The 288358-nt window shown below is 40.6% G+C and overlaps 10 protein-coding genes and 2 long non-coding RNA genes across 27 annotated transcripts; 4 read left to right on the top strand and 8 right to left on the bottom strand.

Annotated features, from left to right (window-relative positions):
- Nucleotides 1–11583: 11583 nt before the first annotated feature.
- MYRFL (myelin regulatory factor like) lies at nt 11584–55122 on the bottom strand. 3 transcript variants are annotated; one of them, XM_085221174.1, is made up of 25 exons: nt 54805–55122; nt 49098–49188; nt 45253–45320; nt 44902–45160; nt 43384–43475; nt 41475–41622; nt 39381–39576; nt 38234–38310; nt 36640–36750; nt 36006–36096; nt 30868–31068; nt 30372–30480; nt 29762–29871; nt 26927–27090; nt 26271–26331; nt 25040–25125; nt 24249–24320; nt 24091–24137; nt 23833–23994; nt 19575–19637; nt 16273–16360; nt 15972–16046; nt 13889–13997; nt 11832–11906; nt 11584–11734 (listed from the first exon to the last, which is right to left on the bottom strand). In XM_085221174.1, exons 1-25 carry the CDS (start codon nt 54848–54850, stop codon nt 11648–11650), a joined length of 2688 nt encoding a protein of 895 aa, XP_085077300.1. In that variant the 5' UTR covers nt 54851–55122; the 3' UTR covers nt 11584–11647. The 3 variants fall into 3 exon arrangements, with proteins under 3 accessions (XP_085077300.1, XP_010706392.1, XP_085077303.1); XM_010708090.4 differs by having other exon boundaries at nt 26271–26334; nt 54805–55120; XM_085221177.1 differs by lacking the exon at nt 54805–55122 and adding an exon at nt 54459–54606 and having other exon boundaries at nt 26271–26334.
- Nucleotides 46606–47381, top strand: LOC146545252 (uncharacterized). The gene is made up of 2 exons (XR_014882557.1): nt 46606–46817; nt 47201–47381. It is a non-coding gene; the product is annotated as an uncharacterized LOC146545252 (long non-coding RNA).
- A 2359-nt stretch (nt 55123–57481) lies between the features above and the next one.
- Nucleotides 57482–86589, bottom strand: RAB3IP (RAB3A interacting protein). Of its 4 annotated transcripts, none has more exons than XM_085221186.1 (11): nt 86444–86588; nt 79400–79675; nt 78939–79200; nt 71911–72006; nt 69306–69383; nt 68765–68968; nt 65280–65408; nt 63040–63152; nt 59946–60045; nt 59783–59852; nt 57482–57855 (listed from the first exon to the last, which is right to left on the bottom strand). In XM_085221186.1, the coding sequence occupies exons 2-11, from the start codon at nt 79648–79650 to the stop codon at nt 57773–57775; spliced, it is 1386 nt and encodes a 461-aa protein (XP_085077312.1). In that variant the 5' UTR covers nt 79651–79675; nt 86444–86588; the 3' UTR covers nt 57482–57772. The 4 variants fall into 4 exon arrangements, with proteins under 4 accessions (XP_085077312.1, XP_085077313.1, XP_085077317.1 ...); XM_085221187.1 differs by having other exon boundaries at nt 86371–86455; XM_085221191.1 differs by lacking the exon at nt 86444–86588 and adding an exon at nt 81705–81728.
- An 11780-nt stretch (nt 86590–98369) lies between these two features.
- Nucleotides 98370–121049, top strand: BEST3 (bestrophin 3). Of its 2 annotated transcripts, XM_003202072.5 has the most exons (10): nt 98370–98583; nt 102176–102345; nt 104125–104219; nt 104742–104975; nt 109570–109724; nt 110417–110494; nt 110892–111044; nt 114500–114580; nt 115535–115686; nt 117835–121049. In XM_003202072.5, the coding sequence occupies exons 2-10, from the start codon at nt 102194–102196 to the stop codon at nt 118742–118744; spliced, it is 2010 nt and encodes a 669-aa protein (XP_003202120.2). In that variant the 5' UTR covers nt 98370–98583; nt 102176–102193; the 3' UTR covers nt 118745–121049. The 2 variants fall into 2 exon arrangements, with proteins under 2 accessions (XP_003202120.2, XP_010706356.2); XM_010708054.4 differs by lacking the exons at nt 102176–102345; nt 104125–104219 and having other exon boundaries at nt 98372–98583.
- Nucleotides 121050–122560: 1511 nt separating this feature from the next.
- LOC100548118 (cathepsin E-A-like) lies at nt 122561–130826 on the bottom strand. 2 transcript variants are annotated; one of them, XM_003202077.5, is made up of 9 exons: nt 130733–130825; nt 130393–130570; nt 128727–128844; nt 128155–128273; nt 127846–128045; nt 127065–127187; nt 126286–126430; nt 123663–123761; nt 122561–123586 (listed from the first exon to the last, which is right to left on the bottom strand). In XM_003202077.5, exons 1-9 carry the CDS (start codon nt 130786–130788, stop codon nt 123410–123412), a joined length of 1215 nt encoding a protein of 404 aa, XP_003202125.1. In that variant the 5' UTR covers nt 130789–130825; the 3' UTR covers nt 122561–123409. The 2 variants fall into 2 exon arrangements, with proteins under 2 accessions (XP_003202125.1, XP_085077275.1); XM_085221149.1 differs by lacking the exons at nt 128155–128273; nt 128727–128844 and having other exon boundaries at nt 130733–130826.
- A 2841-nt stretch (nt 130827–133667) lies between these two features.
- Nucleotides 133668–135546, top strand: LRRC10 (leucine rich repeat containing 10). Its single transcript, XM_085221135.1, has one exon. The coding sequence runs from the start codon at nt 133867–133869 to the stop codon at nt 134701–134703; it is 837 nt and encodes a 278-aa protein (XP_085077261.1). The 5' UTR covers nt 133668–133866; the 3' UTR covers nt 134704–135546.
- Nucleotides 135547–136699: 1153 nt separating this feature from the next.
- Nucleotides 136700–147523, bottom strand: CCT2 (chaperonin containing TCP1 subunit 2). Its single transcript, XM_085221124.1, has 16 exons — nt 147378–147523; nt 146784–146858; nt 146292–146357; nt 145307–145418; nt 144765–144841; nt 143691–143803; nt 142630–142832; nt 142351–142451; nt 142136–142263; nt 140666–140769; nt 139990–140109; nt 139253–139381; nt 139055–139158; nt 138154–138253; nt 137654–137795; nt 136700–137007 (listed from the first exon to the last, which is right to left on the bottom strand). Exons 1-16 carry the CDS (start codon nt 147378–147380, stop codon nt 136977–136979), a joined length of 1608 nt encoding a protein of 535 aa, XP_085077250.1. The 5' UTR covers nt 147381–147523; the 3' UTR covers nt 136700–136976.
- Nucleotides 147524–151261: 3738 nt separating this feature from the next.
- FRS2 (fibroblast growth factor receptor substrate 2) lies at nt 151262–201665 on the bottom strand. 5 transcript variants are annotated; one of them, XM_085221081.1, is made up of 8 exons: nt 201482–201665; nt 187500–187559; nt 168229–168335; nt 166831–166922; nt 164881–165067; nt 161958–162116; nt 160907–161070; nt 151262–158778 (listed from the first exon to the last, which is right to left on the bottom strand). In XM_085221081.1, exons 4-8 carry the CDS (start codon nt 166894–166896, stop codon nt 157828–157830), a joined length of 1527 nt encoding a protein of 508 aa, XP_085077207.1. In that variant the 5' UTR covers nt 166897–166922; nt 168229–168335; nt 187500–187559; nt 201482–201665; the 3' UTR covers nt 151262–157827. The 5 variants fall into 5 exon arrangements, with proteins under 5 accessions (XP_085077207.1, XP_085077197.1, XP_085077219.1 ...); XM_085221071.1 differs by lacking the exon at nt 187500–187559; XM_085221093.1 differs by lacking the exons at nt 187500–187559; nt 201482–201665 and adding an exon at nt 179301–179477.
- Nucleotides 201666–203389: 1724 nt separating this feature from the next.
- LOC146545251 (uncharacterized) lies at nt 203390–210988 on the top strand. Its single transcript, XR_014882506.1, has 3 exons — nt 203390–208100; nt 209452–209559; nt 209983–210988. It is a non-coding gene; the product is annotated as an uncharacterized LOC146545251 (long non-coding RNA).
- Nucleotides 210989–218021: 7033 nt separating this feature from the next.
- On the bottom strand, nt 218022–221103 carry YEATS4 (YEATS domain containing 4). The gene is made up of 7 exons (XM_085221053.1): nt 220915–221103; nt 220652–220771; nt 220497–220563; nt 220325–220419; nt 219603–219695; nt 219434–219521; nt 218022–218603 (listed from the first exon to the last, which is right to left on the bottom strand). Exons 1-7 carry the CDS (start codon nt 220963–220965, stop codon nt 218434–218436), a joined length of 684 nt encoding a protein of 227 aa, XP_085077179.1. The 5' UTR covers nt 220966–221103; the 3' UTR covers nt 218022–218433.
- Nucleotides 221104–221203: 100 nt separating this feature from the next.
- Nucleotides 221204–227459, bottom strand: LYZ (lysozyme). The gene is made up of 4 exons (XM_003202070.5): nt 224867–227459; nt 223457–223618; nt 221470–221548; nt 221204–221383 (listed from the first exon to the last, which is right to left on the bottom strand). Exons 1-4 carry the CDS (start codon nt 225000–225002, stop codon nt 221317–221319), a joined length of 444 nt encoding a protein of 147 aa, XP_003202118.1. The 5' UTR covers nt 225003–227459; the 3' UTR covers nt 221204–221316.
- Nucleotides 227460–240576: 13117 nt separating this feature from the next.
- CPSF6 (cleavage and polyadenylation specific factor 6) lies at nt 240577–265445 on the bottom strand. Of its 5 annotated transcripts, none has more exons than XM_085221009.1 (11): nt 265116–265445; nt 257392–257601; nt 255654–255757; nt 254553–254698; nt 253805–253978; nt 252655–253159; nt 251330–251422; nt 250255–250370; nt 249784–249937; nt 248579–248773; nt 240577–248441 (listed from the first exon to the last, which is right to left on the bottom strand). In XM_085221009.1, the coding sequence occupies exons 1-10, from the start codon at nt 265173–265175 to the stop codon at nt 248584–248586; spliced, it is 1752 nt and encodes a 583-aa protein (XP_085077135.1). In that variant the 5' UTR covers nt 265176–265445; the 3' UTR covers nt 240577–248441; nt 248579–248583. The 5 variants fall into 5 exon arrangements, with proteins under 5 accessions (XP_085077135.1, XP_085077124.1, XP_085077145.1 ...); XM_085220998.1 differs by having other exon boundaries at nt 240577–240995; nt 265116–265439; XM_085221019.1 differs by having other exon boundaries at nt 240577–240995; nt 248579–248770; nt 265116–265422.
- Nucleotides 265446–288358: the final 22913 nt, after the last annotated feature.

Below are 288358 nucleotides of genomic sequence, written 5' to 3'. Positions count from 1 at the left end.
GCATGCACCATCCCCACCTCACAGCAAGCCTGTACCATTGTGCCTTTAAATAGTTTGCGACTGAAGAAAGAGCCATCAAGCAGAATCTCATCTGGAAATCACTCAAAGTGCCTGAGAATGGACAGGGCTTCTTCACTGAGCAGTTCCTCAGGCAGCGTCCTTGTCTTCCTGTGAGTTCCTCTCTTCCCTTCCTGCTGGGCTTGAGCTAAAGATACATTAGCATATTAAATATTTCTAATATTCACATTTCCAGTTTTGTTTACTTAAATAAGGTTTCTTTGAGGAACTCATTTAGAAGAACAACAAATAGTAGGACAAATGAAATCAATACAAACCCTTGTTCCAAGGGATAAAGCATCATATAATAAGAAAACCAGAGTAGAGTTGCTGCTGGCTGGACAAGCAAGATTAATGATTGGTATTGGGAATGGGCTTGTTTTTGGGGGATGAAGGAGGCAGCCAGTGGCCTTTGTGCTCCATAGGAGCCTCCCTGCTGCACCCTCTGGCTCCCATCTCGCAGCTGTGAAGTATGACAGCCACAGCCCATATGTTATTCAGCAGACTGGGAGCTGGTGCTTAACCCTGGCCACCCAGTAAGTTACACAGCATGAATGCATTCAATACTTGGCCTGACACCAACTTGCCTGCCCAGATCCTTGAAAGAGAAGTTCATCACCAGGACAAATATCTGAAGTTATGCAAACTGTGATAACACCTACCATCATCCTGTAGCATCAAGCAGTGTATGCAAACAAGGTAATGACTCCTCTGGGTCACTAATGAACACAGCCAAATGACAGCACCTCAGTTTTACAGTGCTCACTGAAGAGATCAGGACGATATTATCCAACAGCAATCATTACTGCATCTTTCTTGCACATGAAACAAGTACACACTTTCAGTTTGAGTAGCTAATATGGATCCACTGAAATAGTTAAAGAAGAAAAAGAAAAGCAAAGTCTCCAGTCTTTGGAAGTTGTAGTACCCACTCTTTTACACAAATGGACATCTCCCTGCTCAGCAAGCAAGGAAATTGGAAATATTTACTTCAGAGACATAAAGAGCTGGATGTCACTGTCCACATCTGGACCAGAGCAGCTTAGCATGATGCAACATTCAGTAGAAGCAAATTCACATCACTCTTGCTCCATATTTACAATTTCCCTGCATTTGTCACAAAAAAAAAAACCAAGGGCTTGTCTATTGAAAAGATTAATAATCTCCAGCATGCTGAATGAAACTGTCACATCCTCAGCATGATCATGCCTGCCTTTCTGAAAACCTTTATCAGATTCCAGAACTCCTTGACAACCTACACAAGTTCACTGTTTGCCACTTACTGAAACGCATAGAGCAGAGCTCTTGAATGGGGTTAGATGTCCATAGAAGAATAAAAGTGAGCAGTTGGTTTGGAGGTGTTCTGCAATTTGGAAGATGCGATTCCTGTTAGGTAAGGTTAAGTATTTCAGTCTGTCATGTTGTTCCTAGCTTAGCTTGACAGTGCATTGCCTTGTCCCCACTTCATGGACACCAGAACTGCTTGTCAGTCAAATTGGCATTAGTTTACTGACAGTTCAAGCTACACCACCAACAGTGTGGTTCTCTCTATGACATTATGCTGTTCTGGCATGAGCCATCTTCATATTCTAGGCATTTCTCTCTTCCTTACTAAGAGTGAAGGCTTATATATGTCTCAAAAGCTAGAAAATACTATGACTTTGGTTGTATTTCCATTAGCAAACGATTGTGTTGCTTTTTTTCATTTGATATAATGCTTAAGTGACACAGCCTATTTGTATCAGGTTGAATGATGTTCCAGCTGAGGAAAGTACCTGAATACAAAAACTCAATTCTTGTTCCAACCCTTCAGTTTAAAAGCTCTGTTCAGTTTTCACAAACCATCGTCATCCAATCAAGTCAATCAAGCCTAGCAAATTACTTTTGGAAATTGCTCACACTGGGAAAATGTGCTACCCTGGGCTCATAAGCAGCAGCAACTGAGTGAAGTGTCATTGCTCAGGGTTTTGCTAAAACCCTAAACGTTGTATTATTTATTGATGGTGAAAGTACATCTCAAATGCTGCTTGAACTACATTTGTATATTGTATAGTTTGCTATGTCACCACCAAAAATGAACAGAATATCTCTGACGCAAATACAACACCACCAGAGCTTCAGGACACCAGAATCAGTACATTAGCACTAGAGGTGTTCTTTGTTTCCTCTGCTGGCATAGTGGGAAGAGCTCTGCTGTGCACTGGAGGCAGAGGAGGAGACTTGCTGACCAGCTCCCTGAAATGGCCCTGGGGTAGGTCACATGAAACCAGTGCTCATGTTGTCTCCTGCCTGAACCTGAACAGGCCCTAAGACCACAATGCCTCCCATGCCAGCTCTGCCAGCTTGGGGCGCAGTCTCAGCTCCTTCGCTGCAAAGGATTATGTTTAGCAAAAAGGACTTGGGACAGACACTGGTTTAGGGATTGTTCCCATTTTTGCTGTGCTGAAGATTTAGGAAGGGACTTACCTGGTTTGTCTTCCTGTCATCAGCTTCAGTGCTAAATTGGCTGGTGAGTTACATAGTCGCAATGTAAAAAGCATAGCAATGGGCAAGGAAGCCTATCCAAAATCAGTTCCATCTAGACAATAAGCGAAGCCCATCCCCTGCCCTACATTTCTGTCTAAGTTGCAATATAGTTTCACTTGTTTATGGGAAAAACTCTGTCAGTCAAGAGCTTTAAAAATAATTCTGCAATCGCAGTTAATTCTCCAAAACTGGCTTTTTTTTTTATAAGTTGATGAAAAATACAGGAACCATGCTCTGTAGGGACCAGTGCCTGCCCTTCACAGCATCCCCTGGCTCAGCACTGCTACAGGATAAACCATTTTCAAAAAGTGCCTTTCCCTGCCCAGAGGTTACAATACACCCTAAGAGACAGAGAGCTTAGTATTTGGCCTGACTTGAACTGGTCTCCCCACTCCATGTCCTCACACAATGCCTTCCCTGAGTGTTCCTGCACCCCTCCAGCCCCGGGTGTGTGTGAGAGCACGTGCCCAGGGATGTGAGGCTTGCCTGCTGACACTGCTTGGCAGAACTGCATTATTTCACAGAGGAAACTCCATCTGTCACCATATTCTGCAACAGAACCTGACCTCACTAGCACTAAGGAAGCCCCAGCAGATTAACATTTAATGATGCTTTCAGTTTCAGCCCTTGTAGTTTTTCATTTTTCAGAGGGCAGACATAGAAGAGAAAGAAAGTCATATATTATGTACAGTTTGTGGGTCTTCTCACAGCCATCTTCTTAAATATGCTTGACTTTGTCAGTTTAGGATTTCTTTTCCTCTTTTTGCACTGAAAAAAAGTCTCTGCACATACTTTATACCAGAAACATATCATCAGCTGCCACTTATATATACAGACAGGTTTTTGATTTGTGTAACCACATTGCCTAACTCAGTTTAAATAAGTAAAACCAGAGGGTACGATTCTTGGTAGCTCTTTAAACAGAAGCGAAGAAGCACAGAAATCCAATACTCTTTCATCTCCAAGATTTGCTCTAACTTGAGGGAGATCCTTAAGGTCAGCCTTTTTGCTGTCTTCAAAAATACTCTTAACCGCCTAACCTAATGTAAAAAGAAATACTTAAAGGACAGTAAAGTGACCCAGGAAAACAAAGTTGGCAAACTTCTTGTTAAGAAGTGCTATTGATTTTTATATCTTCTGCTTTGTGAAGTGCTTGTGTTCTGTGCTAAGGAACATGTATGATAGAACCCAGAGGCCTGCTCACCCCGAGGCCTAGTCCTTCAGGGCTGGGTGAGAGAAGGCCACCAGCGCTACATGGAGCAGCAGCTGAAGGCAGCTGAACTCTCTCCAAGCACAGAAGCCCACTGACGGCACATAGGTCACTCTGCAAGTAATGCCTCCTAGTTATTTCCATGGAAACTACAACATATACAAAGAGCACAATAATACTATTTGATAGAGCAAATCTCACTGCAAAACACTGTTTTTCAACAGAGTGACCACCATTAGCTGTGCATTTTCACCAGTGATGAACAAGAGCCTGCATGCCCCACTGGTAAAAAACCTGCACCAGCAAAGGTGCCCCACTATTTCACATCTGTTATGATGGTGTCACTGCTAGGAAACTGTTGCCCACACAGTCTATCTTTCCTCAACCTGGACAGACAGAAGGCAGAAGGTGTCAAATCCAGGCTGTGCAGTGGGTGGGGTAGGACAGCCCAGACTGGCAGATTGCTCCATTATCTTCTCCATGGGGCCTGGCATTACTGCGTCCAAGAGAAAGGTTGTCTTCTTCTCTGGCCTGACTCTGGATGTTCAAGCCTTCAGCTTAGTCAGGGTCACAATGCAGTGGTCGAGTCGATGGTTCATACCCATTCCAGGCAATCCAGAAACCTCGTTTCAATCCCAAAAGACTGCATATCATTTCACCTGCTGAAGGCTGCATCTTGTGCTTCCATGGGGAATTTGCATCACATTCCGTGGACTGACATTTTGATTCTGGTTGTAGCGGTGACACCACGTCTTGCCAGCAATAATGATGCGATCCGTAAAACTGTCACTTTCAGCCTCATGTTGGTTCAATAGGTCCTGACAAACTTGCATATGGTGTTCTTTCTGTTCCTGTGTGTGCATTAAGTGGGATCCATCTGGCACAAACTTTGTAGTATTCCAAAGTTGCCACCACTACTTCCAACGCATTGAAGCTGATATTCAGCTCCACACACTGTTCCCTTGTCATAATCTGCCAATTCACATGGATGACCTGCTTGAGACATTCTTTATTAAATGATGTGACAACGGTGCATGGACGTCCAGAAAGTAGTTTGCTTTCAGAACACTGTTCCCATTGCTGAAATGCACCACACACCACCTCACCATGCTCACATACTGTTTGGCCTCCATAAATGTTCAGCAAGTGCCAATGAATGTCAGTGGGTGTCATATTGTCCACAAGGAGAAATTCAGTGACACACTTTTGCTTCATACAAACTTCCATGTCAGATGCAATTGTGTCAGACTGCCCCTCTGCTGCCATCTGTCACACAACAACAAAATGTAATGGAACACTGGTGGGAAGGTTCAGTCACTACTGCTGTACCACAGTGTCTGCTGTGATGTCATGAGCAAACATAATGAAATGGGAGGCATTACTTTCAGAGCAGTTTTTGTGCAATATTGTGGTATGAAAGTTCATTAAACATGCATTTATAACCTGTGAGAATCTGAGCTAGCATTTATGAGAAATAGCAAACGCTAACATGACTGTTGGCCCCAAAAGAGGAACAAATATAAAAGCAAGCAGATTGCAAGTTGCTAAATATTTCTGAAGGATAAGGGCAGGGATTTTGAATTTGACATGATATTTACCAAGAGACAAAGCAAAAGCAAGTACACAAGGCAAAAAATTGATCCTTAAAGCAAGTAGGTCACAAAAAGAAAATGATAACTATGAAAAGGATGGTTTGAACTCCTTCAGTCTCTGTGCTATAGGGAGAAGCAAGATAGGAATTCAGGATGCTACAAGGGAAGTCATCAATTGAATACTAGGACAGAGTTTAGCCTCTGTATGTGCGTGTTTCAGAAAATGCCTGAGAAAGCAAAAGTCCAATTAAAACAAGAGCTATGCAGCCGTGAGGAGTCAATTAACCTGCCTTACCCAGTAATCTTTTGGGTTATGGTGGTTTTTAAGTGGTGCATACAAACCATCTGTATCCAGATAGTCAATGCCCACCAGCATCATATTGCCTGGAAAACAGACAAAAGTGGAGAGTGGAAGCCAGAACTGACATCTTTTCACCCAATACCCTCCAAAGTAAGAGACCAGGAATGCTGTAGACAAAAATTGCAAAATTGTAAGGTTGCAAGCCAACCCAGAAAATGAAAAACAGGTCTTCAAGGTAACAAAAGTCTGAGGAATTAGTATGCATTATTATTTACACTGTGGCAGTAATCACCATTGTTTTGTGCTCACTCTGTCCCTTCCCTTATTCCATATTATATGTTGACACAGTCCCCAACAGCAGTATACAGTATACCACAGGAAGGGAAAAGTGCAGCTCTCAGCCTGTGGAACATTCTCACTTTAGCCTCTTTATCCTTAAGAGTAGTGTCTTGGCCGAAGTATAGGTGGCATAACTACAGGATACAACCGTGTTAACTACTCCTTTATCCAAAGATATCTAAACACCTCAGCAAGAATATTGGTGGTGTAAATCATCCTTGTGAGAAATCAGGAAAGGACAGATTATACTGAGTTACTGCCTCATTTTGTTAATGAGAGATAATTGAAAACACGCATGCTAAAGTGATTGCCTAATCATCACTTCAAATTAGTTTAAAAAAATCAATTCATCGTGCTCAAACAGTTATTTACAGAAATAAAACTGACAACAGACAGAGTACATTCATAATGAGCTGTACTCAGGAATGCCATTTGTTTAGGGTGAATCTCATCTAATATGGACAAACAGCTTTCATGCAAGGAACTTCTACAGAGCAAGGAGGGTCCAGACTGTGTCCTATTGGATGAATTTTGGCAGATAGAGCTGCATTCCCACTGCTTAACTTCCAACATCAGTGGTTGGACCAGATGATCTTGTGGTCTTTTCCAGCTGTAATGATTCTATGATTTACCACTGAGGAACCCCTGACACCTGGATCAGTGCTCCCCTTTACAGCAATACCCTGGCTCCTTCCATTCGCCTTCTGCTCTCAAAGTAAAGGCAACAAGGGTCCACATGTGGAGCTCTCAAGACTCTACCCCTCTGAAAGACAGGATTTGGCCTATTGACAACAGAAGTCCTCAGTCAGCCCTATCCCCAATGACATTCTCTTCATCAAGGTTTTCACTGAGGACACGTGTCTGCCAAATATATAATGAATTATTTGTAATTTAATCTGAAGAGCTTTGTTCCAAACTCATGTAAGGCTCTCTGCATATAACAAAGCATTCAGGACATGACTTACTTTAGGCATCAGCAATATGCTTTGGGCAGAAATCTTGATTTGTAAATACTGCATTCTGCTCCAACAGATTTCCTTTCTGATAAACCATGACCACTTCATAATTCTAGGGCAGAACCATGAAGATTAATAAAAAGCAGAAAGAGGATTTTAATCAACACAGCCAGCTGATCTGTGGTTTAGATTATGTTGTGGAAGGGAAAGTGTAACATTAAGATTGAATGAAAATGCAAAACACTGATTACCCTGCAGAGTATCTCTGCAAGCTAAATTAACATTAAACTCAAATTTGCAAATCCTGTGTTTATATTACTGTGTGTAGGCAATTGCAATGTATTTAACATCAAGTAGAAATTAAAACATCCGCCTTGAAAATAATGAGTTTTGCTTTAAATCCTGTTCATAAAAGTCACTTTCCCTTCTACTCCTTGCTAAGAAGATGACCTACTTTAAATCTCATTGATTATAATTATTGTAACAAGCTGCCTGTTTGGAGAGAGTGATGCAGGATGGCTGGGAAGCAGCTAGTGAGGGGAGAGGAGAGGGAACCCACCGAAAGCCCACAGGCAGAGGGATGAAGGCTTCCCTAGCTTGGAGCAACCAGGGAAACCCAATGACAGCAGCTCATTATGGAGACAAACCAGAGAGCTGCCGGGCTGCTCCCTGCCAGCAGACATAGGCTACTGCCAGCTGCTGAGGGGAGAAGAGGGAAACGCTGGCTGGATCCAAGCCAGGTGGCAACAAAAGGCGCATGCACCATACCCACATCGCCCGACTGTGCTGGCCACCCAGCCTGCATCAGCACCATAGCAACCAATGTTAAAATTGGGTCAGGATTGCCAGTGTGAAACTGGTTATTTTGAATATAGGGCTTGTACTTGCACTGACAATGTTCACTCAAGTGCAATTTTGACAGAAAACACGTTATCTGGGGAAGCTGGAGTGGGGAGAAGAGACTCTGTGAGGTGGTCAGGCTGCCTCAGGCTGCAAGTGCAGCAATGCTTTCATCCTTTAACCAATACTGGATCTGTGTAAGACATACTGGGACTAACCAAAGTGCCTGAACACCTCTTTTGCTGTGCCTGATCCTCTTCTGCATCCAGGATGTGGTCCAGTGACAGCTCAGGGCAGCCTACACATCTGCCCAAGCCCTCCCCTAAAGGCAGCACTGACAGGGCCTACACAGCATCACCCAGGCACGCAATCACCATCTGAGCAAATATGCAGACAAAACAGATAAAACCTGGGACTGGGGCATGATTATGGCTTGGCCTTTCCTTGGGATGAACTGTCCTTTCAGCCAAATGGTTTTGCAAGTGTGGGACACAGCCAGCAGTTGCCACTGGAAGTATTATTCGGAGGCTTGAAAATGTTCATTAAAGTTATTCATTCCACGGTGAGTAAAGATATATCTACTAGAATAGAACAAAGTGACAAGTACTGTGCATACACAGGGGAGGAGGATGTTGAAATTTAGCAGTGAAACCGTTTCTTCCAATCAGTGCTATTCCCTTAAAAAAATGTTCATGCTTTTGCAGAAGAAACATCTCTGTAGGACACAGCTATGTTCAAGCTGAACAAGGACTTTGAACTAACTTGCCAAGACCAAAGCATTCAAACTGAACAGCTAAACACGTGCAGTCCTCTCTGGGGCAATGTGAAGGTGGGAGGAAGCAAACGTTATGTGGCTGAAAGATCCAAGGGATGGCAGAGCAGATGAGTTTTTTCAGCAGGGCACTCTCAGGGTACAGGACACAGCTCTACCGAAAATTTAGTTTCTTTGTGCCACAATTTAGATGAGACATTAAGTGAATTATTCGGGGATGAAGGTAGGATCATAATTCCTATGGTGAGTTTCTACCATACATGTTTAATGCTCTTAAGTATACTATGCTATCACTATATAAAAGCCATGCCTTCAAATAAAGCAACACACCAAACAGAAGTCTTAAAACACTGCAATTAGTTTAAAATACTGCAACTAGTTTCTAAATTATGATTATTTTTCTGTGTATCTGGGATCTAGTTCCTGTATCTACAATGATTATTTCTAAGGTACTCTAGCACTAAGTTCAACAGTGAGAGCAGGAGTAAATGTGATACAAATCTAGTTTCAATTTCTATTTGGATTGTCTCAGGTTCCAACAGCTTTTGTAAGCTAAGTAGTGAATGATTCCTGAGTGAGCAACTTCTCATTCTGCAGGTAGAACTTAACCTGCTAATGATTCTTAATTCAAATATTTTTCTGATTTCAGAAAGCAAGCTAAAGTAGTGCTAAAAAAATGCAGGGGGAGGACTCTTACTTCAACCCTGTGTTGTGCCAGACTCTAAACTCAGTTTTTAGATTGCTGGCTTCTCACAGTAGGTTCATCATCTGACCAGCGCATCAGGAGTACTTTCCTCACTACTTACCCGACCTCACCCAAATGAAAGAGAGCATTGTTTTACGTGAACTGAGCTGCAGGCAAAGAGCAGAATGATCAGCATACAGCTCAGTTCGGATTGTGCCTGAAGGCAAAACAGTTTTATTGCCCTTTCCAGATGGAGCCTTACACCCTGGAATCACTTTGCTCTTCTACTTCATTTTTTTGTTTCCATAGAGTAAAAACACAGGACTTTCCATTTTCCTCTTCTCTTAGCTCACCAGGCTTTCAGGTGACCTCAGTCCTCATTTAAAATGCCACTCCTAGATCAAGCTGTCTGAAAATCAGGCTACACAGTTTGCATTAAAATCAAGTAAAAATATGAATCATTGTATCATATTCTTGGTATGAACAACACGGTTTGAAATCCAGCTCACATTGTACCAGATTGCCCTATTCAGATCTGGCTCTGCCTCTTGCAGCTTACAGACCTGTGTCACCCAGGCTGGAGTTTGCTTTGCCTCAGCTCCCACCCCCCCAAGTTAGCAGAAAATGTTTCAGGCATGTCTGAAGGTCTCTACAATTCAGCCACATTGTGCTGAAAAGAAGAAGGAGGCTTCTTGTTCCAGGTAAAGCATATGTAAAACATTCATAACTCATTAATCACAAGATTTGTTTCAAATTACATTGTAATTGCCCGCTATTAACAACAGTTGCAGCTTTGGCATTGAGAAACAGAAATGGCAGAGAAACAAGACTCTGGAGTGCTCTAGAACCACATTTTTCATTTTGAAAAATCAATCTTTGTGAATTTCAAAATTTTCAAAATGCACTCAGTGTTATTGTTCATCTGAGACTGGGTGATGTTTCTTAGGAATTGCTGTCAAGCATGGACCATAAAAAGCTACAGGCATAAACAAACGATGGTTTTCAATTTGAAGATTCAAAGTACAACAGAACATGTCATCTGCTTTGTAAATACTTCCCAAGCTAAAAAAAAAAAAACACTAACAGAAACACATAAGACTAAAAAAATCAGTAAGAAGATCACTTAAAGGAAATCCAGAGACAGTGACAAAGGAAATTGCAAGTGAGGCCACAGAAACGGAAACAAATTAAACTCTGCCATCACATTGTCAGGCAAGAAATATACAATTAAGATGCATTGGTGTTTACAAAGACTATGGTTAGCTCATATTCAGAGATTAATTTTTCTTCCTAATGTTTCCTTTCCACCACTAAATAAAGAATCTCATCCAGAGCAAGGTTGCCCACACATTAACTTTTACTTTATAAATCTTAGAAAGCCTACAGTCTCACCATTAAATTTTCTTTCCCTTCTCCACACAAAATGAACAGTTGTTCTAGGCATGCCCCACAACACTACTCATACTGTTTTTGGTTATTCCATCTGTGCTCCTTTTGTCTGAGCAACTAATGTGAAATTGCATTTGACTTTCTCCCGTGCATGTGTGTATCTACATCCATCTTGGAAAGCTGTGCAGGCAAGTCATTATTCTTCTCAAATATTTCTCTTCTTTCATCACACTAGCACAAATCACAACCACCAAGAAAATTAGGAGTAAGCAGTCCATTTCTGCTGTACAGTTTTAAAGAAAGGTTAACTGAAACGCATCTCATCCAAACAGCAGCAGCTTTGTTAAGTCACACAAGTGTAGCGGTAACGAGAGCCTACTTTCTGAGACGGAAATATTTACACACAGTGGAACCAAACTGCTGTTACTCAATTTACAGCATTTAATTTAGAGGACATTTGCATGGCGCTTCACTTCACCCTGGAAGTTTTGTTAAGTTCTGGAGAAGAAGTAGGTTTATGTACAAACAAAAGGCAGCAGGTACTAAGAGAACTTAAATTGCGGCGGGACAAAATTATGCCTTCTAACTGCACATAATATTTTATTATCTTACCATCTTCTGAAGGCTGGAGTATATCCCAGTTCAGCAGAGCTCCTACCCATTTGTTTTTGACTGCTGTATGTATACTATCATGCAACTGCACTAAGATGGATGGGATTATTTGTTTACACGTCATGTACTCTACTGCCTGATGACCTTTTAGAAACAGTTCCTGGAAATGTAGAGCTACAGTTGTTGTCAAAAATTTTCTTTTTCTTTTTCTTTTTTTTTTTTTTTAATTCAAAAGCAAAACAAACAAGAAAGTGGCATACAACTCAGTAAAATGCTTATAAAAATCCAGGGCCATACACAAGTCTCTTTTTCATATCAAGAACTTCATTATTTTTTTTTTTCCAAAGTACAGAGTGATCAGCAACATTTTAGTTACACTTCCGATAAAAATAGAAGTAGTAATCAGTAAAAAATATTCCAGCATAATAAGGATCTGTTGAGCAGCTTACAAGACCCTGCAGAAGAAAAACAAAAGAGATTCATACAGGATCTTCTTCTTTCAGCTCAAATGATATTTGTCTCTTGTTGTGATCCCATTTGAAAAAGGCTTACCGGTGCGGCTACACGGAAATAGTATGCGCTGTCATACAGCCTAGCGACTGGGAGAGTCCAAATATGCTGACGTCCCTAGATGATAAGTGAGAGAGAGATTAGATAACCTGATTTCACATGAAATTGCTGAGAAGAGTAGGCTCTGGAAACATTTCATTGATAAATGCAGTGCAAAATAATTACGATAACGAGACTTGATAGCCGCAGGCGGAGTATTTAAAGACAAAGTGCTGACTTTAAACCTTGCAAATCTGGGTTTCCTCTGATCAGCTCTGCATAGGATCTGACAGACATCTGGCTCCCAGCAGCTCTCAGCTGGCTCTGAGTAACTGTATAACTCTAGTTTTCCAAGCAAATCCCACAGCAAGTAGGGATTGTCCCTGATGTACCATGTGGCCCAAAAGCTTTGAAGCATAACAGCAGCAAATGGCAATTCTGCTGATTTTGAAACAGCAACATTAGCAGTCCTTGGAAGGCAGTGAAAATTCCTACACATATGCTAAAGATATGAGCAGCACTTTTACTCAGTGTTTCAAAAAAGTCTGAAGGAAAGATTTCACTTTTCGTTTGATTCCAGTGTCTTGCCAAGTATAACTGAAATAACAGATTTTGTATCTGAATTTTTTATGCTACATAGAATAAAATTCAATCTTCACCTCTTGTTGACCTAGTGATCCATTTAGGTACGCCCATGATAACTCATTTCCTCAGTTTCAAGTGTTTCCTTCATCTTTCCCTTCTTTCTGACACATTCTCTGTTGGAGATGGTGTGTTCACACGATAAGACTTATATATATATATTGCCTGGAGTCTAAATGATTGCCATCCTGCCCTTTTGTAGGTAATAAGCCTTCCAGTCCTTAGAAAAATCCTCTTGACAAAAATTATCCAACAGGCAGCATTTCTATTCCAAGTCACATCAAACTTAATGCACACTGCTGCTGGAGGCTAGTTAGCTTTAGTCTTTTGATGTAGATTTCAGGTTGACACAGAAAATCACTTTGACCACTTTTGGCAGTAAGCTTCAAGGATATTTCTGCATGGGAAAACTCTCTGGGACTGACTTAATTTCAAGGACTATTAGAATTACAGCTGACAGACCAAAACTTGGACAACTTATTTACTTCAGTCTGATGACTTTGCAGCAGTTGCAGAGAAGCCTGTAACTTTTTGTGAAGACATTTGAAAAGTTTATCAGAAAGTCAACATAAGGACAAACGTATCCCAAATGCTCTGATCTGTCAAAAAAAGTAATTTAAAACTAATTAAGAACTTATTGTGAATAGTACCATGAATCAGAAATCTAAAAGATTTCATCTTTACAGAGGTTTCTTCTACTACATTTAGGATAAGTGTTACTATCCTTGCTTCAGTCTTTCCCACTATTTTAGCCAGAACAAACATTTCCAAGCTATGTGGACAAATCTGAGAACCTGGTCACATGGAAGAGTCCTATACTTCTAGAGAACTGGAAGGGAGTTTAGGGTCTTCGTTAATTTACTGGAAACAATCGAAAGTTTGCAAGATCATCTCTCCCGGGAAAAGTTAAGATGTTTTAACTTTTATTCCCATCAATCAAGAGAATGACAGAAAACTGTTTTTGCATTTTCACTGAATAATTTTCCCTAGAGAGGTTTGCTGGTAAACTCCTGTTTGCACAGAATAAAGGGAAATACTACCAATATTTTTTTAGCAAATTCAAAGCTTAAAAATTGTACTTTGCTGCCCATAATGGAAAAGTACAGAAGATAAGAGGTTAGACGATTCTCTCCTAATACCCTGGGTGAAAAGTACTCCTGTTTCTTAACTACCTCTGGAGTTAAGATGAGTTAGACAGACAAGCAAGTGAAGATATGAAAGCTAATAAAATATTTAAGCACTGTATGGTTTCAGTAGCCAAAACCATCAGAAAACTGAATACTTTTTTTCTACATGAAGCTCAATTTTATATTCAGTATGGCACAGTACCTCCATGAAAGAGATAAAAAAACAAGCGTGTGGTGGGCAGCGTGTAAAGTTGATTCCTGTAAGCCAGAGTACTGTTTAAAGAACATTACCTGTGTGGTTTCTTGGAAATTTTTCCCACTGTTTCGGCTTGAAGAATAATAGGAGCAATAATTTCCAAATGTGATTTTGCAGAGAAATATTATTAATGGTTCTGTTGTGCTTCAAGAAAGAGAAAAACAAGGATCTATCTCATCACTCTTAAACAGAGGAATCATAAATATAATACAATATAATCACAGGTAAACATTCCAAAGAATTGAATTCTGGAGAAATAAAGCGAAGGACCTTACTTCATTGGTTCATACAAAGGAACCTGAGCCACCAACCTCTAAACTTGTCCCACTCCCTCCTACGAAGGGAGGAAGCTTTGTATTTGGAAACCTGGGTGGTCTTTGCAGCTGTTAAGATAAATTTAGAAATGTACACTAAACTTCCTCAAACTTCAAGCACATTCATACCAGAAGCTATCATATATGACTTTTTGTACAAATTAATGGTTATGACATGCCTGAATTGCACAACTTATGTCATCTACAGGCATCACACACCTATGTCAAAGAGTGCTCTGGCACCTAAACACAACAGCAGACAATTTTATGAAAAACAAACATTAGAAAAGCCTTAAGTTAGGGATCTATATAAATAACTTCCATTTGTCCCTGTACACATGCAAATATATCATGAAAAGAAGTAAAAGTCTCCTTGTCTGGGTATACAGCGTTAAACAGAATTTCATTCATAATTCTTCAAGAGCAAAGACCCTATAGCCATATCTTCTCCAAACTATCCCTAGAGATTGCACAGCATTTCCTATCTTACCAGATGCATCCAGAACAAAGGTACTCTGGAGATCCAAAGGAATACAGATATGGCAATGGCTAGCAGCAAAATAAAAGCAGAAGGTGCGGAAAAGTTGGCATGACTATTTACAGTTTTTGCAGTGGGGAGCAATGAATTCACATACGGCATACCCTCTGTCCTAGAGGGACGGTCAGTATTATGTGTTAGTTTCATTTAATTTTACTCTGTGGGCATAAAAGTTTCCCAAATTTGTAGGTATTCACAGTATTTTACAGTACTGAGACACAGCAGTAATCTAGTAAACTAGTCTTGTTTGTTTTTTGTTGGTTTTATGTTGTTGTTCAGTTTGTAGCTATTTTTATTGAAGGCATATATTGGAAAAACTCATCCCCAAACTCAAAAACCAATATCCAAAATAAATTCAGCAACTGCTTCAGTGAAACTCTGAGAATCACGTATTAATCCCTACATGAGAGTGTTGTGTTATTAGTTTATAATGGCATACACCCAACAGACAGATGCTCAGCTGTTGTATGAAACAAGCAGTTGCTTCGGGACTTCCATTGTATCCCAAAATCAAAAAGCTGGGCCTAAAGGCCATACATAACTTTATAGAGCACTATTTTGAAGACAAGGGAATCATGAAGTGTCATCAAGCAGTCTTTGGCAGCTGTTCTGGCTATCAACGACCTTTATCAGAGATGATCCCCAAAAGAAAGGATTTGTTATTACTGGGAGAACATGATGAAGCCAGATATATATTTGAAGTGAAAATAACTGCTTAGAGGTAAGCCTGCTACTTTTTCCTGCTATAAATTGTAATGTTACGCATTGCCAAAGATTCCTGCACAAGAATTCCCTTTTGCAGGGCTTAGCACAACAGGCAAAAAGACAGTCTTAGTCCCAAAGACCCTTCATGTTTAGAAAAGGTGTTCACATAAGTTGTTTTTGTATGTTCTTAATAATATTTCTCTACATTTAAAACAAACAAACAAAAATAACCTCAAATTCCGATGCCAAAGACCACATCCATGATGATGTATTAGTACATGTCTGCTCAAATGATTATTAGATTCAACCTGAAGATTACTGGATTTTAATACCTACATCAATGGATGAAATTGTCCTTAAACTGAGATTGGCACTGGGCCTGTATTGCAGCAGAGGATCAACCCAAGAGTCTACAAGAAGGATTTGCCTGCGCATAGATTTGTCCCACTTCTCTGAGTATGGACAAATTAGTGCCACAATAGAAATAATGCAAGAATTACTGTCAAAAACAAACTACTATCTCGTAATATTATCGTGTATATTATCCTTAATTATACTTACTTGATTTCCAGTGAGATTTCTACATTTATGGGTGAGTACTTGCTAATGGGAATAATACAGCTGTAATTTCCAGACCTGAAAAAGGTGACATTAGTGCACATAGTATTTCAAAATAGATGGTATATTTGAAAAAAACATGGAAATATTATTTAAATTTGAAAAAGGAAAGTTACTTAAAGGTAGGAAAAAAATGCGTGGACACAAGAGGAAACAACAGTGAGAAGTAGCCAGCCAGACAGTCATGCCACCTTAATTGTATTCTATCCCAGTATAATGAAGCATAATAAAATAATTTACTTACCTGCATTGTAGATTTTTACTACAGTAGCGACTGTCAATTAGTTGCTGTGTTTCCAAAATCTGGATGGATCTGATCGTTGTATCAATCCCTGAAGATATAAGAAAAATAATGCTTTCTTCTTGTTTTGTTTTGTTTTTCCCAAAAATCTTAGATAAAACCATAGTAAAATTGCAGTTAATGCAACTGCAGAAGTTGCTACAGGTCTAAATCAGCTTTTAGTAAAAAGACTTTGGTTGATTGCCTTCATTCTACAGTTACAGAGGAGAAAAAAAAAAATGCTTGTTGCATTCTCAAAGACATATCCATGTACGTAATACTGCAATACTTTCTTTTGAGCAGACAACGAAGGCTATTTTGATGAAAGTCCAAGTAGGATAGAAACACAGTGCGCTGATTTCAGCTGGGATAGAATGAATTTTCTTTCTTGTAGATCATAGAAGTGTAGAATCAGAATTGAGTTGGAAGAGACCTTCAAAGATCATCTAGTCCAACTCCCCTGCAATGAGAAGGGACACCCACACCTAGATCAGGCTACTCAGAGACTGGTCCAGCCTGACCTTGAGCCCTCCTTTAGATATTGAAAGGTCACTCTCAGGTCTCTCGGAGCCTTCTCTTCTCCTAACTGAACAGCCCCAGCTCTCTCAGCCTCTCATAAGGAGGTGTTCCATCCCTTGGATCATTTCCGTGGCCCTCTTCTGGACACACTCCAACAGGTCCACATCTCTCCAGTACTGAGAACTCCACATCTGGATGCAGCACTCCAGGTGAGGTCTCACCAATGCAGAGTAGAGAGGGGAAGGATCACCTCCCTTGATCTGCTGATCATGCTTCTATTGATGCAGCCCATGATGCAGATCGCTTTCCTGGCCACATTCAAGGCCACATTCCTGGCTCTGTGATGGTATGTGTTGTGTTTTGGATTTAAAATGAGAATTATTTAGAATGAGAATAATACTGATAATTCACTGATATTTTAGTTGACGTTGATCAGTGTTTACACAGAGTCAAGGACATTTCAGCGTTTCCGGGTGCCCCGTCAGCAAGGATACTGCAGGGGATACAATGAGCTGGGAGGGGACAGAACCAGGGCAGCTGACCCAACTGGCCAAAGAGATGTTCCGTACCATGCGGTATCATGCTGAACGAGGTAACTGGAAGAAATCAACTAGGAGGGCTGCTTCTGCTCAGAAATTGGCTGGCCATGGGTCAGTGATGATGGTGAGCAACTACTTTATGCATCACTTGTTTTGTATATTCTGTCATTACAATTATCGTCACCCTTCCTTTTCTGTGCTATTCAATTCTACCTCAGCCCACAAGTTTCACCTTTTTTCTGATTCTCTCTCCCATTCCACTTGGAGTAATTGAGCAAACAGCTGCACAGTGCTGAGCTGAAGCTGGATTTAACTACAGCAGTCCTCTCGGTGCCCCATGTTGGCAATAAGAAGAACTAAAAGCAGCACTAGCAAGATTGATAACTTCATAACTACATCCTGAATTTGGCAGAAGTTTACAGTTCAATAAATGGGAACATGGAATAAAAACCTCTATCAAAAAAAGAATCACATTCTGGAATTAGCTCAACATCTTATATATAAACAGATGTATATAAATTGAGTTTATGCATATGCACATATATGTAATATTTTTTTGGGCAACACAGAATGCAGTTAGATGTTTAGATCCTGGTAATTGAAAACACTAGTTTCTAGAGGGGAAAGAGACCTTCAAAGCACAGCTGGTGCACTGATTACCAGGAAAGATAAGGAAAGAACTGATTATCAGAGTGATTTTGCTCCTTGCCAGGGTGGATCAAGTTCCCCTGCTTGCCACAGACTTCCTCTGACACCTTGGGCCAGCACCTCTTAGTTATGGTGAGCTACAATGACATGGCTTTTCCCTGAAGCAGATCAGCCCTGTGGAGAGTTCAGGGCAAGAACCAACACGCTGACACAGCTGCACAGCTTCTGCTTTCAGATCTGGCTTTGGAGTAACTGCACTGATTTGCATCCAACAAAGCTTACTTGCTCTGGATACACCTATAGCATCCCATCAGTGTACGTGCATGATTAGGCAACAACTCAGACCTTATGCCAGCCTACTTCAGTCTTTCTTGAGATCCATAAACAGAAGGGAATGAATTGGTTTAATTCCACAAAGTAGACTGAGATTCACACTGCCAGTAGGATGGGGAAAACCCAGGTGGGGATGCAGTGAGTGAGCTGCCAGCAGATAGCTACACTCTGGCTCTTCCCTGAAGTACAGAGGTGCTGATATCTTACATGTGACAGTGTTGTGCGGGAAACATGTAGAGGACATGTTTCAGCAGGTCCAAGCCTGTTTTCCACACTGAACACTGACAGTGAACACTACAGAGGAAGTTGATGATTAAAGGCTGATGTGTGAGTATACCTACTCAACTTCCAACATGCACATTTCCACATAGATGAACACTGAGTACGTTCATCCCAAAGAACTAGTGTGGAAGAACATTTCCCTCTGACGCAGCGCCTCACTAAAATATATATCATAGCAATGCCACAGAGTTTGAGTTATGTAGCCACTGTAAACAACTTAGAAGGGGAATCATTTTTCCAAGATCATCCCAATTGGAATACACCCAAGCTACAAGCAGAACCTGTGTTCTGTTACTCATATGACTCTATGTACCAACCTGCTTTAAGTTCATGTCTGTATACAGATATTTTACTGTGCGAGTATTCCCCAGTCTTTAATCAAACATTTTTATACAACCAAACAAGCAAACAAAATACCACTTGAAACAGAGCTTCCACATGATTAGAAAAGTCTAGAAAAGACTTCTGCTCATGTGGAACGACTGGGATGGTCCCCTTCAGCAGCTGAAGTTGACCTAGCTTCCTGTAGCTCATCCGGGCCAACCTCAAACATTTCCTTTACACTCTGTCATGTTTTTTCTGCCACAGTCATATGCTTAAGCATTTTGCTGTGTAGGAGTTAGCACTACCTATCACCTTACAAGATTTCAACTCATGAAGAAAAAGTAACTTGTCATTTTACTGCATCTGAAGCCAAGTAGTAGATCTCATTGAAGAAGGCAGCCAGAATGTCTACAAAAACCTACTGAAGATGTAAGAATTGCAATAAGAAAATTAAAATCAACTTCAGATATTTAACAGATTCCTAAACTCTAATTTTCTGTAACAACCAGTAATAATTTTAACTTCTCCAAATTCCAGCAGTATAATTCCAATCCTAAAGGCAGCCTTTCAAATTTGTACAATTACACATTTCAACAGTTTTTTTTTTAAAAAAGGACTTACAGTCAGTTCCAAGATCAGGTCTCCCGTCAGTATTTCCTCCAACAAACACGTCACATTTGTTTCCTGTGAGAGGAGTATTTACAAATGTCCTCCAAGTTAGCCTTTCATGTTATAACAATAAAATATGGATACAAATCCCCAAGACATTTTTGTCAATTATCTCTCAGATAAAGGCATTTATAACCAAAAGGAGAAACCTTTAAAATGCAAACCACCTCTACTAAGAAGACATTTATAGACAAAAGATGTCTGTAGATTACAAGAAACAGTTTTCTGAAATTTTGCAGGATATCTCAGATATTTCACCAAAAAAAAAAAAAAAAAAATAGCCTAACAGAAAATATTTCATCCCACACTGAGAATATCACCAGTAATTATAATAAAAAGACAAAGTGAAAGGTAACATCCAGCCAAGCACTTCAGCACAAATCTGGTCATAAAGCAACTCTTTCTTATTAGTGAGAAAATGTGGAAGTAGGCATCTGCCACGCAGAGGTGGGCGAGGAATAACTTTGCTTTCTGAAGTTGAGATGTAAGATGCTGAGGACTGACCCAAGACATGGTGCTTCAAACACAGTGGGATGTGTCATTTAACTAAAGAAACTAACACATAACTCTAACAATATCATCACCACAGTCATGGTATGTCACCACTGTAATTTCTAACACTGAATAGGCTTGGAAATTTTGGTTGTTGAATTTTCTTTTGCTCTATTCATTTTCTCAGCATGCAGCACTTATCCAGAAAAGTGAACTTTAAAGTATTGTTTGAATAACCATTGCAGAGTACAATCTGAGGAGAGCAAAAGGCCTTTCAAGCCCATGGAAGATGGTTTAAATCTGTTCTTATGCTTTTCTGCTAATTGCCAGCCAAATATCTGTCCAGAGAAATGTCACCAATAAATTGGCACTGAGAAATGTGGACCTTGCCTAAAATAATATGCTTCATCAAATACCATTTCATTTGGACAAAAAAAGGAATCATGCATTAATAGAATACTGAAATACTCCATTTCTATGTTTTCCAAAGGAAACATTCTGATTTAGAGTGACTGTTTAGAACAGAAGTCCCTATTTCACTATATAAAATCTGCTTTCAAAAATTAAGGGTCAAAATGCATCATTTCCATGAGACTGAAACAAAACAGCTGCATTGACCTTAGTGTTCGCTTATTTATTCCAGATTTTGGCTTCTGTTTTATTTCAGTACTGGGAAATAAGAATATCCAGAGATTTCCAGCATTTCTCTGTTTTGCTATGAATCGGCGTTACTGCTGCTAGTTATTCTTTGCATCCATTTTCTATTTACCTGTTCCTCATACAGATTTGCCAGTTTCACCAACTTAGATGGAAAGTGCTGCATTTAGAAGTCATCTACTATCTGGTGTGTTAGCAATGCACTGAATGTTCCCTCATGTTTTGCATTTTCATTAACTGCAAACCATTCTGTAGGAAAACCTATTGGTAAAAGCAATAGATTATTCACTGAAAGAAAGATGTTTTCCCCGTAGGTATAATACTTCAGCTATGCAAGTGCTGGCAGGAATACTCATTACGTACTCTGAATTACTAAACATTTAATATTGTGATTTCTTGTCTGGCAGATTGTGGAAGAAGGCATTAAGTGGGTAGCAGAAAATTGTATAAAACTAGGAAGAAAACAGATTTTCTTAACTGAGATTTCAACAATTTAAACTGAGTCAATTACAGTGTAGATTTTTTTCATATATAGAACTCCAGTTGCTAGTCCACTACATCAGGAACTACTGAAAAAAAACACTGAAGAGTTCAGTAAATGGTTATATGCTTCTGCTCTATCCCCAACAGTAACTCAGATGTCTTTCTCAAAGGTCCATGTGGGGTGGGAGGTTCCACTTTTATTCACTAACAAATACAGAAGTATGGGTATGACTAGAATGAAATGATAACAACCTCACTGTCCAGACATGATTCACATAAACTTACCAAATAAACCTGATATACTTTTTTTTTCCTTTTTTCTCCCTCCCCCCCCCCCAAATCCTTTCTGGTTTTAATTCACATGAGATGGAATAATCTGTAAGCAGTATGGAAAAGAAATGGTGATGATTTCATGTACAGCACCTTGCTAGGAATCTGCAACTAGTATCTGAGGGTGAAATGCATGAACTGACTGAAATCCACCTGGAACACTCAGTAAGCATTTAATGTGAGGGGAGAGACATTAAGAAGGAACAGTACTCCAAGGGAAAGTAAGAACAGCCTCTGGTTACCAGAGACACAACACAAATGGGCAAGCAATGAGTATTACTGGAATGGAAGCAGTTGGTAGAAAGGCCCAGATGCCAAAGAGTATTCATACTTTGCATTTCCACTAAAGTCAGCAGAAATTAGAAAGCCTAAATCTTTCAGAGAATCCAGTTCTTATGATAAATAAAGTATCAGGAAACAACGTCATATTAAGGTAGGCTACACAAAGATGTCCTGAATTTTTGCTTAATAAATTTTGTCTTGCTTATAAATGCTTTCTAGCTGAGCAACCTAACAGCTGCCTTCTCAACAAATTTGGGAAGTTAGAAAGTAGGATCTGCAACGGACGTGCCCAATAGTAGTCTTCACTCTCAGAATTCAGAATTTCATATGGCAGAACAATAAAAGGTCTATTGAATATGCACTCCTAAGTTAGCATGTAATTCAAATAGTTTTAGTTTTCCATGAAACAGACCTATTAGTTGATTATAAAACATCCACATTTTATCTTGATTATTCCCCATACTTAATGTTCAGCTTTTTCTTTTTCTTTTTTTTTTTTATTTATTTATTTTGCTTTTCATTTATTTTGGCTACAGCTACATCAAGCAGCTTGTTGGTTTTCCTTCTGTTTAGATTCCATATTGACATTCTTCTGTCTGGGGATAAATTCAGCTTCATTAAACTTGGGCAGCTCTGAAATCTTTCAGTAGCTTGTGTACTGTGTTGATTTTTCACTCTTGGATCTACACTTAATGCTATTTGGAGCATAAGACCTTGAGAATGTAATGCTTTATGTTTATTCTTATCTTCTCTTTCCACCTAATATCAAAAGCAGCCAGCTGGGGATAGAAGGTTTTCATATTTCATTTTCATCTGTCTACAGTTCCCTCATTTGTAAATGAGATTAACATCTTTTTAATTAATCAACACTCTTTCGGGCTTCAGACTAATACAAATCACTTTAATATATGACCTCTTGAAAGCGTTGTACTGAACTATATCTGCCCCAGGGCTTACTGTGGCATTAATCACAAGAATAGCAAGGATCACTAACACAGAGCTCGTCTGCAGACAACAGCACTTTGCAGTATAAAAAATGGCCATTGAGTGAACCTCACTGAAGCAGTTCACTGAGGCAAGAGTTTCACAGCAAGTGGCAATGCCTGTCCTTGTAGAAACTTGTGCTTCAGAGGCCGAACTGTCTGTCCCCAGTTTCACCTCAACTCATCAACTGTGGTTGATGCAAGAATTTTTGCCAAGACCAAGAAAGGAGAAGTACAAATACTGAGTTTAATAAGACTAACACTTACTTCTTCACATTTGCAATGTTAAGGTCTGTGTCTGAGGAATACAGATTGGCACAGAACTCTGTGTATAATCTCTTTCTTATAAATGTCTTAAAAGTTGTAAGCAATGCACCTACTCATATATTACACACATAATATCTGGTAGACAATATCTGAAGGAGAATTCATTCCAGTAAAAGTAATTTATTTCATAGAGCTCTGCCTTCAAATAATATTCCTCTACTCGAAATCACTGCCTGAATGATCAGTTATAACTGGAAGTTTTATGTTTTCTGGCAGTTGAATTTCTGTTTCTGCCCACAGAACAGATGCAGTATGACCACACTGTGACACTATTAAGTGCTTTGGGTTTTGTTTTAAAACTGTACATTCACCCTTCACTATGCTCAATGAATTCCTGGCCAACTGTAGCCAAAGGTTAATTAAAGGGATTAGTGACTTTCTGCTTCACATCAAATCCTTTACTGCAAATGGCCAGGAAGAACAGTGACATCTAACAAAACATTTTAGGACCCAGAATTCTTGAAGGTAACCAGGCCAGAGATTTCAAAAAATACTCACAGCAGTGATTATTAGTTCTATCAGCAGTTTTGAAACTCTCTCGAGTAGGCCCTATCTCAGGTAGCTAACTACTTTCAAATATTCCTGCTTCTTCCCTCACTCTTTTCCTATAATCTGTATTGAAATAGCTAAAAACAGAAATTCATATTTCAACTTACGTGTCTCCCCTGAATTGGTTTCCTCATAACTTCGATATTTGACCACTGCTTGATGAATTGGACAACAATAAACCTTGTCACAAGGCAAAAGATCACAGAAGTTCACTTCAGGAATCCCGTTGATGGTTTGTGTGCTCTGAGAAATTGTGCTTTCCTGTAATGCTAAAGAAAATATGACATAATTCTCACTAGTGCTACGTGTCTATTGGAATTTATAACAGCCTTTTATTTGCATGCAGATTGGCAAAGATACAGTACCTGCTGTAGTGGTAGAGGGAAAGAGTACAACAGAACTTGAGGTATTGCTGATGGAGAAAAAGAAAAACAACTCATTAAGAAATGGTCCTCACAGTTCTGGACCAAAATAGATTGGTCCACAATCCAATATTAATTCTAGCACTTGTTCAACTACTTGCCTGGAAACAACATGTTTCTCAAGATATTTGTCATGGATGCTAAGTATATAAAGGGTCGATATCGTCAAAGCACTGTAAAAAGAGAATTTTTCTGTAAATTCACATCAATCTTCTAAGTGACACAGTGATAACACCTTGCCCAAATGAAGTAATGAAAGGGTTAACTAGCCAATTACTTCCCGTTTAGGGAGGGGAAAATCTCACTGAATTAAATATTTTTTAGATTAAGTACTTGGGTACAGATAAATTCAAAACAAAATATGGTCATTTTTTCCATTGCAAATAGAATCAAAACCTCAGTTCAAGATACATGGAGAGATTGTGAGCCACAGCTTTGAAACAGAAAATGGCAATCTCAATGTCCCAAGTAAAGTTTTCTTTCTAAGAATCCGATGTCAGAAGTTAAATTTTCAGAGTGACAGAACTGCCCATCACAGTGGGATGGGTAGTTTAATTTCACACATCAGAAGTTGTAATTAGGCAGAGAACAATTGCATAAAATACACAGAGCATCACAAGTCTGGCTTTGGACCTGTAGCACGAGCCACTGAGATGCATTCAAGGTGCATCACACATTTTTACATGGACAGTGATTAGTTGTACACACAGACCACACTTTCCTAAAACAACTTCAACCTTGACATATTACCATGCATGTTCACTATTAATTTTAATATATTGTGTTCTTTAATGGGAAGAGTGATAGGAAAAGAATCACATTTTTCTTTCTGATGAAACTATTAAAAAGGGGGAAGGGAGAAACAAGGCAACTGTTGATAATTAGTTGTTACCATAGTGCCATAACAGCAACCAAAGCTAATATAGTCACCCGGAAAATCTTCCTGGAGCAAGACCCGTTCCTCTTCGATATACAAACCTAAAAAAAGCAGGTTTGATCAGGTAAAGAAATAAAGAAATAATGCACTAGTCTGACTTTAATTTAATTTCTTTTTCTTTCAGAGGGATCATATGCACCATTCTTAAATGGTGGCCAACTTCTAAAGCAAAACACTTGAGTAATGACAGGCTCTCTAAAAGCATGAATGTGCTGCACACTGTGGATAGTCTGGGAACACAAACATTACACAGAAAGAAAGAATAGATAAAAATGACAGCTCCTTCTCTTTTCCTGCTGCCATTTTTCATGTTCCACAAGAAAAATTGTGTGGAAAAATTAAATGAGAAACTCTGTAAGCAGTGGCCACATCTAAACAATGAGCAGCTTTCAGTGTATGTTTAGACCTCATTAAACCAGGGCTGGTGTAAATGCAAAAGAAAGGTACTTTTCAAGCAAGTAGAATGAGCTTAGGTCATAGAGTATTTGATTGTTCTTATAGATCTAAGAACATTCAACCTATTATTTTCTCTCGTGCTTTGGCACTGTCAAAGCAAGACAGGAAAATGCGCACCGAATCAGCTTAAAAAAGGACCTAGCATCCTAGGAAGACTGTCCTGAAAAAGATCAACTGATATTCCCTAACTCATTCAGTCCCTATTAAAATGGCTCTCTTCATTCTGTCTCAGGACTGGCAACTTACAGTCATGTAGCAATAGGAAAGACATCCTATTGCTTCAGGTTTTCTTTACCACCTGAAAGATAGTATTAACCAGTAAAAATAGGAGATGCAAACAACAAGCCACAGAGAAAGACTCAACCAAGAAACTAAGCTGAGAAAGAATGATCACTGTACATACTCATAAACTGCAACTGCATCATTTTCATGTAAGGCTGCGCTGCATCATGTAAGCTCACCAACTAGCTCAGCAATTCTTTCCTGATGGTTTCCTCCTGCACACCAATATGGATCTGCCCCATACACACAAAGCATAGGCAAGAAGTAGAAGTGTCTCATACATCTTCTCTATCTCAGTATAGGGAGCTTTTGAGCTTCTAGAATGATGCTAAATAATTCTAGCTAAGGGATTTTATTATATTTCTAGAAGCACAAAATCTTTCATCTGTAATTCAGCACATACAAAAACTCTCTTGTAGGCATCTTTCACATATTTAGTGTCACTCACCTTGCTGGATTTTAGCTGGACTGATTTTCTCGATGGCAAGAGACTAGTGACTCGACTACACCTGCTGTAAGAGACAAAACCTCTTTGACATTCAAATGCTTCAGCAAGCAGTAAATGAAAAAAAAAAAAAAGTGACATTTTTCACAGGGTGTCAACGTCGCTTGCTTTGCAATTGTAACATTTAAAAAGAGAAAAGCAGAAAAATCATCAGATTCATTTTCAGGAACAAAAGCATCCAGTTAACTCATTGAGATGTGTGTTATTAGATGCTACATTTGATTTCAAAGAAAAGTGGTTTAGAAATAAGAAATGATCATCACTTTCACTGAAGCGGTAATGAAGATATTTTATTGCAGAAGAGGCTCTGCAGACCTCTCTCAGCACTAATTTCTAAGTTGCAGGCTGTAACTGGACAGAATCTATCTCTGATTTACACAACTGAAGCAGCTACAGAAATGACTGCAATTTAACTGCCATTTCACGTATTAACTGTGTAAGTGATTTAAAACACAAGAATTCTGCAATTTTTTGCCCAGCTTTATTGCTTGAAAAGAGCTGAACTCAACTGTCAAGCAAAATCAGTTTTCATTTCTACCACAGAGACTATTTTGTTAATTTCTGTGACAACTATCAGAGAATGTTCCATACTGAGGTACCTGACTGTGCTCCTTTCACTGACTGTTGACTTTAAACTGCTTAACCGTTTCAGCCTGGCCAGTTTTCTGTTCCACTGTTCCAATTCTTCTATTCTGACTTCAAGGTTGTTGGTTAGTTTGCAAAGCTGTTTTACTGCACCTACATTTTCCATGAAGATCTGATCCTAAGAAGCAAAATGGGCAAAATAATGACAAAAGCAGGTACAGTACATTCATCAATTAGACGCAACAAGCAGTAATACATGCAGAATTCACCTATGGAAGGACACACTGAATACTTAAAATGCAAACACAATTTAAGCAACTGTAAATGGGAGGTCACTTTGACTATAAAACCCATTTGCTAGATTGAAAAATTGCTTGTACTCAATTTGCAGTAAATTGAAAATGAGGACTTACCAAAAAATTTGAAACTAAAGGATTTTGTAGACTAAGGATTTAAACTATATTTTGAATTCATACAGTGCTGAATTTTAAATACTAAAGCTGTCAAAGCAGGACTTTGCTATTTGATTTGTAGCGTTAGAGCTGAGCATTGATTTCAGAAACCCCCAACAGAATGCCCATCCAACCATTTACCTTCAGGATAGACAAGCCAGGCTCTTTCCACATATAATATGAATTATATAGAAACAGTAAGACAGGGAAAGATCCAAACCAGAAGGTTAAGCTGTGATGCTCAGATACTGCCTTCTCCTCTTTTGGATGCCACCTTAAACAAAGCTATTACTGGCAGTTAATGTTGCTAACTGTCCCAGCCTATTTCAGCCATAGAGCAGTAAGGCAAAATTAGTTTTGCCTGTTGCCTTGTAAATACCTCACACACCTTTCACAGAATCACAGAATCACAGAATTGTTGGGGTTGGAAGGGACCTCTAGAGATCATCGAGACCAACCCCCCTGCCAAAGCAGGTTCCCTACACCAGGTCGCACAGGTAGGCGTCCGGGCGAGACTTGAATATCTCCAGAGAAGGAGACTCCACAACCTCCCTGGGCAGCCTGTTCCAGTGCTCCGTCACCCTCACCGTGAAGAAGTTCTTACGCACATTCGTGCGAAACTTCCTATGCTGCAGCTTATGTCCGTTTCCCCTCGTCCTGTCTCCACGTACCACTGAAAAGAGACTGGCCTCACCGCTATGGCTGCCACACCTCAGATATTTATAAACCTGGATCAGGTCTCCTTTCTTTTTAAGGTGACTACATTCTGCAAAAACAGACGGTATTTTGTATAAACAAAACCAGATCACAGGTATCTCAGCGGTAAGTTGCAAACTTCTCCTCTGATAGATGACCTTAGCAAACAGCCTGTTAATAAAAGAGTGAGTTCAAAATAACCTTCTGTGCACAGAACTGTGAAATCAATCCTACAAGTCAGTCACCCTCATGTCAATGGTACACAGAAGTCATTCATTCCATTCTCTTCAAATCAGGCATGAATTTATTCTGTGTGGCTTCAGGTAGCCAAGAAAATGGCTCACCCCTAAAAAATGAAGGTATACTTTATTTTGAGAAAAACAAACAAACAAACAGAAAGGACTGATTAGAGTTTTACTGACTCACTGATGACAAAAATATTCAGCACTGTGAGGTTAAAGAGAAAAGAATAATTCTTCTCCCAAAACATCAAATTTCCACACCATTAAGATATTTCCCTAGAATGTAACAGAGCCCAGTCCAAACATGTAATGCAGTGAATCAGTTTTACAGAGTTTGACAGCTCTCCACAGGTAACTAAGGCACTACTCACTAGCGAGTACCTTGCTTATTTTGAACAAAAATTGGAATGCAAGGTAACAAAGTTCAAGGCCTCATCATATGCCTGACTGTAAGCAAAGAGACAAAAAGCACTGTTATACACATGTACTTTTGTTACTGAAGAGACTGAGATATTCAGATGATGGAAGCTCCGGGTACTTAGTGCAGATATTCTATCTGAGACATTAGATAACCCAAAGTTCTACATTCAGTTTACATCTCGAGGTGTTAATTGGAGCTCTTTCTCATTCCCCTGCCCCCCCCTACATCAAGGTCACAGAACTGAATATTCACGTTCTGCCACAGCTGTTAGGAGAAAGAAGAGAAAGCAAAGATGGCACTGCAGTAATTTACCCAGCCTTGTTGAAACAGCAGCAAATCATAGAATGGCTTGGGTTGGAAGTGACCTGAAAGACCATCTAGTTCCAATGCCTTTCTGGGGGCAGGGCTGATACCCACTAGATCAGGTGGACCAGAGTCCCATCCAACCTGGCTTTGAACAGCTCCAAGGATGGGGCAACCACTTCTCTGGGCAACCTGTGCTAGTGCCTCACCACCCTCTGAGTAAAGAAATTCCACACACCTAACATAAATCTCCCCACTTTTAGTTTCAATTTATTTCCCTTTGTCCTATCACTATCAAATCATGTAAAATGTCTAATCCTAGTTCTTTTCTATAAGGATCTATAAATCAGCTATGAAGGCTGCAAATTTTCTAATCTTCCTTTCAGTGCTCTCTCCAAAAAGCCCTTCTCCTCACTTGCTCTGGAGTCCAATCCTTTGGACCAATGCTATGAAAATGCTATCCACATTTTTCAGCAAATTTAAAGTTTTTTGTATGTTCTCTGCTATTGTATGATTTATTATTACGATGATGTTTTAATGCATGTAACTACTTTCTGTTTTAAAAAGATTCAAATGTTTACTAACGCCTGATGGTTCCATTTTTTTCAATAACATGACACAAACTGGTCTTGTGCAGGCTGACCTCTTTGTATAAAGAACTGCATGTATTCATAGCACCACACATGAAAGGAACAGTCTAAAAACACATCCCCACTTTCTTGTTCCAGACCATACCTTGTCAACCATGAGGAAGTTTTCTATTTTTTCGCCGTTATTAAAAGCGACATCTCCAGCTTCTCTAACAGCCTGAGGTAAAAGTTCCTTCACTTCCTGTGCTATTATTCCTGTTCACAAGATAACAGAAATAAAGTCAGGAAGTGCAGTGACATACCACTGATCATGACTGTGTGTTTAAATTGAGTTGTCCGTCCTACAAGCTGCAAATAGGGCCAAACATATTCTAGAATATATCTACAGTGGGAAAATCCATGAAAATCACATTTTTTCTATTCTAAGGTTAAAAAAAAAAAAAAAAGAAGAAGAAGAAAAAGAAACCTTTAAAATTTCTTTCCCATTTTTCTGTCATAAAAACAAAATTGTTTCTGATTTTGTACTTCACTCTTGTTACACCTCTGGAAAAATTATCACCTGTCTTTAATGATTGAAATAGCAGCTGGAAAAACACCAGAAATGCTTAGTTTAGGCACTTCTAACTCACAAGAGAAACACAGAAAAGTAAGCAATTGTAGTATTCCAGAAATTAGGATGAAATTTTAAAAGGCAATAAGGCACAATGACCAACAGTGGATGTAACTGAAAACTGGTAACAGAACTGACTGAATACCTGTTTCATGAGTATTTTCTATTCCCATAACAGATGCAAATTCAGGCTTGTAGTTGTACTCCACCAGCCTCATTTGTGTTATTCTTTTCAACTGCTCATTTGTATCGACCTAGTTGGACAAATACCAAGATTAATATGTTGAAGCACCAAGAATAGTAGTGGCCTTTAGGACTTCACTGACATAGCAACAAGCCTGATACGATCGTTTAGCCAATCTCAGCATCAAACAATATGAACAGTGTTCCCATTCCACATTAGCAGAGTGCTATTTGTATTTGTATTGCCAGCTATCCTTCAGTCTAAAAACTGACATTTGCAGATACCCCCAGCTTCTACAGACAGGCTCCCAAAGGCCACTGGTCATGGCTCTACTGAATCTCCTTAGGCCAGAATTTCAGCACACTCAAGTTAAAGGCACTGCTTCATGTATCAGAACAATATCCATAAACATGCTGTGGTGCAAATACAAAAGCCTTAAGTACTCCATAGCCCTCACCTCCCGGATATTCTCTTTTGCTCTGCTGTCAGATGGATGCATGACTCTGCCCATAACTTTTGCATTTCCACAGACAACCAGTGCTTCGTCTGGTGCATCTGTGTTAATTCCTACTCGACCGTGACAGACTACTGTCTCTGGAACTTGTCCTCGCTGCCACAACACATCACTGTCGTTCTCAAACTGCCCTGGGTTAGATGCCTGCAAGAAAAAATATATATTTAAAAATACAATATAGCATAGATGTAGTATTGCTGCATTCCACTGGAATTTGAAATAACTAATCTTTAATGTTTAAATTGTATTCATGAGGGTTTTTTTAACACATCAACATAAAAAAAACAGAGTGGAGTCAGTTTCTGCTCATACAGCACTTGCTTTGTCCCCTGAGTTCTTTTTTATTACCACAGTAAGCTAAATCATCAATGTTTAAAGCTTTTCAAATTTTAACACAACGTAGCCTCCCTTGATTTCACAAACATATTCAGCATGTACTGTGTTGAATAGATCAGAGATGATCTTGCTTGAATTCACAGGACCCATAGAATAGATGCTCCAAACCATAAACATCACATATTGCAGATTTCCACAAATAACCCTTGAAAACAAGTAAGTGGAAAAAAGAAGTCCAACTACATTAATTAAATGGCAAATTACAAACTTAACTGTAAATCATCTTTGGAAAGGGATTGTTTTGTTCTCTGTTAACACTGCTCCAAGCACAGAGGAGCCTTGCTCCTGAACAGAAATACTGAGACAAGAAGCAAAAAGGGAGGCAGGAAGAGGTAGTGAGGTCACTACCCCTACCCACTGCCTTTTCACAAGCATCAAAACATCTGCTGGTGAGCCATGATCATGGAGGAGATTGGTTTTTATAGGGCTTAGATTTTCTTTTTGGGTCCATTCTATTTCCTGCAGTTGTATTGCAGCAACGTCACAGAGACAATCACATAGCCAGAACTGAAGGAACGGAGAACTGTGGCTCAGGGGGAGAGAGGCATCCAAAACCTGCCCCAGGGCTTCAGCTTGATGTACATTTCTTTTGACAGTAGGACCAGTGTATGCAGCCCACTCCTGACCACCCCCACTTGTGAGCCCCCAGCTGATACCCTGACATAGAACAGGATGGGGGAGCCAACCTGACTTAAAATTAATCAAGCAAAAAGAATTAGATTTATTTTTAACACCGATCCATCCCCATTCCAGTTCATTGCAGGACCCCAGAAAAACAGTTGTGCCAGCATGACTGAGGAGGAGTGTGGCAACAAGAGCAAGAGGCTTGATAGGAACAAAAACGGGTCAAGCACTGATCGTTCAATGCTGTCCCAAAATGAAATGTGCCTAAAACCAATGGCCCAGGAGATACGTCTTGTGGGCATTTTTACAATAAAATACACACACGCACAAAAAGTCTAAATCAAAAGTCTTTTGACATTTTGAGCAAAGTAAGTCTTACTAATATGCCACAAAAAGAAAATGGAATGATGAGATATTTTTTAATTATTTGTAATTTGGGGTTGGTAGAAAACAAGGCTTAATGAAACAGGCGGGAACAAAATCGCTTTCCAGTAGAAATTCCTGCAAGTTACAGCTATCAAATGAATTTTGCTTTCATTCAGAAACTGAGCTACTAAAGTGTAAATTACATTCAAACCCTGTTTGCTAGGCTCTACAGACCTGCAAAGTCTCTATAAACAGCAGTTCCTGGAGAGGACACCATCTGGAAACACAAATCATGACAACTATCCAGTTAACCAATTGCCATTTTCAGTGACGGATCCGAAAGTAAATGTATTCAAAAATTCTCTAAAATGCTCCATAATGTTCAAAAGGAATTCACATTAGAAATTTTGTGTTGAAGAACGAGCATCTTTCAAAGAACACACACACAAAAATTGTGTATAATTAGAAAAAGCATTTGTTTTCAATAATTAATTTTGTTGATTTATTTACTCCTTTTATTTTTAATGCTGAACTCACTCTTTCAAATTTGAGCCTGACTGGGGGATGATTGCAACAAGAAATTTGGGTGTATTTAAAGAAGTCCCAGGTTTTCTCAAGCCTTTGACATCTACAATGCACCGTTTTGTGCACTTGTCACTGTTTGCCTGAATTAGAGCATGATCTGATATGCCTGATAACCACTATTCAGATGGTAGTTACATTATGTTATGTTTCAGGATATAAAGGGCCAGAACAGGAACCACTTTCTAAAGCAGTGCATTTGTAGAGCTGTGCTCCTTTAAGGGAACCACTGGCTAGCTTAGGATCCACTGAAATCCTTTCAGATGTCTGGAAAACCAATTTTTTTTTTTTTATACTCTCCAGCTTTCCTGTTGACATTTTCACCGCTTTAAATCACAACCAGTGCTTTTCTTTCTGCTTTTCTGCCTTATTTTTCTTTGGCTGGAATAGTGGGCAGGTTTGCCATATCTCATTCACAGTTTTTCTTTTAAAAAACTCTGTTCATCATCAAAGAAGCATTCTTCACTGAAATTTCAATAGAATCTAACATTAAAAATTGGAAAAGAATGTACATTTCTAAATCTTAGTCCAAAATATTTATCATAGAAATAAAAAGAATCCCAAGAAGGAATCAAATTCAATGGCTTTCCCACATTAGCAGGGAGACAACATTTGTAACGATGCCAAATACAGAAAAATTCAGAGGAGAGCACTACTGTAGAAATTAATGAACAAAAAAAAATAAAATAATAACAAAAAAAAAAAACATACAGAAGCAATACAAACACAATGTGTCAGTGCACTGAAATGGAAGAACACACAGCAGCGGCCAGAATGACAAAACTCTTTACCATACTATTGAAACTTCTAACTTTGCTTTCAAAGCTCTCTCGAAGCTCCACTCACAAAGGGCTCTAGGCTTTATCACTCTCCAAAACCTAACCGTGGGTCCAGGAATGAGTTTTGTGGCACAAGAGGATATATAGGCATGGCTCAGACAAAAAAGCAGCCAATAGTGAAATGGTTTGAAATTCTTAATCTTCCTTCAGCAGCCCCTGTGCAACACTACACATCCTGGGCATATGCACTTTCTTTCCAGACCCTAGCCCTAAACCAGACTGTAATCCTAAACCTAGGCAGATAAACTGCCACCAAAACTCATCATGAACAATATACTCAGAAAAAAAAGCTACTAAGACTGAAAGACACCTTAAGAACTCATCTTTCTACAGAAGCCCCTTCCCACTTCAACAGATGCAAGAGCTCTTGGTCTTACTAGACTCTAAGACAAAATTCAAAGCCTATTACTAGCCATAACCAAAACCCCAGAAATGCTCCATGACCCCAACAAGAACCTCCATGACGGGCCCAAGTAGAAAGGTTTTCTGGACAGCAATATTCTGATGGCACTCATATTCCTTTCCTAGCCCCTAGGACTACAATTTTGCCTCAGTCAAAGCCCTAAAAATAATCTCCACACTAAAATTAAACATTATCCAAGATAGTGCCCAGATCAGATGTGAAATTTAATCTACAAATCACAGTAAAAAAGAGTGAGAACTGAAAGGTTTTAGCAGTCCTCACCTTCCCCTTGCAGCTCCATTGTACTCAATCACACCAGGGCTCTGCACTGTTACCACTCAACTAACCTAATCTTAACTGTAGGTAAATCTACATATTGTCCAGATCTGACACAGAATACTACCTTTGGCTAACATGAAAAATGGGCTAGGACTGAAAGCTTTTGGCAGACCTCATCTTCTCTTTGCAAGCCCTTTTCAGCCCAACTAATAGTGGAGCTCTGGACATTTTCTCTCAGCAAAACCTAAGCCTAAACCTAAAACAAACCCTAGTCCTACTCCTAGGAAGCACCTGGGTGCAACACGAACACTCACCTAACACTCACAAGGAAAACAGGCCAGAAATGAAATCTCTGGGGAACCCGTACCAATCTTTCACAGCACCAGTAGAATCCAACTCAGAATGGGGCTGTGGGCTTCCTCTTTCAGCAAACTGTAACACAAACCTGAGAAAGTGCCCTGGTCCAACGAAGAATCCTATCAATGGCTCACATAGAAAAAAAGACAGGTTTTTGCAGCCTTCACCTTTTCTTTCCTTTTCTTTCCTTTTCTTTTCTTTCTTTTTCCTTTTCCGCCCAAATCACCCTAGGTAGGCTTTCTCCCTTTACAAATCCTAACCCTAACACTAGTGACTAGGTTCAACACAGACCTGCACCTAACACCACCGCACAAAAGGGGCTGGGACTGAAAGCATTTAGAAGCCCTTACGTTCCCTTTGCAGTGCCATTAAAACCCCATTCACAACGGAGCTCTGTGCTTCCTCTCTCAACAAACCCCAGACCTAACCCTGGATGGGGCCCAGATCCAATACAGATTCCCACGTACAACTCACATGAAAAAGGGACCAGGAATAAATGTTTTGGAACCCCTAATCTTCTGTTTGCAGGGTTTTCTCACACTAAGGTATGCTAGAGCTCCGTGGTACCTCAGTTTTCAAACCTTAACCCCATCTTTAGTCAGTGCTCAGGGACAACACAGACTCCTCAGATATGGCTCACACAAAAGAAAAAGAACCTGAAAGCAGCCCATGTATTCAGTTGCATCTCTTCACTTTATTTCTCTCTCTAAAATCCAACTGGAACCTTAATCCAAACTGTTGGGAGAAGCTTAATTCCTGCATGGCTTTTAGATTCCTTGCACAGCCCCTCCATAGCTCCTGTTACATTATAGCTATGACTTTTTAATCTTTTCCAAGCCTAAATGAAGGCTAAGGTTGAATATTAAAAGGATAATTTTTTTGATCCCCTTATCCATATAAAGGTAAAAAACAATGAGAGAGAAATGTTCCCTGTTACTGTTTTGAAACGTGTGCTACAACAACCAACTTAATTAAGAGCTCATAAGCACAGCCAAGTGCCAGCAATAGGTCTTAACCTTCCAAGAGCTATTTGTCCTTCTTTGCTTTCCCTACTTCTAACATTTCACAATCCTGGTAATTACAAGGTAGCAATGTATTCATATCATATGCAACTAATATTTTTTTTCTGGATAATTTTTATTTTTATAATAAATATAATTTTTATGCCCAAGGATCTCTCCCAACAATTTACTGTCAAAACAGTAAATGTGAAAGCAATATATGTTTCTACCTACCCTTACAATGATCTTTTCAGAGATATTTGCAGACAGCAAGTAGAATTGGTCCTGAGAGACAGCATACAGTCCAACCACCAGCATGAAGTATCTAATTTGAAATTGATTTAATGGAGAAAAAAAATTGAAATAAGACTTTGTCACAGAGGGAAATGAAGTGTTTTAAATATAATTTCTATTACTGATACATAAAAAGATAGCCAGAATGTTTTTAAAACTTATTTGTAATATGAAAGAGAATACGAAAGAGAATTTTTTTCTTCCACTCTCAAACATTACACTCTTTCAATTCCCCAAACCACTGAAAAGGAACAAAGATGGTATTAAGTGAAATATTTAAGTAAGGATTGGGCTTGTTTTTTGTCTTCTTTATTATGTAAGGCAACTTTCTAGCAATGTTTTCCTGAAATGATCTTTAACCATGAGGATAAGGCATTCCCCTTTTTTGTTTCTTAATTCTCACACCATTCTGTGACTCTAGAAGAGAGGCCTTAAAGCAGATACCCAGTATCAAAGAGGATAAAAGCAATGAACCACAAGACTCGGCAACATGCAGATCCACAAACTTAAGCTCCATGGTAGAGTGGATGTTCTTTCCACTTCCCACACTCTGGCCAATCAGCTACAACAATACCTTTGGTCAGGATTAGGTTTTCCCTTTTTTCTCATATTATTTGCTGTTGTTTCACTGAAATGCAGCCTTCCCAGTGTCACTTTAGTTATCTGATCCCCTGGCAGATCAACTCTAAACAGGAAAAGAAACAAGATCGGGGAAATAAGTGTTTGGAGATCTACTTGGCTCTACACAGATTTTTTCAAACTCATTAAAACAGCCTTAAAAGAAACTGACAAATGAAAAAAACAACAAGGGAGCTCCAGTAAAAATGCAGCAAGCCTGGTTTTGTGAACATGCATTAAAATCACAATGATTATATCAATGATATAAACAGAGAAATTGTTCTTATTAGTAAGAATCATTGTTTCTTGGTCTGTTTGTACACTGTCTTGAACACAATAAAACTATACGAAAAATGTCTTTACAGAAAGGGTTGTTATGCACTGAATAGGCTCCCCAGGGAGGTGGTTGAGTCACCATCCCTGAATGTGTTTAAAAACCGTTTGGATGTGGTGCTCAGGGACGTGATTTAGCAGAGGGTTTTTTAGAGTGAGGGTAGTATGGTTGGGTTGGACTTGATGATCTTTGAGGTCTTTTCCAACCTTAGCAATTCTATGATTCTATATGATGAGAATCTGTTGCCTGCGAAGGACATCATTTCTCACTATTGGATTTGAATTTACACATCAAAACAAAATAAATAAATTTTACTGCTTGACAATTTTTTCATCTACATCTAATTTGTGTGTTTCAAAGTATAAAATGTACACGTGTGCCTCCACAGCACAACTCTTGTAAGTGATAAATAATAACATTAAAGAGTTTGCATGGGGAAAAAAACAGTCCACCTTCCATCTTCTCAACTGCCATGGGTGAAAATTGCACCATCATCACACATGAAACAACAGACATACACCCAGATGCATTGCTTTTCAGAATGTAAAAGGAATGATAATGCTATGATAGTTAAGTGAAAATCCAGCTCTCTGTCCAAGTTCAAAGTTCAGTTTTGCAGACTGTGTATTGCAACCTTTGTCACAACACTGTCCTGTCAAACTTGACACCAGCTTATCATTTTTTGCCCTAAGGCTTATTCAATTATTTATATAGAACAGATCAGCTCCAACAGGAGACACACCAGAAAAACAAATAGTGATTCTGCCACTGACTAAGATGCAGAAGAATGGCAGGCAATTCCCAAGAGAAGTTGCACATATGTTTCTAGCAGAGACACTTCCCCTTAAAAGCACTGTAAACAGATCTCATCCTTGTGTAGTCTCATGTCCCCGTAGCACAGGAACAGGAACATTACTTACATTTCTTAAGATGGAAAATACATCCACCACTCAGCTTTAGTGCCACACAACAATGCTGCAAGCTGACTACAAATACTTTGGATGGGCATACTTCGTACATTTGCCAAATTTTTCCCTTTGTGAAAGAATACCAGGTATATATCTGCAATTCTATCTGCTCACCCAGAACGAAACTGAATGAATCAAATGATTCATTTTGATCAAATGATCAAAAGACTGGCTTAGATTTATTGTGAGTTTCCAAGAACTGTGTGTCAAATTGAAATAAAATTGAATAAATTTCTCAAAATTCTTACCTAACAGGATAGAAAGTTTTTTTGCTTCGATCTGACTGAGATTGCTCAATAGCAATTGTTTGATTTGGAGCTTCCATCTATAAAAAAAAAAATGACAATAATATTAAATTTGGAAACACATGAAATTTGCAATATTAATCAGTAGGCAAACTGTGCCTAAAACAGTGCAGTCTCTCTCATTTCACATGGAACTGCAGAGAAAGTAACATGGGAATTGACCTGTTCAGCTGACAGCTAATCAGTGCTCTGTTCCATGTACTCTATATGGCATAACTTGAAAGAGAAGAAAACAAAATAGGAAAAAACACATAATAATTTGCAAAAGAAAAATTGCTTTCTGAATTTTGCTTGCTTCTATCCCAAATCATAGATGTAAATATTTAACATGAGGACTGAGCTATAAATGGCAGTTCAGTAAGTTCCTTTAATGTAAATGTCTGAGCCTTTCTTGGATGGTACCAGTCAGCACTTTGCTTCAGATGGGAACACACAACAGTAATGTTCAACAATTTCTTCTGCATTAATTATTTAGAACATATTAATCAAAACAGGTACAGGAATTTTTTTTAAATCACTGAATTTTGAAAGGAATTGAAAAATTGGTAAAATCTGTCAGGAAAAAGAAAAATTCGTACTAATTCTCTATATGTAAGACTGTGGACCCATAGTGGCTGGAAAGACTTTGGTTCTTAGAATGAAAACCTGACAAGAATAAACACGGGTATTGCATTGGTTTTCTACATGTGAATTGTTCGGGAGAAAAAAAAAAAGATTTGATTCATTTTCTTTGATTTTTGAGCTTTTCTTTTAACACTTCTATTTGGCCAGTGGACAAACTGGCCACCTACACACCAACTGGCATCACTACACCACCCACAGAGGGAAGAAAATTCCAGACAGTGAGAAGGACGTGACTGAAACCATGAGTAAGACAAACGTTATACCTTTCAGCATGTAACAAGCACAAGCATCCACAAAACATCACTCCCATAACGTTCCACACAGAAGTCATTAGTAAATTGATGAGTTGTCTTTTATCAGTTCTTGGTCAAACGTGTTTACAAAAAATTCATTTATTGATCTTATTCTACAGATAATCATGTATTAACATGAAAAGCAATGCACATAGTAGAGGATAAATACTTGCCCTTATTCCAAAAGCTTTCAAGTAAAACTTTTCTATTGGTTTCACCCCCAGCTGAGTTTTGACATATTTTGGATGACCAGTGATTCTAATATGGACTGTGATTTGGAAATGATTCTTCTTCTGGCACACAAAGGCATCATCTGTTGCTGAAAAATTAAATCCTTTGTCTGTGACAATGTGATATCCTATGGCAGGTCTATGAAAACAAGAAAGGATAGCAATTTTAAGTACAGGTATATTTGCATCTTTAGTTCCTACTTTTGCGTGGATTAAAAATTCATCTGCTTTTATGGACAAAATGGGAGTGGAAATACATCAATCAATCCCAGTTCTACAGTTATTTTCTTCTTAGCTTCTTCAAGGTGTAAGAATGAAAATGCGTTTAAAATGTACTGTAATTTTCATCTGACACATTAAATGCTTGGAAAGCAGACATGGGGAGCTTACATAATCCTCACTTATAACTCTGAGGATGATATGAAGGAACTCTGTGCACCTACAAGTACAACAAAACAATTTAGTATATTCAAGTATTCATTACAACATTGCTATAAACCACAGAGTTGAACTACTACTGCAGACGCAATGCACTAATGAGAGAGCAGGATTCCCTATTCTGTTCCTCAGTTCCCACACAAAGTTCCTCTGCAGCCTTTACTCAAATTAACAGGAAAGTTATAGAAACTGACCCTCTGGGCAGACCACTATAAAACTCTTTTATAATGTTGTAACGTCCTACCTCAGCTAAGAAAACTCCACTCCATTTATTCTAAAGGACCAATCCATTACCCAAGGAGAAAGAATATTCTGTCCTTAAGATTAACAGCAGACAAGGGAAGCTATCAACGATCTTTCTAAAACACCCAGTGAATTCATCATTCCTCTTCCAGTCCTCTGATTTAAACGATGGGTAATTCTGAAATAATAGAACTACATGACAATGCTCTCTTATACGGGCATTGTCCTTTCTTGCTAATAAAAGTTGGATAATTACTATCCCTTGTCTGATGCTACAGTGAATCTCTCATTACTACAACTACTGAAGATGGCTTTTCAGAACTCATCCATTTATTTGCATGTTACTGGTTGGAAGAGTCAAAACGTACAGACTTTACTGGCAAAGTACAAACTTTTTATCTTTTTATAAATGATGAATGAGTCCCTTCCAAACAATCACAGATTATCTGACAAGAAATGAAAAGTTCTTTAAAACTATTTCAAAAGAACACAGTCATATTGTTGATAATTTATGTTCTTATTCAGAAGCAAAAACTGTGTGCTGTGCTATAAATTACAGCACATCTTGGAACAACAGCACTGCCGCTGACCTCGCTTAAGTGAAAGACTGATTTCTTCTGCTAACAGTATCTTAATCGTCCTTAATGGTAATCACACACGTTTTTTGATTTTTTGAAGATAAGCATCACATTGTCTTATTTCTGTTGATACAAGCTACCAAGAAAGGCGAGCCTGGAATTTCATTTTTAAGTCTGCGGGAATTAAAATGTAACTGGGCAGGCAGCAGATGAGAAGTCTCCCACCATCATCTCTAAGATCTATCGCAGCTACCAGCTGAAAGTATAGCGACAATTAGAGTCCATCCAGATGGACACTTCATATCCCAAACACATCTGAAGCACTGAGAGGTTTCTTACAGTTCTCCTTTATACAGGAATATTCTTAGTTCTTGACTGAACATTTTACACACAAGTCTGTAGACTTCAGTTATGTGAGCCCAGAAGTAAAACATATCTTCTATTTCCATTTCTTTTATGCTCAGTAAGTATATTCACTAATATGCTTTAAAAAATAAATAAAAACTAACAGGTATTCGGGTTAAACTCATTTTTCTTTTTCTCTGAAATCCCTGAAGGGAAATTAGAAAACCTAGCATGAATTTCAAGCAGCGTTTAAAGTTGAGCTTATCTGATACATCCGAAAATTCAAAATTCAATCCCACCACTGCTATACCTCCTTCTCCAGTTTTATATTCAGGAAGAACAAGGAATGACAAATGTAGCATTTATTCCTATACAGTGCCAGAAAAAAAATAAAGAAAAAGCTTTTTTTCCAAGTGCAATCTTCAGTGCTTACAGTTTTTCATAATTAGAGTTCACTAAGCTGTTCCACTGAGAAGCTTGGTATAGTTGCCATGTTAGAGCTTGGCAGCATTTTTCCAAAGCTGCATTCTGTCCATCACTGTCATATTCTTGCACTTCAGCGGCACAGTCCTTGAGAACTGCTGTAGGGAGATAGAAATCCCGCATTAACATTTTTATATAATTACATACATAAAGCACAAATTATTCCAAATATATTTAAATCTTAACTTTCCTTCACAACTACTCCAAAAGACCTTGTCCTAGAAAATAAAATTTTCCGCTTGCCTGATTTGCAAAATATTACACAAGTAGCATTTCCTATTTTTATTATCTCCCAAAGGACGTGTAGTTCCTTTGGAAGTGGGGGAAGGGAGGAACCAGCCCCAAATGGAGAGCTAAATAAGTAGCTCTGTAAGAAACTGTGCAAGAAGCAAAGTGGGACGAAGAAGTGCAAGTACAAGAAGCAAAAGAAATACAGGTACTTCCCATTCTTTCCAGTGGAAGTTTAAACTGAATATGTTCACCGCAATAGGTTCTTAGTTCCAGAGATAGAGACACAGTTTCCACTCTGGTTACCTGGTTAATGCTTTTTGCATATATATGACATCATTATGAGACAGTGTAAACTGTAATTCTTAGAGGTGCTTTACATTTCATGATGACAGAGGAAAATGCAGTAAGGGAGACAGATAAATGGGGTGCAGTAAGGATGGGAGAGAATATGTTAGGGTTGTTAAGCACTGGAATAGGCTCCCCAGGGAGGTGGTTGAGTCACCATCCCTGAATGTGCTTAAAAATCGTTTGGATGTGGTGCTCAGGGACGTGATTTAGCAGAGGATTGTTAGTTTGGGTAGAATGGTTGGGTTGTGGTTGGATTCAATGATCTTTGAGGTCTTTTCCAACCTGAGTGATTCTACGATTCTATATAAGCAAAGATATTTCTATGGTCTGTGGCAGCACAGTGAGAAAGAGCTCATCTTGACCAGAACAATTTCAGACCCAAGCATCATTTGTGAATCCCCATTTCTGACACACAAAAGGGAGTGAATATATTAAAAAATAAAAATTAAAAAATAAAAATTAAAAAAAAATTAAAAAAAGACATTCACACTTCATTTCTAGAAGATTCCCATGCCTTTTCTTTTCAATGGTTGTGTTCTTCTTCCCACTAAGTGTGGGTTTGTGACACAGAGTCCTAAAGATAGCATATTTAAAAGCATGTCTTTGAAGTATTAAAACCAGCAATAACAATTTTAGAGACAGAGGTGCCTGTTCTGGAACTGCCTCTTTTCTTCTTCCTGCAGTGGCAGACTTAGAGAGCTAGTCACAAGCGACACTGACCAAACACAAGGAGGCACCAATGGCAAACCACGGTAGTGGGCTTCTACCTGCTACTCATTAATAAAAAATCTAAAAAACTTAAACTCTAAAGAAATAGCATGCAACTCTCACATTTTCCACAGGGCTGGAAGTTCCTCAGGCAAACTGTAGAAAATGTATGAAGCTGAGAAATTAGATCAAAAAGAGAAACTGCAATCCGTTTTGCTCACACACCAAATTAATTCCCTATTGAACTGACCCACATTTCTTTGCCCATTCTATTTAGCACCAAGCTTGTCAGCAGAGTGTGGTCTCATCTGCAGGCTCACATGTGGAGGAAGGCACAACATTTGGAGGGCAGGCAGTCAGGGAGAATAGATGTAATACTTCAAATCTCTTAGCAAAATATAAATAGGTCCTTATTTTCAAAAACACTGAAAAGATGAACTGCTCCAAAGCTGGCAGTGGCAAGTGGGTTGTTAATACCTCTACCATTTCAGAGCTGGTAGGATATATGCTCTTTGAATACCCACTTGCCTATGGTATGAAATATCAAATTCTGTTTTCATGGAGTTGCTTACCTTGGCTGGAGTTGTTGCACCAGACTTGAGGATCAGTGGTATCTCCAAGCAACTGTGAGAGCTTCCTTTTTATGCCTGATGCTGCGGGAGTGCTTTTAAAAAATCACATTAAATTACTCCTTTCAGTCTAAACACAGTTATTAGAGTCATATTATAAGAGAACACCTGGCTATCACAATCTAATTGTATTGTTACCCAGATCTTAATTTGCTGGGATGAGGAGATTGCTTATGGCTTTTAAAAACTGAATTATGCATTTTTTCTTCTAAAACATAAATTAATATATTTTTATGTATCATATTAATGGAAAACTGAATCTCTTATAAAGGTTTACAGAGTACAATCTGCAAAATCACAATATCCTAATTAATAACATAGCATTTTCTTGAACGATTTTACTCTACTGAGTGTGAACTCATTTTCTTATACAGAAAACAAAATGTCATCAGCTGTTATTAAACTAATCTGTTAATAAAGACATCTCAAGGGAAAACTGGTTGGACGCAGTTTCTCAGAAAGTGAGATTTCAACATTTTCCCTTTCTGCAAAGGGGAAACCTTATTCCAAAATTTTTATATTATAAAATAGAACTTGGAATATCCTGATGGATGGGTCGCTCCTTCTGGAAAAAAAACCAAACCAATCTCCAAGTCACAGGCAGTCCTAATAGGTACGGATGTTTATGTTTCTCCACAAGTAGAAGAAAAGGTGTTTTTCTGGATTTGTTCAGAAAATCTACACTAGGTTGAGAAGTATTTTGCACCTTAAGTTCCAATAATGAAAACATTTCCTCAAAAAAACGATTATGACTAACAGAAACCTTCTACTACAAAGGAAACAATTTATATATAACCAGTTTCACTAAGGAACCAAGGCCCAGCTTCCTTTACTCACATCACCAACGTAAGATGCAACTGACTTTCACACAGAGAATCTACAACCCCAAGACTAACACTGATGAATTCATACGATCTCCCAACAACTGCGCGGATCCCATTCTGGCACACATTGGTCATTCATTCTTATTTAGTAAGTATCATGTTTGGATGTCTGCACTACCCAGTGTATTTTAAACAACCAAGCATCCAGAACACACTAGTAGATAAATATGGCAGATGGTATATGAATACCATTTCACTTGCTTACATGGATGTGACAATTCTTTTCCTCTCATGCCATGTGTCAGAATACGTCCAAGACCCTTATGGACAAGTCCCTACAATAAGTATTACAAAACCCCTAACTGTTTTTATAATCCAGTTATCAGCTACCTGTGGATTCCTCCTTAGCCTTGCATATTTCTTCAAACTGAAATGCATTCCTAGGCATTTTAATCCTAATTTTAATCAAAATGTTTAAAGAGCCCTCAACCATAAGTTTCTCAAACGCGTCTAAACACTGCCATCCTGTGGAAAATTCTGTACCCGCAGGGATTTTACACTAGTCCGTCACCACATCTTTTACCAGCTCCAATTTTTTTTTACTGTATCTGTCTCATTTTCTGTATAAAGGCTTTACCTAGAAATCTGAGATACATTTGGCTGAAAGTATGAATAATTAAATCCCAAAGAGTTGGAGGATGTAGAGTTATTCCATGGAGTCACAGCATTATCTCTCTTCATACAGCAGCCCTGGGGAATGCTGCAAGGATGTCCACTGCTGTTGGGGTCAGAAGAAGTCTCCAGAAATCTGTAGGGAAGCTTGCTGGGTGCCACAGCTGATGGACATGGGAATGGAGACTGCTGCCCACTTGGCAACGTAGCATCACCCCACGTGGCTACAAGCAAACAGACAAGAAAGTTAATAGTAAAAAATTGAGCTGGAGACCTTCCTACCAGTTCATGGGGAGCCAGAACTCACGTCACCTACTCTTGAGCTGTGGTGGAGAATATGCTTCTGATCCAGAGTCTGGTGGAGAGTCTGGCAACTGTCTTTGCCTAGGAACGAAAAACAGATTTAATTTTTTACTGAGAGAAGTCATGGAGAACAGACCTCTCTTTCTCATGGAAATAAGGCAAAGCTAAAAGCAGCTGGAGAGGGACCACAAGGCTATTTAGAATGGTTTTCAGGATATATTGCTTACCAAGGTTGCCGCTCCTTCTCACAGATCAATGGCAACCTCCTTATCTTGCAGGGAGCTCCCATCGCCACCAATTCTTGGCCAAATATCCCTCCAAGGCAGGGGACTCACAGAATCACCAAGGTTGGAAAAGACCTTCAAGATCATCCAGTCCAACCACCCACCTATCACCAATAGTACTCACTAAACCATGTCCCTCAACACAAAATCCAAACGTTCCTTGAACACCTCCAGGGTTGGTGACTCCACCACGTCCCTGGGCAGCCCATTCCAGTGCCTGACCACTCTTTCAGAAAAGTAGTCTTTCCTAACATCCAGCCTAAATCTCTCCTGGAGCAGCTTGAAGACACCTCAAACCCCTCTTCATTCCCATGAGCTGCTCTTCAGTTACTTCTGGGCACACCAGAACGCCTGGACTCACAACAGCTCCATTCTCTCTAGACTACATTTTAAAGATCTTTAGCACTTTTGTCGGCAAACAGTACACAATTTCTTAAGAGATTAGTTTGGGCACAGCACCCCCAGACCCCATCAGGGGTCAGCAGGTCACACTGCAGCACCAGGAAGCAGCCCAAGGGAGGAGTAAAACAGTGAGAAGCACGTTGGTCCTATTTAAAGCAAGATTTCCTTATGAATTCACCAGAAGGGTCTAGAAGCTTAAAGTGGGATTTCCCTATATTGCAAGCTACTTTCCCTCTTCATAACCCTACATAAATTTCCTAGTTCCATTTGGAAAACATTGAGGGGGACCAACAACTTCTATACATAAATGATGAAAGAATTAAAAATAAAGACAACTAACAGGTCAGCCCCAGAAGCTTCTCAAAGCAAAGATTAATTTGAAAAGAAAAAAGGCACAAAAACCCCTGTCTACCATTGCTGACTTATCGCATATAACACAAGGGTTTAGCAGCTGGCAGAATCTTGACACGTACACTTGAAGGAAGAACAAATTTTAAGGTATACTGGAAAGGGTTTCAGGGTTTGGACAGCAGGAGCTGCAGGCTGCATGAAGGGAAGCAGCCATGAACTGCCCAGTGCCTATCCAAGCTGACTGCAGCCAGACATGAATGGTTCCAGATAGCCCCAGCACTCACAAAGTGCAGCAGACCATGCAACACCACACGCAGGACCACCACCCAGCAGCTCTGTGTCACACCTGCAGGACAGCACTGTGCTCTGCCACATCCAGGCAGAGCTGGGCTGCCCTCTGTCTCTGTGTACAGCGACACGAGCAGAGGCTCCTTTCCCGCTTTGTGTTACATGAATGGGGAAGTAGGAGCACAGGAGGAACCTTCACACCCCGCTGTGAGGGAAGGTCTCAGCTCCTTCAGCCACCGGTGGCCGGCAGCAGGTATGAGGGCACAGGGCTAAGAGGCAGGAAGGCAGCTGTCCTCTGACCAGAGCCAAGCACTGGCAGCTTAACAGAGGAATCCTGGCTGGGGACTCAGATATTCCACATGATCCACAGCAGCCTCTGTGCCAAACCCCATAGACAAGCAGGAAAGATTTCTGTTTTAGCAGCCTTGCTCAGAGAGGTCACTGAGACAGCAAAGAAGTTAAGTGTATTATTGCCTGGACTGATTTTTAAAATGTTTGCTGTTTTTTTGTTATTCAAACAGACACATCTGTGAAAAAAAGAACTGGTTCCTTTTAAAGAATTTCAGGAATGCTGCTCTGTACAAGAACAAGCTTGCCTGTGGTATTTTACTGTTGCTGCTTCCTTTTGATTTACAGGTGGAAACTGAACACTTCCTTGTCTGCAGCTGACACGAGAGGAGCATTGCTCTGCTTATGGCTCAACAGATACCCAAGAGCTCAGCCCCACTCTCATGCTTGAGGTTTGAAAGCTGTTTCTTGATTATTTATTCTTTGGCACATTTATTTTATTATACTGTAATACACCCCATAGAAGTTATTGTAGTTTATAGTCTGTTTTACTTTTGTGCTTCTAGAGTTTCTCCTATCAGACAGTGTAAAGGATTACTCCCTTAGAGAGAGGTGTGGAACCAGACCGTGATGCTAGGGCAAATCCCTCCTGAGTAGCTTACAGCACAGCAGCAAGGTGTTTCCACACGACATAGCAAAACCATTTCTTCTGTGCTGGAAGTGGGAGCAGCTTAAGTCACCAGCAGACTGCTACAGAGGCTGCGCTGCTGGCTTCAGTCCCATGAGAGCATAGGTCTGTCACATCTCATAATTCTTTTAAGTTTTTCAGCTCTTCACAATCATGTTTTTAAAGCAGTTTAAGCAAGAGAAAATCCCATGCCATCTTGCTGCTGTTCAAACACAAGGAAGAACTCCTTTACAGTAAGGGTGGCAGAGCACTGAAACAGGCTGCCCAGATTGGCTGTGGAGTCTCCTCCTCTGGACATACTCAAGACCTGGCTGGACACTTTCCTGTGCGACCTTCTATTGGGGACCTGCTGTAGTAGGGAGTTGGACTGGATGATCTCCAGAGGTCCCTTCCATCCTCTGCAATTCTGTGATTCAGTGAAAGGACATAATATTCTCCTCAATTGCATTAGAAATTAGGAGGTTCAGAAATTGGCTCTTAACCCTTCCAGGCATACTTACAAGCTGTAGGTTCAAACACTGCCTTGGAGCAGATTATTTTCTTGCATATGCACATAGAGAGTTAGTAGCACTGCAACTGTAGTATCTATGTAACGTACCTAAACTGCATGACAGCAGATACATACATCTATACATGCCTTTTGTATGAAAGCAACAGAATAACATTTGAAAGTTATCATCAAGGAGTTTGATAATCTGTTTAATCTGATATATATTAAGACATTTGAAAATCAAATGCTATGAAGATCTATAAAAAGCAGACTTTTCACTTCTATTTCCTGACTGTGGCCAGAGAAAGAATCAAGTCATTATTCATGATTTAGAGTAGAGAGAAGCCGACTTAAGCTACTGTGAATAAATATGTGCAATGGCAAGTGGGTCCACAGTGAGAAATCCTGCAGGCTGTTTAGTTACCCTATAAAAACATCCACTGTTGCTTTGCTCTTGGCAAACATTGGCACATTTGTAACATTTTGAATCTAACTACAATCATGTGACAGTTGTCTAGATGAACAGTTTGGGTCTGAAGTCTTTGATAGATGTGTTGCATAACCTTTCACCCTTAACCATGACCCCTTGTATTACGCAGCCTTTGTAACTCTAAGAACAAGTCTCAGAAAAGATTAATGGTGAACTCCTCTGCTCTGAAGGGAGCATTAGAATAAAAGCGGTAGCCCTGTTTCCCTTAGACTGGGAGGTTTACATTAGTCTCTCAATTTATTATACATTAATCTCATTTACATCATTTATTCTGCACATAAAAACTAAACCAGCACTTAGTTACATTAAAAAATAGCAGCTTTGCATTTAATGCCATAATTAGCATAACAGTTGTGAATTGTTCCAGACTTCATTACCATCCATTCTGTTGAACTACAAAATAACATATTTCCATTACTATTCACAATTTATATTTCCAGCTTTCACGCAGTTTCAAGTACGGAAATAAGCACCTCACAATCCTACCAAACCTAAGAGATTTCAGGTCTGACTGCTGCTTTCAGATTTTAACCAGTGCACCACTGAAAACAATTTCATTTGTTGCTGTAATACTTACAAGGTTCCAAACTCTAAGTCACTGCTGAGGAATTCTTCCAACATACTTGTATCCACCATGGGGTTCTCCAAGGCTCTGTGGACATCTTGCTCTGCAATCAAAGATGTCACTCTTGGAATTTGTCTTTCTGACATTTGTACACAGTCGTCAGTATTTCAGACTAAGGAACGCTGCCCATTATCTCATACAAAGGAAAATAGTCAAAGATCAGTCCTGCCCTACCACAGGTGAGCATCTCGTGAGTTACAGACAAGTCACACTTCTATTTGGAAGTATGGGCATATTCACTGAGGGAGAAAGGGTGACAGGAAATGCAGAGTAAAAGAGAGAAGGTGAAGATGACAGCACCAGAAAAGCATCAGTTTATGCCTGTCATGAAGGCCTCACAGAATTACCACAGCAGGAGAGGCTCCTTGTTTGCAACTACAAAAATAAGGTTTTGAAGAAAACTTCAATCTCCTTTATGGTGGGATCAAAACAGGTGACCAAATTAAAGCTCTGATGTCTCACAGAGATCCACTCCCTGCATTGGTACTACCAGTGAGCTTCTGAAACAGTTTTAAAACCCACTATCCTAAGCTTTGATTAAGGAAGCATAAATAAAGCTTTAGAAACATTGAAGGAATTTGAGGCTTCTGATTATTTTCCTAGAGGGGAAAAAAAAAAAAAAAAAGTCCAATAATATGCTAGATGTATTACTGAGCAGAAAGGTTCAGTACTTTGTCCTTTGCTGCTTGGTTACTGAAGGCTATAAACAGATTTGATGATTGTAAAGTCTGTGGAATTCTCGAGTTCTTTTGTAGAAAGTCAAGCAAGTCAGCCGGAACTCTCCTTCAGAAAAAGAAACAAAAGCAAACAAAACTGTGTGGGCTCACCACCTTTCCAGCAAGCCTTCTATAAATATAGGAGTGGCCAGTCAGAAAGAAAGCAAGATAAGGAAGTTTAAGTTACTGCTCTCTACAGTCATCTACTGAAGCTGGCCAACTCTGTCCGCTGCTGCACAGGACAGAGTGGAGTAGCTTAAGAGCTGCTGGGCTCAGCCCTGAGCAGCTCACACCAGCTATTTTCCCCTCACTCTGCCACTGCCTGGGACACAACGTGCATAGCAGAAGTCGTACAATTTCTTCTGTTTTCTGCTCTTGTCTCTGTCCAGTCTTGGAATGGTGGTGAACTTCGCTGTCTGCAAAAATGTCTTGAAAATACACAAGGGGCTGGCTTTCTTCAGCTATCTCCCTCAATCTTGAACACCTGCTCAAGTCATCCAGCCCTCATGCGTAGTTAAAAAAACATTTGCTATTAATGTGTTTTTTCCTGCACCACAAAACCAAGAATTGCTTATTTTGACCAAGGTCAGAAACAAGCTTTTCTGAATTGTGGCCATAAAAATACAGGGCCTTCAATACTGGACATCCAACAGTCCAGAGAGTAGGCCTCTTGCAATGCAATAGCAACAACAGCAATACGCCTCATTCCCTCTTAACCTCTCTGCTTTGCATAGCTAAATCAGGAGGAGAAGGAAGGAAGAAAAAGGTAGATCTATGCTGGGAGAGGAAGGAAGCACACCAGCAAAAAGACAGTCTGCCACTAGTGAAAGTTTCATAGTACCAATGCACAGAATAAACAAACTACAGTTGGCTGCACTGTAGAGCCTAACTCTAATATTTTTTTCTATCTAAGTGTACTTCCTTTCCTGCGCTTGCATTGGCATCTGTTTCAGCAGAGGAGGAGCTGTTGGATCATATGCAAACTTATTTAAAACACTGGCATCCATTTCACAGACCTTGATCATAGTAAGCGCTTAAAAGTTACAGGCTTTGGGTAAAATACTCTGATATTTTGACTGAGAATTTGGTTACTGCTCTTGTTGCTCCCTAGTAGCACACAAGCCAGCTACCCAAAGTTACTACGAGGGCAGAGAACGATGTGTATGTACATGGAAAAGGGGACCCGCAGAGTCAGCAGCCTTTATCAGCCATGCTCGGGGATCTCTGCTCCCAGTCCACACTCCATTCTACAACATGCCCTGGTTGAGCGATGTCACTGCAGAGGATTAATGTCACTGCAGAGGATTGCCAGAAATAACCCAGGAAATAAACAGTTGTCATCTGCGAGGAGCAAGGGAAGATGAAGGAGCAAGGCTGTGTTGTGACATGGTTTTTATACACAGCTGCATGCAGAACAGCCTGCAGTCATAGGCAACATAGGATCGTATTTTGCCCATTTCTCCATCAAATCAATATTCTGTTGCTCTGTTCCCTTTGATCTGAAGTCCAAAGCCTCTCTTCTACATTGGCTTCTATTTCCCTGCCCATTCTCCCCTAGCCTTTCCCTGTTTCCAGACACAGGCACCACAGTATGCTGATCACTGGCCTCCTACTTTCTTTCTCTTTCTGGCAACCTCCAGCTACCAAGCTCCAGTAACCTGGCTCCTGAGCTCCACTCTACGTGCTCCTTAAGCCAGCAGCCCCAGACTCAATCCCTGAATCACCTGCCTCATTAATTCTCCCAGCACTTCGCTGTAGAAGCCTGACATACAACTGCATTGAAACCAGTTGCCTTCTTTCCAGCAACATTTAATGCAAAGTGAAGGATGAGGGGGATGGTACTTTTGATGCCTTTCTCAGAGTAGTTATTTCAGAGAAGTCAAACATACATCTGAATGTGGGTTAAACCACAGCCGCCACTTTCCAAACAACCCAGCAAATAACCAAGCTATTTATGTTATTTGTGTAAAATATGCTCTCAAACATTTAGTATTGACAAAAACTGAGTACTAAAATTGATCATTAGGTGTCATTAAAAGAGCTATGCCAGGAAGTTCCTAGCCAAGTCTAGCTATTTGTAGTAAGATTTGTGTTAAAATATCAGCTATTCTATACAGGAAACAGTTCATAAATAAAGTTGGAGATATAAAAATTACACACAAAACACATTCAATGCTAATTATTACCTGTTCCCTGGAGAACAAAATCATAAGGTTTGCTACAAACTCTTGCAAGTTGACAGAAAGGTTTTCTTGAGAATTAATAACTAATCTTCATCTGAAGATACTTTACCCCTAAAATACTTTGAGCCACTATACAAGTTCAGTGGGAAGTCCAGCAGAACTTCATCAGCTTATACTGAGTTAGTCTTACACAGAGGGCTAATTAATAATTCCTTAATTTCTTTCACATTAAAGGACTCCAGATATTGCTCACTATTTAAGTTGTGCAAGATAGTCCTGGTCATTTTGACTGAAACAGACTAGAGTAAAGAAAGATAAGGAGTAAGCTTGTGTCAAGAAAGACAGCTTTACCCCAAAATATCAGCATTTTCCATACAAACAGAAATCTCCCAGTGAATACTCAATTCCTCTTTAAATCCGATTTTTCATCTTTCATCCTTAAAATAGTAGAAGAGGCCTTTGGTCTTTTCATGTTTAAAGCCATTTTTATTCTGCAGCTTCATTCATTTGCCAAGAACACCAAAATATACTCAGTGTTATCCATGCAAGAAAAGGACTATAAAGAGAGGGAGTGATTCCACAACCAAGAAACATCTTCAGATATCAGAGGGCACTGAGGCCAAACACACGCATCTCAGACACAAAAATACCTTCCAGCAATAAAAAAAAAAAGCTAATAACAGCATAATTAGTTTGGCCTTCATTGAGTGTCTCAGCCTACTGATAATGTCAGCAGTAAGAGATTGCTCTGCTATGGAGGGGCAGGCCCTATCCTTGGCAAATAGGAAGTTACAGTCAAAAATCTAAACATTTTAATAAGTATTAGTTTTAACAGAAACAATGGAAAAGTTTTAGGTCAAAACTGAAGTATGTAGTGTGAGAGGAATGAAATGAGGCAGAAAACAACAGGCACAACAGAAGAGAAAAGCCATTTACTTCAATAAGAAAAAGCCAGAGTCAAGTCCCAGTCAGTGTTATATCTAATCTGTCTACTGAGTACTGAAAGTAGGTATTGATAGGAAAACAAATATTATGTCTTTTTTCTCGAAAACTCCAGACTGTCCTCTCTCAATAACATAAATGCAAGTTGATCATACCAATGACTGTCAAAACAAACACACAAGCCAAACCACCAGCTGTAGTGCTAAGCAGGTTCAGTGGAGCTGAGCCCTGCTTCAAAAGAATGCAAATCATGCTTCAAATTAGACCTTTCCCATATACTAGTGCTGCAGAGCAGAACTGCGTATTACTGAAGGATGTCAACCTTCCAAGATGTTTCATCTTTCCTTTCACTTGACAGAATTGACAGAGCTTCTCTTTCTCTCCCCTCCCTATACAGATGTTCTACCAAACTACCCTCTGCATTTAAATCAGTCATTCTAGAATTAAAGTTATTAATTACTGTTAAAGAGCTCATACTGATAAGACCCCTGACATACCTTCTACCGAAATGTCCCAAAAGTCAACACGACCCAGTCCACACTCCCCAGAAAACCCTGCTTCCCAAGTCAGGTTTTCAGGCATTTTAGGTAATTCATGTCCAATACTACTTACAGTATTTAACAGCTGTGCAATACAGTACTTGAACAGTAGCTTGATAAAAACAAACGCCTTGCTGAAAGCAAAGCCAGGAAAGTCTACTAACTTGTGATCTTTGTGACTTAAAGTAAATTTAGGAAACGTGAATTTTGTAGTATCTAGAAAAAGACACATTTGTCTGCTAGCAGCCAGAAGCTGTGAGTCACTGATTTCAATTTCTTGCTTTAAAAACAATTCCTTGGGGACTGCAAGCAAAATTTTAATTTCCACATCTGAAATTCAAGGTCAAAAGTTAGAGCTGCCACCACCTTTCAGTTAGACCACAAGTGCCAGCAAAAATAATAGTAGTAATAATAATAATAATTCACCTATTTAGCATAATGGAAATTAAATGCAGGTGAAGAAAAAATGACCACGTTGGCCGAGTCAGAAAAGTAGCCTTTCTAGATAAGACCAGTATCACATGAAGAATGCCTGGACACTGAATGAAAAATAGAATACATAGAATGAAAAAGAATACAGTAAGAGAAACTTGGAATTGCAAGGTTATCATGGAACAAAATTGCAAGGAGAACACTACAGTGAGGAAAGAAAGATTTAGAAAGTAAAAAAAATACATAACCTTTTAACAGTCATTTTTAATTACATTATGGCAGGGTCTCAGCAATGCAGCTTGATCAAGGAGTCTAGTAGAAATTATTTGTGGTAAGAGGAAGACAAGAGACTTGCCTGAGTAGGAAATGTCTTGGGGAAAAAGGCAGGACAGACCTCAGAGAAAGACAAAAAATGGCAATTATAATCAGATACAGGAGTGGAAAAGAACAGCCATTTTTAACCCGAGTGGATGAGCTGGAATAAGGAGGGAGCTCCCCGACCTCATGAAGATCACTGGGACTTCAGAAGCAAGAAATTGCCAGGAGCCCTCAGCCCCTTCCCCATTTTCCTCCCAGCAGTCACCAGCGCTGTCCCTCCCACGGCCTCAGCCACAGCCACCTTCCTTTTGCTGCTCTACCTGAAGGAAAAAATGCACAGCAGCACATCTATACTGCCGGTGCTGTTTTCATTCCAGGATCACATTACATGACTGCTTTGTGTAAATAGAGCTTTTGTTTGGGGGCTTTCCATCTTCCTCCTTTCTTCTTCAATTCATCTCAAACGGTTAATGTACTTTCGCTGCCACAACAGATTGTTGAGACACTTAAAACTAAACTAAGCCCTTACCTTCGAAGAACTGCTGCAAGGCCTCATTTTCTCCCACCACATCCATGATGAGCCACTGGAGGCCCTTTACTTCCCTGCAGAGCAAACACGCCGTCCCCTCCCAGGTGATCAGGAATATATGAAGGAGCAAAGCATGCTTCCAGCAGAGCTTTTGGCTGACTTCATCCCAGCTGTTCCAGTTCCTTCATACTAGTGTCAGGGATATACTTCAGCTCTGCTACACGTAAAGAATTTGGAACGACGTCTGAGGCAAGATGAAGGCGATGTGCTTTCTTCAGTTCAGTGAGCTTAATGTTCTTGTCTGAGGGACCTTTGGTCCCAATACTGATCACAATTACACATGCGCAAAAAATGCGGCAATAAAAATTACCTGTCACTGTACTTTCACACGGGTGATGCAATTACAACTCCCGGTGAAAGACCAGCAGTTCCACCAGCTGCAGCAGCTTTGCCATATGCACTATCCCACCAGAGCAGCTGAGCACCAGGCTACCCAATGGCTCTAAGAACAGTTTCATCTTGCAGCGCAGATTACGGAGAAGAATTACGTTATCGTAATGACTTTAAACTACAGACTGGTCTGTCTGTCCCAGGTAAGCCTATGAGAAAGCTGAAAATTCAACTAGGCTGCTCAGGGCTAATAGCAAAACTCATTTCATTCCATCCCAGTTGGTCTTTGCACACTCAAGTTTGGCCCTGTTCCGTCATCCACGACAAACAGGAGAAAAATACTCAGACATTTTGAGTGGAGATCTGTAAGAGTCCCTTGATTAAGAACAAAAGCTCCCATGGAGTCAAGAAATGTGGGAGGCAGCCATTCTCTAAAGCAGCTGAATTCACCACACATGTAATCGCTGTGCAGTTGTTATCAGTCACAGGTTTCTCATGATAGTCAGTACATACTAAAAAAAAAAAAAAAAAAACAAACCAGACAATAATTTTGGGAAAGGGACTTAAAGACAGAAGCAAGTCCAGCATTTACAAGACATCATTGTAATTAAGCCAAACAGCCATTATCACTTGTGGTACGTCTTTGTAGTTCTTCTACATGAAGACAGTCCCTTCATAATAAACTTCAGGTACCTTTTGTCTTGGCACTATTATGTAGAAAAAAAAAAATCTCTTTGCTTTAATGGACAACACTTGTAAAGGATTACTAAGTCAGAATAGCAGCAGCTACGGGCTGTAATTTAACTACTGTTAGCTAATCCCGGAAACAGTTTGACTTCATTATGTAAACCAAGGATTAATAATGCTTTAGGAAGCATTTATGAGCCTAACATAACAGCTACAAATAGAATTTGTTTTCTTAAAAAAAAGTAGGCTTCCTTAGCTCAATTGAAATAAGAAAAAACCTTCCTTTAGCAGCTGCAGTGAGAACTCTTCCAGGCTTCCGCAGCAGAAACTTTATCTGCCACTGCTTTATCAGTACCTGTGATTGACAAATGGCTATCACGATCAAGACTGCGGTGTTTTTCCAGGTCTCTTACATAGCAAATCTCCTTGTATAGGGTTCATGTGGGAAGGTTTTGGTAGCTGGGGCCTGCATGGGTGCACACTGTGAGCAGAGCTCTGGCCGCAGCAAGGCCGTGTTGGAGCAGCCAGACCTGCTCTGATCAGATCACAGCCCCCATTCTCTTGCTCTGCTCAGGGAGAGGGAGAAGGCAGAAGATGTGGATGGGAGGAAGGTGGTTTTGGTTTGCTTTTAGTTCTCATTGCTCTCCTCTATTTCAGCATGCAAAAAATCACATTAAACTTCCTTATGTCAAATCTGTTTTGCCCACTAGGGTAACTGGTGAGCTATGTCCCTGCCCACATCTCAACTCACAAGTTTTTCTCCATCCCATTTTCTCCCCCCACCCTTCTGAGAAGGGGGAACAAGAGCAACACAGTGCTGCTGAGCCAGTGTGAAATCACCACAATACCAAACCTGCACAACTGTGTTCCACATATCCTAACGAATTTTCTGCCTTCAGCTCACACTACACCTGGGGAAAAAGGACTAGCAAAAGTAGCAGCTGAACAAAGAACGGATCTTCCTTAAAAAGCCATGATCCTTTTTCAGGTTGTCTTCAGAGCAAGCTGTATGTGTGAAATAGCCACTAATATTACATGCAAACTACAATCAACATGTTAAAAAAAAAAATCATTTAATGGATATTTTGCAGATGTAAGAACAGCTGTGGGAAATGGATGTCTAAAACAATGGAAACAAAATTGAGAAGAAAAAAAAAAAAGTAGAAAGGTTCATTTAAAGGCATTAAGGCCAAAAAGAAAAAAGCAAAAGAATAAAGTTTTTAGTAGTCACACAGATAGATTTCTAACCAAAAACAGACCCAAAGAGTGTTCAAGGTTATTTTATGATGTCTGAAAAGCACTCCTCTTTAAAGAGAAAGCCAGATTTATTATACTTTTGACAGCATGAATGTTTGCAGTATACAGTTCTCTTGGAAATGAACAATACAGGAAGGTAGCATTTAAAAGAATATCAAGATCTAACTGTTAACTGGATTGGCATACACACACAGAAGGGATGCATACATACATCTTCACACTGCACCATGTCAGGCATTCATTCCCTCAAAACCATCACAAAACCATCTTGGTTTCAGTTTGAAACTGCTTACCTTCTCAGGCAGGTTCACATCACTCTGCTTCACAAAGAACACACAACAGATGCTGCTTCAGACCAACGTTTATTTAATCAGAAGTCTTGTTTTTAAATGTAAATTACAATCACTAATACACCTGCAAGTGCTTACCACATTTGTTCAACTAGGTATTATATGGACACATATACAGCATAGGTCAGTTTAAAACAATCACAGTACTTCTTAGTGCAATCTGCCAAAGGAGAAAGATCTTGGACCCACTTTGTGGAAATAAATATCAAGTGACAAAAAAGATTCATCGATTTTAGAGTTATGTATCTTACATGAAGTTCATGCATGCTCAAGAGTAAAAAGATTTAGAGTTCTTCCTTGTAATAGCCAAGTTTCGCTAGTGACATCTCTCTTCTCAGCTGCATAACTTCCCAGAACATCTGATCCACTGGAAAAGACAGAAATATCACTAGATGCAATGAATTAGGTTTTTATTTTAACTGAAATAGGCACTCTGCCTCCCTGTACATCAGTTTCAGGAAACTTCAGAAGCAACAAACTCCCTAGTTTGTTACTTCCTAGTGAAATCAGAATTAAGCTGTGCGAGCAATTTGTGCTTAGTTTTTAAAAAAAAATAAAAGTTTGAACATTCTAGGTGATAGTCATAGTAAAAGACACTAAATTTTAATTTATTTTTTAAAAAGGGAAAAGAAATGCATCAGTGCTCTTCAGCTTCAATTAATTACAGTTCCTTAATTTAATTGTTCTGCTCATTGACTCATTTTCTGTATAAAAGACCGCAAAGAGAAAGTAGAATTTGTTGGGTAAGTAAAAATTGAAGGCCACTTAGTTTTATTATTTTACCTAGACAGGAAATTTTAGCTAAATTAATTGTTTAAATACAATCAAATCATCATGATTTTTTCTTTTAGAGTGATAATAGTAAATGAAGAACAACCACAACTCTTACATGCAGTCTACTTTTCAAATTCAGAATTAAATAACATAGATGTGCAGTGTTTACACAGCCATCTTTTATATAGACTTACTGAAACCAAACAGCACACTCACTTAAGCAAATTTCTGACTTGCTGCAGAGATAAGAGCTTAAATAGGCAGCTGTTGGATATGCTATTCTGACAGGAAAAAAGCAACCAGGTAACTCCAGGGAGGAAAAATAGCAACAGAAGTAAAATTACCTTTCCCTTTCACTGAGTGGGGATGGGGAACACAATGAAAAAAAAATCATGCCTTGCACTAGCTACTACATTTATACATGGAGCCCTCATCCAGAAATCTTGCAATGTCACATTTGAAGATTAAATGCTTGTTTTTCAGCTGCATTCAAATAAAATTACAGTCTGGTTTAATGTTTGGGGTTTTTGTTTGTTTGTTTTCATCAGTCAGTTCTCCCTGCACAACAATCTGACAAAGAAGAGTTGGCTGAATTTTCAGTTCATGAAGTGAGAAAAGAGAAAAGATGTGTTTGTGTATTAAGGGAGAGAAGAATGTCCCAGGTCAAACCAACTTAAGATTTTTTTGGGGTCTCTACCCAATGCAGAATTTTTGTTTTTTTAAAATGACATTGTTGGTTATTCCATGCATTAGAATAAAAAAAAAAATAAAATAGAATTTGTTTTCAGGCTTTAATGACAAAACAATGGAACTGGAAGGCTAAAATGATGTGGAAAGATCATAAATATTTCCATACTTTGCCAGTCTTTTTTTAAATACTATGTAGAAAATCATCATAGCTCCACTCATCGTGGAATTTGTCTTGAATTTTCATATGAAGGTTTTTTTTAAGATGGACTGAAAAGCACCATTTCTTTCTCTGTTATTTTACTGAAAATTCACCAAAGTCTCACAATCACAATGACTATCATCTGCAAGTTTTAGGCACGTTCACCGTACACATTTTTTCTTCACCTTCCCCACAAAGACAGTCTGAGGGAGCTGGCCTGGAGAAGAAAAGGCTGTGGGGGTGACCTCATTACAGCCTTCCAGTACCTAAGGGGGCCTACAAACAGGAGGGGAGTCAACTCTTTACAAGGGTAAATATTGGCAGGACAAGGGGAAACGGTTTTGAGTGGAGGAAGGGAAGATTTAGGTTGGATGTCAAGGAGAAATTCTTTACAGAGAGAGTGGTGAGGTGCTGACACAGGCTGCCCAGAGAGGTCGTGGATGCCCCGTCCCTGGAGGTGTTAAAGGCCAGGTTAGATGGGGCCCTGGGCAGCCTGGTCTAGTAGCAGATCTGGAGGTTGGTGGCCGTGCATGCAGCAGAGGGGTTGAAGCTTGATGATCTTGAGGTCCCCTCAACCCAAGCATTCTATGATTCTATGATTCAGATACCCAAAATGCAATTTGTTACTCACCATCTTGCTGCTTCAGCAGGCCTTGCTGGATATATCGAATATACGTAAAGAAGTTGCACACAGAAGTTATCTAAACCCATATAAAATAATGGTGGTTAATATCATTTTGTATGATGGTAGAAAAAAATACTACTTAAAATGAAAGTGTGGTAAATCTGCTTACCCTGTAACGACAAAAAGGAGAAATATAGTAGTAACTGCTTGAATCTCCTAATTTGATTCTATGCTTGCACGACTTGCTTTGTCCACTTAGAGCACATTTCCTACAAAACATGAAGTTTACATAAGTTAATAAACAAATCTGACATTAATGTCTAACACCTGCGTGTGTTTAGAGTGTTAATGTAATTACTTTCTATTTGCATAGGTACTCAAATCTCTGCCTTAATGTACTAATTGCAGCTTACAAAATGGCGTCATCAACTACTCTAGCTTGACAAGGACAAATTTTGTTGCAACACCAGCACATCATCATATATTCCTAGTTTTATATCTTTTATCAGTATTGGTCAGGTACTTTCATATTCACAGCTTCAAGTCTGACTGTCTGGAACAGCAGGAATTCTTTAACTCTTTATAATATGGAATAAGTTGTTTAAATAATCAGCTGACCCCAACATTTAAAATGTTTGTTTGTTTGTTTTTAATTTCCTCTTGACATTGCATATGCCCCATAGAATAACAGTCAGTTCACATAGTCTCTGTCAGACACATCCTAAGATCAGCTTTGTATTTATGCCCAAACCGAAATCACATTTTCACAGAGTATAAAAGAACTTGAGGTGAAGGAAAACAGGTTGCCTGTAATAATTCCTTCCATTATCATTATAGAAAGTCATGGCAAAATAATTACATTTACTTTTTCTAGTGTATTGCAAATATATCATACACGAACAAAGAAAGGTCAGTAGTCAGAAATTCTTCAATTCCAAATAACTCTTCCAGAATTCTTCAGAAAAAAAAAAAGTTTTACATCTCTACTGAAGCTGCTATTTATAATATAATATAATAATATTATTATCTTAATAAATGTAAACATAGCAGGGACTTGATTTGGAATTTTTATATTGCAGCATCCCAGATGAACTGGCTTGTCAGGTATCCACTGTTCCACTGACTTAAAAAGCTTCTGGATCTCCTCCCTATCATCTCTATCTCAGAAAATTAGGGAGTCTTAAGAAGCAGCCACCTTTCAAAAGTGAAAGAAAAATTACTATGCTCACACAGTCTCAATAGCAGCCTACAAGCCCCTTTAATAGTCTGCAGCTGGTCCACAGAACCATGCAAGACAGGAGAAAACTGGAGTGTATATGATTTTCCACAATAATTTATGAGGACTGATATTGATCCAGGAAATTGGATAGTAGCTGAAGCAAGCTGATCACAAATGCAGTCAAGCCTTTGTGAGAAGACAGATTTTTAATACTAAGAAGAAAAAAAAAAAAAAGCCTTTTCTCCTTCCAGCAGTATATTTACCTTCTATACAGTGTGTTGCATCACACCAGGATAAATGCTGAAATGACAGCTATTACTAATGACTCAGTTCTGCACTGTAAAGCACACATGCAGCTTAGTGCTTTGTTCCCCATGGGGACAATTACTTGAATCCTGTGGGGAAACCCAGCTGTATTTCATTACTACACACCATCTCTGGCACCATTCAGTAACTTCTGTATGCCAAGAACCTTTCTTTACTACATCACAGATCCCTGACCTCCACTCAATGTTTTGTTGTTGGTTTATTACCCACCCCACTAGTTTATGCATCTGTTCTTTCTGTCCCCCAGGCAATTGGACAATAAAATAATTCCTTAAGGAGCATTATTCCAGTTACTGTTATTATTTATTTATGTTGTTTGTATGTATTACGTTACCTATGAAACCATGCCCTTTAAATAAAAAGTGATTTTCACCACATAAAACAGAAAATGCAAAGCTGCTACTCTGATTAAGTGAAACAGCTGTTTCCCATCCAGTGCCAGTAATATTTAAGGCAAAGCACATTTGCTGTCAAATTAAGCTTACATACTGCCTATCCCTTACCTATTACTTAACCATAAGCAATCATACAGAAGTTTTTGTCACCTCATGACAATTGTAAAAGAGAGGAAAGAGTAAATCCTAACTTTCAATATGACTAATGTAACTATAGTACAATTTCTGCAGAGGCATCTCAAAACATTAATTTTTACCCAGCCAACTACTTAAGGATTACATTGGAGAATACAATACAGCTTCTTTAGAGAGAAAGCAAAAATTTCCTTTGACATGTTAAATGTATGTTCTCTGCCACTCAAAACCCATGAAGAAAAATGAGAATTGAAAAACAGCAGCAATGAGAAAAAAAATCTTCAGTTGATCCTGACATACACATTCTGATTCAAGTTTTCTAAGAGAAAACTGAGCTCTAACAAAAAAAATATTACAGAGAAATATTAATTCTGCTGGACATCTTTTAGACAAGAAGACTTCCTATGCGTTTGGAGGGCTCAGGATTGTGATACTGGCCTTACTTGCTTAGCCATGGCATACACTAAAGCTAAAGCACTAAAATCCCTTTACATTCAGAGCCCCAGTGCCTCAGGCAAGTCCCTCTCACTTATTTTAACATCTACATCAGCACCTGACATATAAACCTTGTCCTAGAGGAATCTGAAGCCATTCCAAACTTCTAAAGCAATCATTCTGCCATTCAATCACAATTCCTTCTTTACATTCAAACTCACCCTCACCTTTACTCCCTCTTCATTACATTCCTTCTCTCACATTCAGAGGGTTTACTTTACATATCTCCTCTCAAATACTTCAGCTGCCTTTGTCAGTATGCTCTGTACGTCTTAGGTTTCTCATGCCACAAATAAATCTAGTTGTCTGACATTAATCCCCCACTACTTCTATACCTTTTTCCCGATGCTTTCCAACTGACAGCCCCTAGTTCTGCTTTAAGAATCAGATTGATCTTCTCCAAGGAAGAGAACGCTACTTTTACAGTCAATGCATCATAACCAGCTGTCCCAAAAAGGCAATCATCTTAAAAAAGGTTCAAATAAAACAAACCTTTAACATTTGCATAATAACATTTGTTAGTTGCTTACTTCCCCCATAAAATTTTGCAAAACAATTCTGAAGTCTGATATTTTAATAAATATTTACAAGTTTAACAATTCAATGAAGTGATCAGTTGATAACTCTTGGATTGAGAATACAGTTATCTCAAATGAGTCCAGATTTCCCCTCTGTCAGTTAGCTTAACATACTTTGGTCCTCCACATTCAACTGCAGAAGCTTTCACAAATCGAACAGGTTGCAAGCCAACAGGTTCAATGCTCAGAGTGTTGTTTTCAACAGCTTCCAGAACAGCTGAGGCCAACTGCAAGAGAAATGTAGAAAGCAGTTAAATACAGTTCCATGTGATCCACTGCCTCAAAGCAGTGACACATTTCTGTCTCTGTTAACTTAGGAACACTGAAAAAGCCAACAAACCAAACAAATTCAATTACAAATAAGATTTTCCTTGCTTCATACACAGGAGGCCCAATTCCTAGGCTTCAGTTGAAATTCTGTCCTCCAAATAACCCTACCCTCCCTCAGGCAAGACAACTGCCTTTACAGCAAGGAATGTATGGTTAGCATGCTAACCATATATTCAGTTATTCCTCATACACCCAAGCAACACATACATTTGCACAGTGTTTTTGCCAGATACTGGACACGGCACAAACCTTGTGTATTTAAAAAAATGTTTTAATTTTACTGTGTTTCTGCAGGAAAAAAAAAAAACAGCACACAACCTCTCTAACTTGTAAAACAAAGTGAATATTACCCCATTTTTCAGCCAAAGATTACTTCAGAAATATATTCAAAGATCTAAGAATGAACAATATATAAAAGAGACAACAGGTTACTGTGACTTCAAAACCCTGGTATTGTTAAAATATCACTTTCATAAAGGAAGTGCAACTTCCCTCAGGCTTTTTTATGTTAATGTTAATTCTTTATAAACACACTAGAAATATGCTCATTTTGCTTGACTGAACTCAACAGTTGCCCAAGATTAGTGTTTAAGTATTGACAAGTAATAGTTATTACTTGATTTAAAATAAGGTGCAATTTATTTTATTTAATAATTCTTTGTCCACATTCCTTTGCTGCTGAGTAATATAAATATTTTTCTATTATACTTTGAGCATTTCAAAATTAGAATGTTACTACAAAAGCACTTCATACAAAATATTCTTTCCCAATACTATTTGCTAAAAGCAAAACAGAAGACTACACACATACACAACAGGCTCCAAAGAGCTGAAGTATTACTTCAACCATTTAGATAACTGCATTTTCAATTATTCAAAAACATAATATGTGTCACTTATTAACTATACAGCAGTCTACTGATATTCAAAGGAAAGCATGTTACTGTGCACAGCATTTGCAAGCATTAACTACACAGCTGACCTGTGCTAGAAGCCTTATTCTCTCCTTAAAGAGGAAATACAAATACTGTAACCATATTGCCACTGAAGTGGAAGAAAACAAAACGAAGTTGCTGGGAAAGACAACAGGATGGCCTACTTGCACACAGTGCAGAAGTAATTTAAATTCCCATAGTAAGTGAGCAAACACTTAGTGGGAGAGTTTCATACAAGTGAAGAATATGGGAAGAGTGCACACACCATAATAGACAAATTTGAGGAAAATATACCACCTTTTATATGTGATTTACTTAATTTCATTGAAAAAAAAATTTCAAGTCTGAGAGCTTTAAAATTTGTTACTCTTAATAAAGATATGCAATACTGCCTCTCCTTCCCCTGAGGATAGATACTGCAACTATAGCCTACAAATGCAGCTTAAAAACAAAGACTAGGTACTGAAGCTGCAGCTGGAACCAGTTCCATCATATTCCCAGCATGAGTAAAACACCATTACCTCCTCTGTACTAGGAAAGGAAGAGGAAATGGAAAAATCACACAAAGAAAAAAGCTACATCGTTTGTTTCATCTGAAACTGTATTTCTGAACTGTCCACGATAAATCACTTCAAATCCCAAAGTCTGATTCTTGCAACACAATCCTCTCCTCAAGAAGACACCCAGATTGTGTCTTCTTTCTGCTTAATGAGAGAAAAATAGATCCACAGAATCAACTATGTTGGTCTGTACTGCTCTCTGTATAAACAACGGACACTGTTTCTACTAAATGGGGCCTCTGACTTAGGGGAAAACCCATCACTCCTACCTACAAACTTATTCTGATAGGTAGTATTAACACAGAAAGGGTAGACAGCCTCCACCTAAGAGAGCCACATCTAGAATACCAAATGGAGAAGAACAACTGATCACTTCAATACTCCACACTAAACTTGGGTATTTCACTGTAAACTCTCATACTCGAGTCAAACAAAATGGTAGAACTTCATACATCAATTAAGATAGTCTACTTGTTCTGTGTAACATATTTAAATAAAAAGCATCAGTGACAACACTTAGAGTACATACCTCACTTTTTGAGAAGGTTAAACACGGAAAAATATCTTCCCGATAGATTTTGTCCAAGAATGGGCATGTTCTGTCCATAGTAGGCTCATCTTTCCATGATCTGAATTCATTGTACAAAGATAGGTCAGCCTAAAACACACAAACATTCACAAATTTTAAATACTGTAATTATCACACTAGTGTTGATCACCTACAGGTACCCACAGGTAAACAGTGATCATTAAAAACTGTTTTTTTTCCACACTGTGACAGAATACAATTATATCCCACCTACAAACACCTTCTTCAGTTCACTTTCCCAAGACTGTGGTACCATCTTGATTTACCCACACTGGCTTTGAGACTGCTGACACAGACTTCAGCACCTTCTCCTTCCAATTGGCTGTTAAATCCCATTCCTGTATTATAACAGGCTTGTACTCCCAAAATCAAAACCTAAAAGCTATATGAAGGGAAAGTTGCTGCAGGCCAAACACAGGCCGGGAAGGTCAGGGGCACCAAAAATACCATGCAACAAAAAAAAGAAAATGTCATGTAGAAAAAGTGGCTCTAGAAATGGCAGGCAGTCGTGGAGAACAAAGAAAAAAAAACACTAAATGTGAAGTCAAAGCACAGAACACAAACAAAAAGGTTTAGGAGCTCTGTGGGCTTCTTAGGTTACTGCTCCACTCCAGAGTACAAAGAGAATGCAAAAAGAGAGAACAAGAACGAAAAGCCGTATTTTGGAAGAAAACATTTTCAGGAAGACACTAGACACCATCAACAAATGGTAATACTGCTTTCATAATATGCATCTCTATAAAGCAAATGTGACTTGAAAGTCTTGAAATATCAAAAGTAAATAATATAGATGACAGTGTGAAAAAGTGAAAATTGTTTTTTAAACCATTTTAAAAGAGCAATACACTGCTTTGAACCAGCCTCTTTCAGTCTTTTATTCCTTACCACAGCTCCCAGAACCTAACCATTCTTTCACATGTTTCAAGGAGGTTTTTTGTATTTTCCCCTTCCCCCTCCCTCCATGAAAAAGAACCTACAAAAATTAGACAGGCAAATTTGTTTTCCATTAGAAATGCTTGTCTTGCACTCAGGTACAATCAGGAAGAACCATCTTAATTAAGTTAGTCCATAACTGTTCTGGTTGCTAAGCCACCAACCTCACTGCACAAATGAAATTCAATAGGTGTAACTTGCTCCCTGAATGAGCAAGGTATTTCTCATACCTTAAAACCCACATCAGGTTTGGCTTTAAAATAAATACAACCACGAGACATCAACAGAAAAAAAAAAAAAATGCTATTTTAGAACCGTACAGCACAAATCAAGAAATTCTCATGCATTTCTTAGGATCTACTGATTATTTTCCACATCTAACAAAACTTTACGCAAAGCTACAATTCATAAAGAAGCTGCCTCAAAAAAATTACTCAGTGAATATAGCTTGATGCTCCTTTCCAGCCTACAGTTTGCTATGCATATAGCTGCTCTCTGTCTTTACTTGCACTTTCACTAGATCAAAGTTTTGTTTATCTGCAACAGAGAAACACTTCAGCTCTTGGGAAAATAAAATAAAATCCACTGATGCATTTAGCATTTATACTGGGTATAGATGTTCAGCTTATCTAAATCCTGTTCATAAATTCTAAATTAGTTAGATACATCCATTTATCCTTGAGCTTACCCACACATACTAGGAAGTAGCTGTCTGAGATGTTGGTACTGCTGGGATGGATTTTCTGCAGTACATCCATTACACTGACCACTTTCTCTCCATAGGAAATTGAAACAAAATCAGTTTTTCCCCTGTTCGTGCTCTTGCCCAATATTTAACAACTTTATTTAGTCAAAACGTCAGTGTGATGCTTACAAAGTAGTTAGGCTCCATACCAGTTGTCCCCCTTTTGTTTGTATCTTTCTGAAGAGCAACAAAATCGATTTTAATAAGAAAAACATCCTGAGTACCACTGAGAGTAAATAAACAGGACATTTGGCTTTTTTGGAAACATAACTATACCTTCTCTAAATCTTTAATGAAAAGACATAGTATAAATGCATTTAATGATGACTGGCAAAACAAAGTATAAAAATGACTACTGTGAATCATATTACAGATCCAGTTAGCTCATCACTCTCTCTGCTAATGACCTGCAGTGACAGGGCTGCCTGCAGAACAGCATGAGAAGAAATGCAGCAATATGCTTTCATTATATACCCCCCTACTTCCTGCAATTTGTAATTAAAGAAGCTTCCTGATACAGAAATCATATATACTTGTATGTACCTCAATGGGCTTTTCCACTGCAACTTTGCATCATTTTGAAGACAGTTTTTTGTCCTGTTGTCACTTTGTGACAATTAGTTATTAAATTTAGTTATATATTGACCAAAATGATTTTCCTTCTAGTGTCCAGAGCCTTCTCATTACAGGAAATAATTACTACTTGTTCATCATTCATCTTCCCCATGTCACTTGTGATTGTATGCACTTCTGTACCTTTCAGAAAGTCTCAACATAAAGAGCCCTGGTCTCCCTACACAGAAACACTCGTATAGCTTTGATCATCCATCACATTTTCACTACTTCATTTCAGACATGGAGGTATCATAGCTGTGTGCAGAACAGGATGCATACATTTACTCCATGTTTATAATACAGTAACAGGCTTCTTGTTTTCCATTTACTCCCCTCCTAACAACACCTAACATTCTGTGGGTCTTTTACTACCACTGAACACTGACACAGTACCTGAAGACAATTATCCACAAGCACACTACATTTTTTTCTTCATCACATATCCTATTCTCAGTCCAAAACCTGTATCTGCCTGCTAAAGCTGCATTTTATTCTCCAGATACATCATTTCTCATTTATTTATTTTGAAGTTCACCCTCAGTTCCACTACTCATTCACCATCAGCAGATCCAACCTTCTCACAACTCTCAGATTACTTTCACCGAGCTGTTGCCTCAGTATTTCCCCATTCTCAATGGCATGAGGAGATAAACTCAAAGCCCTCTAAGGACTCCAGTGGTAACTCTCTCCTATTCTCTAATAATTTATGATTGATGTAGTTTTCCTCCACTCTTTCATCCACTATGGGTTTATAAAATGACTCTTCCTCTTTTCCTGGCGGCAGATGGTGATGGATTTGGTTTAAAAAAAAAAAAAAAAAAAAAGCCACTAGGACTTGCCATTCAGTTATACTGCTGAATTTTGTTATTACTTTTCCCACCTTTGTTTTTAATTCCTACCTTTACATTAGTAATTTCAATATTTCAATTTTTATCTCATCCTGCTTTAAAGATTCAATGGTAAATACAACTGAAAAATCATCACCTATTGGTACATAAGAAAAATTCTTTCATTAATGAAAAATCTCTACAATTGCTATTATAAGATTTACTACATACCAAACTTACTGTGAGGAAAAACAAAGCAATTAAACTGGCTTATCAGCACCAGAAGACAATCCTCATACTTTTACCTCTTTGCAGTCTTTTACAATTGGCTGCATCATAGTAAGGTCCTGATGACTTCCACCCATAGCACTACTTGTACTCTTGTTTCTTGCATGCCCTTTCTTAAAAGGAGTTTTTCCACCAGACTGAAACTCCTTAGTTGGAGATGTTGGTGAAGTAGACAGTACTAACGTTTTCAGTGCCGCTACTTCAGCCTGAAGGACATCAATCTTGAAAACAAAAATACAAAGTCATTATCAAACAAAAATATCATACTTGTAGACTGATGTTAAATCATTTCATGACATTTCCAGTAACTTCTGTTCAAATCAAGACTTCATTTTCCAGCAGTGCTAACAAGAGATCTCTTTGTTACTGCAACTGTAACTGGTTTCTTGCACACCTTGCTAGTTATCTAATGTGATGCTGCATCCATTGGTGTTAGCTAAGAACACATCAAGGCAACAAAGAACAAGTCAATTTATATTTTAATAATCTTTCCATCATTCACTTGGTCCTGTAGGTCCACGTAAAAAGACAAAACAAGCAAGCTGGAAATAAACTCACCTTCCCCTGTGCTTCTTTTAACTGTTTTTCTGCTGCAGCTTGTTTGACATTAGCTTCTTTAACCATTTTGTGCGCTTCCTGTAAAAAATTTGTAGCTGGAGTAAATGTTTCACACCAATTTACAAGTTAAAAACAACAACCACCACCACCACCACCACCTAAGGAGTTGCATCATACTTTTGCTCCACTGCGATTACTTGCAAATAAGCTGTGCAACAATCTGCCAAATCTAAATAGTTACAAACCAAAAAATAGCTGCAAATCTATCATCTGGATTCCTCACTGCACCAGCAAGTCCCTTCTCCGTGGTCCAGAGCCAAGAAATTCAACAACTCAACCCACTGACAGCCAACCTCCTCCCCTCTCTCCCCCTCCCCCCCCCAACAAAAACAATACCTGTCATGAATGCCAGCCTCTGGACACACTTCAGCAGCTGACCATTGAAGTTCCTTGACCCCCAGGGGAAAGACTCAACCAGTAGCAACAAAAGCAACAAGGGCACAGTAACACATTCAGAAGAATTTCTCTCTCCTAGCCAGAATAACCAGTTTTACTCAAATGCATGAAGAAACTGGTCAAACAGCTCAAGCCTGAAGTTTCACCATTAATAAAAATGTAAAGGATTAAAAATAATTTATGGATTAATAAACATTTCTTAAGTAGAACAGAAAATGCACTAGAAACCCATCTGAGTAAACGAGCAGGACTAAGCTAATAACAAAGCATAAAAAGACTGGGATTTTTTCAATTTTTTTTTTTTCCTCCAAACATCATTTAGCCTTTTGTCTGGGTAACTTATTGTTTTGGCTCTGACCCAGCAATTTGCACCCGTGATCCAATTGTTCTGTTCTTATTTGGTACTTAACAAAGGCAAAAAAAAAAAAAAAAAGGGAAGATCAGGGCCATCAACCAAATCACCTGAGGTAGGACCCTTCTCATATCTGTAAAGCGCCTGCACGTGTCTGGACACTATATAAATAAAACAGAATGTTCATCCACAGTGACACCAAAAGATCTGGCTGCCACTGGCAAACAACACAGCTGTATAGTATGGGTCTGTAAAATTCTCTTAAGTAACATACACATGCAGGAATGAGAACATACACATTTATACAATGTGTACAAATACATTTAACATTGACCATGCAGTTTCTGTTTAGTGATGTATCTTGGAAAGCAAAGCATGTTATATGTGGAAAAATGTAACGTATACAACCAGCTGTGTAAAACAAGTCTTGATCCTCAACTGAGATGCATTAACATCAGCTCCACCATACCAACTTAGGTAGCATCTTACACGGTTACTGAAATTAGTGGGATTCAGTATAGAATGCGAATCCTAGAACTGTAGATCCCACTGTAAAAGTGAAGAAACCTCAGCTTGTGTTTTACTACAGACTCTTGGTGAAAACATATCACAAAAGAGAATTTAAGTGACGTGCCCACAACAGCTGGGAGTTCTGAATAATTAAAACTCATTAAATAATCATTACTAATGTGTTATATTTCACGTGTAGCTTTCACAAGTTGATTAACTGCTTTAAGTTAAATGGATAACGTAAGTTTTATTCCTCTGCAGTTAAAATACCTGACCAGCACTTTCCTCCCCCCAGTATATACAAATATTTATGCTAAAAAAAAAAAAAAAAACCAGCCCTCCAGTGTTCCACTTATACTGGTTAATATTTATAATGCTTAATATTCTTAGCAGCTTTGCACTACTGGGATGATGAAATAAATTGCTCTGCCAATCCACAGAGCAGTTTGCAATTCCATTTATGAATGCCAATACTTTCCAGGTTTTGACAGCACTTTTGTAGCATTACAACATCACCAATGTTGTTTCTAAATCATGGTTTTCAGCATATGCTGAAAGAGAAAACAAGACCTTCAATTCAGTAAGCAGAAAGTATAACTGATTTATGAAGTTTATGCCAACAGGTATGCCTCCATTCCATGAGAAAATGGTAACTAACCTTGTTTCAAGTGTGGATTTAAGATTTTTGTTTGTTTGTTTGATGCAAGCTCACAATCTTTGCTGGCATCACTGCCATTTTCTCAAAAGAAAAGATCCCACTTAAAGTTCAAGGCGTTTCAGTTTGCAACCAGGCGCCACCCCGGTGCATTACTCAGTTTGTCTTCAAACTTGTGGGTGTAACATGCTGCCAGACCCAAAATTCAAAAGCTGAAAGCATGGTTAAGTTCTATACTGTGTTCTACCCTCTATTAATCTGGAACTATGCTATTTTGTATTTAATCACCATGACAACCCCAAATTTAGCTCTTGTCTAAATAGCTGCGTTGTCAGACAGAAGCTGCATCAATACAGTTATGCCAAAAAATAAGCCTAAATACTCTCAAGCTTTCTGATAGATTTTCCTTATTTTCTTCATTTTGTGCCAGGCAAACTGACAAGCTCAAAGTCTCTCATCTGATTGAAAAGCCTACTACTTGCTCTTAAGTTCTCTACCACCACACCCAGGTCTTTAGAACAGAAATCCCTTTATAAGCTTATTGCAGAAAAATTGCATGAAAAACACTGATTCTACATAAAACATCTGGCTCAGCTTCCTTTAAGTATATCACATCGAAGACTCCAACAAACCTCAAACAGACTAGCTGTAAGTTCTTCCAATTCCTGTCCAAGTTGATCTCGCACTTTAGAAAGCCTTTCACATTCTTCATCTTTTAACTTCAGCTCCTATGGAAAATTAAAAGTTATTTATTCTGACTTAGAGAAGTAATTTGGCCTCTTAAAGCTAATACCACAGAGAAGGGGGGGAAAAATAAGGAGAAAAAAAAAAAGATCAGAGGAAAACAAAACCCTTTGCTAAACAAAGCCTTTCAACATATTCATCTTAAAACTAGAAGCAGTTAAATTAACGCTGTACATACATAGCTATTTCTTCCTGCTATATAGCAACGTCTACGGTATCTCTAACCTGAACATCAGCATTTCCAAAATCCTAAGAAAAAAATAAAAAAGCAGTTTTTCTTTTCCTGAAAGTATAAAAGAATCAAATATAGGACAGAATATCAGCTCTATTTACCTATAGCTTAACAGATACTTAATATATAAGTACTTGATTTTATTGGGTGTAGGAGTTGGTTGGGTTGTTTTTCTTTTTTTAGTTTATTTTTCAAAATATCTTCATCTCAAGATGATTCCCAATTCCCTTACAATCTTAAAACGTGATGGAAATAGCAACTCCCTTGTAGGTCTCCTTGTATCTAACACAATTACAAAGTCACACTGTAATTATATCCTTACTCTCATTAATGCAGATTCATAAATCAAATGGGTGAAGCGTGCCCAATCTTGTCTGTATTTTGCTAAGTCTGAGGGAAAAGGGGGGTATTTTTGCAGGAGTACAAAAAGTTTGACAAGTTTGGAAGAGTTCCCCTTTCTCACTCATTAAGCACTGGAAGCTGTAGCAGGAAAGAGAAGGACAGGGGAAAAAAAAAAAAAAAAGCAAGGGTAAGAAAAGCAGAAAGCAACCCATTCTGACCTTTCAAGCATTCCTTTTGCCCATAACTCCTCTCCCAGTCTAGATCTTCTCCCTTTTCTTTTCCCCTGCCTATCTTGTTACTACACTCCCATCACTCCCAAGACTGATCCAAGTCTGTCACTGACACTTTAGAGATCTCAAACACAATCTAGCAATCATTTGCTTCCAAAACAGTAGAAACAAAGAATACACCTGCCTTCACAAACCTCTGGCAGGCCAGTTTCTAAAGAGGTATAAAAGGGCCAAAACATCAGCTTCTGCATTTTCCTGGGAGGCATTTCTCCCAAAGTTATTGTGACTGAGTAATGTGCACACAATAACGTAGCAAACTAAATCTTGCCTTACAGCAGGCTATTTCTGCAGTCAAACTGGTAGCAATTTTCCTCTGGGGTGAAGATCCTCCTGACAGACTTCAGCTCCTAAACTTGGCAAGCGTTTGGGGGCTGTTCAATACCCATGTATTGTAAAACACATTATTTATTCCTTTTATTTGTTTTCAACTATGGACGCTGTGATCAAATTTTATTCCAGTTTGCTATTTTGATTTTTTTTTTGCTTTCCATACGTGGCCTTTGAGCTGTTATAAAAAAGTATCACTAAAATGTTTTTTTTTTTTGGGGGGGGTGGAAAGGGGGGGTCTAATTTCTCCAGTATTTCTCACATAAGGTACATTTGCTAATAGAGAAAAGAAAGATTCTGATGCAAAATGCTTAAAGCTCAAGTTTCACATGTTCCTATAAATACAACGAATACATCAATACTTTTTAGCTCTTTCGTTTATTTCACTGATTTATTAGAAATATGCTATGTATATCTTAAACACAGAAGTGCCACAAGACACTGTGGGAGATTGGAATAAGATTCAGGTCAAGACTTGTCAAACTCATGTAGGCAGAACTACCCTTGTTCTATCTCTATCAATACACTATTTTAGGAGAGACTGTTGCAACTTTGCTTGTAACTGGAAACATCAGGGGGAGGCCTAGATTAAAATTTAGGCAGATAAGTAAAGCTACTTAATGAAAGCAAAAAGGAGACAACAGCATGCAGTCTATTGCACTTAGCAGCTTAGCTACATTTCTCAAATACGGGGCAAATTCCTGCAACACGATTCAGGAGGAGTATAATATATCATCTTATTTTGTCAAATAAGTTTAATAGCTGAGGCTGATGTGTTTTTTTTATGCAGGGAAAAAATAAAGAGTGCTCAAATAATCAGAAGCTATTGGAGCCATTGCTACCACTTGTGCCTTAAAGTCATCACTGAACACAGCCTTAGAGAACAGACAATTGTGTGCAGTAAGTTTACCACCATGCTGCAGTCCTTCCAACATTGCTGTTCTGAAAAAGTAACTACTTGAAAAAAAAAAAAAAGAGCTATTATAAAGCAAAATACACACAAATACAGAAGTAGGTGATAAGAATTTGTAACTTGCAGGGCAAAAAACCCACTCAAAAATATATATACATATATATATATTATCAAATAGTTATATTATTGCTTATTTCACTTTGATTTTCATGATAAGAATGCAGGTTGGTTTTCTAGAAAGAAGCAATAAGAGACACAAATTGCTGCTTCAGAACAATTAACGCTTTGAATACTAGAAAGAAAATCATCCTAGATCAAGTTCAACAATTTAAGCAAGTCACCACTCAAGAAGAGAGCAAGAAATTCTATAGGTATCACCTAAAATGAGAGCTGTGGAATACTGCTGAAGCTGCCAAGAGGGCAAGCTGTACCCTGGGATGCATTAGCTGCAGCACAGTCAAAAGTGGTGATTCTCCCAATATACTTAGTGTTTGCATGGCCTCTCTTGGAGTGCCGTGCACAGCTCCTAGCTCTGTGTTTCAAAAAGACATGCTGATAATTCAGTGCATCCAGAGGAGGATGAAAAAGGTTCATAGGTCAGAAGGCACGTCCCAAGAGGAGCAGCTGAGGACAGTGGGTTTGGTAAGCTCAGGAAAAAGGAGGCTGAGACGTGGCCTCATTGCTCTCTGCAGCTTCCTAAGGAGAGAGGGAAGCACCCAGCTTCTCCCTGGTATCCAGTGACAAGATATGTGGCACTGGCTCAAGCTGCATCAAGAAGGTTCCTGCTAGACCTGAGGAAAAGCATTTTACCAAGAGGAGGACAGTCAGACACTGGTACAGACTTCCTGCAGATGCTTCGTGCCTCAATGCCTGTCTGTGGCATTCAAATAACATTCTTAATTATAGACTTTTAACAGTGGGCCAGTTCAAAAGCAATCTGATAGTTGGGTTCCACCTTCACAGGGACCCTTCCAACTGAACTTCAGTCTTCAGAGATACAAGGACTTCACAGGCTCCTGAATCATTTGGTCCTATGCTGCCAGTGAAGATGCTTCTTTTGCTTGCGTGTAAACTTCCACCTGCCAGAGAATAAATCTGTTATCTGCAGCGTGATGCTACACCAGCTTAAGGCAGAGGTATGGAAACAAGCCTCTCAATGCATAAAGACAGCAAAGAACAGCTACAACCAATCTTTAGCAGTCAAAATCTAGCAGCCTTTTGCAATGTTTTAATAAAGCTTGAAAACACACTTTGGTGGATGTTATTCTAGAGCCTTCTCGCTTTTACTCTTGTTAGTTCACAGGGAAATGACTGCAGAAATTTAAGAATGCCAAATGTTCTCCTACAATGTACTGGAATTCCTTGCTAGTTATTGTGAATATATTTATCCATTAACCCATGCAGAGTTATCAAAATAACACATTTGTCTATGAAAAAAAATAAAAGATTTAGCCACCAGCATTAGTCTACTCAGAGACACTATAACAGGAGCAATCAACTCTGCACTGGATTCTTTGACAACACAGGTGGAAAAGTCTACTTCAAGCCCTGTGGTAATATGTAAGACCTGGAGAACAAACAATGCTGAGTACTCTAGTTTCATCTTACAACAGGAAGAATGTATACAGAAACTGAAAGATCTGGAACAAAATCCAGATCTGAGTACCATGGTCAAAAAAGATACGTTGAAATTGACAGTGCCATGTTCAGTGCTGTTACTCTTTCATGAGAGTCACTTCATCAGTGCAAGAAAACCTCTCAGTTTCACTCTTACTAGGGAAATATCAATAATGCAGATTTCTGCTACAAAAATCATAAATGGCTTTGCTGCCAACAAGCCTAGAGATCCCATTCAAGAGACAGTGGGAAGCATGGAATTCATTCTCAGGGTATGATATTTACAGTCATCAGCTCTGGTAGACTGCTCTTCCCTCAGCAAGAAGGAGCAAACTAGTAGTAAGAGCTGGAGATTTCAACATTTCAAGAGAAAACATCAAAGTTTGCCTTTGCAGTTATGGATAGCATAATTACACTGATGGTCAGTGACGAATTTCATGGCCAAGCCGCACAAAAAAACTGAAGGAAGACATGACCATGAGCTGCTACAGCTCAAAAACGATAAGTGAGCAACCTGAAGCACTGGCAATGTGCCTGTTACTTCATACAAAAGACAAACAGAAGGTGTCCTATTGCAAAGGCTCCACTCAACTTGCATGTCAAGAAATTCCGTAATGCAAAATACCACCACTTTTCTCTCAACGTTACCTCAATGTGGTTTATTTACTTTCAATAACCATAGGGTTACATCTCAATCATAGCTGAAGAAGAAAAAATAAAGAAACGTACAGAGACTTGAGGAGATGCATTCTCACACATTGAATCATTATATATTTTAACACCTCAATTTTCCTGATGCTGTTTAAAAAGAGGAACAAAACACACAGAAAGGTTCAGATCATTAAAATGGGCTCTTCAGCTCTATTTGATGAGTGCAGCCAGAAGTAAGCCTACATTGGAAAAAGAAAATAAAAGAAGGCCTGAATGGGCTCAGCAAATGGTGAAAAATCTGCCAAGTTTTAATGACTAGAAACTACGCTCAGGCAAAAGTGCACCTAACCTTACACACAGTTACTGCAAAATGCTGCCCTGCTGTTATCCCTGGCTCAACCTTTCTCACAATTTTATGATATGATTCAGTCTTGCAATTTACCTAGATTAACACAAAAATGTTATGTGTATATATCTCTTACATTAAAAAAACAAAACAAACAGGGATGAAGAAAAAAGTTGCACTCAAAGAAGCAGAGACATTAAAAAAGAATTCAGATAATGGATTCTTAAGCTTCAAAATTCCTACTTCCCTTCTAGTTCTCCTTCCAATCACAACTGCAACAAATTCAAATCCATCTGTCTTTAATACACGGTACAACTGCACACATGCTTTGGGTAAAAAAAGTTTGGAAGAAATGAAACACGCAAGATAGCAAATTGGTGCTCACTTCATTCATTCCTGGAAAGTCCGTATGCTTTCTAGGATGAATGATCTAATAAAATTCAAGTACAAATTACCATTTTTACTTTTCTCATTCTTCCTGACAAAGCTCATAAACCCAAGGGAACCAGAGTCTTAAAGAGAATTTAAAAGTACAATGTAAGAAAAAAAAAAAAAAGCTAGATATAAGCACCACGTATTAATTACTTGTCTGCAAATTTTTAAACTAAGTATTCTTTGACAAAGCTAAATGTAGTTGGATATATATTTTCAAAGACTGCATGACAATGAATAACGCAGGGGGACACAGCCCTGTATGAACAGCCATGTCTTACAAAAACTAGTTCCTATTACACAGTGGAAGAAAGCATATACTATAAGATGAACAGTGTTTGTCGTGTAGTCTTTAAAGCCTCCAGTGTTACTGAGCTATCCTGAACCAATGGAAGTTCAGATGGATAACATTTGTTTGTTTGTCTTCCAAGACTAATAGTGTAAGAATCAACCTAATGTGCTGAGAATTAACAAAGATTTTGACATCAACATTCTCAAGTTCGAGTTGAATCTTTTTTTTATTTTTATTTTTTTTTTTAAATAACATCCAAACTGTTTGAAACTACTTAATTTTTTCTTTTTTTTTTTTAATGGTCTTAACAGCTTTAATGCTACTTTTGTGAATTAACGTTTTCAGGTAATTCAAAGATAACAGTAACAGATCTGAGCTGCTGATTTTAACTACGTTAGTTACAATTTTGTATGCTGTCAGGAGCTGGAATGCCTTTTCTGAAGCTTAAACTTTAGTTTGATCTTACTTCCTAAGGTTCCAAGATTAACTTCTCGGTTTATATATTCACATGCAAGGTCCTCAAACTCAGCTCAGGTTAATGTTTCCTTTCTGTGGTCAAATACTAAACACCTTTGGCAAAGGAAGCAACTGTACAAAACAACCAACAGAAGCAGCGATATCAGAATTCATATTTAAGATTCACACTGACAAGGGCAAATGCAACTACGACAGAAACAATGGCTATATTCAACAGAAAGAGGCAGCAAGCAGAGAGGAGAAGTTCAAACACGAGGAAAGATGAGCTTAAATCTAAACAAGAATGAAATCATGTAGAGGAGAGGGCACAGGACACAAACAGCACAAAGTCTACTAGGAAATTTAAGCACAGAAGGACATTAGAATGGTAAACAATGGCTTTGCATTTATATAGCTCCATCCATCCAAACAAGACAAAGCGCTTTACAAATATTAACAAACTGAGCCACAGTTTCCTCAGAGGTGTCCATATTCAATCTGAAGTGTGGTGTCACAGTACTCTGAAGAACTTCAGGGACATCTTTATTGCTTTTTTCCTATGCAAGCATTCCCCTCTGATACCTCAGAGGTATTCATGTTCTAAAATATTCGTATAGTCCACAACACAAGCTACATTTTTATCCCACAAGAGAAAGAAAATCTGAGAGGTATATCATCAACGTTATGAATACTTAAAAACTAGCTGACAAAAGAATTACTCTTATTCTCAAACGTCAGAATGAAAGACTGGTCTAAATTCTAAGAAAAAGTGTTTAACCAGAAATGAAGGAAAAGCTTTACATGTTATGTAGCAGCAGCACTAGGAAAAAAAAAGTCAGGGAATAAATCTAAGACATGAGCACTGCAGACATTCAGAAAAATTTCCAACAATTACACTGTAATAATTCTATTATAAATGAGTACTCAGACAGCACCTTCTGGCCCACCTATCATTCTGCCACACGAGAACCACGTTGAACAGAGAAAAAGGAGGAGAAGACAAGACAACAAGCCTTACCCTCTGAGCTTTTGCAAGTTCTTCTTTCAATCTTTCATAGCCCTTTTCTCTTACTTCCAGTACAGATGGGCTCCGTAAGTGAGATAAACTGTCTGTACTCAAACCAAAAATATCTTCGTTTCCTTCAGCAACATCTGCTACTGTAGCACCCTGCAAACACTCTCTCTCTGCATTATTGCTCTCCTTTCTGGAATTATTGTGATTGAATGACCCCCCCTGGGGTCCAGAGGTAGAACAAAGCACTGCGTCGGTAACATTGATGCTGCAAAGAAAGGGATAGGGTTTTCTTAATTTATAATACAAATTAAAAGTATTTTAGAAATGGCAGTAGTAGTGCTGGATGCACTGTTACGGACGCAATTTAATATTATACACTATATTAAAATTCTATCTTTAGTAAAGTGAGAAGTAGTCCTACAAACAAACAAAAAAACACCAGTAAAGAGATGCACAAGGCTCACCTGACACCTGATACTTCCCCACTATTCAGTTGTCTGGGAGATGAATAAACAGGTTGCGTGGGAAGGTCGGAAACATTCAATGCATTGGGTTGGATTGGTGTGGAGGACACAACAGAAGGATGTGGTCGGTAAATAACACTGGGTGAGGTAGTTTGTTCCTGAGTTCCTGGCTCATTTACTCCAAGAAGATCCGGTGTAGTGGGCGAAGCGAGGTTCACTTCATGAAAGCCTTCCAAGGGATCACTGGCCATAATAAATGCCTCATCATATGAAGCCCTAAATGAAACAGTCACATCATCAGAATGCAAACAGGAAATAGTTACATCTTTATAGACATCATTATATTGCTTGTTATGGTCATTTGAATTTTTAAAAACTAGACAAATATGATCGAAATACTTCGTGCTGGAACAGAAACAAGTATCAACTTCAACATCCACAAATTTTTTCTTCAGTATTGGACTGTGAACTCAGAAGACCTAAGAACAAACTCCCAGTCTAAAAGTCAATACAGTCTTAGACTGTTTTGTATCAAAACACACATTATATTCAAGAACGAGAACGAAAAAAAAAACCACCTTAAGTTTCCACTTTTAATCTCAATGAAGCAAATACTCATAGAATCATAGAATGGCCTGGGCTGAAAAGGACCACAATGATTATTTAGTTCCAACCCCCCTGCTACGTGCAGGTTCACCAACCACCAGACCAGGCTGCCCAGAGCCACATCCAGCCTGGCCCTGAATGCTTCCAGGGATGGGGCATCCACAGCCTCCTTGGGCAGCCTGTTCCAGTGTGTAATATTCTAGAGACAGAAATCAGTGTACCTTTAAATAAATTATAGTCCATAACAGTTTTGGTTAATTTATGTCTAACCTTGTAACACTTCATTGGAGTGACAGAGCTGGTCAATAAAACCTCTACTGAAGCATGATGTGTGCTTAATATCTAGCATAATTAAGTGATGACTGTGCATTTAATAAGTATCACATAAAATATGAGTTCACTGCATATAATACACATAAAAGTGTGCAATTAATTGGTAATTTGGACAATCTAACACACATTATCTTTTAATTTTTTTTTAATTTCATCCTTTTCCTAACAATATGGTACAGCACAAATTACACAAGCTCCAAAGAAGCTCCTATTTCCCTCATGGGGAAATGATCATTGATCAGACCTCATAAAATCTTTGCATGATTTAAAACTATAAACTAGCACTTTTATAAAGACAAAATTAAGGCTTCACAAGGGAACCTAACACAGAAGAGAACCATAGCATCATCTAACTGACAGAACCCATTCTGTTTTAGAGAAAATCTGTTTCACTCTTCCAGTTGAAAAGAGCGTGTAGGGAACAAATTAGAAAGATGATGATTATAACCACAGAGATGTCATCTATTCACTGCTGCAATGTATGTCCAGTTCATTATCTGTTTCATAAAGCAAAGGAAATGCCATGAATGGAATCTCCAAGTCAATATACACACCAGTGTTTTAGTTACATCAAGGTGTTTTGATCACCTCGAACACAAAGAACTCTGCTCAAAACTTGTTTAACGTGGCTGTGCGTTCACTCAGTCAGTACAAAAAACAAGTTGCTTTACCACATCATGAGGAACATTTGGAGCAAAAGTTAGAAATTAATTTTCACAGCTAGAAGAATAAGTTCCCTACAGTGTTGTTATCTTTCTTGATTGCTCGCCCCCAAAACCGGCAATTGCTAAGAAACCGCCAGACAAGCACAGAGAAGACCCTACATAAGTGAAAAGGGACACACAGTGGCTGGCAACTCCGCCCACAGCAGGGGTTGGAACTGGATCGTCTTTAAGGTCCTTTCCAACCCAAACCATTCTGTGACACCATTTTCCATTCTATACAGGAATCTGTTTTATTTTGATGAACAGCCACACAAACGTCACTTATAAAGAAAACAGTCACAATTTTGTGGTATGGAGCTTTTCTGTAATGCAAACATTAACAGCTTACTTTTGAGCTCCATTCAAGTAAGCTTTACAAATATTCTTGTTTGCTTTCTCTATAGCTCTCCTTAGCTATTAGAAACATTCTGATTATATGCTCTGTGTGACGATAAAACCTGTTGAGCCAAGAGATTAAACCAAAGGGACAGCCAAAGCTGAGGGACTTCAAGGGTAAATGCCAAAACATTTTCAGGTCAACAGTAAAACAATTCCATGTTGGCATCCACCATTTAATAAGCTAAACATTGCCATCTTGAAAAGAACTAAAGTGCCAGAAAGAGTCCTTCAAAACTCACTGATGAAGCTGAAAATATCCATACCCCTAGTCTCGAAGTCAGGCTCACATCTACAGGAACACATCGCCTTTCACCGCTGCCACCAGCCTCTGTACCCAATGCTATTACACGAGTTACAAACACCATTGATGTCTCTTCTCATTCCCAGTTCCTTTGGATTCCAGCCTTCACAATTAGCACAAGATACAAGAAGACACGGACTTCTGCGTAGCAATGCTGGAAGGCTGCCCGCACACTTTGCCTACAGCACCTAGGAAACTGCACCAAAAACCACCCACCAGAATCACAGAGAGAGAACGCAGATGAAAGCAAAATGGGAACAACTACTCTTTTACTTCTTCCCTTCTGGTGACTCGTTTCCATTTCAAGTGTTTCCATTTTGGTTCCACTGAAAACAGCCCAACTCAATGCCCGGCAGCAGCGCCCAGCTCACTGCTCAGCATCACCAGCTGTTTGCAGTTGCAAACCCAACTGAGATGAAATTTCCTCAGTTATTAAAAAGGAAGCTCTTTCTGATTTAGTAAGTAAAAAATTTCACAGAAGCGATAAAGCACAACCTTTCAGTTAGGCTCTCCACAGACCGTCAGATGGGCACTGCCAGGCATGCCATCTGTTGAACACTTTCCATTCACAACTTTTTTCCTCCCCGTGCTACTTCTCGCTCTGCAGGGAGAGGCAGCAACGAGGCAAACCATCCATACCAGAAGAAGGCTGAGTGAAACAGCTCCATTCCTAGACTGGCCAGTGCCAGAATACTTTTACCAACACGTCTGCTGAACACGTTATGCATAGACAAAACCAAACCTACATGCAAAAAGCTTAGCGCTCCTAAAAAAAAAAACAGTCCGCTTCTGACAAAGAGCTCTATAAAGTAATGGTAAACACCACCACCACCACATATTAAATGTCAGTGTTATTAAGGAGCATGGGTTTGGTTCAAGCTTTGTGGATTTTCCCATAAGTGACAAATACACAGCTTTGCTGTGAAGGCACACAACGACATGCACAGCAAGCAGGGGCGTTCACCAGGAGCTGTGCTGACAGCATGTAAAAAGCCAGTGTTGACACTGCTCTATCTCACTGCCACTGCAAACAGCAGCCAATATCCCAGCACATATCAGGGCAGCACACTTATTAAATAAACAAAATCATGAATATCCTTTGTACTTTCTTTGCTAGATTAATATACAGTGAAAGGTTGGAATAGCATTTGCGGCTACCCAATGTGATCATTTTTGTTTTAGATGATAGTATATAATTCAGATGATGCACAAAAATCAAGTAATTGCCATAAACTAGTATCAAACAACAGCATAAGTTAATTTCCTTATATTATTACCTAAAAATAATGCAAATTTGGTGGACACTATCAGAACTTTGCCCTTCTTCAAACCTCTCTGCTGTCCTTTTGCACTACTGATTAACCACATAACTTCCCAAAGGAACTATGCGCAAATCTGTTATTTTATCTGTGATTTATTAAAAGTGATCACAAAAAAAAAAAAAACAGTTCAATACGTTCCTAACAGGAACCAAGAGCTGTGAACAGCCAAATCAAAATGCTTCATCTAGCTTTCAGAAGCTCCTGGTCCAAGTCAGAGCAGTTAACTCCACAGAGCACTAACTGATCACAGTGGAAAGTTTTTCTCTGAAAAACAATGCTTTTGTTTAAGATGCCTGCTGCAAGCTCTGGAGTTTCTCTTTTACAGTCTGCTCAAAGCTGTCATTTCAGTCTGCTGGTATTTGAAAGCAACCTCCTAATTGCTGGAAAAGCTATTTGGTGGTGGCATTGCTTTCCAACATTTTATACCTCAAAAAGCTCATTTTTTAGCTTTAATAATCAAGAGCACAATAGAACTGTTACCTGCTCAAGGAAACAGGAGGGGAAAAAAAAAATACAAGCGAAAGGAGCCACTATTTCTAAACATTCTGACGACAAGAAAACTCTAGTTAGCATTTACCAAAAAATGTGTGTATTACCTGAGGTATTTTAATATTTAGAAAGGCCCTCTGTGTGGGGATAATGAAATCTCAAAGGCCTCATTTATTAGAGTCTAGCTCTATAGGGGGGGCTGCAGGGGAAGCAGGACAGACAAGCAGATTTTTTGTACCGGTTCCTCAGGACTGGCATTTGCCCACCATAAGGCCTGCATTCTTCTCAGTGGGTTTTGAAATATTTGGCATTAATACAGCCTGGAATGCGAGATGCTTTAAGTCCTAAAGAACTCAAAAGGGAATTATAGTAGTGGACTAACAAATACACACCTGTTAAAGAAGCAGTCCGATTACTGCAACTCCATACCCAGCATTCTTTGTAAGGATCATGTGGACATAAATTTAAGGAACAGCAAATCAACACAGTATATGAGATGTTCATCGGATGCTGGCACTTGATAAAGAGGTTTGGTGATTTTTTTTTTTCCCCCCCCCAGGGCTAAACTGTTTTCTATTTCTGCTTAGCCAGAAGATCCAAACAAATTTAAACATAGCTACCGATGCTTGCTCACTGCACTGACAGTTTCAGATTTGACGCAGGAATTTCCTTCAAGTTTGTCATAACTGTAAAGGTGAGAATTTTTTGCAGAACTTTTCACTCAGGGAACCCAAATTTGCAACAAGTTACTTGGAGAGCAGGAAGATACAAGAGAAAAGAAACTACTGACTTTTTCAGTGTTTAGTTACTGCTTTTCATAGGATCATAGAACGGCCTGGGTTGAAAACAACCACAGTGATCACCTAGTTTGAACCCCCCTGCTATGTGCAGGGTCACCAACCACCAGATCAGGCTGCCCAGCGCCACATCCAGCCTGGCCTTGAATGCTCCAGGGATGGGGCATCCACAGCCTCCTTGGGCAACCTCTTCCAGCGCATCTCCACCCTGTGTGAAAAACTTCCTCCTAATATCTAACTTAAACCTCCCCTGTCTCAGTTTAAGACCATTCCCCCTTGTCCTACCACTATCCACCCTCGTAAACAGCCGTTAAATAGCTTTTATTTGTGAGTGACACTAGATGATGTATTTACCAACAGGCAGTAAAAGCAACAGGCAAGTCCATATAATTCAAGGACTAGCAAAAAGAAAAAAGAGGTTTTTCTACTGCATCCCCCTTTGTAATGTGATATCATGCTATAATGCAGTCTTCTTCCATTCTTTAGTCTGCTAGCCATCCAAGCACTATTTCATGCTGTTCTGAAGAAGTATATAAGACTATTTAGTAGCAAGATTAAAAAAGTTCTTTTTAACTTTATGTAATCAACAGCTCAGCAAAACATATCTTTTAAATTACTAATGGGATATCTCCAACTAGAAGAAGTTGGGTGCAGACAGCAAGTATTACCTTTCTTACAGGAGGGAAGAGGTAGCACACAAGATTCATAGAGTTGCATTTATAAAGCCCTTGTGAAACTTATAAATACGGCTTAGAGTCGGCTACACACTATACCTCTTACTCAAGAGAAAAATCAGCACTCTATGAGGTAGAATCCCTCAAAACATACTGTAGACATTCAAAGCACAGCACTCAGATGACAAAGCCTCTCTAAAAGCAGTGGATGTGCTCGCAGACAGTAATCCCTTTCCAAACGCTGCTCTGAAGACACAGTGCAGTTCTGCCTTACCTCAGGAGGAGCCCCGCAGCACAGCTCAGCTTTGCTCTGGGTTGCACCGTTACAGCAATGTAACTCCTGCTGAGACTTTGTCTAAAGATAAACTCACCTCCAGTTAGCACTGAAAACATTTAATTAGTAAAAGCAATCACACAAAGTATGTAAAGCCTTCTAGACGCGCATGCATCTGGCCTGAACCAGGTGATCGATAGGAGCCCTTCCAACCCATTCTATCATTCCATCTTACTAACCACAACTTACGACACAACTTCTAGTCCGTTTACCGCAGACAGCACTCTGAGCACCGTATCAAAAAGAAAAACACCTGAAGTACGCGTTTATTTCCGGGGAAAACCCAGCCAGCAGAAGGAAGATCGGCTGCCGTGGCATTTGGCACGGCGCTGACCAAGCGCTGCAGCCCGCCGTGAGCCGGTCCTGCACAGCGCCCAGCGCCGCACCAGTCCGCTGCCTCCGCCGCAGCTGGCGGTGCGCTCGCCTTTGTTATTTATTAAAAGCATAACAACAGCGGTGAATTATTGATGGCTCCTCGCCGGCCGGCTCGTTCGGTAACAAGAACCAAGGGCAGCGGATCGGCTGCGCGTCAGAGGCACGGCAGGCCCGGACCGAGCCCCCTCGCTGAGCGGCTCTAACAACAACAATAAAATTACTACAGCAGCACAGCAGCGGGCTTTGCCCTGCGTGTCACTGAGGAACGCAAACACCGAACAGATGGCAGCCGCCAATGCAGGCTCCCAGACCGAACAACCCCCACGTCCGCTTGGAAAGAAGAGCCGGCGACCGCACGGCCGGCCGGAACGCCGCCCCGACCGCCCGAGGGCAGCGCCGCGCCTCCCAGCAGCGCCCACAGGTGAGCGGCGCGACCCCGGACACGGCGCGCGGCGGAGCCGCCTCTCCGCGCCCCGCTCCGCAACACCCGACGGCGGAACCGACCCCCGGCGACCGCCCCGCCGCGGCTCGGCGACGAGGAACCGACCCGACCACCGCTCGCTCGGCTTCCCCTCACGCCACACAACAAACTCTGCCGTCGGCGCTCCATCCCCACCGCTCATCCCCTCACCCCCACCTCACATCCCGCTGGGTCCCGCTCCCGGCCCCGCCCGCGCGGCGCCCCGGCGGCACTGCCCCGCGCTCCGTACCTGCGCCGAGCCAGCCCCAACCGCCGCCGCACCGCGTCCCTCGGCCAACCTGGGGGAGGCGGGCACTGAGCCGCCGTCGCGCATGCGCCCCGCCGCCGCCCCGCCCGCTGGGAGGGGGGCAGGTGCGCGCCCTCCGCTGGGCTGCGGTTGGTTTCGTGATGGTGGCGGCGGCCTCCAGGGAGGAGACCGCCTCAAATGGGAGGCATCGCCCTCACACCCCCATAGCCATGGCTGCCCGCACGGTGCTGCGCTGAGAGAATTGGTGCAAATGGTGCCAGGCTCTTCGTGAGGAGACAGCCCCGCGACTTCAGGAGGGATCCGGCAGCATCTCTGTGCTCCTCATCTGGAGGGAGGGCTGAGGTACTGCTGTGTTCAAGGCTGTTCAAGGACAGGGCTACTAAAGCCTGAATGCTTTTTTACTGTGGAAGATGTAGGGAAATTGATCCTCCTATGGTTAGTGGCACACGGTAACAAAGGTGCTTTATTGCACAATTAAAACTGAGAAAATGAGGCATGTACCAGATCATTCTGTGGTGGTTTTAACATGGTGAGGTACGCACTGCTCCCAGTCCGACTCTGAGCCTGTCCACTGCAGTAATACTGAACTGCAACGTGTGTGCATGAGACTAGTGAAATACGGCCACATACACAGCTGAAACAGAGCTCGCACGCCAAAAGGATGTGTTGATGTGTTTTTCAAGCTCTGCTAGTTTGTCCGATAAAGAGAGATTACTGCGACTTCTAATCTAATCTTGGTTTACCTCCTTCCATAAGCCCTCATTACAGCCGCCTCAATGGAGCCACTGTAGAGCCAGCAGTTCTCCAGCTGCGTGGAGGTTAACACATGGCCTTCATGGTTTTTTTTGCCTTTGAAGTCTTGGACTGAATAATTTTGTGTTTTATATACCTCTAAAAGCAATAGGCAAAATGTTGGAAAGCTGGTATAAACAAGACTCCATTTTAGCACTGGCCTAATTACATAGGTTGCTCTAAAAGTAATGCCTCCTATTTATTTCCATAGAAACTACAACCAGTGCAAAGAGTACGATAACATTTGGTAGAGCAAATTCTCAGCTACAAAATGCTATTTTTCAACACAGTCGCCACCATTAGCTATGGTGCCGCTGAGGAACAAAAGCCTTCATGCCACGCTTGCCAAATTTGCACCAGTAGAGGTGATCCACTGTCGCTTTCACCACTGCTGAAACACATCACCCACTGCCTCACTGTGCTCACATCCACTCTTGTGTCTCCGTAAACATTCAGCAAGTGTCTATGAATGTCGGTGGGTGCCATTTTTCCCGCATGGAGGAATTCAGTGACGCACCTTCGCTCAGTCCGCGCTTCCATGTCAGATGCCATTCTGTCAGACTGCCCCTCTGCTACCATCTGTCACACGGCAACAACATGGAATGGGATACTGGTGAGAAGGTTTAACTTTACTGCCGTACCACCAACATCCGCCTGTGGCATCATCAGCCAACATAATAAAATAGGAAGCATTACTCAAGCAAAAAATGCATGTAAACAAGGTCTTGTCTTATTCATCAGTCAAGAATCCAGGCCACATTCTAGTCAATAATTGAAATGTTAATTGTCTTGACAGCTTTCCACTGAATGTGAAAGAATCCTGTTTGACCAGTCCTAAGGACACAGCCACAGACAAATCATATTCTCTGTGATGCATTAACTATTTCATCCACCAAGCAAAATCTTCACTTGGGGCAAAATAAGATGACAAATTAAGATGAGAAAGATGAGAAAAACAAAAGAGAAACACTGATGTAATTCATCAGAAAGTAGATTTATTAACTATAAATGGTAATACATTCTAAACCACTTTTCAATATGTAAATCTACACAGGGGGCTCAGACAGCAAAAATGTTTTCAGAGAATCATCACCCACAGCTTTTCTGGATGTAATTGAAAAACTGAGCAGTGCAAAGAGTAGAGTACTCAAATAGCAGTATAACCTGAAGGTTGTTGCAAAAAGCCTCATAGAACAGAGATTTTCAGCTTGAAGAGCTCCGACCTTTAAAATGATTTAATTTGCTAATATTGCCATGCAATAGAACCCACGCAGTGCTATCAGAACACAGGTTTGCCAAATTAGAAGATGCGGCAGGAAGTTCATTAAAACAGGATTGCAAAGGAGACATGACAAGTGTAATCAGAAGTTGAAAACAATGTATTAAGACATAGTAAACCGACAAGAGTCTATAATTAGGATCTGTAATCCTATAGTTCTTAATCCTGTACATGACTGTATTTGGCATGACGATCTGCTGTCTTAACCAGATTAGACATCTTGCATTTTGAGAAATAAAAGCAATACTCTTCCAAAGACATTTGACTGCGCTAAAATTAATCACCAACAGATTTATTTTGTCAGAGTATTCCAGTATTATGCTGTATGTAGTCAGACAGCGTCAAACTACAGAAACTGTGGTTAAAATTAAAAACTGAAACCATTTTGATTAAATCCAGAGACATAAAAAGAAAGAGAACATTTTTTCTCCAAAAAATATCTGTTTTAAAGAACACTTTTATTCAACCCATGGTTCCTTCCGAAGCTACGCATGAGTAGATCTGAAGTTCATCCAAGGCAGTAACAATCAGGGAAGGCAGTTTAGTCAAGACAACCCAAAACAAAGCACAAGCAAATCCTGGTGACCTGGGAGCTTAAAGGGAGCCCTTGAGCCTCTTCCTATACAGGAAGAAGGTGCCTGCCTCCAACTAAGTCTGATCAGGGCAATTAAGTCCTATCTGTTTCCTTAAGGGGCTTGGCAATGAGAAAAGCTGGAAGTCCTGTTAGAAATAAAAGCACACATCCCCCTTGTTCTCAATGAGCAGAGTTGCTGCTGCTGATAGAAAGTTATGAGTGACAGTTTAAATCTTTGATGGGACAGTATATGCCATGGATGCTCTCTCTGATTAAAGAGATTTAATCTGACAGGACTATTCAACAAAACCATACATGGAAGACAGACTTTGCTGAAAGTGTGTTGTTTTTGAAGACCACTACTATATGCTCTCCCACCAAATCTATTCATTCTGCTTATTAAATCAATTCACATGCCCCAAATCTAGAAATTCCTATTCTCCAACTGGATAGAAAGCTGGATCTTGGCATGGTCAGACTTGACCACAGCAAACTATATACTGAGAAGTGATAATCTCACTTTGCAAAACTTGGCAAATATCATAAGAAATAGTTCCCCTCACTGCTCAGAGCCCTCATGATGCTGGTGTCTTTGTCTGTTCAGAGCTTCTCCTGTATTTAAACCATCATTCTCAGAGACTGTCTTCCCAAGTGGCTGTGTCCTTCTCTGGTGGCTACAATCCACTAGACCTAAGCAGTTTGTTTCAGGAAGGAAAAAGCAGGAGACAGAGGTATTCCACAGAAGCTAGGCCCAGGCCACTGCAGTCTTCTCTTTTGGAGGCAGGAATTGCTGCAGGACTTTAAAGAAACCAAGAGCAGTGTTCTCCTCTGATCTGACTTGAATTAGTTAAAGTTTCTCACATGTACATACAAACATTATGTATGTGTTCCAGCCAATGAAACCTTTCCTTCTCCAGGCTGGGAGGAAAAGGAAAGATGCAATTGTTCTCTTAACAGATATGTGAGTGTGTGTTGTGGAAGGGTGTCTCAAACATCTCAGAAGTAAATAAGCAGATGAACTTTGAAATTTTATTTTTACTTGCTTGTGATACTCTTTTCTAATTTCTTTTGTTGGTTTTTAATATTGAATAAACTGTAATCATAACTTCAGTTTTAAACAAGATGTCATAAAACAATCAAAACAATGAACTCAAGGATACCACTAGATGAACCTACTGAGAGAAGTCTCACATAGTTGCAATCCCATAACACGATGAAAAGGAAGAAAGAATGTTCTGCTACGTACAAAAAAGGTACAAAGACTATAAATATTATCTATTCTAAAGATTTTTTTACTTCTACTAGTTCAAATGAAACAGTGCTAGCAGTTTTGCAACCACAGAACAGTGAAGAATTCCCCAGTCTAGCATATCTCCTCAGCATTTGGAATGCAAGTCTAACTGGTACATTGGCATAAATAAGTATTGAGCTTATGGAGTCTTAAAGTGACTTAAGTGATTATCTTTTTGCTACTTTCTCTGATTCAAGTGGTATAACATGATATCTGTATTTTTATTCAAATTTAGACACACATACACCCAAAAAAAAATAGCAGCAAGTAGACAAGGTTGATGCTAACTGCTGCTGCAACTCTTTCTTCAGGCTTCCAGTGGTAGAGATCACGCAGCCTCCCTAAGCAGTGCATTCCAGTTCCAAACTATCCTCAAGTTAGAAATATTTCCTAAAGTCTAACCTAGTCTCCTTTGCTGCAGCATGGGACAAGAGATAATGAGCTTATATCAGTGGTTAACAGAAACAACAGTCTTTAGTCAGTTTGATGGCATCATATATCCTCTCTGTTTTCTTGAAGATTAAACACAGTTATTTTAATCCTTTCTCATGGCTTATGGCTTTATTCTCTCTGAGCTTCTTTCTGTTGGATATCATTGTAAAAGGGCGGTGCTCAAGTCTGGGTACAGCACTACAGCTGAGGTCTGAACAGCACTAACTACTATGCCTGCTTCTATATCCCAGCAAAAGCCTTGTTTTTTTTCCCCCTTAGTAGCAGAATGCTGCTTAGCCAGTCCTCATCCTGTTTATGTGTGATTGGACTTATGAACATACTTCTATGTCCCTTGATTCTTATTAAAGCCTAACACATTCTGAAACAAGAAAAAAATTTCTGGACCTTCCTATCTTGCAAATTTAGTAAGTGCACTTCCTATTCCATCAGCCAAGACATTAATTAAATTATTGCATATTATCAGAACTAGGATGATTCTCTGAGATGATATGCTTTAATAGCTAACCATTCAAAACTGTGGTTTGAGCATGGTTTTTAAAACTGTCATGTCCTGTCTTGCAGTAGTTTATGCCAGACAGATTTCTCCCTTACTTCAAATGACATGTCATAGGGAGGAATTTCAAAAGCCTGCCTACATCACATAAATAGCTCCTTTCCTATTTCTCTTGGAATTAGTCAAATGATTTGCTCACATCAGACAATAAATCTGTTGCAGAATCAAAACCCTAAAACAGTTCATAGTCCTCTGCTGGAAATGTCAGCTGAATCAGCATGAGAAATAAGGGCTTGAAACAGTGTCTTAAAAGTAAATGTTCATTAAGGACTTGTATTCCATAATAAAATCGAGACTTAAATACCAAAAAATGCAACATTGGGAAAGAAATTCCTTTTGTACACTGTATGCATCTATGCACAATCTGCAGAAAACTCATCGACACAATAGAAGAAGAATGGCAAATTCTTGGCCATGTTCAGAAAAAAGATGATCATACTTCATGACTACACAGAACCCAGCCTAATTAGGGAAAAATATAAATGAATGAAGAAAGAATACCAATTCTCATTTTTAAGGGTACAAAGCAATTAATAAGTAACAAGTTAGTAAAAAGAATTTTCCCCTTTGAGCAGTTTGCAGTTGTCCACTTTGACCATAAGACTGATTTTGCAAACAAGTTGCTGGGCTAAGTAGATTCTTCTGTTGCTTATAAAACAAATAGTGCTTCTAGGTTTTTTGAAGGTGCTTATAAATGTAATTCAATACCGAACGGAAGGAACAAAAAAGCTGTAATGGCCTCACCAACTTATGTAAGGACTGACGTGTGGCCTCATTTATCTTTAGAAGCAAGCCAGGGACAGATCGTGAGTGCAATTATAAATAGTACAACACGTTCATCCCTGGTTGGAAAATGGCAAAATTGCCAAACCTGATCTCGGAAATCAGACAGTAGAAATATGAAATGCATTTTCACCTGAAAGTTTACCCTGTGAAAGCCTAACAAACTTCATAGTCCTGGTAAATCATAGAATCGTAGAAAGGCTTAGGTTGGAAGAGACCTTAAAGCCCACCCAGTTCCAATCCCCTGCCATGGGCGGGGTTGCCATCCTTCAGATCAGGCTGTCCAGGACCCCATCCAACCTGGCCTTGAACACCTCCAGGAAGGCATTCATAGTCTCCAGTTCATTTTCTGAATGTCATCTATCTCATCTTTCCCTTTCTCTCTCATGCTGTCAGACACACAGATCTCTCTGCCCAAGACACAACTGAAAAAAATCCTCCATCCTTACACTCCCAGTTGCATTTGGTGGCAACATGTCTACATTTTGGTTTGAGTCCTCCTGTAATTTGAGTGCAAGTAATAAAGAGTCTAGTTTCTCTCATCAGTTGCAGCAGTGTGGTTCAATCACACATCTACCGATGGCAATATGTTGCACCAGTGTTGCTTTACACCATTCATTACTGCACAGTGCATTTCTCTTGGTTGTACACTAATCTGAATCTCCATTCTCATGAATGATTTTTCACATACACAAATCAAAATACATTCATAAAGAGTATTTTTTCAATGAATCAGTAAAGTTGTTCTTGTAATTATTAAGTGGGAGGAATACAAGGGTTCATTTATACTATTAACCGTATTGTTCATTGTTACATGGTATTATTATTACGTTTCCATGTAGGGAACAAGAGTTTCCATTTGCTACTCTCAGGGACTTAGCTCCACCCATTAAAAACCTAGCCTCTTGAGCCATATAGAACATAGAATCATATAATCACCAAGGTTGAAAAAGACCTTCAAGATCATCCAGTCCAATCATTCACCTACCATCAAAATTTCACACTAAACCATGTCCCTCAGCACAACATCTAAATATTTCTTGAGCAGCTCCTGTGTCAGTCACTCCACCACCTCCCTGGGCAGCCCATTCCAGTGCCTGACCACTCTTTCAGAAGTATACTTGCATGTTATAATTGGTTCTCTTGCAAAGTGGAATGGCACTGATTTCAAACTGTATTAGTGACCAACCCACACAGCCTGTCGCAGATGAACAATAGCACTTCTGAGAAGCAGACCTGAAGTCAAGAAAAAGCTGACCCGTTCAGTACAGGTACTGGATTTTGAGTCTAATTCCTAGTCACCTTACTCTCAGCTGCTTTGTCAATCCCATCTCTGTCTGACAGTTCCCACACCATGAAATCAATTTGCTTTTGTGGGTGTGCACCTTCTAGGAATAAAGGGATTGTTGAGACTGATAGCAATCTCAGTGATAACAATATTTCTCATACCAAACTCAGCGCTAATACATAAAAAACAATGTTTATTTTGTTACAAGGAAACAAATAAAGTTGCAAATAAAGTGTTTCTGAACACGGTTTTGGGGGACTCAGAATTAATCGGTCAGGGCAGCCAGCTTTATTCTGCAGACAAATTCATTTGTAATCCTCTGAAGTATTCTACCATGTGACTTCCAGAGATAAAACAGCCTACTTTATAGTGTATTTTCACAGCCCACACTGAGTGATGCTAAGTATGGCAGTATCTCTCTCACTAGATTAACTTTTAATTATTGCCATTTCTCTCATGAAAGTGACTGTAAGATATGAAAGCAGCTCTCTACATGTTCCTTCTAAGGTCAGAGGACATTTTATGTTAATTTGTTCATTTGTTCATTTGTTTAAGACAGGAATTCTAGCAGCAAGTGACAGTAAGTAGAAAAATAAAGCAAAACCCAATCCATTCTCATCTGAGAAAATCTGACAGCAGCTTCTTAAATATTGCTTTCTTCCCAACATTCTAATTATTCACTTCCTTTCAATGAAAGAATTCTTTCATGTCTTTCAGACCACATTTTTGCCTCGTTATTATGGCATTTCTTTGGATATTGGCATAATGTGTTGTTGTTACAGATATTGACGTATTTGCTTGAAGGCTTGCTAACACACGACATGAATCAGACTTTCTTCCAGAAATCTTCCAATCTAGAAGGGAAACCAAAAGGAAAACAATGGAAAAGAAGAGGAGCAGAAAGCACAAAGAAATTAAATGATTTGTATATGATAGACTTTTACCGTCTGCTTCACTGGTCTTGTTAAACACCTGCTGATAGTATCAGCAGAAACCTGTCTAATTACGCAGTGCAAAAATGTTTTTGTCCCTGCATGGTTTATGTACGTCCAAAACACATCAAGAGAACATGACTGTAAAATATATCATTAGTAGTGACTGTCAGTGGAGCTGTGCATTTAAAGGAGCTTCTGACAATTGTTACTGCAGATGAGACTCAAATTTTTGTTTGCCATATATGCTTTTAAGGCCAAAGGACATCTTTTGCTTGTATTTGGGAATGATGCAAAGGATTCTCATCAAGAAAGATCTCAAAAAACACAGGAAGTGATAAAATTAGACCATTCATTGCAAATGTGAAATACTATTTCACACACTTCACAAATCCAACAGTTTTTGATAATCTTTTAGAAATGTGCTGTATTCAAACAGAATTTCTTCATGCTAAACGTATGTAAAGTATTACTCACTAATCATGTCCTGAAGATATCTTCATTTGGATTAATGATCCATAATAAGACTCCATATCAGTTTTGAAAGGTATGCAAGATTTGCAAAATCATTCCTTAACTACCAAGGTGAAATAATTAGTGGCTTCAAGTGTAAAGATCACTGGAACTCTAGCAATAATTTGCAGGTCCTTACTCATTATGATGAGATGTTAAGAATGTGCTATAAAACTTCTTCATTCACTGCAGTGCACTCAATTACATTTAAAAATCTCATATATGATGATGAACGTCCACGCATCCTATGGCGGAAGCAGTTACACAGCAGAGTGAGGGCAATAAAAATACAAATCCTTACAGAAGTCTTTTTATTCTACCGAATGCACATATTTATTTATTTCCTGCGTTACGCTGGACACATCAGCAGCCTGCTAGCCAGTTAGTTAGTTTGCAGCCTATCTATCTGAGCACACAATCATAAAATCATACAATCATAGAATGTCCTGGGCTGAAAAGTACCACAATGATCATCTAGTTTCAATCCCCTGCTATGTGCAGGGTCACCAACCACCAGACCAGGCTGCCCAGAGCCACATCCAGCCTGGCCTTGAATGCCTTCAGGGATGGGGCATCCACAGCCTCCTTGGGCAACCTGTTCCAGTGTGTCACCAACCTCTGTGTGAAAAAATTCTTCCTAATATCTAACCTAAACCTCCCCTGTCTCAGTTTAAAACCATTCCCCCTTGTCCTATCACTATCCACCCTTGTAAACAGCCATTCCCCCTCCTGTTTATATGCTCCCTTCAAGTACTGGAAGGCCGCAATATATAATATGCAATATACAATATACAATATACAACATACAATATACAATATACAATAACAATAAACAGAAGAGCTAAACTGAAGTGTAAGACTGCCATACAATTTACAGTAAAGGTAACTCATGCTAACATAGATGCTGGCATTGGCAAGAGAAGGCAGGGAGCTCATTAACCAGGGGCTCTGCAGGGGCAGCCACAAGCAGTACTCTTCCCTCCTCACATCATTTCCCTCTGCTATATTCAGGCTGACTGAAGCAATCCCTCCAGGTCCTAAGCAACCTGGGCCAGGAACATCCTCAGTGGCAATGGGATCTGCCCCACCAGGTCAGGATGTGCAGAGCTGCTCAGCAGCCTGCTAACAGGGCTCTTTGATAACAAAACCTTTTTCTCCTGGGGAGCAGTGAACAGAGAGGTGAGAACATGGCCTGTCTTTGAGGAAAACCCACTGAGAACCCATGGGCACCTTAGTGACAAAAGAGGATTTCCTACAAAACCAGTTGCAGAGGATATACACAGTTAATTTCTGCCTTTGAAAACAAACATGCCCTAAATCTTATGTCTTTTAAAAAACAACTCCACAGGAGAGAAATGAAGAGCTGCCTGGAGAAAAACAGCATCTGTGGCCTGACATGGTGGTGCTGGCATTTACTGTACAGAGAGAATCATAGGTAACCATAGAATCATTAAGGTTGGAAAGACCATTAAGATCATCTGGTCCAACCACCAACCCATGCATGCAACCTCTCTAGACCGTGTCCCTCAGTGCCACATCTGCCCTTTTCTTGAACTCGTCCAGGGATTGTGACTCCATCACCTCTCTGGGCAGCCTGTGCCAATGTCTCATCACTCTTCCTGCAAATAAATTTTTCCTAATATCCAACCTGAACCTCCTCCGGTGTAACTTGAGGCCATCATCATAGAATCATAGAATGGCTTGAGTTGAAAAGGACCAACCAATTGGATCATTGGGTTTCAACCCCCCTGCTATGTGCAGGGTCGTCAACCACCAGACCAGGCTGTCCAGGGCCACATCCAGCCTGGCCTTGAATACCTCCAGGATGGGGCATCCACAAATGACTTCCAGTTAGTAGATGGGCAGAATTACTTATTTTCAGTGCTAGTGGTCCCAGGAGTGAAAGGGGTTTGTGTGGAGGTGGTGCATGCCTGGGAGCCAAAGGCAGGTGGGGCCAAAGGTGATATTTAGAGTTAAAAGAACAAAGAGACCTCTTGTCCTATTGCTATTTACCTGGGAAAAGAGGCAGACTCCCACCTCCTGAGCCTCCTGTTCTGCAGACTGACACAATCCCAGTTCCCTCAGCTGCCCCCCATAAGTCTTGTGTTCCAGACCCCTCATCAGCTTCACTGATCTTCTCTGGACACAGTCCAGGGCCTCAATGTCTTTCTTGTAGTGAGAGGCCTAAAACTGAACACAGTACTCGAGGTGTGGCCTCACCAGTGCCAAATAAGGGGGGCAGAGGCTACCAAAATTTTATGGTAAGCAAAAACAAAAACAAAAAAAAAAAAAAAAAACAAAAAAACAAAAAAAAAAAAAAACATGTTTTAAGTCTGAGTAATTCTCGTAATAGCAACCTTAGGAGATCCCTGTCGTTAAGAACTTTCTGGCAGAGGGCAGTCGCTGTAATAGGATCGGGCAGCATGTTTTCTTATGCCAAGTCACCAAATGCTAAAATGATTTGTCATCTTTCACTGCAGGCCACTGCCTGAAACACACATGTCCCAGTCTCATGTCTCACCCGCTTTGACATCAAAGTGTCTTCCTCCTGCAACTGCCAATGAGAAGAAACGCAAACAATGACAGCGACTCATTTGCTTTCAGAGAGAGTTTTAATTAAATAAGTGCTCTTGGGTAGTTCTTGTGTCTTTTAATGGGGCTGAGACAGGGGGAAAGATCTTTCATCATAAAATGTATTAAGTCTATAAATCTTGCTTACTCTGTCCCCCTGTGACTTTTTTATTTATTTCATAGTCACATTATTCCATTCTCCATAGAGATTTATGTCAACATTTTATGACATCTCCCAGGCTTTCAGTCTGTCACCTTTTACAGCTGCCTCTTAATGCCAGGAGTCATTAAAGAGGGAGTTCATCTCATTTTGCGGAGGGGAAGGGGGGAAGAAGTTCCCTCCAGCCACACAAAGGCTGCTGTGAACAGGTTCACTGAGCCCAATATGGCTTCCTATAACAGCGACTACACCTGTTTTGAGGAATGGGTGATTTATGCAGTGTTCCCTGCAGTTCTGATTTCCCAATTCTGGGTAGCAGGTCAGCAAGAGAACAGCAATGTGCCCCAGGGGGTGATCCAGGAGCAGCCGTGGCACATCCCCCAGTTTGCCCCAAATTCGCCCAGGTTGTCCAGTCTTCCTATTTAGGTGCAGTCCGTGCCGTTCCCTAACGTATCTCTGCAGAGCTAGGTGCAAGGAGGCAAATCTTTAAAGGTCATGGTGGAAAATGGTCCTTGTCTGTCCCACTTTGGGACAGGAAGTAAAAGAAGAAAACAGGAGGTGCCAGCCAAGCCATGGCAAGACTCTGCATCCAAATGAAAGGGGTCCTTCCAACGGCAGCCGGCGTTATAATTATAGACTAGAAAAGAGCAAGATCAGCAGCTGCCGCTGCCGCTGCTGCTTGCGTTTGTTCCCTGTGTAACTGACAGGACAGAGGACTTGGCAAAAACAGCCTTCCAGAAGTGGAAAGTCATTTTAACCCCTGTGCTTGTCAGTCCTCTCTTCCCGGGACTGAGTGGAAGCAATCCCCTGCTCCAGGTTACGAGAAGAGCACGGGACGACAGCAGCCCAAAGGGATCTCTGTGTAGGACATCAGAACAGGAGGAAGGGTCTGGGATTTGCCTTCGTGCCTGGACTGCCAGATCCACGCAGCAGGTCAGTGGGCACAGAGCGTGCTCAGCGTGCTTTTGTATTTGGTTAGCGCGAATCTCTCTCTCTTGCTTGTTTTCTCTAATATAGCATACACTCATATATCAGATAACTCAATGACAAGGGGTAGGTCTGTGCAGAGGCACTATTTATCTATATGTTCTGTAATGTCCCTTTAATGGTCGGTTAGGGAACACTGATTGCTGTTATTTTTTACTGTGGTTTCTCTCTGAACACTAATGCGTCCTGAAATTCTAAGCCAGGTAAAAAACCCATTTACATTTGGTCTCAGTATCAGTAGGGAAAAAAAATCTTTTATTTTTAGGCACTTATGTCTAAGGACTTCTGATGATCTTAGCAAAAGTGAAATGCTTTATAACTCACATTTCAGTCCAGGCTGGAGAAAGTTTCTTGAGCCAAAGAGAAAGCAATGCGAGCCAATGCATTCGCTGGCACAAAAGGTGTATAACTTGTGTCATGTCATCAAAACCCTCAAATCCAAACCAACAAAAAGCCCAGCCCTGTATCTGCTGATGAAGGCAGGGCAACGTGATTGATAGGTAACTCCACAGTAGCAGTTACTGTGGTGTCTGATCCACAGCTCTGTCCCTCTGTGCCCCAGCCAAGATAGGCAGGAATGTGCTAGAGGCATTGGGATCGTTTGCTCTTCCTGTCAGCCTCAGCTTTAGCTTTTTAATTTCCTGTTATCATGAGTAATGTTAGAAGGACTCTTAGCCAAATGCTGCCCATGCCCCATGAGTTGGAACCACCGGGCAGGAGTCAACCGTAGATTCACATGAGAACTTGACACGTAAATGTGGGTGTGCTGTGCCCCGGTGAGGGTAGCTGTTCATGGAGGAAAAACACAAGTGTAGAATTAAATCTGTGTTTGAGATGTTGTGAGATCTAACCAGACAGGTATGTTGCTGTCTGTCATGGCTTCCTATAGTCCAAAGCAATCTTCAATCACCTAACATGACCTAATGTATATTTTAGGACATTACATTTCATCCTGAATTCCCTGTATGAGCCCAATGAGAAATGTTCAGTAAAGCATTTGCTTAGCAGGAGCTTACAATGCAGAATGTCTCAGGTTAGAAAAGGAAAGAAAACAAAGGCACCGCAGCCTGAAAGTTCTGTAAGAGTCCCACTTCTATTTGCCCCATTCCAGAGGCAGAAATAAAAATTTGCTGGTATCCAGCACCTCCTAAACTCATGTGAAGATTTTCTGCTCACAGCCAAGGGCTTCAAACAAAGCGCTAATAGAGGTGGCAGGAATCTGATTAAGTGAAATGTAGCCTCTGGAATTAAGCAGAGACATTGCAGATAAATAACCTCTCTCAGTTTAATGTAGGGGAAAATATTTAATCTGGAATCCTGTTACCATTACAGCTCTGCAGCCGTGGCCAAAATTCACCCCCTAGGCATTTCCAGGTAGGAATTGCTGTAGGTTCTCAGAGGAGGTGAACCCAATTTGTCCAGCTAATTAGCGCCAATTTTTGGCACCATGCAGTCTTTGATGCTTCAGAGGAAAGCCAAGGGGGACACACTACATACACAGATCTCAGTGATGGGAAGGAAAGTGGGGGAAGAAACACAGCCCTGTGCCCAGTTCAAGGGAGTGGCGGTGATGGTGGCTTCTGAACTCTATGGGCAGAAACAGCTGTGGGTTTGATGTGAATCAGTGTCTTCCTGCACAGCTGCAGTCCTTTTCCCTTCATGGTCCATGACAGAGGAAAATAAACAGAAAATTTCCTGGAGACCTCGACACCAGACGAGACCAGTTCCAATGTTTGATTGCCTCCCCAGTCAAGAATTTATGTTTTACTTCAGACTCCGTTTGTCTGATTTCTCCTTCTGTTCCCTGCACCCTGAAAGGGTACCAGCCTAGCTATAAGTCATCACATTATCAGATATCTTGTCAATATCTGTGCCTCTATACAGTTCCATTATGAGCTGTATATTAGTGGGGAGAAGGTTGCTTTGCTGTATTGTTTGAACACACAGTTTGTCATTTACAGGCAAGGGCAGAATTCTCCTACAGCTATCTCAGGACACTCAGTGTGCATTGACAATGCTTTTCTACCCTATTCTCACCCTGTAGCTTAGCCACAGACTTCTCTCCATGCCTATAAAGCCCTGTTTCTGTTCAAGAATGGAGATCTCTACTTCCATTTTCTTAAATGTTGCATCCTGACCACAGGCTTCCTAGCAGAAGGGCTGCTTGCTGCTTGCCAGGCAGTCAGCTTGGCTCCCAAAATGAACTTTCTGGAGTTCAGTGACAATAACAATGAAATTGGAAGGGATGTGCCAAGTCTTAGAAGCAGAAAAGCTATCATTTGGATGCTAGGAAATAAAAGCTATGCAACTCAAAAAAAAAAAAAAAAAAAAAAAAAAAGCAAAAAAAAGCCAACACCAAAAAAACAAAAATCTCAGAGCCCAAGCTGGCAAACTCAAGCAGACATTCGGCACATGGGAACAGACAGTCTGTCAGTAATAGGAGGCTTATGGTGTCTTTTCTCTGCTGATTTCCCTGATAAGTAAAAGTGGCACTTTTACAGATGAATTTTAATTGTCTGTTTTTATGCTCTGCACAGGAGATGTAGCCAAACTGCATTAAATTCTATCTAGCCATCAATTAACCGTGGGTTCATATTTTGTTCTGAGAGTTAATGACCTACACTGGCATCAAGAAAATACAGCCAAGAACCACATTTAGGCTAGTGTCTACATGATAACTACCTTGAGGCTTTGTGCTTGTCTTGTTTGCTCCCTTTCTTAAGCGCTGTACAAAACTGCTGTCATCCATATTTAGAGTTTTCTGTAGGCACATAAAAGCTGCTGTGGCATCCCTACGCTCAGTAAGCAAGAATGAACATCAGAACATACTATTTACCTGTACTTTTTTGGCACTGCTTTAATTAGGCTGCATTACACACTGTGGACCTGAGCAACCTCATGGCTCTTTGCATGGCCGTGCAATGCCGAAGCGAAGTGGTGAGCATGCCTGGCTGCCAAGGAGCCAAATAACAGGGCTCCCCAGCCACCCTCAGCTGCTGTTGTAACTATTAATGAAAGAGGCTGCCTCCAGATCTCATTTGCTTCTCGATGACCATAATTACCAAAGCCAGCTAGAAATACTGGCTGGGGAGGAAGGAGGCATTTACGAATTTTAGCTTTGCTTCTGTTGCTGGAGCACTTTAAATTTTTCAAGCAAATTTGCTTTCTTTTCTTTTCTTGCACCAGACTGGAGCAAGCTGGGAGTACACAAAGGCTTTGGAGGTGTGATGCATCCCTTCTGGCACTGCCGCTGCCACCCAAGGTTTGGCACTGGCCATGCCTTTGGCTGGTGGCTGGGGCCATCCCCACGTGCAGTGCTGCATCCATCGACCTGCAGGTCTCAGCGAGGCACAAAAGACCACCACACCTCCACACTTCTCTCTTTATATATAGAAACACAGCATGTATATCTGTATACATCTAGCATTATATGTGTGTGTGTATCTGTGTATCTATCTATCTGTACATGGCTGCATTCAGGTTAGGATATGCTGTCTAAAATGTTGTTGGTTTCCTGCTTCTCTTCTACTGTTTCTAGGCTCAGCCTGCCAAGACGATGACAGTCACTTATTCCAGCAAAGTAGCAAATGCCACTTTCTTTGGATTTCACAGATTACTCCTAAAGTGGAAAGGCAGCATCTACAAATTGCTGTACAGAGAATTTATTGTTTTTGCTACCCTTTACACAGCGATAAGTGTATTATACAGGTACACTCTTTACAATTCACATCTCATTAAATGTTGTACTGAAGTTTCACACTTCATAGCATTAGGCTGATAAGTGAGTTTGGGGCGGGGGGTACTACAAAGTTGGCTTTTCCTTGGACATTTCTAATGTCCTCTCATTTCCACATTTACTTTAAAGTTCCATAGGAAGCATGTGGAGTGTAAATAAGATACAGTCTACCATATTTGAAACGTTTAGATGTTGTACTGAGGAACATGGTTTAGTGGGGAAATACTGGTGATAGGTGGATGGTAAGACTGGATGATCATGGAGGTCTTTTCCAACCTTGGTAATTCGGTGATTCTATGACTATGACTTGAATGAGCTCAGTCCTTTGCCTGTGTTGAACAATTCTTCTGAAGTTAAGCTAAATAAGGTAGCCTGAATTAGTTAAGATAAACAAATGCCCACAGCTAGCTCACGATTTCTACCTGGCCATTATTGTTCTGACAACAAGCGTGCCTCTCTGCTCTGAGTGATGAGAATAGGCCTTTCATTCTGCTTGCTGTAGTTCAACAGCTACTCAGAGGTAATTTCACTGACGACACAGAAAGGATTAATTTGAGGCAGACGTTATATTTAGTCTTTTCTCAGGAACTTTGAGGTTTTCCTTCAAGCTAGAAGAGAATGCCAAGCTTTATTTTTAAGGACCTAATCCTGCAAGACTGCATGGAACGTGGCTGTGGTTTTTGCCTGTATGCAGCACAGCACCAGAGGAACATCTCCTTATTCTACTGAGGTGTGAGTTAAGCAGCAGCAATACATCATTTAGTGCAGTGAGCCTTTAATTGATGAAGTGCACTAACATTAATATCAAAATAATGATTCAGCTCTTACCTTGATCTGTAATCAGATCGCAACATTTTCTTTTGATGGATAGCAAAGAAAATTAGCATCTGTTTGTCTATGTTTAATCAACAACTTGGCAACACATTCAGTGGTCTATCCCTGAGCATTCAGAAAGAAAAAAATACAGTATTAATACATTAAAAAAACACCACTGAAGTCTGAAATTTATTAAATTAACTAGTTTCACCGAAAAGTTAAGCAATTAAAAAACATAGTAAATATGGAATGGAAAGCACTTCATGTGCACTTTAGACTTTACTACAAAACCATAAGAAAATCCACTAAATATTTGCTATGTGAAATCAAAGAGTAGCTGTAATACTCATATATCCAAATAAAATAATGGCTCATATTTTTGTATTTCGTTAGATAACTCTTGCCATGGAAAGAAGCTGCTGGGCTCCACTCACTTTCTACTACGTGGTGAATCTTTTCCCCACTATGAGATAGGCCGTGTTGCATTTTTCTTTTGGTGGATAAGCAAAATTTTGTGGGAATAAGAGCACAAACTGCTGCAACTATGTGGCATTTTCAAATAACAGCCAGTAGAGATTGGTAACCTTTTGCAATTCAAGCAGACATGAGCATTTTTGTCAAGCAGCTCTCCAGAAAACAGGAGAGCAAGCTCTGCTTGCTGATTCACCTCTTACTGTCATCATTGGCCTCGATGGAATAGCTTGCTAGTTCTCAATGTGCACTGATTCTAATTAGTAGTGCTAGTTGAATTAGGAAACTACAAAGGCAAGAGAATAGTACCGTCTTCTCCAGTTTCTTTATTACATGCTACAAGTGTTCAGCACTTTAAGAATCTGCCTGGAGACATTAGCCAAGCTTGCTCTCTTGTATGTATTTGCACTCTAGCTAGAGCCAGAATACTACAAAAGGACATATACATTTTATTTTTGCTGCAGATTTTTTCTTACAGGAAGCCAAAAGCGGTTCTTTGAAAAATTATCAATTTACTGTGACAAATACGCTGAACAAATCCCAGTAACTTTTGTGCTTGGTAAGTACTGGTTACATGTGAAATTACTCTCCAACACTGTCTCTGTTCAGGCATCTTGTTAATGGCGGTGCATGGAAGCGTTGAAGAGATGAGGGAGTTTAAAGAAGGTCTCCTTAAAATCAAGTTGCTTTTGTCACATCAACATTTATGCTCAGTTCTTAATATCCCAACAGAAAGTATTTTCATACATATATATATGTATAAACACATAGAGTGCCCACTAACATTGATACATGGTGCCTGACCTTTCAAAGCACTAAATACATTCAACATTTACTACAAAAGAGAAAATCTGGAAGTTTGTGTTAACACTGTATGAGATACTCCGCTGTAACAGGTCATAAAGTTGCAGTGTCTACTAGACAATAAGTTTTGATTGCATACTGTTTCTGACTTGACTTACTACATTTATTCTGGTACAAGGAGCAGCTTAGTGATGTGAATGACACTCTACAATCTAAATCAAAGTAAGCTAAATTGAAGCACTGAAATGCACTGAACATTTTTCCTTCTCACACACAGGTTTCTATGTCACGCTGGTGGTGAATCGCTGGTGGAACCAGTTTGTGAATTTGCCATGGCCAGACCGACTGATGTTCTTGATCTCTAGCTGTGTCCAGGGAAGAGATGAATATGGCCGCTTGATCAGGAGGACTCTAATGCGTTATGTGAATTTAACTTCTCTGCTGATCTTTCGCTCTGTGAGCACGGCTGTGTACAAGAGGTTTCCCACCATGGACCATGTGGTGGGTGCAGGTACTGCTGCGTCCTTCTCTGAGAATTTCTTACTTTCCCACACGGGTGGGGGCACAGGGTAGGAAGGTGTTTGCTTCATATAGGTATTCAGCAAGGCTTTATTTTCTCTCTACAGAGATTTGGTGATCTCCTCCAAATAGCAGAAATCATATTTTTACTGAAAATCTTGCATTTCTTAAAATTATTCCTTTGGCACAGATTAGTAAGCAAAGTTGTAGCAAGTTAAATTGTGCGGTGCGTATATACATATACAAATTCAAATATATGCAAGAAGCTTTGGGTGTTGAAAAAAAGAAATCCAGGCAGAATGCAGAATGCAGAATGCATGCATCTTACCATAAGAAATCATTTGTGTTTTCACCCCGTTTTCAAAATTCAGTTGAAGTTCTATTCCTTTTGCTTTTCAACAAAATTGTTTACCTGAGCCTGCAAGAGGTCAAGGAAGCTTCTGTCACTCTCCCCAGCAATCTGCTTCTAACACACTGGAAAATTACCACATTTCCAACAGGCTAATCCAACTCTGCCTCCCTATTGCTAAAGACAATCTGTTCCGAAAGAGACAAAATTGTAGACTGGAAAACAAGAGTTCTTTTTTTTTTTTTTTTTTTTTTCCCCCTGTATGTTGGAAAGCATTCTAGTATAAACAGCATAACTAAATATTGACAGTATAGGCATCTTGGTGGATTTCAGTACAGATTGTGTAGACTCTTATACATACTGTGCCGCAGAATTTTTGTTGATGTGGTATTGAGCACTTGAGGGTAGATATTGCTGCTACTAGCATTGAGTGATTAAGATAGTACTCTGTAATTATCCCCTCCCTAATTCCCTACAGCATTATATAACAGGCTGCAACATTTAATATGAACGCGAGTGGCAGAATCTGATACTTACAAAGCAATCATCACTGAAACAACTTGTGCCGATTTTGCATTTTGTTCTCAAACTGAGAACCACCGTGGTATAAGTACTGCTACACATTTCCCTTCTCAGCAAATGAACTGCTTAAATTTGTAGTTTTAAATCTGAGAGCAGTATTATGATAATCTAGTCTGACTCATCCACAACACATGGCATAAAAGCTTATTCACCATCTCCTTTTCAAATTGCAATTTCTGACTGAACTATAATACCTTCTAGGAATCCAAGCAGCCCTGATTTAAAATTCAGCTGAGTACAATGGAGAATAAACAGATCTGACATTCACAATTGTGAACTCACTGTTGAAAATGGATTTTCATTCCAAGTCTGAACTTGCATACAGTCATCTTCTAAGTCACTGGATTTTTAAATGGGTTTGGTTGTTCTTTTTTCAATTAGATAAAATCAATGTTTCCTATCAATAATTATTTATTAGCAGAGTGTATAGAGGCTTGAGAAAACTTAAAAGATTGGTCTTCTTTAGTGTCTCCCTTACAAGGTATGGTCTTCATATCTAGATCTTCCTCATAACTCTTTTCCAAACTCTCTTTCATTTTTTAACATTTGCTATGGAATTGTAGGCAGTAGATTGATGCAGAGCCCTGACATTGAGATGTTGAGTACTGTGACATGTGCCACAAGCATCAATGCTTAACAGTCATGAGTTTACAAATCCTGTTAGATGCAAGGTGAGAGAGCAAAGTTGGATTATCAAGAGTATGAATCTCGGAAAATGTGAGTAATGAGACAACAGCTGGCCAGAGAACAGCCCAAGACAAGCAGTAGGGAGTTACAAAGAGAAACATGAGGTATGAGCCCAGGGACATGAACGCCTACTGCTGGTTGAAATTCACAGACCCAGACCTACCGCTGAAATGAAGCACCTAATTAGTCCTTCACACATGACAGAGAAACAGAAAGTAGAACTATTATCTGCTTAACCTTTGTTAGCACACTCTGGGGACATGTGGGAGATGATCACCAATCAGATCCTTCTAACCACAAGATGTTATAGTTATTTACGTGGATATCTTGAAACAGTCTTGCCTCAGTCCATGCCATTTTGATGGGAGACCCAAATATTCCATGAAGCACTTTTCAGACACGATTATGTTCTCATTAATAATTTTTCCATAAGATTATTTTGGTTGACTCTATTCACATTACTGTCTCTTCATTCTTTCTTGGTTGTATCACTTGTCAAGATTTTAATACTTTTTTTTTCCCAAGCATTTAATTCCCTGTCATTCCTTAGATCATACTTCTCAAGATGGATCTTGAGATCTCAATATCTTGGTACAATATTTGCCAAATATTTCCAGTTTTCTGGAACTACCCCCATCTTCCAGTTCTTGTCAAAAACAACAGCTTTGTTCAGAATTTCTCAATTAATTCTTCGAATACTTTTAAATAAACATTTGATAAACGCATTTAAAAACTATTTAATTTTAACAAATGAGCTTTTATACAATCTCCTGTAATTTATGGAATAGAAAGTGTGTCCTTATCCAAGCAGTTACAAGTGCTTCTGTACTGCATATTGGTTTTACTGCAGTAACTTTTGCCAGCAATAACAGCAATCAAGAAATGTTCAATATTTTCTAATGTTTAATATTTTCTACTATCTATTATATATGTCCATCAAAGACAATGTTTAATTAGTATAAACGTGAATGCCTTGACTTTAAAAATAATGGCAATTTGAATGCTATTGTGAAAACAATGGTGTTTTGTCTTGGTTTTCTGAACAAAAATGTACCCAATTTAAGTGGAAAGCTGAACTGATCCCTGGAGCTTTGCTATTCTTCATGTTCCCCTCAGGCTATGTCCTCAATAATGACTTCCCAGAGCTTCTCCAGGGAATTTCATGCTCCAGACTGTCAATTTTTTTGTATCCTGTCTGTCAATTCCAGTATGATAAAAACATTCTTTTCCTATTTAGCAATAAGAAAGCTGGCCAGATGAAAATCAAAGATAGCCTAAAAGAGCAACGCTCAGGAGTCAGAGCAGTCATAACTAGCACGAGAAATTGATTGCCCAGTGTTTTCTATGCAACTCATTATGAGAACTGGCTGCAAACTGTGAAGGGACCTTTAAAAGCTATATCTTATTCTGCTCTTATATTCCAGGATTCTGCAAAAGTACCATATCTTACTGCTGAACTGCTTTTCTTCTAGCTCTCAGCAGCATGTCCTGTCCTTGTACTCCATCTCAGTACTTAAAGTATTTCATACCTCCTTTATTGCGCAGTTCCAAATATAAAACAGCAGCATCAATCTCATCAGGGTTGCCTCTTTTAACAAACCTGTTCTTGCCTTATTCACATATTTGTACAAGAAAAACAACTGTGTGAGTTTGTACACATTTATTTTTCACAGCTTCAGGTATAATTAGCAACATTAATAAGAGCAGGCCAACTCCTAGTTAATAGCTGGAGTCTAGAAAAATTAATGTCTATTCTCAATTCAAAATCGAATCTTCAGCACTCAAACTATTGTTCAAACTTATAATTAGTTGGACGAGTCCCTTATTTTGCAGCTACTTTGTTAGCAACTTTGTACTGTTTCAGAACTAATATCAACACAACAAAAGAAGTCTTGCATCCATCTGAGCAAAAACTTAGGTTTCCCAGACTTAAAGATTGCTCTAATCCCAGAAAATCTGAGATTTAGGCAAAAGAAAATGTTAAATTCATGAAATTTCTGTTGTTTTTCTTAGAGGTGTGGGTGGAAGGAGGAGAGCAGAGCAGAGCAAAGCTTTTCAATCCACAAAGCCCAAGGGCTTGAGGCATTGCTCCAAAAAGCGGGCTGCTCCCGTGCCAATCCCAGCCAGTGGAGATTTTGTCAAACACAGCCCTGGCTGCCCTTGGAGTTCTTTACAACAGAGGGAAGCGGGGCTTCACAAGGCCAGGCTGCCTCAGCAGGAAGCACGGTGCCCTCCCAGTGCCAGGCTGGGCAGGCTGCCAGGCAGAACACAGCTTTAATCTGCAGGCCCACAGTGGGGCCTGGCCCAGTGCACCGCTAGCAGTAGCACTTCTCTGCGTGGCTCCATTTCCTTCCCCTCGTGCCCCTGCATAGCCCCAAAGAAAATACAAAATCTGGCAGAGAAGCATTTCGTTGGCAGAAAGCACGCTCTCAGCTGAGTTCTGTTTCATACATGTGCTTATATGCTCCGTTTCTTGCTCACTACCTTGCAGATTTACCAAAAAATTATTAGAACCAGGTCACCCGACTGCCCCTCGGAACAGATGATGGCATCCTGCTAAAAGCCATTATTGCTGAAAAGTGATACTTTATTGACTGATGTTATCCAGTTTCTTATTTTTCTAAAAGTAGAATATGAAACTAGAGAGTAATCTAGTGAATCTGTACAAGGCTTAGTGCTATACGTATCTACAGTATTTCAGCAGTCACAAAGGAGAGCTGAAGCATAACAAATTGTCACATATATTGATTGATGGGGATTGCTTTACAGGTAGTTAGGGCAAAAACAATCGCTTCAAACAAGATCCATCCTGAGAAAATAAATAAAAAAAGGAGGCTACTAGTTAGAATCATAATTGGTGTTTTGCATGGTTCTATGCAAATATCAAATAAACATAATTATATATAACATAAGCTGCACTGTCAGCACAGAATAAATCAGCTCCTTTTTATTGTTGTTTTATAAACAGGTTTTATGACAAGACATGAAAGAAAAATATTTGATGACCTTAAGTCTCCCCATCTGAAATATTGGGTTCCCTTTGTGTGGTTTGGAAATTTAGCATCGAAAGCACGAAATGAGGGAAGAATTCGAGACAGTGTGGATCTACAGACACTAATGAATGTAAGTTGAAAAAGTAAACCTCCAGCAAACCAGTGTTAAATTGCTATGCAGTAGCTCTTCACCTACATAACTTGATTTAGAGCACTCAGCTCTCCAGCATCATCTAAAAATCTTAGAGAAAATCTATACCACTTTTCTGGTGTGCCAGTGTACTCTCAGACACACACAGGATAAGTTCACTGGGATTGTATTTATATGACTAAGAAAGAATTACTTGAAACAACGGTTTGGTGAGTAAAAGCCTCATTGTAAATTCATACTTGGCCCATTACTGTGGGGAAAAAAAATCTGATTGTTATTTGGTATTTTGAAGATTTTAGTGTCAATTTCAGGGAAAACAGTCTCCCTAAATATTTCATTAAGTGGCTCAACATTATTTTTATAATAAAATGCTTTCTCTCATACATCACTAAGCTATATATAAGATAGAAACAAAAGATCATTTGTGAAGAAATAGATATTATATTAAGCATTCCAACTCAATAAATTAAGTGAATATTCAAACATTACAATGAGCTGCTGAGTATTATTATTCTGTGAATTTATACGACACCATCTTATCTCCCTAACCTTTTGCATGTATAAAAATAGACTATAACTAAATGTTTGTCATTCTGGATTAACGCCATTTTAGTTTGTTGGGATATGTTTCTTCTTTTTTTCTCTTTTTTTTTTTTTTTTTTTTCATTCAGGAAATGAATAAGTTCAGATCTTGGTGTAGCCTTTTGTTTGGCTATGACTGGGTTGGAATTCCTCTGGTCTACACGCAGGTACCAAATTGTTTCTTTTATACGTTTTCTTTGAAATGTGTTTTCCGTAAAAGGGGACATTTGTGCCAAACATCCGTAGTCCGGACTGGCATCTCCAAGATGTCTGGAGCTTGTTGAGTATCAGCATCTGGCTAAATATTGAATGTTAAAATTAATGTTTAATGTGGAGATGTTTTGAAATCCTTGCATAATTTGGGAGAGCAAGGAAGCTCCAAGACATTTTTGTTTCCTGGATCTACCTCCTGACAGTGATTACTCTTGCATCCTCTTTATTTGTAACATTTTGTTCCAGTTTTGTAAATAATATTACAAAAGGCAGTTGGAGGCCTTTGGATTTGTGATGCCTTATGCATAAGACTGTATTATTACATTTCCAATTAAGTTTTTCTCTTTGCAGGTCGTTACTCTTGCAGTGTATACCTTTTTCTTTGCCTGCCTGATAGGCCGCCAGTTTTTGGATACTGACCAGGGGTATCAGGGACATGACTTAGATCTTTATGTTCCAATCTTCACGCTGTTACAGTTCTTCTTCTATGCAGGATGGCTTAAGGTAAGCTGGCTTTCTGGGAAGGCAATGGGGGAACCTTCCCTACATGAGCTGCTGAAGGTATCAGTGTCAGATTTGTGGCACACTAAAATCACCAAGGTTTCAGGGAGTTACACCAAAGCTAAATTCAGCCCAAAGTGTCCTGTAGTTATAAAGAAAAATTATCCAGTACATTGTTAATTCCACTCAAAAAGATCTTACCATAAGGAGTCTTCAGGAACCCAACAGATACCATTTCATTTGGAGCGGAACAGCAACAACTCCCTAAGAAAGCATTACTCTAGCAAAATCTGGTCCCTGGATGTGGACTATAAAGTAACAGATGAAAAATTTTAAAAATATTTTTCCCACTTGGCTATATGGTGGGCAAATACTTTTGCAGACTTGGCATGGGCTGAAAGGAACTAAATCACAATTTTGTCTTATGATCACAGCCTGCCTTTAGTTTCTGCTGCTAACTAATATGATGCAGGCAATTTAAGGTCTCGTGTTTCATAAGGCTCTCAAACAGTGATAGCTATTATTGCCTACAGTCTCACTGCATAAAAGCATTCACTAAAAAGAAAAATTATGGAAGGACTTGGATGCCACCCCTCAGCCCATTGATGCCTGGTTAGTTAATATACTGCTACTGATCTGATAGATTAGTAATTAAGTCACACACCTCACACTGGCTCTCTTCTTTGCAGTGAGGATCAAGATAGACTAACTGAGAAAAGTTTTAAGTAAAAAGCGAATTTGTACATTAGGGCCCACGTACTTAAAGGTTTTCTCTTGGGATTATTAATCATAGCTGGAAATTTTAAGTTCACTTTTGTTAGGATATAAATGATACAAAATTGGCCCTCTTTTCTTTAATGCCCCCATTTTTAGAGCTTTTTTTCCACAACCATCTCAAAATGGTAGGGTAAGAAAACGCAGCATACCTAGCTGTTGGACTGCAAGGGTTTTGGGAGGGGTTGCAAAGCTGCTCACTCTTCAGAGGCCTGCAGGGTAAGCTCCTCTAGTCCTGTATGGCAGAAAATTGTTGGAGGGGGAAGGAGGCTGCAGTATAGGGGCCAGCTGGAGAAGGGAGAAGGGAGAGGATCCTGCTGCAGGAGGAGCGCAGTATCCATGGATGTGGAAAACTTTGCACATGAGAAAGAGTTAGGATTGGTTCTTCCCTTCATAAAATACCTCTTTGATTTCCATTTGGTTTTGCCACCTGCTTAATGATGTTTATGTTTAATAGCAAGTGAGATATCTGCAGGCATTAAATTCCTATCTTTTTTAATTGGGTTTCAGCACCGATTTTCTTTGAAATTATAGATATGAGGCTTTGTCTCTAGGCACTGCCTTTCAAGGTTGTCCCTGTGGGTTACAAAACTGGAAGTTTCTCCTCCTGACCACCCTGCCCAATGTGTCAGGAAGCCATGGGGGATGCTTTCCTCTCCATCAACATCCATCTTTTCCAGTTACAGGCTTCCAGCCAACTCCAGGCAATAGATATAGAATATCATTATTACTGAGAAATCTTCTGCATAAGAAAATGAAGAGGAGGAAAAGCAGCTTCTAAAAACCAGACTTAAAATCAGCAGTGTTCCCTCAGACTGCCACAGAGTGCATGTCTTTCTGTTCTGAAGGTTAAAGCTGTTTCCTGCTGAGTGTGTTGGGTTTTGGCTGTCAGTGTGCATACAAGGCCAGTGCTACTGACTTCCAGTAACTTGGCAATTCCTCAGAAATGATGGCAAAACTGAGCTCATTCCTTGGCCTCAGGCCTGATTTGTTATACCTGCAATATAGGGGCAAAGTTTCCCAACACGTGAGACTCTGCTAAATCCCTATTTCATTGCTGCAATAGACAGATCATCCAAATGCAGGGCTAAGCTGCCTAGCATTGCATTCCTCTCCAGACAATAGAAGCTAGTGGCCAGGAAACGTCCTCTTTCCTAACCCTGCTCACTGTTTTTTTTTAGCTTATGGGAGAGGTTTTGCAGTAGATTTTTGGGCAGTAATTCCTAGGTTAACACTGAGCTGATCTGGTGCCTTCCCTGGAGACCCACAATGCCATTTGCATTCTGTCATAATCTTATTCCAGCAGCGACATAGCTGTACCCAAAACGTAATGCCCCAGGGCACACAAACAAATGTGAGCGGAGGTGTTCCCCTTCTGCTTCTCACTGCTCCTGCCTCCTTTTGTGTTCTTATAGTTTGTCTTCTCAGCAGTTTATTTGTCATTTCCACCACCAGCCAAGGAGAGACAGCAAGCAGTTAGGTAACAGCGCAGTTGAGCAGTCCTTAAACATGAGGCACATGCAAATAAATAGCCAGGGAGTGACGGCCTTACTATTATAAGTTATTTAGATCATAGCAGCCCATAGCGATCATTTTGCCCAACACCATGTTGAACGTGGGATTTCTCCACTCGCCCTGGGGAGGGCAGTGGCATGGCCCTGGCTGCTTCCAGGATCAGCAATGGCATCACTAGCTTAAAAAAAACAAAAAGGGGGAAAATGTGGAGGAGGGGAGGATATTTAACATTAGTTCACCAAGAAACTGAGAAATGAGTAGTCTGAATTTCCTACAGCTGCTTTTTTCCAGTTTTCCTATTTCAGATTTTTCTTCTTCCTCAGCAGCAGTGATTTCATCCCCACAATGTTTTTTTGGTGATCATGAGACCTGGAGCAGCCTCCAATTATTTTTCTACTTATTTAGGCCTTAGCACGTGGGGAGTAGGTGAGGCAAGAGCTGTCCAAGAGGTTTCCTTCACCTGAGGCACCTCACAATGGACCTGCCTGAGCTCCCAGAGCAGTCACGTCCTCCACAAAATGGTCCTTATCCCTGCAGCTTTAATCACTTCATTTACAGAAACAGAAACCTCCAGGCTGAATTAAAGAGCCAAGAGACACTGTGGCTTTGGCTACCGTGACAAATGACTTTCACTGGAGCCAAGGCTTTTGGTAGGCTGCTTTTCTCAGACCTTGAAAGGGATACAGTTAGCATGACCTCAGGTCAATCAGCAGCAGCCAGAGGCTGGTTTCCAGGACTCAGGCTGTGTCCTTCCAGAAGACCTCAACTATGTTGCCTAGAAATACTGAGTGGGCCAGTGGAGTATCACACACCACAATGCAATGAAAGAGCCTTCCATTGCTAAATCACTAATGTAAGTCAGCCTGAGAAGCAGTGAGGGAAGGTAATGATTATTTCATGTGACAATCAGAGCAGCCCGGACATTTCTCAGCTCCTGTAAACCAGGGCCAACAATCATGACTGACAGCACCAACGAGGCACCATGGTCTGCATGCATAGGGAAAGCAAGATGTTCCTCTGCTCGACTGGCACAAACATCACACTGAAGCTCATGTTATGATTGCAAGTGACAGGCAGGGAGAGAGATAAAAATCAGATCATATTTGCTCTGAGGCAGCAGTCCTGACACTGCATGTTAACCTCTATTCACTGTCTCATTTCCCTCTCAGGTTGCGGAACAACTTATTAATCCATTTGGAGAAGATGATGATGATTTTGAAACTAATTGGTGCATCGATAGAAATTTACAGGTTGCTGTTGTTATTTCTACTTCCAGCTTTGCAGTATCATAGGTCGTCATTACATTTAATCCCCTTTCTTACATCGAGGTACAAATTAAGGGCAACGAATGTCATTAAAACACTTTCCCTGAAGCAGTGCCTGTAGCTATGATCCCCGGATTGTATTTTCATAAGCTAATGCATCCTGGTTTGGGTATTTGGCATTGCTTTTTTCCTGACTAACATGCAAACAGCTGACCTCCAACTCTAAGCTCACCTCATGCCGGGAAAAGCAAGTAATGTGGGTCAATCCTGCCAAATCCAAAAGCCATCTACTCCCATTTAGATGAAAACAAGCTTTGCTAATCTGAATGTCTAACAATTGCAATATTGTATATTAATCTTCCTTTTATAATATCTCGGAGAAGATCCCGAAGCAGAGCCCTGAGGCAATAAGTGGGGCCTGTGACAGTGTCTTCAGGAGGGGCCGAAGTGTGGTCTCTGGCTTAATGCTACCTCAGGCTGCTGCAACGATGTTGCAGAGCCCTTTTGATGAGACCTCTTGCAAGGCCCTAAACTGGGATGGTCACATTTGATTCTGAAGGGGTTAAAATGTGGAAGAAATCTATCAAAAATTTTCCCAGCCAGTGGAACATTCAGAGGAACATAACACATTACACAGACTACCCACTGGACACTGGGATCACAAGTCCGTTTAACCACACCATTGGTAAAGAAAGGACTTCAGACCCAAAGAAACACCTTCACAGCACAAGACTCAAGTTGCAATAAAATTCAGACTTTCACAGGTGTAGGAAGGTATCGAGATTGGATTTTAGTAATACTGAATCTCTTCACAATGTCCAGAGCACACAGTTTAATTTAAAGGGTCTCTAAAAAAACACTGAGCTGAGGAATACAAAGCAGGTTATTTTGTATGCTGTAATAAATTGAATGTGACATGATTTATTCAAAAAATCTAAGGTCTCACTTCTGGCGGTGGATGAGATGCACATGAACTTACCAAGAATGGAGAGAGACATTTACTGGAACGATTCTTCTGCCCGGCCACCCTACACAAAAGCAGCTGCTGATTACTGCATTCCTTCATTCCTCGGATCAACAATTGAAATGGGGTGAGTGGCACAACAGTCCCTACTGCCACCACCAAGATTGCCACAGCTGCAGCCCCCACCTCTGCAGCTGAGGGATGTGGGCTGGTACCAGTGACTGCTGCAGGACCTTCACTGGTCTCCAGTGGCCAGTCTGCTCATTAGCACTCATCCAGACAGCTGCCTCAAGAACTGCATTCTGTAACACATAGTTAAGACAGTTTCCATTGGGGGAACGTGATAAAGAGGCATGGAGCTCACAGATAGGATGATACTGTGAGTGGGAAATGTCAAGATTGGAAAGGATGTTGCTGGGAGGGGGTGGGCAGGCTAGCGTTGATGGGAGGATGTCTTCAGCAATCCCTGTGCTCATACAGATTGCACATCCATAGCACATATTGTCCAATTAATAACTAGGGAATGCCTGGGGGGAGTGCTCGCAGATGTTCTCTGAGTATTAGACAGCACCTAAAGACAGTGACAGACTTCTTAATAATTTTCCTCTTACTATGGTTTCCCCATACACCACCAAACAGCTATTCCTTTGTTTGTTTGAGTAGCAGATGATGGCTGAAATTAGTCCAGATTTTTGAGAAGATAAACAGGAAGTGTTGAAATGTGTCTGAAATGTGGTATGGCCTTTAATTGAATAATAATCGAGGCAAGGAAGCTGGAATGGTCAGGATTTGTGAAAGGGTAAAGAAGAGGAGTTATACATGATGACCCTTGTTGTAAAGAAATACTGAGAGTCTATAGGACCACCCAGAGTTGTTGCAATCTATATTAGACTGCAGTGATGGGCCTGTCAATTTAGAAGATGTTGAGTTTAAGCACTTGTGACATACTCTAGCATAAGACAAGTCAGTATGTAAATATCATCCTGCCTAAGCAAAGGCCAGGGCAAGTCAACATTTTTATCTGAGTATGTTTTTAAAAGCAGTTTTTTTTGTAACTTCATAATTTATCTCAACAAGTTTTCAATTTTTCAGAAAAAAATAAAAAATCCAGCATTACCAAAACAAAAAATATTTTTTTTTTTTTTTTTTAAATTCATTTGGCCTTGGAAAACCAAACTGATGTTTTCTCATTTTTATTTCTCCTATTTTTCCAGCTCTGTTTGCCTTCTACTACAAGGAACAGTGCTTTGTATTGGTTCCTTTTCTCATATGCCACCTTTTCAGAAATTCTTTCATTCTGGGAAAGAAAAAAAAAACCTATACATTACTCAAGAGAAAAGATAAATCCATACACTATAATTTATTTTACTGTAATTACCAGGAGAAAAAAATAAATAAATAAATAACTATTATTAAGTCTGAGAACAATTTTTAATAAGAAGCTAACAACTCATAAATGCATAGTGAGATTCCCTCTGTCCTTCTGTATCAGTGTTGCCTCCCTGCTCTCCTTGCCTTGGGTTTGGCCCACGTCCTTTTGTAGAATTTGCCCTTAGGAAAACTGAATGGCCTTATTTGACTTGTCTTCTGAGATGCACCCAGACAATAGTGTGTAGTGCATGGTATGGCAGGCAAAACAATAGCTGTTCTCATTAACCACAAGGCTGGGAAGGGGAAGAGCACCAGCTACAGGTAAGACTTTCAGACACCCTGTCATGTCTTGGAATTAAATGAGGTCTGACCACCTGAGTCTAGCATTATTTATTTATTTATTTAGAAACCATTTCACTCTGCTTCCAGGAGTAGCTTTTTCATTATTATTATTATTATTATTATTTTTTTGCCTGAAGGACTCTCTAGATGTACAGCACTGAGCAGGCTTTCCTTCTCCCCCTACCCTCATCCTAAGCTCAAGCCAGCTGGTGCAGATGCCCAAAGGGCTGGAGCCAAATATGCAATACAGCAGTCTGGTTACGTGGCTCCTGACCCCAGTACGAAATAGAGCCCAGTGCCCAGCTGTGCCATCCCACTGTTGTCCTCAGAAGAGACAAATGGAGATGGAGAGCTTCTCTGGGTGACCCAGCTGGTCCAAAGGAAAAGGTGCTATTTCCTGGCACCCCCACCCTTTGTTCATCCCTTCTATGCCCTTCTGAGGGACACATAAGGGCTTTTGATTCCTAACATTTCTATCTTCCTGACAAGATAGTAGGATATTTGTGCACGCAGACTGCACACTTCCTACGTGTAACACCTACTTACCTACTTTATTTGGCAGGCTGGCTGATACCGAATTCCTCTATGGGGAAGAGTGGCCCTGGGAAGAGGAGAAACACCACAGACAACATTCAGTGCTGAGGAGAGTTAAGAGATTTCTCAGCGTCCACGAGGGCTCTTCCTCCCCCACTCACAGGCGCTACAACCGGCAGACGAGTGAGAATTCGGTGTTCTTCCCCGCTGATGAAAAGGGACACATCAGGCGGCTGCAGGAAATGCACACTAGGGGGAGACATTCTACCTCCAGCTTCAAGAGGAAACACGAAGGAGCTGACCGAAGTAGCAGACTTCACAGTAGCAGGGATCTAGGCCCTATAAGCGAAACCTCCAAGAATGAGGCGCTGCTCAATGACAGTGACACCTCATCTGAGACGAACAAGCCAGTTCCTGAGGTCATCATCTCTGAAGTTGAGGAAAAAGCACCTGATGTGCTGGACAAGCCAGCTCTGCAAGCAGAGAGCGCCGAAGTCACACCAGAAGAGAAGCTCCAAAGGAGCCTAACTGAGGCAGATGTGTCTCTTGTGGACCTTTCTTTATTCCCCCCAGAAGTGACTGCACACTTACCAGGTACTGAGATGCATCAGTCACTGCCTAGCATGATAAGGGAGCCCAAACACGAAACCCACAGTCGTAATATAGCTGGTCTCATAACAGATCACGAGAGAAACCTTCAGCGATGGAGCTTACCGAGCTTCCATAGTCCCAGTACAATGCCCAGTGCTGACTCTGCACATCCTGTAACAGATGCTGCAACATCTTCACAACCAAGGACTGTGGTAAGTGATGGAAAAAGCATTACTTCTGCTACAGCTCCAGAGACATTTGAAATGCACCACCTATTGGATAACCTGGATACCAAAGAAACAGCCATAGTAGAATTTTCTAATGAAAAAAGTAAAAGAAATCCTTAACAGTACTTCTGGTTCTGGCTGAGCTTCCTGTCTTTTCTTGAAAGTGGTTCTCACTGATGTTTGTTGGAAGGTCCATAAAGGCAGACATGATGCTCAGACAAGTCCTGAGCAAGATCCAGCAGAGGATTCAGGCACCTAAACACAAGGCACTGCAATACTTCAAGCCACTTGGTCGCTGGTTTCAAATTTGTGACCCTATGAGGAAAACACTTACGGAGAGGACTGAGAGCCTCAAAAATGGATTCAAACCAGCCAGCGCACATGGTAGTGAGGTGTGGGCTTGCCTAGAGGAAACACTAAGGTTAAGAAGAGCAGAGGTGGCTTTTTCCATTTTATGTGCACCTTGAATACTGCCGTGTAATCTGATGGATGCTCTTTCAGATTTAAATCCATAACATCCCTGTAAGACAACCGACACTTTTGGTTTCTAATCAAGGAGCTGGAAAGGGAGGTTTGGGCTCAATTCCTTCCTCAGCCCACTAAATTTCAATACTTAGAGGTATGCTTAAATAAATCAGGCACCTTATTGTGGCTTGTGGAGGCAAGAGCCTGCTATGGTCCTGCTGAAGCTATGCCACAACTGATTGAAAAATAAAAATGAAATACTTCATATTAAAACTCCATTAAGAAAAATGGAAAAGGCAAAATTTCTGATGAACTAGGCATGGGAGGTATGAGTCTTGGTCTGTGCTCCTTAGAGCATGTACATAGCTTATCTAGGGACCGTAGCCCTCTCTCAAGAAGGAGAGCAGCAGAGGTAACTGACCTGAGGCCTCCACTCGTGGGGAGCTGCAGCTGGCAGCACAGGCATAGGAAGGATTTTCAGCAGTTGTGGAGAAAATATGGCCTACTGTCTAGCTCTGTTATTAGCAACCAGGAACTGTTCTTCCCTCTGAAAGGAGACTTAAGCCAGAAATTGGAAATGACTCTGCCTTTAATATAAAACTCCCACAGATCCACACTTGGAGTCCAGTCCCACCACACCTCCTCAATATCTTTCTTCGCTCAACTTTCACCAGGGAGTGGAAGAGACTGGCCAGCAGGTCAAGGGAGGTGATCCTGCCTCTCTGCTCTGCGCTGGTGAGACCTCATCTGGAGTACTGTGTCCAGATGTGGAGTCCTCAGTACAGGAGAGATGCAGACCTGTTAGAGTGTGCCCAAAGGAGGGCCACGAAAACGATCCAGGTGATGAAACAAACACCTCTCCTACAAGAACAGGCTGTGAGAGCTGGGGCTGTTCAGCCTGGAGAAGAAAAGGCTCTGGAAGATCTGAGAGTGGCCTGACGGTATCTAAAGGGAGGCATAAGAAGGAAGGGGACAGACTCTTTAGCAGAGTCTGTTGTGGTAGGACAAGGTGAAATGCTTTCAAATTAACAGAGGGTAGATTTCAATTGGGTACAAGGAACATTTTTTACAGTAAGAGTGGCGAGGCACTGGACCAGGTTGCTCAGAAAGTTGGTGTATGCCCTGTCCTTGGAGACATCCAAGATAAGGCTGGAAGGGACTCTGAACAACCTGATGTAGCTGTAGGTATTGCTGTTCATTGCAGGGGGGCTGGACTAGGTGACACTTAAGGGTCCCTTCCAACTCAAACAATTTTATGATTCTGCCTTCATCCCCCCAGCTCAGACATCAGCTGATCCGTCTCAGCATAGCTCAGCCTGTAGAAGCCTTCCCAGATTCTCACTGTCCAGCTCTGCTCATCTTCCACCATTTTCTTCTCAGCATGGCCACTGCTAAGAGCGCACACTGATGCTATCCACCAGACTTTTGTGCATCTCATGAGCAATGACTTCGCTGCCACTTCCACTCACCCTGTCTGCACTCCCTGCCCCAGTGACAGTACTCCTCCAGTGGAGGCCATGAGGGGCCACTGAGTGGTTAAGCTTCAGTTAGGTCTCACAGAGGCATCTGTTAGATACTGAAAGATGTTAGGCTAGGGATGACAATTCTGAAGTCCCACAGTCTATTAGGCAGTAAACAAACAGTATATCACATGTAGCAGGCCAGTTCCAGGTTAGTTAAAATATTCCATTCATTAGCTCACAAAGAAACTAGTGCTGGGATGAATTATCAGAAAAATTTCCGTGCTTTTAGTCTATCTCACTATTGGAAACATCTTCAGGCTCTGACTTATATTAAATTTTATTTTGGGATGATGTTCTCCCTTTAGCACTACTTCTGGTAAACTATTTGCCTTAGCATAGTAAACGGACAATTTCAGCAGCCTCAACAATTCACAATTCATGTTCACTGGCATAAAGAATGTAGAATTATTGCATGAATAAAGGCATTTTGAGAAATACAGATGTCTTGACTGTATTGAACTGTCAAGAAACACTTCTGGCAGAGATGTGAACTACCATGCAAGTCAACTCGATTTCTACCTGGAACAAAGAGGCAAACTTACAGAAGTGAGAAGAGCTTGAAAAGACTGAGGAAGTGATGGGAACAACGTGGTTTTCTGACATATTTATATACTCCAACCCTATCAGATGATGTCAAATAGTATGACATGCATCAGAATAAAGTGAGGGACACTCCCGGAATGCTCATTATGATTTTCCACATATTTCTAGGATGCGTTTATGCTCCATGCCAGAATTCACAGACCCAAGCTGTCAGCATGCTATAGAGACAAATCCCACTGCCTTTAAAATCCTCAATCACAAACAGCAGATCTCTAACTTTTCCTGCACTTTCCCATTCAGTGGAAAAAAAAAAAAAAAAATTCAGAAATAATGGAAATGTACCAGAATTGTAAGTCAACTGCACGACAGGGAAAACAAAAATACTGGCTTCTGCCTCTTCGTAGATGCTTTTTTTGTCTTGGTTTATGAGAAGAAAAAAAAAAAAAAAAAAGTTTTCCAAATAAAGAAGTTTTCTTATGGTCATTCTTCTCTAAGGATGATATGCACAAGGAGGAGATAAGGCATGGGAGGCATGAGATAAATGCTAAATTCATACAGTTTAAACTTTCCCACAAAAGAAATAAGTGGCAAATGAGTTGCTATTGCTGTAGGCTGATAGCTGTGGTATGAAAAGTCCAACATAATGTAGTTGCAAATATAGAGTTGTAAAAACACACACCAGAGAGAGAAAATATTTCCTATCTGAAGGCAAAATCAGCACCTCTGAGATACCTACACACAAACCAACCCACTCTGTTAATACTTAACAAGCCTTACAGCTGAAGCCTTAAATCTCAGGCCCATGATGGTAACCCTGCCAAGACCCCAGCAGACACTGTGCTGCCTGTGTGCAGAGCTCATCCAGACACCTCCTCATGGCTGTCAGTCTCTATTCCAGGGTCACCAAAGCTGCATGGGTTCCTAGTTGCCCTACAGCTGTGCCCAGGCCATGGGCTCCACTCAGTTAGTCCCGGTCCATGTTACCAAGTCTGTACCCAATGCCTGGTGCTGAGACTGCTCCAACACCACCAAAGGTGAATACTATCCATATATACCACCATTGTAACCTCCCTCCTGGCCCCACCTCACATCAGGCCCAGCTGTGAGGGGAGGGGAGAGATAACACACCATTTGGGCCTGATGGAGAGAATTTGATCCTTCACGTACAGGCCTTCAAGTCATGGCCTTTCTCACCAGCCTCGCTTGAGGCTTTCCACACACAGGTATTTCAGGTCTGGGGAGAGAAGAGCAGTACAAGTGTGTCCTATCTCTCCCCCCTAGATTTCCAAGCAACCTGTATGTTTAATTGCTGCTGATCCTCTCAACCCCCCTCTCAACCTCCCTGGCATGGCAGGAGCCACTGCAAGGAAACAAAAACCAAGGCAGCATTGAGTCCAAAGCAGAATTCATTTGGCTAAGTTTTATTCACATGTACAGAGGCAGCAGTGGTTTTAACAATCAAAACAAATATTCCAGTAGGTATCATTCAGGTAAATCTTCTTTGGCTCAATCAACTGTAGTAAGTTCAGCAAGTCCCCTTGTGTGGACTGCAGTGTGGTTTTTGCAATGCAAATAGATACCCTGAACCCAGAAGATCAGAATCAAGTGACATTGAATACCAAGACCCAGAGGAGGAGAAGTAAAAAGTCAAGAGAACAAACCTAGGAGAAGAGCAGGTTTGAGAGAGCTGTAAGCTATCTGCAAGAAAGTGTCAGAAAGCGTGGTGATCACTCAGGGATCACTCCTTTCCATATGAATTGGTTGGAGCAAACCCAACAGAATGTACACGGCAGGAAGGAGACAAAATTGCCAAAACAAAAGCACAATGAGAAAAATGAAGTCAATAGGGAAATTAGATGGAAATGACACACAGGAATAAAAAATGGTAAAAAAAACAAACCAGCCTGAGATTAGCTTCACTCATTTCTAACTGCTATACTCTCAGTCTTATGCTGTTCAGCATTTTCATCCTTCCTGCCCTCTTGCAGAGCTGCACGACATGATGAGATGAGCTCTCTTCATCGACAGCTGTGGTGTTCACCAGTTATTCAGGAAGTGCATGTATCTCAGTTGTAAGTATATAGATATTGAATCAAACTGTGTAATTTGGGACAAGGATTGCCCCGAGTACTTAAAACTTGAGGAGGAGGTCTGTATTCTGGTTCAGTTTCACCTTTACTCCTTTTTCACAGGTCTGCTCAAAATCATTATATCAGCATCTATTCTGATGCAGAACGAATGCTATTACAATTCACTAATAATCGTCCCTGTGAGCAGATTTTGCAAATCCCACTCTATCATTCCCACGGTCAAAAATGCAGTAAAAGGCAGACATAAAGACATCTCCTAAAATCCAGAGCGAACCACTGCGAGTTGGGATGTCAAGAGACTGGAAGCCGCTCATGCAGAAGGTTTGGTCATCGATGGACTCCTGGGAGAGAAAGAACATCTCCTTGCAGTGGCTCTTCTGGCCTTGACCAGGAGCAGAGAGCCGGGAAGACACGCACCTTCACGACGTATTGCTCTGCTGTCAGCTTGTATTCATGATGCCCAATGGTGAAGCTGATGTGGGGCAAGCTGGACAGTCTTCTGCAGTCTACAAGAAACTGTATACAACATTCTGGTTGGCATGTGATTGATTTGCCTTTTTTTAAATACTGTCCTTTGCATCCAAGCTTTTCGCCGCTGCTAATGGTGAATTTACTGCAGAGGAACATTAGGCCAACTCATGGCCCAGCGCTGCCCACAGGTCCCGCACTGGGTCACAGCAGCTGCACCAAAGCCCCCAGGGGCTCTGAAAAGCATTGCACACCCTAAAGGGACAAGGTGCAGGGGCATTCTGATGCCCCCCCATGTACAAAACCAAGTTTGTGTCCCACAAATGAGAGAAGCAAGGTGTGCTGAGAGGAACCCTTCCAGGTGCCAGACTGTGGTGGGGTCCTGGAGCTGCCTCCAGCCCACACAGTGCCTTATTGAAGGTAACATCACTGCTTTAGAAGAAAAAAAAGGGAACCACTCAGAAAGCTCATAAGGAACACAGCACTTTATATGTTTATACGTTCATAAATTCATACTTTACCCTGCACTGGAGTGGGATTTAAAGAACAGAAAAAGGACTGAATGCTGGCATGTCCATTAATTTCTATAAATAATGCATTTGCTTACAGTAATCCAGCAGATCATTTCCTGGCCTCCCAGCTATTTCACTAACCAACCAGCATGTGAAATGGCACTGCACGATGCTCCAAGCCCAGAGGGATCTTTGAGGCAAACTGTAGCATTTAAAGTTATTGTTAGGGCTTTCCTACAAGGAAGGCACTATTTTTGCTGTTGTGAAATCAACTTAATCAAAATACAACTATAAATCTTTTGTATACCAATCAGGTTTCATGCCATGAGAGCAAGATAAACAACAGGATAGAGAAGATAAGGGAAAGAGAGCCAGCATAGTGATTTGCAGGATATGAGAAGCATGACATAATTCATTTACATCATCAGTAAATCCAGAGCAAATTAATCCTTTCTGGAAAGAGATAAAAGTTCTGGTAAAATCACTGATGGATGCACCTACTTACATCAGGACAGATTTAAGCCAACACACTCAGCCTGCCTGCGTTTTAAAAAAAACAGTGACATAAAGAATGTTTTTAGGTTTGTTTTTACAGAATTGGAATAAGCCTTACGCTGAAATGACGCATTCCTTGTTTATATAGTATCAACGTAATTACTTTGAAATTACCTATTTTATCTATATCCATGAGTACGTACCATCATAAAAACAATCTGTTATCAAAACAAACTTTTTAACACGTGTCTGAAAACTTTAATGAAAATGAAGTGTAAGGTTTAACTGAAAAAGAAGCCCGAAGCCTCATCAGTTACACAGAAGCACCTCCAGGTCTCCCCCTCCCAAAGGGAGATGGATTAAAGCTCGCTTTCTCTCTGAACTTTGCCTCATGCACAGGGAAAAAGTAACAGTTAATTCTCTCCAAAGTGTAGTGTTGTCATGATCAACTGTGGAGTCACCCAGAACTGTAGGCGGTGGTTTTACTTGCAGTACTGGAGTGTAGTAGGATAGAAATTGACTGTGGGAGTCAGCCAAAGGTCGGCAGTAATGCATGGAAAAATAAGCTGCCTCCTTCGTGGAGCTGGGTAGGATTAGCCATCTCAGGCTCACTGTCTCAGTGATTTAGATATTGCCAGGGCTTGGAAAAGTAACAATGGGAAGGTATAAAGGGTGGTAGAGAAACATCCCTGCTGAGAGGGCAGCAACCAGCCTAATCTCCAGCAGCCTCAGCTTGTGTAGCCCCCAGAGAGAAGTGTGGGGAGCTGGGAGTACAGCTGTGCAGCTGGAGAAGCCATGAAGCAACAAATCCCAGCCACCTCAGCTAACTGGGAGAGGTGGAGGTGCTCCTTGGAGGAACAGCAGTGAGGAGGGGGAGTGCTGGCTGGTGTCAGGAAAGGGGATGCAAGAGGAAAGAGATATTAAACAATGAGGAAACACAAGAAAAACATTGAGAAGGGAGAGCAAGAGGCAGCGAGGTCTGTCCTGTACTCCTGGGGTACTCTAGAGCCAATTTTGTGAGCAACCTGGATATGTCCCTCCCAGGAGCCATGGCATGAAGCCTCCTGATCTGCAGACAGAGCAGGCAGTGGGAGATCCATCAGCAGAGCCACTTGAGGCCATAATTAACACACCTTTCCATTGCCATTTCTTTTTAATGTTGATTGGGATGGCCATCAACTCCTTCTAGCCCTGTGGAGCCCACAGCTATAGCTGGGGACTTGGGCAAGGTAGTACTATTCTGATTTTCCAAAAGAAAATTACCTTTCAGAAAAAATGTGGAGTACGGAACAATTCTTAAACAGATTCCCCCACTGTTTCCTTACACACATCACTGAAGAGAACTGGAGAGGAGGTAGACACTGGAAGGAGGGTTGGGGCAACAAGGCAGATGCATCAAAACCATCACAGCACTGAGTTCAGTACTGTCCTAGAGACAAGGTTTTCTCCGAGACTTTTCTCAGCCATTATTTTGGGTATTTTCTTATTTTTCCCACCCTATAAGCTCTTTGTACCAAACACCAGTTTCTCTTTCTCTGGCTGCTTTCTGGTTGCATAGTTATTACCTCTCCAGAACGCGACGGACTTGCCCCAATATACTCCTGTAATCGCCTGATTTGTGACGAGGGACCGGTGATAAGAGAAGTGCCAGAATCAACGATGGCTTCGCAGCCATGGGAGCAAAATGCCACCCGACCCTGGATCTTTATACTGCAAGTGGAGAAGAAGGCATCTTTAAACAAATGGTATAGACACTGCGTCTGAAGCAACACACCACTGCTATCTGACTTCAGAGTCAGGGAACAATCTGCAGAACTGGCTGCCAAGCTTTCTAAGTCTGAAAATATAAGAATGTCTTTTAAAAACGAGAAACAAGAAGAAGCAACTCTAGAAAGACCCACGTGTGGACCCACTTTTCTCCCAGGACTCTTGCAGCCCCAGTCATTTGCTGATGAACGTCCTCATGGGTCTTCATAGCTTTTATGCAGTACAAACAAAGGCATGTGAAGAACTTCTACCAAGGTTCAAAAGAAAGATTAGAGCAAGACCTGGGGCTGGACTCAGTTCCTTGGTGCCTTAGCCATTTCCATGAATAGTCCACCAATACGTAGTCTGAATGTTACTGAATCATATTAAAACATTTTAAAATGCCCTCAAGGAAACCAGCCATCCATTCCACAGCAGATTCAGAGAGCTGATAGTCCTCAGACTCATCCTGGCAAACCTCCTCTTTGAGACCCACAAAGGGGAAACACTACAGTCTCCTTCATCTGCATTGCTGAGCGTTTCTGCCTCTGTGGACTTTACCTGGGGAGGTGAATTCCACCACGTAGTGCATACATACTTGTTCAGATGTATCTGCCAGTAGCTCTTCTCAGTGACTGGGACCCAGTGAATTGAGCCTTTATAGAGGGAGTGGTCTATGCCCCCCAGGATCAGCTCACCACCATTCTCAGTGTCATCTCCCCTGGAAGAAGAGCACACATCAGCATGGGAGAATGTTGGAGTACAAAAAACTAGATCGGTCTTAAAAGGAAAAGACAAACCACAGTGCTTTCTAAATTCAAGCATGGATGGCTGAACCTGATTATTTCTGAATTGTAACTTAATATATCTCAATTCAGAACCTCCAAGCACTCTCTGAGAAAATGTACTGTGAGTTGCCAAGGGCTGACAGCAAGCACTAGGAACACATTGAGCCAGTTGCTCTCTCCCCTCAGAATTAAATCTAGACAAATTAGTAGAGCTACAGACAGGTTCATATTAGAGAGCAACATTTTTCTTCCTAAATGCAGCCACTTGGGTGTAGCATTGCAATTCTGTTCATCTCTATTGGTGAGAGGGAAACCTCCAGCAGCTCAGCACACTTCAAGTCTGAGTTAGGAGCTTTTCTTTTGTCCGTGATCAACTACAACAATAAACGTCTGTCCAAAAACTGGTGATCCCCCCCACTCCAACATATTTTCCTTTTCACTCCATTTTTTCTATTGGAAAATTGAAGGAAAAAAAAATTAATGAGAGCAATTACTTTCTGGAACAGAAGATTTACGAAGATGCTCCATTGCCTCTATCAAGAACTAAAGTGCATTAGTGTCTTGCTTGGTCCTGACACTGCTAGAACTGACCGCTTCAGGTAGAAGGAAAAGACTGGTTCCTCCACCAGCTTCTGGTTCATGATGCTGTCAAACACAGGCAGAGCATTGCCCACTGCTAGGGAGGGGTAACCCAAGCCCAGGACGCCGTCAAAGTGGGCAAGGGCAAAGGTCATTCCTGGCTCAAACACCGACTCGCCGAAGTCCTGTCCCTTGATGGAGATGTTACTGATCTGTTCAGTAGGAGAAAAAGAAGAGGTGAAAGAGAAGACACCATCAGTGCCGATGAATTAGGCACATTTCAGACTCCATATCCAAGGCCGCACCCAGCCGGAGGCTCACCTGCAGCGTGTCCTTGGCCGCAATGCCCAGAAGCTGCCCAGTGCCATACTGCAGGGAGAAGGGTTCCCCACCGTGCTCGTATGAATCTGACAGAAAGGACTTGAACCTCTGGTGCACCCCTGCACAAAACAGACCACACCTGCACCCTGAGGGAAGGGCCAGGCCGCTCACCTGTTCCCCATATAGAACTGGCTGTGATGCTGGCAATGAAGCTTTGACTTTTGGTGTGAAGAAGTCATCGACACAGGCACAGTTCCCCTGCAGACATCCCATTTTTCTGCTCTTAGAATACCTCAGGGGTTATTTTTGGTTAGTAACTCCCCGGGTACATTTTCATGCCTTCTGCTTGACACTGCCCACCCTGTCTGCCACCAGCACAGAGAGAAGCAGGCCAGCAAGGCTTTGGGGCTACTCCAGGCCTTCCCCTTCCCACAAATCCCTGACAATTCAGAGAGCGACACTTTGGCACTTTCCAAATTTTGCCCACACATGGCATTATTAGAAAATCAAATGCCAGTTAGATCTTGAGTGTGGCCAATTTACCCAGGATGTTGGGAGCACAAGGAACTTACTGCATGCTTCGCTGATGCAATAAACTGAAGGGACCCAAAAATTGGAGGAGCCAGTGTCAAACACCACGGTGAAGCTCTGAGGCGGTGTGCCAACGCTGATGACGCCGTAGTACTGTGCCTGGGAAGGATAACCCAGTCAGCTCCACCACTGAGTAGTGAACCCATGATTTCCTTCGGGCCTATTGCAATGAGCAGCTACGAGCAAGTCAGAAACAAATTCTGTTCCACAGACTGTATCTGATGTACAGAGTAAAGTTCATCCCGTGGTTAAAGGAACCACTGACCGTCCTTGGGCATCAGCTGAAGATAGAGATATCTGTGGACACGTGATTGCTGAAGTGAAGAGCTTATCAACACACAGCATGCAATTGTCTGAGTGCCCGTATCTGGCCATGAAAGAGCACTTTAGCATTAAGAGACTTATTTATAGAATGAAGCATTTCTGGAATTCAAAGGGGCAAGTCTTTTGTAACAGTAGAAAGTATTTGATTATGTATCTTCAAGTGTATGCTTGTTAATTAATACACTGAAAACAGCTTGTGACCCTGGAGTTTACAGTCTGAACAAGATAACCATAATGCAAGCACGCATGCAATGTAACAGAATATTAGAATATCCAGCTGTACAGCAGGGAGTTGTTTCTTTCTGTATCAAACAACTTCATACTGATTAACCTATAAACTGAGGCAGCCCCCTGTCACTTCGGTAAAAAAAAAAAAAATCCCAGAAACTTGCAAAAACCCCTCACGAAACTGTTACAGATGCAAGCTGGATATGCTGGGGAAGTAGCTTTTGTTTAGTTATTTTGATAAGTCTAAGAGCAGGTTGAAAACTTTCTGCCTTTGTTCTTCTTCACTCACATCTCCAGCTTATCTGGAGACTTCTTCATGAGCCTCAAATGTCAGAAAGCTCTTTCTGAATAATTCACCTTCCCCCCACTGCCCACAGCAGCCTCTACAACATTTCTGCAGCTTCACTTTTCTTTAGACAAACATAACAGATGAACCAAAACAGAAAACAGACCAACAAAACAGACAAAATGCTAAAACCAGAATAGAAAGCTTACAGAATGGTTGACCTGCTCACTTGCCTGTCTCAGATCCAATGAAACTCAGATTTTTCCTTTCCCAGTGTAGAGACCCAGGTCAGTCACAAATATGCAGCACACATTAGACTCAGCAGATAAAGCAAAAGAATAAAAACTCTACTTGGGCCCTCATTATCACTGATTTATGACTCCAAATGATGAAATAAATGAGATCTTGGGGATCTGTTATAACACGTAAACATACAAGAATCTGATAAATCTGAACTAATCTGATTCTGCCCAGCCTTCACCCCAGATTGATAGACGCAAGCATTCCACATTTCTTTGAAGACCTGATGAAGGCGAAAACAGATCTGTACAGAAATCAAACTCATCACAGAACTACCTCTGATAGATTATATCAGTTTTCTGTCAAGGTCCCATATTAACCTCTATCTATACACACTGTATTTTGCAGACTGTTAAACTAATTTTGATGATCTAGTATTTACAAGGAGTCTCCCATCTCAAGTCCTACAATGGAGAGACTCTATTTCAAGTGTTGTCCATTTCAAGTCGAAAAAATCAGCCTTCAGTGGAAGAGAGCCCATACAGTTGCATTACCATAACCATACTTACGTTCATGTAGTCATACAGCCTTTCTGAAGCAGTTCCTACTGACAAAGTGAGATCTGGAGGGAAGCAATACAGGTGTCTCCGAGCAAAAATGTCAGGGTGATGATTCCTCCAGAATTCCTCCAATTCTCCCTTTTCTTTAAGTTGTGTCTTGATAGATTTGAATCGAACAAGTGGGACTCTACACAAATAAAAAAACTACATGAAAGCTAACCGAATCTCCTTCCTAGAGTCCCTGTATGCTTTTCTTTGTATCTTTTTGAAGACCCCAGTAGCAATAATCACTGTCATGCCAGGAGCCAGCTGGAACAGGAGGAGCCAGGGAGGCCCGGCACACTCTTACCGTTGCAAGGCCATGGTGAAGGGGATGTAAACCACAGTCAGCAGTATGGCCCTCATGGCTCCAGCTGGCCCTGAGTCCAATAACACTCATTTCCTGTGAAGTCCCTTTTTTATACCCCACTGTGAGGAGGGAGCTGCTCCCCAGGTCAATCAATCAGAGGAGGTCAGAGCTCTGGCAGCAAGCAGAGGGATTTGTTCTCAGAGCAAGCACTGGATTGAGCAAATATTGGTGCCCAGAGAAGCTGAGCACAGATTGCAAGGGCACAGTCTAGACCAAAAATATATTTACTGACAATCATTAGTATTGTTCACGTAATTATAATAAATGGGGGAATCTTGGCTCCTGTTAGCACAGGAGAGAAAAGACGGCCCAAGGAGCTGCCTGCTGCCCTCTGCATAAGCTATTTTTCAAGCCTGCTTTAATGACAAGAAGGCCAGGAGTGTCAAAGGCAGAGAGAGAAGACAGAACACACAACTGATACTTCTACATGGAGCACTGATTTCCCCACTGTTCCTGGCTGCTCCCACCCCACCTGGCACCAGAGCTTGCCTCAGGCTGGCAGAAAAGTAAAAAATTAAAGAGAGTGATGTGATGGACAGCAAAGAACGGCCCACCAGCCCCCTGGGAGGGGGCCTAGCACCCAACCTGCTTTCTTATGGGACTTTCTGAGTCTTTGGAGTCTGAAAGTGCATGACAAAGAATGAATGACAAAACCTGGCCAAGATAAGGAGTCATCACCTGCTCTATGGGTGATGTTCCAATGAAGAAAAAAGAACAAACATACAACATTGGTGAGCGAAGAAGGGATCTAAATGCCAGCCACAGATTTAAAATAAACTATATCAAATGATTTGCAGCAATTAGTGAGGACTATTCTCAAAACTGTTTCTTCGAGCCCCTTGCTTTAAAACACCAGGCTGACCAAAGAGAGAGTTTTACAATGTAGAGCTCTCAGAAAGCAGCAGCACCGCTCACAAAGCCCCCTCATACCCTCCATGCACAGTAGAGCCCTCTGCTGCAGCACTGTCACTTTGACAGGAGCAAGACAACGTCTGTGCTGAGCACGTTTATCACTTGAACTTTTCCTGAAATGCCACGAATGCTTCTGGACAATCACTAATGCCATGTTGCAGGGCATGAGGAGCAGCTCCAGAAATGCAGTGACTTCCAGAGCTCTGCAGTTGGTCTGCAGAGGGGACCATCTCTGCCTCACATCTTCCATTGAGTCAGTGATTCTCAGACGGTCCCAGGATTGTTCATTTTATTGCAGATGCAGACCTTTATTATCCCACAACATGAAGGTTATTTTTCCCAAGCACTGATCTCACATTGTGTTCCAAACAGACCTTCAGTGAAGCCAGCAGAGGTACAAAATGCAGCAATAAAAGGTCATTGTGACTTTTTTTGATAAGCCAGAATAATGATTAAGCTACAATGCAGAAAATCCCAAATAAATAGTTTTCTGAAGTTTAAAAGATTCATTAAGTAGAAATAATTCAAGTAGAAAAATACATCTACATAGCTATGCCTATAGACATAACATACATTGCATATTTCTCTCCATATGGCTTTTTAAGAAAACTGAATCTAAACCACATTATTGACAGCTGCTCATCTATAGGCTGCTATGCCATGCGAACAGCAGGTCTCAGAGGGGATTTGCCTATGGGACTTGTCTTTGTTATGGGTGTAAATTCTACCCCTCAGCCCACAGTATTTGTACTAAATGCCTTTGTATGTGGTTACACAAGGAGTCTCAGTTCTCCAGCTCCACATTCCACCCAGCTCCTGAGCACCAGTGCTATGGCATCAGGCTGTAGTACTCACTGTTCTCCATCCCCAACTGCCCTTTCTGCTGCACTCCTGCCAACCTCCATACACTTCATGCCATTGCTTCTGCGCGGTGCAGACCCAAGGAAGCACCCTGTTCCCAACATACATGAAAGAGCTGATGTACATTTAAAAGCAAGTGATCAGAGAACTCTGTATTACCAGATCCAATTGCAGATTGTGAGGCAACATAACCTGTCTGACACTGCTTTTTTCTCAAACTCCTGTTTGCTCTGCTTTTTGGTTTTCCAAGGATACGTGGCCTCCCAGCACTCACATCTGTGGGTGTGTAGCATCTGACTCCCAGAAAGTGACTGCAAGAAAATAGCCTCCCTGAAGTAGGTTAAGTGTGGAAAATGGCAGCGTTGGGTTGCAGAGGGCAGAGGGCCAGCTGCCAGGCAGGCTGCTTCCCTGCCTGACACAGCTCTGGGAGGTACAGCAGAGCCACGGCCTGGTGTATGCACACCCACAGCAGTTTCCCACCGGGCCTCAGGCTAGGGACAGCCATCACACAGTTGGAAGGCGGCAGAAAGCAGTCTGGGCTGGCTGTGATCGTGTGTGTGAAGTGGGGATTCAGGAAAGATGCAAAGCAGAAGCCAATGAGAAGGCCCTGCATGGCTCAGGGCATCAGGGACTATCGTAAACATGGCTACATTAGAACATAAACACTGGAGCGGCTAAAGATGGCTGTTTGCCAAGGATTTGTGTGAAAAGTTCCAGATAAGTACTGGGTGGCAAGTTACACTGTTCAACTGTGTATTTGGCACCTTGCAAGGCAAGTCCATAAAAGTGCTACTCATCTGCAAAGTCGGTCAAGTCCTGACAGGTATTTCAAACAGCAATTTGATCACAGCCAACATTTCTGTTAAAAATTTAATTAACGTTGTAGTTGAAAAATTCTGTCGTCTGTAGTGTTTCCTTTCTGCAGCCAATCCCCAGCACCGTGCCAACTGCACAGACCACACCGCCACAGAGCAGTGAGGGGGCATCAAAGCTGCTGTTCGGACGCAGCCGGAGGGCAGGGGCAGTGTGCAGGGTGGGGGGAGGATGGCTCACTGGGGAGCTGAGGGGCGGCGAGCACTGTGGGGCAGAAGGAGTCCTGCGCTGCAGGTCACCGTGTCTGCAACCATCACCAAACACTCGTTCCATTATCAGGAACATTTCAGAGCTCTTGAGATTAGTGGCTGGTGCCATGTAAACAGAGCCTTATATTGGGCAGACGGAGTTACCACCAGGCCAGCACGCAGCGGGAGGAAGCCAAGGCCAGCCCCAGCCCTCAGTCTGCGAACAAAGAAGGACCCGAGATGGGCAACAGCCTGAAAGCCATTGTCGCTTTTGTGCCCTCCGATGAGTGCCAGAAGTACCTCCTGGAGGACCTGGAGGAGATGCCCGTGGACAAAATGGTGGATCTCAGCGGCAGACAGCTGCGGAGGCTGCCTCTGCACATCTGCTCTTTCAAGGAACTGGTCAAGCTGTACCTGAGCAACAACAACCTGACACAACTCCCTCCCGAGCTGGAGCAGCTTCAGAACCTGCAGATTCTGGCATTGGACTTCAACAACTTTCGAGCACTGCCGCTGGCCGTGTGCGCGCTGAAGCAGCTCTGCATCCTCTACCTGGGCAACAACAAGCTCTGCAGCCTGCCTCTCGAGCTGCGGCTCCTGCAGAACCTCAGGACCCTCTGGATCGAGTCCAACTGCCTGCAGCAGCTGCCCGAGGTGGTGTGTGAGCTCAGCCTGCTCAAGACGCTGCACGCTGGCTCCAATGCGCTGCGCACGCTGCCCACCCACCTGCGGCGCCTGCGCGAGCTGCGCTCCATCTGGCTGTCGGGCAACTTGCTGGCTGAGTTCCCCTCCGTGCTCCTGCACATGCCTTCTCTGGAGGTGATCGACGTGGACCGCAACGCCATCCGTTTCTTCCCCAGCCTGGCCCACCTACCCGGCCTCAAGCTGGTGATCTATGACCACAACCCCTGCCGAAATGCCCCCAAGGTGGCCAAGGGGGTGCGCAGGGTGGGGAGGTGGTCGGAGGAGAGCCCCGAACCCCGCAAGCGCTCCGGGGCTGTGATTGAAATCTCGCTCATTGAGAGACCGTCACCACCTCCTGCCAACAAAGCTGAGCCAGAAGTGGAGGCCTGCTAATCTCTGCCGGCCCACAGCACAACAGAGGAAGCAAGATGCAGCAGAGCTCTGTTCTTACAGCTGCCATCTTCTTCCCAGACGATCTGTGACCGCTCTGGTTTTGTTGTTGCCAAGTAGCAGTTAGAATGATTGTGAAGGCAGCTGCATGCAGTTCTGCTGGTTCTTGTGCCTGTAAGTTCTGCCTTGGGGGCAGCTGTGGGTGCCAAGGTTTGATGCAGTAACAAAGAAAACCTAAGCCCCGGCTAAAATGGGAGAACCATAGCTGCAGCAAAGGGAAGCCTGCATGGGGAACCAGAGGGCTGGGAGCCCACCTCTCCAGGCTCACGCAGGAGCTGTAGATGAGGCAAGCCTACTGACTGTCAAGCCAGGTATGGCTCCAGCTGGCCGAACTCAGACTTCATCAGATTCCCTTGGGAATGCACAGAACTTCTATTTTCTAAAGCATATTTTGCTTTGATTCTATAGCACAGAACAGAGATGCAGTTCAACGCGTCTTGATATTTAGCTTTTGATTCCACAGCTGTTTACTGTAAGACAGCCCTCTTCCACAGGGCAGGCAGCCCTCGGAGCTGCAGGGCAGCCATGTCCCTCTCCCCATCTCCACTGTGATCAGAGCCACCTTCCCAGCACAACAGGCAGCAGTGACAGCTGGCTGCCCCCAAAACCTTGGAGCCAGTGCTGGTTTGTGACTGCTTAACATCATTCTCAAAAAATTCTCTGAAAATATATGCTCTATTCACACTTGCTGGCTTGTTAAATGAAATCTGCATTTGGATCTGGCTGGCACCTACATGAGTGTACTTGCTATATTCATTAAATTAAATAAAGCGTTTCAGAGTCTCATTGGACTATCTTACTTTGCAACTAACCGAACCCACCCTTTCCCCAGTCCTTACCTAAACTTTTTTCCAACAACCTATTCCTCTTTACAAACAGGACAAGTATTTGGGGCTTTAACTCAACATCCTACAAAACTACCTTAGCACTCTATTTATTGGGTGGTGGGGGAATATGTGCTTTCTTGAAGGCTTGCATTGAGGCAGTACTATCACTGCAGTAGTTTGAAGTCTATTTTGATTTGGAGCAGCATTCTGAGTACATTCTCTTCATTTCAGGAAGAAAAACCATTTGCACAGACAGATACTTTCCTGGTTTCAAATTAATCTTCCTGCTTTGGCAGACAGCCCCCGTCATTTGCCAAGGTGCTGTGTTATCTGGGAAGGGCCAGATGGGTCACCGAGCTCAGGCAGCTTCTTTCTGCAGGCTGCCATGCAGGCGGGGCGCCGCCACTCGGCTCTACTGAGAATCGCCTCCAAAACTTATGTGAAGGCGGCCGTTGGAATCGGACTTCAATGCTGCTTCAGCTCCGTCTAAAGGCACTAGTATAACAAGGAAAAGCATTACCTTTGCATCAACTACTGGAATAGGAAGGAATATATAGTTCACAACAGAAACAGGTCTAAAGGGGGAGAAAAAAGGGAAAGCAATGCAGTTTGGAACAATTCCCCACCAACTGCCCTAAGTTTAATAATAGGTATTTGCAGAGACAGGCAGCCTGTGTCTGTAACCTAACACACACACGGACTCTTCAATCCAGCATGTTGACACTTCTTCCCAGCTATTTCCCTTTGAAGCAGCCTACACTGAATTTGCAGTGCAAAAGGCTGCAGTGTGATTTAAGTTACTGTTATGGGCACTGACTAAACTTCCTCTTCAGTTTTTCATTTTCTTAGCATCAGAAAACAAACAGTACTCCACTATCACTAGAAAAGGCTAACAACTCCAGAGCCTATTTATTGGATTTCAATTCCAAGCCTATGCAGCCAGGACTGGAATAAACTGCTTATAAAAACTGAACAAAGTCAACCTAAAGAAAAAGGTGATAATGGCACATACAGCAGGTGAAAGAGCAACCCTAGCATTAACTGATCTATTCACTTCAAAGTATCTTAAGTCTGACTGAAGATATGAAACACAAAGACCAACACAACACTGATGAATTTTATTTTTTATTTCTGTGTATCTTAAGAGAACACGGAAAGGAACAGAAGCCGTACGGTGTATAAAGCCCATGTTTTATGTGGAAGTGAATCTTACCCACAACACACATAAACCAAAATAAGTTAAAAGAAGCTGAAAACAGTTTCTTCTTGCCATTGTTGATGGAGCTGCTCATCTTAAGCTTCTGTTCCATAGCCTCACAAAAACTAAATCATTAAAAAAAAATTATGAAGTGAGATCTGGTCCACGCAGTCTCAGGTGCCAGGAGAAGTTTAACATGGGCGATGGTCTGGTACGCGTTTTCTGGGGAGAAAAAAGAAAACTCAGAAAACTCCTGTGCTGAGGTCGACCAGCCTTCCCCCACCTCCCTTTATTTTTCAATTGACATTTTGCATTCAGTGCTAGTTTCATCTCACAGCTTTGAGATGGTACTGTCTTTTGTGATAAGACGCAAGCTTTGGCCATAGTAAGAAGGAACTGTGAGTCATAAAACAGTGCAAACCATCTTGTAGGGGCAGGATAACCTGCCTAGAAGAAAGATTTCTTCCTATGCTTTGCAACAAACACAATTTTGTTTTAGGTGCAGGTTCTATTCCAGAAGCAGCTGCACATTCAACTATGCATTCTTCTAAAAGAAAAGTCCCTTACATTTTGGTCAGCCACTTCTGCAGATGTTTTAGTACTCTAAGTGGCACGAGAGTAGATGGTGTCTTCACATTAAGTAGGCATTTCTCAGGAACACTATTCTGAGTGCACTGATAGCTCTAAAGGCCTGTTCATATTGCTCATACAAAAATAAATCATATATAACAAGTGTTGGCATGTCAGATGTCAGTCTTCATTCCAAATAAAATAGTTTTAGAACGAGACTTTTTCTGCAGTCACTCTTCCACGGAAGGAGTTTACTGCATACTACTGTAACTGACCAACACAAACATCCCAGTCATACCTCGGTGCTGCTTTAATAATGTCATCTACACGAAGAATCATTTCTGCTGCTTCAGCTGCACTCAGCAGAACTTGTCTCTTGACTTGGAAGCTTTCTGTTACTCCCAATGCTGCCATGTCTCCAATGATCCCCTCTTTCATATCTGAAAGAAAACACAGGTTAAGAAGTCGTTTGTTTTGTGTGGGTTTTTTTCCTTCCCTTGTTTACTTGGAAGGAAATTACCAGAAGCTGACAAACCAATAGTTTACCTGCTCAAATGAACCACACTGATAATAGAGGTATTAAATAAAGTAATCCACATCAAGGTCCCTCCCTTAAATTCAAAATTACTCTCCAATTTTTATTTTTTTAAATCACTGCACTTACTGTGGCATCAATATACTCAGTTCTTCCAGCTGAATTTATTAGTGACAAACAAGATCAGCAAGTCTAACTCCTCCCCCCTCTTCTCCCCCACTCAAACACCAACCCAAGAACAGAAATTACATCAAGCTCTTTACCAAGTCCATAAGTTGTCTTCCCTTCACTGTGAGCAGCTCTGAGCTGAGCAACCAAATCTGCACTGTCATAGCCAGCATTATCAGCTATTATTGTTGGGATCTAAGCAGATAAACACAAGTTGGTTTTAATTAATACACGGATTGATTCCTGCAGTCAAACACATCACACACTTTGACACTGCTACCTATTCAGCTTCAAGAAGAGCAGTTAATCAGTTACACTGATCAGAAATGAGAAAACACAATTCAACCACCTGTTTGTTTAAAACTGGAAGACAAGCACTGAGAGGACAGAAGTGCATTAGCAGATTTGTCACCTTATTTTATATGGACAGAAAGAAATATGTCTCTTTGTTAATCGCTTCAAACTACAACTGGAGGATTTGAGAATACAGCTTCCTGGTCAGCACCAACCACCACATCGCGCTGTTTACAAAACCTGCACGAGCTGACAGAAGAGGTAATGCCAAGTCTTACTTCACTCTTTAATTATTATTATTATTTTTTTTTTTAAGAGAGATGCTTCCTCACATTCTAATTCCCTAAGGGTTTCCCTAATTTAAAATAGGGAAATCGGAAGGCAACTGAGTGTCTGTTAGCAGCATAATATCCCATAAACTTATTTTCTTGTGGTACTCTAATTTCTACCAAGATGCAATCTCCAGCAGGAGTCTAGAAACTTCTGGATAGCACTAGAGCACGAATAAAATTAAACAGAACACAAGGGCTTTTGTAGAAACCCTAATCTTTCATCCAAGATATGTTATTATATTTCAGTTCTGAGTTTTGAGAAAACCAGAAGTTGGATAGAGAGGCAACTGCCTGATATCAGGAGTCAATAAACCAATGAGCTCTTGCAGCTTTACATTAATCCACCAGCACTCTGATTAAACAAACTTACCATTCGTAAAGCCTTAGCAAAGGACTCCATTGCAACAGATTCTTTGCCAGGCGTTCTGATGGCAAGTTCTGCAACAGCATTAGCCATCAGCATCTCTGAACAACCTGTATGTTGAAGACACACAAGTATTTTATACATGAGTTGAATAGCAATACAAAATGTGTATCATGTCCATAGCAGAGAGAATTTAATACTCACCTCCACCATAAACAGTTCTGGTGTCCTTCACAGTCTGGGCAAGAACACAGAGAGCATCGTGCAAAGACCTCTCAGCTTCATCTAGAATTTGTTGTGTTGCTCCACGCAGAACTATGGTACAGGCTTCACCTACAAAGTTCAAATGCAGGAAGATTTAAAACAAACAAAGCAAAACAATAAGATGAGAGTGTTAACATGACACAAGACAGCGATATCACAAAGCATTTGAAATGGTTTTAGCTATTGCTGCAATTAAATTCTACATAAAGTAATCGATCTGTAGAGAGGAAGAGGGGAAGTGTGATGACATTTCACAGGCAGACTGAAATGATGTACCCTATACTGCTGCTTTCATCAGTGAGCTGCTCCACATCTTTTCTAATTTAATAGAAAGTGAATCTTTTACCTCAAAACAAGCACCTGGAAATTTATGGCACTGGTATTTTATTAGAACAAGCTAGCCAGTTCTTGAAGCATGACAGACTGCTACTCCTGTCGTCACTTTAATCAGCCCGAGTAGAAATTCTGGGTACCACACTTGCACTTGCTTGTGTTATGTAAACAAATAGTTTTCAAGCATGAAAATGTATTTTTGCAGGAATCATGTTTTATTGAAGAGCAAGGCATTCAGAAAAAGTTAGATAAGTCATTACATGGCATTGCCATCCTGGTAACTGAACAATGCTAGCCTGGAGTTAACAAATATTGCAGCATGCCATCCCTGTTAAAACACTCACCCATTGCCACACCAGAGAAATGAATGAGTTTATCTTCTCCAATCATGACTTCTTCAATAAGCTTGCAGCTTCCTAGCTTTACTAGCTCAGGGTGATCAAAGGTTGATGCAATTTCACCACCTAGAAATGTAAAATTACACCAAGTCAAAAAGCACCTTTAGTTCTAGCCAAGACCAAAAAAGGAAAGAAAATTTATCATCCTGCACTTCCCATGGCTCAAGTATCTTTTCCCTAGAAAACAAACTTTTCTAACATTTATCAAGCAGGGACTTAATCTGAAGTATTTTTACAACACAAAAGATAATTTAGCCAGCTCGTATTTCTATTTTCCCTTAATGTCATCACCCTTTATTCACAGTTGGTAGAAAAAACATGTTTACATCATTGTGAAGGAAGGATTCACAATCAATCATTTTACAAGTGAAATGTTATATACTAACAACAGAAACTGAGTCATCTGCTATTGAAAGAATACTGATTTGATAAATCCACAACTTAGTTTTAAAGTTACTTATGGTTAATTTCATAGCCCTCCATACATGTTTGCATGCAAGTTGTGTAAAATAAAGCTTATTCTGAGTACTTTCCACGTTCACAGATCAATCATTGACATTTACTGAAGACAGAAAAAATACCGTGGCCCTCCAAGTGTCAGGCAGTAAAGCAGTCTACATACCTGTAACAAGAGCCAGACGCTCCACACCAGCAAAGTCTGCATGTTCTATGGCCATGACACCAGCAGCCCCAAAAAGCTGTTCAGGGTAGTTGTAGATGAGCTGTCTACAATTAAAGCAAAGGCACGGCTTCCCATTACAGAAAGAACAGATGTTTTGAAAGATTCTACAACCTTTGTTAGCAGAGTAACAAAGGACAGCCAATTCTTAGCAGCATGGATGTAGATTTCTGAAAGCTACAAGAACAGCTGTATGTGAGGCACCAGCCACCCAAAGTTACACTCACACACAAGCAAACAGCAACAGGGGAAAAAAAATAAAAAAGCTACAAACAAAAATTCAAACTACCATAGTTCTGAATACATTGCCTCTGAAGACACACTATCAATGCTTTGAATTCCAAGCCCTTTGATTCTAGGTGCCTGACAGAAGCCTAGCTGCCAACTGTATAGCAGGGTGCGCTAGAACAACATGGCAAAGACTTTCTTCAATTCCTTGCCAATACAAAATCCCAACAGCACACAACTCTGTGTGTACCTGGCCAGTCTTCTAACACACACACACAGGTAGAAGACTACAGAGAAAAGTATGTGCTTCTTTATTTATACATATTCTGCTCTCTTCAAAGCGGGGTCAACAACCAAATTATTCTTCCCTTCCAAATTAGAGGAGGACTGTAGAAATTCAGAAGCTGGGAGATGACACCTCAAGAAAATAGATACTTATAATCTATCTTCAAGAGACAAATGGCATTTCTGATTACATACAGAGAAGATTCTTGCTACTCTAAATCAACATTGCCTTTACCCATCACACATCACCTCGGTGGTATTTAAGTGGTAAACAAAGAGATGTGGAAGAGATCTACAGCATGGCTATAAGCAGAAATCAACTCTATCAGTGAATAAATCAAACTTAGTAGTCATTCTAAGTAGAATACCATTAGCCTGGCTACAATGACTGACCGCTACCTGAACTTCTTAGGGCAGCCACCACCTGTTTTACAGGCAATACTGCATAGCAATAGGAAATAAAGAATTCTTTCTGTACTATTTTGAAGCATTCTTCCATCAGTCCACTCACTGGAGTCCTGACTCTAGGATTCTATACATCTGTACTGGACAGACCACTCATTTTGCCTGCACTAGAACAGAACGTAGTGAGATGTGACACAGGTGAAAAGACACTCAGATTCATAGATCTGTCACTGGTTACTATAAAACTACAGCAACACTACTTAGACTACTGGGGCTTGGACATGGATCTCTAATTACAGAACAGCCAAGCAGCAGGACAATAGTGTACAAGACACTGGGGGGAGGGGAAAGGTGCAAAGGAAACAACACTAGCTTCAGCATCAACTAATTTTACAGATCTAGGTATAAATAATATTCTTCATACACATACAGTATTAGAACCTCACTACTTTGTGTTTGCATTATAAACCCTACCTCTTTTCCAAGAAAACATACCTGTTAATAAAGCAGTTTATTCCATGCTTAAGAATACGATCTACTTTCTCCTTCATTTTTTCCTTTTCTGCCTGTTCTATTTCTGCAACCTTTGCTGTAGAGTCCACTCTAACACGAGAGCCAAAAATCTAAATTAAAGAGAACAAGGAGTTCAGCCTGCACAGTTAATTCTGCTTATGAAAACGCTGTTTCAAAACAGTAATTCCATCACATACCTTAATCTTATCTGTATCCATACCAGTATTTGCAATAAGAATCTTTGCGTTCTCAATTCTTTTTGGCTGGTTTACACCAATCTTCTTGTCGAGCAAAAAGCCTGTAGTAATAAAGATTTATTTTTTTTTTATGACTTAAATTAAACAAGGACAACAGTCCATTTATATTATTGCAAAAACAAAAATCTTGTACTTTACAATTCAGTATTACCATAGCGATGTGTAACTTTAACAGTTTCATTTCTTAAGCACAATTACAGCCAACACACAAACGCTTACCTTCATCTAAGTACGAATCAGCCAAACTTCCACCAAGTTTCTTAATGATGTGGATAGCCTCCAGGTTTCCAGAACCCTTCAATCTAAGAACAGCTTCTACAGCTAGCTTGACAAAGTGATCTTTATGATGAGTAAGTAATTTTGATGAAAGAGTTGTTCCTGCAATGTTCAGCAAGTCTTCACGGAACTTCACTTCATCATCACTACAATAAAGGCAGCACAGCTACATCAGTAGGCCTCAATTTCACAGCCTTAAGTATCACTAGGCTATCACTATCGTGGTATTTCTGCTTAGTGGTTTGAGATAAGATCCATTACTCATTTTGAAATTGGAGAAGCCACAGGTGAAATATTTTTTTGAAGCTGGTTTTAATTTAATTTAGTTTTTGTTGAAACAGTACTTTGTTAACTGTTACTTGTCATTACTTTTACAAAATCAATTCAGCCTTACAATGACTTACCTGCATTTTGCTATTTTGATCAGGGACCATAATAGTACATATTCTATCAGCAACCTCTATGTCACAACGACATCCAAGTCTTTTGGTAAAACATTTAAACATACATTGGTAACTAGAAATTGGTGCTTCTTCTTTCTGTATCAAGGCTTTAAAGAAAATCTTATTTCACTGTCCTTGTACTATTTGTAATACAGTACTGAACTGGCATTCTATAATGTGTTATTTCACTACAAAAACAGTTCAGACTGATTAAGAACAAAAACCTTGCACTCGCTTGGAAAAGCCTGTGCTGTCACGTAAACAATTCAAACATACTTAAAATCAGAGCAAGAGATCTGAAATAACAACTCAGACTTTTGTCCTATGGGGAAAATTAATGTTCATTTTCTGTTTGTGAATACCACAAGTAATTTTCAATAGTTTTACAAAGCTTCTACAGCTCACCAAACTCAAAAGTAGTCTTTTCCTCTCAAATATTCAATTCATTCACTCTGTTTCTTTCAAACAGCAAAAAAAAATTCCCAGTATACTATAAGTCTCACTGATAAGTTTTCATCTCAAATAGTTTATAAAGAGCTACTCCAGCTATGCATTACTAACCCATGATCCACAGCTGCTTTCAAGAGTGCCTCTCTCGAAGCTTTTGTAGCTGCCCTCCAACCTGCAATGATGGTCTGAGGATGAATCTTCTTTGAAATCAGTAATTCTGCCTCCTGTTTGAACAAAATTAATCATTAGCTTTCTTACACAGGACATTTACATTAACTAGGAAAGACATTTCAGAGTAGTCAGAAAATTCTGAATGCCAGCAAAAGCATCAGAACTATAAAGTGAAGACCTAAGAGAACATTCTAGGCACCTTTCCACTCCCCCCTCTAATCTAGGCAATTATGATCTGTCCTTGGAATTAAATAACAAAACTAATTCTAATACAAACAGAAACCAGACACATGCATCAAAACAGCCAACTCTCACTTGATGTTACACATCAATTCCTTGTTCACTTAAATCTGTAAGATAAGGTGGAGTGGGGGCCCAGAGGAGCCCCTCAAACTTCCTTTTGCAAAGAAGTCAGCAAGCTGACACGCCATTTCTCAGATGCTCCTGATCTCAGATCCACAAACCACGACCATTAGATTCCCCTGGTACAGCTTGAGTTCTTCAGTTCTAAGATCTATTTCACAGTGACTTCAAATACAGTGTTTGGTAATCTTCAATATGCTGTGTTTATAAGGAATTCAGGTCTTGTGCACACAACAGAATTTGACAAGGTTGGTCTTTCGCCTCCTTAACACAGCGGAAAAGGATTTCAAAGGAGCCTCACACTGCACACACTGCTCAATGCAAAACCCAGAAACTGACCTACGACACAAAAACACTTTGATGTTTCACTTGCAAAATGAAATAAGGAGAAATTAGTGTTTTTTTTTTTAAATGTACCAAATTTAAATATTTGTGAATTTATAACTTATATGGACTACATACACAAAAATATATTTAAAAAAAAATACATGAAGAGACAATACCTAAGGGTTTTTTCCCCATCAGTTTCATGGCAATGAGGCAAAGTATTCCTATCCTTTGGGAGCCCACTTCATAAGCATCAACACCTCCTATTGATATCCCAGGACTATACAGCCTATATAAAAACATCTAAAAACATTAATACATCACCCTCAGTAGCTCAGCTGCCAACACTGTGACAGACGTAGTTCCATCACCAACTTCATCATCTTGAACCTTTGACATATCTAAAAGGAAGCCAGTGCATTAATGCTTGGAGTCACAACAAACTGAACATCCCTGGCAGCTATTATCAAGCGCATTTTTATCTCTCATTACTCTAAGGAAAAAAAAAAAAAAAAGAATTTCACTGCCAGACAAAGAAGCTGTCAAACTATAACTCACAGAAAAACCTGAGATGCAAATCAAACACAGCATCCTTCAAATTCCTCATCTTTGTTTGCAACACAGACCTATTCTAACCTGTCAGTTAGAAGAGCCATCCCTCTCTCAACCTGTGCCTAAAGATCATCATCAAAATGAAGTAAGGCCAGACAGATGCTCTCAAGTATAGATATGCAATATCTATCACAGAATATGTTAATTTCTCACACTGTGTAGAATATTTTTTCTATGAAGAAGTTAAAACTACATAAGAAAGTTGCAAGTGAAGAAATTCCAAGTATGATAATGACAGACTGTTAGAAACTCACCAACCAAGACCTTGGCAGCTGGGTTGTCAACTCCAATAGCTTTCAGGATGGTTGCACCATCATTGGTCACTGTCACTGTGCTATCCCTGCCAGTACTCAGGAGAATCTTGTCCTGCACAATGCAAGAATTAGAACAGTTTGAAAAATAATAATAACTACTGTAACTAAGTTATCATACAATGGTTTGAGTTGGAAGGGACCTTTTTAAAACCACGTAGTTCCAACCTCCTGCCAAGGGCAAGATTGCCACCCGCCAGCTCAGGCTGCCCAGAGCCCCATCTAACCTGGCCTTGAACACCTCCAGGAATGGGGCATCCACAGCTTCTCTGAGCAGCTGTGCCTGAGAGAGAAGAATTTCTTCCTTATATCTAATCTAAACCTGCCCTCTTTCAGTGTAAAAACATTACACTTGTCCTGTCACTGCACTCTCTTCCCAGCTTTCCTATAGGCCTCTATTTAGGTACTGGAAGGCTGCACTGAGGTCTCCCTGGAGCCTTTGTTTCTCCAGGCTCAACAAACGTAGCTCCTTCAACCTGTCACCATAAGAGAGGCGCTCAAGCCCCCTCCCTGTCCTTGTGGCCTCTACTGGATCCACTCCAATAGCTCCACACCTTTCTTGTGTTGGGCATCCCAGGCCTGGACAGAGTACTGCAGGCATGCCCTCTTAAGAGAGAACAGGGGGACAATGCCCTCCCTCTCTCTGTTGATTACACTTCTTTTGATACAGCCCAGAATATGGTTGGCTTTCTGGACTGCAAGCACACGTTGCTGGCTCATATTCAGCTTTTCATTCAACAGTCTACTTAAGTCTTCCTCCACAGGACTGCTCCCTATCCACTCATTGCCCAGACTGTGTTCATGTTTGGGATTGCCTTGACCCAGGTGCAGGATCTTGGCACTTAGCCTGGTGAAACTTCATGAGGTTTGTGTGGGTCATAGCCACAAATTAACAGGTATGACCACTGAGAACTTGCAGCTATCTTACCATGCCTTTAGGTCCCAGAGTGCTCTTGACCAGGTCACCGATAGCAATTGCACCAACAAAGGATGACTGTAATGAAAGCAAATACGCCTTAGAAAATTATTTCTACTTTAAAACAATAAGTAAGTGCTAGGCTATAATTTCCAAGGGGACATCTTCACCAAACTTTTCTACAGGCAAACTCCCAGTGGAATCCGGTTCCAAGTTTCTTAAATGTTATATTTCAATAACAAGACAAAATGTATTCCATTTTTACAGTAAGCACTAAAGCACATATCAGAGCGAAAAGACTTCCTTGGAAGTCTTAGGAGGTTCTTGTGAATCTCCAAAGCTGAGACACAGAAGAGCACTACTGATATACACAAAACACTTCTACCTTCTGCAACAACAAAAGACAGATGAAGCTCTACATCACCACAAACTGGGAGTAAATTAAATTTAAAAGAACGACTATCATTACCCAGAGCATCACCAGTTTATCTTAAAGAAACTTACCAACCGAGCTGTTTCTGCCTTCTCTTCATCTGCACCTGCCTTGAAAATGTTCACGGGAGCAAGGGAAAGGGACGCCTACAACAGCGAGAGCAGAGAATAATTCTGCAGCTTCCACAAAACACCGCATTTTAAACACAAATCCCCGACAGCAGCAATCTTAAGGAACAGTTTAATGCTGAATCCTGTGGCACATTTGGCTTTGATAACAAGAACATTAATACTGAATACGCTGACTCCTTGTTTGAAATCATATCGCGATCCGTTCACTGAGAGATTACGTGAATTATGCTTTTGCTGGAAGAGACACGACCAGAAGCGTGCTGCCATCCCCTCTCTTCCCAGGGCCGGCCCGGGGCAGCGCCTCAGGCCGAGCGCCCACCCGCACCCCCGCCCCCCATCAACCCCCAGCCGGGCCGGGACCCGCCCGCGGCCTAACGGGCGCGCCTCGTGCGCGCTCTGGAACTTTCCAGGCCCAATCTCCTCCCCCACACCACATGCGGGCTCCCCTGCCGCTCCGCGCCGCCTTCTTTCCCTCTCCCTCTCCCTCTCGGGTGGAAGCGCCGCGAGCACGGCGCCGTGCCGCCCCCCGCTCACCATGCTGTCGCGGGACACCCAGCCGCCTCCGGTACGGGATGAGCGCGCACACCGCCGCCACAGCACCAGCGCCCGGCGGAACTGCCGTCAGAGGAAGCGGCGAAGGCGCCGCGCGGCTCTATGGGAGCTGTAGTTCGCCCCAGGCGCTTCGGGAGCTGTAGTCCGCCCCCCGGCGGGAGGCGGGAACCGCCGCTGCCGTGTCAGCCCCGCGCCGATTGCCATCCCCGCATTTTAATTCCGTCGCGCCTCTGCGGCTGGCCTCCCGTGAGCTTGGCAGCCGGCCTCAGGCTTGTGTCATTGTATCACCCATATCGCCCATTGAAAGCAAGCAGAATTAGATCAGGGAGGCAGTCCTGCGCAGTCCCTCTCATCGCAATCTTTTTCCATAGGGCACCCGGAGCACTGCTGCCTGTTCTCTGGGAAGTACAGCTGTACCAGTGCCCACCTAAGCCTGGTGCTGTTGCTTTTTCTGTTTACAAAAAGCCTGTCACCTACAGTCGTAGCATCATTAATAGAATCATTAAGGCTAGAAAAGATCATTAAGATTGTCTATTCCAACCATCAACCCACCTCCTCCATGCCCACGGCCCTCAGTGCCACATCTACATGGTTCTGGAACACCTCCAGGAGCAGTGACTCCTCCACCTCCCTGAGCAGCCTGTGCCAATGCGTCACCACCCCTTCTGAGAAGAAATTCTTCCCAATACCCAGTCTGAACCACCCCTGGTCTAAATTAAGACCATTACCTCTCTTCCTATCACTGTTTCCTGAGAGATGAGGCTGACCCCCCACCTCAATACAACTTCCTTGCAGACAGTTGTAGGGGATGATAAGGTTTCCCTTGAGCTTCCTCTGGATTGAACAATCCCAGGCCCCTAGCTGATCCCCATAAAGCTTGTGCTCCTGATACCTCATCAGCTGGTCAATTATCAGAAGGCTCTGGGGACACCCAGTAGTGGCCTTTCGGTATCTAAAGATGGGCTGTAAGAAAGAAGGGAAAAAATTAGCAGGGTCTGTTGTGATGGGTCTAAGGGAAATGGTTTCAAACTAACGGGGGAGATTCTGGTTGGACATAAGGAGGAAGTTTTTTGCAGTAAGGGTGGTGAGACACTGGAGCAAGTTGCCCAGAGTGGCCGTGGATGCCCTGTCTTTGGAGATACTCAAGGTCAGGCTGGTGGGGCTCTGAGCAACCTGATGTAGCTGTAGATGTCCCATTGCAGATGGGGTGGACTAAATGGCCGATAAGGGTCAAACAATTCTATGATCCTATGATGTACATATAAATTGGTTTGTATTATTTAATCCTCAAGAACATATTCTAACTGGTATTCTCTTGCTCTCAGATTACTTATGCCAGAAATTGGGATTATACTCTCTCCAATGTTGTTGGGTTTTATTTTGTTTTTTTGTTTGTTTTTTGTTTGTTTGTTTTTGTTTTGTTTTGTTTTTTTTTCCCCTGGCTAAAAAAGCAAAACCTTTTGAGACAGCACATCCCAAGAAACATCTCTGGGTATGTGTTCAAGACTCAGGCTGGCCAAAGACATATGTTGGGGAATGGCTGCAAGAGCAGGGCGGCCATGAGAATATGTACGAGCATAGCTGGTGCAGCGGCACAGAGTGCATAGCCATGAGAAAACACTAGGAGTTAGATAGGAGTCACAACGTCCTTGGGGCAGCATGTAAACAGCGGGCCCACATCTGCAGCTGTGCTCTGTGGATGTGGGGGGGCTGACAAGTAAACTGGCTTAGCAGCACAGGGGTGAATGCTGAGTGAGCATTGGTTAAGGCTGAGCAGCCCACCAGCAGCCAACGTTGTACACCAATAGTAAGCGAATACATGTGTATCAGAAACATATATAAACCCTATGTGTGCAACAATAAAGGGAAGCTTGATCACTCATATTGAGTACTGTCGTGCTTCCCCACTTGAGAACAATCTAATTAGGACACCATCCGCAGCAGACGTGTCTTTGGAGAGCTACAACGACCTCCTAAAACTCTGCTACCTTTCATACTTGTCTCTCAATGTAAGCATGCCTAGTTTAGGATTTTTTGGAAAGGTTTTTTGTCCTATTCAGGGAATGGAACATGGTTTCACTCCAGTCTTGTTCTGAAAATGAGTACTCATTCAATTACAGCATCTTCAGTTTCCATCATAGATATATAGAAAAGTATCTTAAGTTTTGGGTTGGTTAATAGACTGGAAAAAACAAAGATAACTACTTTTATCTCAGAGCATTCATAAGATGTACATTGAATTAATATTGATTTTAATTCACATTTCTGCTATTGTGGTGTTAGTTGAGGTTATAAATGAGCTGTGTTCTGGGTTATTTTAACATGAACTGAGACAAAAAGTTTTGTGCTTCGCATACAACCCCCCGGAAAACACCAGAGATCAAATAACCAACATAACCTTTTTAGCTAAGATTATTTGCACTTAGAAATGCACACATACTCAATAGCAGATCATGCCAACGCTGAAGCTGTACCTTCTGATCTCTGCTCGTTGCAATATTTTAATACAAGCAGAAGCTCCTTAAACTGATACTACTTCTCACCTCCCCCTGTTATGGGATGACTGCCTAAGAACAGACTATGCTGCACATTTCAGCTCAGGAGCTGACTGTTCTGCATGCTCTGTGCCCCACAGCTCCAGGTCCAGTGCAGGCCCAATGCAAGGGAAAACAATCATCACAAAATCCCGTCCTTTGGATGCTGAAGATTAACACGTGTATTACTGTGCTTTATGTACAGGCTTTTTAACAAGAGCCGTTTGTAGCATTATTGGTGGAGAATTGGCTTTTTAACATCATCTAAGTCAACTTCAAAATTTCAGAACACAGCATATTTTTATTGGTAACAGCGATGGATTACATCATACATGATATTTTAGTAACTATATCCCTCACACTATTAGTTTTATTTATTACTTATTATACTGATTTTCCTATGAAGACAAGCTGAAAGAACTGAAACTGCTCAGCCCAAGAAGAGAAGGCTCTGGGGAAAACCTCAGTGCAGCCTTCCATTACCTAAACAGGGACCTGCAGGAAAGCTCTTTGTCAAGGAGTGCAGTGACAGGACACGGGGCAATAGCTATACACTGAAAGAGGGCTCGTTTAGACTAGATATAAGGAAGAAATTATTCACTATGAGGGTAATGAGGCCTCGGCACAGCTGCCCAGAGAAGCTGTGGTGCCCCATCGCTGGAGGTGTTCATGGCCAGGTTGGATGGGGCCATGGGCAGCCTGAGCTGGTGGGTTGCAACCAGCCCATGGCAGGAGCTTGGAACTGGATGGTCTTTAAGTTCCTTCCAACTCAAGCCACTGTATGATAATTTTGTTATATGATAGTTTAGTTTTATGATAAATTAGTTACTGTACGTTTTCAAACTAATCTAAATCTTGCATCACGCAGGACAAGATCACTACATTTTATCATCTCTGGAGGAAATCGTAGAGGCCATCTGGACAGGGCTTCAGCCTTGTATTTATTTTTCCTATTACACTTTCTGAAATCATTGGTACAATGCTAAAAAAAAAAAGTTTAGGTTTTGTTAAATCTTAGTCATTTAATAACTTGAGGGTATGTGATTTGCTAACGAGTAGCAGATAGCGGCAGTACAACAACAAAAATCCAGGCCTATGGGCAGAAGAAAGGAACAGAACTCTAACAGAATGGAAACAAAAGCTTCCAGAAAAATTTACAAACACCGGGTCATTGTCTTCTGGATTTTCTTGCCACTGCTGAATGGAATTACCAGAGGGAAAAAATAGCTATTTATCATTGCTTTGAAGCAGTGATTTAAAGAAAAGCAAAAAAGGTTACTAATGCAGTATGTATCAGCACTCACAGTGGTAAATATTGAAGTAACCCACACATTATTTTCAATGTAAAATCAATAGTTTATTGCCATGCTACAATTATTATTTTTTTTCCAAATGAAGTTGGCACTGGTAAAGGGGAAAATGTTTCATAATACATAATACATCTTTAAAAATGAACATTTGGTAAGCTTTCTCAGTAAGGATAGCTTAAAACAAGGGGGGGGATTTTTGCTTTTTAAGGTTTTTTTGTTTTAAGATTAATGTGGAATGGCATAAAAATACACTCTTTCTGCATAGTATAATATAATTTTCTTAAAAGAAATATGGAATGTTTGTAAAAACAAATTCATCAAACAGGGCAAATGAACTGAAATTTTATAAACAGTTTGGCAATGATACTCTCACTGTTTAGACCTTTTTATATAAAAGAAATAAAAATCTAGAAAGCTACCTTTATACAAAGTTGCTATATTTATGCCTTTAAGTAGGAAAAACATTTTATAATGCAAATTAGGACATACAATAATCTTACAATATCATACAATGTAATGACAAGAAAGGAACATACAACATAAGATTTTGGCCTTTGTAGAAATGTGTATTTCTGCATTTAATAAATGCATTTGTGGCACACTGGTGACTATTGTATTCTTACTCCTACCAGCCAGCATACATGATAGAACTGTTGTCAGCTGTATTGTAAGGGCAGCTCTGCAGTTTAGTTAAAAACACGGACAATATTTCATGAGACGTGAGGTGATGCTGCAGTGGATTGAGATGTAACACGCAACAAAGGCAACGCGCCTGCTGGTTGAGACATCTGTATCGTGGGGTACTCTACAACATTACTGTCTTTCATACCAGAACATTTCAGATACATTCAGTTATTAAGTACCAAAGTCTTACAAGTGAGAACATTTGTCTTCAAGATTTGGCAAATTTGAGGGAAAATATAAAGTTAGTACCAAATATATAATATATTATATATAAAATGCAGGTGTATGATATACACACACATTCTAATGCAAAAAAACTGCATTAATATGGAGTTAAGTTCACTGATATCCATTCCTAAACAACACAACCATTACAAATACAGGTGTAATCCTGATCTTTCACACACTTTAGAATCACTTCCTCTTTCATACAACATAGTTAAAGCAATATATATGCAGGTATGACTAAGAAATCAAAACTCACATAGTAATCTGAACTCTGACCACAACAAATAGGATTTCTATTTTCAGTACATGTAATTAAATATATTTATATTTTTACAGTATTTTTAGACCATTCCTGAAGAACTTGACCGACAAGGTCCTCAGGTACAACAGAGCTGCTGTCAGCAGAACTCAATCTTGGAGGAACACACTTAGAGGCCCAGACGCAGATATGACTTAGTTTGGCTTCAAGGGATGCTGCATGAGGCCCAAGCACTAGGAAGGCAGATTCTCTGACATCAAAGCTCCTACCTCAGACTTCCTTTTCTACTGCCAAAGGGAAGGACCAGAGCAAAGAGCACCGATCCCAGGCTCTCTGGGCTGCTGGCAAGTGGTTGGGAGCAACCACACATGGCATGGCCCTGGCACTGGGGAGCGGCAAGGTGAGCTTCATGGCACCTTTGTACTAAGGTTCTCCAGAGAGCAGAAGAGCTGCTCCTTCACATTCATCTCTTGACAGTTTATTCACCACAGGTCTCGGATGGCAGCTGTGGCTGGGACCCCGAGGCATGAAGGGCTTTGCAGACATGCAGGAAGACAGTCCCTGTTCCAAAGGGCTCGAGCCTATTTCGTAATCGTATTTTTACAGAATCTCCTTTGTATATACACATATTTGCTACATAAAATAGAATTACACCAAAGTAACGGGTACATCAGGAAACAGTGTCACAATGTATGTATATTACCACACTAAATAATTATTAAAACTGCAAGAAAAAATTCAAAATGCCCTTTGTAATATATAAAAATATAGAAATGTCCAAAACTCGTTTCATCAACTTTAAAGGTAACTTTATATCTCATGTTCTATCTGTACACCTACACAGTTCCAAACAAAACACTGCGTTAATCTGGAGCAAACACCACACTAGGATAACATCCTCATAAGACATCTGACAACGTAGTCACATACCTTACAGCACAATATCACAAGAAATAACGTACAAATGGTCAGAGTTACAGTTACTAAGACTTTTTTTATTCACTTATCTTGTCCAAAGGAGGAAGTAATTGCTAAAGATTGTGAAAGGACCTTTGCTCATGACTTTGTGTCTTTTCAATGCATGCTATGTATGAAGGACATCAACAGCCTTCACTCCATCTTAACGCAGTCTTTTGTGATGGAATTTCTTCTTTTTTTTTCTTTTTTTTTTCTTTTTTTTTGGAGTGTATATGAATTTAAAATAAAGATGTAAATGAACTTAAGTTGATATTAAGTGAATACTGTCAAATATAAACACCTGATTTGCTGTATCAAAGAAAAGATGGGAAAAGATCTTAAGACTAAATTCCAAAACCACCTAATTCTGTCTATCAAACCAGAAGGATCAAATTTCTTTTGGCTTCTTGGGGGTTACAGAAAAACTTCAGATCCCAGTCAACTACCAGTTCCTAATAAATCAGTTTTATCTTATTTGCAACCACTAAGTTAGTTTGTACAGTGAAAAAAAAAAAAAAAAAAAAAAAAAAAAAACACCCAAAAAATCCCACCATTGAATCCACATTACACAAAGAGGAGAATACTGCTCAGAAATAGAGGTCCAAATCAAATACAGCATTATATGCTCAAAGTAGTACATGAAGCTGACCAGAACTTGCAGTTTTACTTCCCCAACAGTGAAGGCAATCTACCATTTCATGATTCCATCTCAATGTGAAATAGTTACATAAAAAACAGATTCTGAGCAAACACACTGTCAAAAATCCAGCAAAATCAACTGCTGGTCAGTTTCCAGCAAAAGAGCAGCCCTTTCTGACGTCGTTTTGAACTTGCTACAGCTAAGACCCTTCCCTAGTCAGAGCTTTAAATACACAAAAATGTTTAGGTATCTGGGGTGAAGGGGGGTGGAAATTAAGCAGTTTATGATACACAATATATTTAAAATCCTTCAGATTTCTACAAAGTTTTATAGACTTTAATAAGAATAGTGTTTCAATGCACGCCATTAAATTTAACACATATGCAAAACTTACTTATGGGGGAAAAAACAGTCAGAAATAATAGCTAAAAATCATTTTTTAATTTTCATCTGGAGTCACACGGAAACACTACAAATTTAAAATTAGACTCCGTCTTCGTATCGATTTGAGGAGAAACATTTTTGTTATACAACCAATGGATTAGATTCTCACTGAGTGTATTTCCAGTACAATCTTTATTACATACTTTTGGTCACTGCTTTAACATTTTCTTTCTTTAAAAGATACTCCAATGTCTTTCACAAGTCATTGCACTGAAGGAATATCTACAGTCAAAGGCTTTCCCTCTTTAAACGTGCTTGAAGGGCAGCAGCCAATTGCATGCTATGGAAGAAAAGTAGAACTGGTAGCGGTGTTGCCATTCTTGCAGGACCTACTGTGTAGAAACTGAATGTCTTACTTACTAAAGAAATTTGTTACCTACTTGAAGGTTCTCACTCTATACACCTGTGGGGCCAAAATAAATACGAGCTAAATACTGTGGTGAGACTTCAGCTGAAAACTGAATCCTAAATTACAGACACTAAATCTAACAACACAACCTTTAAAGAGACTGAAAATACATTTACCAAGTCTCACAGGGTAAAGTGCATCACAACTACATCTACTTCAAGGGTCATAAAATAGAGAAATAAAAAGAACGCTAAAGATGAGCAGTGCAGGTAACCGGACTACCCAGTACGTTTGCAGCTTACACAAAACAAGAAAGCGTTATTCCACCTGTAGAAGAGGATATAAAATATAGTCCTAGAAAATATGGTGCCAGATTTGTTAATATAACTAAGGCTACAGAAAGTTTTCACTTGACTCTGCTTGATGAGTATTTCATTTAGTATATATTAAAAACAAGAAGAAAAATAATGCCATGGCTATGCATTCAGAAATCACAGAGAACAAAACCTCAATGAGTTCTCAATTCTGGGGACCAGACCTAAGAAAATACCCCACATGAAGTACTGTGAAACTTGCATTAAAAAATATATATATATATAATTCAGATCATCTCTTATATTTGAGACTAGGATAAATGCACAGGGCAGTGCACCAGAACTAAGGAGGGATGTTTCTTGTCATTTTGGCAGCTTACTTCGGATCTGCACTAGGTCTGTTTCCCTATCTGACAATTATGAATTTGGCTCCTCTGCCTCAGGGTGCAGGTGTGTTACAAGGGTTCAGTTAATCAGAATTTGAGACACCTGTACTATACAGGTGGGACCAAATATTTCTAGGCAGCTATCTAGATCAAACACATTTGCCGCAAAACACATGCTGAAGCAATAGGCTGGCTCACAGATTTAAGTGTGCTTAAACATATGTTCTTAAGTGAAGAACAAGAACCACACCAGTATCATTAACCCAGTATTGTGCAACACCTCATAGCTTCTCTTCAGTACAACTGGTCCATAACACAAGGTAAAGCAACGGAAAAGATATGAAGGAGCATTAACACACACTGTAGACCTGCAAAAATCTCTAGTTCTAGGTAGTCTTCACCTTCTTGAATACCAAGTTCTCTCCACAAGTCAACAAATCTATCACAGCAGTTTGCATAGGTTGACAGTGAAATCATTAATTATCTCATTCAAGTTCCTCGTAATGGTCTCACAGCACACCCATCTCTTACTTCTGCAAATTGTGTTCTCTGTAAACCTGGTATTTCGACACCACACAGTCTGTAAAGAATAATTAAAGTCTTTCAGAATTAAAAGCTTGCCTGATATCCCTTAATGATGTGGCAAGAAACATGTATTGCAGATGCTACCGTTGCTACCACTACAAAACTGAGAGAAGACCAAAGAAAGAGTTAACAAAGGTACAGGGATACACTCCGATTTAAAAACCTGAAAAAATATATATATTTTTAAATAAAACAGTTTTAAATATTGCATGAAGACCCGTATTTATTTTTCAGATCTTCACATGGCTTTTCTTGCATGTTTTTCCTCACAAAGTTCAAGGGTTATTTTACATCACACCAGTTCACAAGTGTCAGTTCCTTTACAATCACAGGCTCAAGAGTAACCTCTGCTGCTGCTAGTACCAAGGTGCACCTGCAATACTGCCAGAATTCTAAAATTAATCAGAGCATTGAAAAAAGGCAACAATTTCTGCTAAGGGTGCATCTGGCATATTCAAATGACACTCTGCTTGGATGTACCTGTAACACTGCGCAGCTATTATTGAAGCCAAATTCACCAACTGCAAAAGGAAAAGAAGTATACTCATAGATAATACTACCTTCAGATAATTTACTACATATCTTTCTAAATTATACTATCAACTACGGATGCACATTGCTAGAATGTACAATTTCCTACAAAGAACTACGAAGTCCAGTACCCTGACTCCCACGTAACCTGTGTCTGAATCTTTAGAGGAAGACAATAATTGCATAATAAACCTTTCCAGTTGTGCAATAATGCATGCTGCTGGAGAGCTGGGATATCTCAGTCAGGCATAAAGAAGTACAACGCTGGACAAAGACATTTGACCTTCAAGAGTCTTTCTTTGTCAAATGCAGAGAGTAAGACAAACACATACACAACCCTGAACAATAATTAAAGCTATGTACAAAATTTTGACTCTTAAAACAACAGATAAAAAGAAACACAAATGCAAAGAAAGGAAGGCACAGTGAACTAAGAAATGACAAAAGGGCCTTAATTCATATAGCCAACCTGTGAATTCCTTCACAAAAAACTCCAACATTAAAATCCATCTGATTTCACAGAGAACATGATATGCCACTTGGAATTCTCTTCTATCTGAAGTAGCTTAAGGCTGGGTTTAGATGTGTTTATAGCAATGATAAACGGACTTTGATGTGACCTCTCAAATATCACACAACTTAAGAAAACTACAGGGAATTAAATGTCTTCTTGCCTATGTGGTCTTTGACGAAGAAAAAAAAAAAAAGAGAAGTTTGGTATTTATATCCCTTGAGATGAACCAATACATTTCGTGTACATCAAACTGAGTTAATGAATAACATACATTTCATTCTGAAGGAGCCACGTCAATGAGAAATGAATGTAGATATCTGTCTTGAAAGATTAGGTTTACCTGCTAATAACACATATATCAAGAGGCTTTAAAAAGTGTTATAAATGCCATTAACGACTATAGGCACCAAACCAGAATATTTATAAATTCAAAACTGGCATGTCACTCTAATCAATTTAAGGAGGCACTGTGAAAGGTGGCGATGCTGCTATGCAGTAATTACTACCATAGAATGAAAGTGTTACCTAAATGAATGCTTGCTCTACATTAATTCCCTTTAGTTAGACAAGTACATGAAGTATGCAGAAAAAGTTCTATTAGTCTATAAAAGGCGTTAGTGTTAAGAAATGCAAAGTACTTGCATCTTCAATTTTATAAACTTCACAAAAGGTGCAAATGATTTAATGCTTCCCAGGCTCACATAGGCAGGTCAGTACTGTTATGTCTAGTTTTCCTAGAAGTACCATCATCTCGGGGCAGTGCTTTTTGCAGGCTTGACATAGCAGCAGTTCTTTCAATGTCTATCACAGCATACAGCTCTGTGCGCCTGGTTGGAGTTTGTGGAAGTGGAGTGGTGGGGGTTTTGGGAGTCTGAGGGTTGTCGGAGTCACTACCACCTTCCAAGTCAACCTGTATGTAGTTGAGCTGCCTGTGTTCTAAACTCGGACGTCTGATGTCAAAGTTAAAGACTGTTGGGGTACAGTCCCGACGTCGTGGAAATTCTATTTTATGAGCACTTGATGGTACTGTTACATTCTCTGTATTGACATAATTATGCATTGGATCTAGGTTATTGTGGTAGCCATTCAGAGATGGGGTCTTTGGTCCTAAACTGTCATCTTCATCTCTACTCAGCTTGCGGGATTCCCAAACAGGAGGCAAGGATGGCAAGTTCTCATAGTTCAACAGCGCAGTTCTCCTCTGAGCAGAGTTGTTAATGTTCTGGGTATCTGAGGTACTGGTGGATGTCAAACGACCTCTCCTGACCCCTGAGGCACTAGGGATTGATAACCTATTTATATTTTCATACACCAACTTATTACCAGATGGTGTTTCTCTACGTTCATCACTGTCGTACCCAGTGTCCCATTCAGTATTGTTTGTGCTGCTGCCACTAACTTGGTCTCTCCCAAGTTGCTCCAGTTTCTCTCTTTCCATTAACTGCCTTTGAACAGGGGTTGGTCCTAAAACAAACTTGACTCCTTCAGGCTCCAGGAGAACGTGAGCATCTCTGTCATCAGTACACATCTGATCCTCTTTTACTTTAGTTGTTTCAGTGTTTGAAAGCTTTGATTCCAGTGGCGCATGCACACTCGATCGATTTTTTCTTTCCTCTTGTACACCAGTAGTGTTGACATAAGTGTGCACCTGAAAGGAAGAAAAAAAAAAAAAAAAAAGGAAATTATGCTGTCTCTGTCACACTTTGCTGAGCTGAGCTCTATTTTCATTATTGTTGCTTTATTGCTGGTTTTGTTACCGTTACTCTAATAAAAGAGTAGAATTTAGCTGTGCTCTAGTTGCAGCTTTCCAGGTTCTATTCCAGCTCTGTTCTGGTCAGGGCAACCTTGGGCTTTTTTAGCCCAGCTCATTAGTATGCTTGGACAAAATAGTAAAACAGAGTTCTGCTTTGTCCTCTCATATCATGACAGTGACCAAAAATTCCAGAGTTGCTTTGGCCAAATTTATCTTTCTAATTTCCACATTGGAAAAGAAATCTGCTGTCCATTTAAAAAATAAAAAATAAAAATCAGGATTGCACCTAGTATACCACTCAATTCAAGAGTGAGAATGAGATTAGCTTTTCAAAAAGAGCAGGCATTCTTCTTCAAGAGCCAACAGCTTCCTCATACCAGAAGCTGAAACAGAAAAACTGCATTTCCATATGAACCATGGCACTCAGAATTAAGAAGTAGCAGGAGTTAACACCAGATGCCATTAAAACAGACAGGAAGATACTACTAATTTATCATTCCAAGTTCCCACATCAGAGCAACATATAAGGCTGAAAGGGAAATACCAAAGAACACCACCTCTAAACTTAGTCTTTGCCTGCACACTCAAATAGCAAGAGCAGTATTTGACAGCAGGACTCACCCCACCTTTACAACTTCTCTGTCAAGCTCTACAAATTGAAGTGTTATTTACAGCTCACGTGACTCTACACTGATTCTTTAAACTCATTTAGTCTGCAGTAACAACAACTCCTGAAATTTTCTGTGGTGGCTCCAATCTGATTCTCTCCCAAAAGACAGTTCACTTTGCACTGCTCACCTTTTTATTTTCAACAGTTTTTTCTTATCACCAGATTATATTTTATTAAACTTAACTAACATTTTCATCAGCAACCTGAACGATGAGAAAAGCCTCAAAGTTTCTGATAGTGTTCTTCCTCAGACTGGTAAGGTTTTCACTGAGAACCTCAGTAACCTACAAAAATGGCCTCACATAAACCTCATGAAGTTCAGCAAGGCCCCAGGGCCTGGCATGGAACAATACTGACAATACAGGCCAGGTAATAACTGACTAGAAAAAAGTCTCGTAGAAAAGCACCAGAGGTCTAAGTTGAATGTGAGTCACCAGTATGCCCTTGTAGCAATGAATACAAAATGTCTACTGGTTTGTGTTACTTAAAACACAGCCAGTAGGTTAAGGAAAGTAATTATCATCTTCAATTCAGTACTGTTGATACTGAATCTGGACTGATGGTTCCCAGAAGAAGAAAGACACCAATGTACTGGAGAGAGTCCAGTGGAGGGCTATGATTAGAGGCACTGGAACACATGATATACACAGAAGCCAAGAGATGTCTTTGTTACCTTAAATAAAGGCTAGGAAGCTATTTAATAGCACTTTCCAACTATTTTTAGACAGTTAAAGCGAAGACAGAGTCAGAAACTTTTTGGAGATGTTCAACAAAAGCATCAAGGGCAATCAATACCAGCTGTAACAGGAAAAAATTTCAGTAAGGGAAAAATACTTTGACAATAAGGGTGGTCAAGCTCAGAGACATTGTGGGATCGCCACTTAGAGTATTCGAAATATGACAGGACAGGACTTTGTGCAGGTGTCTCCTCTAACTCCACAGTAAGACCTCGAGGACTGTAAAAATTGCTTTTACGTTTAATTATTCCATTATTTAACAAATAGAAGACTTACGTGTAAATAGTTTTGACCAAGATCTCTCTCTGTGAAGTCCAACTTAAGTGTTTAAAAATAGTTTACGAAATTTTTGAAAAGAGCATATGCAAATACATACTTTCTATACCTTAACTCTTATATAAAAACTTCAAATAGTTAGACTTCCTCAGCAAGCTATCCTAGAAAGTATCATTTTAAAGAGACAAAACAAGTACTTTTCTGACTACTAACATATAGTAGAAGTACATTACACCTGACTGAAAAGCACAAAAAATGACAACATAAGCCTACAAAATAAACATGAGAAAAATCTGAACAAGTGTTGAACATGAACTACACAAGGAAAAAAAATACCCACTTGCTCCTCTGCTACAAGTAGAGGATGCGTTGATTCTTCACCAACAGAGGGGAGGCGTGCACTTCCAACAGAAGGATGCCTGCTGGAAGGATGTGATGAAGCATCTCCAAAAGACGGATATCTGGGATAGCCATTAGGTAAACTCTGTGCATTGAACCCAGGAGCTGATTCAATTAGAAAATAACCAAAACCATATTAGAATAGAACATTTTACTGTATCCAAGTAAAATTCATTTTATATATTAATCTTCAACTTTCAAAGGAAATAAAAAAAATAGTGAAACTATTAAATATTCACAAGGTAGATTTGCTGAGGAGTTGCAGAGTAAACATCTCAGTACTTATGGGAAAGACATGTGAAGCAACCACCAAAATCAAAGTGTACAACACAACACAGTTTTCCCAATAAGCTCCATACCCAACTTCTTTTTCTACCATTGAAATCATGTCTACTTTAAAAATAAATAAATACAGGATTTTTTTTTTTTTTTTTTTTTTAAACTTAGCTTTCTATTTCTCTGAATTCCTACTTTCAGGCATCTTGGTATCTGCCTGGAATTAGCTCAAATCCTCTAGCAGTTTTGATAAGACTTAATTCTACCCATCCACTTACCCACAGCAAATTTTCAAACCTACTGTAGACGTGATAATGTTATTAACTTTTCCCTAACCAAAAGGCTGGAGCACTGACTAATGTTAACATCTCTGAAACACTGCAAATCATACAAGTAAAATATGATGACATACAGCAGAGCAACTGAACAGGTATATGCTTAAGCAGTATTTCTGTGCAAAAATGAAATTCCCAAAGCTTATTTCTTAAAGCTGAAAAACTTGACTACAGAAATTTTGCTCCCAGGACTTCAAATTCTGTAAACAGAATCCTCAGCAAGTGCCTCAAGAGAATGTGTTGCTAGTAATTAACCTCTCAGCTGAAAATAGCATGTAGTTACTTAAAATTTCATGCAAATTAAGGAAAAAAACCCACTAATTTAAAACTAAATACCACATTATAATCACATACGTCATTTCCTAGTATAACCATACTTACTGGTAGGTGTTCGAGGCGTTCTTGGAGCTTCCAACTCAGTTTGATGGTTATTCCTTTCTACTACTGGTTCTTCTACCACATTTATACTATTATTCTGCATTATCTCTTGCAACATATTAAATAGCTCTTCTGCACGGGCACATTTAAAGGCAAAGATTCCTATAAATACACAAGAAAAAAAAAATCAAAATCCTTTAAAAGAAGCATAACTTACTATATATATATAAAACTTTCAAGCAAAATAACTGGAATCCACATCACAAATACCTGCTAAGGAAGAAAAAAAGTTTAGAAATTTTTATTGCAGCAAAACACACACAAATACAGTGAGATCCTTTCAAGTGTTTATCTGATAGGAGAATACATTTCCCATGCACCCAAAGTTAACATGGAACAGAAATCGATTCCGTTAAAAGCAAAACTAAGTTTTGAGGGCTACACGAGGGGTAAAAAAGAAAAAAAAAGAAACACAAACAGCAAGATTTCTTTTAAGTTGATAACAAGGATGCCTACAAAAAAAAAAAAAAAATGAAATTACTGTGATGCTACAAGATCAGATTTGTTAAACCAGATATCTATTAAATTGCTACACGATACCTGCACGAGGGGAAAGAAGGACTTAAACATTGCAAAAAAGCTAATTTTCTTAAGAAGATTAAAATGTAAAGCTAGTAGGACAAACTGCATGAAACAGACAGTAACAAACCAATTGGTTTTGGCTAAAGGGATAGACACAGAACACAAAGTCAGCAGCAATACCGTGTGTTTGATGTGTGTATTGTGCCACTTTGCCTTTGAACAGCAGGGAGCGCCCCAACTTACCCTCACCAGCAAAGTCGCAGCTTTGGGTTATTCTTCCATTGAAAGCATGAAGTTAAAGTTGACATGCTTGTTACACGTGGGTGCAGGTGCTCTTTTTTTTTTCTTTCTTTTTTTTTTTTTTTGAGTATCACAATCTTAAAACACTCTTCACTAAAAACCACCTAGCTATACCGCAATTTCTGTTAGTGCAAAAAATGCAACATGCTGGCAACTACTATCACCGTATATTTATTTATGGACACAGGACTGCAGAAGAAGTACCAGAAATGCTCCATGTGGCAGAAGCTCACAAACCTCAATGGGAATACACCAAATGGGCTGAGAGCAATGTCTGTCAACAATCAATATTCAGCTGGTGCAATGAATAAGTTCCATGCTTGCAAAACAACACTTGTCGAGCTGCTTCTACGTTTTACATACTTCTAGAGCCTACATTTCATTTTTGCTGTATTTCCAAAGATTTGCACTGGATACTTAAACTTTAATGGGCCAAAAAAGAGAAATCTAAGAAACAAAGAACAAGAACACTGACTAGTACAACTGGTAGAAGTGGCAGGGCAAAATTTTTGTGTATTCTCAAAGGAAACATTTTTTGGTCATCTCATCAACTGAAGATGAAGTTTTGCAACTGTGCCCACAAATGCTACCGTAGGCTTCAGGAACAATGCACCACTGCAAAATGGCAGCAGGGAGAACATTTTCTTGCAGATTTCTTTTTTCTTAATATTCACAGTACTTAATATTATGTAAGGAAGGCAAGAAACAAAAGAGGGAGGAAAGGGTTGCTGCTCACAAAGTCTGCTTCACCTTCGCTTGAAAAGAAAAGGAAATTAGAAGCGTAGAAGAGAGTTGTAGAGTCAGTGAAAAAGCCTGCAGACTTGGTAAAAGGCTGTGGAAAAGAACTTTCAAAATACTATTTTCAATTGAATTTCATTAGTATGTGTTTTGTATATTTAAAAGAAGTAGTGAATTCAATGTGCAAAAATTCATTTAAGTGCATTTTTCATACCAAAGTTCACAATTTTCTCCTTAGAAGTCTGAAAATTTCGTTTAATGCACAGTATTCTGTAACATTTGAAAACGTCTCTCTTTCTCACTAGGAGCCGAATCAAGAATGCCTTCTAAGCCCTTATAGTAAAATAATTGTCAGCCCTTACCTCTGCTTTGACAATGTAATTTGACCAAGTTTGGTTAGGATCAAGTTTGTTATTGTTCCTAACTTAATAGCGAACTTAAAAAATATTTTGCCATTGCTAAATAACATGATTACGGAGACACTACTAAATGCTGAAAATCTCTAAGAAAATAAGAACTCAAATTTCACAACAGATCAATACACGAGAATTCCAAGTACACAGAGCTGCACCACAATATGAAGATGCAAAGTGAGGCTCAGTCCTCAACCAATACAGCTATTCCTCCATCAGTGACTGCTGTTACAAACAGCAACAGAAAAGCCTATCTTGGCCAAGATGGGGGTGATCTTGGAGCTGGAAAGGAAACTGACTTTTTTCTGATTAAAGCCAGAAAATAACTAAGCAAAGCTGGAGTTTATAGTCTTCATATAAAATTTGAAAAAAATAAAAAGAAATAAAAAAATTGAGAGTTATGTCACTGATACTGATGAAATGAAAGTGATATGAGTTTCAAGAAGAGGATGAGACAAAAGTGTGATGCTGAGGGCAATAAAAAAAAAAGACAGCATATCCAGTTCATTCCAGCATTACAGTCTCTTAAAAATATAAAAACAGCAAACTTCGTGTTCTTAAAAGATTCCTTCACAGCCCCATCTTTCCTTGCCCTTCCTTGAAAGCCAACTCAAACTCCAAAGGCAGGAAAATTTCCCTGTGAAAACCTTGTAAGCTGACCAGAGCTATCAACCCAAAAACACCAAGTGCTCCAGACCAAAAACTGCAAACAATTCAAATCCTCATTTTACCATAAGACCATTCCACTTACTTTTTTCCAGGAATTGCATCCACATATAAAACTACATCCATTATAACCCTTGTCAAAGGGCAGGCGAGTACACAATGATTAAACAAGTCCTCAGATATCAAATACATTTCTGAAAATCTCTTTATACAAAAATTCTACATACCTTGTCCAGTTTGACACCTTCTACCACTTTCGAAAGAGAAAAGGTTCGAGTCGTAGCCATAGCGACGGAGACAGAGGTAGTGCCATTTTACGGAGTCCCTTTTACGGGTGTACAAAATTAGTTCTGTATCTGTGAGTTCCATTATGCCAGAACCCAGCTCGTTACCATCATCATCCACGTTAATAACCTACAGAAAGGAAGTTAAATAGCATTAGACAAGTATTTGAGCACCAATGCTACTATCATCTTAATGTTTCACTAATGCACTCTATGCGTTCCATCATACGAGTTGTGATCCTTGAGGTAAAGTTTAAGAGAAAAAACTCACCAAACCAGTTCCTTTGCTTTTCCAACCCAGAATTAAAATAACACATCTTTAAAAACAACATGAGTGAGAATATATAACATTATTGCAAAATCTGTGGTGATATTTAAAATAAGAAAATTAAGGTTAATTAAGTTTTAAGCTGACGCTATGTACATTATTCTACTATTTACACAGGGATACCTCAGATAATGAAATTTTTCAATGTCTCATTTCTAAAAAAAAAAAAAAATTTACTTTGTCATGTAACCCCACGTATAGCTGAGAAAAGGGCTGAGAAAAGGCTATAAGATGAAGCTTCCTTCACACACCTGTAGAGCCTTGCACTGTGCTCAGACTGTTTTAGTTTGTTTTGTCTGTCTTTTTAATGTCAACAAATAATTCACATACTCTCTGGTTATCTTATGTGAAAACATGATATGTTTAGAGCTTATATGCTCACTCCTTCTGCTCTTATGCCACTTGGAGGTCTTCTGCTTCCTTTATGGAAATCTGACACTGTGCATTTTCCCCCAGATGTATTTTATCTCGCAATGCTGCTTTTAGCGGAATTCTTTCTTACTCAGTAAAAAGGCTACAAAAAGATCCCTATGGTATCAATTAATTTTTACTCCTTAAAGAAGCATTTTCAACTCGAAATCTAGCCAGTTAAAAAGAATTAGAAATAGTTTCATCTGTCACTGAGGCTTATGTCAAATTTCTTCATTTTGCAAATTACATTCTTTCATCTTCTCCCCCCTGCTGCTAAATCACAGAAACAAAAACCACACAAACAATAGAGAAAGTCTACAAGGAGAAAAGAGGAACTCGTTGCACAAAGTGATGTCAAATACATTAAAAAACCCAAGACAACAGGAAAATATTTTATCCTTCAGCTTTTTGTACTGATAACATAAAACATTTCCAGAAATTCCCATTGTTTTAAAGCTCATTTCGGTGTTGCCCTCAGGCAACGTATGAATCATTTTTCACTTTGGAAGCATTACAATCCTTTGCCAACTTGGAGAGAAAGTTTGGAGCACAGAAGCACATCTGAGTTGTGTGACTATGCAAAGGTATGTTTACTTAAAGACACTGACTTCAGCAGCTTCTTGTTGTCAAGCACATGAACAAGTGTTCCCAAGCTTGTAAATTCTAGCAATAAAAGGGATAGAAGCACACACACGAAGTTCATTTAAGCTAAGAAAAACAAAAGTTCTCCAAATGATATAATTCACAGTGATCTTCAAGTAAAATCTGCAATGCTATAATATTTCATTGCTGATCCCACTTCCAGGTTCATAATCACACTTACCCAGTTATGCCTCTTACTCTATTCATACGGTCCATAACCTCCCAGTAGTAGTGTTTAACTGGGCTCTACCAACTGCATGGAGTTGTACCAAAAACATGAGGCTGTTTCTCCATCCTGAAGATTGAAACTCGACCTGTCTACAGAATTCCTGTCACTGCTGCTTAGAAAAGATTTTCAAAGGGGCAAGATAAACCTATAGCCAAGACACCTGCAGGTCTGCAATGCATTAACCCATCAAGTAATTCTCCTATTTTCATTTAGGTATTTTCCATCACATACCTACTCAAGAAAGCAACAAAATCATTCACAGCATACCACATCAGGTGCTTACCTTAAACTTGTTTCGATGGTTATCTGGGACAGTTTCTTTATCTGGACAGCTACAACAGCTACCCATGACTTCTTTAGAAGACCATGTGATCTCTAAAGTAAAAATCAACAAATCACAATCGAACCCAATGTGATCATTTACATGAGCACCATCAACAGAACAACCCGATATAACTTGCTCCTTCAATTACAATTTTCCATGATGAATTCTGCAGTCATAATTAATAGAAGATTAGAACTTTTTAATAGGAATCAAATTAGATTTGGCCTCATGGAGTGACTATACCATGCCATGGAAGTCCTACCAGTAACTGAAGCTGAGGCTACTACCAACCAGACCCATTGGACTTTCACCTCAATTCCTATTGTAGCACTTTATGCAGGTGGGAGAAAACAACTACTACACAATGGCTGCAATTCTCATCTCCTAAACCAAGATCTTTCCACCTGGCTTCCAGTTTCCCTTAACTGAGACTCTCCAGCTCTGCTGAACACAACGCTGACTGGCTCTCACACCAGCTCTGTGTTTCAGGTTACCAAGCACAGGCAGCAAACACACAGGCAGCCCTGCCTTGGGGAGCTCCGGGGCTGCAGTTCAATGGAAGGTGGAGGCACACCAGGCCTTGAGGTAGCCCTGTACTCAGATTCTGCACTTCTACTTTAAAACACTTCCTATATGGCGACGTACATACAACTAATAACCAAGGTAAAGGAAAAAAGAGCCCTACACATTTTACAACTTGGTTTTTTTTGTTTGTTTGTTTTTTAATTGCTAGTAAGTTTTCTTTGGATTAAATTCTGTTATATAGTCTACTCTGTTTCTTTACTACACAACAATAAAATATTCAACTAATATCATGTATAAACCAAGAAAAAATAAATATTTTATATTCTCAGGATTTTAAATTAAAAAATTTTTGTACAAATAGTAAACATTCACAGAATAGTATGCTAAAACTGCCACAGAATGAAGTCTCAACTTTCTTCTTCTATCACCCCACTATAGATCAGTCTTAATCTTATGTTGTAATCATATGACATTCTTTGCAAGGTAACTCAATAGTAAACTTAACAAACAGTCCAATTAAATGCAGTAAACACAGTAAAAAATACAGGGAAATTGAAGTAAATGTAATTTGTGAAAAATCTACAGAGTTGCAAAGAAAGATACAGTATAAGAAGATATCTGAAGTACACCTACCATATCTCAAGAAAGACAAAGAAGGGGGATGTAATCAATCAATAATCACACAAGCTTGTTACTTTGTCTCCAATATATTCTAATATTAAAACTTCAGGATTCCAAGAACCATAATATTGCTTCAAAGCAGAAACGGCAACTACAGCAGTGAGGAAGAAATGAAACAGCCATGGAACCATCAGAGTTAAAATCACTCACCTAGATTTGGCCATTAATATTCCCAGCTTCTGTTGCGGCATCAGGGCTTCTGTCATACTTCAAAGTGTCATGCTGTCTTGTCACAGAACTAATCATTTGACCTAGAACTAGAAAAGTAAATTAAAAAATGTAATTTTTTCTCATCTTTAAGATAAGCTGCTAAGTAAACTAACAAAACACATACGGATATTTTATTTTGGCAGCATTACATCAAGTGAGGTCTTCATAGCTAGGCTGAATCTAAAGTGGAGCCTTAGACATATTCTCATCTCTTATGAACTTCCTAAGCATTTTAGTACCATCTGGTCTTGGAAGAAAATAATCTAGTATCACTGTCTGTAGGGTAGCCTATCACACTGGGGACCCCAACTATCCTTTGCCTAATTTACTGCACAGAAACAAAGCAAAACTCCTCTTATACTTCACACTTACAGAACCAAACCACAGCAGACAAACAGAGAAGCACACACAGCTCACTCTTAAGTCTCCTGCTCATCTCCTGAACATATACAAATTCCAACACGTATGGCTAACACAACACTCTTTCATCTGCATCCCTCATGATTCTTGCTTCCATTCACTGGTTGTTGCTACAGATTTTTGGAAAGACATCACGAATGATCACTGAACATTCCTTCTTATTATTCCCTTCCCTATATATGAGAGAAAAGTAACGCCTCCCAAAAGACAATGTTTCGTAGCTGAGAATTTGCTTTAACAAACAGCGTTACTGTGCTCTTTGTTGCAGTTTCCACTGGAATAAATAGGAGGCATTACTTTCAGAGCAACTTATTTATATACTATTGGCTACTCTAAGAAGCGAGATATTAGACTAACAGGTTACTTCAGTCTAACCCCTTAAAAATACATTCCTAGTTAGTATAAAAAAAGATGACAGGATTAAGCATACATTTTTTAGTGAGGTCACATTAAATAATAAAAAAAAAAAAGGAATAATTAGCAATTTGTATTTAAATTGAAACTAAGACCAAGATGTCACAAAGGCTCAGAGGGACAACCTCAATGAACCATTTGATGGATATGTCTATTTGTGCACATAACATAAAGGTTCTCTCCTGTGCCCAAGTAGTGTTCAGTTTCAGTAACTTGCAGCAAGTCACACACCCTTAATATAATTTATTTACCCTTTAGCCACATGCATTCTTGATGCTCAACAATTGTATTCAAGACCAAACCCCCTGCAACACACATAGGCACTATTTCAATTATGGCCCCACCCAATCTGTATATAAATATATATAAATACATAAATTTTCTGGCCAGGTTTGATTTTTCTTGGCTTGGCATACCAAACCATCTCAGCAGAGAGGGTCCAGCACGTCTCCAAGCTAGCTAGGGTCACAAAGACCACCTCACTCACCTCTGCCCAATTTTCAGAAAACTCAGTCCTTTCACTAATTACCAGGCTTTTGTTTAGCAAATTCCTTGCTAAAACTTGCAGAAAGGGAGAGAAAACACACGAGAGAAAAATATGACCCATCGTCTCTGATGGACTCTGTTGCATCTTACAGATAGACACAAAAATCATACATGAAACGATAATCACAAGCACGTGCAAGCTACACCAATGCATGTGTTTGCAATATTTACCCCAATACTTTTCTAGCAGTTTTTAATCCTTCACATGGTTTCACTATGTCATGTAGACTAGCCTGCTTTAATTACGTAAGAATTCTTAAATAATCTAAAGGTCATTTTTAACAGATAAACAAAAGCACACAAAGCAATAACAATTCTCAGCAAGTTGCTCTCAATTACAAGCTGGATTTTATTTAAAGGTTGTTTATTGCATTTTGAATTTTCTTAAATTTTCCCTGATAGCAAAGTATTTACAGTAATTCATGCATACAAGGAGAAGTAGATATTTTCACAGCCACAATCCTAAAGTTAATGTTCGCAATGTCAGACTTAGGAGCTGCAGTTTCATGAAACATCAGTGGTGCAAGTAAGGAGAAGGGGCAGGAGAGTACTTTTCACTTCTTCTCAACACATTTATTAGTGCATTGCAAGGAAGAAATGCCAGGAAAGACAAAGGAAGACTGCACTTATCTACTTAACTATCTTGTTAAAAGGAGTGAAAATTAGGAACTGTCACAGCTCCAGTAAGATTTATTAGTTGGACTACTAACCTAAAACATGTCTATTTTCCCTCATAGACTAAGAAGATCCTTAGACACAAAACACCTTCAGGCTTTTTGGGGGAGCCTCTCAGCCAGCACTACCAGCACGATGGCAAAATCAAACAGTAACTTCTGGGGGATGTTTTCTGTTCGCAATTATTCCTAGCACACATCTTACAGAAGTCAGGGAATGAAGAACACTCCCAGTCATAGTACATTTCAGAAGAGGCAGGGAGAAACAGAGGTATCCTGGCTGGAAACTCACCTTCTGCATGTACACCCCCTGCCTCCCCCATGCAACTGCCAAATCCTCTGCATATTGCTCTCAGTCAACCCGCAAGCAGGGAGTAGAGAACATAACTAAAGCATATGAACATGATTTTTTGTTTTTTTTTTTTCATGCCACAAAATTTTGGTTAAAAAAAAAAAAAGTTAAAAAAAAGACTACAATCAAGGTTTTTCCTTCTCCTCCAGAAGTATTTGGTAATGTTTTGATTAGAGCTAAGCTATATATAACTCTCTTATAGTATCATTTTTGCCTGTAACATTCTAAATTGCATAACTTGGAAGACAATGTCTATTTTTTAAATCCCAAAACATCAGCACTCATTGTTTTCAAGGACCTTGTCTATTAAAAATAGATTGAAGGAACAGTCCCAAGAAGTAGAACACACAACATCCCCGTGCTTTTATTTCCTACTTTTATTCAAAATACTTGCTTTAAAATGGAATTTAAAAAATAGAAGTATTATCAACTCCCTACATCAAATATCAGTTTCTATGGAAATGTTGTGTGTTATGACAAAAAAAAAAAAAAAAAAAAAAACCTGCAAGTTTGAGGGATATTAAAATCGTAAGCTCATTCAGCCACGGGTAGATCAATGCCAGCAGTACTTCACCTTTTTTCATTCGTTTAAAGAATTCCATTTAGCATACTGCGTAGAATAGTATTTTTCAAACCATTAATTATTTTTAAAACATGCAATATCTTACAAATTGATGCTGGCACATCTGGCATTTCGTATTTGTCTTGTCCTCAATTATAATGCACAGATGAAACTCTCAGCTCAAATTCTGCTGATTTTTAAAGCATTTCTCAAAACGTGTTCTGTAGCCATCCTAAAGCGTTAGCCACGATTTACCTGAACCTGAAACAGGTTGGCCAGGAGAGCTTTATCACAGAATGGCTTGGGTTGGAAGGGACCTAAAGGATCACCAAGTTCCAATCCCGATGCCACAGGCAGGGTTCCCAGCTGCCGGATCAAGTACTAGATAGGATTGCCCAGGGCCCCACCCAACCTGGCCTTGAACACCTCCAGGGACCAGGCATCCATAACTTCTCTGGGCATCCTGTGCCAGCACCTCATCACTCTTCTCAGTAAAGAACTTCCCCCGACATCTAATCTAAGCTCCCTTCCTTTAGTTTGAAGCCATTCCCCCCTGTTCTATCACTATCTACCCACGCAAAAAGCCGATTGCCCTCATGTTTATAAGCTGCCTTTAAATCTTGGAAGGCCATAATGAAGTCTCCCTGCAGCCTTCTCTTTTCCAGGTTGAACAAGCCCAGTTCCTTCAACCAGTCTTCACAAGAGAGGTGATCTAGCCCTTGGATCATCCTCGTGGCCTTCTCTATACCCTCCCCAAAAGCTCCACATCCTTCCTGTGCTGAAGGCCCCAGACCTGGACTCCAGCTGGAGCCTCATGAGAGCAGAGTAGAGGGGTATAATCACCTCCCTCACCCTGCTGGCCTCTCCTCTTCTGATGGAATCTGAGATACCACTCAGGCAATTCAGAAAGTTCAAAAACTTTTCATGTCTCCCTTTCCCTCATTTTTCCTTCTAAGGCCCTAATTCTCCTTTTAAAACTTTTCACAGAGTTAAATTTAATTCTGCAAATTTAATCTGCGAATAGTGAATTTTTGCAGGGCCTACAAGCAGCAAGGGAATGCAATTCAAAGCAGGCTATTTCTATATGTCCCTCATAAAAAATACCAAGGATTGAATTACATCAAAGAAGGAAAACATGGTTTAAGAGACGCTGCAATTTAAAATCCAATTTAAAACATTCATCCCAAACAGTAGCAAAGGTTGCACTAACTTCATTTGCCCAAACTTTTTCTGACAGAACCTAAAGCTTACAAACTCTGTTCCTCTGAAAGCCACCGACATCAATGAACTCATGCTTTGTTTTTCTCTTTGCCCGAGGATGAGCCACACAGCACACAACCTATTCCTCTCAGAGGCTCATTCCAGCACATCTTTCCCTGCAACTCTCACAACTGGAAATACCTGAAGAAAACACAGCCAAATCCCTAGGGACACAACAGGATAAGCAATTTTTCCCAAGCCAAGAGTTAATGATGAAGCTACTGCAGAGCATGGAGGAACTCCACAAGCATACTGTAATCCCAGAGATTAAGTACAAACTGAAAGTAAAAATTTGAGCTTTTCTGGTTACACAGACAATTTCTAAATAACTTGGGATACAGAAGTCACTACAGCAAAGCTGTTTTATCTTCTCTACACAATTTTTTAAAACAAAATGGAAGGCACTGAAGACAGCAAGCAGACTAACAGAGAGACCAACTTACCACGTAGGAAAACTGCTACTGAGTAAAATAAAAATTGTTCTATCATCATTTCATTCCTTCCAGCAGATAGGTGAAGGCGGCTGAAATGCCACTGCGATCAGTCCTTTAGAGTTTTGCTGACAGTCAAATCTGCCCATCTCAGAAATGGGTAACAGAACAGATTCGGTGCATAACTAACTTATCTGATGTGGCAAATTCTATGTCTTTAGAGTTGTGATGTAATCCATGGTGGCAAATTCTATATGATTTAAGAATCCTGGTATCCTACTTAAAACTTAAAATAGCCCATGCTATGACCTTCTATTTATTTTGGCTACCATATATTCACTACCACGAAGCCAAGTTCTTTCAATTGGAAAACAAAACTTAGGTTTCTGGAACATGGGACACCCATGTCCCAGACCTCACATGCACATAAGAAATGTAGCATCAAAATAAAGCATTTGCCCTGAACTAGTAATTACATACTGCGGTCAGCTCCCAGAGACTTGTTCCACCAACGGTCACAGAATGGATGGTTTCACTTTGTAATTATTTGGAAGAAAAAAAGAAGAAAAAAAAAGATTTCTGTACATCAGCAAAGACTGACTAATTCACTTTCATGTTTGGAGACAGAACAGACGTAAGAGGTGCCAGAGCTGGAACACAGTCCCATGGAAACACAACAGTTTTAAGGGATATGAGCAGAAGAAAACTTGCCTCCCCACACACTGCCATCCTTCCCATACACTCTGCTCTCTCAGATGCACTGGTTGGCTCTGGACCCTCAATCTGACCACAGTAACATGACTCACTCCCATGCTGTGAAAGAGATTCAAAAGAGATGATATTTTAACAGTAAAGCAAACTGAGCTAAGGTCAAACTTAATCCCTGCCCTTCATCCATTTGGCAGTGATAATTAAGAAAATTAATACTGAAGCTACATAAGTAACAGGATGAAAAGGCAGCAGCACTCGCTGCTGGCAGGATGAAACAACAACAGCACTAACAAACCATAACAAAGTTAAAGACTACAGCGAAGGAGATCCAAGAAGAGAAACATGCTGAGAAAGAGCTTGGTGCCACTGGAGGCAATTATGGAAAACAAACTATGAACGGTAGAGGCGAATCTGCTTTATAATTTTATTTATGCTAACAGGTGGAGTTTTACCTCAAGAGTTTTATTAAATGGCACTCCTGCAGACCGTCCTTGGAGCCCTCCTTGAAGGCACGGCTAGGAGAGCTGGTGGGGATGGCACCAACTGCCCACACTTACCCACCAGGGCCCTGCCCTTGGCAGCACTGCTCTCCCACCAGCACTCCGGCCATAGCAATCGTGTCCCTCACAGACCTCAGGCCTGGCAGCACGCTCCTTACCTTCAGGAGAGATCCTCTTTCTTTCCCTTCTTTCTTTCCCCTACTCTCTTTCTTTCTCAACACCCAGATTTGGATAGGAGAGTATCTGATCTTCAAAACTTCAGTGCTTCCGCTTTGCTATACATAGCTATGCCATTTTTCAGTGTATTTGGATTCAAACTGATTAGCAACATCTTGTTCTTCCTTCCTCCCTTCCCTGCACTAGATGTGCTATATAAAACAATAACAGAACTATTAGAAATAATAATACATAAACGAAGAGCACATTAGGAGTTTTCTTCTTAAGAAAGAGTTCCTAAAGAGCCTGCCATGGCAATAAACTGCCAACTATCCTGAAAAGCCACTACATACAATTTTGAAATTGCATATTAGTATTAAGAAGAAAAAAAAAAAATTCTCTGCAGTTCTTAAAAGTGATTATTTTAACCTGAATTTGAGCATTTTGTTAAGTTAGTTAAACATCTCTTGGAATACCATTCCTCAGTAATCCCTTAAAGATTCTCGCTCACTCCCATGAAGAAAGCATTTATATTCATCCCAGTTACTTTGTAAAAACTGAAGATTAAAGACCAGCTCAAAGAGTTGGGTGAGAAGAGCACAGAGAACTGCAGCAGGTAACCACGCCATGCCAATGACACAACATCTAAGGCTTGCCTATGCAACACCAACCCTACACCTGTCCACTTAGTTCTAGCGTAACCCTTTGAGACCACATTCCCTTTTCCTGACTTAGGGCACTCTGTATTTTGGCCCATCCAAACACGACACAAAAGAAATCACATCCATGTACCAGGTCGATCAAACAAATCCTGTGGGTGGGGATCCTGGGCAGCCTGAGGTGGTGTGCGACGACCAGCCCACGGCAGGAGTTTAGAACTGGATGATCTTTAAGGTCCTTTCCAATCTAAGCCATTCTATGATTCCATGAACAGTTAAGTTAAGAAATGGGCCCTATGAGGAAGGGAGAATCAAGCTTAATTCTTGAAAAGGATGCCTGGCTTGAAACTGTTGAAATAGTGAGTCAGCTCTCCAGTATTTAACCACAAATGCCTTCTAAAACTTGAGGCTCATAGCTCTTGCCAATTCTTCAAAGCCAATAAAGTGCCAACTCCTGTAATTAAGTGGCACTGAGTTTATATTTTGCAACATTATAATCTCTGAAATACTGTTCATTCAAACATTTCAGGAAAGGTTAATTTTTTTTTTTTTAATGTTTTTGACATGTTTTGCACACAAGTCTTCTAATTCATTAATAAAGATAACACTAAAAAACCTGCAAGGTCTGTCCATCCAAAATTAAAAGCAGACATAGTAAAATATCATCAAAACTAAGAACATCCCAGTGTGTTTTATAAAACTAAGTAAATATATATATAAGTATGTATTCTCAATTTACGCCCTTCTTCATCCATCCATTGGTTTCTCTTTTTCTATCAAAAAGACCCTAGCACATGGATAAAAGTAATCAGGCATTACTTCAATATTACAGTCTTATAGCAGGTTTTTTGTTTGTTTCTTAGTAAACTGAAAATGTAATCTCATCATTAAATCCGTGTTGTTTTAAAAAGCTTGTCATCTGTTTATTATTGTTCCCATTTCTTAATTCTGTTCACTCATGTGCTTCTCATACATTTTTTTTCCCCCACTTTAAGGAAAAATTCTAATAGTATTTAACTCCATCTTCCCTACAGCCCCAACTCATGGGATACACGGGGAAGATGAATAATAGCTATTTACATTCTCCCTTGTATCAGAAGGTCTGCGTAGACTCTTTATTGGCAATTGATGAGAAATAAGATCCATGACCTCAGGGAACCTTTTGTAATCATTAAATTGCATCTGTCAAAGAGCAAGTTTAATTTGTTTATTCTTTACAGTTGCAACAGAAAGGAACATATATACAGCTAGTTTGGTAGAGCCACAGTGACCTTACTGTCCTTTATTTTGTTAGCTGAGTATTATACTACTTTAGACAACTGCTGTCCAGTGTTAATATGACACAGTATTGTCTTTTACGATTAATGTATCTTTCCACAGAATCCATACCGAGTTTTCCACTTTGCATGAATACCCTCTACAGATTTTAAAGATCACTAAAAATAAAACGGATAAGCAACATGAATGGAAATAGGAATGTTTGTGTGTGCGTGTACAAGTGTCAGTGCCTGAACATCAGAATGAGGATTAAAAGCTTAGCCTGTACTGAAGAAGAATACTGCTCCCACAGCAGCGCTCCCAGCAGCAAGGCAAGCTCCCTGATCACAGTGCAGACCTCTCAGACCTCTGCCAGAAGCACCAACCCTCACAAGCTTTCATTGCACGTATCAGCCCTTTTCCTGCTAACCCACCCACAACACAGGTTACTGACAAATTTAAAAACATATTAAAAATACATTAATTTTTTAAAAAGGAAAACCAGACAATGAATCGCTGCCTGTCTTCAAGATTTACAGAAGCTGAAGAGAGAAACGACCACGTCACAACACCTGCTAATCGCTAAAGGAAATAAAAGGTCATCCAACTATTACCTCAGCACCACCACGACCACCATCAAGAGGATTTGACAGCTTTTTTCTTGTCCTGTGTCTCTCACAGGAGATCCTGGCCAATCCACTGGGGCGCAGGCGTTTTATTGTTCCAAGTCTGTAGTTTGAATGCCTGTTTGTACAGTAAAGGTGCCAATTTTGAAGAGAAGGAGTTTAGAATAAATTAAAGCCTCCCCAACCAAAGAAAGTCACATTTAATTTTATTTAAAACAAGTCCTTCCATAAGATTCCTTCCATTAACAAGTTTGACTAGGTGTGTTTTAGAAATCACTTCTGTGAAAGGTTTTCAAGATTCTACTGTCTACTCCGTGTCGTCACACAACATTTGTAAGCAGTGGCACCTCCAACTACAAAAGTCGTAATTCTTTAAATCAAGAACTTTAAATATATTCACCATATTGTACTGAAATTATCACCTTTTACCTTAAGCAGCAGATAATTTGTAAGGAGAAAAAGTAGCCTTTCTGGACTCCTGTCCTGACAGCACGTGCATATTTTGTGGTCAAGTCTGCTGCCTAAATGTGTGCAGCACGCAGGAGCCACATCATTTTCCTTATTGCTGCATAAAGACTTATTTTACAGGCAGTTCCCACCTGCCTGATGTTCCTCATTTTTGGGTCAGCACTTAGAGTAGGTCTGGGATTCCTAAGCACATACGAAGATTCAGCTGCAATCCTCTCCTAATGAGCAGCACAACAGAGGCATAGCTCAGTTTAAAAAAAATTCAATTTAAACACAAATGAAAAATGAAAGACCTAAGAATTGCATGAACTCGCCTGGTACTGGGACAGCAGTCTTTAGTCTCAGCCTCAACAAACCTCACACACCTCCATGCCCCCCTGGCTATGGGACCATTCTTCCAAGCACTGCACAGCGTCAAACATGACCTGAAATGCTGCAGCCCTCAATACCTTCACAAAAGATTTTTATTGCTGCTTTTTTTTTTTTTGCTGCCAACTGCATTCAGTGGCAATCTCTATGCATGAGTTCACACTGTCACTTCTGCACCTTCTAGATAGTAAGAATATGGACTATAGACTTTGAAATACCACATGAAAATGTCAAACACTGAGTAAGGAAAGTGAGCTGATTTGGTTTACAGCCAGCATGGGCAAGCTTCTTGCCTATTCATTTTGCTAGCACCACATGGCTACTTTGAATGTCCATTTTCTCTTGAAAATGCTTAATTCCAGACACTGCTGAAGATGTCAGTGCATTATCACCACTGTTAGACGTAACTATGACAAAGCAGCATCACTTGAAAATGGCATCAATTCCACAATGGGGTCTTTTCTTTACCTGGGGCTAACGCCCCCCGAATTTACCTTCCATCACTACATACATTTTCATTCTGATCTATTTCCACATTGGAAAACACATATTAAAAGGGGAAAAAACATCCAACATGAGTATTCCTTGAGTACACTGCATTACTTCTTCAAATTTAAATTGTACTATTCAATGAACAACACAGATCGTTCTCATTCCATGCCAGCTGTACTATTCAATTGATAGCAAGGTAGTATCACTTAGCAAAGAGCATTACATTTCAAAGTACAAGCAATAGCTCCTCTGTTGCATTTTTTATTCTTTAACTTCAAAAAGGCCTCTCAAACAAGAAAAAAAAAAAAACAAACTCACAACACCCTGGGAGCTCTCTGCAGACCTCCATGGCAATCACCAACTGAAGCAGTGAAGTAAGCTGACAAGTTGTCTTGCCAACCATCAGATCTCTTAAGCTAGCATTCCTCCAAATGAAGCCTGTAAGTTCATTTCACTTCCCCATCCCTCCTGCCTCGTCCTTCAGTCTGAGTGGCACAAGACAGCACATGCAGCTTGCGATGGAGCACAGCAAGGTGCCACGGCAAGAGCAGTCACAGCCAAATGCAGGCAGGGTATCGGGCAGGCATTGCAGGAAGGAGCAGAAGGATTGCTGGGCTGCCTGGAAACACGTGGGCACCTCTCAGGAGGCCAACCTCCTGCTGTCAGGAGGCTACAGGAGAACACAAGACAGAGGAACTGCTATGTGCCCTCCTGTCTGCTGCTGGCCACAGGTGAACGCTAACTCTCATCCATCCCCATGGTGAGCCGCTTCATGGAGCAAGGCCAGTTGAAAATATATTTTTGGAAAGTTATGTTTCAGCAAGTTTAGCTTCCTGAGCTGCCTCCCTGCTGGCCTGGTGACAGAGCTGGCAAAACAGAGGGGAGGCAGGAATGTGCAGGGAGAGCAAGGCTACAGCTAGCTGCACTCTGAGCTCAGCTGCAGCGCCAAGCCAGACCCAAATCACAGCTTCGTCAGCACTACAGGACTAGAGATAAATCATCTTATGCCCTCTTCCAGCTAACAGTGTACATCTCTGCCTAAATGCAAGTGAAATACCATTTGCTGCTACAGAGAATTAAAATACAAACAAAGTACTAATAAGGAAACCACTTACCCACCTACGTTTCAGCTGTCTCAGGCTGCACTTTGTAGAAACACTTCTGTAGTTACCCATCACTCCCACACACCAATATTTCACTCATAGCTGATCAGTGTTAAAAATAATCATTATTTTCCTTGCTGGAGTGTTCCTCATGTGGACCAGCTTCCTAATCAGGCTCACCACATGAGCACACAAACACAAGGAAGGGGGTGGCACTGTTTATACCAACAGCACCACAAAGAGAAACGCTCCTGATACCACACCCACAGATACACCTTTGTAGTTACTGTGTGATGCAATTAAGCTATCAATCATACCTCGCTATCAGTGTAAAGGCACAGGAACACAGATGAACTTAATTTAAGCAGGCATTTTAACATGATTTTAACAGGGAACATTAATAGCAAAGCAAAATGGATACCAGCCCAACCCAACAGCCTTCTGTAAGGCGACAGGTAACTTCATTTATACCATTTAAAACAGCCAGCTCGCTTCTTCGGGGTATTACAAATCCATCCAAAGCATGACAGAAAAAAAAAAAAAGAAGAAGAAAAAAAAAAAAAAATCACACATTTTAACATCTACAGCACCGTGATTTTGTGGATGAAAACTTGGGTCTCTAACAAAGCAGCAGTTTGTTAGAAAACACAGGATGTAAAATGTTTTGGCACAAAACATTAAATAAAATGCCCATAAAGCTTGCTGGCACTTACTTTGACAAGAATGGAAAAAAAATAGTTTGCTCAATTCTAAGAACTAGGTTTGTATTTTAAATTAAATTTATATGATTCAACACCACAAAGTGGACTTCAACTACAAATGAGTGAAAAGAGAATAAATAATTCACACAGAAAACTTACAAACTCCTTTCTAGAGTTACTCCTGACCTGAAAGCTCAGAGCAGTAAAATATCTACCCAAAGCACTGATCTCCCTCCCTATGTTTCTCTACTCTGGCTTACCAGCATTTCTGCAGTCAACACCCCATCCTAACAAATAGCTGTTTTAAGTACAGTAAACTGCTGTTGTTAGTGTTGATACTCAACCTCCCTTAAAATAGTTAAAGAATCTTCTCAGTCTCTACAAGACAATTCAGCTGCTCAGGAAAGCCCCGAGAACAATGTGCAAGCCAGCAAGCAAAATCCCAAACCAGCCTTTTTTGGTGTTTTGTTGGCTTTCTGGACATAAGATTCAGGGGAAGGGTTTCCAATCAAGAGTCTAAAATAAAAACCATTACCATGTTATTTCTGAAGTGCTTTCTTGCGCTCAAGGGAGATGTGGGATGCTGCCAGGTATCTGAGTAAGTTCATTACAAATGGATTAAGATGAGATTTCTGACTGAGAAGTTTCAGTTTAGTAAATATGTACACCCCAAAATCATTGGTCAAATGGAAAAAAAAAAAAAAAAAAAGATGGTTTACACTTCAAGAGAAGATAACTGCTTAGAACCTTTGAGAATGAGAAATCTGTTTCAAAACCCCATTAAGTATAAAAAACCACCAAGTGACTAAACAAGAAATATGTACACAGTAATTAATGTATGCAATAAACTGACAAGAAAACTGGTGGAGCTTTGATCTCTTGAGCAGCTCGAAAATCAAGCTTGGATACTTTTCTGGAGTACATTATTTAGGTAGAAAGTTAACTGGTTTCAATTCAGGAGTAAATGGGTGAGATGTAATAGCTTATCTGAAAATGAAGTCAGACCAGGTTCTCCATTCTAGCCTTAAGCAACGTATGACTAAGAACAAATGCTGGCACTGAAAAGTAAAAACAAAACAGAAGAGTAAGCCTTTCTCCACTATTCAAAGATTTTTGAAAGCAGTCAGAGTAAAAACTGAATCTGAACACTATATTCCTCCCAAGAAGTACATTTCAGCATATCATCTCATTGCAGGTAGGACTGATGTAAGTTACAGAAATGACTGAGAATCCTAAAACACGGAACAGTGAAAATAATGCGAATAAACATGCGTGGTTGCAAAGCATCTTTGGACAGAAAAATCAAAATATTTGCTATGTAACAAAGCTACAAAGTCTGAAGTGTAAACTGCAAGATTTCATTAACATAACTGGTATTTTTGATCTACTATCTTTGATAAGGAGTTTTACATAACTTCAGTATGCTGTTAAGGAGATATTTTCCAGAAGCACACAGATCAGGTAACAATATCACAAGACACTTCGTTGAAATTTGATTCCTAAAGCACGGTTACCAAAAAACAGCCTCCTCCTTTTCAGTCTACTTAGAGATTTTTCTACTCTTTTGTCTTTCATGTATCATCTCATCTCCTGCCACAGGACTACCACTGGAAAATACTCCGAAAGCAACAAGCATCCCTTTGGTACCAGATGTGAGGTTTCACGACTCAGCAGGCTGATAAGCATCATCACACTCCACTTTCATACTCTGTTTAGCACAGAAGGCCAGTTGGATGAAGCCACACAACACCCCAGATGACAGACCGGGCACCACTGCTTGACTACCTGCTTTCCATTTATTCCCTTGTCTTTGTTTCAGCTAATCCCTAGCCCAAACATATCCAGGAAATCTCTAACATTGTTGCTGTACAATCATTTACAGGGTATGTGTATTTTTCCTATTTTGTGTGTCAATCTTATCCATTTATACAACTGTACAATTTACATTCCCTACAGTTTACCCTTAATTTCGGTATAGACAGTTACGAGTTTGTGCATGCAATCCCATCCTTCAACAGAGATTTTATTTGATATCCTGCTCCACATAACTCCTTAGACCCCACAGTTTTACAGAGATATCAAACCTGTGGCTAATAGGAACAGACTTGGAAATGGAGATGCGCACAACCTCTTAGTAAACCTGACCTAGGTAAAGCTTCCCATTGAAATGCAGCTATACCTTCTTTACAGTCAACACTCGGCTCCAACAAATCACTTTTTTTTTTCCCCCAACCCTTTAGTGCAAATGGTCCACAAGAATAAAAGAGTCAAGATTATAAAATGTAATGGACAAAGACCTTGAAATAAAGACATCCTGAAGACACACTCTGCCAAAAAATACTTTGCCATATAGGAACTGCATTCTAAGAGATAAAACGAGTATAAAGGTCTTATTCACATGAGATCAAAATCTTTTCCACTGCCATTTTTAGACCTTTGTTTGCACACCAAGGAGAAAAAAAAAAAAAAAAAAAATCATAGAACCATAGAATTACCAAGGCTGGAAAAGACCTACTGGATCATCCAGTCCTACCATCCACCTACCACCAACAGTACTCACTAAATCATGTCCCTCAACACATCATCTAAATGTTCCTTGAACACCTCCAGGGTTGGTGACTCCACCACCTCCCTGGGCAGCCCATTCCATCACCCGAGCATCTCGTCAAGAAGTCTCCTGCAATTCCCCTACAGTCTGAAGTCTATACTTGGAGAGAAGATGGGTCAGAAGAGCACACACCCAACAAACATTTCAAAAAGCAGTTACTGCACAGTAAGTGAAGTTGACCCCGTATCAGTGTGGCTTGCACTCTAAACAGCCAGCAAGAACTTCAACAAAGAAATAGTCATTAAAACGGTGCAACTCATTTCAACCAAATGTACCATCTGTCCCAGCTGCCCTGCAAGCTTCTAATTTTGATACTGGCATGTTTTGGAAACACATCAGGAAATATGCTTAACTGGTGCAGAGAACTTTGGTCGTCAATTGGATTGAAACATCCATTTGTTACCTAGTCACAAAACGCACAGAATTATCCAATTTACCAGGCTTTGATACAAAAAGGTCAGTCTTTACTGAAGCCAAGCACCAAACAGGCAGATGGATGGTTAATTAGAACCCACCAGCACAGTAATGTCCTGGTGGAGGGGGCAGAAAACACAGCCAAAGTTGTAACAGATCTGTGAGAACTACCCCAAAGATTTCACATTGACCTACGAAGGGGGAAAAAGCAATGCCCCAAATGGTCAAGCAATATAACGATATCACAGGTATCGACAGCCTGTGCATGTCTTCCCAATGAATTTACCCACACACAATATAATGCTGAATAATATCAAAACAGTTATTAAATACTAGATGTTTCCATGAATACATTAATTCAATGTAGTTATCTTTAATTGTTCTTGCTTCTTTTCTTCATTCAGAAAAAGAGCAATACAAATAGCAAAACCAGATGTTATAATGCGATTAACATCACAAGATCGCCTGGTGATTCACTGCAAGTTTTCTGTTGTCTTTAAGGACATTTCTGGGGAGAATTGAGAAACCAAATTCCTGTCAACATCTGTGTTTAAGACCACCCTTTAGTAAAACTAGAAGTCAACATTAACAATTTCAGTTTTGTGTAACAAGCACCCTATCATTCTGAACTTAACAGTGAAAAGAACTCCCAGATAAATTAGTATCTTAATCTATTCTGCACATCAAAGCAACAATGCTAATCTATGCAGACAAAACAGGAGCAGGCCGAATGTAACCAAAAGCACACCTATTTTATCAGTAGCAGCAAGCAGTTTATGAAAAGGAGCTACTGAGGTTAAGGTTAAAGAAAGTGCTCTTACAAGCAAATATTCATAAGGGTCACGTTTAATGTCAAATATTTTAACACTGCAGGCAGATATCTTTGAAAACCGTTGGAACTGCAAACCACATACTCAGTGCAAAGCTTTTGAAAGTTTAAGAGTTTCCCTTAACTATTATAGTTTACAATTTCAGAAGTCACATTATCTTAAACCGGTCCCAGCAGCCACACCTACGTACGTGTGGTATAGGAGTGACTGGAAGCTGGGGAGAAGGATGTACAAAGCTCCAGTTTACTAATGAAATTCAGCTGTATTGTATTCATACCTCCTTTCCATTATTAGTACCTTGGCACTTTAACCAGAGATCTTGGTATTTAGTTATGCAAAGGGAACAACTAAGACCACTGTGTACCTTTAAAAAAAAGCCAAAAGAGTGAATACTGCTAATCAAAACAATTGTGTAATGCTCACTAAGCACTGCAGATTAAACACTGGGCTACTGCATCAACTTTTGCACTGCCAATCCCTGATTGCTTCCCTGAAAACAAACCAACAAAAAAACAACAACAAAAAGCCAACAATAATTTCTTACTGCTCTTGTGAAATTTTGGACAGTTCAAACCATGACTCATGGCCAGTATTTAAGTATCTTCAAAAAGTTGTAATTCCCTACCAGAACCAGAGTAAGTTTAATCCTGAGCACCCCACTTATCTCACGGATAAGAAGGCCCCACTACCACCAACAACAGGAAGGGTGAACCATGCAGCCTAAGGAGAAGTCACACATTTTTGCCTGGCCACTGGTCATATTTTCATTGTTCTAAAGTGGCCATAAAAACTGTTTCATTATCATGTAAAGGGATACTACAGGAACCTGCTAAAATACATCATCTTGTGTACCACTTTTATCGACACCACCCATAGAACACCTATGGAAAAGAAATAGGGCTGCAGCCTCCGAAACTGCTTCCTTTCAACTTAATTTATGCAAAGGTAAGCTGATATAAAAATACAGCCATGCATCCGAAGTATAATTTCAAGCAAATACCAAAATCTGCTTAAAAGTTGGGGAAAATAAGGTTTTTATAAAAAGCATAATAGTTCAGTTTCAAGATAAACAACAGTATTGGTATGACTCACAAATCTACACTTATACAAGCAGCATGCTGGCATTCTGCAACTCCTAGCAGTGCAATTTTTAACACCCACTGACACAGCGGTTCAAGGATTAAAAATTCTGCAGAAATACAGCTTCAGAAGTCCCTAAATATTTAGGAACAAGAATGGCAACCATTTATCCAGCACGGATTTTGTTTTAAGAAGAAAATAAAAATCCACCTACTCCTACAACTTTACAGTACAGACATAAAACTTCACTTGAGCATAAAGTTAAGATTAAGCTTCTGACATTTAAGTCATTTCATCTGACTGACAGAAGTCATTCCTATCACTTTTTGAAAAGTCAACACAGATGTGAAGCATGCTTACCAACTCCAGCACTGTCCCACTCAGCAGTAAATTATATTTCATAAACACACAGCATGATGCCTCTGGAAGCCCGTGATTTGCAGACATCAGTGTCTCCCCTTCCCAAGTGGGAGTGATCTATGTACGTGCTCGATCAGCATTAAGACTAATTCAAGTAAGACCATAAGCTTCAAGCCTTCACATTAAGTAACACATTTTGTCCTGGCAGCAAGTCTGATTACTAATGGCTTCTTTCACCTTAAAATTAATTTTCAGTAAACTAGAGGGACAGCAGCATGTTTTATAAGCTTCTTAGGCTACTTAGTACTTCAAGTTAAAAGGGTATCTTTGAAATGATAACTAAGTATTGTTTGAAAATATTTTGGCAGTGGCACAGAATCTCCAAAGAATAGCCCTAGATTTAACTCAATTATCCTTTTACAAGAATTGTGGTTTGAGAAAACACAACAACTTCATAAACATAATAATCACTAAGCTTAATAGCCTTTGGCAACAATGTTCCAAGCAAGTTTGGGTATTCCAAGATAAACCATGAAAATGCGTGTCTCAGACTGCACAAGCAAACAAACACTTCGGTCAAAGCAACACATTATATCTAGCAATAACTGAGTTAGTCAACAGGAACGTTGCAGAAACTGCAACCCAAAATCTGCAAAAGCTACTTTACGTTCTAGAACAGAAATAGAGAAAAATTGGAGAAAAGTTGGAGCTGCAGAAGCAGTGCAAAATAATCACGACTCTACAGGGCACGTTAATCTCAGATATTCTATCCATTTATTGCAGTTCTTTCTACACTGGAAGACTCTCCCAAACAAAGCACAGAAGTTATTTATCACTGCATACTGCAGAAATGGGAATTTAGAACTAAGAAAGCTGATACCTGGAGACACACTAAGACAGTCCAGCATTATAATGCAGACTTTACAAGCAATAGACGATACTAAGCAGGTTTGACTAACTCAAGCATCCCAAATGCAGAACAAGCTAAAATTCAAGCTTCTTCCCACTGATTCCCAGCCCCCTTTTATTATCAAGTCCCACTCAATCCTTTAAATTCTTCCCCTGCCCTATCTTTCCAAGCTCCTATAATGTTTGGTTCTATGCCTGCATCAGATGAGTTTTCTATAAGGTCTGACCAGTGTAACACACTTCTTAATTACTTATTCTAAAGATGACACATGCTCTAATTCTGTTGTACAACTTCACAACAATTATTTAAGTCTTCACATAGATCCAAGATTACAAACCTAACATCCCTAGGCCCTTTCAAACAAACAGCCCATTTATGCTGACTAGCTGAAAGTGCAGATTCATTTCAGCACATTGCTCCATAAACTACAGTATGAGAAAACTGTATTTTATAATTCAAAAATAAATACTACTTAAGTGTCTGGAAGAATGAACATTACACAAAGTACATGTTTCACTGGAAGGAAAAAGGACTTCTAATTTAGTCTATTTCAGTTACCCTATATGTTTTTATACACCCTATATGTATACTCCATACACACATACACACACAACATTGCAAGAGATAGGGCAGCAAAACATAGTGCAGAAGGGAAAACAAACAGTTGGAAAACTTTTCAATAATATAGCACAGCCAGAACATATTCATCCCCTGTTTGTGCTGTGCCAGCAGCTGGAAGGTTGTGTTATGCTGCAAGCAGGGCTCCTGTCAGACTGAAACCTGCCTGGTGCTGCATACGTACAAATCTGCTGCCACAGCAGAAATGCAGACCAGCTCCCCAAACAGCAGGGTCACTAAGAAGTTAGTTTATTTACAGGAAAGGATGAGAGAAACAGTATGAGAATTCCAGTTTATAGGAAGAAATGGGGAGAGAAAGATTAATCCTAGCGTGCAGCTGTTCTAAAGCAACTAAGTCCTTTCTATACTATGGAACAAAGCTATACTTTCTGTTTTAAAGCCCTCATAAACAATTTGCTTCCCTGTAAGTAGTAAAAAGCTTAAGTTTATAAATTGCTTGTAAATGTTAGATCCAACTCAGAACTTACAAATGGAGGAAGCTCTGACCTCCGGTATGTAATTCATCAAGGCACACCAGATGACGTTTTCCTATGTGCCTCTTGCTTTGGTCTAAAGTTTTAATGATTTCAAATTGTAGAGGCAGATAAAAGAGTGAAAGCTGGTCAAGCCCCTTGGTTATCAGCCAAAATACATTAATTCCTGTAGGTCATAACCAGTTTCTAGACATACCTTGCAAGACAGATGGATCATTTGAGGTCTGCAACTGAGCAGAAGGAAAACTCACGTTACCTGCAATGAAGGAAATGTAGGAGAAATACAACATTTTCACTTCAGAAATTTCATCTTCCAATTCTTCTCCACACCAATCACTCTCAAATTATGTTTAACATTAGGTATATAGTTTAGATAAAAAGAGCTTTTATCTGCTATCATTGTCTCCAGGGTTGCATTCAGTAGAACAACGATCCAATGTCCCTCCGTAAATCAGTTGAGCTCCTCAAAAAGTCTCTAATGAAGGAAAGTACTGCAAGAATTAGCATTAGCAATTTAAGACTCAAAACATGTAGCAAGTTTGACTACTGTATACATCATAACAGTGTGAATGTGCTGATCAGCCTACCTTACTGCCCACTCCCTTTGCACTGTAGACAAGCCCCAGATGTGCCTCAGATATAGCCCTGGTTCTCTAACCAGAAGCAACCGAGCTGGGTCTGTTTCTATCACAGCTGCTACTGAATGGTCGTTAACACCTCCAGAATAATTACTTAATCTGTTGTGATCTTGATCAAATGCAATGAACTTTCCCTGAAGTCCAGGGGCTGATGAATTGGTTCCACACAGCCCCACACTACCTCCTGCACGCAGTCCTGCCACACTCGTCTGCCTCTAATGGGGACCATAAGCATGTCAACTTCCTTAACTTTCCCCATTTTAACAGCCCTTCATCAGTTGCACCATATTTACTTTATTTCATCTAGAAAAACAATTCTTAGCTGCTGAGGTGATGCTTATTTTCTTATTATTGTAGCCACTGAACCGAAGCCAAACTGGGTGAATAAATCCGTATGAGTATGCCAATTTTTGTAACTGACATACTGAAATGATAGCTGATTTCTTCAATCCTTAGCACATCAGGGCTTCCCTGTTTGTCATCAGACAGCCCAGGGAACGACGACCACAAAAACCCCAACCTCAGCATACTGCCCACGTGGCACTGGATACGACTGATGTGAGAGTTTGCTGAGAACCGCATATAGCTGATGCTGCCCATTTCAGCTACACGTGCAAACACCTCTGTCATGTCACTGTCACAGGTTTACGCCATTGATAATGACACACCTTACACAAAGTGCATCTTTTAGACTAGCAACAGCCAGCAAAAGATGAAAAGAAAACAACACTAAAATACATGTATAAATAACAGACAAAACACATGAAATGCGTATGAAAAATCCCAGAGCACCACAAAACCCACGGTTACAGTTCATTACGTTAGGTGCAGGCTGACAATCATCACACGCTTCTAGGGAAGCATTCAGACCTTTCCTGGAACCAAAAGGAAGTTCTGGGAAGCAGCAACCAACGTTAGCCAGGAGCTGATGCATACGGTTCACTGTGCAGCCGAGGTGCCAGCCCTGCCTCACGCGGGAAGCAAACACTGACCCACACACACATCAGCCACTACACTGCTGCAGAGCACAGCACGGCCTTTTAAAACAAGCAAACACCAAGCTGCAAGGCACGCTGTAAAATGATTTACAAACGGTTTGATCAGCCACATACAAGACAGTTGTGCAAAGCAAACAGAAGAAAAAGTGCACTGGCTGTCCCAAGCTGCAGTGCCTCTGCTTCTAGGGCACAATGAAAACGAACTACTGGCATCCAGTTGAACTGTCAGCGCCTCACCCAGCTTGGTCTTAGTCTCACTGGTAGCTTAAAAGCAAAATATTCACAAATACAGATTTGAAACCCAAAGAAATCTTAAATGAAATCTGTTATTAGGGTTAGCCTATGAGGAACTTTGTAGGAGTTTAGCTTGAAACACACTGAATTTTACATCAAACATTTTGGTGACAGTTTCAGTTACGTTTTCTTTTTAATATAGCCTGACATGCTAAAGATGCCTCCTTACCCCTTCAGGTTTTACATTATCTTTAAACACGTCTATATCTTATTCCACAAAGTTATAAAAATTAAAAAAAAAAAAAAAAAAAAAAGCCCACCTCAATATAGTCAATCTGTAATGATAGGTAATCAATGATCTAACTCAAAAAATGTCTCTCATCTTGGAATTTATTCACATAACACTCTTACAGTGAATGTAGACCACATTTTCTCTCAAATCACAAACAGCTTAACCCACAGTATCTACTATTTGAGGTAAAATACAACAATATTTTTACTGTTCACTGAAACCCACTCAACTTTATTATTCCATCATTTCAAGCACTCCTCTGTTTTCTTTCCTTTTTTGTTCTGAAGTCAAGAAATACCAAAGGGTTTCAGGAGCTACATCCCCTTGATACAACACACTTGAGAAACTACTTTTCATACGGAACTAATTTAAAATCTAACTACTTAAAAGCCTCATTACTACAGTATTTCATATATTCCTCCTTAGTTGACGGGGAAGTTTCATATATTTCATTTCACAAAGAAGTCTGCGCTCTTTTCAGCTTCTGGATTACATCCAATTTTTGATAATTTGAATGCCAGCATTTCTACACACTAATGATGGAGCAGAATGAATGTTATCTAACCCTTCCTCATCTACCCCTCCCTCCAATAATTTTAGCTAATAATCACCAACAAAACTCCATTACAAGAGCAAATCCAACACATCTAGGTCACTCATTTTTATGCAGGGCATTGGAAAACAACATGAAAAAAAAAAAAAGCTGTCTGCCTCCTCTAGATTTTTTTAACATTAGAAAATAGGTTTTGCTTCAAGTATGGTTTTTTTTCTTGAAAATTTTCTAGAATTTCATGTAATCACACTCTATAACAGAACATAAAAACTATGTCACTGTGTCAGTCAATCTCAAAGTAACTATTCAATACGTAGCACACGGAAACGAAGATTTTTTTTGATGCAGAAGTCTAACACTGTATATTTCGTGTATAATATCCCATTTGCTCCAGTACTAAAACTTATGCTGAAGGCAGAATGTTTCCTTGTACTACAAGGCACAATCCCTCATGCTCTGCTCACAGGGTGAGCCAGGCACCATGCAGCCTGGCATCTCAAAATCAAAGCAGGAGCACTTGGACGTATCACACAACAACAAGTTTGTATCACTGTACTTGTTAACATGAAAGTAGTCAACCTTTAATTACTTTATTTAATCTTTCCCCAGAAGAGCTACTTCTCATGAAGTACTCCAAGTTGCAGGTGCAAGGTTTACTCCTCCTTCACACATCTTCCTACACCAAACTAGGAAGTACCCGCCTTTTGGGTCTCCTTTGCTCCAACAGTGTTCAAAAGCAGTAAATAGCAAACTGATTGGCATACAAAGTAGTTGCACCTATTTTTCTTATAGACTTTGCTGAGTTTTCTCACCTGCAGTTGCACAAGTCAAAATATTAAGTACAGAATCACAGAATGGCTTGAGTTGGAAGGAACCTCAAGGATCATGGATCTCCAACCCCCCTGCCACATGCAGGGCCACCAAACTCCACATTTAATACTAGACCAGGCTGCCCAGGGCCCCATCCAACCTGGCCTTGAACACCTCCAGGGATGGGGCATCCACAGCCTCTCTGGGCAGCCTGTTCCAGCACCTCACCACTCTCACTGTAAAGAACTTCCCCCTGACATCCAACCTAAATCTTCACTCCTTCAACTTAAAACCATTTCCCCTTGTCCTGCTGTTTTCTCTACCCTTTCAAAGAGCTGACTCCTCTCCTGTCTGTAGGCTCCGTTTAGGTACTGAAAGGCTGCAATGAGGTCACCCTGCAGCCTTTTCTTCTCCAGGCTGAACAAGCCCAGCTCCCTCAGCCTGTCTTCATAGGGGAGGTGCTCCAGCCCTTCAGTTCTTAAGCAGAACCTTAAAAAATATTAAGAGTCCCTCAAAATCATGCTCCAATTTACATATCAATAGATAAGAGCAGTGGAAGCTATCAGATGTGATGTGAACATAAAACTTGATTTAACTGTTTGACAACTGATTTTTTACATGTTTGTTTTTGTGAGCCCTAAAACTTTAGTATCTAAACTGAGGCACAACCAATCCAAAGCTGCTCCAAGGCTGAGCTTCGAGGGCTGTCAAAGATACTTATGTCCTTTGCAGGGGAGACAAGATGGAGACAGACCATCCCTAGATAAGTGTTACTGATTTATCTTAATGTTAGCAATGAAGAACTCACAAAAAAAAAAAAAAAAAAAAAAAGTTAAACGTGTACAGTATCAGCATAATCATACCTTCAGAAAGGTGTTTTTGTTTTTAAATTCTATGCTATTAACAATATTAAGCTACGTTTTACTGTCGTATAAAACTTTTTAAAACACACCCCTTGAAGTGAATTGCATCCATTTAACAAACATGACTGTATCACAGGTGACTTAATACATACAAACTCTTCAAGAGAAGTAAACTTCAACTTTGCAGACACATGAAATTGTGCTTTACAGGATCAACTTAGACAGGACAAGGAAGTCTGATGCAGGAAGAAATAAATATTTATTAAGCAAACAAACTGACACTTATGGATGAAAGTCACAGTAAAAGAAAACACATATGTGAAGGTCAGATGATCCACATTCTCTGTAGGCACAGAAAATCCAAGATAAATAAAACTTCAGATTTCGAAGGGCAGCTTGTTGCCCTTTGCTAGTAGAAATATTTCAAGATCCTAAGTGGCCATAAGTATCTGAAAATAACAGCCATAATATATACTTACACTCAAAGAGTCTTACAGAAACTAGAAGCTTATCTAAGTTTCTGGCCTGTGTTGTGCCTCTAAGACAAAACAAACATTGCTCCAGAACTGAAGACCTAAAAGACAAGCAGAAATCGCTTTCCCCACTTTTGTTTTCAAAACAGGTTCTGGAACTTGGAGGAGGGGGAATGTAAGCACTAGGTAAGAAAGGTTTACCCATCTATCTGCCTACCTGAAAAAGGAGGAGTGGGGGCAGGGTGAAAGGAAAATAGTTTCAAGTCTATGTAGCACATTCCCCTCTTCCCTTCCCGTAAACATTCTTTTCTAGTCCAGCAGCTTTTAAGAATGAAGCATTATCAAGAGTTGCAGGACTGCCTGATTGGCATGTATTACTCAAGATACCCCTAAACATAGGCCTAACAATATTATAATACTGAATAATTACCATAGAATTATAGAATGGTTTGGTTTGGAAAGGCCCTTTAAGACCATCTAGTTCCAACCCCCTGCTGTAGGCAGGGACACCTCCTTCCAGACCAAGTTGCACAAAGGTCCATCCAGCCTGACTATAAAATTCAATGCTCAGAGAACAATTTATTGGATAACATTGAGTATAATGTTAGCTTGTTCATTACTTTTTGAGATCTAAAATGTTCCAGCCAAATGCCTTTTTCTAACAAAGATAAATGGAATGGCATTCTTCCCAGCCAAACTGCAAATAAAGAGGATGCTTTCTCACTAAAATCAATGCCATAGCCTAAAACATATACTGTAAATGAAGATAAGAAGAGAGATATTCACATTCACACAGAGCATCATTCACACATTTGCTAATTAAATGCTTTTAGGAACCTTAAAGGAGGGGCTAATCGTTTTGGAGTAAGACCATCTCCAAGCTTGCTACGCAAATACTGCATGGACTGATGAAAAACTTTCAGCTTATTTTGGCATTGATGTGGGTGCACCTCATAAAATTAACACTAGAGCTGCCACTGCTCTTTCACAGTTGTTGCTGTACAAATTGAGGAGCAATACACACCCCATGCTTTCAAGGCCTGGAAGGCTACTCAGTGGTCTTAAGGAGAAGGAAACACAAGGCAGCTGCTATGACTCAGAAGTGATTCATGACTATTTAATTCTATCATCCTAGAACTTTGCAAAGACAGGTACAGCAAGCTAAAGTAGCTAAACTATTGTAATCATTATAATTGAAAGCAAAGTCTAAACAATCAATAGGGAAATCGCAAGTCATTGTGATCCAATCTTCTATGAGACATGAAAAAATATGTAGGAGTCAGGTGGCTTCTCCTATTCATTAATAAAGAAAAAAAAATAAGAAAAAAGCTGGCTTCTGCTGAGATCAACATTTGCTCTGCAATAAGAACGGTATTTAATACTGTGTTTACTGCAGGTTAGATGACACACAAATGGAATTAAAAGAAAAGCTCCAGACTTCAACAGAGTTGTCTTGCCCAATAAAATTTTTAAAACGCAGCAAAGAATATTTACTAACTGAAATCATGTATGAAGACCACAAAATCTGACACTGTACTCCCACAGCAAAGTTGAAAGCGCATCACTCGTGCTTCTTTCCTACTGCAGACTAAGAAAGTACAGCCATCAGACAAGAGAATGAAATTTGGAAGACATGCAGCAGTGTAATTGTCATAGGTCTGTACATTTTCATTCGTTTACTTTTAATAGAAAGGAGCATGCATCCCCTCTAGCTTCTGTAGATAAAAGTGTAGTTTATCTGTATAAGCAGAGACACAATGGGAGGGTACTCTAATAACCCAAAGGCAGAGCTGTAATCATTTTCTCTTGTAGCAGAATTAGCACATACTACATATGATAATACTCAGAAGGTATGCCATGTGAAGGGCATGCCATGGTACATAAGAAATAGACCACGAGCAGCAAGGCAAAGGGAGAGTATGATGTGGAAATACAAGATGCAGACTGTTCAGTCTCAAAGACAACTAACACAGACCTGATGAGGGGAACCAGCAGACAGGCAGACTACTGAAACATCTCACTGGCTGCACCTTACACCGATGGCAGAGATGTGAATTTCAGGAGAGGAGGGAGGAGGCCCTTGAAGTACTCCAGATGACAGATACGGGCCTAAACTTTGTTTGTTAAGACAAAAAAAGAAAATGTAATCTTGGGAGATGATGTTTGGATAAGGAAGAAGGATAGGAATTAAATTTGACTGCGGATTGAAGGAGAAGGAAAAAAAAGAGGGCAACTCCCTAACTACTGCCCTGGGCGACAGAGGATTACAGTGCTGTCAGCAGCACTGCAGAGAGCAAATGAGTTAAGTTAGAGAGAGATGATAATGAGCTCCGAGGCATTCAAAATGTTTATGATAATAAGCACTGCAAGGCAATGCAGGGCTGAATGAAGGCACGCAGAGCCACGAAACTCCACAAAGAAACATGGTAAGCTAAATCAAGGAGATAAGAACAAGCTTCCCATAAATGCTGCACACGTTGGGATTATAGGGAGCAGGAGGACAGAAGATGCCTACAGCAAGCAGCACTGCAAGATTCTTGTTCCCAAGGAGGGACAAAACCTTGGCAGCCTGGCAACCTTCCACATGTCCTATCTTCTACTCCCACCAAACTAAAGCAGCTCTTAGCTGTATGCTTTCTAAAAGCACAACTACTCTCGGAAAATGTAAATACGAGTCTGGTCTGTGATAACTATTCCTGTTACAATTACTGCAGTCATTTAAAAGGAAAAGGTTATTTTATTTAAAATGAAATCGTTCATCTAATTACACATTTTAAACAGTGCTTGAATTTCTGAAAAACACAATTGGACACAAGGAAAAGCCAAAGAAGAGCATTATACCCTCTGCTTCTAACGGTTGGTTGAAAAGGCTAACCCTCCTGGGTGATAGCAAGGATTAACCAAAGTTTCAGTATCTTTATTTTTAATTATTAAACAAAACAACAGTACTATGCCTATACAAAAACAAATAGATATGTGTGTGTGTGTATAAAAACCAAATCCAACTAACAGTCTCCAAGACGTCAGAATAATCGTAACAAATGTCCCTGGAGAAGCAGCCCTCCCCATGTTTGCTTGGTATCTTAATTTGCCTTTGGTTTCAAAATCCTGGGCTTGCCAAGAGCTATTCCTTTCAAAACCTCAGGAATTCCATTACTAGTTTTAAGCTAAATTAAAGGAAAATAGAAGCATTCAATGCATGGCAAAAGTATGCACACAGCGTTTGTTGATACTCATAAATAGACTGAAAATTTTCATCGTCTGAAGGATAACTGCTGCACAGTCAGCTCTGTTTGTGCTGTAGAAGTATGTAAAAAGCTGCTGTTGCCATCTCAGAAAAGCTCAGCAGAAGAGACATTGCTATCACAATGGAATACAGTTTGCACTAGATCATTCATTTTTCACTCAAAGCTTATATGTAAGCCAGAGCTTGTTTTTTTCTGCAGAAGATAGTGGGAGTTTCCCATGTAAAGCTGCTGCTTCAACATCTCCACTTGGGGAAAAGATGGCATCATATGCTAAGGAACAGCAAAACAAGTCAACTCTCTGCCCTGCCAACTATCTGACAAATTATGAAACCAACACATTCTGTCTCAGAAATACATTACCACACGCTACAACATAAAAAAAAAAAATTCCATACAGAATTTTATAAACAGAAGTTTATAAAAACTTTTTCTATTTTCCATCTAATATTGTTCATCTTTCCAATGCTCAGACAACAAACACAGTGTTACCACAATCATTTTTACTGACTGGCTTACAGTAACACTGCGACGTCCCCAGCTGTACATCGCACTAGGTGTTACACTAATGCACGAGGTAATATCTCAGTCCAAAGATCTGCCTGAAAGACAACTGCCTGATGTGTGACGGTAAATCCGAGCAGGTAAGAACCACTTTGTGGTTGCAGGAATTCAGTGGACCTGTCTGATGACGTTTTGCACCTTCCACCAGAAATACAGGAATTCGGGTACCAGCATTCTGCACAGAGGGTCTATTTTCTCCTTGCAAAGGCAGGAAATTAAAGCAACTTTTCACTACTGACTCAGCACACAGTAACGGGTCAGTGGTTTACAGCAACCGTCACCACCATAGGAATGACAACAGCAGCATCTCAACGCTGCCAGGACCAAAATCATCAGGAAGGGAAGCCAAGGGAAAGAAGTCTGATCCTCTGACTCAAAGTGCTAACGGAAACCCAGTCTCTTCCATAGTCAGAGTGCAGACCAGAACTTCTCTCACTTTCTCAGATATGCCAATTGCCCAGTTGTCCTCACAGACATCTCATATCTGATTTCTGAATCAGAACTGCCTGAATGGAAAAGATGCACAAAAAAAGCTATAAAGTAAGAAATACCCAAGAGAAGCTTTGATGTAAGAACACACTTCTGGGACCTTTGGTAAAATCTCAGTTCAATAACCCACCAGTACAGAGGTATTTTAACCAACAGCACTGGATGAGAACCTTTACAGCAAAAGGAAGGAAATGAGGTTCTGCAAGTGGAGCTGGCAGATCTGCTGACTGTGGCAGACTCTGGAAGCTAAAGCTTTGCAGCCAAGGTGGCAACAGCATGCATCATAACCATGTTCTGCTTACAGTAACCAAGAGGAACACATTCTGTAACACAGGTATTAGTCTTTGTCAACCGAGATCCAGGTGAAAAGTTTGGAGATTATCCTGGCCACCTGAAAGTGAGCGGCACAGTAAGCACAGCTCACACAGCAAGAACCTCAGTGCCCTCCAGATGGATGTGAAAGCATTTCAAGAGAACAAATACGACACGAAACTAAAGGATTCAGAAACAAGGAAAGGAAATAGTGATCACAACAACACTTCCACTAATTAGAAAATAATACATACAGTCAATCTCAAACATGCAATAATCATGACATTTTATTGCATAAACATCAGAAGAAAAGCTACTAGTTCTCTTATTACAGCAATCTCAAGCCTGAGGGAAAGACTGAAATTCTGGAAGATCACATGGCTCCAGGAAGATGGGCTTTAACAAAGAGTGAACTAAATCAGCTGTTGTGATTGCTGCCACCCAGACTTGAGGCAGTGAAGAGGAATCTGAAGGGAGTGCTATACTGGAGAATGCTTGACGTGGACACACACACACACACACACACACACACACACACACAGAGATGTTTACATACTTAGATGAGGAGCAACTACACACCAGATTATAACCTGTTCATGTCTGAAATGAAAGTTTACACATAGCACTGATTACACAGAAGGGGCAACACCAACAAAAAAAGAAAAAAAGAAAGTGATGCGTAAGAGTGGACAGTGCAAAGCCTGCTACGTTATGCCTGCTCCTGTACCACTTCTGCTCAACTAAAAAAAACACCTGCCTATGCTGCATGGAATTACACCTCTGGACTGCAGTTTTCAGCCAATCGCTCCTCAAATGGCTTAGATTAAGAACAATGTTATTTAGTAGCAGACAAAACCAACATCCATTAAATCTGTTTCAGAAAATGCGACTGAAAAGCTACAGGTAGATAACCTCTCCCAGCAGGCACTGCTCCCCAGTTACTGCCATTCAGTCAACAGGGGTGATCATTCGTAGGGACCTGCAAGAGCAGGAATTGCAGAAGGACACAGGCATCCGCTTCAGGGAAAGTTCACTGAGGTGACAGCCCAGTGAAAGCAAGCACAGCTATCGCTGCCCTGCGCTGCTCAGTGTGCCTCAGGCAGGCAGCGCTGCTAACAGCTCCTGCGCTGCAAAGGATCGATCGCTGGAAGCTATGGCAGAGCAGCAGGGACAAAAGGATGGGGTACACAGTCTCTAAAACTTTCATGAAACATTAAGCAAAACTTCTGTTACAGCCCTGAAGTCCTAAGACAGATTTGGAAAACCACTAAGCATTGCCTCATTACTTTAACAGAAGAGTCACATGCTGCCTCCTGGGAAACTGTCTGAAGCTAACAGCATTATGTCTCAGGTCAGCCTCAGCATTTTCATCGTTTGTTGTTATTGTTGTTCAATTTAATTATTACTGCAGAATATCCTGCAGGTTTCTTAGCACACACTGATAACTATCTTCTTTTCTCAGCCTTTTTTATGTTTCAAAGCTCAATACATGCACAACAAATTCATTGTCTCAAGAATCCGACGGATGAACAGGAGTTATAAGCAGGAGCATATTTTTTCCATTAACTATCACTAAATTAAACAATAGGTACCAAGGAAAATAGAAAAAGAAAAAAGAAAAAAGGCATTAGGATACAAAACAGCAAGACTCTTCCCTTAAGATCCCTTCAAAGTGCATACTGAAACCATAGTCACACTGCCACGGATTAAGGGATCTCAGGTTTTAAGTATGCCGACAAACCACAACCAAACAATGCATCCGAACCCTCCGTGCTCAGCCTAAGCCCAACCTCACCAAAGTCAGCCAGGATCAAGCACGATCCAGGCCAGCACAATGTGTCCCTGTTATCAGAAGCAACCTGCTCCCCTCACCACCATTTGTGCAGCACTGCACCAGTCTCGTCCTCACCCTGCACACCCCATTGGGTGCAACTCAACCCAGCGCTGCACAGGCACCTGCCTGTGCCCAGGAGAAAGCAGCAGCGAGGGCTTAGGAGCAAACAGGACTGACTGTAATCTCCTGTGGTGGAGATGGTCCGTGACAGCAACACGTTCACACAAAGTGGATGAGTCCCAGCTGAAGTCCCATAGTGCTGGCCACAGGTCAAGGTCCAGGCAGCCCTGCTCTTCCCCTCAAGCGCATGTGTCCCACCACCGCTTTCACAAAACATCCATTCCCAACCTCACAAGCTGCCAGTCCAGGGCATCATCAGTTAAAAGCCATAGAATGAACCCCAGAATGGTTTGGGAAGGACCGATCCAGTTCCAACCTCCTGCCATGGGCAGGGTCGCCATCCACTAGATCCAGCTGCCCAGGGCCCCATCCAACCTGACTTCAAACACCTCAAAGATGGGGCATCCACAACTCCTCCGGGCACCCCACAGAAAAAGCCCCGTGCTGTCATTGGCTCAGCTCAATAGGCAGGCACTCCCAGCACAAGGAGTGAACAGGGGGCAGGCTGAAAGGCAGAACGTCCAGTCATGACCCATAGCTGATGCTGCAAAGCGCGCCTGTGTACCAACCCGTTTTACACTTAAGTTTGCCACAGCAGCTCAGCTTGATGATTCTAATACATTTCTTTTTGAGTTTAAACATCAGCGTTTTTTGGAAATGCTTGTGCATTTTGGGCACAAGCAGCAGGAGGTGGAAGGAGGTAACTGCAGCAGCCAGCTTCACTCCCTGTGTGCTGCAAAATGAAGTGTTACGCTAACACAGTAACCATACTTTCACCAGACATTCTATTTTGTATCACTGTAAAAACATAAATGCAATAAAACTAATACAGCCATGTTGAATATTATTTCAATTGTAGTTTAATACAAGGAATTTAAACAACAGTTCAGGCAATTAAAGCGGTCTTGTAAACCTCTCTGCTGAGGAGTGAATTTCAGACATCACTCAAAGAGCTGTATTGCTGAAACTGTAAGACTCAGGGGTCACAAAAGTGAATAATGCTGACAGCAGGATCAGAACTCTACTAAGCATTGATATCACTACTTTCAAGCTGATCCTTGAGAAGTAAATTATTATAAGTAGTAGTACACAGTGACTGCTAGAAATAACCTTGCTAACTTTCAAGCAATTACATTTATTACTGCATTGGTAGATTTAAAAGGGAATCATTCCCACAGCAAGTGAGTATATTTGTTTATACCCATCCAGTTAACAGAAGAAAGAAATGCAATCACATCAACGTAGCAGACAAGAAGTATCAACCCTGCAGATGAAGAAAGGGGCAAATGAAGTTCATACTGACACATCATTGAACCTGTCTTTGCCAGTGCCATCTATTTTCCTACAGTTTATGAAATTCTCCTCTTCTTACAGAGCTGCATTCTTCCACAGACTGCCTATTAAAGACTGCACAACTCCTCTTTAACCAAAGTTTTTTATATGATTAAAAAGTGCTCTAAGTTTCTCGGTAGGAACTGCATTGAAATGAGAACAATTTATTTTGACTACAGCTAACCACCAGCATTCAAGACAAAGACACCAAACTGGAAAGTGAGCAAAAAGCTGTTTAACCAAATATAAATACAACTGCTGGAACGTTGTTTCAACAAGCATTTTCAAAGCATTCTTGATACATAGGCAAATAAACCCAGGACTTCTCAGTCAAGAAATAATGTTCTTAATCACTTTCCATTTATGATGCAGGGAATATTTTTGGACCTGAACTGGTGACTCACACTGATACCAATGCACATTTGTCTTGAAGCAGGCTCCAACACCGCCCGCAGGACGGCTGTGCTGCTCGGATGCATTTGCAAACTGAGGGAAACAGACACAGAGCCTCGCTGGCAGTTCTGCTGATCCAGACAAGCAAGCAGATCTGAATCTGGATTCAGTAGATCTGAATATTTCTTCATTCCAACCACTGTTAAAGCAGCCATGTTCCCCTAAATACAAATGTACTGCAGACCCAGCAGTGTGGACTGAATGAGAGTCATCACGCAGAATGACTTGTAACGCTAACACCATTAAAGCAAGACACAATACACATCTGTGCTTCTTCCTCGGTACACTAAATGTCACTTTGTCACTAACACTAAGTGAAAAAAAGAAAAAGCTAAGAGACAGCACGGTGTCATCTCTGCCCAACTGCATTCCTAACCACTCCTCACGATCACCTCCCCTTGTGCTTTCATGCTGAGCAGGGCACGGAGACCGGGAAGCCGAGAGAGCATCCCAGAGAGCCACGGCTCGGACAGACAACTAAGGCAGAGCGGTGCCGAAACCCTTCTCGACCTCTGTGATCCTCCACATCCATCCCTCCCGCGCCCGCAGCGAAAGAAGGGGCCCAACGCGCTGTGGGGAGCGGAGCGGCCGTGTGCCGGGAGCAGCGGCCCAGCGCTTGACAGCTGGCAGAGTACGACCCGCGGCAGCGCGCAGCCGTGCGGGCACAGCCGCTCCCGAATCCCGCTCCTGCCCCCAGCAGTCCCCGCCGCCAGGCCGGCCCGGCCGCCCCTCCGCTTTTGTTCCGAACCCGCTCCGCGCTCTCCCGACCGCGCTCCCTCCCTCCCTGCCTGCCTGCCTGCCCGCCCGCCGCCCCCGGCCGCAGCCCCGCCCGCCCGCGTCGCACCGCCGGCCCCGCACTCCGGCGGGGAAGGAGCGCGGCCCCGGCCGCGGGGCAGGGGCGAGGGGAGCCGGCCGGGCACCCCGCGAGGCGCGGCCCGGACAGGGACGGGGGCAGCGCCCGCACTCACCTCCGCCATGAGCCCGCGCCGGCCGCCGAGCCCAGGGCCGGGCCGCCCACCACCACGGGCGAGAGGCGGCCCCGCGTCCGCGGCGGGGAACGGCGGCGCCTCCCGACTGCGGCGGCGACAGGGCCTCGCTCTGGGCCGGACTCTGCCGCACAACTTCCGGAGCGCGGCGGCAACGCCTTCCGGGGCGGTCCGGCCCCGCCGAGCCGAGCGCGGTGTCGCCGCCGCTCGCCATAGGTCCGCCGGCCGGTGCCGGCTCCCGTTGGATCGCGGAGCCGCTCCGTGCGTCCCGCCTTCCCGGCGGCACGTGACTCCTCGTAGGGCGGTTGCGGCTACCTTGGGTCTCTTGGAGAGGAGATGAGAGAATCTAATCTTACGTCCCTTCTCCTGACGGCGGCCACAGCGGTGCTCCCCTACCCGGCACCGCCCGTACGAGTGCGGGAGCTGGAGAAGTTGAATGCCTTGCAGAGATTTTCTCCAGCTGCACAAATGATGATGCCTGCAAGGGAGCGGGAACACGGCTGTTGTTTAGGGCTTGTGCCGTGGCAGCTGGCTGCTGTGAGTGTGAGCCCGTGCTCTGAGATCTGGATGGAACAAGGGTAGGGCATGAGATTTGGCTGTGGTTGGGTCACATAACGTGAAGCACTAGCAAACATGATTCTCTAATATGCTGTATATGCTCATGTCCCATAAATATAGCATATCTCATGGCTATCAAGCAACAAGCTGCTCTCAACACAGTCATATGCAGCACCTACGTGTCCGTTAGGTCCTTTGATATGCAGACTCACCTTTATGTTGGCTGTCAGCTCAGCTGCCATTGTTTGTCTCAAACTGTGAGTCTACATCCAAACAGTATTACTATATTGCAGTTTTCCATAGCCTCCTCAGCAGCACCTGGATAAGCAATGAAAAAGTCTGCACCGCTCTCTTCTGTTGGGTCTTTATTACCTGCTCCCTCTAGCTCTCATCATGCCTTCACCTGCTCATATAAGCAGCTGAGCTTGAACTGTATGTCAAGTTTGGTTCCAGGCTGCGTAGCGCACTGTCTCTGACAGCTAAGTTCTCTATCTTCTACTGGCTGCTGGTCGTATCTACAATCATTTTTCATCATCCCAAACTGAGGTGACTGCATATCCATCGAGATGCAGCTGTAGATGCTGTTCTTTTGAAGACTGAACATCTGCTTGCAGCTGTCTACAAATTATGAGCCAACATTGCTCTAGGTCCTTTCATGGCATCTTCAGTTCTGTTCTAGATTGCTCTAAACTTTCTTTTAATCAGCTTTGAAATCAGAGACAACTTCTGTTTTTCCAAATATCTCATTATGCTGCTACTAATGCCACCTTTAAAGCTTCCCTGTTAGCAGTTGGCCCATAGCTAAAATTTGCATATTTGCTATTTTAGTAACTAAGCATTTCAATGTTTACTTGGCATTTCATATATGGCCTTTTAATATACATGGCTACTGGAGGTGCTTAATACATGGTTTTCCACAGCAGCAGAATTCATCATTCTCTAATTCATAACTGGTTTACTCAATTAAATGCTGAGTTAAATGTGCTATTTTTAAATACTACTTAGAACAACTCTTTTATTATTAACGTCACTTTCAGCCCAAATTAAAATTTTCAGGTTAACAACTCTTTTTTTTTTTTTTTTAGTTTAAAAACTAGGAGGCCATAGATATATTTTGAAAAGAGTCTTTGGAGAAGAAAGGAGATTGAACCACATCAGTTACACTGTAGTTCATGTTTCCAGCAGCTCTCATTTCACTATTGTAGCGTCTTTCAGTGCTGGTTCACAGACTCATGTCACTCCAGTTCCTGGATTCTTACAAGAAGGGACCAACACTGTGGGATTTATCATTGAATTTGGACCAGCAGATTATTGCCCTTGCCTGTAAGCTACTTTAAAAATTAAAGACTATTCAGTTCTGTAATTAAGAGAGCAGCCCAATCATATGTTAAATTTTATCAATAGATTTATCTCATTTATAAAGTTCTCCCTTACTCATCTTACCCTGCACATAACAGGGGGGGTTGAAACTGGGTGATCATTGTGGGCCTTTTCAACCCAGGCCATTCTATGATTCATCTTGTAGTCTTAATGCCTGGGTCTGACAAAGAAGGAACACTGAGGGAACGGAATGCCAGATTGTGTTTCTGGAGTGTCCTTTGGAATGTATCCCATTTCATGTCTTCTCTAGTGGGAAGCCCTTTCTGATCAGCACGAGTTGTGTATACTTCAGCATACTGACAAAAGCCTTGAAATACTTATGGAGATGGATACCGGTTCACATTCTAAATGTTTCAACTACAAATTGAAACATATAAGAGTAAACAGTCTCTCCTAAAAATAAAATTGTAGCAACAGCTTCATGACAAATCACAGAAAATTGCAGTCATTTTATGTTGTGATGAACAAGGCCTTTGATATTGCTGTAGGCACCACCTAGCTCAGCTGTAGGTGAGGGCTCCTATATAATAGTGCCTTTCAGGGTTTGTGACTCAGCAGCAAAAGCATGTTCCTGGCTGAAATGTGGTACAGAAACTCGCTCTCTTTCTCTGTTGTAAGATGTTACCTAGGAGTGTAATTTTATTCTATCGGTCCCCAAATCCATTTGATACTAACAAAAACTTATTTAAAAAAAAAAAAAAAAAGTCTATAGCAAACATTTCAGGAGCTGGAAAACGGATTTACAAAGAGAGAGTGCAGGACTTATTGTGCTAGCAGCAGAGTGACACTGGTCACATTCTGCCTCTCCTCATGTGTGGCATGCTAAGTAGAATGACCCTTTGTATGTCAAATCAAGAAGTTGTTGTTTTCACAGTCAAACAAAGCCCTTGCATACAGTAAAGGCCATATAGCAGCCACTTATGGCCTGATCTGCACTTCTTCAGAAAAAAAAAAACCTATCCCTGTAGAGTTAATACTTTTTTTTTTCAAAAGTATAAAATTGAGCCAATAATTTAAACCAGCAGTTCACTGCTTCATTAATATTTTCATCATTAGTTACATTGTCAACATTTCAGATAAAAAAGAAAAAAAAAAAAAAAGGAGTCTAAGGGTAAGTAAAGACATATTTCATCTGGACAGTTTAGTTCATAATGAAACCTCTCCTGAAATGACTGCTGGAATCTGACAAATCTTCTGTACTTATTTCCTATGACATGTGGGGAAGAGTGGGGCAGGAATTACGTAGATCATTGTTGGTATTGCAGTTTGTTTTTCCTCAGATGTATACACTGGCTTCATCTTGTACATATGTACCTCTATGTACCTCTGATACGGTTAAAGGATTCATGAGCTCTGAGAAATGTGATGCGATGGAGATGATGCTTGTTGTTTTGAGTACTGATCCATAAAATTTCACAGAATTATAGAATCATGGAAGTTGGAAAGACCACTAAGCTCATGAAGTCCAACCATCAACCCAGCACCACCACGTCCACTAAACCATGTTCCTCAGTGCCACGTTTGCTACTTTCTTGAACATCTCCAGGGACGCCGAGTCCACCACCTCCCTGGGCAGCCTGGTTCAGTGCCTCACCACTCCTTCAGAGAAGAAATTTTTCCTAATACCAAACTTGAACCTCCACTGGCACAACAGGACACCATTCCCTCTCATCCTATTGCTGTTACATGGAAGAAGAGGCCGATCCCCACCTTGGCACAATCTCCTTTCAGGTGATTGTGGAGAGTGATCTGGTTTCCCTTGAGCCTTCTTTCTCCAGAGCAAACAATCCCAGATACTGCAGCGAATAGCAAAAGCATAATTTTAAACTCAGATATTTTCTCTGACCTTGTTTTATGCTAAGTTTACTGGCTGACATTTTATGTATTTTACCCCTTCAGATGCTGGATACTTAGTCCCTTGCCCATTTGAACACTGAAAGTCTCAAAGACATTATTACTGTGAGTGAAGCTGCTTCTTGGGCCTCCCAAGTTCTACAAATTCAGTTTGCTTCACAAGTGAATGTTCTGCTTAACTGAATTGAACTGTTTTCATTTCCCTCAACAAAGGCTGCCACATGCAGCTCCTGTAACTTCTTGCTGGCTGCTTCCCAGGAGCAGCGCCAATGTGCTGACTGCAGAATGTGTGCATGGCTGTTTCCAACTAGCCCGTGATTAACCAAGTGGGATGTAAACCTAATTCAAGCAAAAGAAAGCTACACTATGTCGCAATAACATTTGAGAACAGATTTTGTCAGATGAAAGCAAGGAAATTCCATGTGAAGACAGCTGCTATGCCCTTCACCCCCTGGTGTTGCAGAGTTTCAGGGCCTCAGAGCTGTGCACATTTAACTGTGAAGTTTGTACAAAACAGTGTTTGAAGAGCATCAACACAATGTCAGATTTTTAAATATTAAGCAACTTGTGCAACTGCAAATGAACTCCCTTGCGAGTACAAAGTAGAGGGAATGAACTACGTGTAATCATGCTCAATTTTTGTAGTTTGGAAACCTTCCTCAAGCAGGACACGGAATGGATGCCTCTCACGGGAAAAGGCAGCTGGTTATTTTAAATCTCTGCATGCAGCATGTGCCCTTTGCCTTATTTATTTATTCATTTAGTGAGTAACTACTTCGGTATTCTTAGGGCATTTGTCATTGTATTAGTTGATATGTCATTAGCATTAGTGGGATTATTTCTGCATTCTGTCTTCCAGAGGAAGAGCTATAGCTGCATGTTACTTACAGGGGAGCATTGGCTCGGTGTGTGGCAGTCTTGGTGCTGCATAGCTCGATGTTGTGGCACTCATCATTAAAAAAATCATGCTGCTTGGTGGAGTTGATGGTTCTCAAACCAGGTTTCCCACATGGTATGTGGTAGAGGCAGCTGGAGAAATGGGATCACATGGGATCCAAACAAGAAGCTAGCTAAGCTTTTCCCTGCGAGAGATTGATGACATCTGTGTGACTGCAGGCACAGTGCTTGGATTTTAGTGCCAAGGAATCTTGGAATATAGTGCTCTCTTGCATCCCTTGAGCAGGTATGGTGACTGCTGCTGGAAAATTGGCAGAGGGACTGTGCATGTTTGCCTTAGCTGCTACAGTGGGAATTTGGGAACTCTGGGTTAGGACCACACTGCAAATTCATGGCAAAGATGCTGACAAATGGTCCATTTTACAAACTCCACTATAAGGGAGGTGTTTCAGTGCAGAGTGGACTGGTAAGAATACCAACTTTACAGTGTCTCTCTTGATACCCTCAAAAGTAAAACTGAGTTGCAAAGAGCTGCATGGTGGAGTTCACTCCAGCACATTAGATGCTTATATACTTGTATACCTTTATACAAGACATGAATTTGAGGGATAGGAGAAACCTTCCTTTTCCCATAGTTCGATATTAGAAAACCCAAAACTTAGGCTACCTGGATTTGGTTTCAACCTCTACCTGTGAAAATATAAATTCCTATTTTCCATCACTTATAACCATCATACAGTTATTTCTGCTTCCTTAAACCTACCCACTGACATTATTCCGTTGTGACTGACTACACCAGACCCTTAGGAGAAGGATTGGGTTGCTGGGAAGTACATACTGAAGTCACTGAAATGAGAATTCATGGAATGTAAGCACCTCATAGCTGGAAAGCAGCTGGGTGAGTATTTAAGGATCATAAATGTTCACTTTCAGTATTGAAGACCTCTTAGTGATGTAGTCTTGTCTCAGGTCAAACAAGCAGATCGGTGACAGGGAACTGGGGTGAGGCTTTGGCATATGGACAAGTACGTCAGAACATGGAAAAATCAACATCGTTTTTTGTAGATAGAAAAAGCTTTGTCATTATGAAGTCCTTTGACAAAATGAACAAACTGATAAACCAGGGTGATAAATGATTTCAAAAGAGCTTTTGGCACAATTCCACACCAATGCCGCTAAAGAAAGTTGGCAGTCATAGGTTCAGAGGGAGGGCTGTCTTGTGAATCGGTAACTAGCTGAAGGAGGAGGGTTAACGGGAAGCAATAAATAGTTGTTTTTTACACTGCAGGAAAGTTACAATCAGACTCCTACAAGGATTCATGCTGGGACCTGCACTGGTTGGCATGTTCAAAATGGTCTTGGAAGGAGAGCGAGTAAGGAAAGCAGCAGAGTTTGCTGCTGATGCAAAATCCTGTACAGTAGAGGAAAATAAAGCTGACAGCAAAGAGCTTTGGAAGGATCCCATCCTGCTGAGCCTGGGCGTGAAACTAGAGGCTGACATTCAGTCTCAATAAATGTAAAGAGATATATATGGGCAAAGCCAATCTTAATTATGAGTGCATAGTTCTGCAAGTGATATTATTGCAGAGGAAGGAGTTCTTAAGTGTCTCTGTAGGTGGTTCTTTGGAAACTTCATTGCCAGCTCCAAGTAAGAAAAATATCAGAAATTATTTGAAAGGGAAGACTGACTGGAGCAAAAAGTGTTGTGATATCTCTGTGGGGATCAGTTGTATGGCCACAGCTAGAAAACAGCATAAACTTGGTTTTCTCATGTCAGGAAGAAGGTGAATACGGCGTAGACAGTGGTTTCTGTTTAAGACATGATTACCAGCACTGGAACTTTTCAGATCGAAGAAGACCAAGTGGACAATGCCTGGGTGATTGGGGAAAGTGACTGAATTGTGGAGAGAAGGTAGGGAGCTGTCATAAAGTGCTAGCAAGTGGTAATAGGAAATAACAGACAACTGGTTTAGAGCAACAAAAGGCAGTGTCTTTTGCAGATGCTCCAGGATTTGAGTATGGTACTTTGCTTCAAGAACATAAAGGCTAAAACTATCATTGCTTTAAAGAAAGGATTAGTCTCAATGGTGCTGTTGGCAGCTGGCAAATGGAACAAGGCAAGGGAAATACTGCTAATGTATGGAGTTGTTAATTTTATTTTAACTTTTACTATGAAGACAGTCAAGTATTGAAAGAAGTTGCCCAGAGTTGTACAGCCGCTATCCTGGCAGACATTCCAAGATTGGCTGGACGTGGTCCTGAGCAGCCTGCTCTGCTGCCCAGCCTTGCTTTGAGCGGCTGTGTGTATATGATTCCACACATTATGTTCACAGATAGAAGTAGAATATTTATGATTTAGGATAACTGATCCATGTAGAGTGTAAGAATCCAGTGGGGACAAGGCACTTTGGTGTATCGTTAGTTTAAGCACAGTGATGGGGGAAGGGCATAGCATGTGCTGCCATGGCACGTAATGCAGTTGTGTGAGCACACATTTTCCACTTCTGGATCAAGAAGGCGTGCAAAAAGATGCTCTTCATCTTCATTTCCCTAACTAGGGTCAGTGCTTCTTAGCATTTGGGTTAAGATTTTCGGGTGATAAGATAGCCCTGTGCTCTTTGTGACTGTTTATGTTCAGCAACTGGCATGCATGGCATGAACAAACAATTCATACAACAAAAATACTCCAAACTGCCCATCACTGTTTTTCCCTCTAACAAGAAATTTTCTGTGTAAGACGCAGACCATCCTACAGCTCTGCAGCTGAACTCGGTGTATTCACATGCAACAGTCATGGAAGAAGCCGAGTTCTATAGTTTTAAAGAAGAAATGCACTTTAATTTTTATTCAGGTCTGCCTGCAATTAAGCTGAAGGGTTTGCATGTCTGCTAGTCTATATGTGGGTAGAAAGGCAGTGAGGTTAAGATAATAAGCTTAAAATGTATTCTAAGAAAACATTTAAAACCACAGTAGGGTGTGATTGTATGCAAATAAGTATTTTTGCAATAGCAGATTAAGCACCTTATGGAATTTGTATGGAAAGCTGCATGCTTGTACATGATGCAAAGTATGATTAAGCACCGGTGTGTGGAGTTTTTGCCTTTGGTTAAAAAAAAAAAAAAAAAGCTAAGGCAGATTTAAATCAATCATTGGCTTTCTCAGTCTTTACACAGCATAAGCTGTAAGTTATGAATGGTAATTATAAGAGAGAAAATGTTAAAAATAACACTTTCTTTTTTTTCCTTGGGTCTGCATACTTGAAGCATATGTCCTGCTGTGGTTGCTAGTCCAGGAAAACCATTGCACTTGCAGAAGGTCTCTGCTTTAGGATGGCAACACAGAGGATCTGCAGCAGAGAGAAAAGAAAACTGGTAAACTGATATCTTCCTATCACAGCTGTTCTGGTGTGCATTTTGCCATCAGCTTCCAAAATTGCAGAGTGTTTTTTATAGGACTCCCTAGAGCACCTTTTTGATGCTTTTCATGTATGGATGGATTAATCATTCCGGGTTCTGGGTCTGCTGTATTTTTTTCATGCTCATTAGAATGTCTGAGATGCAGCAAAATCAGATCCAATTGTGTTTGTTTCCATCCAGTATTTTTCCTATCTGGGTAACAGATATACACATTTGTTTGAGTTAACCTCAACGTAAATATTGAAGTAACTTGGCCCTACACTGCTGTTGTGCAGTTTGCCTGGAGAAGAAATGCAAGAAATAAAAGCTTCTCCAAAGAAGTCAAATTATCAGGTTGAAAACCAGTGAAATGCACTCTCCTTCTGCCTTCCCAAACAGCTCTGCCTGCTCAGCAATAAACATGCAGAGGGAATCCGAGCTCACCCTGGCAGGGTTATTCTCCTTTCCTGCCTCTTCATCATAATTTGTTAGTGAAAGCAGTGGTCAGAGAAAGTGCAAGATCAACAGTTCTGAGCACTGGTGCTCCAGGCTTTGCTCTACTTCATCCCACATATTCTGAAAGCACAACTTGAATTGAGTGGAGAGCCGAGCAGTGGGACTGAGAGAGGCAGAAGGCCAGGAGGACTGTGGAGGATCCCACCGGACTTCTGCTGAAGGGTCCCACCCTGCTCAAGGGAGAACTCCATTTCTGAAACCACTGCAGATTGCTGATCAGAGCATGATGTCCTCAGAGAAGAAAAATAGCAATGTCATTATTTATCCATGCTGTGTAAGGAGTGTAGGACTCCTTCAAGAAAGAGAGAACCTTTGAACCAGTGTGGGCAGAAACTGCTACGTGAATGCAATGGGCTATCCGACGAGAGCAACTGCTCAGCCCCAGTAGGATAACACTGGGCATGTTCCTTCAGAGGAGGCACAGCACAAGAGTGGATGAAGTATGGAAAAGCAGAATTATTGGTAATGGGGTGTAAAGGTGTTTGTGCAGTGTCTCATTTTCAATTACTGTATTATTTTTCAGCTTTAGAACTGCCCTAATTTGCACATGAACTTGGTATAAGCAAACTACATAATTGCTTGAAACATGGGAAATAAAAGTAGACTTGTTAATTTAATGGTATTTCAATTAATAATTATTTTAGCAAAAATAATTATATTTCCCTTCAATTACTTATAACAAGATAGATTTTAAGCCAAATCAGGGATGGAGTCAAAATATATACCACCATCATTCTCTTACATAGAAAGATGTGTGCAGAAGAGCCTGGAGGATGGAGATGGGGATATTCAACCCTTCTGTTTGTTCATCCATACTGCCTTGTAGCAGGAGGAGAAAAGGATGACAGAACAGCTTTTGCTTTAACAAGGCATGAAAAAAATGACTTGCTTTTAAATTAAAGAGCCCTAAAGAAATAGATCTTCCAGCTGAAGTGAAAAAAGTTAAAGTTCATGAGACTTTGACTCTTTGGGGAAGTTCATTCCACTGTTAAAAATGTTTGAACTCTCCTGTGGCAGAACAAATAGAGCTGGTAACTGTGGCCTGCAGTGATCTGTGGTGGTTTTTTCCTTCCCTGTCGTTCCATCATTCCTCCCCAGGTTGGTTCAAGGAGTTGCTCGTATCAGCACTCAGGGCAGGTGGCATATCCTCATCTTATTTAAGATCCATTTGTCAATGCAAACCTCTGTGTGACAACCTGAAGTGTTTGGGTTTTTTTGTTCTACATTCAGAATCGGTTGACGTAGGATTAATTTGCCAAAATGAATTGAGGTGCTTAGACCTTCTGCTCTGACATTTTCTTCCCAAGGTGATTTGCTTCTGTACCAAACAAATGCATGTCGTCTCCACCTCCCCAACTCAAAGCCATTTTGATACAAATGGGAGATTGTCAGAGAATTTGGGCTAAAGTCTAGCTTCCTTTTTTAAAAACAGAAGAACAATCTTCATTCCCAAGTCTTCCAGGAATACTATTTTTTTAAAAAAACTTTTTTAAAGGTAGTGAAACCCATAGCACAGCAGTCAGTCACATCACTTACCCACTCCAAACAGGCTGAGTTAGAATCATAGAATCATAGAGTTGTTTGAGTTGGAAGGACCTTCAAAGTTCATCTAGTCAATTCCCCTGCAATGAGTAGGAACACTACAGCTACGTCAGGTTGCTCAGAGCCTCTCCAGCCTGACTTTGAATGCCTCCATGGATGGGGCATCCACCACCTCTCTGGGCAATGTGGTCCAGTGCCTCACCACCCTTATTGTTAAAAACTGCTTCCTTATATCCAATCTAAATCTCCCCTCTGTTAGTCTGAAACCATTTCCCCTTGTTCTATCACAATAGACTCTGCCAAAGAGTGTGTTCTCTTCTTTCTTATAGCTCCTTTTTAGATACTGACAGGCCACCCTCAGGTCTCCCCAGAGCCTTCTCTTCCCCAGGCTGAACAGCCCCAGCTCCCTCATACTCTGTTGCCCCAGAAGGATTTGAACTGCACTAAATGCTTCTTCAGATCAAAGCGAGTGAAGGCAATAGCCTTAGAGCTGAAGGACACCACTTACATCTCAAGTACAGCTCTGCAATTTATTACACCACCCATCCTCTACTGACCATTTCACTTGCAGTCTCCAGGCCTGGAATCATGCCTGCATGCTTTGCACGTGCACCATGCAGTATTCTCAGGGTGCTACATAAATAATAATACAGCAGTAGAGAAGGGAATTGTTCCCAGTGGAGAAATCCACAATTGAGCAAACCTTTCAGATATTATGGAACAAAGCCAGCATTACTTCAAAAACTTCTTCTTTTTTTTTTTTTTTTAAGACAAAGTCAGTCAAATGCCTAAATTAAAATCCCACTCAATTGCTTTGATCTTATCAGATGCAATATCTGTGAGTTCATTTAATAAGGCACTCATGCATTTTATCTTTATGCTTAATTTAAATATGAGAAGCAAACACATTTTATATAGTTGTTATTCCCCAATTACTACAAAAGCTTCTTAGAATCTTTGATCATGAGAATGTTGTTTCAAATCCAGTTCTGCTCCACAATTACAAAAATCTCTTCACTGAAGTTAGTTTGGATGCATCTCTGGCCCAACAGGAGTGAGCTGCAGGCAGTCCTTGGGAAGCTGAACAACTGTGGGATAGCGAAGAGATCACAGCGCACCAAGTAACTGAGTTGATTTATTTGTTGGTGGTATTTTTTAAGGCAGAAACTCCAACCAAAGCTGTAATGATGGCAAGTTGGTGTCTGACACAGTGATATAACAATGATTTACTGTTACATACAGATTACAGAATGTTACTGTTACTAAAAAGAAAACACATAAACTCGTGAATTTTGTTTTTCTATCAGAACCACGTCAGTAGAGGTTCAGCCTCAGGGTTTGGATTTGTTTGGACATTTTTTGCACAGGGTAACGTAGGTATAATGGCTACCACCAAGCACAGAACACTGCTTATGTACAAGTGTTAGATGACTACAAAATGTATTCGGATTTGTTGCACAAACCATCTCAGGATTCAGGTAAAGCTAGCAGACTGTAGAGTCAGATAAAACTCTGAGATCAACAGCAGCAACAAAACCAAGCTCTTTTTGTCTTACAGGTCTTTGTTTTTTACTGTTTGACAAGAGTGATAAAGGAGCTGTAGCACAAAAATGGGGAGGGAGGAGGAACTTCTAAAGAGCACCGCTTTGGGCAAATGTACAAAATACACTGCAAGAAAATGCAAAGTCGATGTGAGGGCATATGGCTGAGTGGCAAATGGGAAAAAATGTTTCTTTAAACTTATACATAGGTGGCTACCAGGCTTCTGAGAGCTTGACCTTAGTCCTTATAAAGGAACGCTGTAAAGTCTGCCTACCATGACATATAAAACATTACCGAAGTAAGTGGCCTTTCAACTGAAAATGTAGCATCTCCATTTATTGATTTATTACCTCCATCCACCAGAGGTCTGACTGAAACCCACCCACTTCACAAACTGAAAGTCAGATTGTGTTAGTGAAGTATGAAACATTTCCAGCTCCAAATGCACAAGCAGGATGCCGTGAGCATTCAGTACTGCATGGGATCAGATTAGACTATAAACAAACTTTAATTAAATTCACTTTTTAGACAATAAGACCATGAAAGCTTTTACTGCTTCTCCATTTTTAAAATGCACACACTGTGTCAATCTGTTCCAAAAAATGCAACACAAATGCATATAAAGCAATTTAATCATCTTTACAGTAACCACTCTGTTCCCGCCTTTTATCCTTGATGAAACAAAACCAAAAACAACACTAGAAAGAATTTACAGCCTTAGAAATGTATCTTCTCTATCCTCTGCAAATGCACAACCAGGACTCCTTGCTTGTTTGTTAATAAAAAGTAAGCAGAACTTGAAACACAATTTAATTAATACAGCTAGATCACATTCGCTGTTTGAGGTTACAAGCGGATCCTTGGCTGAAAAATACTGTAGAATGAGTCTAGCAGGAAGCAGGACTAGCAGACAGAGCAGTGGCGAGATACTCAGAGCATCAATTGCTGTCCCAGGAGCAGACTGCTGCCTGAGGCCTGGTAGTTGGCTGTGCACCAGAGCAGTTTTGCACTTTGTTTACATTGCCCACAGCATGCCTGTCAATGGCTCAGTGTCTGGATGGAGATCAGTGACAAGTGGTGTCCTTCAGGAGTGGGTACTGGGACCAGTGCTCTTTAACATCTTCATCGATGACATTGACAGGGGGATCAGAGCACCCTCAGCACAGCTGTGAATGAAACCAAGCTGTGTGGTGCAGTTGACATGCCTGAGGGACAGGATACCATCCAGAGGGACCCAGACAGGCTCCAGCAGTGGGCCTCGGAGAACCTCATGTGGTTCAACAAATCCATGTGCGAGGTTTGGTGCCTGGGTAGTGGTAACCCCACCATGAGTACAAGCTGGGGGATGTAAGGATGGAGAACAGCCCTGCTGAAAAGGATGGCAACTGGACATAGGCCAGCAATGTGCCCTTGTAGCCCAGAAAGCCAACCTTATCCTGGGCTATATCAAAACTAGCATGGCCAGCTGGTCAAGGAAGGTGATCCTGCTCCTCTGTTCTCCTCTGGTGAGATCTCACCTGGAGTACTGCATTCAGATGTGGAGTACAGGAGAGATGTGGACCTGTAGGAGCGTGACCAGAGGAGGGCCATAAAAATGATCCAAGGGATGGAACACCTCTGAGGGCAGGCTGAGAGAGCTGGGGCTGTTCAGCCTAGAGAAGAGAAGGCTGTGGGGAGACCCAATAGCAGCTTTACAGTATTTAAAAGAGGACAATATTTAAAAGAAGGAAGGGGACAGACTCTTTAGCAAGGTCTGTTATAACAGAACAAGGGGAAATGGTTTCAAACTAACAGAGGAGAATTTTAGATTGGATATAAGGAAGATTATTTTTTACATTAAAGGTGGTGAGGCACTGGACCAGGTTGCCCAGAGAGAAGTGGATGCCCCATCCCAGAGAGATGATCTAAGGAGATATCCAAGGTCAGGCTGAATGAGGCTCTGAGCAACCTGATCTAGCTGTAGGTATCCCTGTTCATTGCTTGGGAGTTGACCTAGGTGACCTTTAAGGGTCCCTTCCAACTCAAGTTTCTATGATTCTATGGTCCTAGAGTGACCGGAGCAACAGCATCCTTCACGTAACACTGCCACTCCTAGCTGGTGACACATTCATTTACTGAGACTCTACTCTCTTCTAAGGGTACCCACCCAGTAAAGATGGTGACAGTTTCAGCTCTAAAAAGAATACTTCATTTGTTGTTTTCAGTGCTCTAATCACTGTGTTACATTTTGGTTTTCCTTTGCCTGTTCCCTGCCCCATTCTAGAGACATCATGCAGATCTGACTCTATGCTATGGTGAATAGCAGTGATGGAGAATGCTATCTTGACCTCATGGTTATGAAGCTGTACAAAACATGGAATGAAGATTCAGTCTTCCTCAGGAAAATCTTCTCTAGTTTAGAGGTTGAATGCTCTAAGTACTACATGGCCTTCCATGCAGAAACTAGGAAGTAACATCTACAGTTAGCCATAAGTCCCTCAAACCTAACTTTTGAAGATTCTTTGTTAGCTACGGAGAGTTGAAGAGGTTTTAGGCCTGAGTTGAGCTTTAGGTAGGACACAGTCGTCACTCGGATCAGGACAGTGATTAAAACAAAAATGATTATTGCTTTAATAAGCATAAGCATGAATAGAGTATGAAATAAAATGTGAGATTTGCCAAATATTGCAGAACTAGACATTGAAGAATCTCTTCAGGTGGAAGTACTGACGAAGCAGTCACCAGTAGAACACACTACAATTGTTTCTGTCCTAAAGGACAGAATTCCCCACAGCTGTGAGAATAAAAAGTGCCAGTCACTCATTTAACATATAAGCACCCTATAAGGTATAGTAATTACCCGGGAGGAAGAGGGCAAATACTACATATTCCAATGCAAATGAGTTCTTTTGGTGGCTTAATCTCTCGGCTTTCAAGAGGTTTTTCCTCTGGAAGTTGGTCAGGTGCATAGGAAGGCAGTGTTCCATCTGAAAAATCACGATTTCACGTTTTATCTTTTACTATTTTTAAATGGAAATACTATGAATGTAGCATAAGTGAACGTTTAAACAAATCCCAATTAGTTACAACAAGATGCATGTATTACAAGAATTTCTCATTGTGTCTCTACTTTTCATTATCCTGATACTCATAATGTACTTTTCTCATAGTTAATCTGTCCTTCCCTACTCCATTCAGGAATACAAAAACTTCCAACACACTTTTAAGTTAAATGTTCACTAAGCAGTGATTAGTGATGGAAGTCTACTAACACTATTAAAATGAAGTTTCAAAAATAATACTTGTGGAAAGACCGGCAGTTCTGAGCCTGCTAAAGTATGCAAGCCAGGAGATTGCCTGGCACGTTCTTTTTCATTCCTATTGTCACACAGTCCTGGCAAAGAAAGATAAAGCACTAAAAAGAACCCCAAATAAAAAAAAAAAAACCAGACAGATTTTGAATTTTAAAACCTGACTCCTTTACCAAATGAACAAAACCTGCAAACAGTAGCACTTGTATTTGTTTCCTCTCTCAGTACATATGATTTGCTGTTGAACAGTTTATAAACTGCAGGAGAGAAACCGGTCATGTCTACAGAAAGCAGGACACGTTGTTTGACCAAATGAAATCGGTCTGAGCCCTCCCCGACACGCCAGAAACCCGGCAATTAAAAGACTGGTGAGACCGGAGATCACTTTGTACAGAGCTGCCACCTGGTGTTTGGAAGCACACTCTTTTTCAGCTACTGCTTAAAAGCAAATTTAATGAATAAACCAAACCTTAGAAGACAATTAACTTTGTTAACAAGGATCCTTCGATAGCAATAGCTCGGTTGCCAGTTTCTCTACTTGCCCAAGTCAGTTCTAGCCTCAGAAGACAGCCTCTAACAAAAAGCAGGTTGGAATTTAAAATGTCCTATGCACCCAAGCAAAGCAAATTTGTCTTTCATTTATGTTTTTAATAAGCATACTCAAAGTGCTATGGAGCCAATGCATTTATACTTACCTACAATGCTTGGAAAACAATACAAGCAAATGCCTGTGGCTGATAAAAGCAGTTGATCTCTGTGATCAGCAGCAATGACAGTCAGAATGCCAGAAAAATTGGTCTGCAGAGCCAGGAGAGATTTGTGTGGGCACCACTCATGCAAGCTGCCCCATCCTCTTCGATGAAACATGCCCAATTGTAACAGCTGATTTTCTTAATGAGGTCTCCATACTGAGTTCATATTGTCACAACTATTTCAGCTCTGAATTTTTACCAAGCCACGTTAAATGCTAATTATCAGTTGTTTCAAACCAGTGCTTTGTTCTCAAAGCATTAATAAGATTGATTTCTATAGAAGAAGGGGATGAGGTTTGTGCGGTTTTTCTCCTCTCTGCCAGAGGTAACTGCAACACAGAATCTCAAAGTAGCAAAGAAGATGCCCAAGCCTTTATAAACCCGAGGGTCTGCCATCTCTGTCAGGCTATAGAAGAAGAGGGAGATTTACAAGCCAAAGATCATGCATTGATTTTTTCATGGCTTTTGGATTCATGGATTTTTCAAAGGCTACACACAGCAGAGTACAAGTGTTAAATAGAGTATCCACAAAACAGAGCAGGAATCACTTCCTGCATCCAAACACACAAAATATAAAGGCATCAACTACATAAGTGAAAGCAGATGCAGGGCTACAAACTCTTATCTGTTGATAAAGAAGTTATTAAAAGTGCTATTTTTTGATTTTATTTAGTTTTTTGTCTGCTGACAACAGACTTAAGCATCTTGGATACCATTATATTTCAACCTCTGACTTAAATCAGGACTTGCTACTCACAATGATACTTGAAGCCCAAACTGGATAGAGACAAAAAAATATTTAAAAACCTGCATGTTTTATTTTCAGCTTTTAAAACCTTAAAGTTGCAGTAGAAAAAGTAAAAAACAAAACAAAAACAGTAAACAGTGGCGTTCTGTAAACTAACACAGGACCATATACAGAATGTTCCTACACCACTCAAATGCAGTCAGTACAAGCAGCAGTCTGGCCTCCAAGTCTCTACAATCCCTTCTCCTTGAAATAAACCAGTACATACCCATAGATTTTAACTATAAAATGAGGATACATTCATTCTTGTTTTCTCCCATTTATAAACAGTCAGTTGCCACACACTGCAGTGATTTGCAAATGAAATTCATACAGTCTCCATTACAGAATTGGAGAGAATGCATACAACTCCACGACTGAAGTCCTTTCATCCTCATTACAGGCTCCTTACCAACACTCATCACATATCTTTAGACTGATCATCCTCTTCAAGTTTTCTGATTTCACTCTTTAAGCAGTTGATGGTTTCACGACTTGCTTTTAACCTCTCTTTAAGCTCAGCAATTTCAAAACTGGTTTTCTTTTTGGCAGCTTCCAGCTTCTCCCTGGTTTTTACTTCAAGATCTGCAACTGTGATGGCAATAAAGAAAAAGAAATATGAATTATCTTTAAAATTTCGACTTTTCTTTATACATGTGGCAGTAATTTGGAAAGCACATGTCCTGAAAAAATACAAAACAATTACTTTTAGCCTTACAGACTCAACAACAGTAGTAAAAATGATAACTGGAAAAAAAGTGGAATAACAGAAGAAGAAAAGTTTGCTTGACGACCTCATTCAGTCTATCAGTTTTGTGGTTGAAACAGTGTAATTCACAATGTCGTTTGCCAGAGTGAAAAACAAAAACTACGACAAAAAAAAACAACAAAACCCTGAGAATTAAAGATTAGGTGGAAAAAAAATCTCAACTGGTAACAGCAAAAGAAACGGGACATAGTGATCAAATCTCCCTCAGTCGTGGATCCCTCCAGATCCCACACATATCATACTTTAGGACAGTGCAATTCAGTGAGGATAATTTTTGCTTGCAGTTCACGCCTTCATAAAATCAACCAAACTATCTCAAATAAAGCAGCCTGCATTTATTCTTCTTCAAATATGATAAGCTAGGCATCAGTCATGCCCTATCCCCGGAGGTGTTCAAGGCCGGGTGGGATGGGGCTCTGGGCAGCCTGGTCTAGTATTAAATGGGGAGGTTAATGGCCCTGCCTATGGCGGGGAGTTGGAGATTCATGATCCTTGAGGTCCTTCCAACCCAGGTCATTCTGTGATTCTGTGATCATGCTGTCACTGCTAATACCAAGCTATTCAAAATTCATGCAGCCAAACTCACTGTATGATCACATCCTGCAGAAAACATTAATAGTAAATGAGACAGTTGTTCTCATTTTGCACTTACACTCTGTTTCATGCTTGTAAGCACCAAGCGTCAGCTGACGGGACGTTGTTAACAGTTGCTGCATCATGGCAGTAGGATCTTGAAATATCTAACGAAGGACCAAAGTACAGAGCACCATTAATACTTTTCTAAATAAAGTAAGGCTTGGTTTACATTAAAATTTTCATACCATTTCATCATAGAATTCAGAAACTACAGTTTTCTTTCCCAGGATCGCATTGGTGTCAGACTGAAAAAGCTTCAGCAAGTGATACAGGGTTACCTAGATACAAAGACAGTTTTATAAGCTTGACAACTGTAGGGAAACACCAATTATCTCCTAGATACAGAACAGTAGCAGCTGTTCTTACTAAACAACTGCATAGGATTTTAAATGCTTTTAGGAATACGAAAATAAACATCATATGACATCAGCAGTTACTTAAATTCAGTATTCATCATTAAACATGCCTGCTATAAATGCAGCTTGATATCTTTAGATTGTCTGGGCAAGTGCTTGAGGATAGATGCAAAAGAACCCAAAAGACCTTCTTTAAAGCATTCCCAAACAGAGGAGATGATTTAGTTTAGAGCCATTTTGCCAATAAATGAGTTTGAGAGTGGTTTCCACAGCCTTATCATTGCTGTAGTTCAGGTGCGGCATAATGTGTTCCTGTACTGCTAAGCACCAGAGAAGCCAAGTGCAGCCAAAGCCATCCCAGAAGCCTCGGCCTGCAGTGCAGCACAGAAACCAGCAAACGCAGGCACCCATTGGATGAATACAGAGCACATCTCCTGGAAAAGTGAGCACTATCAGCTCCGTGGCTGGCGGGCTGTGACCGGCGGTACAAAGCAGCCCAGCACCAGGCCACCAGAATGGCAGAAGCACTATCAGAATCTCAGGGTACTCACAGGTCGCTCGTTTGGGTCAATGAAAAATATCTTGATGATGATTTCAAATTCGCCCCAGCCCGTTTCGGTGATCTCGTACGGCGGTTTGGTAACGACTGCAGCACGAAACAGAGATGAGGGCGATGAGCCTCAGCGGGACCGAGGGGAGCAAACGCCCCGGCACAACACCCACCTCGGAGAGGATTCCCGTAGCTTTCGTGCAGCTTGAACTGGATTTTTTTCACGTAGGCGGACATGTCCTAGGAGAGAAGCTCGCTCAGCCCCACAGCGCACCCGGGCACGGCACCGACGGCACGGGCGCTTCGAGAGCGGCGGCTCGGGCCCTACCTCGTTCCTGTAGGGCTTCACGTAAACCGTCCACTGATGCGTGTGCCCGTCCTCCTCCCTCTTCTTCCCGAAGTACCGCGCCACGTTCCCGTACACTACCGGCTTCACGATGGTGACGCCCTTGCGCGGGAGAGAAGAGAAGCGGCAGCGGCGAGAAGCGCGCCTGTAAGCGCCGCAGCAGCCCGAGCCGGGCGGGCCGGCAGAGGCCCCGGCACCCGCCGGACGAGCCCCGCGCCCGCCCCGTCCCTCCGCCCGCGCCGCACCTTCACCCTGCCCCCGGAGTCAGGCCCGAACTCAGCCATTCTCTTGAACATATTGCACCGGAGGGGGCGCCGCCCGCAGCCGCGCCGCGCTCAGCTCCCGCCCCGGCCCGGCCCGGCCCCGCCGCAGCGCAGCGCAGCGCTCAGCCCCGCGGCCCCGGCGCCCGCATCGCGTCACGGAGGCGGGGCGGTGCCGTCACGGGGCGCCGGTTGGCCGCGAGCTCCCGCCCGGCCCCCGCCCCGCCCCACGAGTGGCGCCCTGATGGCGGAAAGAGGCGCGGAACGACGGGAAGGCGTTTGCGGATGGTGGTTTTAATGAGGAACGTGTTTAAAACTGGCAAGCGGGGATCATCGCGCTAGCAAAGCTGTCGGCCGTGTGGCGGGCGGGCTGGACGCGGCGGCTCCTCACAGCCGGCAGCCTCTGATCCACGCGTGGACGTCGGTGCCCTTGCAGCGGTTGCGCCAGGCGACCCTGAGCGGAGAGAGATGGAGCGGTGAGGGACGGCGCTGCCATCGGCGCTGAGGGCTCTCCTCTCCTCGGAACCCCCCGCCACCTACCACGCGTTCATGCCGTTTCCACCGCTGGCGATCTTCTTCGCGCAGTTCACGCTCGCTGTTATGTCTGAGCTCAACAGTGCTTAAGAAGGGAAGCGGGAAAGGCGTCATTTCATGATTTTACTTTTAATCGTCTTCAGGCGATCAGCGTGTTGAGCGTTTTGCTCCCCGCTCCCGTGGGCCCACACGGTGTCTGCTTAAACCGGACGCCGACGAGCAGTCCTGGACGAGCAGAGCAGTGCCGGTGTGTGCAGCACACACGGACAGACACAGCGTGAGGGAAAAGAGTGAGAGATGCACCACGACCTGGGGAGAGGGAAGCCTGGGAGCAGCGTGCAGCCACCCTGGGCTTCCACACACCCATTCTATGGCCTCACTGCACAGAGATCCTTATTCATCTCTGGGACATCAGCTGTGTCTGTCCGGTCTTTGGTAAGGGATCACAGAGTCAGACAATGCCTGGGTTGGAAGAGACTTCAAGGATCATGATTATCCAGTCCCACTACCACATGCAGGGCCACCAACCTCCACATTTAATACTAGAACAGGCTGCCCGGGGCCCCATCCCACCTGGCCCTGAACACCTCCAGGGACGGGACATCCACAACCTTTCTGGGAAGCCTGTTCCAGCACCTCACAACTCTCAAACAAAGCCCTGAGATCTGTGGCAGTTTCTCTGTTTCTCTCTTTCTAAATTCCAAAGAAAACCATATAATTTTCCTCTAGCGTCTTCCAGCTATCAGAATGCAAGCAGAGTAAGGCCAGTGAAGCAAAGCCACAAATGATGCAGAATAATCCAGGCTGCAAGATGAAGCTCTATTTCATGCATTTGTCTGGAAGATAGATTTAGAATATAGCATGTGGCTACTAGTATGACAACAAACGACTTTCTGCCATCATTTTATGGTTAATCTGCAACCAAGCTATTTTGCCTATGGTAAGTAACTGCATTGTTAGTTGGCTTTCTCGGCAGATAACCATCCATTCAGCTGCGCTCTAGAAAGACAGAAGGGTTATTGTGCTGTTCTAAACACCCATACTTTAAACAAAACTGAAATCCTAACTAAAAGGATGTGAGAAAGAAAGATTTTAGTCTTTTCTATTTTGCTTTCCCTGTGAACATGGCCGTTTTGGGGGTGAACAAGGCATCACAAATTAGCTGGTAGCATAAACCCTGTGCTGTATTGGACACAGGCTGACGAGAAAGCCTGCAGTTACAGTATGGTTACCCTGACCTCTGCTGCTGTCCTTTTTTCACTCTGCCTACAGATTATTTTCCCTTGAATGTGTTGGTCCTAGCTACCTGTGTAGGCATTCTTTGTCCTCATCAAAATAAGTTGGCGTTGCAGGAATGCATTATTTAAGTTGTTTGGCAGTACAGATGAACATAACAGAATACATGATCAAAACGTTTTCCTCCCTACACCTGCAACTGCAGGAACTAGATCCCACATGGATGGCACTTAGGTAGAAATAATTGTGGGAGGGCCAATGCATATAGGATGACTGTTTCATAGAAATCTCCTATTAAAAATGATGCTTTTTCCTTTGTATGTACAGACCTTGAGTGTCACTTCACCTTTATCTAAGTAGGAGGGGTTTGCAAATCTATTCACCTCTCCTCCCCTTCACTAGTGGGATGGGGAAGTGGCATTTTGGACAATATCTTGCAAGGGTCAAGCTCTTACTACCTTCAAAGAAAAATTTCCAGAGGTTAGTGTCACTGCTAATCAATAAATGGCTTCTCTGAAACCTCTTTTCTTTAGAAACATTCAGATGGGTAGACAGGGGAACAGAGTTCCTGCCGTTAAGAAACTTTTTTCTCTCACGTGTGTATGGCTGCAGTGCACATCTCCTTTTTAAAAATGAGAAGAGTGAGTTTGAATTTTGTTCTGCTTTATTCTAAAGATAGGGTGGTAACCAACCATTGCTCATCTACTAGCACATGGATTATGGAAGGGCATTTGTTGCCTTGAGAAACTGAGCTCACCTGAACATGGGATATTGCACAGGTTCTTGGAGCCTGGGGTCCTGCCATCATTGCACCACCAGCGGCTGTTGATCTGTAGGATTCCGTAGTCGGTACTCCCATCGGTGTTACGGTTTGTAGCATGTGTGTTGAAGTTACTCTCGAATTTTGCGGCACACACCCCTGTCAAAGTTCCATTCAAAAGAAAAAAAAACCCTCTAAGATTATTATTTTAAATCTGTATCTGACTTATTTATGAAGATACACAATCCATCTCTTCTCTTAATTGAAAGATGACTGTGTCCAGAGCACACCATTTTTCCAATCCAACCAAGTGTGAAAAACACATGCAACGTGTCTTAACTTCAAAACGTCCTTAGTAAACCTGGCACAGGATTTCTACTCTTAAAAATAAATCCCAGCATGCTTTTGTGCATTGCTCCCTATATACAGACACACAAATCATGTCTCAGGATGCTGGCAGGCAGGCTGTGCTCTGCAGTGCAGCTCCTGCCACTCTTGGAAGCTTTGGGCAGCCCCGGCACATCTCACAGGTGGTGCTTTTGGCAAGCAGTGCAGATGCATCCGAACAGGGCTGCTTGCGTTGCTCCTGCTGCCAGGCACACTCCGCATTCTTTCTGCATCAATACCTGCTCACCTTAATGAAGCTTATTTCAGCTGCTTGTATTTTACGTGGCTTATGATGGCCTAATTTTGTCCTATTTATGTGCTGCTGCATCCGTGTCAGGGCAGCAGGAAGGAGGAGGGATGGGGATAGCGATTCACGTTTCAGCTGTGAACATGACATGGATTGCTCTCCAGATCTGGAAAGAGAATGCATGCATGCTTCCCTTCAAAGGAAATTGGTTTAACAATAATCTGTTGTCAGTGCCCACCAGAGGAAAGACGCTTTCAATTGGCCCCTCACTCCTCGACTCTAGGATCCCCTCTCAGCCCACTTTCTTTCTGACTGACTTCCCACATCAGCATGCTCAGCATCCCGTCTCCCCCACTACTCCTTGTAGCAACCTCCACCAAGCCAGCCTGACACCAGTGTCTCTGCCCAGCGTGGCTCCGCACTCTGCTCATGCTTGCTCCACAGCCTTGGGAACATCTGCAGAGGAAGGAACTGAAGCAAGTAAAACCAGAGCACTTATGATATGAGGAGATAGAATGGGGCAGGCTGCTTCTGGGAAACCTTTCCGATGACAGCATCTCTGCTCAGTTGAGGAAGAACGATAGGGAAAGGAGCAGTAAAGGGAAAATCTGTAGAAAATACCTGCAGTCTGTGCAAGCAGAGATGGACTAACCCGATGGCTTCTTAATATCTAAATTCCAACATCACGCAGACCTGCTCACTTTAAAGAAGCTTGTTAAATGGAAATTCCCACCCCATGTGCTTCCTGGAAAATCATGAGAGTACAGACTTACAGTTTCCCAGGCTGTATCCCCGATAGTTATCAAGTCCCAGACGCTTCATAGCTGCTGCCAGCTCACATCGTCCATAGACTTTCCCCAGAGCAGCCAGGGGCAGGAAGCAAAGCACCAAGATTAGCAAAGACCTCATGTTGCCAGTGTCGTACACACAGTGGGACTGCAGGCTCGCTTGCACCTGCCTCTTCTTTTAAATTCCTCCCACCCCCTTTTGATTTCTCTGTTCTACAGTTGTCAAAAACACCCTCTTGAGTATACAGAAATTTCCCAACACTTAAAACATCACTCTGAACTTGCCAAATTTCGTATACAATGTGGGAAGTACCACGTTAGCTAAGCAACAGAGGAATTTTATCGTCTGTTGCAATATCCACAGTCTTGATTTTACTGCATTGCCACTGTTCATCATCAACGTATCACTACTAACAACATAATAAAAATAGCCATAATAAATAAACAGGTTTTAATTGGCAGAATTACTAAACCATTTCCTGACAATACAAATTTGGCTCCTCTTCTCAAGCGCTGAAGGATGCAACATATCGTTTGTGCATTAATAGGTGCCATTTGGTCATGCTGTGCTATTACATAGTGTCTGAAGCAGTGCTGGGTTTGTCAGGGCTCTGGGTGCAGGGGGCCATGGAGCCATTCAGTGGCAGGGGGGTAAGGCATCAGGCAGGAGTATTTGGGGAGGAGGGAGCACATGCAGAAGGCACAACTTCAACATTCCTCATCTAAGATCTACTGAAATGAAGAAGTGTGAAAAACTCTCAGCCATCGGCACCTGTTGTATTGTTCCTGTTTTGATAGTGGAACTAATAAGGAGAAGTTGCAGCTCAGAAAGCCAGTGGTATCCTGAGCTCCATCAGAAGAGGGGTGACCAGCAGAGTGAAGAATGTGATTGCCTTTCTTTACTCTACCCTTTTAAGACCCCATCTGGAGTACTGCATCCAGGCCTGGGGTCCCCAGTACAGGAAAGATGGAGAGCTGTTGGAGAAGGTCCAGAGGAGGGCCACAGAGATGATCAGAGGGCTGGAGCACCTCTCCCATAAAGACAGGCTGAGGGAGCTGGGCTTGTTCAGCCTAGAGAAGAGAAGACGCGAGGAAACCTCGTTGCTGTCTTCCATTATTTAAAAGGGGATCATAAAAAGGAGGGGAATCAACTTTTTACGTGAGTAGACAGTGATAGGACAAGGGGGAATGGATTTAACCTCAAGGCGGGAAGGCTTAGATTGGATGTCAGGGGGAAGTTCTTCACAGAGAAAGTGGTGAGGTGCTGGAACAGACTACCCAGAGAGGTTGTGGATGCCCCGTCCCTAGAGGTGTTCAAGACCAGGTCAGATGGGGCCCTGGGCAGCCTGATCTAGTACCAAATCTGGCGGTTGGTGGCCCTGTCTGTGGCAGGGGTGTTGGAGCTTAATCATCCTTGGGGTCCCTTCCAACCCAAGCCCATTCTATGATTCTATGAAGTTGGTTTTACCACTAATCTGGAGCCCCGATGTTCAGCTTGTACAAGATGTTTCTAGTGGGCATAAATAAGCTACTGAAAGCAGGTATACTTTTTAATGTTACTTTCTACCAGACTTTGAAATTGTTGTTTGCTGAGTTCATTTCAGAAGGACAGTGTTGGCAAGATGCAGTCTGCCTGCATATAGTTGTATTCAATTGGAAGTGCTATGTTTGGGCGGCTTTGCATGGGGAACTGCAGATGCTTCAGAAAGTGCACTGGGGAATTGACCCTAATGTTTAGGAGCCTCTTTAGGAGATCAGCTTTTCACAGTGTCCTGCTTCAAAATACAACTCCATTAGAGAGTAGCTGCTCCTATAGAGCTCCTAGACTCCATATTCCAAGCTAAACCACTTGATGATACTGATTGCATTGTAGTATCAGTTAGTTCAATGTAATGGCTACAAATTGCACTTTTTGAGTATTAACGTTGCCTCATGGTCAGTAAGTACTGGTGCAGCCCATCTGGGCCACGCTGCAATTTCAACAAAAGCCACTGTTGTGGTTTCACCTTTGTTTGAGTGCAGTGAGTTGGGACGGTCAGGCACTCCCTGACCATACCTGGAACTCCTGCTCCTTGGATCACAGCCTGACCCAAAAAGTGCCGGAACTGTACAAACTGGGATTAGTGGAACTGTACAGCTGAGAGAAAATTCCAGGATTGCCTCACCTGAACTGTAGCCAAAATGGAAAGTTTTCTGACCAGTGTCAGTTATCTTGAGGCCCTATAAATAAAGGTCCTGAGAGAAGAGTTCCTTCTGTTCTCTAGGACTGCACTGAGCTGTGATCCTCAATTCCCACCTGAGCTAGGATGTCTGTCAGGCTTCGCTTTTTTTCTTTTTTTTTCTTTTTTTTTTTTTTTTTACTCTTTCTGAGTAACATTACTAATTCTGTGATTTACTGCAGAAGTATTAATAAATCCTAAATCACTGCTAAAACTACAGTTGTATGCAATCAATCCATGCCAGTAGCCTGAGAGACCTGAGTTCTTATTTGACCTCTGCTAGGGTCAATAAGTAACTAAGCAAAAAGACATATAAATACCCTAGCTATCCAATAAAAGTCTCAATTTCTTCATGATAAATGCAGCTAAAACCTCATTGTCTTCAAACTTAGATTTATTATCCTTATGATTTTTACCCTCTTTCATAGCCAGAACTGTGCTGTCACCAACAGGGAAGAAATGAAAATCTTAGCAAACTCCTGCTTTGCAATTCACAATTATTATTTCTAAATACCAATAGAGAAACGGGTGACTTAATGGTGGTCAAACAGAAATATTCCCAGCTAGTTCCTCATTCTCCTGCCAGTAATCATCTGCCAACTGCAAATGTACTATAATTAAGAAGCTTAAGAAGAAGATCCTTCCTGGAAGTCCTATAAAAATGCACTGCTGTTTCAACAGATTTCATAGGAGTGCGCAGTACTGGCTCAAACAGGAACTGTATTCCTTCAGGGACTGTGGTTATTCACTTTCATAATGCACAAGGTGTTTCCTCCTGCTGCACCTCAAAGACAATCGTTCCTGTTTCTGAGGATACTGACTAGTAGTGCCTATGCCAGGAACAGTTTTCAAAAGCTGCATTCAAAGAAGCCTGAAATTGTATACATGGTTTCTGATCCTCCTTCAGATCCTGAGATTACGAACATTTGGGACTGCATCCTTTATTTTGCAAGTGTGACAACTTCTCTCATGCCGAGAAGAGCACTTTTCTTTTTCTCTGGTGTTCAAAATATTCCTGACAGTATGAAAAAGAAAAAATAGCAAAGGCAATTCTACATTCGCATAGACGCAGCCTCCTAAGTAGCATGCATGATCATTAAAGGAAAATCTGGCCTTGGAGCTGGGGGTACATTCCCACTATGTGTTCCCTCCCAGTTCGGCAGTTCTGACTTGAAATCATGGAAAAACAAAGATGTCAGGGATCACGTTTAAGCATCCGAGAGGCATCAGTCAGGCCAGAGGTTTGATGATGTGCAGAAGATAAGCAGTTTTCCTCAGCTTGGGATGATCCTTCTGATGGGCTCGTGAAGGTCGATGCTAATGAGCAGGCAGCATGGGACCCACTGTTACTGCCCCAGCATCCATCAGCTGGGAGCATCCCTCACCTTGGTGTGCTAGTGCCATTGCTGCCAGGATGGCAGAGCTCCTAGAGCAGCGTTACTTTGCCGACTCCTATTTTAGCGTCTTACCACAGTAAATAGCAAGAACTGCCATCATGATTCTCCACGCAATTCACCAGAAAAGTTACCTATGACTTATTTTACAAACCAAGGACTGCAAGGTGGCCTTGGCAAACAGCATCTTTGGCTTGGGGTGTGCCTGTATAAATCAGGCAACACTGTCTGACACACCTTTATTATTTCTTAATTCTATTGAGCTACACAACCCTTCAGCTGTCTCTCTCTTGATGTCAGCCTGCCCCACAAGTTCCTGTTTGGGTTTCTCACATCTTGTTTATTAGCTGAAGAGAGTTAGTAAGAAAGAAATCTCTCTTCTTGTGATGGGCAGCTGGACAGATTGCCAAGATTATGACAAAAGAATGACAGTGAAACAATCCATAAAGGACACAGAGACACTGACACTGGAAATCCCAGCAAAATATATCCGTGTCTGTGTTACGTCAAAGATAACTACATAATAGAAGTAGTAAAATGCATAAACTTGCCAATGGCGAAGTTGTAGTAATTTATGGCTCACCTTAAACAGTAAGAACTGATAAGAATATTGAACGGCAGAAAGCTTTCAGCTAGACATTCTTTGCAAGACTGCTGAAAATCCTGTTCCGGTGGCATCAACAGAACAAGAAGATGACACTGAAGAATTAAATGGCTGCTAAAGTGAATATAAAAATAGGCCTTTATTTGTCAAAGATACAAGCTGGGAAAGAATGGAGAACAACAAGGAAGTCGTACAAGAATGACTGGATGATGTAGAAAATGGTGTAGTCAGAACAGAACAGAGCTTAAGCACATTAGAGCCCCGAGGGTCTCCGCAGATACAAAAGCTTACCTATTGTATCTGATCCTAAATACAGAATTTATGGGAGGCCACAGCTTGGAAGGTAATTGATTGCAGCAAATTGATTATGTGCTAATACCACCATGAAAAACCTACTGAGATTGCACTAGAAATTCTGCATGTATTTTTGTTAGAGGGATATATATGTTCTGTCCTGTTACAGGAAATATGAACTGAAACGTAAATATGTAAGAATAGGGCAAGCAGGTGTAACACAGTCTGTCCTAAAGAATGGAAGTCTTCTGAAACAAGCTTACAGAAGAGGGCAGAAGTATTAAGCAGGTTGTGTGGGTTCTGGTGGATGAAAAGCTTGACACAAATCAGCAAGGGGCTCTGCGAGTCTGAAAGACCAACAGTATCCTAGGCTGCATCAAAACAGGGGCGGCCAGCAGGGAAGGGGATGTGATTGCCCCCATCTGCTCTGCCTTTGTAAGGCCCCATCTGGAGTACTGCATCCAGACCTGGGCTCCACAAGAAAGCTGTGAAACTGTTGGAGTGTGTCGAGAGGAGGGCCACTAAAATGACTGGAGGTTTGGAGCACCTCCTCTACGAAGGCAGGTTGAGGGAGCTGGGCTTGTTCAGCCTGGAGAAGAGAAGGCTGGGGGGAGACCTCACTGCGGCCTTCCTGTACTTAAAGGGAGCTTATAAGCAGGAGGGAGACTGAAACATTTCTTGAATAGATAGCAAGAGAAAAAAGAGGAATAGCTTTAAACTGAAATAGAGGAGACTGAGATTAGATGTTAAATGAGAATTCTTTACTCAGAGAGTGGTGAAGCACTGGCACAGGCTGCCCAGAGAAGCTGTGGTGCCCCATCCCTGGAAGCACTCAAGGCCAGGTTGGATGAGGCCCTGGGCAGCCTGAATTGGTGGGTGGCAAGCAGCCCACAGCAGGGGGTTGGAAATGTATGATATTTAAGGTCCCTTCCAATCCAAACCATTATTTGACTCTAGTTGTTTTGAATGCCTTAAGGAGTTAAACACAACGGGGAGGGAAATAACTACATACAGAACAATATCAGCGCAAGGTCAAATTAATATAATCTGGACTAGAAAAATATCAGGCTGCATTTTTGGTTTGTAACCACGGGAGCGGTGAAATAGTGAGACAGCCTTCCACTAGGAACAAAAAACTCAGGTAGACCCTATTTCATCTTAAGATGAGTCTCAGAAAGGGTTATAAGATGCGGTTAGCTGCCCCAGCAGGAGACTGAACTTCTTATCCCAGGCTGTATTCTACAGCTCCAGCATTTTCCTGTGGCCTTACAAAGAAGAATGTAAGGCTAGAAGACTCTCTTCCCACCAGCCTCTTTCACCTTTAATTTGCTGTGTTGGATGCGACTTGTCAGAGAGAAGACTGATATGGAAGAATGAAAAATAAATAAGCTTCCATTTTTTTTAAACCTCACATAAAGATTTGATCACCGTGAGAATCCTACATTAATGGATTCATTGTTTGAACGTTCACAGGCTTGACTGGGATTATCAGCATGGAGACGATCCTAGAAAAATGAAAAGGAAAAGAGAAGCAGCATAACTAGAAAAACTGTCACCAAACACATGCTCTACACATTCTGAAATAAAGGAAATTGCACCAAGTGCTGTCATTTCCAAAGCAGTTGCTTTCAGAGTCACAAGCAGGTTGTGGCATAGTGCCAGCAGTGGAGGAAAACCACTGCAAGAACAAAAGCAGAATGAAAATAATCTGCATCATGAGATGAACAGGGAAAGGGCTGGAAACAGATGGGATTGTCGGAGGTGGACTGTGCTACACAGGCTGCTGCTGCAGCGGAGGACAGGGCTATGGATTACCTGGAGACTGGCAGCTCTTATCCTGAGACAGGAGTGATGGGAGGTGCAAGTGCTGAAATAAGTGCGGGTATACAAGAAACCAAGAGCTGCTGTGCTTTCATTAGAGAATTGTGGTTTTCAATTTGCCAACTTTTTCAAGTTAAAAAGAAATGGGAACATTTTTATTCTTTCTAAGGGGATTACCTATAATCTCACAGGAGCTGATCTCACATGAATTGTGTGGGAGAATCCCCTCTCAGGCTTCTTCCAGCCCCAAAAGGACCAAATGGAGTGGGGAAGAGGTGGCTGACCCTGTGTGTCAACCACAGCTGGGGGTTGCACAAACCTGGCTGTGCCGTGCCACCATCCTTTGTGCTGGCCATGCTGGCTATAGCAGGCTATTAATTTAATTTGGTGGTAAGGCCTTTTTGTTTTTGATAGCTTGCCAGTTTCCTAAATAAAAGACTTGAGTTTATATAAGCCTTCCTTTGTTCCTTGGTAATACACCCAAGCCCTCTCAGTTCAAAATCTAAGCCAGTTATTGACATAATTAAAAACTAAAATGCTGGAAGAGGTTGATAACGTAGACATGTTTTATTTACAAATTTATTTTGAGTAAGAGGATTGTTTTGTTGCTTTTTTTTTTTTTCCCAAATCACTGAATGGAACAGTTGGAATAATGTAAAATCAGGAGGGCACAACAGGGATCCCACATGACAGGGAAAGAAATGATTTTTCTGAAGCATTGTCCGGTTACTGCTGTGAGAGAAGCACTAAGAAAATGGTACTGTACTCCAACTGAGGTGGCAGGCAGCCAGCAAAGAGCTTCAGCCGTTATGGAGAGTTTATACTTACACAGAGCTCAAAATAGTTTTTCTTGTGGAGAAAAGTGGTACTCGCTCATCTGGTTTTATGGCTGCTAATAAAACACTGACCTTCTCTTACCCTTTTCATTCAAAGTAGTTTATGTATTTTAAAAAAATATCCACCGTACAGTTTACATATTATTTCCATCAGTTCTTCTGCAACACTCCGTTGGTTGTTCTGAATGGGTCCCCATTTTCACTACTCCTACACTAGCGGTCTTTGAGAAATTGGGAGCTGTGGACCTACATGCTGCAAAGAGTCCAGGATAAATGACTTAAGAATGCAAGAATGCAGTTCTAATTACATTCATACTCCAATTAACGTTTTGAGGTTGGAGCCTGAGTCCTTTACAGCTTGATCCATGAATAAGGATCCTGTTTGGGATGAATGGTCCCTGTTTTAATCCCCTTTCACTGGGGCAGAGCTGTAACACACCCAGGCAGAGCCACATAATTTCTAAGCAGAGCCCAGCCTACAGTGAGGGTGGCCGTCTGCCTGTCAGAAATAAACTGACTGTCAAGAGGGAAAAGGAGCACCAGGGAACCTAAGGAGTCTGTTTTAAGCACCAGTGTCACCATCAGTTGCAAAATAATTGTAACTCTGCAGAGCTCCTTGCTTTCAGAGGCAAATGCAACTCAGAGTAACCCACTCACCTTCGGCCATTATTCAGAGGTGTGTTCATCAGAGAACTGTGGCCAACATTTTCTCTTCCTGGGTTCTCTCTCTCTAAAAGCATTCACGCTAAGAGTAGAAAGACACACGCTTGAGAACAGTGCACTCAAAAGATATTTGAAATAATGCACAGAACATGAGACAAGAAAACTACTTCATGAGGTGTCAAAGCCAGGAGAAAGCCTGCAGCTTGCTTACTTAGCTGGAAAAAGGGAAAGAAGCAACTGCCATCTGTCAGGTATGACTGATATGGGGTAAGCAACAAATGCATGGATGTGGAATAGGACAAGCAAGTGAATCAGACTTAACAACAGTGCTCATCTACCCAAGGGCTCATCAGTCAAACAAGTGTTTAGAAGCAGAAGTTTTAGAAGATCTCATTAAATGTGTTACCCTCTCAACTACTCAGCTTTCAGTCCCTTGCAACTCTATTTTAAAATGACCAATTCTCTACACACTCTCTCACAGAATATGTGTTTGAAGTACAGGCTTTATAAACAAAAAAACTGCCCAACTCCTCCTCTTTTAGGCTTCCCTTGTGTCTAAATCTCAAAACCAAATGCCAAAGAAAAGCCACGGAAGAAGAAACATGCGCTTCTTCACGGGCAAACGGAGCTGTAAGCAGAGAAGCTTGTTCACGCCTCTAGATGGCAGGAGGGGCCTGTCATACAGCCTGGGAGCCTCTGCACCTTTTCTACCGTGTTTTGTGGGGCTGAGCACCCAGGGGCTCTCCTTCCTTCGAAGTGTCAGCTCTGCTCTGAAAGTAATGCTTTTGGATCTCCTAAGAGGAAAACCGGTGGGTAGTTCAATGCCACTGCTAAACTTGCTTCCTCTCACATGCTTCAGTCAGTCGCCTTGCCTCTTGCTTGGCAAACTCCTGAGCAGCAGCAGCTCTCACATGACACAAGCATCAACTCCGATTTTTTCACTGTGGTTGGAGCAATGCGTGGTTAGCCAACATGCATTCAGAAAGTCATGAGGAGTATGTCATGTTTTAACTGCTTTCAGCTATGCCAACCCTCTGTTGGAAGTGCTGTGTGTGCAGACTGCACCTCTAGGAAAACCACTTTCAAATGGAGTGTTTCTCCCTTCCCCAAATAGAACAGGAGCCAAGAAGTTCACTTTCCATTACCTACTCAAATACTGCTCTCCCAGATAGTTCTTACATCGCTTTCAATTCCACATGGAGATGAATGTTAAAAAACAAAACCTTTCCCAGATCACTAACATTGCTCTGTTGGAAAGAAATGAAGCCTAGTGGAGCGCCCAGTGGCACCGGGTGAAACTAGTTCAGTTTGCACAGATACCAAGGGGAATTCTACTGCTCCACTGCCTATGCTGCAAAGCCTGCAGCAGAGCACCTGCACAAGAACTCAACTGCAACCACACCAATTCCTGCAGTCCAGAAGAGTCCTTTTGACTGTAGCTCAAGAGCCCATGGAAGTGGCTGCTTTACATTGCCCTGCTAACCCAAATACCTCTCTGCTCCCACTCTCCTAAGAAATCCTACCAATGTTGGCTCAGTCAGTACAAACTGTACTCAGAAACTGCTTTATTCTCATGGGCCAGGTGGTTTTGCCTTTGTGTTTTCTTATTTTTTAAAATCCATTTCACCTTCAGACTATGGAGTACACACAGTTAGCTCTCTTTTTCTGAGGCCAGTCTGCCTGCAACAACAAGCAGCAGACAGGAGGCATCTGCATCAGTTCCACTCTGCACAGCGATGGGGAAGAAGCAAGGAAAATGACCTGCTGAAGCCTGAACTGGAGCAGAATCTTTCCCTTCAGCTCGCCACAGGCTCTGGGCCTTGCCATCTGCAGCAGGTGCTGCAGAAGACACCAAAAGCCAGGCAGCAAGGTTCTTACAAGTAGAATTCAGCAAGGAAGTTCTCCTAGCACATGCTGCTGAATTATTTATTTCCTTGTCTCTGCTCAAGAGGTGCTACTTTCCCAGACTGCTTTACATGGAGGGAAAACATTAAGACTACTTACCTTCCTCATTCTTCTGATACTGCTTCCGATCAGAGCTTGATGATCTGGCGCCGTCAGATGACCAATCCTTGAATGCTTCCACTATGAATTCATCCATATATTACTGAACCCACACTGTGTTAATCTTCAAGAGTACACACCTTACATATTTGTGGATGAGACGTTTGAAACACGGTACTTCAAAATAGTTACCACCACTTTTCCCTGTGCTCCCCACCCCAAAATCAGCTTGGAGTCCCCACAGTCCCCCCAGCCACAGCCCAGCACTCCTTCCACCCATCCCAACCCTTACCTGGCTGCCGAAGCCAGGCTATAGTCCATGCTCAATAGAGGAGAAGCCAGGTTCACTGTGAAACTGAGTCACAATGCAGTAAACAACCAGTGGCCAAGTTACCTGCCACCTTCAGTTTGAAAGCATTAAAGCTGAAGCCCTTTCAAGGAAGTGGGTGTTATTTTCCTCACTAAAGATTTAGAACACTAGCCAAAGTAATCCAGGTTCACTTTCTCCTGAGTGTATTATCTCTATTCCATGGACCCTTGGCCCTTGCTTTTAACTTCATTCATCCCAAAATGAAGTTTAAATAAAAGGAAGAGTGCTGTGCTTTTCATGCCAATTTGAAATACGGACTGTATTTCAAATTCAGAAGCTATGAAATCTGGAAAACAATATATTTCCAAATGGAAAAAAAAAAAAAAAAAAAACTGATAAAAAGTTGGCTTTAAAAAAAAAAAAAAATCAGTAAATGTATGCACTTCTCACTAACCTTAAACTCTGCAGAAAGTGTTTGACGAGCAGATGAAGACCACAGCTCGCGTGAACAAAATCATTTCTAGTTTCAGAAATAGTAACAGCATTGAACCTACAGCTGTAACTCCACTGAGCTCACATTAAGTTTTGATGTCTGAATATCTGACACAACTGACATAACGAGCACTGCAAGGATATCAAACAAGTCGAAATGAAGACAGACAAAAGTATTTTTTTAATATAAAAATGGTCTTTATTTCTTCAATACAAGGTAAACTACTATTGCAGTTTAAGACCAACACAAAAGTTGGACAGCAAATTGCTTAACAGTCTCCTAAAGGCTGAAAAAAAGGAACCCATGAAAGCTAAAAGTTATGCAATATTTCAAGTATAACATCTAAAAATGATGAAAAGATCCCTAAAGGTAGAGATTAACTAAGTACTTCTGCTGAAAATGTATTAAAATCCGCAGTTGCTAGGATACCATCTTACCTTGCTGAGAAATACAGGTCTCCGGCAACGCAACATTCAGCAGACTCTTTGGCCTGCTGAAATCTGGAAACTGCTTACTATATACATGTATAAAATCCTTTGGAGTTGGGCATTCTGAGAGACATCCATTTCCTTACATTTTGCAATGCAACTCTGCATTCCAACTCAGACAAGCTCCCATGCTGTATTTCAAAGCCATTTCTTGAATAGTTTACCCAGACATCCTTGTGCAAAATGGGAATGAGGAAACGCAATGATACAGGAAGACAATACAGCCTTATGTTTAGAAAGTCAGCAGCGCTGGTAATCTTCATAAAAATGTAACTGTTTACCAAATAGGAATGTATTTCACTTGTAAAACACCTGGTCCTTTTTATATTATTATTATTTTTTTTTTTAAGGACACCTACACTAATTTGCAATCACTTGCATTTATAAAAGCACACGCATTCCTCATTTTCTTACATTTGAAGATCAACAGAATGTCTCTTTCATCATGTAATAATAATATGCACAGTTTAAAATATTTTCTATTACAAAATACAGTACACAAGAGGGTGAGGCCAAAGTCTATTAAGTATATCCCAAAATGTCAGCACTGGGGTGTAAAATTACATTACATGGTTTGAATAGACAGATTTTTTTTTTTTTTTTTTAACAACTGAAATGCTCAACTTCATTGGGATCAAAGGTGAGTACTGTTTACTATCTTCAAGAGACTTCAATCAAGTCAGAAGCTTTAAAAGATTTAAGCACAGAGATAGGCCATACCAGAGCCTACATCTGCTGCAATAACCGGGGCTATAGAAAGGATTCAGGAACTAACAAGTGCGTAATTTACAAATAGAGATGCTTTGTCATACTTTGTCCAACATGGAAAAAAAAAATCCCCACAAGAACATCTAACTGAGGAACTTCTCTGTTACTTAGCAAGTCATCTTCTACAGCTAAGATGGTTTGAGAAGTACCCAGCAGGTGAGACGTGTTCCAGGAGGTGGCTGTGTGGCAGCGTGTGGGGACACAAAGACACAAAGCACCCCACCCCTGTCTGCAACACTCACTGCAGGGCAGTGCCGTGAACAGCTGCAACGGGCATCACTTCTGCATAAACACTGTGACTCATCAGCATGCTGCAACTGTGTTTAAAACCTATGCACTCCATTACCACAATAATTTAAATCCCAAACAAATCCATGCAGCTTGTTTCCTATGCCAAAATATTTTAGAAAGTATTCGTTCTTCTTTAAGAATATCACGTGGATCTGCACTTCCTTGGGATCTTGAGTGATTTATACCTCAGTGCAGAAGCAGTTTAGTGTCCTGGATCTCGGGAAGGCAGCAGCCAAACGTGCACGTTTTACATTTGAACCCCGTGACAACCCACCTTACTGAGCACTGCCCTACGAAATTTAAGGCTGTATCCTTACAACACAAAAACCAATGACAGACTGCATATAAAATTCTATAAATAAAAATAGGAGTGAAGTCTGTTTGACCTGTACACACAGAGCATATAGATAAAAAAAGGAAATCGGGAATTACATATTTCTATAAATGCCATATATTTTTACTAGAAACACAGATGACAAGTATATACAACATGTAAATCTGAAGTTATCAACATGTTAACTAGGAAAACATTTACAAGCATTTGGGTATGCAACTAGATCATCAGGTAAAAAAGTCCCGTTAGAAAAATCTAAGCCTCACCAGTTTCAAAGGAAAAAAACAGATTGCTCACTACTTAGAAGGAAAAAAATAAAGCACTAAAGCATCAAGCTGGCCTAAACTTAATAAGGTATCTCGTGTAAGAACAACTATCCAAGCTTTTAACCACACTATAAATAAAAACCTCAAGTTCTGGCAAACGTTTTTCATAATGCAATCAGAACCAAAGGCATTGGCACAGAAAGCAAAAAGGGAATGAAAGAAAAGGGCTGTACAATTTCCAAAATTGTATGTTCTTCTTTTGAAGAAATGTTTCTGACCTGTCAAAACATACAATCTAGTAGAAATTTTTATAAGAAAAAAGGAAACCTTACTTACAAAAACAAAAAGCAAACAAACAAAAAAAAAAACAGGCAAAAAAACCTCTTCTGTCATTGAGATGCCACCACCCCAACCACCACCCACTGTGGGCTTTGTCTCCCAAAACAAAGGACACACAGCCTTATCCAATTTTCAACATTACTTATAAAAACACTGTTCAGAAGAAATATCAAGTATTTCCTCCCAGTTTTATCCTTCCATCGGATCAAGAGGAGATGAAATACAACAGAGCGAATATCAAAGGCGGCGGCAGGAGCCACCATGGCACCATCAGCGGGCAGCGCAGTGCCCAACTGCTGCTTCCTGAGCGCACACAGGAAGCCGTCAGTCACATGTAACAAACCCAAACCTGGTACAACTCTACTACGGATTCACTTACACATGATGTGCATCAGACATATTCCTTTTTGGTGTCTATCGGGGTCTTTGGATCTTTTTCTGTACAGATTTCTTGTTTCATTAAAAAAAAAAATCTAACAAAACTCACAGTAGGAAGAGTTCTATCTAAATAGTGATACGGTGTGCCTATCAGTTCAAACTAAGTACTCAGAGAACAGGCAGAAATAAGGGGCTTCATGTGGGGACCTCTTCTTCTAAGCCACAACACATTCAGTTTAACCTGTGTTGTTTTCCTTCCTGCTTTTTTTCCCCTGCTATTTCCATTGCCAGCAACAGAAATCTGCACAAGAAGCTACGCTCTGTAGAAGAGCAACGGTATCCTTATATCTATTTCAGTGTGGAGTAAGATATCAATTCCTGCATAAAATGCTTTTGATTTTTTATTTCGAGTTATAATATAGCTCTGCAATGGAACGTTACTTACCTGCTGCCTCTCCAGCATGAGCTATTCCCCATGTAACAGCTACAGACAGGTTATTCCTTCCTTAAACTTATTACACACAGCAGTAAACAATGTTTTGAAGTAAAAAATAAAATTACAACAGTATTGTTTGTAACCAACACCTATTCACAAAAAGCAGGAAATGAGTCGTGACTCATTAGATACAACTTTCAGTTTACAAAATGTTAAAAGGCAGCTTTCATTTGGAAACAAGGTTTAAACAAACATTGCAAATATCTTCTCAGTAGCAAATAGTTTGATTAACACCAGCGATCCCACCATGAGGATTTGAGGTACACAATTTAAGGAAAAAAGGGGTGGGGGGGTCTGAAGCTTGCAGCCCGGTCCAACAGCATCAACCTGGCTGCAGAAAATCCGGCCAAGGGTCGGTGATAAAAATATGAGAGCATTTCAGACTTAAGCAAAGCTTCTGCAGTAGTACACGCTACTGGTCCCGACTCAGCAAAGCATCAAAATCACTCACTCTGCACAAATTAACTTAGAGCATATGTTTACATTCCTTGAAATCGGCAGAATGTAAGCACATGCCCTAAAAAACCAAGTGGATTGAAGTGCTTTCCTGAACAGGAGAACAGATTTTAGGTCTGCTGCAAAACCTTCTGAGAAAGAAAATCGGTAAAAAAAGAAACAAAGAGCTAAGAGTTGCTTCTTAAAGCCATCTGAGGTCTTGAAACAGAACTTAAAGCACTAAGTGCAGCTATGTGAATCAGTGAAAACTAAGAATAAATCCGTTACACAACGATTTGCAACAGACAAAGAATGAGCCTTTGTGCAAGGCCTCCAGAAACGGAGTTTTTCCAAATTAAATGAATCTTTCCATTCATTTGTGCTTACTGAAATTTAAAACAATTTCTTGTAACTGGAATTCAGCTTCCACGCTAAGCTCCAGCAAACTGCTTTTAAGGAAATTTACAAAACCTCATTTGACGGATTTAATTAGCGCCGCTTTTTGCGAAGATACTTCAATATTGCCCACAGTGGAACACGGACATACAGGCGTACCTTCTCTTCTATATGCACGTTTGGATAAACCCCAAAGCATTAAAAAAGTATCAAACCCATAAAGTCTGAAAAATGGAAACATCTGCTTCCTCCTGTCACATCTAATATACAGCTATGTACAGACTGCTGCGGCCTCGGGGGCGGAGGGAAGGGAGAAACACATCAGCACTAGTTCTATAAAACTGTAAACAACTGCAGGATGATTCTTTTTTTGTTTGTTTGTTTTTTTAAAGCTAACCTTTGCACCCCTCAATGTGAACGGTTTAAGACGATGCAAACAGTTTAATACGAACGGCAGCGTCGACCGGGATCAAGACCACGTGAAAGAGCATTTTCAGTGTGCTCCCATCAGTGACCTGGGAGCACCTTCCTCAAAGCAAGAGAACACAAAGAACTGCAGTTTTTACAGTTTTATATGTCAGTGAGCATGTTCACAAGCCACCCAGGTAAACACTGCTAGAAAGCAAAATAGCATTAGAGGTTTTTGTAACCACCTGTCTTCGTATCAAAATTGAGCATGTGAGAGCAACATTAGTAAGTTCGACTCACTGAATGCAAGATTAGGTTGAGGCATATGCAAGAACTATTGCGATGTTTTTAAAGACAGCATCAATGTTTTCATTGTAACATTATCTTTAAATATTGCTGAACACAAGACTTTCCCTGAGGTGTAAACATCAAATAACTTGAACAGCTTTACACATCAGCCCCATTAAACAGTTTATTACAACACTACATCTACTGTAATCAAAGTGGTGCTGTGTACAGACATTATCATATGAACATTTTAACATGAACAAACTACTATAAAAACAAGCATTTACTTGACTTTTTCCAATTGCTCGCACATTATAATTGCCAAATGTATATAACCAGTAATGAAGTTGCAAAAGCTATAAGGTTTAAATCACACAGGTTTCCCTCAAATAAAACAGTTAAGCAACATAAAAAAAGTAAAAGAGCTACTGGTTACCATGTATGCAGATTTGCTTTATTCAGATCTATTCCTGTTCATTTTATCCATGAATCCTTACAGGCTCAGTTCAATCACATGAAGCAAACTGCCGGACAAGCATCTTTCCTTGAAGAACGTATCTTGTCTTGTACGCTGCTCCTCTTCCTTCAGCTGTAATGTGTCAAAATTTGTGATGTAGATTTTGCTAGTCCCCATAATACACAGAAAATTGTTGCCTTATCTATACATACACAAGTCGTGCATCTACTTCACCGTATGTAAACTAACACAAGCTAACAGGAGCAGTAGCTACTTGTTTGTGCAATTGCTTTAGGGTATGGTAATTAAAACCAATTGTGCAACAAAACTGAAAGAATGTGGATCTCACATTCGGAAGTATCCAGTGATAAAAATAGAAATAGCTACTGTTCCTGTGACTGATGGAAACATTTATAAAAAGCGTTTTCTAACGTATGGATTCTGAAAGAATAAACCAACAAGCATGTAAGGTAATTTTGCCCGCAGCTAGATTTTTACATTTTTACCTGCTCACTTACAGAAGTTTTAAACTGATTTAAATTTGACATTTAAGTAATGCACTGATTGTATCATGAAGTGGGAGGCTCACAGCCCAGTAACATTTAAGAGCGCACAGAATTTATAGCGGCACTTCCAAATTTCCAGCCTAGTGGCAAGCAGGATGGACTTGACATCTAAACATACACACTCGGTTTGATCGCACAAACCCACTCTTCAAATAATACAATACAGACCTGCAGGTCTCCTCCTGCCCTAGGAAAAAACCCAAGCCCTACTTCCTACTCCCGTCTACTTAGGCAATGAGGAACCAGGCCATTCAAAGTGAATTACCGTAAGAGTTCACAGAATACTTGGGACGGTATAATTCCATACACTGGATTTCAGTTGAATTCCATTACAAAACAATTGACTATCTTCATTTCATTAATAATTCACAATTTCAACATTCAGTAACTTCAAAATAATTTAAATCAAGTTCTTTAAAAACCCAACACATTCAATTGTTCATTTGAAAAACAGACATTTAGAGGAGCAATTTCATGAACGTATACCAGTACACAGCTGTCAAATATTCGTTTGCTATTATAATTGCAAAGCAGTTGGAAAAACAAAATATTCCATGTTTGTATAAGCGATTGACACATTTCTTCTTCCCTTCCTCAACATGATCATTAATGGCAGTGTTAAAAAGAACGTAAAACCAAGCAGCTGAGGCTGTATACCCTCCAGTATTCGGGTCAACTGACACAGTATGTGGGCAAGGCTGAAGCAGCGGCTGGAATTTCTTTTATTTGCAACCTTTGTTCTCAAGTCATCAACTAGTAACTACTCTGGAGAAAGTTCCCTCCCCAGAGGCCAAAGTTTCTGTAGATGTTACATATTTCTCAAGTGAACTTTTCAGAGGCTCAGTGACAAGGCACCGCACCCACATGCGGACACAATTAGGGGTGTGGGCTACATCAGCACAAACGGATGGGAGAATTTCGGGTTTTAGTGGACAAAAGGTATGACAGCTGTGAGACTGCATGTCAGAATTTGCTGCTCTCGGGATACAATTGCTGCGGCAAGAGTTATGGATCTTGAGCAGTTCTATGGCAACAGTTAACAGATCCGAAGCACCATGTGTAGGATCGATAATACTAGCATGAGAAAGCTTCTGTTCCTGAGAATTATTTGCTAGATTTGTTAGGTTACTTATGCAACTACAGGAACTTTCAAGAAAGCACAATAAACGGGATTTACAATTAATGCTTTCCAGCAGGGATCCTAAGATGGTCAACGCCACTCTAAAACTTTTAATTTTAATATTTTTAATTTTAAAACCACACGGCCAACTAAAATCCAAAGGGGTGCTACTTTTGATTCCAAATGTTCTGCCAGTGTATCCTGGCAAAAATCAGAAACCTTTGCGGTTCCAAAAGGAAGAAATGTATGTATGGATTATACCTTCACTCTCAGCCTTTTTCCGTATTCTACAAGTAAGTAGAATATCGAAGCAAGAAACACTTTGGGGAGAAAATAAAGATGAAATCTCTAGTCAACCCTTTGTTGTAATGCAGTTTTCCACCTGTCTCAAGTTTATATACGAGCTATCTGTCTCAAGCACGTGCCAGGTTTGTACAGTTTAACATCATACAGCAATCAGTTTCTCAGCATTTCCACTAATGATACCCAAAGAGCAGACTTATCTGTTGAATAGTTTGTTGTGGTTTAAAAGCTAAGGAGCATTTCACAAATGAAATCCCAGAGCTTAAGGGATCCAACATTTTTATATTATGCAAAATGCAACTTAAGCATTGTTTTTCACACCCAAAGACACTCTTACACCAAAACCCAAGAGATTTCTTTTATATATATATATTATATATATACACACATATATAAATATATATATATAAAAAAGTATCTCACAGTAACAACTATTTTTGCCTTTAATTCCAATCATCCAAGCAAGCATTTGAAAGTTTTAAACAGCTTTTAGAAGCGTGAAAATTCTACAGTAATTTAAAGTCTTATGTGCATACATCTGTCAGTTTATAATAGGGATTTATCAGATAGTTTCAGAGACTGAATTTCAATCTCACAAAACGTTCACATTTGAGTAAAACACATGATACATATTTGTCATCATATTCTGATAGCTCCTAAGAATGAATGTAGTTCTCATTTATTTTATTCTATACATAGGGCAAAAAAAATACACAAAAGCAAAAATCCCATTCAAAAAAAAGTTTGTTTTAACTTGAACTAGGTTCCAGGTTGTCAGAAACCTTCAAATATTGTTGTTTAGCTACAACAGTACAGTGAGAATTAAAGAATTTCAAGCTTGACACTGTATTTACCATTCTGCATGTCAACTGAGATATGCTTCAGTCTTTGCCCTTCATACACGTACAAATTACCTACTCTACCATCACTAGCAGCTGTTCCATTTGTTGCATTTTTCCCCCCTGTTATTAGTGTACTTACCTGATATCTTTGACTTAATGTTGCTCTTAAATGAAACACCAAGACTGAACAATTTCCTGATGTTATAAATAATTTCACATGAACAGAAAAAGAACACTCCCAAACTACAGTTTGTTTCATTGCACGCTTCTCCTACTATCCCAGCCTGTCTATTCACCAAAGACAGATGATGAGTAGAGGTGTGCTCAGAAAACCAGCTTTTTAGTTTACAAATTCAAATACTATGAGGTTGGAAAGCACCTTTCACATTAATATATGAGGAAGACACAAAAGGTAGATCAGGCTGCCACAGAAAAACATAAAATGAAAATCATTCCCTCTCTCTTATTTTTTGAAAAAGGAAATCTTAGTTCTCAAACCACAATGAGCAAAACAAAAAAAAAAAAGAGTTTGTTTGTTCTCAGGAGAACATTGTACAAAACCCATGTTTTCAGTGCAAGTAATTTCTTTGTTTCAAATGCTGTAATTCCTTACAGACAAATTTCTTATGGAACTTCCATACTGCTCAAATTTGCCAGAACTGATTTCACAAAGCAAGGGGGAAAAGCACAGGCCACGAGGAACAGAAAAATATGTGTGTCTTGAGACACTTCAAAAGGCAGTAAAATTACAGCAACATTCATGAAAAGAAATAATAAGACTTTCAGTTCATTTGGTCTTCAAACCATCTTATCACCCTTCAGAAAATGAAATTACTAAACATTAAGAAACAAAACACGTGCTTCTGTAAAGCACCGGAATAGCTATCAAACAGCCTTGAGGAGGCATACAGAACAATGGCATCGTTTGTCTCTTACACTCTTAAGGTGGATTTCAGCTATTGAAACAGATGCACAATACATGATTTCTGTGGTAAATGCTAAAACATAAAAAATGCCAACCCCACATACATTCTTCCTCAAAAACACACATAAAAAGAGTAGGTAAATAATGTTCATTACAGCTCAACACTAGTAAGATCTGGAACCATTCTAGACATGAACATGCATATCTAGGGTCTTGGACAATGCTCCTACACAATTCACTTGAAATTCCTTATTATTAAAGCTTATTATTAAAATAATTTACAAAAATAAGCATCCTCCTTTTAATTTTCTTAAAAGGCTAACATCATACTTCATTTGGTGCTTAAGCATTTGTTAATACACTCTTACAGAAGAGTTCCTGCTTACGCAGGCAAAAATATAACGCATCTTTTTAAAACTGTCAAGTACCATTTCCCCTCCTACTGACATTAAAAAAAAAATACAACCATATTAGTTCTTAGACCACTCCAAAGCTGAAACTATTTCAGATACATGAGATCAGTTACTGAAGAAGCAGACCAGCCTCAGCCTCAGAAGTGCATTAGTATGCATTTGTACAGCTGTACAAATGATTTTGCTTACAGTGGTTTGAGAATAGAAAAAAAAATAATCAGAGAAAAGTCATGAAAAATGGAATACAAAGTCCACATACATTATCAGCTGTTACAATGTTAGTGTATTTTTTCTTTGCAATGCAGTCCAAATCCAGTTTAAATAGGAAATCTCAGATGACCCAGTAACAAAAACATAAAATGAGAAACTTAACATTCAGTAGTTATAGAAATTCAGACAGATTAAGATTGGGACAATGTATCAGCTAGAAATACATCATTGAGTATCAGATAAACTAAAAAAGAAAAAAAATCTGTCTAAAAAAAGAATCAGGACTCATGCTGATGAAGTTACAATACTATTCTGTTTGTACACATTCATTTTGCTTGTTTGTTAATCCTAAACACCATTCTGTTGGACTCTTAGCTTTCTTGACTAATAGAAGTCAGACATTTGTCTTTTAAATCCATCGTTCTTTTTCATCTATAGACTTTCTATGTGCAAAAGCAAGATAGTTCAAGAAAAGGTTTGGTTTACAGCAACTCTGGATAACGAATTACTGATGCATGTGAAGCCTTCCTCAAAAGAAGGCACACAACAATCTTGCAAGAATTTAATTTTAAATCATTGAGTGTACAAACAGAAGTGTAAATACCTACTATGGTACATCTGAACTTTTAAAATAGAGTTTTATAATGAACACATTCATATTATTCCAATTTAATCCATCTCTAAGTGTAAGTAAATACAATACAAATTGAATTTCACTGTATACAGAAATATTCACATCTAAACTAGATGTGTAACACCCTTTTTTCTTTTTTTTTCTTTTTTTTTTTTAATATGCCAGTACAGTATCACATTTATGACTATAGGTACACACAGAAATAAGGAGAAGTACAGGTGCCAATCAGAGGGTGAGGGCACACAGGCAACTTCACGTTACTTGGTAAAACACAGTAATGTGGGAAGTGACTTCAGCACTGCTGATGTTTATTAAGTGGCTGAGATTGTTAAATCTGTTTATGAAAATTAACTAATGTAAAGAGCAAAACAAAAAAAAAGTATGGCAACATACATCTTGGTGAAAGTGAAACATACAAATCAAAAATCACTGCACTTTTTTTTGTCTGTGTATATATATAAAAACAAAGCTACAGTAAAAACCCCTCTTCATTTAGACAGAAACAAGACAAAATGTTTACAACTTAACGTCTAAAAAAAATACCAAATGTCTTCTTTTAGATGTGGAATATTTAATTTGCTCTTTAAATCAAGTTCTTACACCCTATATTCTTTGTGCAAGGGAATCTTACCTATGCAACCCCTTTGAAAAGAGAGTTCCCAACACACAACAAAGTCAAAGTGGCATATATAAATCCCACCCGAACTGAGACTGAGTCCAGTCCCACAGTAAGATTAAAACTAATTTTGAAATTGTGTTTTGGATATTACAAAATGCAACCTAATGGTATTGGACATGTTTTGTTGGGGTGGTCAGGTAGGGAATCTGTACTTGACACAGAAACTCCATATAGGCATACACAATAGTCTAAATACACAAAAATTAAAACTATATTAACAAAGTATGTCAAGGACAAAAAAATAGTTGCCAAACCCCAGATTAACAATTTTTAGCTCAGCTCCAATAGAAGTTAAAAAAAAAATAATAATAATTCTGGAAGTACATTCATCATTCAAACTCAATGGTTACCTCCTAGTAATAAGAACTATTTGCAAATATCACAAATAGTAATTTATGATAAAAGGGAAAAATACAGTTCAACAAAAGAAACTGCATTTACTTCTGTTAAATCTTTATATTTAAGCTCTGACATTTTACAATTAAAAACCACAGTTGCTATTTTTATGCAACTCCAGAATGATTTCTACCAATCCGTTTTTCATGACAAAAAGTGGCATTAACAGATATATACTACTGCCAACTTTACTTTAGTTGCCACATTTCTCTTTTCTGTTTGAGCCTTTGACTTCCCAACTCGAGGTACGTTACTGCTTTTTTAGAATATAGCATCAAAGTTGGAAAAGACCCCTAAGATCATCTAGTCCAAACAAATAACCCAGCATGCCACTTAATATTTAGTAGACTACAGAATTTAATTTGTTCTCTCAGTGACACAAAAGCCTAGCATGTAAAATATGACATTCAAATACTGTAAAATTATAGGAATGTTTTCACTTTGGAGTAAATTACAGTTCATATGATTTTTAACGAGTTTTGCTCTGTTTAACTTCTGCAAATTAGCTTACATGAATGAACATCACAAGAAGATCTGGAAACTAAACCTGAGAATGGAGAAATGGAAACTGGGCAGACCAGCAAAGTCTGCTGGGTTTCAATTTGAGCGTACGTGTAGTGGGAAATTCTAAAAATGGAAAAGACTATTGCAGCAAAAACAATATGTAGGGTTCTTTTTTCCCCCCAGTTCCAAATATAAGGAATCACGAGCAGCTTGGATTACCAGTCCTCAAACCAGCATGTTAAAGGGGAATGCTCACATATATTTTAAAGTTTTTAGCAGCACACTAAAGAAAGCATAATTAACCTGCTACTTGGTTGCTATCCAGACATTTGATGCATGCAAGATTGCAGATACATGAAATGAAAGAACATTTTAGTATGTGAATAACCAGAAAAGAACCGATCCTTGCGTCATACACTCATTTACAAGTCTTCAGAAAATGAGTTTACTGTTCAGAGGAAGGAGAGAACGACAAAGCAGGATGGTGAAGAAAAACTGACCATGAATCTTACTGGCAATAACACTTAAATTTAGCTAGCAGACAGAAAAAGGTGAGAGGCCAGGTTTTTTACAATAAGGTCCAAAATTCAGCTACATTTCCTGAACTTGAATAATACTTACTGAAACAAAAAATTTCTACCAGTGCAAGGACAGCACCTGCATGTACTTGTGTTCCCTACATTGAAATAATACTCACATGTCATACGAGGAGCTAATTGCTGCAGTAGATTTTCTTTTCTTTTATGATACAAATGAAAAATACAAACATACGTTTACTATCACCTTTTAAGATTACGACAGAGCAGAATTACCAGTCTGGCTTACTGCTTGTTAAGAGTTGGTTCAACTGCACTTCATAAAAATTGCAAACATTACTACCATCTAAAATTAACAAGGCGGCATGCCAGCTGCAGAAGGAATCACACCAGTTCTCCCTCCCAAGGCCAGAGTTACCTGTCATTACTTACCTAGGTTCATTTCAGATGCTAAAAGAAGAAAGTAATTCATTATATACTGCAGGACCATTGAAATGCAAGCATTCACTGAGTAAACAACCCCAAATCTAGAGCAGTAACTTCAGTTACTCAGTAACAGTAAACTTTAACACAAAACAAATGCTCACCTTCTTTAGCGATGGCGATATTCTCTCTCTCTGTCTCGTTCTCTGTCACGATCTCTATCACGATCACGATGTCTCTCTCTTTCTCGGCTTCTTTCCCGATAATAGTCATCGTGACGATCTCTGCTACGTGATTTATGGCGTCTACTTTTTTCTCGTGACCTACTGTGGTCCCTCTCCCTGGATCGTTCACGTCTTCTAAAAAAAATTACTTCATTACTTTTTTTTCCCCCCCCCAAAACACAAGCCACCCGCACGCCACTTTTGTATTTTGTTGGTTGGTACAACTTGGATCAAAAAGACACGAGAGAAATACCTCCTCAGCCATGACAGAAACGTCTCTGCACTGTGATGCAGAGATATTTTTTATGTAACATGGAAGATGACTGGGGTGGCGGCTAAGAACAGCTAACAGACAGTAAGATGTCATCCACCTCCAAACAAGGGAAAAGTCAGAAATTACACGTTCAGAATGAAGGACAAGGCAGCTAACATCAACTGGAGAATGTAATGTGCCTCAAATGATTCCTGCAACATGGCTGCTCATTAGCATTCTGAAAGTGTGGGCCAAGATCAGCTGCCCATGTTTTTATTACTCAGTGTCAGCTACTCTACTCCTACAATATCCAAATAAATCCAAAGAAGTTAGAGGCTCAGTGGTTGTTGCAACTCTGAAAGGGTTGTGAATAAGCAGTGGGTAGAAGACTGAGTTTTAAACCTATTCTCAATTTTTTGACTGCATGAGGAGGAAAAAGAGGACAAATCATTCTGGCCAACCTCCTTCCCTTGCCAAATGTGACAGGTGAAGAGAAAGTTGCTATTAAGCAAAATGAAACTGGTAACAAATACCCTCTAACTTAATTTTCAATAGAAAATAATGATAAAAATTATATATGTGATATATACTATATACAATATATTGCATCTGAATTGATGATAATAATTCAATTCTGAAGTTTACTTTTTGCAATACTGCCATATAGAAAAGGACACAAACTGTAAGTTAGCAAGCTAGCCAGATCCACCTTAAAAACAAGAGACAGTTAACAGACTATTTACATTCAAAGGTTGTATTTGGTTCTTTCACGAATTTCTTGTGCAGCTGAGCAAATCACTAAGCTTCTCACATGACTTAGTTCCTCCTCTGTGAACTAGTCTTGCCCTACACCTTTCCTTTCAGAAGGGTGGATGGAAAAGGAAAGCTTTACCTGGATCCAGAACCATAGGACTTGGACTCGATTCCATGAAGGCAGTCTTGAAGAGAGCTAATAAGTACTTTACAACGATCATCAGCAGATACTTTGGACTGTTTAATTAAGGAAATTGCAGTTACCAGGGTCTCTATAGCACTTCCATAGTCCCCTGAAAATGATATAAAATCATGAGAAAATTATGCCAATTAATACAAAGATTTTTATCTGTAGTAATAATACAATTTGGAATACTTTCCTTCAATAGCCTTCCAAATCATTTACTATAGGACTAAACATTACAGCACTGTCCAGATCAGTACTCAGAAGACACTCTCAAACATCAGTACAAAAAGAGTCATAGGTTGTACCTAAATTCAACCTCCTAGGAAAAGGAAGTGGCTTCAAGGCCACAGGCTTTCTAACAGGAAAAAAAAACAACTATAAACTCTTTTTGCTTGGGCAGTATAGAAAGCAAGTCTTACTAACCAGCACTGGCATCTGATACAGCTCTTGAAATGGCACTGCTTGAGATTGCTCTATTTCTGTTCATGATTTCTTCAAATTCTGCTTCACTTAGAGGTGTCCTTGCAGCATCCATCTCTCTGCAAGCAATAAAAATTAGTGTTTAAAAGGTTAAGAAAACCTTAACGAAACATCATTGCAGTTTTAACAATCCAAGTTTGCAACTTTAAGCAAAATGACAAATAGAAAAGAAAGCAGGATCTGGGTTTGTGTTAAGGACCATGTTACAGTATAAAATCCTGAAAGCTTGAAAATAAATAAGTTAAAAAAAAAAAAACAATTATCACATCTGCTAAATGAGTTATTCTTGTTCTACCAATCTAGTTTGAAGATTCAGCAGCACTTAAACCGTGCTTTACAAATATTTAACGTTTTCATAAAATCCTTCAAGGTATCTAAGCAGACATTACACCAGCTGAGTGGATGCAAAAATACACGTACATGGGTAATGCAACTTTCAGCAAAATTAGAAATCTTTTTATGACACTCTTGGAATTAGAACTATATGATCTGTTTCCCAGATTCTTAACTAAGACCAGAGGGCTGTAACTTATAAGAAGCAAATAAAGTTTGTCATCTTTAAAACTCTCAATTTTCTGAACGACACCAACATTTTACTGCTAATTCTAGGTTTTGCTTCTGGTCAAGTTCAAGATGCTCCAATTTTATCCCCCAATCATAGAAAGGAGAAAGCAATTAAAGTGAATGCTTGCACTCATTACACTTTTTAACTCTATTAGCTACCTATACACAGATTCTAAAGTAACAAATTTTAACTCATACAAAAAAATTTCCCACAAGTTTTGCAGTGTTCTATTAGCCAGTCTCTGAATCATATAGAAAACCTGAAGAAATGTGTTAGAGACAAAAGTTGAGACTGTCAAATTGACCCACTGCTTGATATTTCTAAAACAGTGTTAGTTCCTCTGGTAGAAAGAAAAATGCAGAATAACAAGCAATACTATCCTCTTAAGTGCAAGAAGTGGAACAAGATCCTATAGCCAGTTTAGCATAAGAGGAAATGTCTAAAAATTCATACCTCCCTGAGTTTTGAGTATTATTTTTCGTGTGCCTCCCATAGAATGGAATATGTAATTTTTCTCTTATGGACATGTTATTTCCAGTGAAACGCCTATGATATATAATTAATGACAATTTAAATAGTTATGGATGATAGTCTTAACATTTTTAATGAAAAAAGTGGACAGAAGTTCTTCTGTCCTATCCCCAGCCTTCCCTCCCCAGCCATTCTATAAACTGCAGACAACTTAGATTTTGTCCATCAAAAAATACAAAGCACCTTATTATATCCAGGCAATTAAGCCAAATGCTCGAATTTCTACAATTTCTACAGGAACATAGCATGTACAATTGCTCTGGTTTTTGGAACTTTGTGCTTATATGTAAAAGGAAGAATCAAACTGCCTTTGCAGAAAACACTTTAGGCAAGAGAAGATTCTCTCAACTATATCAGTAAAATCACAACTGAAAATTCCACATGTAACTACATAGAAAGTATCTCTCTTAAAATCAGTCCCCAAAAGTTCTAAGGAATACAAGTATGGTGAAAATTAAGAAAACAGCGGCAAGACAGAGATGCTTGAAAGCACAGATGAAAAAGATGTTTAAAACAAGATGCGGAACACTTGACTAGTCAAGTCAGAGTGAAAAAACCCTGACCCAGATTGGATCAACTACACAAAAGGCTGCTGCTACAAAGACAGAGTGTACAAAATTACAAAGTAGCTTGACAGGAAAGGAAAACAGAAGTCTTGCAATAAATTCCCACCTGGCTTTTGAGACAAAAGCTAACTTTTAATTGAATCCTTAAGAAAAAAGGGACAAGCAGAACTGCCAGAAGATGAGAATGACACGAGCTTGGCGCAGCACCATCCTCAACACATGCACATATTCAAAGAGAAAAACTCCAGAGCGTTTTACAGTGACAGCTTGCAAAGCAAGATGGCAAAGGGACAAGTGAGAATTTCAAGTTATGACAGAAGCACAACCAGAAGCTACTGGCAGGAAGTGATATAATAAGTTAGCATGTAGAACACACAATAATGATACTGTGAACAATGTACACAAACAGTTCAAAGCTGAAAATGGAAAGCAAGATTACTAGCAATGCATTTTAGGATTTTCTTACTGTACAAGCACATTTATGAGAGTTCATACACTAAGAAGCGAACGGGCAAATCTCATGATTGCAGGGATCCCCTCCAGCTTTTTTTGTTTGTTTGTTTTTTTCCCCCTTCTTTACTTTTTCTAACATTTGCATTAAAAACAAAACAAAAAAGAAATCATGTGTTTCCTACAAGGAATAAAGTTATATATAAAGCACGTTACACCAAAAACACTCACCTTCCAGGTGGCCCATAGTCACCTCTGTCATATGGTGGAGGTCGGCCATACGGATCTGTTGGAGGTGGGCCACGGCTGTCTGAAGTAGGTATGCCACTATTGGCAGGTGGGGGGAAGAAAGCTGGATTCACATGCGGTGCGGGTGGTGGAGCACCTGGAGGTGGCCCAGGGAGATGTGGAGGAGGAGCAAGAGTCAGGGGTGGCCCGAGAGGGCCGGGTGGACGAGGGGGAAATGGACCCGGAGGTGGAGGTGGACCCTGCTGAGGTGGGGGCGGACCCGGTGGCGGCCCATAGCCTGGAACTGGTGGTGGAGGGCCTGGAGGAAGTGGCCCAAGTGGAGGCTGACCAAAAGGCTGTCCTGGAAACAGAACTGGTGGTGGTGGGCGGTCACCACGATTAGGAGGTCCAGCTAAAGGAGGTGGGAGGACCTGACCAGGAGGTGGGGGGCCTGGTGGGCCCGGTGGACCGGGAGGGCCTAAAGGTGGACGTGGGGGAGTTTGTCCAGCTACAACAACAACAAAAAAAAAAATAGAAAAAAGTTAATGAAGAAATAAAACAGTCACAGAAATAATTAAGATTCTTGTACTTTTTTTTTTTTTTTCCTTCTCAGACAAAAAACCCTCACTGAACAATTTACAACTTGCACAAGACATGCATAGACCCACTTTTGGGTCCAGTAGCTTAGATAAACTTATAATTGGTGATCTCTACTGAAAGAGAACATTAACCTGAAAACAGGTGCAGTATATTAAAAATGCACGAAAAGTTATATTGGAGAAACAGTAAATGCAGCACTCAAAACTATTTTCATGTCCTCATTAGTGGTTTGCTGTTTTTCTTTTTATTATTATTTGTTTGTTTTATTTTACTTGACCGTGTTCCTTTGACTGCTAGTAGAAAATATACAGAACGACAATTATTGAGAATATTGAAGCTGAAATGAGAACTTCACTGCAATACAAACCTGACATTTAAACAGAGATTTGTCCCATGTCAGATACCTGACTATATATGAACACCTCCACTTCAAGTTTTTGGTATTCTAAATGCCTCCTAACTGACCTTGACTTTTGTAATTCCCAAATAAGCATACTGCATTAACAGAAGAAAATAAAAATTAAACTGAAATCCCATACACTAAGTATTTTACCTGGGAATGGTGGTGGTGGCCCTCCTGGCCCTGCTGGTCCAGGGAATCTGTCTCCACCTGGAATAGCACCGGGGAAACGGCCTCGCCCTCTATTACTAGGTGGAAATGCTGCTCTTGAGCTTCCCCCTGGTGGACCAGCTTTACCCTCCCCAGACATCTGGCCAGACTGTGTGGCTGCAGTGGAAAAATTTAATTATGTAAATCAAAACAGTTTAAAGCTTTTCAATTCTTGATCTAAAGTTTTATGCAGCACTAAAAGCACCACCTTGACCCTCAGTACCAAAAAGGAGCAAACGCTTTGCTAAGATTCAGCAGTGTTCCAGTTCCATCCCCACACCACACTAAAGGAACTGGAGAAACTGTCAGTCCACAAAGTTAGTCTAATCTGCCTATAAATGCTGTACCTCTAAATATTCTCATGCTTTTTTAAAATCAAATCCACAAGAAGGAATTGAGAAAGCTTCTCCAATCTTAAAAAGAGTTTTACAAAGCTGCATAATAAGCACTTCCAACAAGTCCTATCTCCTATTAAAATCACAGACATTCATTATATTGAATGATTTCTTTTCAGTTTTTAAGAGGATCTTCTATTTTATTTTTTTAAACAAAGTTGCAACTTCATTCACTTAAGTACTTTAAAGAAATTTTAAGCTGTGCAGAAATTATCAGATACTGAGAGAAAAACTGCAAAACAGCTTTTGGAATAAACTTCCAATTTTTTCCAAGATGGCACATGAGAGAGACTTACTTTTCCTTGACTGCATTTCAAACTGACTCAGAAATTGTTTATTACATGGAGTCACAACAGGATTCTGCCCATGCAATTCTCTTTTAGGCAACAAATCCATCAACTTTTTGGAGGATGCTTCCGATCCCACACCCACAAGGGCAAACCTGAAAAGAAGGAAAGAACAGTCACACTGCAGTTTTTTTGTTCCCTGGATATTCTGATACCTCATGAGTAACATTTAACACAGTCAGCAGAAGAATACTTGAAACATGGAATCTTTCACAAGTCTCAGTCCAGTTTTAGAGATAGATAAAGCAATTCACTCTAGGACACAGATGAAGAACCACAATGTAAATCCAAAATGCAGCAACGCAACAAAGGTAGCTTTCTGACACAATATCAATATACCATCTATGGATTATTATAACCAAGCTGTTATTAAGAATTCACTGTATTCTCATGGCTACTCTCATTAGTAATACTGAGAGCAAAGTCAAGCAATGAAGATTAGACTACCAGTGAGAAATCAGCTCAAGTGCTTGCTTTCAATAGTTAATGGAAAAACAAGCATTTAAAATCATTCAGTAACAGGGATGGGATAGGTAAAAATAGCACTTATATGATGAAGAACAACATACATCACCACCAAACTAACTGAAACTTAGGAACAGTCTTCACGTAAATCATAGAATCATAGAATGGCCTGGGTTGAAAAGGACCACAATGATCATTCAGTTTCAACTCCCTGCTATGTGCAGGGTCACCAACCACCAGACCAGGCTGCCCAGAGCCACATCCAGCCTGGCTTTGAATGCCTCCAGGGATGGGGCATCCACAACATCCTTGGGCAACTTGTTCCAGTGTAAACGCCAATATAACAGTATAGACGGTTGGACTAGATGATCTTATAGGTCTTTTCCAACCTTGTGATTCTGTGATTCTATTCCCATAAAATTTATGCCTGGAATTTAATTAGCCTGAAATAATACACGCAATCACTGTTTGATATCGATACACAGGGGCCATAAGTCCACATACTGACAGAAAAATTAGAACTCTTTTCCCACTTAGACCCTCCTAAATTCAGTCAATTTACAGAAAAATAAGACAACATCTTACCCTTTAGATTGGCCATTAGCACGGTTTTCAAAAAACTTTATCTCCAAAATATCATTTACCCCCAATGAATGAACCGCTTCAGTTAAGTCTTCATCTGTCGTCCACTGAAAAATATAATATTCAATTATGAAATCTTACTTAAAACACTCTGACACTTCTCCACGCCTTTATTTCGTAATATAAACAGTGAAGAGGAATACTTTGCACAAGTTGTCAGTATTTTCTGACTCTCAGAGGAGCATCATTTATACTATTCAATGCCCAGAAAATTCATTTTTGAAGTATGCACTTCCTCACCTGCCATGCTTTCCAAGCCCCTTCACACAGCAAACCAGCTCACGAGTACCAAAAAAATTCCTGAGTAACTTTCTGAAAGCACTTTTTCCAGAGCATTAACCCTAAACTGAATTATTTAAATAACCGCCACATTTTTTGACATCCAATCCATTTTTTTTCATGATTCCATTTCCAAACAAAAAAAACAGTTTTTAAGACCATATTAACACATCTGCTCACTCCAAGAGCTTCAACTAGTGAGGGCCTAGTGAACCACACATTATTTTGCACAAAAAATTTACGGACAAAAACAGGAAACTAGCACAGAAAACATAGTAACAACTATTTCATCTTAGCCAAATCTCCTTGCTGCAACTTTCCACTAGTTACTATCTAACGTTCAACAACTTCAAACATACTCAAAGGGATACAAGACATTTACACTCAGAGTTCTCTTCCTCTTCGGGTAACTCCATCACCTCTTTAGATTCTATCTGGGAAGTACAAAGCAGGCTTTCAAGATCCTGAATTACTTATCTGAGCTTCCTCAAATCAAGGCTCCTTTTAAAAGATTAATAAATTACTTTGCTGAGATCTAAACACAAAGAAAACGAATACAATCGTAATGTTCAAACAAGTCTACTTGTAGTGGATAACTTCATTTGCGAAGCCTAATAATGAGCAACAGGTACAAATTACTGCACACTGGCCTATCTACTTCAGAAATTGTGACATTTGACTTGGATGAGCTCAGCTGACTGCATTCCTGCATTTTAGAGAGGTACAACTGTTAAGCCAATTAACTCCCTTCACTCAGCCACTAGCTCCTGAAATTAGGTCACTGTACTAATTAATGAAAAACACTTAAGAACGCCTAAATCATTCTTTTTCAAGCTTCCACCTAGCAAAAATTTCTGCAGAAGGAAAAAAAAACCATGAAGGGAGATTTTGCTTGCATGGACTTAATGAAATGGATTTCAGGTAAAGAGAGACCAATTCCAGTTAATTGAGCTGTTGGGGAGCTACTTGCACTTTCGTTGTTTAACTACAAATGATTTTAAAATACTTTAATGCTGACTAAAGGAGTTGTCTGAAGGGAAATGGTAATTCAGTGAGTTACCCTAGAGACGTTACTCCCAGGAATGCAAAAAGAAGCCTTGAGGCAAATGAAAACAGCTTTGTTCCAAGAATCAAAAAGGAAACAGGAAAAAGGCAAAAAGTAAGACAATCCCAGATAACCTTGTTTTCTTCTTCGTCTAAAAACTTCAGTAAGGGCTTGCTTAAAACTGGGTTTGTTTGACAGTTTTAAAGTATCTCCAAGATACTTGATATCTTAAGCTTATTCTCCTCCTTCATTACATTCTTTGAAAAGACAGTTTTTCAAATAAAAATTATTTCATGACAAAACATGTTTGCAATTTTCAAATCGCTGGCCACTGCTGGATAGGAATAAGATACTCACCCAAGTAAGGTTTCCAATGTACAAGGCAATTCTCTTTCCAGTATATGTGTAGACAACATTTGGTGCAGCTCCTTTACCTACATCATCTCCAACTGAAGGTGGGAGGGAATCCATGTAGTCACGATCTTCTGGGGCATCTCCATTATTTGCAGACGGAGAGATTACATCGTCATACAAATCGATCTGATCATGTCCACCATATTCAGCTTCCTAAAACACACGAAGCACCTGGGTTATATTTAACATTAAACACTTCTCAGAAACAAAATAGTCTGACAACTGCCACTTTCCACAGACAGTTTGACCACTCCACAACATCCGTAATGAAAAGCTAAGCCCCGACTTCAACCATATTTAAATATATAAAATTCTTACATCTTCTACCGTATTCCAAACTGATAAAAACAAAGATACACCTCCAGCAACTGCTTTGTACTGCAACACTTTTTTACCTTGTAATATAAGCAGAAAACAAAAAAACACAAGCTCTACTCCCACAATTATAGATGTGAGCAAGTGCGAGCAATGTGCAAAACAACAGGCTAATATCAGCAAGCAATTTTTGTCATGAAAATATTTGGTAGAAGGAAAAGATCAAACCTGAAGTGGTCTGCACTGATAAAATTCTGCATTTCAGATTTGTACTGCATTCCTAATTTGATTTTTATCTCCTCGTTCACAGAGTAAAAGAATGGAATTCTATTTTATATCATTAAATTTAATAAACCATGGGGTTTGCGAGCATTGCATATTTATTTATTCCTGGGCTACAAAGGAACTATTCTACAACATCAAGGCTGCCTCTGGAACACTCTGGTTGAGAAGAGTATCATGGGATTTCGGAGTGAATCACCCCGTCCCTCAGGTTGGTACAGTTCACAGCACAGTTTTGTCCAAGTGAACTAGATCTCTTTCAGAGGGAATAGAATCACGAGTTTATTTACAAAAGCTCTGCTTCATGCACTCGACAACTGCATACTACCTGTTAAATGGGAACGGAGGAGTCAAAATCAACCCGTGGTCCTTCAGATATCTTTGAATTGTAAGACAGGATGAAGTATTTGATTCAAAAGACCAGAGGAAATTTAGCCTGAGGCAGACCATGTAAGTAATGCATTAGGGGAAAATAATAATAATAATAATAAAAAAATAACCCCAACACTTCCCACAGTGCATTTAATTTCATACACTTCCATTCATCATACATTGGAGCAGATCCAGAAGAGGCCACGAGGATGATCAGAGGGCTGGAACAACTCCCCTATGAAGGAAGACTGAATGATCTGGGCTTGTTTAGCTTGGAGAAGAGCAGGCTTCTAGTACTGTAGAGGGCCTACAGGAAAGTTGGGGAGGGACGCTTTAGCAAGGAGTGTAGTGATAAGACAAGGGGTAATGGCTTTAAACTATAAGAACGTAGGTTTAGTCTAGATATAAAGAAGAAATTTTTCACAATTAATGTGGTAATGCACTGGCATGGGCTGCTCAGAGGAGCTGGCTCAAGGCCAGGCTGGATGGGGCCCTGGGCAGCCTGAGCTGGTGAGTGGCAGCCCTGCCCACTGCAGGGGGCTTGGAACTGGTACGGTTTGAAGGTCCTCTGCAACTCAAACCATTCTGTGATATTCAACAGCGATCAATTCCTATGCTGGAATATTGCTATCCTAGCAATCACTGATGATAGAACAGCCCAATTTGCCTGAAAAAGGGGCACCATCTCAATTTCTACTGACAGGAAGGCAGACCACCGTTGCTCCCTGAGAAGTTACAGAAAAAGATTAAGAGAGCCTTTATATTGACTTGAAAAAGTTGCTTTGCCATACACAAAGGCTGCAATTTCAAAAGTTTGCAGAATATTCCTGGACTCATCCACAATGATTCAGAACAGAAACTGCCTTGTCAGGTTTTGATATCAGAGATATTTCATCAGCTGTTATCTTGTGATTTTGTATCTAGAAACCCACACAAGCATCCTCAACAGAGTAACTCAGAGTAACAGATACAGTGACTAGAGAGGATCAGCGCGGATTCCACAGCAAACAAGCTGCAAAGCTAGCAGTCTTGGTTGAAAACCAAATATATCCACAGTTATTGTCAGATATCAGCTCTTTTGAAAATATGAAAACATTCATTATTCACTGCTGTTCTTAGAAGGCTACCACTAGAATAAATAAAATCAGATATGCAAGTTTTGGCTTTGTCAGTCAAGCAGGTTTGATTCTCAGTGAGCCACACTAGTGCAATACAACACCGAACTTCAACAGAAAATTAATGTTTTCCCAAGTAAGTTTATCATCACTAAATTAATAAAGTTTTGCATTTTCACTCATTCTGTTCAGTTCTCCACCTACATTTGATTTCTCATATCATTGTAATTAATGAAACTAAGGTCAAAGAACTGCCTGGGACAGGCTGAAACATGCTATCTGATGGTAAGATCAAGAGCGATGTCACAAGGCAATTAAGGAAATCCTCTACTAAATGTGCAGCAATTCTTGCCATTTATGTGTGTAGATGATGACTTTAGGAAAGAAGAATGCAGTCTTGGAGGACAGATTCAAACAAGCAGGCACCAGTTTTACAGCAGATGTACACTAACCTCCATCTATGAGAAGGTTGAGGTCAGCACTGCCAAAATACCAACAGGAGCAGGTAAGAGTCTGCAGCTAGGCTGTGCTTCTTTACTGGCAAGAAACTCCTCTGAACTGGTTTGAGTTTCTGTTTTGTAGGCTTTCAGATCACCATCACAGCACAGAGAATCAGCAGGACAGTGCAGGTTGCACCTAACTTTTCTGGGGCCCAATGATGCCTTAATTTAAATCAATAAAGAAAAAAAAATTGACACTGCTCACTAAAATTTCTACTTACATCGTGCTGGTTTTGCAGCAAGCATGGAATGCAACGGCTCAATGGCTGTTACACAAGAACCAATAACCCTTCCTCTTTCACACGCATACCATGGAAACTCACCCAAACACACCCTTCTTCCCTGATGTAGATGAAGAAGAAAAAGAACCCAAGCAGCCTCACTTCTCTACTTTTAGTTATTTCAACAAACATTCCACCCAGATCACAGATTGCTTTTGACATCTTCCGACTTCCTCAGTTATAAGAGAAAGCCATCGAGCATGAAAGGATTTCTGCTCATCGTCATTCACACTCTTAAAGACAAACAGAAAAGTCAGCACCATCACTGTCACTCCTCCTATACCCAGATCAGAGTAGCAGTGTTTCCACAGATCACGCTTGAACAAGATCTCTGTCTGAAATCAAACGTCGTTTGCTTTGGAAAATCAGGACTGAAATTTCACACTCAGTGTTACTCATTGGGCTTCGGTGAATAAAATGGGTAATGAAAAGATACACTGTCAAAAACTCACCCCAGACTAGCTGTTACGCTTCCAGTTACTCAGCCCTTCCCATGTATTTTGTATTTCAATCACTGCTTGCAGCATTTTGCAACATTCAAGTGAGAAAGGCAAACACAAGGAGCATCACCATCATGTCCAGAAGGGATAAGTTAAAAGTGTTACTTTGTTTTGAAACTTAGCAGCCCTACTCTTGTGCATCCCAGAAATACCTGGTCTCTTCCACTCCCCTTACAAAGGGAAACAGTTCTTTCCTTTTATTTTTTTTTTCAGGGGATGGGAGGGTGAGGGAGTAAAAGTTCTTTAAACTGTACATTAATCTGAGATAGCTGAGATTTGCTTCTTCTCTCTGTGCTATTTGAGTCAAATGCTACATGCCCTAAGAGATATTTTTAAAAAGATGAAATTCCATTTAAGATTTTCTATAATTTCTGAGAAAAATCACTTATTTATTAAAAAGCAAATTATTCACCTTCTCCTTTACCACTTTTTCAATTCAAAATTACAGTATATGCAGTCAAAAACTTTAAGTGGATGTTAGCAACCTCACTTCAAAAAAACATCCGCGGGTCCTGAAAAACCACAAGTTGAAGGAAGAGGCAGAAGATTTTCTGGTTTTGATTAGCTGTCTGAATGCACAAATTGGAAGAAAACAACAGCCCTCGTTTCCAAAATAGCACACAGCCCGTGGTGGACAAGTTTGTTAAGCCACAAGACTCCCATTAACTTTAGAAGCCCAGACACTGCAGCTCTACCAGCAGCACACGGGTAACATCTGAGCAATCTGATCCCTCGGCCAATGCGAGAAGAAAGAACTCGCACACGGTCAAAAGCATAAAGGACGTGCAGGTAGTATCACTGTTTGCATTGTAGCAAAGCTAACAGGCCCAGCTGAGACGGTCTCAGGTTTTCTTTGTGGAGTGGTATTTGCAAATAACAAAGGTTATCTCCTGCCCAGGGCCCTTTCAGTAGATCTCTTGATCAGTAGACCAAGACAATCAAGGAAAACCAGCCATACAGAAAAGTAAGGCATCACACGCACTTTTTAAAACAAATACAAGGTCTGCCGGTTTATGTTCCTCGTGACCAAGACAGTACTGCTCTTCTGAGTAAAAAGGAATCGTGTCACAACATACCCATCCCTTCCAAGACAGCAATTGCCTTCTTGACATAATGGGTGTTTTTAGTAGTCAGTTTTACACAACCAATAAATTATAGCCTTTATTATTTATTAAACAAAAAGTATTTTTCTTTGTGTTCTAGACAAGAAGTCGAGAGAATAACATGCTCCTAAGAACCTACAGCCACAGCGGTTCCCACATAATAAGTCAGCTGCTTTCTCCACCTAAAGCACTTCCATTACCGAGCTACAAAATACAAAGTCAAAGTTGTTTTATTTCTAATTTGTTAGTATTTAATTATTGAACAGGCACTCTTCAAGGTATGCTTACAGAAACCCAGTATGCAAGCACGCAAATACACTTATCAGAGTACAAACAACACAAGTTGTTTTTTTTTCCCCACAGCATTAAAATAAAAGGTACTTCTGATCAAGAAGAGGATATAAAACAACAAAACAAACATATACACACACACACAGGTAAAAAAAATATTTTACTATTTAAGATGGTGGTAAATAATGCATAGCATTTTTTTTTATTTTATTTAAGAAGTTTATTTATGAGCATGTGTGTGCATTCACATACAGGAAAAAAAAACAAACTTGGGGAAAGCCAATCGGACCACTTTAGACACAGAACTTTACAGCGTGGTGGTCACATCTTCAGTGCAGGAAAGTAACCCGGTTCACTGGCCAAAGGTACAAGAAACCTTGAGGCAGAACCACACCAGCCTCACGCTCAGGCTCCTCACTATCCTGACATCATGCTGTGACACTCAGTACTGTGGAGTACAAAAACACACTCTAACACTTTCTAAAGCACTTCTAATCTTACCGTGGTCTTCTGCCACCAACAGGATGCCAGCTTCAGCCATTTGTATGCAGATAATGCTCTCTTGTGCACAGCACAGACGTAGATGTCTGTGGAAATGGTCAAACCAGAACATGCCAAGCCACACGTATTTCATACAGGTCACAAGTGATGCATGCAAAAATACTGTGGTTATGAGACTCTCAGTTCAGAAGAAGACACTACATAATTATGAAAGACCACTGGATGGGGAAGCCAGCTTAGAAGAAAATAAAAAATGAATCGAGCAAATTATCAAGAAAAGAAGGGAGGGGAGGAGGGAAGGAATGAAATGGAAATACAATTAAAATCCATTTAAATACAACTGATGGGAGACAAATTGAGTAAAGCATTAAAAACAAGGACAAAGGACACGATTATGATGGTCAATAGATTAATGAAAGAGGCAATACAGGCACATACAGTTTTGACGAGCGCCAGATGGAAAGTTTTGTTTTCACTGCAAAGATGTGACTTCAAGTCCAGTGAGCCAGCTCTTTGCAACCTGCAGTTTTCATTCAGTTTAGCTAGCCTGTATACCTGGGGTCTGGAGTTTTTACTTCAGCCTTGTAACCCATACTTCATTTAGCGCTAATCAAGCAGAACATCCTCCCACCTCATGGAAGCAGGCATAAAACAAATCCCCAAAGAGCTCCAATGAGCACATTGAGGCCCAGAGCAGGACAGAGCAACGAAGGGCTCACTCAGCCACGAAAGCTAAAAGATTTATTTCCTACAAATACAAACGTTCTGTCCCAGCTCTGCTATAAATACAGTTATATTGTACTTGGAAGATTGAAAAAGCTACACGGTGTTTTCAGTCCTTGCTACTGATGAAACTAATGGAAAAGGTTCCTGCAGTCCAACTAATATTGGCAAGTGAACACAGCACCATGCAATTCAAGAGCAGTACGTTGTTCTACACATAAAACAAATTTTCGTTAGAAATACAGCATTGCATAAAATATGTTACATAAATTACCATCAAATTGCCATCATTTTCTCCCTACAGCATTTGACAATTGTCATTTCACCCCTCCACAGACATGCTGAACTGTAAGTCCTCTCTTATTAATTCAAGCTGTCAGCTTCAAATCAGAAACCGTGAATAGAGGTTTCAAGAGGACTCATCAAAATGGCATCAGAATTAGAGGTAGCAGCACTGTAGGTGGTAACAATTGGCTTTTGTTCCTGCTCTGCAGAAGGAAATGGAAAGTGCAGAGGTGTCAGTCTTTGCCAGTCTAACTTTCTATTTTAACGTAATATAGTTCAACTGAGTGGGTTCTGAGACAACACGAAAGTCCCAGAACTCAAGCTTGGAAAAGAATAAACAGAAACATTTTGCAAGAATTAAACAATGAAAAAAATCTCTGTCTGCACGAAGGTTACAGCCACAAACTGCAGCATCTGGAGGTCTCCCCTCTATGCGAATTTACTCAAGCACTACTGGATTCAAATTATCTTTTCTGAAGAACTTGATTCGTTTCAGTTTTTTACGTGGAAGCGACTAACACAAAACCAAAGCTGGCACAGAAGCTGCTGAGATAGACTCAAAGAACAGCTTAGGCTGGAAGAGACCTCAAAGTTTGCTGGGGCAGTTACAAGTTGTCCGTGGGTCCGAACCCTGCCGTCTTCTCCAGGCAGCCCGCGAGCGCGGGGCTCTCGCGGCAGCTCCGTTCTGAAGCAGCGCCGCCCCGAGAAGCGCGGCACCCGCACACGGGACAGATGGTCCACAAACTCGGTAGGAACATCGCTTTTTGGTGGGAAGGGAGGAACGCGGCTCGTGGGGAAAGGCGAGTAAAAAAGGAACCGGAGAAATCAGTCAGTCAGTCAGTCACTCAGCAATCCAGGAAGTTCTGCGCGTTTCACCGCCACTTCCTCACACAAATCAATCCCCCCCCGCTCACGAAGCGCCCGAGCAGCGCGGGCAGAGCGGGCGGGCTGCGGTCCCCCCAGCGGCACGAGGCCGCGCTCCTCCCGCCTCCCCGAGCGGCCGCCGGTCCTCCCGCGCCGCGAACAATGGCAGCGCTCCCAGCCGCCGCCGGGAAGGGGCCGCTCTCACGGGCAGGGAGAGGAGAGCGGGAGGGAAGGTGCTCGCCCGCGGCCCGCTTCCCTCCCTCGCTCCCGCCCCTGAGCGCCGCCGCTCCCCGCCCGGCCCAGCCCCGAGCCCCCGCGGGCCGGGCCTGAGGCGCGGCCTCGCGCCGTCCCGTCCCGCCCCGCAGAGCGCCCTGCGGCGCGGCGGGAAAGCCCTGCGGCGAGGCGGCTGAACAATGGCGGCGCGGCGCGGCCCGGCCCCGCGCGGAGGGCCCTGCAGGCGGCGCGGCGGCGAAGGCAGGCGAGGAAGGAAAAAGGAAAGCGAGGGGAGGAGGGGCCGGGCCGCGCCAGCCCGTACCTGGTTGAACTCCTCGCCCACGTCGGCGTAGATGTCGATGTGGTCCACGCCGTCCGCCATGATCCCGCCCGGCCGCGCCTCGGGCCGCCGCCAGCCGCGCCCGGCTCCGCCGCCGCTGCCGGGAGGGGGGAAGGTGCACGCGGCGTCACTTCCGAGCCAGGAGGGGGAACTTCCGGCGGCCGCCGCTTCTCGGGGGGCCGCCCCGCCCCGTCCGCCCCCTCGGGGCCGCCCCGGGGCAGAGGGAAAGCGGCCCGCGCCCGCCTCGGCCCTGGACGCTGCTTGGGGCTGTGCCACAGGGCCCCGCCGTTCCCTCTGCGCGCCCCTGCCGGGCCGCGGCGCGAGGTGCGAGGCCCGCCCTCGGATCCTGGAACGCGGAGTACAATGCGCCTAACGCTGTGCGCGGTGCGTCGTGTTCTCCGTTGTATGTGGTGTTGCTCATCCGAAAATAAAGCTGCCTTCTGACAACGAGAAGTTTCTATTTCTCAGACCGAATGGAAAGAGCTTTAAAGACTACAGGTGGATTCAAAATTCTTTTTTCCGTGAGTGGGAGTGCTTCCCAGCTCCTGGATGTCCTAGAGCATCCCTGCTTCATATTGGGTACAGCGCTCGCATGCATGCCTTGGTGCTCTCACTGTATAGTTTTTCTTTGAAAGGAAAGATTTGTCTTTTCCTGACAGAAAAGAGATGAAAAATCGGAGAGCCACAGCAGTGGATATGCTGTGGAGTATGCAGGCTGATGGTCCTGCTGTACTTTGGGCGTGGAGATGCTCAGGTTGTCCCTGGAGTTCTCATCCAGTTTGTGGCACACAAAAAACAATTGTAACATGTGCAGGCCTCTTGTGTTGTTCTAGGTGTTAACAGACAGAAAACCTGCAGCTGGGTTTGTTCTCAGCTTTGAGAATGGGCTTTCCTGATGGAGGAACTAGACCCTCCTTCGAAAGAGCTGTTTGGAAAGGTTCAGAATATCACCTGAAGAAACATTTGCTAAGGTGTATCTAGGCATTGAGTATGGAGATCTACAGGGGATCATGTCTGCTTGATGATGATCTTGTTACTTGTAACAACATGAAGCACTTTGGCACACTACTTCTGTCCATCTGTCCAAATTCGACAAAATTACTGAAGAAAAATTAACCCTTCCTATCCTGACAAGATGTCATGGGAGACAGCAGAAAATTCTTTCCTGAGTGGCTATCTGGGCACTGGGACAGGCTGTCACAGGAAGAGGCCATAGTCTCAATCACAGAATGGTCAGGGTTGGAAGGGACCTCAAGGACCATGAATCTCCAACCCCCCTGCCACATGCAGGGCCACCAACCTCCCCATTTAATACTAGATCAGGCTGCCCAGGGCCCCATCCAGTCTGGCCTTGAACACCTCCAGGGATGGGGCAGCCTGTTCCAGAACCTCACCACTCTCTCTGTAAAGAACTTCCCCCTGACATCCAAGCCGATGGAGTTCAAGAAGTATTCGGACAATGCTCTCAGAAGTGTAGTTTGAATGTTGAGTGGTGCTGTGTGGAGCCAGGAGCTGCGCTCAGTGATCCGTGTGGGTCCCTTCCAACATGGGATATTCTACGGTTCTGTAATTCTATGATTCTATGTTAGGTTGTGTGCACCTGAATGTTTTATGTGCATCTGGATACCTTATGAAAATTGCACGTAGATTGTAATTATGTTTCAAAGGGCAAAGAGATTAAAGAATGAATGATAAAGTCATTATGCTCACCACAGAAACCACCTCAGGGATCACCACTAGCATTTCAAGGACCCTCCAGGGGTCTTTGAAGAGACAGGAAAAGGCATTGCCTCTTCTTTGTTCTGTGAGAGAGCAGAGAGTGATAAGCGAAGCCCTTGGACTCCCAGCCCCATGCTGTTTTTCTGTGCTCAGGAAGCTGCTCCACTTTGGAGCCTTTGTAAATAGATTCAGCAATTTATTGCACACAGACATGTACAAAATTTAGTATGATTATTTTTGTTCTTGTATACATACCATTAAGCAAATTCTGTAAACAATGTAGGAGACTAAATATCATGCAAGCTGTTCTATTTACGTTCTGCTATGTTTTCATTCTTTTTGTGAGTAGACTCAGTAAATATGTCTTCAAGTTTCTTGTAGTCAGCAACATCTTCTTTATGAATAATTCCCTCTCCGTGGAACGACTTAAGACAGATCCACTCTAGTGAAAATGTTAATGCTTCGTATTTTGTGCACATGAAAATCGTTTACACTATATGTTGCCTTCTCCCAGTAAAATTCAGCAGGCTGAGCTAGTGTGAGGGCTGAAGCAGAAATGTGGTTATGAGAGAGATCTTTGTGGCACAGCCTGGTCTCAGAGATGAGTGCTTCTGAAGTTTGTTGGAGACAGCAAGTGACCAAGTGACTGCAAGCCTTCCAGACCCATCTCTGAGCAAGAAAGCACACAGATGAGCAGGTGTCTTCCCTCAGTTCTTCTTTCACACTGGCTTCCATCTGATAAAACAGCTGGAGCTTTCTTCTTATCAAAAGCAGGAGGGAATGGGGGCCCTGACAGCTATGCATAAGAAAGCGGCCCATGCCTTAAGTCTGTGTTTCTCATGGATCCCCAGGAGCCTATTTATTTGTATATCACTCCCTTAGTCTCTGGTGCTGTAATGATGCAAATTCAAGCCTAATCCTGATTTTAAACCTAAAAGCAGCAGCTGGTGCTGCTGAGAGCCTCACTATACACTCCTCACATGCCCACAGATCTCTGTGCTCTCCTCCCAGAACCCTTCAGGGCCTCTCTATGAGGATGTAAACTGCTGCAATAAGGAGAAGAAGGCTTTTCCACTTATTTTTATTGCATGTGAATATTTCTAACTACATTTAAATGTACTACTTTAGCTAAGAGCAGCAGAACCAGTTTCAATAGTATAGAAATTTTAAAAGTAATCTATTTTTGCTAACATTAACACAGGAAAAAATGTCTTTTTATATTAAAAAAAAAAAAAAAAAAAAAAGTGAGAGATTTCCCTGAGGAATCAAGACTGAGAATGGCAAATGAATTTTCAAACAGACTATTCCTGCAGTAGTGCTAAAGACAACAAAGTGAGAAGTTAAACAATTCAGTAAAATGCTGCATAAATCAGGGTGGTACTCAAAATCAGAAGAGGCCTCAGTCTAGTTGAGATGGACAATGTATGCTTTGTTATATAAACTTATGTTCAAGCTATGTTAGTCCAATGGCACTGAATATATGTTTTGTTTGCTCAGCTGTAGTCCTGAAGCTTTTGATCTTTCCAAAGCCGCCTGGAGCCATTGTACAAGCACTTTTATTGTTGTGTTTTGTTTTGTTTTGTTTTCTCCCAGTAAAATAATCCAAATGGTAGAAGTCCGTACATCTCAAATGGTAAGAAACTGTCTTTTCCACTGAAAATCCTCAGTTAATACAACCACACAGAGAGCAACTGAGGAGAAAACAAAACAAAACAAAACAAACAAACAAAAAAACCAACACAACCACAAATAAAATGCAAATGGGCACAAATCCTTGTTTGTATACTTGCTTTCAAAGGCTGAAATTTTAGGATTTTTTGATGGTAAGATAATACAGGCCGACAAGGAAAGGGGCAGTCATGCTCATGCCCAAGCAAAGGCAGCAACAGCCTGTGCAAGAAAAGAGGGAGTATTTCCTCTTCACAGTTAGGCTGGAGTAAGTCTGACATGAAAGTACAAGAAAAGGGCATCTACAAGACCTTCTGCTGACAAAGGTGCTGTAAGAAAGAAGCAGGTGGCAACCCTGCCCACAGCAGGGGCTTAGAACTTGCTGATCATTAAGGTCCCATCCTACCCAAGCAATTCAGTAGTTCTGTGATTCTATGGTGTCTTGTCCAGATTTGCCTTTTTATAGGTATTCAGTTCTGGGCTCAGAGTTTCATAGTTTATTCACACTACACCTGCCCATCAGTCTGCTTGCTCTTTTGGTTCAGCTACATACCCTGTAGTTCAGAGCCAGGTTGCAAATTATGGGGAATCAGGAGATGATTCACAAATGGCGTGGATTTACCAACCCACAAGGCAGGGAGGCGTATTAAGAACAGCAATTACAGTGTGAAAGGTGATAATAAATTTTGTTACCCCATTTGAATCTACTTTGATATAATAAGTTAGAAGGCTCAGTTAGCTTCAGAAGGAGTATGACATAGAATCTTCAGCTTTGAATCACATACTATTTTTTAAAATTAGCTTTGTTTAAAAAAATTTCTCGTAATTTTACCCTTAATAAAAGCACTAGAATATTTTATGCAATACCTTATTGCAGCAAATTTTCACTTCTAAATCAACTGAAAGTTTTTAAACCCGTTCAGTATATTAAATACCTTTTTCTCTGAATGGGCTACACAAATATGCAAATGAAACATCCTAGTCTAAGTCACTTTCAGATGTTTGTCATTTTTCAAAAAAATTAAGATCAGGAATAACTTAATTCCACTGTTTTTTGTTCATTTTCTAATTTATTTTTGCCTAAGGAGTTCATCTGAATTAAATATATGTGTATATATATATATACAGGTCCTGTGGGTGACTGCAGCCATTTTCTGCTACTATAATATAGTAAAAGAAATGGGAAGAGAGGAGAGGAGAGGAAGTTGGACAGGTAAAAGCCACATCAAGATTTAGAGGAGTGTATCTGGGAAGAAAAGTTTGGGGAAGTGGTTGGGGCTTGCCTGAAAGTGTGAGGTAGAGGAAGGGAACTATGTAGATGCAGTGGTACAGTGAATTCCTAAATAATACCGTGCCATCCGTTATGGCACACTCTGCACACGTAGCATGCTGCTCTACCCATCTGGCTGGGAGCAGGTACCCCACTTCCCCACAGCAGTGCTCCAGCACCACAGCGACTTCCACCTCTTGCTGTGGGACATGTCTCCATCCACAGAAAAATGGGGAAGGAGAGAGAACGTGAAGCTAGGGGCCAAAGCTGCGGAAGATGCACCCATGTGAACAGAGGTGGCCAGCAGGGCATGGAGGTGTCATGGCTGGGACAAACCTACATCTTCATGCGAATGCCATGGGGAACAGGCTGCACCCCGGCAGCTGTTCTGCCTGCAGGGAGGATGGTGGTTCAGAGATTTTCCTTCAAACATCCCATCACTACGTCTCCCTTGAGTTCCCTAGGTCAAGGCTGATGGGCTCACAGGGGGATTTGGTGCCAGGGTGCTACAGAGTGAATCACTGCAATAACACTCCTGGCAGCTTCATGCTACCCTGCTTGTCTGAGTGGAGGGAACTTGCCCTAGAGGAGAAGCCCTGCCAGCACCATAATGATACGTGCACCCATTGCAGGACTACGGTTTGTCTTTAAAAGGAAGCAAAAGGAAGTATCTAAGCAGAATTTAAAATATTAATGCATGTGCCCTGTGACCTGGCACCATCAGACTTACTATCAGAATACTGTTATACAGCAAATTCATATATTTCAAGGCCATTCTCAAGGAGTGTTTTGATGTTGATTTCAGTTCTCTAAATAGAATGTATTTCCGCTGTTAACAACTTAGTGGCAGAAAAGTATTCCTTATTCTGACCAGGATTGTTTCTTTAGGAGAACAGATATATTAGGAATAAATAATTTTTGTATGCAATAATTAACTCCTGGTCTGTAAGGAATTCTGATAGCTCAACTTCATTTCATGTTACAAAAGATACACCAAATACTCATCATAATCTTGCATTTTTCCAACATTTTACATCTGAATTTACTACATGCTTTACAAATTTTAGTATACATTCATTAACACTCTCCCTTGTAAGTTAGCTAAGTATATAATGATATTTATTTCAATAAGAAAGAAATATTTGAGCTCACATTTCCAAATGCACCTACAGAATTTGTGAGGATCTCTTATCCAGAGTGCCAGCCACTATAGCTGGCATGTTGGTAAATCAGCATTGATAAATGCTGATAGAATTTAGCACCTTCACCTATTTGAGCTACTCAGAATGAGTAGACATTTTAAGAAACATTGATTTTTCCTTCCTGCAAGTGTGAGGTTGTAACATATAACCAAAGCATATAAGAAAAAGAAGCATCAAATTTCAGAAATACTGGAAGAGCAATTCAAAGAATGAAAATAATAACAAAAATTGTATAGTTTGATGAATTTTTAATGCAAGTAAGTAAATACAAACTCCAGTTTTGTATTTGAAATCCATCTGGACGACTGAAGATGAGAAAACTGTGAGAAGAGATGAGAATATATATTAGATTCTTATAAAAGGATGATATCATCCCAGCGTTAATCTAATATTCCATTAAAACAGAAAAGAAAAGGAGAAATGCCGACGACTAATTTTGTTTCTTATGTGTATCTTTATTCCTTTTGTTTGCCCAGTCTAGCTAGAAATAGACAATTATTATAGATTGAGCAGAAATATATGAGGAGTGATGGAAAGTTTCAGAGATGATATAATAAGTATATATTTGTGCTTTAGGTAAGTATGCATCTGTGAGTCATTTTGCATTGAAATCGAAATCAAACATGAAAAGAAAGAAAGGAAAGCAAGAGAAATCAGAATAGCAGGATCAGGAAATGTGAGGTTTGTCAGCCAGATATAAAATGGCTCTAATGGCTGTTTCTATGGCAACTAAAAATGAATGGCTCTGAAGATAAATTCAGTTTTTTTCCTCAGCAGGACGCTAATGTTGCTGTCTGTTGTCACAATCTCCAGACAACAGGCTTGGATCCAGACTTGTACAAGCGAAAATCGTTTTACAGCAATGACCTGCACCAATTTTTATGGATGAGATGGACCCGTGGCAGAGCTTTAGCCAGGCCACAGAGTGGCTGCAGGCCTCACTGCACCATCTGACACCCCAACAGCAACAAAGCCATAGCTTGGCAGACCATGGTGAACCAGGTCAGAACAGTGGTCCGGCTCCAAATGACCTTGGCAAAAAGAATAAGACTACATGAGGCCATGTGAGCCTTTGTGTGAGCAGGTGGGAGTTGAGGGGTCGAGCACACCTGGGGATGGGCTGCTGGGTCTGGGAAGGGTAGCATGACCTCTTTCATTGGCAGTTCTGCTTTATCTGCTTTCAAACACCTGTGAAACTATGGCCTTGCTTAGCACCTCAATCTGCTATTTGGTTTGTTAAAGGTCTTTTCCAGAAGTTCTGGCACCTTACTTCATGGAAAATGGCCATTTTTTTTTTTTTTTCAGCTCTGTATATTATAAATGTATTGAACAAAGGCTTTCAGAGAAGAGTGCCTTTGGTTATGTGTTTTCACATAGGCATACTGAAATTTAGGAAGAAATTCTTTACTCAGAGGATGGTGAGGCACTGGCACAAGCTGGCACAGGCTGCCTAGAGAAGCTGTGGATGCCCCATTCTTGGAGGTACTCCAGGCCAGGTTGGACGAGGTCCTGGGCAGTGTGAGCTGGTGGGTGGCAGCCCTGCCCATGATTGGGCTGTCAAAACTAAACAGTCTTTACGGTTCCTTCCAACCTAAGCCATCTGTGATTCAGTCATTCTGTGAAACTCTCAGCATCAAACACAACTGGCTGAAATGAAATTAAATTCTTAGAAAGTCTGATCTGGGTCACAACTGACCTGTAGCATGCTTTATGTTAGATGACCTCTCAGTGAACTGTAAGATCATGCGTTTCTTTAAGGCTTATTTTCTTTTGCTGAATAAAACTTCCAACAGAAGAATCATTCACAATACCAGTAAGAAGGAGAAGAACATACAGTGCAATTCTCTGGAAAGAGGTAATTAGCTGGCTGTAAATCTCCTGTCTTTGCAGTGCAACTGTCAGCTGCTAAGCAGCCTGAGAAGGCAGCAAAGAGACTGCTTTAGAGAAGTAGGTATCAAAAAGAACAGAGAGATTCAGATGCACTAGCCTGAGACACAAAGCAGTAGGGGCTTATGTCAGATTTCATGTTCAGTGATGCAACAAGTTGTGACCTGCAGCTGTGAATCTACCTAACCTGTAAGCTAATGCACACATTTTTAGGAAGAAATGAAGTGATACATGGCTGCAGGTTAAGTAAATTAGTGGATCTTGTCTGGAGTGTGGACAGTAATCAGAGCATGCAAAAGCCGTCTCACTCTCCAGTGTGAAGATTTCTTTCTTTGCACTTAGAAAACTAAAGACAGACAAGAAATGGTGCTATGCCTGTTTATTCGTAGCGGTATGTGATGTAATTACAGACTTACATCAGTGTAGAGGGTCTCTAGAACATAATTCAGCTCTAACGAGCATACAGAAAATGAGATGCTTGTATGTCACTAACTACTTTCAGGGCTGTCCTGACTACAGCATCATGATAAACATCTAGGTCTAGGCTGCAAAACTGAACAGCTATCCCCATCCTAAGAACTGTTTGTGTTCCAGTCATGATACCAACAAGTCAGAATACTCTCTGATGGCTCCTCCATATCTGCTTGAACTGGGGAAACTGTCTCTGACTAGCATCCATCTCTCCAATGTGTTGCAAGTGTCTATACAACCACAAGGGTTTCACCCCCGGTTCCGCCTTTGCGGTCTCCCTGCAGGCACTACGTACTGCCAGCGTCCTCTAGTATTTACTGGTATTCATTGCACTAGGGCACTGGGGGAGAATGCATATGGAAATGTACAACTTTGCAATCCTGCTGTAGGGCACAAACTTCAACTCTGTGGCTTCTTTTGGGAGAAGTAGGAGGTTAATGTTGGCAAATAGTGCATTTAATAGTACAGAAAAAAACGCTTTTGCAGGGTTCAGAGGAACAGCTCATCTGGTGTGGGAGCCTCTCCAACAGCAGCACTCTCATAAGTTACAAAAGAAGCTGTGAAAGCTCCAAACATGGCAGGCTCAGGAAAATCTAACAGCAGGATAAGTTCCTTCTAATTCAGTATTTTAAAACTGGCTTTTTTCGACCATTCTGAACCACAAAGTAATAGTTATAGCCACTCAAGAAATCATTTTTGTAGTCTTGATGTTTGTCTAGTTTTCTGATAGTGCACTCTAACCATATTTGTATCTCTGGATGTCCCTTCTTTTAATATTCATAACTGATAGTATTTTGTATGCTCCTAAGCTCATAACTTGATTTGATTTCAATTGCAGCAGAAAGGATTGAAAAATATGCTCAAGACTGTGGCTGTTAGTACAGTAGATGGCACTACAACTTAAGTCAAACAAGCAAGTCAGCTGAGCTGGGATCTTACATCCCTCTACACAATAGGATTCTTTGTGCAATTTTAAAGAACATTGCAACAAACAAAGGAAGGATCAGGCCTTCGGCATGCATCTGTGCTGGGACCAAATTCCAATTTTAGGTTTTCAGGTCAAATTATTTCCTTAGGAAAACTCTGAATCATGCATTTGCATAAGTTCTTTCCATCTGCTTGCATTTCTTCAGTTTAGATTTTTTTCTCTGTTCCTTACAGTATTTTACCTGAAGAAAAAACAAAACAAAACAAAAACAAAACAAACAAAAACAAAAACAAAAAAACAAAACCAACCAAACAAGTATATATCTTCTTTTCTTTCTTAAATTCTGTGAAAACCTTTGCATTTTTATTGACAGCATACAACATAACAATCTAATCTTGTGATCATAACAAAGCCAATCATCCCTTGCTGTAATTTGTGAAGATCACATCCTGGAATGACACCACACATACTCTATACTTTGTATATCTGAGCTAGAATGTGTACCTGACTTTTTTACCTGTAATATTGGAGCACCCTAAAATGATTTACTGTGTCTGCTGTTGTAAAATCTCAGGAGGCAAGACAGAATTTTTTCCAAGTAAAAAGCCAACAAACAAGTAGGCCAAATAGCTTCACTTCATTCTTGCAGACACTGTGTTACAATGAGTACTTGAATTTTATATGGAATATTTCTGCATTTCGGATGTACACAGAGCACATTTTTGTTTGCATCCCTTTTAAGCAAAATAGTGCACAATCTTCTACTCTGTTGTTCAGGCTGTTGTGGTGCTTTGAAGCGCTAAGACTTGATCTGAAACGAGTCTTAGTTGTAAGTCCTATATACTTTGGAAAGGGCCATGAATACCGAAGATTTGAAATAAAAATGTTTGCTTTAGGCAAGAGCATTTGTACATGTTTCCAGCATATTTAAAAGCAAAACAAACAAACAAACAAACAACACAGAGCTTTAAACAACGTCTTTTTCTTCATAATGTATTCAAAATACAAATCGAATAACTCGAAGGAGAAGAGACAGAAGTTATTCCTCATGAAAGCATAAGAGATGTAAACAATTCCCATGTGCATCGTTTTATTGTTCAGTGTGTACTGAAATTCAGCTGTGGCAGCTACTGCATTCCAACAGGGTCATAACTTTCCTCAGGATAATTTTGGATATGTATGGACTCTTGTTTCTTCAGTAATACACAGCCAAAATAAAACTAGATTTTGAGGTGCAAAGTTTTTGGATTGTGTTCAGGAAGAATGCTTGGTATGATTTACATCATCTTAGTTGGAGGATGTCACATTCAAAAGAAAAATGAAGGAAACAGCCTAAATAATTTCATTTTACGCTACCAAAAAATTGTTATTTTCTCAGTGGATCTACCTAGACTAGAGGTATTTGCTCCTTTGTCACGACATTGACTTTAATGGAGGAGTAGTGCAGAAAGGACATGGTATTTTTTATTATATTTCTTAGCACATATATTACTATGTTTGTCAGAGCTAGTTTTTTCTACAATGCACGGACATGTTTTTCTAGTATAAAAAAATGGAATTTAGAAAAAACAAGAGCTGAATCTGGAAAGTCATGGAGAACAAGTAACTGCTGCCTAAAGAATATTATTAATTTGGTAAAGATGTTGTCACAAAGCCTTTCCAAAAGCTAAATCTCGTGTGATTCAGGTTTACATTAGAATACGCTAGACTGCCAGAATGAAGGGAGATAGAGCATTTTTATATAAACAAAAAACCATTCTGTAAAATGAGAACTGTTATTCATACTGTACGTGTTTCTTAAGATTGTTTTTTTTTCCTTACATTAGCAATCATGTGGGAATTCTCAAATGAACAGTAATTGAGGAGATAACTCGAATCAGTGAGCAACTAGCTGTCAGTGAAACAAATAATTGAAACAGTGAAGTAGTGAAACTAAGTAAATAAGTGCAAACTTCAGACACATTTTTTTATTCCAAAAAGATCAGTTGCTAACAACTATTTTATGAATAAAATTTTACAGTGCAAATTTTGAAGGAAATTATATCCACTGTGAAATACAGTACAGTTTGCTCATCTTCAGTATCATAGGTGTCTTCTTTCTATATAACCCATCCTAAAAACAAGCACAACGAGGGTTTTCATATACCCTGTGTTTAAGGTCTTTATACAAGCACTGGAAACAAGTTTCTCAGTTAGGTTCCCTGAGTTAACCAGGAGAGGAGCCTCACTCACTCCACTAAGAAGAGGCTTCAGAAATGAATGCCTTAATTTAAACAGCGTGACTGTCCCTCTCAGTGTACTCTTATTTCATAATGTATTTTGTTGAAAAACGGACATACTATTCAAATAATTTGGATATTAGATGATACTGCTACATCATAGAAGACTCAGAATCCTTAGGCTGAGAGTACTGCTTTAAGAAATGTGTTTCTGGCAAATCTATGGCTTAAACCAATTATATGTGTGTGAAAGAATAATCTTGACAACATGTTTTTGAAATAGCTTCTTTTCCAGTTCTTCAGCTTTTTCATCATCTGTGTCTGGAAAAAACACTATTTTGTGCTTATTCGGTGGGAGTTTAACACCTACACAAAACCGGTACTGAACGGAGGCCTTATGAGCTCAAATTTTGGCTAAAACACTGAAATGGAGTAATGAATTGGCGTGAGTTCCGATCTAGTTTTAATCCAAATAGGTGGACTTTTCTGCTCATATGATCACAGACGTAGTTCATAGATCAAAATGAAAATGATTATATTTATATCATGGAAGGCCAATATTGTCTCATACAAGGATAAATGTTTCTGTGCCAATAACTGCTTTTTAAAAGAAAAAGTAAACATAAATATTTCTCATTGCATTTAGTACACTTTCCAAAGCAGCAAGTTTATAATAATTCTTTGATTCCAGGTATTACCTCATATATGACCAAACTGACCACCACTGGCAGGAGAATTACTGGCATTTTTTGTTTGTTTCTCTTTACTTATAAAGAGAAAATCAGCATTTAATTCTTCAGCAGATGCCTGTTCTCTTGTGGGTAAGTTGAATTTAACAGACATAAGCTGAACAAAGCACACGCGTTTAACAGCGCGGAGAAAGAAAAGCTTAAGAACCAAGCAGGAACAGAGCAAAATCTCCAGGGTGACACTTGCCTTTGGAGACAGCAGTAACAGGCAACCACATGGTTTCTTGCATTTGTCATTCCTGGTGCCATGCCAAAATGATCAGGGCTGTCAACCGATCTTTTTTCTGACTTCAAAAGAGTTTCCCAAACCCTGAGCAAACTCTTTAGCTTTAATTGAAAACACCTCATGCCTATGTTTTCTACAAAGCGAGATAATGTCAAAATATTTATCTTAGAGACAAATTATTGGAAAAGTGGTGGCCTGAAGATAATTTGTTAGGACAACAGGATAATTGGTTAGAAAAAGGGGATGATTATGTAAAAAGATTTATGGCTTGTGCTGTTCTCTGTGCTGGACTGTGGTAACCTCATAAGCAAACTTTTCGTCTGGTTCTGCCTCATGCCATGTCATTTCAATGCCTGTGATGTATGGAAAAGGGAAGAAATATTGTGAGGAAATAGTGGCAGTTCTGCAGTTCTGTTTGCTTTCAGACATTTCGTTAATGCATTTCTATTCTTATAAGTATGAACTTAATCACGAGTGAGATCTCAAAATGTGCCAACCACAGAGGGAGAAGGTAGGAAAGCAAAAGCCCAGACAATGTTCTTCAACATTTCCATTGTCCAATGAAAAACAAGGAACAAGTGATTTAGCAGCAGTATTTCTAACTCATACAACCATCAGGAAGTAAAAGGGCTTCTTGTTGAGATGGCAGACACCAACAGCTGATTAAATCCAGCAGAGGAATAAAAGGGCCACTTTTGCAGGAGGTAGCTGATACCTCCCAGCTACAGCAAAGTGCTCGAGTTTCTTAAATGAGCTTTTGTTACATTCATGCTCACAAGGGGAATGCTTAATGTGGATAATCTTTCTAATCACTATGCAATCTGAAAGTTTATTTTTTCTGGAAAGGTCGCTGCTGGAGCTCTTGAGAGAGGATGAAAAGGGTGTGAACTCTGAGAGGTTGTAAACTGAGAAGAGAAGAAAATCCTGTCCTTGTGGGGCTGTTCCCTTGTGCAAAAGCGAAAAGCAAAAAAAACAAAAGAAGGAAGGAAGATGAACCAGAAAACAGAGAGCGTAGCAAAAATGTCACAAGCTGCGTGAACCTTCTGTAAGGGAATCAATGGGAGCTGCATGCAATCAGTGTGTAAAGCTGGCCACAGAGACTCTCAGGATAGCGATGAACGCTGTTAAACCAAGGAAAAATATCTCCAGATGTTGTTTCATTTCTTTTGCACTCCTCGTTCTTTTGTCTGCTCTGATCTCTCCCTCTCCTTTGTGGAGGTCTGTATCTTCTGCTTTTATCCTTCTGTGTGTGGACAGATGCATTCTACACAGAAAGAGTTTGCAGCCATACAGACAGCAGAACTTTCAGTTCTAGTAACTAGAAAGACTAAGATATTTCCCCCCATGAGTTTCAGGGGGACAAAATAAGCTGAATGTATATCTTGATGTGTGTATTGTAAAATATTTACACTCTGTGCGTTGTTAGTTAAGGATTATCCTGAACACTGTAATTTCAAAGAAAAGCAATGTATTCTATTTGTTTCATTGGCAGGACTTATAATGTGGAGTCTGTTTATTTGAAGGCAGAAGTCCTGAAACCCCACTGTAAAGTTTTCTATATCCAATGTAAAGTCCTAGACTTACAGGATTACATGATAATTGAGGTTGGAATGGATGCCAAGAAGCCCGAAGCCCAATCTCCTGCTCAAAGGAGAGTCAGCCACAGGATCAGACTGTGTAACTCAGAGTTTAATCTAGCTGGGTCCCGAAGACCTCTGAAGACAGAAGCATCTTTGGGCAACCTATTCCAGTGTTTGAGTGTTCTCATCATGAAAAATATGTAAATATGTTTTGGTGTAAGCCAGTATCCATGTTGCTCTTAAGGAAGGTTTCAGTCAGAAGAGAAGTATACACAAGCACCATTTTAATACTTCAAAATTTCACATTAGGATTCCTGAATTACTTTCTTTAACTGTGATGTAGGAGTGCAAATGTGTGTGTGGAAGGCTGAAGAGAGTTCAGAAGACAGCTGATTAAACAGAGAGCCACACAAATACCCAGCTGGCTGTCAGCCAAGCTAGATTAATATTAGGGTATAAAAAAGCATAGAATTTATACTTTTAGCTGTCTATTCTATGAAATGTCATGCAAGAAACATCTGTGGCTTCACCTTCTAATGAAAGGAAGTCCCGATTACAAAGCTGTCATAGTAATATACACTAATCTATGCAGTTCATGGAGATTTTAAGGAGAAGGGAACACTGAATGGTTCTCAACCTCTGAAGAGCTGGGAAATGATGTGAATCACAACCCTTCAAAACCCCAGAGACAGAACTTAATGTTTCATGAGATTAGTTTAAAAATAGAGATTTTAAAAATAGTAAATGTTCCTCTAGTTGGTATGCTGGTTTTCAGTCCATTCAGGTCACACTTGCTAGCTACAAAGGCCTGAAATCTATTGAAAAGTACAACTATTTAAAAAGCAACTGAGATAGCAGCTGAGACCATTGCATAATGCAGTGGCACTAGGAGCCTGAATTTGTACTGCTGAAAGGAGCTGTTATGCTGCAAAAGCACAAGCAAGAGTCAGGTCCAAGAGAGTTCAACCAGACCAATACTTTCTACAGCAGGATGTTAATTAAAAGCTAACATACTAAATTAACAAATCTGGCTCAAGATAGAAGAAAGCTTGAGCTGGAGCCATTTTAAGCCACAATTCTGAACTCCTGATCCTGTTCTATAGATCATCCCTCTTAGCTAAATAACAGAGAGAGGCCAGCTGGGGCGGATGTCGGCTGCCTTCTGCATGTTGCCCTGCTAGCCCTTGCTGCTCCCTGACTGCAGGGTTGTGTACTGCAGTGGCGTTTCTAACATGCCATCCTCTGCTCTGTCCCTGAAATGCCCTTTGCATTGTGACTCGGTCGTGTTACTAGGAGACATCCTTACAGCTGCTTCCCATGATGCCTGCCTGTACTCCAGAAGCCGTCTCAATTACAGAGTGCTTAGGACTCTTCCACAATTTCAATTTCTTTTTCTATTCTATCCCCGCCCCCTAGAGCATAAAGGTTTTAGAGTGCTGATGAGAATCTTGTGATAAAGGGTTCCTTCCAACCCAAGCCATTCTATGATTTTATCATTCTATGATAAACCAAATCCTGATGTCCTCATTCAGATACAGTTTAAATTTTACTCAATCAAAACTCCCACCGACTTCACTAACTCTTCTGAGATTTGGCCCTATCATATTAGCACATTGCAGTCAGCTATAAAAATAACGACAGAACTGAATCCCAAAAAGTAACATCAGAGTAGCATGCATTATTTCCATCCAAGCAAAAAGATCTTCCAAAATTTTCTTTTCTGGCCAAATCTAAAGCTAAACACATTCCTCATCTGTGCACAAGTCTGCTTGCTTGCCAAGTCAAAACTTACCAGAAAAACAGGAAATAATAAGATTGTGATATACAAAACTAGGTTGCTCTGTTCTGTTAATTTGTTATAACCACAGAATGTGTTTTCCATTAGTTTTCAAGTAGAGGGTGAAATGTTTAGCTCAACCATCCATCCATCCATCCATCCATCCATCCATCCATCCATCCATCTATCCATCCATCCAAACATCCTTGTTTTTTTTTCCTTAGCAGAGCAAAAGTTCAGAGCATTTTTCAGCTATACAATCCTCATGATAAAGAAGTAAATGAGAGTCAAGGACTTTGTGCCTAAAGGTGCATCTCTGCTGGCACCAGTCCGAACAGTTTAGAAAGTGTGACTTCCTACAGGAAGCTAAAGGCTAAGGAAGGTCATTAGAAAAATCTTATTGAACTCCAAGTGCACTGCATTATTTGGATCGTTTGCCTTTCATTTTCAAGCTCCTTAACCTGCATTCTCTCACTGGACATGCAATGATCAACTGCCAGATCACTTTCTGATCATGTTTTCAGAACCAAATGAAATGATTCAGTTAACTGGTTTTCAAAGACTATTAGAGATGTTTTATGAATATGCATAATGCATTTAAATCTTGGAATCTGTGGCAATTTTGCCTGTGTAGAAAACAGGGCTTAAAAAATGTAACACTGGTCTTCGATTTTGTAAACTCCAAAAATATTTATGACTATGCTGTATAGATGTGGATAATAGCAATCATCGCTGAGAATTAATACACACAAACACTCAATTTTTTAATAATTAATTGTACTAGAAATAAATGGCTATGTTTGGTATTATTTTTACTTACACATCTATTATTAATTGTGCTTGTAATGATTATATGGGAGAAGTCAGAAAGTCCCATTTACTTGCAAATACATTAATCCTAAAAATAGAGCCCAGGCAAATCTAACTCAAGTTTTCCTCTTAATATACTAAACTTTTGGACAATATTAAGCCTTGCTAGTGTATAAAAATGTTACTAATCATACTGGTATAATAGAACCCAAACTGTCAAGCAGATATATTTAAGATAACTTTTCTGTGACTCTGTAATTCTGTAATGGTATAATGTGATGGAAAGTACAGCAATAATAGCAGAGTGGCACAATGTTAGCCTACAGCAAATGAGTGCAAGTCCAAATGCAGCAGCTGTGGCTGCAGAAATGAAGAAAAACTGCTTACCTTTGGAAGGTCTCTGGTAGGCATACAAATTGAGTGATTGCAGCAGATCATCCTTATAAAACTGAATGAATGCTGGGAATGCTGAATGTATCTTTCAACAGATTTCATGAACATTCCACAAAGGATACGGATGTGAGGATATAAAAATACTAAATTATTAATTGCTTTCATTATAAAAATAAAAACTAAAAAAGGACAGAAGCTGTAATGAATTTCAGAACTTCTGAGGATCACACAATGACCATATAGTCATAGATGTAATTTTGCAACTGGGTGAAGCCAGAAAATGTCAGGTCAGTGAGAAATGCATAGACTTTATTTAGGACCAACCTCATCTTTGTCCAGGTGAGCTACAAATGTGAAACCCAAGCTAATTATTAAGGCTTGGCTTCATGTTGTAGAATAAAATGTGTATTAATATATTAAGAAGATATTTACATCATGGTGCTAAATTTCTCACTGATGTGTACAACCCTCTCTGCCAGTAACTGAACGCTACATACACCCTAGAAATGTAATTGCCATTGTTGGTATTGCTTATTCTTAATTCATTAATGATTTAAAGGACAAAACCAAGAATGTTTGCAGCTGACATGTGTTGCTGAATGCCATATATTTCAACGAATGTCCAAGAGCGTTAAGCAACTTTCCAGAAGCAGAGTTGCAAGGTAGGCCCATGTCACATGGACACATAACAGTCTGTTAGGCTGGAGGCAGCTGCAGGAAAAAACATACAGAGAGAGGAAAGTTGATGCTGTAGAGGTTAGCTCATATGGGAGAGAAACGATTACAAGATAGGGCACAACCCGAGTGCATGAGCTGGACAGCCGTACCTGCAACTGTGAGCTTCAGGTAGGGCCTGTACAACAGTTTGAGGTCCTTATGGCATGGAAGAAGGCTCTGTGCTCTTTTATAAAGCTGGGATAGGATACAGGCAAGGTATTACTATGTCTCTGAGGGTTCCATATTGTTTCCTATTTCATGCAAACTGCTCTTTACCTCACCAGAAGTCAGAAACAGATTTTTTCTGTCAGACTGTCTTTGGTGGTCTGTTCCAGAAGGCCTCCCTCTCATACACCAATGGAACAGCCGTGGAGGCTTCTAATTCCACTTAAGTCATGTTGTAGTTGCTGTGGTACCATTACTCTCTTTTCACAGAAATGCCCCAGAGTCACAGTCCTCGGCCCTCTACTTTGCCTGGGAGTATTAATGGCTCCCATTTCATATCTCCTGTCTTTTTTGAAGGCTGACTTAACCACTGATCTGTAACTTACTCCACCTTCCACATGAATCTGTGCCCCTATGAAGAAAAGAATTAGTAATTTCTGAGGCCAGAGGGAATATCCAGACAGAGCCTGGCTCTGATTGCAGCCCTCACTCTGGTGGGCAGGATGCTGCTGGTCTCTTGGCTACCAATGAGCAATACAGAAGCCATAATAAGGTCAGCATGGGAAGAGAACCTGCCCTAGAGGCTGTTCCTGTGATACTGGAACAGAGACTGGTTCCCACAAACTGCTGTTGCTCGAGACAGTGTCTGAGACTTGCCACTGGGAGCAGCGGGACAGACAGAGGAAGCTGAGAGAAGCTGGGAAGCGGAACACTGGGGAGGGGCCACTAACAGCAACAAGAAGCAACTGGATACGGCTATAATGACAGAGAAGGCATATCTGAGGCCTGAGCATGCTCATCTTCTTCCCCATTCCCTGCCCCTTGCAGCTTCCCTTGACACAGACAGCAGCATGGCCAGTGGAAGGACATCAGAGACTTGCATTTCATGGGAGAAATGAAAGCCACTCAACATGACACTAAATAAATAAAAAATTCTTTTCTGAGAGCAGATGTTGGAGTTGAGCTGCCTGCCTTGCCACCTGGGCAACCATCAACCTTTTGCTGGCATTTTTGCTCTGTGAACTTTGCCCACACCATTAAGGAGGTAAGCATTTGAACAGTGAGCACACTGTGCAGCAGATTCACACTCTGCAGGCATGTTCCTTAACTGAGATGTGTCTGCCCATTATGCTGGCTCTGGTGATTTATTGTTTGCCAGACTGAAAACCCTAATCAACAGCCTTGTGTTCTCAGTGAGTTGTTATGTGCTGGGGGAGTGGGAGGGTTCAGCAGAGTTCTTCTTTCCCAATCTTCATAAGCAAGCAGCCTCTTTCTTTCCTCCATGCAAAGCAAACATTCAATTATTGTGGGAAAAATCTCACTGCAGGGACAAACTGTGAACTTTTTCAGCAAAAGCACAAGCAAGTCTGACTCTTTGTTATAAGCATTTCATTCCAGGTTCATGCATGGAAGGTCTGGATTCATGCAGTGTGTGAAGCTGAGCACAGAGGCATAGAGAATGAGGGATTAAATCAAAGGGAGGGTGGGGCAAAGAAAACCGTGGGAGTGAAGAACAAGTGGCCAAGAAAGACTAGAGGCGCGGAGAAGAGACGGGAGAGGATACAGACAGCTGAAGAATGGGAACTGGCTAATGGATGATCATATGAATGGTGTGAATCATCCTGTGCTTATCTCTTCTTCCACTTGTTTGATACTGCAGATACCACTTGGCATTTTTCCATGATATCTTTCTGAGAATAGAAGTATCTCTTATGTTTCTGGTGTGCAGGAGGTGAACTATTAAAAGTTAAAGACTAGAAAACAGTAGCTTTTGGAAGACATGTGGCACTTCACTGATCTGAAAATAGAGCTGAGCTGGAAACTTCATTAAAAAGTTTAAGTCATTGCCACCTGGCAGGTTTCCTACTTTCTGAGGGGGTGGTTGCTGTCCAGTAATATGTTTTGCTAAACTGTTGGAAATGATTCATGTCTAATGTGGCATCCCCAAAAGAATTCTTTTCACTGAGTTGCATTTTTGCCTTCTCTTAATTGATTTGAGATGTATAAATATCAGTATATTATGTTTGTAACTGGAGTCAGTTCCAGACTTTTTGCTAAACTAAACGTACCATTCGCCAGACATCCAAGCATTTTCATAAGGAATGGGAATACAAATTTTAAAGTTTTGTATTTCCTCTTGGGCTGCAGGATTTGGCTAGTCCAGTTGCATGTAGGACGTATCTGTCTTTAAGACTTTTCTGGATCTGGACAGGGATCTCTTGTACTTCATCTTCTACCACAAATATTCCCCTTGAGATATATTCATCTGTCCCAGTAGTACTGCCAAGAAGAACTGATTGAAGTAGCAACTAACAGTATTGTTGACACTGTGATTTTAATTTCCAAAGTGACTACAATAATTTTTTTCAGCTGAGCCTCAGTGCCCTTGCTGGCAGCCATCATTTTGGAGAGGATGAATGTGTTCTTCTCAACTGTCAGTAATCTTCTGTTGCCAGATACTTTCTTGATGGTATTTAGAACAGTTTGAATGCATCTGCTGTTTTGTTCTGGAGGATTGGGTTGGAAGATCTGGAGGTAAATGGATATCCAGATACATGTGGTCTTGGCACAGTATGTCCCTCTGTGCCATGGGGCCCTTACCCTGGCTGCAATCCCTAAGTGGACTACAAAACCAGCAGAAGTTGACTCTATTTTTCTTCTTCTGCTTAGTGTAGTGGTAGCTTAAGGTCGAATTTTATTATGAGCATAAAATTTTGAAGAAGTTATTAGTTAGAGGGAGTTCTGTTTCATAGAATCATAGAATCATCAAGATTGGAAAAGACCATTAAGATAATCTAGTCCAACCGTCAACCCATCACCACCATGTCTGCTAACCACATTCCTCAGTGCCACATCTCCACGTTTCTTGAACACCTCCAGGGGTGCTGACTCAACCACTTCCCTGAGCAGTCTATTCCAATGTATAACCGCTGTTTCAGAGATGAGGTTTTTCCTAATATCTACCCTGAACATCCCCTGGAACAATTTAAGGCCATTTCTCATTCTATTGCTGTCATCTGGGAGAAGAGGCCAACCCTCACCTCACCACAGCCTCCTTTCAGGTAGTTGTTGAGACAAATAAGGTCTTCCCTGAGCCTCCTCTTCTCCAGACTGAGCAATCCCAGTTCCCTCAGCTGCTCCCCATAAGGGTTGTTCTCCAGATTCCTCACCAGCTTCATTGTCTTTCTCTGGACATGCTCCAGGGTCTTAATGTCCTTCTTGTAGTGAGCGGCCCAAAACTGAACACAGTATTCAAGATGTGCCCATGTACAGAGGGACAGTCACCACTCTGCTCCTGCTGACTACACTATTTGAGATACAAGCCAGAATGCCATTGGCCTTCTTGTCCACCTGGGCACACTGCTGGCTCAAGTTCAGCCAGCTGTCAACTAGGACCCCCAGATCCTTTTCCTCTGTACAGTTTTCCAGCCATTGTGCCCCAAGCCTCTAACAATGCATGGGGTTGTTGTGACCAGTATGCAAGACCCAGCACTTGGTCATGTAAAGCTCACACAATTGGCCTTAGCTCATTGACCTATCCAGTCCAGTTCCTTTTGTAGAGCCTTTCTACTCTCAGGCAGATCAACACTTCCTCTCAGTTTAGGTGTACTCAATCCCCTCATCCAGATCTTCAATAAAGATATTAAGTGGGGCTGGCACAATTGTGCTGCAGTTTTGCGGATGAACCAGCAGTGACAGCCATTGCAGAGGCAAAATTAATGGATAGCAAATACAACACCATAAGTTAGATTACCATTAATATATCTAAAATATTAGAAGGAACTATGTACACACAATATAGGGAGATCATCTAGCAGCCCAGGTTTGAAAAAAGGAATGCAAGATCTGTAAATAAAAGCAAGAAAAGTTGTTTTCCTCATTTTGAGCACAACTGTAATAGGTATTGCAAAGTTCCTGTCAAATGAAAACAAGGAAAGCCCACCCAGGGACTGCTAGTAGGATGAATCAGAAATAGCCTTCACAGTCTTTAGGTGTTAGATTTACCTCTGTGATGCTGGACACCAAAAAGGTATGTAATCATAGAAACGAAGGTCATAGCATATTTCCAAACAAAACTAGAATCATCAGATTAGAAAATTTTCAATTGTTTATGTCTTCTTCATCAGCTTGGTTTGTCTGAGGTTGCATTTTATGTGTAACTAATTTGAAAGCATAAATAACCTGTAGTCATGACTGGATAATGTTGCATGGGCAGGTCTTTCCATAACCTCAATATCAACATCTGGAATTGTCTTAGTCCAGACCTGGAACTGTTATCTAAACAGAAATAGTCCTTTTGTTTTTTGCTTTTTAAAACTGATTCCAAATTCCATATCCTTATTTCATGGAAATCCTACTCAGCTTTCCAGTAAAACTAGAAATCTTTATTTATCAATTGTACTTTATTTCCAGTGAGACACAAGGAACAGTGTTGTCTACGCCTGCTGTCAGAACTTTTCAAACACAAAATGTATCAACACAAATAATGCCATATGTTCTTCATTGCTGCAAATTGTGTGCCTTCTGACAACAAGATAGAAGAGGAAGATTTATCAGGAGAATGTTGCCAGATGCTGTCTGGAGAACAGAGGCGGTCTGTAGCTCTGAGCGAGGCTAAGTGCTTGTTCCATACCGAGCCAATAAACTTCTGGCATTGTAATAAATGTGTATGAGTATTTAAAAGTTTGAGAGGGAGACAATGAATAATAAAGTCTCCTAGTTGAATAGGAATAGTGTTAGCTTTTAAAGCTTCAACAGGTTTGTTAGTTCTTGTTTTGTTTTGTTTTGTTGTTTTTTTTCAGATATTCAAATTAAAGTACATCCCATTATAAAAACAAAACAAAACACAAACCCTTGGATGCTCCAATTATCTATTAAAATAGACATTTGGTATAATTTGTGGAGCCTGTGAGCTTTAGAAAGTTGTTTTGCCTGTTTGGTCCCCTTGATGATGATGTTGGAAGAAACTACAAACTAACTTTGAAGATAACAGCTAAGTGGCCTTCAGCTAATGATTGGTAAATTGCTAATTATCTCATATGAAAGATCAGGTTTGTTTCTGTGCTGACCATGTTGCTGTTCCTACTAAACACACAGCACTTCCAAAAGATGGAAAAAAATCTTCTATTCCCTATTCCCAGAGTAAAAATCACAAGAGAGAAATCACGTGAGAAACTAGCAACAAGAATAAGAAAAGCATTATGAATTTAGAGAAAGGTGATTGAGTAAAAGAAATGAAGAAACTTGGGAAAAATATACTTGCTCTGTAGAAAAAACAAAAAAGAGGCAGAATGAAAAAGAGAACAATTTGCTCTTCTTCCTGCTTTTTTTGTTATCTTTCCATTTGATATTTTTTATTAAATTTTATTTCGATTTTTTTTTACATTTGTGGAATCTGTAACATGGCTTCTAAAATGTTCAGGAAGCGAGAACGTTGTATGCAA

This window comes from Meleagris gallopavo, chromosome 1 (assembly GCF_905368555.1).
Source record: "Meleagris gallopavo chromosome 1, MGAL_WU_HG_1.1, whole genome shotgun sequence".
Taxonomy (NCBI): domain Eukaryota; kingdom Metazoa; phylum Chordata; class Aves; order Galliformes; family Phasianidae; genus Meleagris; species Meleagris gallopavo.
Note: the sequence above shows the minus strand (reverse complement) of the source record. Positions and strands in the feature narration are given on the sequence as shown.

Bases quoted from the DNA above. Each gene is read 5' to 3' on its own strand.
- MYRFL (XM_010708090.4), bottom strand. From the start codon at position 54,850: ATGGATGTGGTGGGAGAAAATGAGGCCTTGCAGCAGTTCTTCGAAG. The intron at 31,069-36,005 runs GTAGGTAGAAAC...TTTTTCTTGCAG, and splicing joins CTGAAAAGATCATTGTAAGG to GCATCTAACCCAGGGCAGTT. The intron at 24,138-24,248 runs GCAAGTAGTTGA...TTTCTCCATCAG, and splicing joins GAGAAACATGTTGTTTCCAG to CAATACCTCAAGTTCTGTTG.
- RAB3IP (XM_085221186.1), bottom strand. From the start codon at position 79,650: ATGGCCAGTGATCCCTTGGAAGGCTTTCATGAAGTGAACCTCGCTTCG. The intron at 63,153-65,279 runs GTATGTACTCTA...TTTCTCTTGCAG, and splicing joins TAACCTTCTCAAAAAGTGAG to TTGGCCTCAGCTGTTCTGGA. The intron at 60,046-63,039 runs GTATGTTAAGCT...CATGTTTTGTAG, and splicing joins GTTGAATGTGGAGGACCAAA to GAAATGTGCTCTAAGTGGAC.
- BEST3 (XM_003202072.5), top strand. From the start codon at position 102,194: ATGACAGTCACTTATTCCAGCAAAGTAGCAAATGCCACTTTCTTTGGA. The intron at 102,346-104,124 runs GTACACTCTTTA...TTTTTGCTGCAG, and splicing joins GCGATAAGTGTATTATACAG to ATTTTTTCTTACAGGAAGCC. The intron at 110,495-110,891 runs GTACCAAATTGT...TTCTCTTTGCAG, and splicing joins TTCCTCTGGTCTACACGCAG to GTCGTTACTCTTGCAGTGTA.
- LOC100548118 (XM_003202077.5), bottom strand. From the start codon at position 130,788: ATGAGGGCCATACTGCTGACTGTGGTTTACATCCCCTTCACCATGGCC. The intron at 130,571-130,732 runs GTAAGAGTGTGC...TTATTTGTGTAG, and splicing joins TTCACCATGGCCTTGCAACG to AGTCCCACTTGTTCGATTCA. The intron at 128,046-128,154 runs GTGAGCCTCCGG...CCTACTGAACAG, and splicing joins CGGCCAAGGACACGCTGCAG to ATCAGTAACATCTCCATCAA.
- LRRC10 (XM_085221135.1), top strand. From the start codon at position 133,867: ATGGGCAACAGCCTGAAAGCCATTGTCGCTTTTGTGCCCTCCGATGAG.
- CCT2 (XM_085221124.1), bottom strand. The intron at 139,382-139,989 runs GTGAGTGTTTTA...TGAACTTTGTAG, and splicing joins TTTCTCTGGTGTGGCAATGG to GTGAAGCCTGTACCATAGTT. The intron at 138,254-139,054 runs GTAAGTTTGTTT...TTATCTGCTTAG, and splicing joins TTGCTAAGGCTTTACGAATG to ATCCCAACAATAATAGCTGA.
- FRS2 (XM_085221081.1), bottom strand. From the start codon at position 166,896: ATGGGTAGCTGTTGTAGCTGTCCAGATAAAGAAACTGTCCCAGATAAC. The intron at 165,068-166,830 runs GTAAGCACCTGA...TCCTTTCTGTAG, and splicing joins ACCATCGAAACAAGTTTAAG to GTTATTAACGTGGATGATGA. The intron at 161,071-161,957 runs GTAAGTATGGTT...TAATTGAATCAG, and splicing joins AACGCCTCGAACACCTACCA to CTCCTGGGTTCAATGCACAG.
- YEATS4 (XM_085221053.1), bottom strand. From the start codon at position 220,965: ATGTTCAAGAGAATGGCTGAGTTCGGGCCTGACTCCGGGGGCAGGGTG. The intron at 220,772-220,914 runs GTGCGGCGCGGG...CTCCCGCGCAAG, and splicing joins ACTCCGGGGGCAGGGTGAAG to GGCGTCACCATCGTGAAGCC. The intron at 219,696-220,324 runs GTGAGTACCCTG...CTTTGTATCTAG, and splicing joins TTGACCCAAACGAGCGACCT to GTAACCCTGTATCACTTGCT.
- LYZ (XM_003202070.5), bottom strand. From the start codon at position 225,002: ATGAGGTCTTTGCTAATCTTGGTGCTTTGCTTCCTGCCCCTGGCTGCT. The intron at 223,619-224,866 runs GTAAGTCTGTAC...GAACTTTGACAG, and splicing joins GGGATACAGCCTGGGAAACT to GGGTGTGTGCCGCAAAATTC. The intron at 221,549-223,456 runs GTGAGCTCAGTT...TCCCTTCTTAAG, and splicing joins GTGCAATATCCCATGTTCAG to CACTGTTGAGCTCAGACATA.
- CPSF6 (XM_085221009.1), bottom strand. From the start codon at position 265,175: ATGGCGGACGGCGTGGACCACATCGACATCTACGCCGACGTGGGCGAG. The intron at 249,938-250,254 runs GTTAGTAAGACT...TATCATTTTCAG, and splicing joins TGTATCAGATGCCAGTGCTG to GGGACTATGGAAGTGCTATA. The intron at 248,774-249,783 runs GTAAAGCTTTCC...AATTTTTTTTAG, and splicing joins TCCTATGGTTCTGGATCCAG to AAGACGTGAACGATCCAGGG.